Below are 288,358 nucleotides of genomic sequence, written 5' to 3'. Positions count from 1 at the left end.
GTCTGGAAAGGGGGGAGTCGACCACACACCCAACAATTTGTGGCATTGCTGGTCTGGTGTGAATAATGTAACATGCGGATAAAGGAGTTATTACGCATAGCAAGACGATATGAGAATTCATGAGGAGGCAGATCACTAAACGTGTGCTCTACTGTAACATTAGCAGACTTATTTACATGAGAAACTGAAAAATACAAATAAAATGCATAACTGGTGCAGGAAATCATAATGCTAAAATATAGCAGAAAACATAAAATAATAGTGCAACTTCTAGAGTTCTCACTAACTCTCTCTCTGTGGGGGTCTATTATATACATGTCAGAAACCGGTCTAACCGTTTCACCTAGGGGAGGACTTAGACAATCAAACTGGCTGACTTATTTTACTAGACCTTAGTTTAAGCTTATACTCCTGCTGCGGAGTTTTCTCTAACAGGGAAGGGTTCGTAGCAATGTCTTTTGCGGGACAGTCCTTAAGAATAGTACTTTGGCAGTCTTTAAGATCCTCGGAAATGTTCTTTGAAACAGGTTTCAATCCAAAAAATCTTTTCACATGAGACAGATGCACCCAGCCCTTCCTGCCTTCCAGCTTGACGGCAGTACGGGTGGCCAGGAGGACCTGTCGGGGTTCCTTCCAGCGAGGCTCCAGCGGACTTGAACGATCAAAATTTCGGACAAGAACCATGGATCCGGGAACGATTTCATGCGGTGCCACCTCGGTATTGTCTGGAAATGCGGCAGCAACCTGTGAACGACAAGAGTGTAGGGCAGACATCAAGGAAGCTAGGTAATCTGTCAGCATATTACTTGAAACATCGGTAATACTTCGAGGTCTAGGTGTACCCCACATGTTAGGGGGGCGGCCGAATACGACCTCGTACGGGGACAGACCTGATCTGGAATGTGCGACCATGCGCATATAAAACAAAGCGACTGGCAGAGCTACTAGCCAGTCCACACCTTTCTCTTTACATACTTTTGCAATGCGGATTTTCAGGGTCTGATTATGTCTCTCTACGAGACCGGCTGCTTCAGGATGGCGTACACAATGAAACTTCCACTGGTACCCTAACAGAAGGGAGATGTGTTTCATTAGCTCAGATGAGAATGGCTGGCCGTTGTCAGAATATACGACTCTAGGGAGTCCATAACAGGGGAAGAATTCACGAACCAACTGCTTGGCAGTGGTCGCGGCTGTGTAATCTGGGACTGGATATGCTTCTGTCCACCTGGACAAAGCGCATACAACTACAAGGACATACTTGAAACCTCGACATCGCTCCATCTGAATATAATCCATTTGGAGGACTTCAAAAGGGTGGTCAGGGGGCTGGAATCCGCCTTGTTCCACCGGGACACTTTTACCTGGATTAAACTGGCAACATATCATACAAGAACGGACCTTCTGCTTGGCTGCAGCTCGTAAATGCTTGTTGAACCAAATGTTCTGGATACTATCTAACATAGCTTTTTCTCCTAAATGTGCTGGACTATATGCGGTATTGATAATGACTTGAACCATAGAATCGGGAAGAAACCATGTGGCTTTACCCTTCGTTACCCATCCCTGGTCTGTCTGGACCCCTCCTTGTTCAGACCATTTCTTGATTTCCTCGGGAGTAGCATGTAACTGGATATCTATGACATCTTGAGTGGGGTCCTTAACTGTCATACAGGTAGTCAGATCTGGAGTGTATGTCGGTGTCTTATTAACTGGAATGTCTGGTGTCTGTGCTGTAAGCTTGGCTGTGCGATCTGCTAGATCATTACCTTGAGAAATAGTGTCGGTAACTTTCGTATGTGCTTTGCATTTCATGATAGCAATAGATGTCGGTAAGTGTATGGCATCTAACAGAGCTTGAATAGGGAGACCATGCTGAATCTTGGTTCCATGAGAAGTCATGAAACCTCTCTCCTGCCAGAGCACTCCAAAGTCGTGTACGACTCCGAATGCATAACGTGAATCTGTGTAAACATTAACTTTCAGGTTCTTGGCGTGTATGCAGGCTTGTGTCAGAGCAACTAGCTCTGCTGCTTGAGCAGACAGGGTGTCAATACGGTGTGTTTCAATACCTTCAGTGTCAGTAGTCACTGCATACGCGGCTACTAGTTCTCCTGTACTTGTTCTCATACATGAACCATCCACATAAAGTGTCAGGTCGGGATCTGGTAATGGAATATCTGACAAGTCTTGTCTTGGCTTAGTCATAATGTTAACTACTTCCACACAGTCGTGTGTGGCAGGATTTGAATTAACTGACGGTAACAGTGTAGCAGGATTTAGAACGTTGCAGCGTCTGATTTCTATGTGTGGCTGGAACAGTGTCAGTTCATAACCTGTTAAACGTGCAATTGTCAAGTGCTGAGTCTGTGTTCGGTTTAAAAGAACTTCCACGGAGTGTGGAACTTGTACTGTCAAGGAATGTCCTAATACTATGGAATCACTTTGTCTGATAGCTAGTGCTGTGGCTGCAACTGACTTGAGGCACGCAGGCAGAGCCTGGGCTACAGGATCTAATGTGCTCGAAAAATAAGCACAGGGCTTGTATTGTCCTGCTTGATCTTGTGTGAGAACAGATAATGCTGTACCTTCGCGTTCAGTGACAAAAAGCGTAAAAGGCTTACTGTAGTTCGGTGTAGCTAGAACTGGAGCTTGGCATAGAGCTTTCTTTAATTCATTAAAACTAAGTGTATGTTCAGATGTCCAAGGGAGGACAGTCGATACGGCTGCCTCCTGTGTCGTTAACTGTATCAGTGGCTTAGCTAGAAATGCATACTGAGGAATCCATTGTCTACAGTAAGAAGTAAGGCCGATAAAAGCACGTACCTCCTTCTGTGTCTTGGGCTGAGGAAGACTCGCTATTAACTGGATACGGTCTGGTGTCAACTGCCTACCCCACTTGGACAGTAAGTGGCCTAAGTAGATCACTTGCTGGACACAGAATTGAAGCTTAGAAGGGGACACCTTGTGCCCCATCTCGGCAAGGAAATACAAGACTGTAAGGGATGCTCGCTCGCAAGCACGTTCAGAACGGGCTGTGATCAGTAGATCATCGACATACTGGAGCAGGGCAGTGTCAGTTGGCATGTGAATATTGTCTAGTTGTCTCTTAAGTGCTTGACTGTAAATACTAGGACTTTCTGTGAAACCTTGAGGAGCTCGTGTGAACATATAGCTCCTTCCATTTAAACAAAATCCGAAAAGAAACTGGCTGTCTGGATGAATGGGGACACTAAAAAACGCGTTCTTGAGGTCTATGACTGAAAAAAATGAGGCTTCAGAATCAATGGCTGTCAATAGGGAAGAGATATCTGGGACAACTGGGTACTGGGGAATAATACATTTGTTAAGCTCCCGAAGGTCAATCACTAATCGATATACTGGGGGTGCATTTGGATCAGTACGTTTCATGACTGGAATGATCGGAGAATTACATACATTGGAGTCAGTTTCTACAACTACTCCTTGAGCGATGAGCTCGTCAATAATTTTGGATAAGGCTGCTACAGCCTCAGGTGGCAATCTGTACTGTCTGATTCTTGGTAACACTACACCTGGCTTAAGAGTCACACGATGGGGTGTGATTTGCATATAACCAACATAAGTTGGACCTTGTGCCCATAGATGCTGCGGAACATTAGACAATCTCGGATCAAAATCTCGTAATACATAGTGACCCTTGAAGTCACGTAGGAACAATCGTATTCCCTCTGGGGAACAGCAAATAACTGCACCTAATTCTTTCAGTGTCTTAATGCCTAACAGATTTTCTGGACATGACTTCGTAAGTAACAGATCAGTAGTGCGGGACAATGGACCTACTTCTAGAGTAACTGGCTTAGATATCTCGTTTACAATAGGCTTTCCTGAAAATCCAAGGGAAACATTTCTAGAGCCTGAGAGCGGAGCCCCTGGAACTTCGGCGTGACTAATGGTGGTCCTACTTGCCCCTGTATCAATCAAAAACTTTCTGTCTTTCCCTAATACTTGACTATGAACATAGGGACCTTCTTGATCTACAGGTATCTTGATGAGAGGCAAGCCTACCTCCCTCTCTAGGCTGTTTCATGAGTACGGCTGATACTCTGGATACTCGGACTGCGCATACTGGTACATCTGCTGTGTAACATGCTGTGTTGCAGCGATAGGCTGCGGTGCTGGAACTGTCTGTTGTGCATTCTGTGGCTGAGAAGTCTGTGAAACTTGTTCTTGTCTAGGCGGACGTGGTCTTTCTTTAGTCTTACCAGTAGCTATATTATGTTTCAGAACTGCACACTCGTTTATGAAATGACCTGGCTGTTTACAATAATTGCAGGTCCCTTTAACGGGAACTGCAGAATGACTGGCTTGATTCGTACCCCTCTTCTGACTGTCTTGTGGAATAGATTGTGCAACCAGTACTTTCATTTTCGTGTCTTTCATACGTTTCCTTTCATGATCTTGTTCTTCTCTGATTCTATTCTGGTGGTATTGAAGCATCTGTAACATCTGGGACGGAGTATTAGCTTGCCAGGTACTTTCGACTTTCAAAACTCGATTCTTCACTTGTGGACTTGAATTCTCGACTAATTTAGTAACAAAAAGATGAGGGTATGACTCGCTACTTGTCTTGAGGCCACTGTTGATACTAAAGCATTTCTCGAATCTAGAATAAAAATCACTAGTGTCTTCGTCTTGTTTCTGTTTACAGGCTGAGATTGCATCCCAGTCTTCCTTTTTAGTGGCTAATAATCTTGGCAAAACTTGTATTAACAATTCTGGTAATTCTTTACATTTTTCTCCTAGACCGGTACCTGGTACTCGTATCTTATCTTCAGCTTCTAGGACTGCCCAATCGATCTTTTTCTCTCCCACCTCCCAATCTATTTCCTTGAGTTTTTCGTATACCCCTGCGGGCAATAAGACTTTTAACATTTTAATTATATCTGGATACGTGTATTCTCCCATACGGAGCATGTCTTTTAATTCCCGGTGGAACCCTGCTGGATCTTTATCATGACAGGGAATTAACTTTTTCATCTCTAAGAGTTCCATCTTTGTAATCGGAGTGTAAACAAACACTCGTTGCATTTCACCATCTGTTGTCCTAACTGGGTGTACTTCTCGTAACGGATTCTGTCTGTCTATGTAAAAGGGTTTACTTTCTGGAGGTGAGACATGAACAAAATGCGGGTTCAAAAACGTTCTATATTTGTGGCGCTGTTCTAGAATGACACTAATTAAATCGGTACCTAAACCTTTCCATCTATACTGGAGTAACTCGTTCAGGACATCATGTAACGGACCTGGATCAGAATGTTGACCCTCATACAGAGTAATGAGGTGTTGGATCATATACATACCCACCAGTCGTTGCTCGGCTGGGGGCAATTTCAGAAACATTTGTGCCACTATTTCGTCTGGAAAAGTGGTAGAATCAGTAATCCATCGGACCGCTGATCGGACTAGTTCTTGTTCATGCATAGTACTTAACTCGCTATAACCGATTCGTGATTTCAGAATGTGATCGGTAGCTTGAAATACTTGTTCTAGAGAACCTTGTTCTGGTGCCGGATGAGGAACAGTTTTCTTGTAGTCTAGACGTGAATGTCGGTCTGGAAATCTAGATTTTCCTACATACGCTATTCTGGCGGGATTCTCGTCCTCTACCTCTTCAGTAGAAGAGTCATTTTCTTTCTCGTTTACTTGTGCTGCTTTACGTTGTTCGTGTAACTTTATTATTTCTTTACGGATTTTCTTGTACATACTCTCTATACTACTGATAGTCTTGTGTTTACCCTCGGCTATATTATCACTCCACCTTGTCAGGATTTTCATTTCGGCCTGATCTTTAGTCGGGGAATCTTGTTCTCTTATTAGACAATTAATCAGGAACTTTAATAACATGAGCTGGATCTCAGCTTTCCTTTGAGACATGGCTTCGCCAATACTTTCTGGATCATCCCCTGTACGGATGAAACGATATATTCGGTCTAGATCTCCTTTCATATCTGGTAGGGTGTCTAAATACCCGGTCACCCGTCTTACACGGATGGAATATATTACTGTACTATCATCACCTGCAACTGGATCATAGCGGCATTCAGTGAGAGCTCGTCGGATGTCTGCAACGGACTTATATTTGGGCGTACGCTGTAACGCACATTCATGTAACTCGGCCAACGTTCTACGTTGGTGTGGCGGCGGGGTACCAGGAGGACCTCCTCCTGCGGCCCCTAAACTGGAATCGTCGACTGATACTCTTCGTACCAGCGCGGCGGGAAATTGTAATGTAGGCTGGACCGGGGGTACCGTGGCAGGTACTCCGGTGACTGGAGGAGCAGGATTTACATTATTTACAGGAGCTGGCGGAACAGGATTTGCATATTCTGGGACTGTGTCGTCCAAATAGGACGAAATAAAAATATCAGCTGCGGTCGGTTTGTGACGTAGCTTAGTCGGAACTAGTGGTGGCGGAAAATTACTGGATGCCTCCGGGGTCGCTTTTGGCAAGCCCTCGGCAAGAAGAGGATACATACCCTTAATAAGGGCATTCCTCTGTCTGTCTGACTGTTCTGTTTTAACTCGTTCACCTATCTCGATTAGTTCCCTTTCTTGTGCTCGTTCTAAGGATTCTCTACTTAGTTCTGACTTTCTGATTTCTTTTTCGGTTCTTTTATGAGATTCTTTGCGCCATAACTCGATGGCATCTTTCTGTGACTGTCTGGCTTTCTTCTTCCATAATGCTTCTTCTACTCTCATGATGCACTCGGCATCCCATGTGCCTGATACAGGCCATCTATACTTTTCTTCTAACTGTTTGGTATACTCTACCCATAAATCTAGATATAATATGGCACTTATGCCATGCTTTTGATACATAAAATGACCTGGACTGTCCCTAGGCGGGACAGGAACTGCTGCTTCTAGCAGACCTTTTCTGGTTTTTAACTGACGTAATTTCGAGAATAAGGGCATGACTGAACTGTAATCTAGACACAATACAATACACAATGAACACGATAATTACTCCACATTCATACCACGACATTAAAATACATGAAGAACATTTAAAATATCAGTTCGAACAGAATACTACCTGGAATACTGAAAACAGAATACATGAATTTCTCGAGAACAGAACTGACTAGAACAGAAACTAGATGTACTGCTAAAACAGTACGAAACTTACCGGTCTCATAAAGAGACACGTCAGGACCCGCATCCACCGAAGTGGACACTTCGTTTGGGGGTCTGTGTACCACCAACCCACGGACCAGAGTCAATTAGATTGACCCTGTCTAGATACTACCCCAGCAATGGTACTCACCGGGCAGCAAGAACGGAAGGCCTCGGACTGGACTGGACTGCTTCGACGCCGGACGGACGAGCTTCGGACTTCTGTTACGGGTGGGCCTCCGGATACCTCGGACCTTGGACTCTCGGCTTGGGCTCTGGTCGGGACTCGCCGCGTTCCTCCACCGCCTCGTCTGGATGCTGGAGCGCCACCTCCGTCTCCTCCGTGGGCCTGAGGGATACTTGAAGCAGAAATATCTGCACGTGCACGGTATGGTTCCGTCACGGCTGCAGAGGGTCAGGGGGCCGGCGTGGCTTCACCGGCGCGTGGGGAAAGGGCAAGTCCCTATTCGGGCGCCCTTATGTGGTATATAAATAAATAATACCGGATCTAGGTTTTACTGGACATAGCAATAACAGATAGCTCAATAAATAAGAGTCAAGATTCGAGGTAGTAGGAGTTTGCAGGTTTAATACAGCATAAAGGACAGGAGCAGGACAACCTGCACGGGAACAGGATGGCAGCGCTGCCGGGGGCAGGATCAGAATCGGCGTAACATTTAATAACAGTGCACAAATATATATACTAAAACAGTTACATTACAATGAATTACAGTAGGCGGAGCAGTGGGTGTGGTCAATAGCAGTCGCGAAAGATAAGGCATAAAAGTGGGTGTAACAGGGGCGTATACATAGACATGTGATGCAAACGTAACAGAATATGTCATAAATGGGGCGGAAACATGGAGGGGGCTACCTAAGGAGCCGGGACCTCTAACCTAATGGTGCGCGCAAACTGACAATGACGTGTTACTAGGAGAAGCTGGGGGCTATGAACTCTGTGCTAGGAGCAGAGACTGAAGTCTGGAGAGTCAGGGCGACATGTACCTAAACAGTATCTAGTATCTGATGTTTAGAGAACATGTTGATAGAATCCAAAAGTTATCGGGGTAAAGGCTAACAGACTCTAAGAATGGTGCATGCATTACTCTACATGTAGTGCGTGATGAAGAATATTAAATGACCATTAAATGCAGTATTTCTCTTACATGGAGACGTAAAGGCTAGACTGTGACGGAAACTATTGATGCGATTCAGTAGCTTAGGAATGCAGAGAAGGAGGGCTGGACTGATAACTAGAATCATAACATACTCTTGGCAGACTCAGAGGCAGAGCCAGGCTGAGCCGGGCACTGTGAGGCAGGAATTAAGTGAAGGGTCGAGGATACAGGTGGGGGCTGTATCGCTCCTCAGCGAGGACTCAGAAGACAGGAGCTGAATCTGGTGTCCGGGCCCTTTTGAGGCCTAGAAAGGGGACTTTTCAATGAAATAACGTGCACACTGAGAAACGTGGCAACGTAACTTTACATAGGCCTGATACTCGTAGCTTTCACGAGAACTGGAAACTGGCATACTAGTAATGGACACAACTGTAATTGCGTCTTAAATCGAACAGGGGGAATATATGCATATTAATCATGCACACATAACATAAGATGGAGGACACGTAGGGACACAGAACATGGCAAAATTTACTTTTCCACATTTTGGTGATTGTATGTGCATTCAGTAAATGGGTTGAGGCTTATCCCACTAAAGACAATACAGCCATTATGACTGCAAAAGTACTCCTGATGGAGTTCGTTCCTCATTTTGGTTGCCCCAATTTATTTGGAGTGATAACGGAAGTCATTTTAATGCAAAAGTGATCCAATTATTTGTAATGGTTTACACATAAAGCAAATGTTCCATGCTGCCAATCATCCGCAGTCAGCAGGTTTGGTTGAGAAGTACAAACGGTACTCTCGAGCTCAAATTAGCAAAAATTCAGGAGACCACAGGATTAAAGTGGCCAGATTCTTTACCGTTAGCTCTTTTGTCAACAAGAACGACTGTACTTTCTAGAACATGGTTGTCACCGTATGAGGTTGTGTTTGGACACCCAGCAAATGTCTGGGGAGTACGGGACCCCAGCGTTTTTCTGATATTGAGTATCAATGGTTGATTGACTATTTTGGAAAGTTAACTGAAATTTACGTTCTATTCACCAACAGGTCCGGGACTCCCTGCCTCCCACGCCAGAGGGACCCAGCCATGAGATTCAGCCTGGTGATGTGATCTTGATTAGGAATTTTCAGCAGAAGAAATGTTTGGATCCACTTTGGATGGGGCCGGAACAAGTCTTTTTGGCAACACACACCGCAGTCAAGGTCGCTGGCCGTAAGAACTGGATTCACGCGACTTATTGTCACAGGATTTCTTTGCCCCTTCCCTATTACCAGTGGTTGAAAGATGGAGTAGGTGAATCTGAATGTGAGACAGTGCTTCGGTTTGCCCCCTTCAGCGATGCTAAGTTGACCTGGATGCAAACGGAAAAGGAAAATGATGATTTGTGATATGCAGCGGTACTTTCAGAAGTACGATCTAGCAAAGAGCCCCTGTTTGTTGACCCTTCTGTATCTGGGGCCTCTAGGTCCAATTTGCGCCCTCAGCTGGGGGATGGTGCACCAAAAGATAAGAAAGATTAGTTAGGGATGGACTGTGTAAGTCAGGACGTACTTTTGCCATAGTAGCAATGGAGTTAGTTTAGGGTGATGACAGTTTTGTGCGCTGTTTGCACATCAAACAGGATAAATTGAAGTACCTCTTGTTGGTATATTATTTCGGTTGACGTGGGATACGAGCTTAGGACAGAGCAAGCTCCACCGCCGGTGCTCAAGAGCGCCAACATATTGATGGACACTAGGAGCCTGTGCCAGTGAGGCTCTGACGGACACTGGGAACTCATACATTTTGTTTGCATTTTGCCCTCCCAATTTCATCATTTGTTATGTATCCCTTTGGTAGAATGGTTGCTGTGGAAGTACAGCCGGTGATTCTTGTTGCCCAGCATAATATGGCATTCACCTGTAAACAAAAGTTAACATGTATTGCCTTTGTGATTTTTTTGTTGATCATATTATGTGGTGTATCATGGGTTTTGGAAAATAATCAAAGTGTATCTTTATATAGTAAGGATTAGGTTGTTCTTCAAATCCAAAAGAAAATGACAGCCGCAAGCAATGTGTTTCTAGATATATGCAAGAGGTTCTTTAGAGAAGGGCCTGCTTGTTACTCTATTGAACCTGTCACTAGTTTATGGACATCATATCCATTGTCAATTATCAATTATACCTATATGCAGCCCGTTGACTTTGTAGAAGTGCAAGGAGTATTTGGATTTGGCTATCCAGGTCCTTGTCTCTATAATAGAAAGCCATGAGGCATGGGTTATCCGGGGTGTGACAACAGCACTTATTGCAACAACTTCTATATGGAAAAACAGAATGTAACTCTGGTGGGTTACCAGTATATGGGGTTGCCAATTCCCCGAGAAGCTGGATATTACCCTGCTTGTTGTCCAATTATTAATTTTACTGACTCTAAATTGTATGTTAATTGTTCAGGGATAGTATTGCATAAGGGCACGTACTCTTTGGTAAGTCCAAAGGACCCCAGTACCGTAGGGTGGAATTCCCGATATTCTGCAGTGGACTATGATAGATTTATGCACACCCAGGTTTTTTCTTTCTGCCTAATGGGATGTATTCTAATGTTCATAATGGTACGAATGATGTCGCACTGGGGATGGGGCTCTCCCTGGTTGTACCTTGCAAACATGCGAAGCCTAAAGTAAGATGTGTTAAAAGATAATTCACCAAAGAATTATGTGCAGGAGTGACAGATCTCGAAGTCAATCATTTTATTAAGGGTATTACTTTTGGATCCATTCTTTCCTCCATAATTACATTTGGTGGTACTGTTATGGCCAGAGGTGAGAAAGCTAGACAATATTTTGGATGTAAGCTGCAAATATTGTCTAAATCAACAGTAGCAGCTTTGCGTGACATCACCACCCATTTGGAAAGTAGGCTAATATATTCAGAGTAGACTAGATATGCAGTCGATTTCATCCTAGCTAAGAGTGGTGGTGTGTGCACGGTAGTAGGGGACCAGTGTGTAGTTGGGATCACAAATATGGAAAATAATATTATTCAACACATTTTAGACATCCTAGAAAATGTTAAAGGAATGGAAAGTAGGAACTCAAGTTCATTTCTTTTTGGCAGCTGGGGTTGGATCCTTGAATGAGTGATTTATGTAGTTGGGATCTTAGTCTCTTCCAGTTTCCTTATTCAATGCCTTCCTTTCTGTTGTTCTTATTGCCCAACTCTTCTCACTCCTAAGAGGAAAATATTGATTCATGACACCAATGCTGCAATTATGGTCCAGAAAGAAATCGATGACCTCATGCACATAGATGAGGGCATTTTCGAGACTTCTTCCCTCCTTACTGTCTCCCTTTCTGATGCTGACAATATGGAGTGCTCCTAAGAAGTTTACCTATGACTTTCTGTTTTATTGATTTATATGACTTTTGGTATTATTTGAAAATGTTTAGCTCATGCTAAAAGGAGGGGCTGTTAGAATAGAAAAGTCATGCTTGCGCATTGTTTTATGTATTTTATCATTCGCTGCACCATTTTCTTTGTCGGCGTCATTTTGAGTTCTAATCAAATTTGCTTCACTAATGAATGCACTGTTCTTATTGGCGCATACCTTTCCCTTTAGATAGAGACCTTCGCCCACTTGTCTAATGGGGAGCACGGGCAGAGCGACATTGAGTATCAGATAGCGTGTGCCTGTTCTAAGAATCAAAACGTATCCTCTGTACGTCACTGTTTAGCTGCATCTGCTGGGAAAATTCCATTGTAGGCGTGTTTTCATTGGTTCTAAAATGTGCATAATGTTTCTTTATGCTTGCTGATGTCAGTCCCACTGCAGCACTTCTAGCGACAGGGTAGACTGGGTTCCACTCTGAGTATACCTAAATAAACAGATATTGGTTTGTATTCTCTACTGTCTGACCGACTCTTCATTTGGTATGGAAGGCTGGAGGTGGTCGTGAGTGACCCGGGTGACCCTAATAGGGTCACTTCTTTCAGTGGGTATGTTTCATCTGGGAGCCCATTCCTGTGCAGAGCAGGCCATCTCCTTTCTCAGGAAGTTAAACAGGAATGAGCTGGGCTGGAATTCTGGTACAGGTCAAACTTCTCAGTGACAGCAAAGAGCTCCTCTGTCTAAACAATGCATTGGTGTTGTAAATATAATAAAGTTCATCCACATTAAAATGCAGGAGCTCTAATCAGGCATTCATTATTGCTTTTACCTTGCAGGGCTGTTGACGAGCTGACAACCAACATCAACATTTTCCGCAGTCTGGTACAGAATGGTCAAGGCCATGATAATATCCGCACAGAGATGTGTCAATGTAGGCTAATGCATTTCAGAGAATATTATCCCATAGGGGTGAACAAATAAATGTGTGCCAAGAGTCATTATTTAAGAAAGATGTCAACTTTAAAAAGGAACACATAAAGAATTGGTGTTCCTCGTTCAAGGCCTATGTAACCACTTAATAAGAAAGTCATTGGGGCTGTTGTTTAAGGGGAGAGTGCTCTGAATTTCAAAGAAGGATAAGAATGGCTCTTTGGATATTTAACTCGTTTTTTCTGGTTAGAACAGTTCCTTATTTCTGATGGCAACACATTCCAGATTTCTAGAATTAGAGACACATCTCTCTTGTGGATATTTATCCATGCTTCTTTGGTTGTAATTGATTTGTGCAATCTGGTTTGCATTTCAACATTTCAGGACGTATATCGATATGTGGGGGAAGCTTGTAATGGGGGAAGACCCTCTAATGCTTTGAAAGCACCACAAAGCAATAATAATTTTCCTTTCTGTGTAACTGTGGCCAGAGAAAATCTTAAAGGGCCTGAGAGTAGTGTGATGTTTAAAATAAATAAAGGCAGTGTCTGCCTGCTTTCTTTTGGGGGATTCAATTTTTCAATCTCTTTCTTCTGAACTTTGGAATAAATGATGTCACAGAGTTAAGCCTTGGTAGCAAGGCCCTGTTTATTTCTATCTCATTTGGTGGAGTGTCTGTAGGTTCCTTCCATGGAATAAAAGTTAGTATTTTTTTAAAAATCTGTTGATATGGTCATAAATACAAGGATTTAGATCAAATTAACTTGTATGTCCTTGACTACACTACTCGTGGATTGGATGGCTGCTAGATTGATCAAGCCAGGTGAAATGAGCAATTTTGTCTGAAGAATATTTTGCTCTGAGAATTTCAGCATTAGAACTGTTTATCCAGTAGTAGCATTGATCTAAGCATGTAGAAATCATTGAGTTCTTGTGATCTGGGTCGTTCAGTTGGATATAAAATTAGTTGACACCTGCACACATCTAGAACTGAATATGGCATTGTGACTGCATCAGATCAAATTAATGCAAGGGCATATTAAATGGTAGACATGACAGAGGTGATCATTGAAAAAATCACTTTTGGTAAGCCAGTTCTAATTTCTTGATTTGGTTTGTCAGGAATCATTGGAATCATTGGAGGGACTTAGCGTTGATCCTGGCTCAGTTTCCAACCATTGCAGAAATATTTTGCAATCAACTGTCTTATATGCTTTGATACCTTTAGTAGGACCAGGATTTACCAGTGCCTTTCAGCAAGGGTTGTGATTAAGGGGCTCATTAGGATAGCGGTTTTTCCGCATCCTCTGGGCCGGCGGAATCCACCGCCGGCCCGGAGGATGCGGAAAAACCGCAGCGGACCAACCAAAGACCCACCGCCACATTAGGATGGCTGGTGGGTCCTGTTTTCCATCCGCAGCTTTTCCGCCGCGGTTGGCTTACAACCGCGGCGGAAAAGCTGTAATATGGTGACGGTGTCTCTCAGACACCGTCCACCATATTAGGATGCACAGAAAGAAATGCTTTTACACGGCGGATATTCCGCCGTGTAAAAGCATACGGTGCTTCACTGCGGGGGCCCATTGCGGGCCCCCTGGGTAAAGGGGGGGTGGGGGGTGCACATGGGGGGTACCTATGGTACCCCCCTGCATATGTATGCAGCAATCGGCAGGCACCGCGCGGTGCCTGCTGCTTGCTGCATACATATGCAATGTATGCTTTTTTAACATTGCGGCGGGTGCAGCTTGAAGCTGCACCCGCCGCAAAGTTAAATATCCAGGATGTGACCGCCAGGGTGGCGGTCACATCCTAATTTGCACGGAGGGACCGCCGCAGCCCATGCGGACGGTCCCTCCTACTCTAGGGTGGCGGACGGACGCAAGTCCGTCCACCATCCTAATGAGCCCCTATGTGTTTTTTGATAGCCCCAATTGCTAGTCCCTGTTCCTTTCACCATCTAAACCCAGATTATTTTTATCATGGAGAAGTTGCTTCCATACATTCTTGCATTTGACTGATAGTTTCCATCTCAAAGACTTTACAGCTGAAGGGGATGTTCAACATAGATCTGTAGTTTACTAGGTATTGTGGGCTAGCCAATAGCTTCTTCAGTTAGACAGAGATAATTGCATGCTTCGGGGCCATTACATACTCTTTCTTCTTTGAATGAAACAGCAATGATTTACCTCTGGATCCAGCGAGAGCAGGTCTTCTTTATCGTAGCAGAACACCAAAATATTTTTATCTTTCAGAATGTTGACTGCTTTGACCATTCATCAGGCTCACTGAAAGATGAAAATGAAATATGAATGATGGGATTTTGATTGCATGACTAGATGTGACTTCTTCACAAGACCTTTGCATTCTCATATGTCTCTGCCTATATCTTGAGAATCTTAGTTTAAAAGGAGAAAATCAAGTTCTTGCTATGTTTTTTTAAGTTTAGAAAGCGTTATTGAATAATGTAAACAATGTAAAACATCATTACAAAACAAGGAGCATTAAAATAGAGTAAATGGAAAATTGCAAATTAACAATGTATAAAAGGATCCCAAAAAGGGATATATAGGCTATACCAAGGGAAAGAGCTTTTAAAGGTGTTTTATATTATTGGAGGGAGAGAAGGGGAGGAAAAAGAGAGAAGAAGAGAGAAGAGAAAAAAAGGAGAAGAGAGAGAAAAAGGAAAAGCAACCTAAAATTCAAATTCAATATAATAAAATATCAGATCAGAAACAAGAAACATAATAGATATTAAATACAACTGAAAAAAGGAAACGGTATAAAAGATGAAATTCATGGAACATGTCTAGAAAGAAAATCAGTTAAAGGCAGCCATAACAAATCTGTTTTGATCAAAAGAGATACAGTATTAGCAAAAGCACGATCAAGTCTATGGTGATGACATAACAAATTCCACCAAGCACTATATGAAATCTTCGAAGTAATTTCCAATTTGTTGTGATTATCTGCAAAGAAATGGCTATATATAGATCTATAAATTTACGAACATTACATTGAACATTCCATATGGGCGAAGAGCCTCCCAAAAAAATGTGTACAATAGCAAAGGGGTGATCTGTATTTCAAATATCATTTAATTTGAACCAAATATGCGACCAAAGGGATTTAACTAACGGGCAGTGGAAAAACATATGAGAAAAATCACTATCAGCACATGAGCAGAACCAAAATTTTTTAGAGTCATGTACTTTAAATGTTTAAAGAGTAAAAAAAAACTGTTATAAAAAAATATATAGAGTCTGTGTGGTGCTAGCAGAGCGAGAATCTCTGTGTAATTTAGACCAAATAGAGTCCCAGACCTGAAGAGAAAATTCCTGAGATAAATCTTTTTCCCAAGAGAGTACAAGTTAAGACTTGGACCTCTCAGCAGTAGGACGGGAAAGTAGTTTATAGATAAAAGCAGCTTTAAGAGGAAGGGGAAAGTCTGGTAGTGGGGAGTCAGTCGAAACAACAGTATTCAAAGAGCTATATTGGGAAACAAAGGCGGTTAAGGCATGTTTAAGCAAGGGATATTGAGAAGAGTATGTGTTAGAAAGGTGAAAGTAATTACGAATGTCGGAATAATCCATCAAGGAACTATCCTTGAGAAGATGATCGTAGATGATGATGCCTTTATCGATCCATTCTTTCCAGAAAAGTGCCCTGTTATTCATTTTAAAAAATGTATTGCACCAGATCGGAGTAAGAAAAAGAAAGTCTGCTTGTGACTGAAAAGAGCGAAATATGGAGAGGGCAAGAGCTTTTGAGTGTTTAAATGTGGGAGTGAGAAAACGCTTTGGGGGATGGGTTAAGTGAGTAGCGGTGAGGAATTAGAAAGGAGAAAGTTGTGCAGGTTCAAACGTACTCCAAGCTGTCAAGGGAAGACAAGACAAATCTTTTAAGAAAGGCCAAATTTGTTTTAAAGTAAAGGCAGAATGAAAACGAGTAAGGTTAGGAAATTTGACCCCACCTGCATTCTTTGGGTTGTTGAAGACGAGAAAGAGAAATCCTAGGTTTACGATTATTCCATAGGAATTTAGTCAGAATGCGGTTCATAGTTGTAAAAAAATAAAGAGGACGAGAGATAAGAAGCATTTAGAGGTAAAAATTCACTATAGGAAGAAGCATCATTTTAATAGTTGCTAATCACCCCAGCAAGATAAAAACAAAGGAGACCAGCGATCTATGAGCGAAGTGAGCTTTTTAAGGATGTCTTTATGATTAAGTTTAATAGTCTCTCTAATATTGTTAGTGTAAAGAATGCCTAAACACTTAATATGTTTGGGATTCCTTTCAAAACCGGAGCCATGGAACATGTGAGGAAGGCAAAATTTATTGAGGGGTAGGACTTCAGATTTATCTATGTTCAATTTAAAGACAGAGACTAAGGAATATTCTTGCAATAAAGAAAAGAGTGCAGGTAGTGAAGAGGTAGGATTGGAAATATAAAGTAAAATATCATCAGCATAGGCAGTGAACTTAATATTGGTTTTCTGAAATGAAAAACCAGTATTGGAAGGAGAGCGCCGGATTTGTTCTAAGAAGGGTTCTAAAGCGAGAATAAAAAGAAGAGGGGAAAGGGGACAACCTTTTCTGGTACCTCTATGGAGAGGAAAATGAGTAGATTGTGATCCATTAACCCAAATAGAAGTAGAAGGAGCAGAATATAACAAATGAATATAATGAATAATGGGGGGCTAAAGCCGTGACACCTAAGCGCTCCAAACATGAAGTCCCAACTAACCCTGTCAAATGCTTTTTCAGCTTCTAATGTGATGGCTGCGACTGGAGAGCACATCTTTGAAGCAAGGTGAATGATATTAAGGAGAGTTCTTGAGTTGTCTGTGATGGATCTACCCCTAACAAACCCAGATTGACAGATATTGATGAGATCGGAAATAACTTTAATAATTCGAGTGGCTAAAATTTTTGCATATATTTTACAATCTGTGTTAATTAATGAGATGGGCCGGTAATTTTTATAAAGAGAGGGAACCTTATCTTTTTTTGGAAGTAAGCATAACATTGCTTGTGTAAAGGAACCCTTAGATTCACCCATGGCAAAGAAGCTGTTGATCAGTGAAAATAAGTGTGGTATTAACATGCTCTTAAAGTGAAGATAGAAGCCAACAGTGCAGCCATCTGGACCAGGTGATTTATCCTTGGGCAAAAGAATAATGGCATCGAGGATTTTCTTTTCCGAGATAGGAACATCTAGGGAAGAGAGAGCTGTAAGATTGTCGGGGGATTTAGGAATAGATTGAAAGAAAGTGTCAATTTGATCAGGAGAAGGAGTTGATTCTGGAGTATATAAGGAAGAGTAATATTGGACAAAGCAGTCAAGAATCTTATCATCAGTAAACTGACGGTTCCCATGAATATCAGTAATGGCTGTGATATTGGATTTTTGCTTTTTACTTTTGACATAGTTCGCAAGAGATTTACCAGCTTTGTTACGCCCACCATACATTTTAGCATTAAATTTAAGGAGGTTATTATATGCAGCATCCCAAGAGTGTTTGTTGTATTGCATTTTCGCTTTAATGAGGGAGGAAAGCGTGGCAGAATAGTTTGTAGTGAAAAAAAGGTGTTCAAGCTCTTTGATCTGTTTAAGAATGTGTGATGCTTGTGAGAGAGCTTTTTTCTTCTTTGGAGAAACAAAGTCGATAACAAATCCTCTGGCAGTAGCCTTGAAAGCATCCCAGATAAAGTGAAATTGAGACGTGGAATGAAGATTGTTATGGAAGAATTCCTCCATGAAAACTGTGAAGTGTTCAGTGAATTGGGGATCAAGGAGGAGAGAGTTATTAAAACGCCAACGCCGTGTGGTGGAAATATTCGATGGACAATCAATATCCACTATAACGGGGGGTTATCTGAGGCAAGGATAGAACCTATTTCTGAGTAAGTCATGAATTGGAAAATGTGGTGAGTGAGGAAAATGTAGTCTATATGGGAGTGTGATGTATGTACAGGAGGAAAAAAAGAGAATTCTAATGTATCAGGATGAGATATTCTCCAGGAATCTATGAGGCCTCTAGAGGAAATTGCTTTAAAAAAGGATTTTTGCATCCTATTGGGAACATATCTAGTTTGTGATTTTCGGTCTAAAAAGGGGCCCATAAGTTGGTTACAGTCACCGCCCAGAATCAAATAATCCGTCGCATGTGATGAGAGAAGCGCAGAAAAATCATTCCAAAAAGGTAAGTCTACACCGTTATGTCCATAAACATTGCAGAGAGAAAGTTTTTTTATTATTAACAGTAACATCTAAAAACAACCATCTACCATTAGTATCATGAAGCTCATTTTGTAATTGATCAGTTAACGACTTGTGAAACAGGATAATATCCCCATTTTTGTTGCCCAGTGCTGGAGAGCAGAAGGCTTCTTCCACCCACTGTTTGTGCAGTGAAGATAAATCTTTATAAGTAAGGTGAGATTCTTGCAGCATTGCAACATGACATTTCAGTCTCGCCAAGTGAGATAGAACACGTTGTTTTTTAACAGGATTGCGTATACCTTTGACATTCCAAGAGATAAAGCGAAGACTATTCATCCTTGGAAATTACATAAGAGTAGGCGGAAAGGTAGAGAGAAAACATTGAAGAGTAGGATAGAAGGAAAAAAGATAAAAAAAAGGTTGGGAAGATATAGAGAGTAAAGAAATGTACAAAAGGAAAACATTTAACCATGCGAACACCACAGAAATAGAAACAGGAACAACTTGGAAGGACAGTAGCAAGTCAGAAACTGAGTGAGAAAGAGAGAGAGATACAAAATGTAGCAAGTGATAAAAAGATTGCCCACAAGAAAGGGAAAAAAGAAATAAGAAAAGAGGCAGCAAAGAAAAGGAAGGAAGAAGAGAAGGGGGAAGAAAGAGAAGATGGAATAAAGGAAAGAAGAAGAGGAAAGGGGGCATAATCCTCCCAAAGAAGAGTGTAATAAGAAGATGACAAAAAGCCAAGTGACTACAGTCATAGAGGAGAACTGACCAATAAACATTAATGTGGAAGGGGGGCAGCGAAGGACAAGACAACCGCACGAGTAAGAGACAAGAATAAAAAGAGAGAGGGGTCACCATACAATAATAATAACAAGAAGTGAAGTGAAGGGGAGTCCGAAGACTGAAGGTAACCATTTAAGACAAAGGAAGGGAACTTACCAAACATTCAGGAAGGAACAGCAGCGGAATGGGTTGCACATTACAGACATCAGGATAGCACAAATGAAAGGGTTGTACAAAAAAACTGCAAGGGGGAGACCTGTGAAACAAAGGAGAGGAAGGACAAAGGAATCGTTATCTTTTATGGAGAAAACATGAAGGTTAATATTATCAATACAAAACAATAAACATTATCAAAACAACTATGATTTGCTCAGTTCCATAAGTTCTCCTTTGAGAGAATGAATGATCTTCCGAAGGTCGGCAGGATCTTCAAAACTAAAAGTTCTTTCTTTATAATTTACTTTAAAAAAACAGGGATGGATTAGGCCATAGCGAGCATTCATTGATCTCAGTGCAGGCCGGAGGTCTAAGAATTCTTTGCGACAGGCAGCAGTTGGTTTGAAAACATCTTGAGTAAAGAAAATGTTATGTCCAGACCAGAGCATCTGTTTATGTTGTTTAGCTAAGTTGAGAACCGTCATAAGGTCTGAGTATAAAAGGAAATAAGCAATTATGCCTCTAGGTTTAGAAGTAGATGTAGTCTTTGGTCGAAGACAATGAGCTCTTTGGATATTGATATCCATGTGTTTTGGGAGACCAACAATTTGAAGGACTTGAGATTTCAGGAAGTGAATGATGTCAGACCCTTCAGAGCCCTCCGGAATACCATAAACGCGCAGGTTATTGCGCCTATTGTGGTTTTTTCCAAATCTTCTGTGGTCTTTTTCGGCTGACTGACTTCTTTAGTAAGGCTGTCAACTTGGGCGACAACATCCTGAACATCACTAACTTTTTGCTCTACGTCAGTAAGTCTCAGATCCAGGCTAGACCATTTATCATCCAACCTCTGAAGGATAGCGGTCGTATCCGACATGAAAGGACGAATGAGGCGCAACTCCTCCATGACATCCTCAAGTGTGATAGGAAGCGGTGATTTCGACGGAGAAGGTGGATCCTTCTTGATGCGCTTTCCAGAAGATGCTGTTGGTTCTTTACGACCCCCAGTACCGTGAGATTTGGTTGAATGTGGGGATTCCATGTTGAAAAAGATGTGTAAGGAAGTTGCAGAATAGAGCAAAAGTGCAGGTAGAAAAAGAACCAATTGTTGGTGACGTCGAAGAGGAACAGCAATGAGACAGTTAAGTGCAAAACAGCACCCTGTTGTACCAAAAGATGACAAAAAAAGAGGAAGTCTGCTCAATCCAGTAACAGGCTAAGGAAAGGAGAGACCAGAAAGAGCGAATTAAAAATCCAATAAGTTGTCAAGTAAGCCGACCATGAGAGATACGCCAACAGAGTAAACAGCCTAAAGAAGAAGCTCACAACCTTCATTCCAGTGCATAGTTGATGCTTAAACCCTTACTGATGTGTGCATTGCTGGAGTGATTTGAGAAAGGCACAGCAAAGGGGATTTGATGAATTCACCAACCCAGCATGACTAGCACAAGACAAAAGGTCTTTATAGCACTAAAGGAAAACAGCAGTTAAAAGGGCTTAGGATAGCATTGCAGCAAGAAAAGAAAAATAAAAAAACGCTGCGTGAGAAAAAAAAAGAAATGGCGGCCGTTTATTCAGGAGAAACGAATTTCGTCCATAATATGCTCATAAAATGCATTTTTAGTTGTTGAACTTGCCATTTGATGCCCGAACACTTCCGATGACAGAATCCACCGTTTCCATGCAGAGACGCTGCCAGGAAGGTGTCCCTTCGTTCGTGAGCACTGCTCGTCCGAACAGAGATTTTCAAGTAGCGGCCATCTTGAATCACCACGTCGCGCGCCTCCCATGTTCTTGCTATGTTAATGTGAGGTGAAAAGAACATCCGTGAACACGTCTGGCTCAATTACTTCTCTAATAATTTGATGAGCTCCTTTTTTATGTTGTGCCTGGTTACATCTTTGGGTGTCTTACAATTCTTTCTGCCAAGCACTTAATGAGAATTGAGATTTTCTGAAATGTATGCATTTCCAGCCCACTCTTTTCATATTTCCATGTTGAGACAATTCTAAATAGAACAATGTGTTGCCTTTTCAATGAATTTAGATGTTTTGAGTATCCGTAGGTCACCACATCCGCGTTCTTGATGATTTTCGTTGGGTGCTTGGTACTTATTAAGCAAAGTGGCAGAGGGAACTGTTTGTGTAATTGAATGATTCTTTAAATCTTGTTGATGAGACATTCCTTAAAGTCCAGCTTTAATTTAGGTTTGACTCACACATATGTTTCTTTTTACTGTGATTGCTTTTGGACATACCAGCTCCCTGTACATTCTAAGACTTGGCCTGTAAACTTAAAATCATACAAAAATTAAGAATCATTTGTTTCAGCTTGACTTAAACTGTGTCTGAAGGCTTGTTTTTCCGATTTTAAAATATTATCTCTAACAATTTTAAACAAACTGGACATGATTTCCAAAAATAGATGAATGAGTCAGTGGGACAACTTATTCTTGTAGTACTCCTCATTTATTCATGACTTTCAGGAGTGAGCCATGACTACTTCTAGCTTCCTCATGGTTTATGCATGGAATTCAGGATTACTGCAAGAGTATATCACCACACAATCCTTTTGAATCAGGCCCATTTAGAGGTCGTCTTGGAATCAGTATACCAAAGAACATACAATTGTTGCTTTCAACAAAACATAGGGTATTGTAACCATTCAGAATGTAATAAATGTTTGGTTGGGATTTTAAGAATAAGGGACGGTTCTAAGACAATTGTCCTGAAATTATAATCACACAAACTAAATCTTGCAGAAAAAGAGGAACATAAATTAATTCTAGGATCAATTCTGAAAATTTGCAAGAACTACAGATCAAATATGTAATGTCGTTTTACTTGTAATTAGGATGTTTTAATCATTAAAGAGACAATTTAGAACTCATTGGGCAGCCAGACAAAATGCTATGGTGGCCATTAGATACTCAATACAGTTAAACATAAGCTACTATCTTCATTCCCTCCACTTACACACACTGATCAGTGGTGATATATCTATTGATACTAATGAAGGTATTTGTTTATATTTGAGGTACCTCTATGGTGATACTAAGGTATGTGGATATGACCATGAAGTATGTAATTCCTTTATACCCCATGGAGCTACGTCTGTGGCTGAATTCTCTTTTATTTACTTTTCTTTTTGCCTGCACAGAATCCTGAAATGGTTATGCTTGGTTTTCATCCTTTTTTTGCCATAATGAGTGACATCTTATTGTTAAACATTCTGAAATGCCATCATTACCCTTCGGCTAAGGGAGAGTAGCATTAATTGACCATTTTGTGTTTGAAGTTCATTTGATTTGACTTTATATCTTAGTTCTAGAACTTGCACCACTTGATTGGATCTCTCCGCAAATCCGGTTGTTGTTTTTTGAGATTACCTTTTATCTTTTGTGCCACTTTTTGCATGAATGTTCTGAGCACTGTGTGTTCACAATTCACTGTCCTCTTAAATTGCTTTTATTGCAATATTTACTACAATTGTGTGTACATTATTTCAATAATTCACTTGTTTGTTTGATCTCCATGATTGGTCAGATTCTGCATCATTTTATTTGTTTACCCTCTTTGGCCATTAAACAATATGCTTATTTGGTATTGTTTAATTTTAAAACATGCTGCTAACTGATACCTAATTGGGCACTCTTGTACATACATAACTTTTAGAAAGTTGGCATGTTCTTGTCCCAAGCATTTTTGACTTATGTCAGTGTCCTGGGTTACATCACTCTGAATGGCTCTGCTTTTGAGATTTGTGCATTGCGAACAAACAGTAACGCAAAGAGGGCTTATGTTTGAAAGGATGGCCCAGCCTTGGGGGATTGAATGGGAGAGGCTGTACTCAGCCCCACTAGCCCCACTAACACTTCAAAGGGCTTTGCCTCCTGTACACCCAAAGGAATTACTTGACAGCAGGCCTGCCCTGCCTTTTGTCACCCTCAGACAGTTTGCAGCCTTAACAGGGGAAGGGGGAGTTCTCTCCAGAACCAGATGTGGGGATAGGACAGGGAATCATCAAAGAGGGTGGCACCAGGGATAAACACTAGACATCCAGAGCCACTCTTCAGAACACTCCTGGACAAGTGACAATTACAGACGTAGGACTGCCCTGCTGCTTGAAGGACTGCCTTGCAGTCTGCAAAGGAAATCTCAACCTGCTTGCCTTCATTATAGGATAGCTAGAATAAATCCAAGCATTAGTTGGCTGACCTCCTGTGTCAGCTACAGGGACACAACAAGCTTCAGGGGTATCCCTGCAAATGCGTAGATGACCTGCTACAACTGGGCCTGCCTGGACCTCCAAATGGACCTGCTTGAGCCCTGCTGGCCTCTGCTGGAGTGACTCCCTGAACCCCAAGAGGTGCCACCCTAGATATAGGACCCTTGGTTGCCATCGAATAATACTCCCTCCTAAATAAGGTGAAAGTCTTGTAGTTTAGGCTCCTTGCTACTGCACATCTGCTCCCCAAAATGAAGCTAAAGCAATGACCGTCCATGACGCTTGACTAGCTCTTTGCGCTACAGTGATGACCATCCATGATGCACAGTCTGCGCCGAACAGCCTCCCCCTCAGTGAATGGAACTCTTTGTGCCAGACTTTGGAGGTAAGACTTCATCAGTACTAACCTGGTCCCTGTATCCAACTCACGCTCCATCACAGTCAGTCTGAACTTGTGACATTCTCCATGTCTAGCAAGACCAGATGACCATATGTGGCACGTTGTGCTTTCAGGTGCTATTTTCATGTAAAACTTGAAAATTGTATCTCTCTGTTCAGGGCCGGACTGGCTACCGGGCAGTTTGGAATGCTACCGAGGTCGGGGCTGATTTCGTTGATGGAGACCTGCGTGTAATAAATTAGTTTTGCTTTCATTATTTCGAAGCACACGCAGGTCTCCAGGAACGAAATCAGCCCCCACTGCAGTGAAATCAGCCCCCAGCTCGGCAACTTTCTAAACTGCCCGATAGTCAGTCCGGCCCTGTCTCTGTTTCTATTGACTGGAGTTTTGTCTTTCTCATATGTTTTATTTGTTAACATATACTCTATTTTTCTAAATAGGTTTCAGAATTTTTTTGTGTTGTGTTTTCACTTTATTACTATTTGTGTGCTGCACAAATACTTTATACATTGCCCCTAAGTTAAACCTGATTGATTTTCTGCCAAGCTACTGGAGAATAAAACACGGGTTAGTTTATTGACGTTTGTGGTTCACCCAGAAAAGGATTGTGGGCTTTCTATGAGTGGGGCTTCCACCCCCTTAACCAATAAATTCATGCCTTTACGTTCATGTTCAGTAGTGGGATCCAGTACTTGTTTTTGTGCAATGCCGCTCAGTGATTTTGTGGAAATAATCTGCCGTGGTAAAATGGTTCATAGGGCAGGGTGCATTGTACTTAACATTTAGGATAATTGTACTTAAGTTTTCAATTAAAACTCCAGATATTATGTTGTACTGTTGTAATGTCTATCTCTCTTATCACTGGACTCTCTACACAATGAACCTAATGTAGTGCACTATATAGAGAGCCAGCTTCCTACACCACTTCATGCATGTAGCATGAAGTGGTGTAGAAAGCTGGCTCTCTATATAGTGCACTACATTAGGTTCATTGTGTAGAGAGTCCAGTGATTCCCCAATAGGTATTCAGAGATAAAGGTAGATAATTATAATGCTCTTTTTGTGGTAGTGTGAGTGAGCAGTTAAGCTTATCAGCGGGTCACACTCTGAGACACACTCTCAAGAATAAATCTGAGAACAATTTGTAAAATAAAGACAATTTTTATGTATTTAAAATGACCAAAAACACAGTTCTCAGGGAAGTACTTTTCGAGTTATGATTTTTAAAAAGTTCAGAAAATGTATCACATTTGTGCGCAATTACGTACTATAGGAATCAATGGAAAGAACATAGAAAATTGTATATAAAATCAAGCAATGCTTTCAAAAAGTGCACCTTCTTGTTTGAGGTCAATGTTAGGGCTAGGTCTAAAGTGCCAGCAGGAGAAGTTTGGAGCATCCCAGATCGGTTGACAGCAGAGTGCTGAGGATCTTGGAAACTGGTGCTCAAAGACAAAGGGGGGCTACTTGGAAATGCACTGTACAGATAGACTTACAGATATGTTTGGTAGAGGGAGGAGGTTGTAAGGGCCTGGGGACCACAGGAGCAGAGATGGTTGGTCAGTGCTGGGGCTGGTGGGGCTGGGTGCAAAACGAACAGGTCACGCATCTTCAGGGTCCTTGCAGTCAAGTGCAGGCAACTTGGAGAGGTGTTCTTTCAACAGCTGGGCCACTTAGGAAGTGGGTTTTTAGTGTTGCAACATTGCTTGACAGGTACTTGCTTCTGGTGCTTTAGGAGTACGGTGTGGACTCTTCTTCCTGTTTTTTACCGTTGAGGCCAGTACCCTGGGTATTGGTACAGTGCAGCTACGGCAGGTGCTGGTGCCTCCAAGCTTGGTGGAGAGAAATACCTGTTCCTCTGGAGCAGTTGTACTTCTTCTTGCTTTGGTGCTTTGTTGAGATCGTAAACATGCCAATTGTAGAAAATTGCCATTTTGCTGTCCCAACTATTCGTGATTTCTGTTCTAGAAGGTTTATATACTGCTTCCAGACAGTAAAACAAAGGGAACCTTAGATGGGCCATACTGACGGATGACTGGTGGGGGCTGCACCCAGCTCTACTTACAATTAGTTCAGGAATTTGAAAATAGACTAATCATGTGCCTATATCCAACCTTTGAGCAAACACATTTCACTTGATAATGCAACTTTCTCCTGGTCTAGTGTAACCAGATGACTACAAATGACACTTTGTGCCTTTAGAAGCTATTTTCACTGAATAAATACAAAAGCTGTATATCTCTGCTTCTACTGATTGAGTGTTTGTTGCTGCTGTATTGTTTCATCTATTAAAATGTACTCTACTTTTCTCAATTGGATTTTGATTTTTCTTGTGTTGTGTTTTCACTATAATACTGTTTGTGTGCTGCATACACACTTTACACATTGTCTCTAAGTTAAGTCTTACTGCTTTTGTGGCAAGCTACCTGAGGGTTAAGCACAGGTTAATTTAGTGACTTTTGTGGTTCACCCTGAAAAGGATTGTATTTGTTGCCTGCGGGGGGCTTCCACTCCCTCAACCAAAATCCAAGTTTCTTCCAGGGACCTTCAGTGGAACGCCAATGTATTGCTTCTGCTCTCCTAGCTAGTACCAATGCCAGATCCAGAAATCTGGTACATACCCAACCAGGCTTAGTGTATGGGTATAATCCTAGATGGCATATATCAGGAGTATAGAGGGCAGTTTTCTGCAGTCTGTCGAGTTTTACCAGACTGACACATCCTTGCTTCTCATGCACTTGAAACTATATACAGAGATGTTCTTCCACTGTGGCACTCCTGATGCATCACATCTCAGGGTTCTGCTATTCTGTCACACATCTACTCTGTACTCATCACAGAAGGCAGTCTCAATGAATGCAATTGTATCTCCCTCAAGCCCTTCAGTCCATGATGTTTGGGCACAACTGTCCCAAAACTCCTCTCAGCCCCCGCCTGGCATTTGTCCTTTAAGGTGTTGTGAGCAGATCTCCCTTCTCCTAGTGTTCCAGCCTCCATCTAGGGCCCGCAAGCCCCACCACCAGCTCTGTTGTCCTCACATTGACTCCATCCTCAGATGTAGATCAGAGCAGTTGTGCAGGCTCGTTCCTCACTGCTCAATGCAGAATCAAGCGATATAGGTTCCAGTGCTCTGGACTCCTCACCTCCCCCCAATGCAATGCAGGTCCCCTGCCCATTCACACTCCCCCTCACGGGGGTCACAGATACTCATAATCATCACCAGACTTCATGCCCTTTTCCTTATCTCAGGGAGAGGCAAGTTGGCTCTGTAATGCCAATCTCCTTTGTAGTTACAGACACTACAGTTCTATGTTAGAATCTTCTCAGTGCAGGGTCATTGGCCATGCCATCTCCATCATATGGCACAGTCTTCTTGCTCCTGCTCCCAGCTCTGGAGCACAACTCATGTATCTGTTAGTCATGTTTGGAGGCATTTTATACTACACATGTATTGAGGCAGCAGCCCCGTTGTTGACGGTAAAATTAAGTCGACATCTTGTACCACGGAAAGAGAAGGCATTAAGTTAGTGCTTTTGTAGAAATATGTGTCGATTTCAATTTCAATATCGATTTCAAAACACTTTATTCGATCATTATAAAATAATCATAAAAGTGCAGCTGTATATCACAACATTTACAGTTTACATTTACAATTTTACAACATACTGTTAAAAGGACATACTTTTCCTAAAAGATATAGATTTTAAAATATATACAGCCGTAAAAAAGCACACATCAGGTTTGGCAAGTGCGAATAAAAGGCTCATAGCTGTTTCCACGGAGGATACCTTATATTTTTAAAAAAGTGGTTTCAAGTATATAATCCGGAGTTGTAGATAATAAGGGCAAATCAATAAAAAGTGCACGGTGCTCTGTTTGGAAGGTCCGTCACACGGACAAGGGGCTACAGTGTGAAGTTGGATGTTCGGACAGGCAACAAGCAAATGAACTATACCCATACGTAATCTGGTAAGAACAAACTGGTGTGATCGTATGGTTACCATTTTTAGATATTCAGCAAAACCAGGTTCAGCCAGATTATATGTGTTATAGAAACGGAGAGTAGAGAGCTGGCTAGTGGCAGAACAACGCTTTTGTGCCTTAGCCCTCAAGTACAGGTGTTTTAACTCGTTTTTTGGGATGTCCAAAGCACAAAGGGGGTCATCATGGAAGTTTAGCTTAAAAAACTCATCATATGTGGAACATATGTAGTTGAGCCAAGGAATCAAATTGTACTTGTCCAGGCGAAGACAATCATTAATAATATTCCTCGTAAAACTGTTCTGTTCTTTGAGCCAGATAGACCTCCATACCAGCAGGGGTCTAAGACCAATAAGATCTGTGAGATGTTCCAGACCAACCTCCTGATGTATCAGGCTGGTAGAGGCAGAAGATGGTAAACAGAGGAGTTTTTAATGAATTTATTTTCTTCAACTTGGAGTGATTGATGATTGCAGTGTCCCCATACCCCAGACCCATAAAGGGCCAACGCAACACATCTATGGCGATAAATGTATAGCATATCAAATATGCGCCTTGAGCCCGGCTTGGAAGCAAATTAAAAAATTCCAAAAGCACTTTTACCCATTTTTCCTCTAACATTAGTCATTTCATGTGACCAAATGGCCCCGCTATTAAAAGTAATGCCTAAGTAACAAAAACTATCAACCACTTGGATCAATTGGGCCTTTAATGTAAAGGGTCTTAGTTTTTTGACTTTCTTTCCGCAGGCCAAAATAAAAGTTTTTGAATTATTAATCTTAAGTTTTCTCCCATTAATAAAGTCCTGAAACTTATCCATTAGTTTTTGCAACCCTAAAGGGGTTCTGGATAAGAGAACCGTGTCGTCCGCGTAGAGCAGAACTGGGATTGATATACCCTCAGCGGACGGAGCATCGGCATTAACTGTTCGCAATTCTGTTTCAATGGCATTAATAAAAAGGGAGAAAAGAAGAGGGGCAAGAACACATCCTTGCCTTATTCCGGACCTTACTCTAATGCTTGAGGTACATTCGCCCATGGGTCCAAAACGGATATTTGCAGACAGGTTACCATAAAGATGGGCCAAAAAATAGATGATTTCGGGGGGGGCTCCCATATTCAACAGGGTTGCCCATAGTAAGCCATGGTCAACCAGATCGAAAGCACTTGACAAATCCGCAAAACAGAGGAACAGCGAACCCTGTTTTGCACGCGTATATTTGCCTATAATGAGGTCTAGGTTGATGCACTGTTCTATAGTGCCTAACCCCTTGCGGAATCCAAATTGGGAGTCCGCTAGGATCCCATTCACTTCAACCCATTCCTCCAATCGGATCAGTAGCGCCCTACTCATTATTTTCATGGAGGAGTCGAGGAGGGAGATAGGGCGATAGTTCTTGGCCTCGCTCCTATCTCCCTTTTTATAGATAGGGATAATAATCGACTCTCCCCACGACTGAGGTGCAGAGGCCAGGGCTACTGCGTTAAACACTTTGGTCAACAGGGGACTCCATAATGTTACATCAGCCTTGTATAGGTCCACAGGGACCCCATCAGGGCCGGGTGCCTTCCCTCCCTTGCTACTTCGAATGGCACTATCCACCTCAGCAATTGTGATGTTAAGTGGTGTAGGAGGACCAGGGACTACAACCATATTACTCTCCGTAAAAGTCCCTCCCGGGTTAAAAATGCTGGAAAAATGGGATACCCAGTTTTCCTCACTTACTTGGGCCGAGAGCACTGGCGCTACTTCATCATGGAGGAAGGGACTATTAACAGTGGTCCAAAATAACTTAGTATCTCGGAGATCTACAGCCTTAGATAAATTGTCCCACGCTTCCTCTCTTAGCTCCTGTTTCCTCAAATTCAGGTGCATTTTATATGTGCTCCTTAGGGATCTAACCACTTCCTTATCCCTAGGCTTACTAATTAGGGCATTTTTTAGTTTTTGTAGGGATTTTGTACAAGCCCTGTTGAACCACCCTCTAGGGGCCCCTTGTCCCTTTGCCTTGTTCTTAGTCAAAATCTTTTTTGTGATTGCATTAATTCGTTCAAAGCCAACCAATGTGCTTTTCGAACATGTGTAAGGCTCAAGACATGATTCCACCTCCGGTAGGCATGCAGACACAATTTTAGCCAACAGTAATACCTCATTGTGTCTACCCCATTTAATCCTAGGACCGTTTGGCGTTTGGCCTATGCGGAATTATATCCGCCACTATTCCATGGGGTACCACAGCCTTCTCCCCCCACAGAAACAGATGTATAGTTAAACAGTTATGGTCACTGAGGGCCAAATCTATTATTTCTGGCATAGTACACAAGGAATTTATACTTGCGGAGGCTATAAGATAATCTATAACAGTAGCAGAGTTCCTTCCCACGAAGGTTGGTATCGATTTGCCCTCGCTATCTTTGTTTGGTGACAATATCCCGAGATCATATTTAAGCAGGAGTGTGTTGAGTGAGTCCCCATAGACCGTATGTATAAAGTGGGCCTGATTCTCTCCATCCTCCCCTCCATAGCCACACACCCTTGAGAAAGAGAAAGGGCACATATGGATATTAAAGTCTCCAGCCCACAAAATGTCAAATGAAATACCAGTTTGCCCACACAAGTTTTCAACTGCCTCCTCAAGTTCATCAACCACTACAGAACTAGAGTGATTGAATACGTTATTATAGTGGTTAATTAATAAGACATTCCGACCACCATTATGCTGCAGCCATAATATCTGTGAGTGTGAGCCAACTGTCATGTGTATTTTGACTCGTGCCGGAAAACTCACTGACAATAGAATAACTAGCCCACCTCTTGCTCTACCCATACTAGAGCTCAAAACTCACTGACAATAGAATAACCAGACCACCTCTTGCTCTACCCATACTAGAGCTCATGTGTCTATTTATGAGACTTGTGTAATTTTTATGTATGCAGAGTAAAAGGTGTTCTCAAGTAAGTGCTGGGTGATGGTGAATAGTGTGAGTGAGTACAGCATGAGTGGTGCAAGTGTAGGGTGGAAAAGGTCCCGATGTGAGTGTCAGGTGAGCTGCATGAATGCAATGTGAGTAGAGGGCCCATGTGAGTGTCTGGTGAGAGGAGTGCATGCAGAGTGAGAGAAGTGATTGCAGGGTGGTGTGAGTTGTGTACCTCTGTGTGGTGTAGGGTGAGCAGCGAGAGCGAACAGTGATCTGTTAGAGTGACTAGTGAGTGCATTGTGAGAAGAGTTAGTGCAGAGTGGGTGGTGTGTCCTTATGAGTTCCAGCCGACTATTGTCTCTGTGTAGAGGCAGGATATACAGACAAATATATGACATTGCAACGCATGCGTTTATAACGCGGTCAGTACAATGTCCACGTTGTTACCACACATACCATTGCAACGCAAGTCATTACAATGACTTGCTACAGGGGGCGCTGAAGTTTGGAATAGTAGAAGTTACTATTCCAACTCCAGTCTCTGCAACACTAAATCCCCCTACAGCAAGTCATTGTAATGACTTGCATTGTAATGGTATGTGTAGTAACAACGTGGTCATTGTATTGACTGTGTTGTAATGGTACTACGTTGTACCGACAGCATTGTAAATGCTGCTTCTCTATACAAAGTGCCTATATAAATGCAGTCTGAAAGTTTTGTCCAATTGAGTGCAGGGTAACAGGAGGAAGTGCAGGGTGAGTTGTGTGCCTCCAGGGTTACTACTGTGCTTCTTTGCGGGGTGTGAGTGCAGGATGAGTGCTATGCCCATGTGAATGAAGATGTGAGTGAAGATGTGCATGAAGATGTGAGTGAAAGGTCAGCTCTGTGAGTGATAGGAGTGCCTATGTGAGTGCACAGTGAGCGATGTGACACTGTGAATGTAGAATGAGAGGAATGACTGCAAGCTGAGTGATGTGACATACAAGTTTGGGTGCAGGTGAAAGTGCATAGAGGAAGAAGTGAATGAATGGTGAGTGATATGATTGTTTAAGTGAACAGTGAGAGTGACAGCGTGAGTAGTATGCTTGTGACAAGGGTGAGTGCATGATGAGTAGTGTGAGTGCACTGCTCTTATGTGACCACAGGGTAAGTGGAGGGAGAATGGCATCAATTCATGGCAAGGGGCATGAGTGCAGTGTGGTCGCTGTGAGTGCAAGGTAAGTGGTGTGCTTGTGTGAGCACAGGGGAAGAAGAGGATGAATGGTGTGAGCGTAGGGTAACAGCGTGAGTGCAGTATTATCTATGTGAGTGTCGGGTGAGCAGTGAAAGTGACAAGTGAGTGGAGTGGGCGTGCAGGGTGAACGTTGTGCTCATGTGAATGCAGGATGGGAGGAGGGTGAATGGCATGAGTGCATGGTGAACAGTGTGAATGCAGTGTGATAACTGTGATTTAAACGTGAGCGTGAAAGTGATGAGTGAGCTATGAAAATGAGGAGGGAGTTGTCTGAATACAGGATGTGTACCCAGACACCTGGATTAACTCAGCAATGTATTGATGGCTGGGGTAGGGTTTTAGATATGTTAAGTTATTGCTATTATGGCATCAATTAAGGATGGAGGGTTGAGGAAATAAATAATGTGTTGATCCTTCAACAAACTTTGTCTCCTTATAACAGGTACCAATAGATCAGATTACTGCTGGCATCACAGGTATTTTGATGTCCCCGTCAGTACGAAAATAAGCAAAAATCACCTAAAGCTGGTATTTTTCGCTATCATCTGTGCATACTTCAAACATCAAATAGAAATAGAAAACACTTTTAAATGTGTTCTAGGGCTTTATTAATGATCTATGACTAATAGTTACAGTTTAGGTTTCATTATACAACAGGAAACAATGACAGAACAGTCATGTTGCAAATGAATACATCCCATTTCATTTACAGCCCTATTTAGTTTCAAGGCAAGGCGCTTTAAACAACAACAAATGGTTAGTATATTTCTTTTGCAAAGAAGGCATTCCTACTAGCGAGATGCCTTTTCACTAAAAGAATTCACTCACTGTGGCAGTAAAATAAAATACAATTGTAAGGAATAGTGAATAGGAAGAGTGGGTGCCTAGGGGTACTGGAACCAGTGAACAAAACTAACAAAGAATCATTAACCAGTTCCAAAGGGTTTTAAATGTTTTTTAAAGACCTGTGAAAAACTAGGGTGAGACTGAGATAAGTCTCCAGACAATGCCTAGCCGAGCCCAAAGCAGCTCAGACTTCAGCGCTGCGCACCTTCACAGATTTGATAATCTCACAGGATGATTGATTGGATAGTGGGAGGGCTGCTCAGAAACTCAGCTCATCCAAGCCATTTCAGTACGTGACTAGCCGCCCCCCTTAAAATACTATATTTTGTTTTGACATTTAAGAAGCTAGAAGCAGCACATCTGATTAATCTATGCATATGTTTATTATCAAAATAGGAACAGGCTTAAAAAATGGTTGTTCACGTATGAAGAATATTGTATTCATTTCAAAATGCGTTAAAGGCCACCAAAATTAGAAATATTAAGATTTGTATCCTCAAAACAGGCGGAATACGTTATTACTCTCTCAATTTCAAGCTGGCATATCTATTCTATTCTATTGCTCTAGCCTCTGCTCCCTTTACATAGAATTTTAAGTATTCTAGCTAAATATGTTCTGCAGGAGAAACAATTGTAAATAATTGGTTGGTACATAACCGGCATTTTTGCTATATTTAATTTAATGTTACACTTGGGAACCATAGACGTGAATAGCATAATTATCGTAATTAGACACTTTCATAACTTACCTGATTAGCTAGTGTCTAAGGCTTTCTTGATTTCAATGTGTAATTACTTTCTTTACAGCTATAATTACCGTGTGTCATTTATTAAACATTTACACAATATGACTTTTATCTCTCTGGCTAAATGCTTATTTTCAGATGCCTGAAGGGTGAAAGGTCACTAGTTGGTCATGATTTATCTTTAATATAATTTACGTGCTCGGCTCCACTACAACTTGAAAGCCCCCATCTAAAGTTTCCAACCTCTCAAACACAACCTTTCCCACAATAATTAATAGGAGCTAATTACTAATCAATGTGTAAATCTTGTAAGAGTGATGAATTCATTTTTTGGAAAAGTATCATGTCGGCTTACAGCTCAGAAACAGTGACTTGGATTTGCTTCTTTTAGGTTGGGAGCTTTGCTGTCTAAAATAATTCACTAACTCAAGACTATTGGTTTAACAAATGCACTGTAGACAGCTCAAGTGCCCGCATTAAGCCAGCACTCTTGTTAATGATATGCTCTACGGGAGGTATTATGATCCAATGTTTTGCTCTGTGCCCATGCAAAGAGGGTGTCCACGTTTCTTTTCCCATGTACAGCGCATAAACAATTGTGGCCCCTCCGTTAAGGCAGAGGACCATCGTCCCACTTACCAAATTTCCCCTAGGTATAGAAAGATAAAATGGTAATAAAGTTCATTTATTACCATTTTATTTTGCAAAACCCCATCCCGAGCAGAGCGTCAGGGGGGAGGGAGGGCTATCTACTGCTGGCTGTCAGGCAGAAACAGAACGCAGTAATAGGATACTTTAGGTTTAAAGTGTGCATGTCTTTTTGGCCTGCCCGGGACATGGCCAGTTTAAATCTCTCTAACTCAGCTGTCTAAGAGAGCTGGGTTCGAGACGCCATAGGGCTAGTTAATATACGTAGTTACGTTCTATGGCACACGTTTATCATATTTGGATGCTCATGGCAGTAGTATAGTGTCCCACTTGTTGCTTGTCGTACCTTTGTCTGTTCATTTTTCTTGTGTTTCAACAGTTGCTACCTCAGCTGCAGTACATTTCTTAACATCGTATAACCAGGTTCTCTTGTTAGGGGGCCGGATTGCTTTTCAACTCATTGATAAATTCCTCTTAGATAGAAGTGCTACTTCTACAAATTTGCAAGTTTGCGTGACATTTTTTGGTCAGTGCATTTGCCCAGTAGACACAGCCCGTGGGTTATTGTTCATCTTTTTTTTTCCGTAAACTCTGAGATGAATGCACTTATTTCCTCTAGAATAGTTTGATCATTTGCAATCCCATGGGGCAGTAGCCGAAGCTCCTGGACACATTTTGGCTATTCTAGGTCGGGACAGAAAGGTCAGGTGCAAGTAATAAAATTGTGTAAATTTAAAGTGCGGTTTCTTATGACTTTTTTCAGTATATTCCAGGCAGCTTGCCAGTTCTTTGTGAGTACGCTTCCTGTTTTTTCCTTCCATTTCTCTTTCGATGTAGAAAAGTCTGCATAAAACACAGTGCCGAAGACACTGTGTAGTAGTGTTACAAGATTTGTTAGTACCTCTGATCTGAGTGGTTCACTCTTACCCTTTCTTCATGTCAGTTAGCTGCTCACATTATTGCTGTGGAAGCTATGAACTGTCCTGCACCTCCTAGTCAATGCGAGTCCCTCTTTTCCTCATATACTTCTGTTTGAGTATAGAGCCCCCATTTTGTCAATCCCTAGCTCCTGCCACTGTTTGTTGGGTGTTTTGGCCATTTTGTGAAATATTTTCAGTCACCAAAGTGGTATATCGCTCCTCAACACAGCATTGAGGTTTTCCTGTTTCAGGAATAAGTGGCAACAATCCACTACTGTACGAAGTGATCTTTGACTGAATTTATTTTAGATATGCCCTAGTGTCACATTATGGGGCATATTCTCAAGGACTTATCGCTGAGTTAGTAGCACTTTATCTCAGCCAAAGTGGTGATAAATGTATCGCTCTATTCAAAAGCTCATGCTAACAGCCAATATCAGCAGTTTACCTGCAATAGCGGCGACAAAAAACATCGCCACAGATGACACCGGCAACTAACGCAAATGATATGCAGAGTAAGCCTTCCTGTGCATATAGCTGACAACACCACTTAGCAACATTCTCAACGACCAACCAGATCGGCGATAAGATCACAAAACATGCGATAAGGCGTGTTAGCAGCAGGGATTTAAAACCTGCTATTACCTGATGTAAAGTCGGATGACAACCTGCACCATAAAAGGGAGCCTAGCCCAGAGCCACACCTGAAGAACAACAGATGCCATGGTGCTACTGATCATGCAGCTCGGACACCTAGGAGGGCCACAACACCCACCACCCCTAGGACCCCCCAGCCCCAGGGGCCTACCCCGGGGACCCCGCCCCCTCCCCCGCCCCGGACAAAGGTATTTCTCATCAACTTTACAAAATCATGAACAAAACAATTCGCCTGATGTCGCACAATTACAACAATTAACATTCATGTGTGGTCAAAAAAAGTAGAATCATTCATTCATCATTGAAATTCCAAACAAAATATTTCATTCAAATTTAACTCAAAACAACTATCTGGAAGAGTCATTGCCCATCTTACCTGGAAAATCTGTAAGTCACAGCCTGCAAGGTGAAATTCAAGATAAGGAGGTGTGTCATGTGCTCATCAAAGGACAGAGAGAGAGAAACAGAGAAAGAGAGAAAGAGAGAGAGTGAGAGAGGGAGAGAGAGGGAGAGAGAGAGGGAGAGAGAGGAAGAGAGAGAGAGAGAGAGAAAGAGAGAGAGGAAGAGAGAAAGGGAGAGAGGGAGAGAAAGAGCGAGAGGGAGAGAGAGGGAGAGAGAGGAAGAGAGTGAGAGAGGGAAAAAGAGAGAAAGAGAGCAAAAGAGAGAGAAAGAGAGAGTGGAAGAGAGAGGGAGAGAGAGAAAGAGAGAAAGAGAGAGAAAAAGAGAGATTGTACAAGCAGCGTAAGGCCGCTCGGGCTCTCGGCTCATACATGCCAACTGTTGTGTCAACTATTGTGTGTGTATCGCTGTTGGTGCACCATAAGCCTAAGGCCTGTCCTCAACTGCAGCGCGAATGCCACATCACATTTTCAGAATGCAAGCAGTAGTCAGAATAACATAAGGGATGAAAGCTCCTTTGTCTCAATATATAAGGCAGAAGGACACCTACATCTCCGACCTTGGTCTTGAATGCGGCTGGCACCCCCTGAGAGAGATACCATAGCAAAAGATGACGACTTCCACACCACGCACAGTGCTAATGACAGACTAACGTATCCACAATCCACCCACTGAAGTCCCTGCTTGAGATACTCCTGCATGGGATGCCCTTGACACTTACAGACCCAACAACCCATTACGTCCAACCATTGCATACACTTGCAAATCATTGCTCCGAGCTGTGGCATATCATCCACATAACTGCCGCAGGTCAGAAGAGGGATAGTTCTATGAGTGCCAACTACACAATGGCAGGACATCCCGGGCACATGCACAACCCCTGTCACAAGGAACTGTACCGTGTACGTATGCTACATGTGTTGGGGGCGGATGTATGACATTACAAGGCATGCTTTTACCACGCATGCCTTCACAACACGGTATTTACAACGCATGCCTTTACAACGCATAGTGCTTTGGGGCGCTGGATAGTGAATTGTTTAATTTACTATTCCAACTCCAGTCCCCGTGGATAGTAGGGAAGGTGTTGGATAGTAAATTAAACCTATTCCCTATCCTAGAGCGCCCCCCAGCGCAATGCGTTGTAATGGATTGCGTTGTAAAAGTTGCGTCATAAAGGCACTGCGTGGTAAAAGTTGCATTGTAAAGGATGTTTCCCGTTGGGGGCACTGCCACTGGCAGTGTTGCGCATCAGTTACCATCTGAACTTCTGTCTTGCGTACGTCACCTGCGTCCAGCCCTGGTACCAATGTCGATCGTGCACATCCAAGTGGCCCATGAATGTCTGGCTAGCCAACACAACGGTAGTTGAACCGGACTCTGACTTGTTTATGTGACCCTATTGGCCCACAAACAGGAGTGAAACCGTGATACCCGTGCATGGGATGCCTTGATATTTGGCGTATGTGCTGGCAGTTGGGCATGGGAGATTGTACAAGTCCTCGTGTGCAGTAACTACATCGAGGCACTCCTCCATTGGGCTGTGTTGTGGATTGGTGAACCCGCGTGGACGGAGCACATATATCCAGACCAGTTAATGGATTGGCTCTCCCTCGTGTACGTTGAACTCGACAACGAAGTACTCTTGGAACTGATTGTCTAGGAATCTGCGCTCGCATTCATGTACGAGTAAATACGTTCCAGCAGCCACAACTGATTGTAACCCAGAGCACAGGTTCCAACACCTTGTTGCATCTTGGAGGAATAGTCACATATCCCACCACAACAGTGGACATGTCTGCATTCCCTGGACTCAGAATGCATGTGTATGCGCCTACACGTTTTGACACACACCTGTGCAAGGTGAGGCAGTCCCATGTGCGCAGGTGCACAGCGTCATTTGGTAACGTTCCAAAATCTGATATAGTGCTGGAGGGAGAGGACACACATGGCAATGCAGTACTACATGTGACCTTGTTGGACCCTTTCACCTGATCACTGTAAGCAGAACAGACAGTCAGCGCAGTCCGGTAGTACAGCACTATTCAGATCCCATGGGCTGTGATTCGTGTCCTCTGAGGCGGGTCAATGAGCATACGCCAAACATCACATAACTCGTCCAGCAAGTCAAGGTGGGCTGAGACTATTGCCATCTGTAATGATTGTTGTTCATTTTTGCCTCCCCATTTCTTGCACCTCTACATGTTCACATGCTGCCTGTTAGTGTCCGAAGCATTGGTCTGCATGTTGTGGCCCTTGTCTTGCCCGTACTGACAAGCATATGCTAATAAAGTCTACGCAACTTCACTAGTGTTCAACTGTGATAAGTGTTGATTAGAATGACAAATCAGGTGCTTCAATGAGGATTGCCCATACACAGGGAGGGACTGACTAACACATTTCACTTGGGGGTGAGTCCCTATTGACAGCTTCACCTCTGTGAGCCACATGTGTCTTCAGCAATGTGAGTATGGCGTCCAACTTCTTTCCATGTGGATCAATGTGATCCATCAAAACAGGCTGTGTCCACACAGTTGAGTGTAAGTAGGTATGCGAAGGGATGTTCCGTTGTCACATGTGATGGGGGATACTACTTTGGGCTTGCTACCGAATTTGAAATTTTTACGCACAGCTCTATTTAATTCATGGACATGGGGCTACGTTGGGGTGTTGTGAGATTGTTGTTCATGAGCAATGAGGCCACAGCTAGTTCACACCTTCACAGTCATCTAATTGGCCATGTGGGTCAGGGTCAAATATGCGCATTGCTGTCATTTCCCAGGGTGTACCTTTTTGTGCAATCAATGTCCGTACATTCATCCATACATTTAAACTTGATTGAACATAGACATGACACACCTGTGCGATTTGGAAAGTTTCATTCACATCCTGTGGTGTGTCGGAGCAGGAGCAGTACATGGCCATGCAAACCATACATTACATGCTTGCCCAGCCGAGGGCCAACCAGAGTCCTTTGGGAATGATAAGTTAAGCAGAAGAGAAAGAGTTCAGCCGCAGCCTGATTGCTGTATCATTGGTAACCAGAGCAGATATGGCAGTCCATGTTGATGTCCAGGTGAATGTCGCAGAGTGTTTCGGGGGACAGTGGAAGGTGTTGTTCCAGGGCATAATGCAGAGGGCTGAACCAAGCCGGATCAGACCATATTGCGGGGATGAATGCTACAGCCTCGTTTTGCACACAGAGTCATTACCATCCACATCTTAGTCCTCTGATATGTCTTTTGTGTCAGGTGTGTGTGATGGTGTTATGGCTGCATCTCTGTGTTCCTCTGACGCATCAGGGGGCGGAGGTGTTATGGCTGCATCACTGTGTGCCATTGACACATCAGGGGGCGGAGATGTGTGTGTTGAAGTTCCTGCAGCAGTCATCTAGGACAGGCTCTGTGGCAGCAATGGCAAGATGAGGATCTGCAGGGCATGGAAGATCCCAGCTACATCTCGCTGGTGTTCAGCCATGGTAGACATCCATCCAGCCTGCATCCGCTCCATGTTCTCCATTGTCCTCTGCAGCTGTGCCAACTCTATGTTGTCATCGCTGGAGCCTGTTTGACTAGACAGTTCTTGTATCCGAGTAATGGCTCCAGCTAGGTCAGTCAAGGATTGTTATAGAGCATGGAACGGACTGTGGGTGTCGGTTAGGGACTGTAAGTGGTCCCTGATGGGCCTTATACACCAACGTATGGCATCTAGTTTGGCTGCCATAAGGTCGAAACCCACCTGCACCTGTTCAGCCAGCTCCTTCTAGCAGTCTAACACACAACGTTGGAATGCCATGTGTCTTTCCGGGAGGTAGTGGGAGCCAGCCGTGGTGGTGTGTGCTTCTTGCTGTGTGCTCTGTGCAGGGGGTTGGGTCACCTTGATTCAGCTGGGCTGACTTGCTCCTGGACGTGGGGTGTGGATGCTGTCCATGAGCCGTTGGAGGGTCTCGGAGCAGATGGCCAGGGGTCCTCCTCATCATCACTGAAGAGATGTCTGTTCTGCTCTGCAGGAGGTGTTGATTGTCACTGTAAAAGGGTGATGCAGGTTAACAGTGTGTTCCATGTATGTTGAGGCATGGTACATGTTTACAGACAGAGAGCATGACAATGTACATTCTAACTGTTTTGGAGGAGATGGCTATTTGACGTGAGACAGTGGACATTTCGACTACATGACGGATGTGAGGGTGTACTCGTACATTATCATCTCACAGTTTCATGCTGTGCCAGATGTGATTGGGCAGTTTCTAATTACACGTGGCATCAGTTGTGTCCTCTGTCCTGTAGTGAACGTGTTGCACTTTGCACCACATTGTCGTCAATGTTGATATGCTGTGATTGCTATGTGTGTGTAATGCATTGTGGGACAGTTGCCCCTGTAGCTCTGATGTAGCGGCCCCTTATCACTTTGAGGCAGTGTGCCTTTGACTTGTGTGCTTTTAAGGTGCTGAGAAGTTGGCGACTTGGGTCATTTGTGCTCTTGTGCATTGTTTGTCTGCAGATGTGTTGTTGATGTCAGGGGTTGTATGTGCACATGGATGTGTCAGAGTGTGGCCTGCTACTTCGAGGATTTGATCCACACTGGGACACCTCAGTGTCGTGTTGTGCACCATGTCATGTATTTTGACTGCAGCTATGCTATCGGTAATGCAGTGTCACTTGCATTTTCAGAGCGGCTCACAGAGCCGCTGCTTTGCTGGATTCAGCACATGTGCATGGGTAGGTTGTGGGATTGGTGATAGGGAGGGGGGCCCCCTTGTGAACATATTGTATGGGGGCCTACTTGGTGTTTCTATGTGTGTTGCAGTGTGCCGAGAGTATCAGGGACATGTTCCACAATCATGTGGGTGTGCAGTGTGCTACACATAATTGTGCATGTATGCCACTGTGCCCATCTCCCCCATCCCCCCAGTCCCTGGTTGTTACTCACCCTGTTGTTGTTGGGTCAGGTCATATTGAGCTGTGTTTGGACTCCCAACTCCATGCACCGTCTCCACACTGATGACTATGGCCACCATTTCCTCCAGCTCATCCAGCTCCTTCTGTGGTGCAGGACTCCCACCTCCAGACGCCATTTCGGCATTCCTGTTGGCAGCGAGTTTCTGCTTGGTCTGGCTTTTCACATCAGGCCAGTGCCTCTTGACCGCCTCCATTGACCTCTTCAACACTTTGACTGCATTCAAGTTGTTCATGATGGACTTCCATATTTCCGTTTGTGTTGTCAATGACACAGTGGAGGTGAGGTTGTTGGTAGTGTTCTACCACCTCAGTGATGATGATCCAGTTTTCCTTCAGACTGAACCTAGTCTTCATCTTTTCCTTGCCCTTCCCTCACCACGTGGTTCCAGGCTGATCCTATGTAGGGCTTGGTTGTCGCTGATTTTTGTATCGCGTTTTGGGGCATTGCAACTTTTTTCACGTTTGTGTTTTGCATTTTTTGGGCGTTGTGTTGATTTTAACGAGGTCATTTGGCTCGTTATCGTGACACTATCGCATGGTGCCGCCGGATTGGGAATACAACATTAACACAGTGTTATTTTGTTGCGATAGACTGCTATGTGTGAAGTTGCGTTAAGCTAATTTTGCAATAATTATCACACGTTCTTGAGAATATCCCCGATGTATGATATGTCTTCCTAAGCATCCATTGCATTGGTTGCTGTAATTTGTCTGCTAAATTGTAAACTTCAAAGTTCGGCTCTGGCCCTCCCTCATCTTGTGGCCTGAATGTTTTCTTAGTTGCTATCCCATAGTCTCCCTTTTAAGGTCAGCTAATAAGGTATTCAGCTCTTTAAATAAGTATTTTTTTTTAGTACGATGGGTAATGAAACAAATTTTGTAAAGAAGTCGGAGGAATATTCCCATTTTTGCAACTGCATCCCTCCCTAATGGTGAAAGGGGGGTGTTGCCATTTCTAATGCACACATGTTGTGGTCTATTTGCAGTTTCATTGAAGAATTATTAGTTATCAACACATCTCTGGCTTTTTCTTCCTTTAAAGACCTCTATAAGTTATTTTGCCACTCAACTTGGAAAGTAGATTGTGCCAAATCCCTAAAAAGGAAGCACTGATTCAATGAGGCACTGGAAGTACCACAGTGTTTATTGTGAAAACATTCTTAGTATTCTAGGGAAAGTTGAGCTTTGCCTTATTATCCTTCTTGAACTTGTTGCAGCATTCATAGTATTGGACAACACCAGACTTATGAAACACCAAAAAAGTCATGCATCAAGGGTCGGTACTCTAGATGATACTTATTTTACATTTATTCGAAAGGCTAGGAAAAATAATAAATTATTTGTTTATTTATTTATGTAATAGAAAAGTCTACCTTGAACACACTATTGTAATATCAATGGTACTTACAATATCATTAGTTCACATGCTACTGTAAGAGTCCATTCGTCAATCAATCTATCTAGATCATGGTTCGCTGCTTTGTAAAACACAGCTATATTGTTACCTGATAACAGTTGAAGGGTCCATTTTGATTTATTCTTAAACCCACTACCTGTACTCAGATCCGCACTCACTTCCAAGACCTCAAGTCGTCTTGTCATAGTCAATGAATCATCGTCATTTTCAGTAAGGGACAAAAGAAGTCTAGTATCATGTACATCCTGAATAGTCATATTACTGGAATCAGATAATACATTACAACACTTTGTTTTTACAGGATTAGTTGAGAAAAAGTTTTTTAATTTCAACAACCTTACAAATTTGTACAGGTCAATTTTGGCATTATACCAATCATTACTAATCATAGGGCAAAATCCTAAGCCTCTATTAAGCACCTTGTTTTGAGGACACGGTCTTGTCTTGGAAAAGCTAAATGAGAATGCAGGACTTAAAGTAAATGTAATTGATATTATTAACCTGTCATCGTTCGAACTGTCTATAGATATGATTTTGGTGCATGATTGATGGGTGAAAATATAGACCAGAATTCCACCTAACAAGTTGCGTGGGTGTTGATACCACTTCATCCAAATACTAACATCGAACTAGACATTTAAACTTTTAGTTATAGCGTAATTTGTCTATCTACCTATCTAGAGATTGCATAGTTGAGGGTCTATACTGTGGAGGACATGGATATTAGTGGAACAGAGATAGTGAGATACTGTCCTGCGGTTGTGTTAATAGGAGTTTATGACTTTATTTTCTGCTTTTTGACATTGACCGCTTATTTTCCTGATCAGCCCTGAAGAAGTTATTTGTGCTTACTGCACGACAAAACTTGTGTTGGCTGGATTTTGCTTTGTGAATTGCAGATTGTTCCTTCTATGAACTGGAAATCTAGCTGTGCCTAGAGAAGAATTACTAGAAATTGACAATTTGAGTTGTGAAGACTGAATGCCTTCATGGACATTAAATCTCAAACGAATGGACTCTCACAGAAGCATGTGAACTAATGATATTGTATGTACTATTGATATTACAATAGTGTGCTCAAGGTAGACTTTTTGATTGTTTTTTACTCTTCTTTGGAGGGTATTTACAAGATTGAAGTGGTAACCAATCTTTTCTCCTTCAGAGCATGCATAGATTATAGCGAGTTGTGTATTTTACCCGAGAAAAGAGTTGAGCGCCCTCTAGTATACCTGGTTACCAATAGTGAGTTTTTTTTACTATTTATTTAAGTACTTAAGGAATGTTAGGCCACTTCAGAAAACAGAGACAGTCTGTAGTATCTAAGAGCAAATAAGGAGAAAATTGAATGACATTTTTAGTTTTCTGAGTTTAAAATATGAGGTTTAGCTAGTTCCCCCTCCCAAGCAATTCACTTTGGTTTTATTTGAAGAGTAAATTCAGCTGAATACTTACAATAAAATTATGTTTTTTTTATTGCATTAGCAATCTCTCTGCTAATAATAACAACTGTTTGAAAGTAACTTTAGTCACCTACATTAGTTCACGGGCAAGATAAATTCAATAAGACGAGTCACACTGACTATCCATTGATTCACCATCATGATAGGGATAGATTATTTTTTTAATTTTGAGGAAATTCTATGAAGTTTAAATGATGATTATTCAAGCTAGGAAATTAATTGTTTCATGAGTTTATTATTATTCAGGTACTTTCATTGTCCTCTTTTTATGTTTTACTTTTTTTGCATAAATGTATCTCCTTTCTTATCTACGTTAATTACTGAAGCATTTTGGCCACTTTTGCACATTCAATAAAAAAGAAAGAAGTTTAAATGATATTGAGAGGTGAAAGAGAGTGGAGTTTGTAGAATTCAATTACGATATGTCGAAACATTTCAAATGTAATTTCTGAATTGGTGGTGATCTTCTGGATTCCTAAGTGCAGACGAAAAGGTGTATATTTTATTGAATTATATCCCAACTTCCTTGTTTTTAGCATTGATTGAATGAGTTGACAAGCAGTGGTAGACCAAAAATTAATTGTGTGTTGGCATAATATAGCGAATGGTTGGAGATAGTTGGGTCCAGAGTTTGGTAAGACTTATCCATATCACATAGTGATTTTAACTCCTTTGAAGAGTTTGAATTTGAGAATTTTTGAGGCTTGCATCGCTACTGGTACAATATTTCAATTTAGGAATGACTAGCGCCCTTGCAGGTTCAATGAGATGGGGAGACTGTGTGGGGGTATATTTTTCCCAGCTGTGACAGCTGTCTAACTGAGAGTCAAAAGGTATATCCTTGTCAAAGATACTTCCAAGGTTTTGTTTGGACTTGCTGATGTTAGAAGAGGTTGACCTAAGTTTTTTGGACAACTAAATGGAAGAACTTTGTTCAGGGCCGGACTGGCTACCGGGCGTTTTGGCATGCTGCCGAGCTGGGGGCTGATGTCACAGCAGTGAGGGCTAAATGATGTAAATGGAGACCTGCGTGTGCTTCAAAATAAACAAAGCAAAACGAATTTTGTTCAGCACACACAGGTCCCCATCAACAAAATCAGCCCCCAGCTTGACAGCATGCCGAAACGCCCGGTATCCAGTCCGGCCCTGACCTTGTTTATCTTTTCCCAAAGGATGATGTGTTCCATAAAAGATGAACGCTGTTTTTAGTCTGGTGCTTGTTCATTTAATTTCAAGAAGATTTCAGATTCACCCTCATGTAGCTGGACTTGGATCCAATAATAATTGATGATTTGTGCAGGGAACATACATATGCATTACATCATAATGGAGAAAGGGGACATGCTTGGAAAACTCCACAAGATGCTGTTTTCCATATGGATTCCACAGTGCCAGTTCTAACTTGTTCTCTGCAGTTGAACAGGAACAGTTTGATTTAGGACCTTATTATGTTTGGCGGTCCATGAAACGCTGCACCCACGGTCCGACTGCTGCAAGCTCAGTGGGCCAACTGCTGCATTAAAAGATGGGTGGACTGCTATTGCAAAGGCTGCGTCCGATCTGCTGACCCCGGAAGTACACACATCGCAGACTACTGGAGTCCGGTCGGGGAAATGCAGCTGCCATAGGGCGGTATAGAGGAGTTTCACAGCCGTTCGTGTTACAAGTTGACTTTCCGACAAGCCGACCGTGGCGGTGGTATAGCCAGCTTCGAGTGCGTGGAAAGGAAGGATTTGGAGTACATACTCACACCTCTATCTCCAGTTCTATCCATCAGAGTTCGATATAGATCCCTTTCTCTAGGTCCCCCCTTCAAAGCAGCATCTTCATCCTGAAGAATAAGACCATGTTTGTGGTGAAATTCAGGTAAGTTTATTTTGTACAATATACCAATTGCCTAGGCTGCCCACATATGGGCTAGACTCTTGCAATGGGCAGTTGATATTTTTCAATATATATCATCCACATGTGTACATTCGACAGGGCGTGGCTGAGCCGGCCACTATGATGGTCGCCTGAATTAGGAGCTCTGAAGCCTTCGGGAAGCTACAGCCACCACAAAGCGTATTGCCACTGCCATTCCGACCCCGCAACATCGCACTATGCTTCTGATGTGGTAGTTCACTGGTTGTACTACTTGAGACACCCCATGCTGCCCTTCCCACTGGGATCGATCCTGGAGTGTGCCTGGGCCTGATGCGGCCCTCGGAGGCCCTGAGTCGACAGGTGACTCGGTGAGCCTGAGGGCGGGGCCCGGTGTGCGAGTGCCTGGATCGAGGCTCAGAATGGATGCTGCTCCTGCTGAGGTCATTGGAGGGTCCGCGGGGAGCCAGTCAGAGACATTCATGGTGTGGAACACTGCACCGGCAGCGCCTTCGGAGAGGTGTGCTCCCTTACTGTGCAGGCTGCTGAGGAGGATAACCGATCCCTCGTTCAGTGCTGATGGAGAAACGTGGCAGGGGCCGGCTCTGGGATGAGTGTACAATCTGCCTCTTATGCCTTGGTAATGTCTGAACCGTGAGTACAACACCGCCTCACTCGGAATGCTGACTTACCTGTTCCAACTCCTCGGGCAATTGTTGGATTTCAATCTGACCTGACACCCCGGGCTGCCATTTGGAGCCTACTATGCAGCACCATCGGGCAGATGTGAGCGGCGTGCAGCCTGGTGGTCTCTGCTTACTCTGGCTGGACATATATACCATAGTGACCCGATTTATGTGCCATTACGCCCCTGCCAGGAATTAATTGGTCCCTCAGTTGTATCCACATTGCTCTGCAGTTCCCCCTTCCATAGATTGCCTACAAATGAGCCGATCTGACCCAAAACAGCACCAATTGAATTTCCAGAGGTGTAAGACCCCACGGAGGGAGTACACCGAAAATGCCACCGGGGAAGAATCAAATCCACTGGAGGGCACAGGGGCTATAATGGCTTAACTCTGGTCGGGGTTCCACTCCATAGACACTAGCCTAGACATGTTAACTAGCTGCCTCTATGACATTAATGGTCGTCTGGAGGCTCAAGTTGCGCTGATAGGGGGTACGGAGCAACGTATTTCAGATCTGAAGAATTTGCAACCTTCTCTGAAGGGACGTCTTGAGCGCACAGAATCCCTCCTCAAGCAACATGCCACAAAAGTTGAAGATTTGAAGGCACGCTCCCGCAGGAGTAATATTCACATTTAGGACATTGCAGAGTCCATGAATACCGGTCCAATGGCAAAAATGTGTGGAGTCCATCCTCGTGGACCTATTTCTCCACAACATTTGAAGTCAAAATGCCCATCGTACCCTGGGACCTCCATCAGTCCCCGGGGCACCTCTTAGGATTATAATTGCTAAAATGCTGACCTACAATGATCATGACGCAGCCCTTTGTCTATCTTGGGAATGAGGTACACTCACCTATCAGGGTTCCACCACCTCCCTCTACCCTGACTTTAAGCCAATGGTACAGGAGGCCCGGCACAAGTATGCATCTGCAGACACTCCAAAAAACAAATGTCAACTACGCTATGCTCTACCTTGCCAGATTATGCATCCAACTTTGTAGGTAAGGCCCACATTTTAGACTCTCCTGAGGAGGTGGAAAAGTTCTGGAAGAAACATACATCATCTGCTGTACTGCAACATCAATATTGTGCCACTTGCCCTGATCTCTGATGTCCTCGGCGAGTGGTCCTGTGCGCTTCAAACACTTTGGATATACCGGTGACGGCTTTAGACCCTGGCTGCTATATGTCCGCACAGTTTCCTAGATATCACATATCTGTCCATCTGCTGGGTGAACTTTCTCTTATCCATGTCAACGGGGCGCAATAACAGCTCTGAATTTGTCAATGGTTGGGTGGCAATTATTGACTTCAATAATTCTACATCCTGTTGGCTCACCGGAGTGTTGCCATCCCCGCAGGATGATTCATTTGCCTTTTTTCTCTCCCTTTCCCTTTTTTTCCTTTACTTGTCCCTGGTTGCACTTATTGTATTGAGATTCACTGGGTGCCTTGTTATTGTGTATCAGATGGGGGTGGGGGGTGGAGGGTGGTAAAGAGGTTTTTTTTGCTGGATGGTTATGTTTATTCTGTTCATCGTTTGCATGGAGCATTCTCATTCTTTACAGTGCAGAGTATATACATTGTTGACCTCGTGTTTATAACACTCAGACTACTGGTGACTCAATGACTGTTGATGGTGGTACTGGTTCTGATCTCCACCTTTGGTTTTTATCTTGGAATGTTAAGGGATTGTCCAATCTCAAAAAAAGCAGGCGGGTGTTGGCATACCTGGCTAGGCATTCTATCCAAATAGCCTTCCGTCAGGAAACTCATTATGTGCCCCTCCCTACACATCACTTTGCCTCCACTTGGGCCGAGCCCCATTTTATTCATGCTACAGCTCCTATTCCTGTGCTGTGTGCATTTTAGTACATCTTTCCCTTCCCTTTTGATCTGTTGAGGTAGTGGCAGACCCTGAGGGTAGATATGTCTTGGTAAAGGGGCTACTAGGAGGTGAGGCCATATTGCTTATTAATGTATATGCTCCGAATATTGATTCCACCGACTTCTTTCCCACGCTCTCCATGAGTATCGACCAATTGGGGACTGACATTATCCTTATGGGAGGTCATTTTAACCTCATGCTTGATCCTGCAACCGACTCCACTGGCCCGGGATGCACTACTAAGCCCCACTCTACACTCAGTCTCTTGAACCTATTACAGACTTCATTATTAGCAGATCCCTGGTGCACACATCATCCGACTGCCCGTACATATTCTTTTTACTCTGCTCCACAAGGGCCCTGGTCCTGTATAGACCGCTGGTACCTTACATCACAGTTGTTATTAGACGTACAGGACATTGACTACCTACCTCACACTATATCAGATCACTTCCTGGCCCTCCCAGTACTGGACTTCTCTTTACTTCTAAAGCAGCAACCATTATGGAGGTTCCCTTCCTCTGCCCTGTTGGACCTTGTATTTTGGAGTGAGGTGGGTGATGCCATTTGGGAATACTTTGAGCATAATGACGGCACAGTGGACTCCCAGTTGGTGCTATGGGACGCCTTTAAGGCAGCTATATGCGGGGTTTATATCTTTAAACATGCTGGCATGCTCTGCTGTATCCAGGGCGAGCTCAATCAACTAGAGCAGGAACTGAAAGATACAGAAATGTTTTCCCTTGCTGATCCCTCACTTTCCATACTCTTTCAGCATTAATGGTGGAGAAAGATGGTTCCTAGAAAGCAGTCAGTAAGAAGAAGCAGCTTCCCATCAGTGGCATGTTGCTCCAAACCTTTTTTAGACTACTATGTTGTGTGCCTGCCACGCCAGCCTCTGGGGAGAAAGCTGAGAGCAGCACTCCCACATCAACAGCAGCACCCCAATCTAAGCCCAAAACCATGTCTGTCAGTGAGGTGGGTGCAGCAATCCTGGCAACGCCGACAAGCAGTGACACTGAATTTGAATTGTCACTTTCACAAAGTAGTATCCAAACATTTCAGGAAACAGAATCAAAGTGGACAGCAGCCACAGCCAGCAATAGTACATCATCCTGATGTTGGAGCAGAACTGGAGGTTGAGCTTCCTTCCAAGCAAGAACATCCTCGTTTAGAATCATTAGCTCCCAGATCACCAGCAAGGAAAATGAAGGGTACTACACCTCCATCTTCTCCAAGCACCAATTTTGATAAATGATGATAGTGACATTGAGTGGACCCCGGCAGTATCCAACAGGAGAGGCAAGGGAAAAGAAAAGTTCCGAAATGCCTTAGACTTATGAAAGGGGTTTGAGGAGGAGGATGCCCACAATGAGGCAGTCATTGTGGATGGGGACACAGAGGAGTTCAACACTGCTATTCAACCTGCTTGAAGAGATGTGGCACAGGTAGTACCACCAGCTCCCATATTTGCAAAAGCCAATCAGAGACCTACACTAGTAACCAGTATCTTAGTAGAAGTATGCACTGCAGAGAAGCATTCAACGACACATCCACCTTCCTCCAGTTCTACTTCAGGCTTTAGCAGGGGCACAGCAAAAAAGTATTCCTCCCCAGTTTGGGGCTTTTTTACATTAAGCAAAGAGGGGCCACAATGCAGTATGCACCATTTGCCACACAAATGTAAGTTGATGTAAGCCTGGTACTTATTATGGGACTGGAGGCCAAATGACCCCTGTGAAAACACCTCACAAACAAGTGGAAAGAGCACCTAATAAAAATAGTTATTATGGTCATGGTGGTGAAGCTGTGGAGAAGAGCTGGGGAACATCAGCTGCAAGTGCAATCACAGTGGGAGGTGATGAATATAAGGAAGAAGAGTGTGATATCCTCACACAAAGCCGCCCTGTCCCGAAGCAGTGCACCAGCAGAATCACCCACCTCCATGACTACAAAATGGCACAAGACTCAGAGTCAGCTGGAGACACCATCGAATACAGTGACTGCCCCAATAACATGTGCACTAAGTCCATCATCACCTATTTCAAAGTTGCCTGCCTCATTTTCCCTAGAAAAGAAGAAAAAAATACAGGCTACTATTGCGGTTATGTTCAAGAAGGAGGTGCCTTATGACCGCAACCCCCCAACAGCACATTTGTACAATGGGAAGTTAGCAAAAATGTTAGTATTGGGCTACCTCTATTTTTCTTTTACAAAAGGATTGGAATTCTTAAAATTAGTGGCAGTCATCTGCCTGAAATGGAATGTTTAAAGTCAGACCTGTTTTGCCAGAGTTGCTGTTCCAGCGATGCATCACAATGTGCTGCAATTGTTTGGTCAAACTTTTCAGCAAAGTGTTGTTCAGACTATTAACCTGATGACAGACATGTGGACCAGTTGTCAGGTGACTGATTACATATGCATTAGTGCACACTAGATCTCTTTTGTGGGGGTAAAGCAAAAGGTATTTACTGGTAAAGGCCCTGAAGAAAGTTCAGAGCATGCAACTGTGGCAATGTTTGTCATGGAGAAATCACTTACATCTTTAAGTACCATGGGCGAATTTAACAGCAAAGTGAATGAATGGCTGAGACCCAGAGGATTGGATTTGTTGCCACGGATAATGACAGTAACATAGTCATGGCCATGTCAGACGGTGACTATTTCAGGGTACAGTGTTTGGTCAAAAATGCATCAACCTGGTGGTGCCAGACTTTTAAAAAAAAGAAGACATAGTCAGCATCATACTGACCACCTACAGAAAAATCGGTACTCATTTCAGCTATTCTTTTAAAGCCTGGAAGCAATTGCAGATTATTCAGCGTGCTACTAGATACCAGTTAAAACTCTGGTTCAGGTAAAGAAGGTATCTTCCTTTTCCCCTGCTGGTGTGAACAAAGACACAGAAGAGCATGTCATGCTTGAGAGCTTAATCCTACATTTGGCTTATAAGACAAGGCTTCACCAGGATATCATCTCGTCCAAACAGTACTTCCGTGTCACACTACTTGATCCACGGTACAAAGAAATTCTGCCCACTTTCATTCCTTTTTCTAAAGGGAATGTTTCAAAATACTAGAGGTGAACAAGCCAGAGATCTGGAAGAAGAACAGCTGGAACTTAAGGTCCCACCCTGCAGTTCTGGGGTGCCATCTTTATTTTCCAGGGGGGGCATTCTTGTCTCACAGCAGCCAACAACACCATCAACCAGAACACCGTTAACAACAGCAACAGAAGGACTGGAACCAACCTCTGCATTGTATTGGTTTCAATCGGAAGGGCTTAAGTCCAGTGACGAGGCAATGGCAAAAGAGGTCGAGCAAGAGACAGCACCAATGATCACCCACAGGGTATTCAAGGAGTATTTGGTAGATCCAAAATAAGTCTATGTTGATCAAAATCCATTGATATATTGGTATGGGCAGATGCACTAATGGCCAGAGCTCAGCAGGCTGGAAAGGAAGTATCTGGCTTGTCCTCTATTCAGGGTGTCTGCTGAGAATGTGTTCAGTGCAGCTGGTGCAGTTTTTATAGTGAGAAAGGCCAGTGTCATCCCACTAAACATGGAGAGAATGACAATGATCAAAATGAACCAACATTTCATACCCCACAATTACACGATTCCTAAAACAGTAGAGGAGGAAGAGTATTGGTCAGATTCAAGTATATTAGCTGACCAACATCTTGATGAATCTTTTTTTATCATTTCCCATTGAATTTCTATCTTTGCCCCCCAAAAAAGCTAGTGGAGCATTATTATTTTTGTGTCAGATTTATGCTGCCCCACCATTTTTAGTCACTTATATATTGCCAGATTGCATTTGGACAAGTATGCATTGAGGAAGCCTCCACAATTCGTTTAATTGCATTGGAGACAATGCCTGCCACCCTCACATGCCAATCCTTTTTTGCATAACTTAGAGGGCTGCCCCAGAAGATCATTAATTTACCAGTGTGCAAATACCAAATTCCAATGTGTTGCCAGAGTAAAAAGGTAAATTGTGTACCTAGTACCTACCTACCTGTGCTTGGATTGTATGAGGTAACTACACTTTTTGCATTGGTGAGCAAGTGATTGAGAGTTATGATTGATGATTCATGTGGTAGCAGACAGGGAGTGATGGTGTTGAACTGTAATTTGGATACTTGCTTGAGATGATTTGCAATGTTTGGGGCCCAAATGATGTGTAAGAGGTTTTTCATGCAGGTGACGGGCCTTTACAACGTTAACTAACAAAACTTAAATTGTATGATCCACTCCAATGATCCTTCTGTTTTTTCATTACCTAGGAGGGCTGCCCCAGACGACTATTTGATTTACAAGACTGCCAAAGTCCAATCTGTTGCTTGCATCAAAGGGGAGATAGTGTACCTACCACTGTGATTGGATTGGAACAGGTAACTATTGCAACAACAAGTGATTATTGAGTGATTGTGAGTGATAATTGATGATTCATTTGATGGTAGACAGTGAGGGAGGGAGTTTATCTGTAATCTGGGACCTTACTTGAGATGACTTGCAATGTTTTGGGCCCTAATAGAGGGCAATCTTTTTTCCTGTAAGTGATTATCCTTTACAAACGTACTTAGTGAAAATTAACCTGTACGATCCACTCCTATGATCCTTCTGTTTTTCATCATCAAGGAGGACTGCCCCAGATGATCATTTGATTTACAAGACTGCCAAATTCTAATCTGTTGCTTGCATTGAAGTGGAGATAAGGCTTGGATTGAAACAGATAACCATAGCACCAAAAAGTGATTATTAAGTGATTGTGAGTGATGTTTGATGATTCATGTGGTAGCAGACACTGAGGGAGGGTGTTGAACTGTAATTTGGGAACTTGTTTTAGATGATTTGCAATGTTTGCTGCCTGGATGATAGGTAATAATTGTTTCCTGTAGGTGATTGGAATTTACAAACTTACTTTGTGAAAATTGACCTGTACAGCCCACTCCTATGATCCTTCTGTTTTCTTCATCACTTAGGAGGGCTGTCCCAGATGATCATTTGATTTACAGGACTGAAAAATTCCAGTCTGTTGCTTGCATCAAAGTGGAGATAGAGTACCTACCACCATTATTGAATTGGAACAGGTAACCATTGCACCAATGAGTAGTTATTGAATGATTTTGAGTTATGATTGATGATTCATGTGGTGGCAGATGGTGAGGGAGGATGTTGAACTATAATTTGGGAATTTGTTTGGGATGATTTGCAATGTTTGGGGCATGAATTATGGGTGATCAATTTATCCTGTAGGCGATTGTCCCTTTCACACTAGATTTCCTTGCAGGGTCCTCTCCTTTTTTCTGGTTCTTCAGAGGCCAGAACAGTCACTTTAGTTAGCAAACAAAAAAATATATACAAAATACTGCAATTCTATTCCTATACTTGTTCTTCAACAGCAGTGCACTACACATCTATCTTGCTCGGGTCATGACTAGGACAGAGTTACTCAGAGTCAGGAGGAGGATGGAAGAACTCAGCTCTAGACTACCTCATCAACAGCTAGAAGCAAGAAGTTATGGACTCAAAGGGAAACCATGAATCTGAGGCCTAGGACTCAGCTATGTGGAATGTAGAGAGGTGTGTGTATGTTGCACTAGTAGCAAATGCAAAACTCTGAGTCCCCCTTGAAATGATGTATCTTCTGGAATCAATATAATGAGGTTGTAGAGATTTATTGTTGAGAAGCATATGATACGTCTGATCAGGTAACCTGGGTCGTAACTGTCATCCTATGGAATCCGGAGCACAGCAGTGTTCCTGATTCCATGCATGACACACAACACCACACATCCCCCTTCGTGAAGGAAGAATTACAGAAACACACAGAAAAGATAAATAAGGAGAACTAACAAATATTATACATTAAAAATCGTGGAAATAAAACACATCAATACTAATGACAGAAATACATTATATGTTATACTCAAATTGAATTATCTATACAAATGATAGTCCTTAGACCAAGCAGGAACACGGCTTGTCCTTTGTACTCGTTGAACTGGCATATTGACAGCAGACGAACAGGAAGAACTAACTTCTGGAGAACAGTGAGGGATAGTAGAATTAGAGAATTTTCTCCAATTATTTGCCCCATTAGAAGACCTCAAATCAGAAGCAACTTTGGAACTTGGAGACACATCCTTGGGCCACAACCACCTGGGAACCTTAATAACCCTGGACAAATTCCACACATTCCCATCTGACAGCTCGACTACCTGTCTTCCAACCCGCATGACCCTTAAAGGACTGGAATATCGAGACTCTCCAGACTTGACATTCCTGCACTTTTTGACACGGACCCAATCATTAATACTGAACTGACAAGTACCTCCAGCAGGAGCACAATGGATGTCATCAGAATCCTTTGAGCCAAGATTTCTCATCCATGGTCGAGACAAGTTGGAACTACACCTCCTCCCCCTCATCTTTTCAAAAGGAGACAGGTCTCCCATGCTCCTGGGTGTGTTTCTATAACACCACAAGACTTCACTAATGGTTTGTTTGCAATCCCTTCCACTCTGCAAGGCAAGTTGCAGGCCTTCCTTAAACACTCTGATCCATCTCTCTACTATGCCATTACTTTTGGGATAGTACACAGACACGCGCCTATGTTTTATTCCATGGCGCTCCATAAATTCTTTCATTTCTAAAGATACAAATTGCACCCCATTGTCTGTAGTGATAGATTCTGGGAAACTTTCCCTTTCAAATACTTCGTTTAAAAATTTTATCACTACACTAGATGTTATACTGGAAACCATTTTCACCTCAGGCCACTGAGACAACTGGTCTATCAGAATTATTGCATACATCATGTTTTTGTTAAATGATAAAGGACCTGCAATGTCCAATGACACACTTTCCCAAACACGTGAAGGTCTAGATATGGGAAATGATTCATATTTAAAATGTTTCTGTGATTTGTCGCTTAAACAGCAATCTAGACAGTCCCTAACCCTACGTTCTATACACTTGTCCATTGCTGGCCACCAAAATTCACTCCTGATCCTTCTCTTCATGGACGTCATCCCTGGATGACCTTCATGGGCCATGTCTAAAATCTTTGGTTGTAATTCATGCGGAACTACTAACTGTAAACCTCTACACAACACATCTTCTACAATGGATAATTCCTGCGCTACATGAAAGAAAGGCAGAATCTTATCAGATAATAGCTCTTTACGCGGCCAATGTGTTTTCACAAAACCACAAACATCCTTATGAACAGAATCATTATCACATGCCACCTCCCAACTATCCTTATCAATGCACCCTTTGGAGATTTCACAAATTGACACAACATTGTCATCATCATTATCTTCTTCCACAACCTTGTCATCAGGAACGGGCAGTCTAGATAAACAGTCAGCTAAGACATTTCTAATGCCAGGGATATATTCCACTTTAAAATGAAAGTCCTGAAGTTTGTATTGCCATCTGGCAATTCTTGAAGTGGCCTTGCCACAGCCCTTGGTAGTAAACAAATCTACTAACGGACGATGGTCAGACCAAAGTTTAAAGACAGTGCCATATACATATTTACGGAAGTATTCAATGCCCCACCAGCAAGCTAGCGCCTCCTTCTCTAATGTGGAATATTTGCATTCTGCATCCCTCAAAGGTCTAGATGCGAACCCAATCGTCACTAATTGACCTTTTTGACGTTGCATTAATACTGCACCAACTCCTACATTGCTAGCATCTGTGATGACAAATGAACTGTTGGCTGTGTTAAATGTTGCTAATGCAGGTGCTGATATGATACTCTTTTTTAACAATAAAAATTCCTTCCTGCAGTTATCATCCCAAAGAAATTGGACATTTTTTTTCATCAAGTTTCTCATGTTAACCGTCTTGTCAGAAAATAGGGGAATACATTTTGAATAATATTCTGCAAGCCCCAGGAAAGATCTTAGCTGATCTTTGTCAACAGGATCTGGTGCTGACTCTATAGCTTTAACCAAATTCATTTTCGGGGAAATGCCCTCTTTACTTATGGTATGCCCCAAATAATCAACGGAAGTTACACCAAATTTACATTTTTCTTTTGTAAGTGTTAGACCACTATCTTGTAATATACATAGAACTTTGTACAAAATCTCGGAATGATCAGATGGATTGGATGCAAAGATTAAGATGTCATCTTGGAAGTATAAGACATTAACAAAATCCTTAAAAAGATTATGCATGACCCTTTGAAAAACGGAAGATGCTGAAATTAGGCCAAAAGGCATCCTCTTGTACCTAAAAGCACCCTCCGAAGTGATGAAGGATGTCAAATGCTTACTGTCCTTGTGCAGTGCTATCTGATGATAAGCATTTGACAGGTCCAAAGTGGAAAAAATTGATGCCCCCTTTAATTTCGTGAACATTTCATTGATATTGGGAAGCGGATGCCTGTCTACCCAAACATTCTCGTTTAAATCCCTCAAATCCACACAGAGTCTTACTTTGCCGTTGGGCTTGTGAGCGACAACGACTGGGGATAACCAAACGGAGGATTCTATTTCCTCAATGACGTCCAAATCACACAACCTTTTAAGTTCAGATTTTACTGCTTCTCTTAAATGTAAAGGAACATTCCTAACTTTGTGGACCTTCGGGATGGCATCCTCCCTCAAAATGATTTTGTGTTCAAAGTTTTTCAAAAGACCTAATTTGGAGGTTGAAAAAACTGCAGGAAATTTTTTCTCACATTCAGAAGCAAGATCAGAGTCTACATTTAAGATCAAATCAGAATACCCTAGTACTTGTTCTGGATGATTGGGATCTAATTTTATCATTAAGTCCCTCTGTTGAGGCCAACCCAACAAACAAGAGCCATCTTTGGCTACATAAACCTTTGAATCAATAGTTTTGCCTTTGAAAGATAGGGATGTATTAAAGAAACCAAGAATATCAATGGGTTTCTTGCCGTATCCAAGTAATTTTATATCTGGAGGCGACAATTTTAACCCAGGAAATTCTTTCATCCATTCTTCACCAATAAGAGTGCGCTTTGCCCCTGAATCAGCCATGACATTAATTTCCTTTCCTCCAACATTTACAGTGCAATAAGGTGAGTCTTTCTCGCCATTATTGACTTCATATATTGCAAACAGAAATTCTTCTTCTAAATAATCGTCATCAATTTCATTCACATGTTCATCAGGATTCTTTCTTTGAGTAAAATTCTTATTTTTGAACTTATTCTTATTCTTGCACATTTTGCTAAAATGACCTTTCATTCTACAGTATCTGCACATTTGACCAATCGCTGGACATTTTCTGTCATTAGCTAAATGATCCGGGCTACCACATTTGAAACATGCAAATTCTCTTCCTTGTTGAAATTGTGGATTTCTATTTCTGAAAGGTTTTTCTTCAAAACCTGATTTCTTCACCAGGTTGACTTCGGCAATGCTTTTCTCCGCAAGTTCTTTTACTCCAAGCTTCATATTTTCAAAACGATGAGCAATATCCAACGCTTTATCTAAAGTCAAATCTTCTGCATCTAACAGTTTACTTTGTAGTTTGACATCAGCAATTTTGTGAACCATTTGATCACGCAACATCTGATCATGAAATGTCGAATATTTGCATTTGGAAGCTAAAACTCTTAAGTCATTTACGAATGAGTCAACCGATTCATTTGGTAACTGTCCCCTGCTCAAGAATTTGTGGCGAGCAACTACAATGTTGACTTTTTTTATATATTGTTTATCTAATTGTTTTATTGCTTCTTCAAAAACGTCAATTGTGCCTTCCGAAGTAGATACACTATCAGGAGATATAGGCAAATGACTCAAGACATGTCTTCCTTCTGCACCCAAACAGTGTTTCAAGATGGCTAGTTTGCGTTTGTCCGTATAGTCCTCTCCTCCTATTGCTTCAATATAAGCATGAAAACCTTCCTTCCACCTTTTCCACTCTAGGATTGGTTCACCTGGATTAGGTAAGAACGGTGGTGGTGCAGAAAAACTCTCCATTGTAATGTAGTGTAATGGAGTTCTTCCTTATTAATTTATTGTTAATGTATTATTATTGTAAATATTTTTTATTTTTATTTTTTATTTTTTTGTGCTTAAATGAAGATTAAGGTTTTTTAAATTATATATGTTGAAAATTAGCGTTTTATATTGAAGTTGGATGCGTAATCCAGTTAAAAACGAGAAAGATCGACGTTTGTTCGATGTTCAATGTCAAGTAAGGGATTTTTCTTCCCAAAAGATGGCCGCCGTGCGTGAAACGACGTTATGACGTCTTTCGCGTGAGCAGTTGAGCTTTGTTTATGTTCAGATGAGTTGCTGCGTGGCTCGCGTGCAGTTTAGACTAGCGCTGCTATTCCATGCGCATGTACATCTCGCGCCCCGTTTGGCAAGTGTATTACTCCTTGCGCATGCGCCCGCTGTACACCTTGCGCATGCGTACTGGCTCAATATGCGCGACTCACCCGAAAATCCGGATATTGTGCTAAATTGTTCAGCATCTACTCACGAGGACCATAGAAGACGGCGTTTTCACCTTCTTTACGGGTTCACCTTCAGGAACACAGCGCAGCCATCGTCATGAGTCATTTAAGCATTCCGTGATCCTCCGCATCAGACGAGGTTCAGTGATGCAGGTAGGGACTCCAGGTTAATTAGGGTCGTCGCCCAATCGTCGCCAGTGAAATGATGTATCTTCTGGAATCAATATAATGAGGTTGTAGAGATTTATTGTTGAGAAGCATATGATACGTCTGATCAGGTAACCTGGGTCGTAACTGTCATCCTATGGAATCCGGAGCACAGCAGTGTTCCTGATTCCATGCATGACACACAACACCACACCCCTCTTGTCTTTATTGCTTTGCCTTTGAGTCTCTTGGTATACTCCTCATGAAGCTTACCTTCTTTCTGTCCTTCTCCTTCACTCTTGAATACAGTTTCTCTTTTACAATCTGCAGGCCTTCTAGTCTCCTGCATGGATGAAAGGTGAAAGCTGAGCTCAACACTCCTGCTTACCTCCCGGACCAGTCCAGACAGGCACTCAAGAGTGATAAATATTCCAGAGGAGAATGCACATGAATAAATCATGATACTTGGCGAACTGGGTGGGTGGGTTCACTCCTCCATAATTGTATTTTTCTAACCTAGACAACAGAACATTTACACATCTGATAACATGGGTCTCGGGGCAGAAGGCTGTTTACAATACATTTAACTGTACTGTGTCATTCTCATTCCTTCATTTTCTTCCACAACAAATTGATAACTAGTATGTGCTTTTTATTTCCCAGATGAACGTTGTCCTTGTATAGTGTTTGTCTTTGCCAAACCTTTCCTCAAATCCCCTTTCCCATCTTTTAATCAAACCTAACCCTCTCCCCCTGGGCTGGGTGATTTACTGAGGTGTGGGTTAATTTACACCATCAATGGATCACACACTTTGTGGGGCAGATGTGGTGAAAGCAACACCAACACATTGCAGGATCTTCTAATACCTAAGCAATAGCCTAAACTGGCCTCATTTACCCACCCATGCATAATAGTAATCCTTGATCAAGTTACTACTATTGCTGTTTTTTGTTATTTTATCACTATCAGCAATTCTTTGTTGTGTCATCATGTAGTAGACTGGTCTCAATTCTTTGTAAAGCTTTGATATAACCCCTTAACTCAGTGTTTTTATTTCCATTTAGTTGCCTTCAATGGATAATCCTTCCGATTAATCATACAGTTGGAGCTCTCCTGGGTGGGAGTAGAACCTTGCTTGGGAAGTTGTGATGACTTCCCTGTTAATGCTTCATCTATATTCAGGCAAGACAATGATGGAGTGAAGTAAACTAGTTAAGTTAGTAAGTAAGTAACTAATGGCTACTGCAACTAATTGTTTATCTAGGTTGTTGGGATGGTAGCATACCCCAAAACCAGTCCTAGGATGCTTTTTTCGGTTCAGGGAGGACCTGGCTTGGCAGTTCTGGCTGAACTTTTCCAATGAGGCACAGGGTTAAGACTGATGTGCATATGGTCAGGTCTAAATTGGGGTGGCATGGTGAGCTAAAGAATGATGGATTTAACACAGATCCCTTGACTGGGGGTGAATGTTTTGATTTGTTCTGCATTCTGTCAATCAATTGTGTGTCTTTTCCTTCCTCGCCTTAAGTGTGCCGGGTATGCCCAGATGTGGGTCCCGGGCTCACTGTGTCACTGGAATCAAGCTATCATCGCTGATAGCTGATGACACCCCCAAACCAGTCCTAGAATGGTTGTTTCTGTTCCAGTAAGGACCTGGCTTGGCAGTTCGGGCTGGACTGTTCCCATGAGGCACACGGTCAATACTGATTTGCATATGGCCAGGTATAAATTGGGGTGGCATAGTGAGCAAAGGAACTATGGATATAACCCAGATCTCTTGACTGGGGGTGAATTTTTTGCTTTGTTGTGCATTCCGTCCATCAATTGTGTATCTTTAGCATCCCACTAATGGTCAAGATAGTTTATATGACACGCACAGCTACTCAAAGATTGCCCTGACATGTACCTGGTAGGGGAAAGGTGGAAAGAACTACTAGATAATAAAAAATTTCCTTAGTCTCTTCGTGAAGAGCTTGTGGCCCTGAAAGCTGCTGAGGTCCAAGGGAAGCAGATTCCAGGCTGAAGCGGTCCTAAAAAACAAGAGAGCTCCCTCCAACTCTCTTAAGGCAAAATCTCGGGACGTGGGCATGAAGCTGTGCTGCTGAACGCAGTTGTCTGGAAGGAACATAAAACCTGAAGTGCTTTATCAGGAAGGCAGGACCGCGTCCATATAGAGCTGAGTGTGTCAGGACAAGGGATTTAAACTTAACTCTTTCGGTCACAGGTAGCCAGTAGAGATCGCATAAGTGTTGCCTCATGCTGGTCTTTATAGGGATATTGTGATAAGTCCGGACAGCGGCATTCTGGACTACCGGTGGTATGTTCAAGAGATAGCCTAGCAGGCCCACTTACAGGGCATTAGCGTAATCAATGTATGATGATATTAAAGCATGGGTAACCATTTCCCTTGCTGACCTAGGGAGGAAAGGTAGAAACATTGTAGGGGTTTTTAGTGTACCAAAGCACTGACCTGTAAGCTACTTGATCTTTTAGAGAGGTTTAGCAACCTATAACTAAGCTGTGCAATACACTCCTACAAGCAGATTATCATGCTGCATAAAAACTAAAGGCAGCTGTGCAAAGTAAAAGTAAAACACACAAAAACAACTTTAGGCATAAAGTTCCATGAAATATAATAATTTTCCCCTTTATTTTTGTTTACAACTAAGCCTACCCTCTCCACCCACAACAGACCCAACCCTCTCCTCAAGCAAATTGACCCAACCACCAATGTCCAAAAATGTCCAACAAATAAAAAATCCTGGTTCCAGCCTCCCCACACTATCCACCCACAAATCCATCCCACAAACATAACATTGAAAAAAGGATTAGAAGAGGGCGTTGTCCATTTTGGTCCAGAGCTGGTCCAGGCTCTGCTCCATCCTGATAACCTGCCTCTCTATAGTGATTCACTCCCAGCAGGACACGGATAACGCCGGTCCTCCCCCGCTGCCACAACCCAGCAACCCTCAAATAATTCTGCGGCCCCATCGCAATCCACACCCGGCCTTACCGACTCCGACGGAGGTCTCTTCTAAACAGCCTCTAATCACGCGGCTAAGTAACTTCCCCAACAAACGCCCTCCACCTCTCAACTCCGAATCACAACCCGGATTTACATCTGCCTCCACTTACGGGATCGTAAGTGCTCACAGGCTCTTGTCCTGAAGATGATCTCGCTAACCTGAGATCGAAACACAGTTGACCGTCCCAACCAAAACTCCATCACCTATTTCATTCATTTGTTGAGTTTTGACAAACCATATTGTTGTACAATGCGATGCTACTTTTAATATGTCACCTACACACCTTCACCTCACACACTTTTCATCACTTCTGTGAGCACAATATGTCACGAAGCCAATATATGACATAGCAAATTTATGGAGATAATACATTTGTTGTTATACTTATTTGTATCCTGTCCATGCGTATTAATTAACTGAGTCTTTCTTGCACCCCTATGAGTAATATGTGTACAATGATTTAACTACTCTCTTAAATCTCCTCAGCCAAGGCTGTCAGAAGACCAGATAGGCCTCCTAGACCACTGTTTCCTTAAACATCTCTATAGTGTCCAGCCACTGCAGGATGCACCGCAGCAATGACCTGCTGTCAGTGCGGAAGGGATTGGCAGGAGTTGCTGTCAGCTGTAGGAAGCAGCAGCGATGGGATGGCCAGGAGGATTGAGGCTAAGGGGGACCAGCTGCACTAGGGCCCGGCTGAGAGGGAGGCATTTCCGCCTCTTTTTCTTTCAGGACCACTGGCCGCTAGTATTCTTGTTGGATACAGTCCAGCCTCTGCCACCAGAGATAGGCCACTATATCTTGCCTGATAGGTACTATGGGTGGACTAGTGGAGTAGCTATATTGAGATAAACAAAAGGAAAAAAGACAAATTGTAAATAATGCTCTGAGCAAACAATTGTTTGAAATTAGTGGGTGGCACAGTAGCAGAACATTGCTGGTCCCATAGGGCCTGTGGAATTTATTGTGATTATGCTAGTGAGATTCACAAGGCCAATTTTATATTTTACCCACCCATGCCTTGCATAACAAGGACTGACTGTGTGGCAGAAAAGTATAAGGCAGAATAAGAATAACACCAGATTAAAAACAAACTGTGAACTTTTGACATCTAAAGGCTTTTCAAGTAAGTAAACAGGTACTTTGAGTGGAAAAATGAATTACCTCTCATTAATGAGTAAATCATTATGCATTATGGAGTACCAGTTGTGTGTTTCACTAAATTATTGTAGCCATGCTCATTGCTAGCCAGTGAGTTGAGTATTCTGCTACTGTTTGCAGCTGGGAAAATGGTGATTGACATTTATCTCTTTTTAATTCTAATGGCTCTACTCTTCTCAAAATGCATTTCTCTTTCTTCACTGACTCTAAATAGGCAGATAAATAATAAATAAGTTATTGCGTCACACACCTCACATATGAAATGCAGATGTTATCCTGTCAGCCATAAGTAGACATTGGAGAAAATGATGTACTGCACTACAGAGAAATGAACAGGGTATATAGATAGCATTTGACATGTGCGTCTCAGCATAGCTCATATGCCAAACTTCACATAAAATCATTCACTTACTCCCACTTTACTCACTGGCTTGACCGACCACTACATAATATTTCCAACAAATTAATGTTGGGGCAGTAAGGAAAGGAAACATGACTTTCTCTACTGCAGGTTGGGGTAGAGGGGTTAGGCGGGTAGGGTAGAGCATTTGAAATGAAACAGAGAGGTCACTGTCACTACACTGATCATCAATTAATAATCTTTTGCTTATTCAGTCATTGTATTAGTCAATGGAAGTTGAAAGGGAAAAATCTGCATCTGTTATGGGAAACCATTAAATATATTTTGTACTCATTTCACATGGCTGTGAAATCAAATGCTGCACGTCCCAAGAATGTTCTTTCAATTTTTGATAGGCTCAGATGGAAGAGCTTATAAAAAAATTAAGGAGTGAAGTACTAAGAGGTGACTGAGTGGGTGAAGTGAAACACACATTGTGTGTTTGGTTTGCAATGCATTGAAAACTTTGTAAATGGAGCATTAACTGAAGCAGACGCACATTGCAAAGCCAACAGGTAGTGCTTGGAAGCAGACACGCTGACGGCTGTTGCCCTTTGTGTATTATGTATCGAACAAGTGTATTTTAAACGTAATTTTTAAACATTTCCTGTCTGTGTTGCTCAAATTGTGTTTCTAACTTTTTGGGGGCATTACGGGCTGAACTTACTTACCTGCTGTATGCCTATCTCCTCTCCCCAGTCAACCACAGCTACAGAGTGCTGATTGAGAGGAGGGAGTGCTGGTAGATGGATACGGCTTCCCCGGAACACTCACTTCCGGTGGGACATCTTACGTCGCCATTTTAGAGACGCCCTCTATTTGCTCACAGGCTCGCCCACCACAGCTTGAAAATCAGCTGATGGTGCTGATGCGCAGCGGATGTATGCAGTGGGTGTGCTGGCGGCACGCCAAAGGCAAGCCCGTCTGCGCCCATCCGTGCCTGTTTGGGACCAGGGGCCAGAACCCGTGGTCCCCACTGACATTCTCGGCAGAAGAGTTACGGAACTTTGCTACTAGTAAGTACACCCTAGATGCCAATGCTATGGTTAAGCTGCAGGCTGAACATCTACTGAGGAATAACAGGGTTGAGGTCATTTCCAGGTCACCACACTTATTGGACCAGGAAAATGCTTCTCCTCCTATAGCACGGGTCCTGAAGGTAGCGGTTCTAAATACACGCTCCTTACAGAAGGACCATCTTGTGGTCTTCTCCTTGCTGCAAGATGGAGATATAGACATTCTGGCACTCATGTAATCCTGGTCAGGGGACCTATCAGCCCCAGACATAATCGTAGCACTCCCAACAGACTTTGATGCCCTCTGGTAAAATAGACCAGGGGACACTAAAGGGGGGATGGCTATCCTTTTTAAAAAGAGTCTAATGGTTACTAAGATAATGTCAGAAAATTGTGATGAAGCAGATATTTTTGGGGTTAAAATTTCCTTTAAATAATCCAGCATCTTACTCATGGTGGTCTATCGGCCTCCGAGGACCACCCCCAGTTTTAATGACCTTTACTTGGAACTCATTACCAACCTTTGCTCTAGATATGAACGTCTTTTAGTAGTCAGTGATTTTAACTATCATTGGGATATAGCACAGAGAGAGTCATCAACGGTCCAATTTGAGACCACTCTGCTTTCAATGGACCTTCACCAACTGGTCAACAGTCCCACCCATGAAAAGGGCCACACTCTTTACCTTATTTTGACATCACAGCCTTGGGTGAAGATAACAGATATTACCCCCTGTGCCTGGTCCGATGATTCGCTACTTAGATGTTGGGTTCCGAGTGAAAGTCAGCTACTGCATCCCCCACCTATGTGGAGAAAGGTGAGAATTTGGTAAAATATTGAGGCAGATCATTTAATAGCTACTCTGCACTCAATCCCGCCCCCAAGGACTAAGATAGCAAATATTGACCATGAGAGTGAAGCTTTACTGACAAATTTACACCAAGCTACAGATATAGTAGCACCAGAACGGAAGGAAAAAGTCGGAGATAAAGGAAAGGGGGCTCCTTGGTTCAAAGAACCATTGAGTGAAAAAAAAAAATATCTCTGCCAAGCTGAGAGGCGGTGGCATAAAAGCTATGATTCAGCAGAAGTGAATGCCTACAAAGCCCTTTTTACTTCCTACAAATCAGCCATTCTACTCAGGAAAGCGGAGTATTTTGAGGGAAGGATTGTCGCGGCAGCGAATAGACAGAAAGAGACTTTCGCAATTTTGAAAGAATTGAGCCAAAAGGCCGAGAAGAAATCTATAGTCGCATCGTTAAACTGTGATGTTTTCCAGAATTTCTTTCTTCAGAATGTCAAAGATATTATTTTGGAAATTGCTAACACCCCGACTGACCTCGGCTCCCTCCGCCAGACCCAGACCCCTCCCTGCCTCGGCAGTCAACTTACTAATTTCCCTAAAATTGATTCAGTCACCCTAACTTTATTAGTGAATCGCACTAAATCAGGCTCCCGAGCAGACCCCTGCCCTCTGAGGATTTTTCAAATGGCCCTGCCAGGGCTGGAGAAACAGATCCTGAGCTACTAAACAACTCTCTGGAAACCGGCTACCTACCAGCTAATCTAAAAGAAGCCAGGGTTATCCCACTGAGCTCAGAGTTATGGCTAACAATAAACAGCCTAGTGCCCCAATTTTATTAGATCTATCATAAGCATTTGATACGGTCCGCCATAACATACTGCTGAACCGTCTCATCAATCTGGGCATCAGTGGGCTAGCACACCTATGGCTAAGGTCATTTCTGTCTGACCGTACTCAGAGGTTTCATGGTGAGCACACATCGGACCAGGGCTCGCTTGCCTGTGGTGTACCCCAGGGCTCCGTGCTATCTCCACTTCTTTTTAATATCTATTTGCTTTTTTTTGTTGAAGTTTTTATTGACAGAGATTTACAATCAAAAATGCAGGCATGGCATTAATACATCAGATAGTAAATTTGAAAAAGAGCCTTCATATTGAATTCATTATTGAGAATACACACAATAGCGAAAAAAAGATCAGATAATTTTTTATAAAAAGCACAAAAATAAAGACACAATAGTACCCCATCACTAACCCAAAAAAAATCCTAATCATTTCCTTTGATCCAATCTTCAACCGGTGTCCAAATCTTAGATGCCATCTGTCTCCTCCTCCCACCCTTAAGAGAAAAAACGGAGAATTCAAGCCTATGAATGGCCAATAATCTCGCTCGCCAATTCAAAAAGGCGGGGGAGGTTATACAGAGCCGAAGCTGAGACACAGCAATAAATAACAAAGCTGATACATGACGCGTATTGCTAGCAGCCTCCCTACTCCCAGGATCCCAACCAAATATCACCAATTCTGGAGTCAAATTGCACCTGATCTTAAGCCTTGAAATAATAAAACCTTCGATATCTGTCAGAAAACTGCAGAGGGAGGGACACGAAAAAAGCATATGGATAATGTCAGCCGCAAATAACCTGCACCTTGCACACGAATCTCCCCTACTTCCCCATTTTGAGATTTTTGCCGGTGTATAATATAAGTCCAACATTGCCATATAACTTTGGGTTCTGATGGATCCAGAGACCATAACCTCATTGGCAAGCTCAAGCACCGGCGTTAAATCTATGCCGGTCTTTCCAAGTTTACCTTCCCATCTAGTACTCTGAGCAAGCATATCATCAGGAAGAACAGACAATAAATATTGATATACCTTGCCGATTTTGAATCTTTTATGGATCAATTCTATAATATGGATTTTATCTAGCATAGAAGGTACGACCTTCGAATGCTTATAAAGAAAACTTTGAATCTGTAAATATTTAAAAAAATCATGTGGTAACAATGGACTGGTGATGGTAATGACATTGGGGATTGGAGGCAGAACGAGGTTTTGAGCAGTGGTCAGGGTCCTCGGCATCCCCGCACAGTTCAAAAAGGGGCTGGACAAATTATAAGGGGTCCTGTGATTGAGGATTCAGATGCACAAGGACTTTCTGGTCTGGACAATTCGCTAAATGATGGTGGGACATTAACCAATAAGCAAGATCAAGAATCAGATGTACCATCCTCTGAGATTCCGCTCTCACTTATTTATCAAACGATCATCGCTCATCGGGAGGAATCGCGCCAAGATGAATGCCCGTACTCAGGGCGTTTGCCGAAGAGTTCAGAACTCGGTTCGGAGAGTAGCAAAAACTTGTATGGAGATAGCTGCTAGAGTTGGGGAAGCGGAGGAATGGATCTCCAATCTGGAAGACTCATTTATGGCACAGAAGAGTGCTATTGAGCTGATTGGGGCACAGAAGCAGGACATACTATGGAAACTAACTGATCTGGAAAATGGAGAAAGGAGAAATAACCTTAGGATTTTAGGTGTTCCGGAAGGTTGTGAAGGGGAAGATGTAAGACAATTTGTGGTAGAGTTGTTTAAGGAGGCCTTCCCAGAAATTGTACAGTGGGACTGGCAGCTGGAGGTCCTTCGGGCTCATCGATCCCCTTTCAAACAACGGCAAAAGGCTGGGGATAAGTCTCATGCAATCTTGTTTTGCCTTAACAACTTTCTAGCAAGGGAAATGTTGTATGATCTTGCAAGGCCAGACAGGAAAAGGCGCGGCAAGGGCTGCGATTTTTTTGCCCGCCCTGATTTCTGTCCTGCGACAGTGGAACGGAGGTGGCAGCTCCGTCAGCTGGTCGCTCCCTTTCAGGCGAAAGGGGCCCAGGCTTTTTTTCTGTTCCCATCTAAGTTAAAAATTATTCACCAAGGTCAGACAGAATTCTTCTCATCTGAAATACAGGCCAAGGAATTTCTTTCTACGCTATAATGTTGGTGGGTTATTGGAGTAGCTGCCTAAGGATGCTATATTTCTATTTTAGGCAGAGGGGAAGGGAGATGAGGCAAGCACTGTAGCCGGTCTGGACTATAATTTTTTTTTGGGGATGTGTTTTTGGACGGGTGTTTTTCTGGTATCCCACTCAAATTCTTTTTTTGTGATGCATTTATAGTGCTTGAGGTCCTTAGTCCTTCTCTTCTTTGTTTTTTGTATTGTTTTGAATGGGTGAAAGAACCCGTGTGGGAGGGAGTCACCAGTTCTCTCTATCACAAGGACACTAGTCCTGTTGCCACTCAAGGGGGAGGGAGGGATGGGGGGGAAGGTGGCGAGGGCTCAGTTGGGAGGGTGGTCAGGGTTATGGGGGGGTTGGTATAGGGGGTGTGTGGCAGAGATAAGCTTAAGAGGGTTTTGAAAGCAATTGCAGAAATGGCATTCAAATTCATTCAAATGATTATATGGTTATTTTGTTGTATAGCTAAAAAATTGGGAAAGTCACAATGCAGGCTGAGCATGGATTGTTTTGATGGGGCCGGATAAACTTATTATAGGTACATGGAGCAATTGTGGCCTTAATGATGCTAGTAAGCGGGCCTTGTTCTCTAAAATAGTGCAAGCTATGCACCTTGATATATTATGTATACAGGAGCCGCATATACCATGGGGAGGCGGGGTTGCTTGAAGCTGCCTGGGTGTGATTTGACAGTATGCTCTAAACAGTCGTCAATGATAAGAGGGGTAGCTATTCTGATGAGGCGGGGAGTCGGGCCTGTAAAAGGGATAGGGAAGATCGAATAGGTAGATGGGCCATTGCCGAACTGTTAATTGGTGGCAGGGCTTTAACGGTTTGCACACTCTATGGCTCCAATTTAGACGATCCTGAGGCGTTAAAGCACGTAAACATTGAATTAGCTACTTGGCCGAATCCGCTTTTTTTGTGGCGATATGAATATTAATTTAACAAGTGATTTTAATATTGCTAAAGATTGTAACTATATTGGTAGGAAGCCAAAAGTCTTTAAAGCACTTCAGATTTTACTTCAAGAGCATGGAGCTATAGATTTATGGTTTCTTCAAAACAAATCTGATGATGGGTATACTTATTACTCAGCCCCCCATAATAAATATGTCAGATTAGATTATGTTTTTCTCTCTGAGCAGGTGGCAGCTGTCTCTTCTATTATTTCTCCTCCCCAGATCATTTCTGATCATAATTCATTGGTTGTTGAATGTCCGTGGCCACGAACTAGAAAACCTCTTCGGGAATGGACATTCGAAAGAAAGTTATTATCTGATGAAGGTTATTGTGTCCATATTCGGAAATGGTTGGAGGAATTTTGAAAAATTAATAGGGGCACTGCAACAGATCAGATAGTGTGGGACACTCTGAAAGCTGATTTGCGGGGTGAGACGAAACGCTTTTCTTCTTACAGGTGGAAGTCAGACAAAGAACAGCTCCAGAGACGAATGCAAGATTTGAGGGCGGCAGAAGTTGAACTTGTTAGTAACACCAAGCAGGGATCTAACATAGAATCCAGCCAACAGGAGGTGGCAATTATAAAGGCTGGGCTGCTGGAGTCTTTCTGACAAGACCTCGCTTCAAAATATTTGCAATATCGTACTGAGATGTTTGAGTATGGGGAAAATTCCGGCAGGGTTCTTACCAAGAGACTCCACCAGCGAAGCGTACAGAGCCGCGTTATAAAAATCCAAGATCAAATGGGTGTAGTACACAATACTTTGAAGGCTATAAATGAAGTGTTTTTGAATTATTATTCTAATCTGTATAAGGAGGATATTTTTGGGTCTCAGTTTGGGACTGCAGTGGAGGATTTTTTGTTTGGGTTGGACACTCCAAAGCTGTCCCAGGAGCAGGGTGAAGTCTTGTCCATCCCAATTCAATGGGAGGAGGTGGAGACCGCTGTAAAGTCTTTAGCAAATGGCAAGGCCTGTGTTCCAGATGCAGTGCCACTTGAGTTCTATATGGTATTTTTGGGGGAGATCCGACAGGATCTACTTAAAGTACTTAGAGCGGCACATAAGGGTATAGTGCCGGAATCGTGCCAAGATATAACTATAGTTTTATTTTAAAAAAAGGGTAAACCAGAACTGCTACCGTCATCTTTCCGACCGATTTCACTAATCAATAGTGATTCTAAAATATATTCTAAAATTCTGGCAGTCAGGCTAGCGCAGGTAATTACACCTTTGGTCTCCTTGCGCCAGCATGGATTTATTCCGGGGTGGGACACGTTTGATCATGTCAGACGTGTCATAGCAATATTAGATTGGGCGCAGGTCACGGCCTCTCCCCTTGGGGTGATCCTGTTGGACGCCGAGAAGGCGTTCAACAGGGTCTCCTGGGGGTTCTTGTGGGCCGTGCTTCAGTGGTAGGGATTTACTCCCAAATTCATTCAGGGGATTCAGGCATTGTATTCCTCCCCAAAAGCTACACTTCGTATCTCTGGCCAACAAACTAGTTTTTTTTCTATTAGTAGGGGAACGCGGCAGGGGTGTCTGTGTTCACCCCTGCTGTTCGCACTATATATCGATCCATTTCTAAGTAGAATAGAGGATTATCGGGGCATCGTACCAATAAGGGCTGGGGATGCCATTTATCGTACATTAGCATACGCAGATGATGTTGTTTTAACATCCGATGTTTCATCAGCTTTTAGTACACTTAAGGATCTGGCTGAGCAATTCGGGGCGGTCTCTGGGTACAAGCTAAATGTATCCAAAACTCAGGTGGTTCAGACACATGATATGCCATTGTCGTACGCCCCGGTGTTTACTGAAGCTACGTATTTAGTAGTTTCTATAAGGCCAATAGGGTCTGTTACAGGTTTTTGTGGGGGTATAGACGGTCTCGTAGAGCAGCCATGTTGATGTCTCTTCCACGTGATCGTGGGGGCTGTCTGTGCAAAATTTGGTTCTGTACTACTGGGCAGTGATAGCCCAGTCGCTGGGAGTATTACTATTTGGAGATAAAGCTGTGGTCCCATTATGTAATCGTCCGACTATTTTTGATATAGGTCTGGGTGAAGGGGTTAAGGGTATCCTGTTTGGAGGTGCTGGAACCAAGCTACTATAAAAGAACAAGATTTAAGGTCATTATAGCTGCATTTTCTATCTGGCATAAAATTAGGCGGAAACTACTTATGCCAAGTATTAATATTTATACCCCTTTTAAAGCCACTCGACTATTGCCTGGTATATTTCAGGATCCTACTATGCAAACGCAGGGAGTGCGAGTAATAGGGGACTGTGTTGGGGATGGGCAAGTATTACCTTATGTTCTTTTAATATCTATTTTCAACCTCTTGTAGAGACCTTGGCACACATGGACTGTCAGGTCTTTACTTAGGCGACGATACCCAACTCCTTATCCGTAAAAAACCTAGGTTTAAAAATTGACTCTGAGTCATCTATGTCCAGCCAGATCACTACAGTGGTAGGAACCTGTATAGGACTATTAAGGCAGTTAAGGAAACGTGCTCCTCTCCTATCAACATCTTCATTACTGTCAATTGTTTCCTTCACTGTCATCTCTAGGTTGGATTACGGGAATGCCCTTTACATTGGCCTGTCCCAGAAACTTATTAGGAGATTGCAGGTGGTGCAGAAGGATGCGGCTATGCTTATTTTTAGACTTCCTAGAAAGACACGTGCTACCCCTCTTTTACATAAATTACACTGGCTTCTCATTAAACAGAGAGCTCAATTTAAGGGCTTATGCATTGCTCACAGGCAATCTACGGCCAGGCACCTAGGTATATAAAAGATCGCCTAGAGAAATATGTTCCTAGCCGGACACTTGGATCATCTGAGCCCTGCTGTTTAGCTCCCCCCAGGTACACTACTAAATATAATGGGGGCAGAGCATTCTCAGTTTTGCTTCCGCAAATTTGGAACAACTTACCTGAGTATCTGCGTAGGGAACCGGTTTTCCTCACTTTTTGGAAACAATTGAAAATGTTCCTATTTAGAGAGGTGTTAACTACAGTGTAATTCTGCCACTAATGCTGCTTTTCCATCTGCCCTAGTGATTTTCTCACTTTGCTCAATAGGTGCTTAGAGACCTGAAGGTGATTTGCGCTATATAAAAGGCATATAACATAACATAACATATAACATAACATAATACTGCAGCCATGAATTGAACCATGCTGAACTTTGGTTATGGGTGGCAAAATGCCATGGGCAGGGTGTGGGGTGTTGAAGGTTGATGGGGGAATGCACCTACCTTACTTAACAAATACAGTGAGTCAAGGAAGTAGAAAACAAATCTAAAGAACACCCCTCACTTTAAACCATGGCTTTGATATCCCTACATAAATAAAGTAAGCCAAGTAGGTGAGAAGCATGCCCCTTTCCATGAGAAGAGCTGACTTGATTATTCATCTAAGCAATCTAAATATGCATTCATCTTTTCATTCTAATTCCCCCACAGTCAGAGATTTAAGTGTTAGTTTCTCTCATCCAGTCTTTCACCAAAATTTCCAATCCATTATCCATCCATTCAATGTGCACCCAAACACTTTATCACACATATGCAATTTTCCTTTCTTTTAACTTTCCATTCTTTCACATTTCTCTCAAGTCATCAACACTCACTATGTGAGCATTTGCTGAGTTGCAGACAGAAAAGGCCATAATAACTCAACCACCACTGCATCTCGTTAAGCTGGGGGGTTCACAGTCACTAGTTAACAACGCCCATACTAGCTAGTGAGTATAATAGTATTTACAAGAAGCTAGCAAATATGTGACTTACCAGTGCCCGTCCATGTCACCGCTTCTCCCCATTCAAACCAACTCTCCTCTCCTGCAGCAGCATATGAGCTGGCATCACTGGTAGTCTGTGTGGCTAGAATACAACTTTATACATATTTTAGATGCCAGATGCACCTCCCCTTAATTTCATCAATGAAAAAAATACAACTGCAGGATATCACTACTGTTTGATTAGCACTGAAGTATCTTCTAACAGAAATATCACTCTGGGAATTTGGTTGGTTCTGTTGTGTAGCTCCTAGCATTCCAGAGGATCTGTGCATTTGTAAGACAACATAAAATGTATACAAGGTGCCTAGACTGATTCTGTGCTATGCAAACAAATGATGGACAGAATGCTAAATAAATCATACATTCGACCCCAGTCAAGAGAGCTGGGTTGAATCCATTGTTCTTTTGCTCACCATGCCACCCCAGTTTAGACCCAGCCATATGCAAATCAGTCTTGAACCTGTGCCTCATGGGAACAGTGCAAACCAAACCGCCAAACCAGGTCCTCCTTGGACAGGAAACAAGCACCCTGGGACCAATTTCTGGGTATTACCCTTCATCAGCCAGGCTAGCTTGAATCCAGTGGCACAGTGAGCAAGGCACCCACGTCCGGGCATACCCATCCCAATGCAGGTGAAAAGTGCTACGCAACCAACTGATGGAAGGAATGCTGAATAAATCATACATTCAACCCCATTCAAGAGATCTGGGTTAAATCCATTGCTCTTTTGCTCACCATGCCACCCCAGTTTAGACCCAGCCATATGGAAATATGACTTGAACCTGTGCCTCATGGGAACAGTCCAGACCGAACTGCCAAGCCAGGAGCCTCCCTGGACAGGAAACAAGCATCCTGGGACCAATTTCCGGGTATTACCGTTCATCAGCCAGGCTACCTTGAATCCAGTGGCACAGTGAGCAAGGGACCCATATCTGGGCATACCCATCCCACTGAGGGTGAAAAGTGCTATGCAAACAAATGATGGACGGAATGCTGAATAAATCATACATTAAACCCCAGTCAAGAGATCTGGGTTAAATCCATTGTTCCTTTGCTCACCATGCCACCCCAGTTTAGATCCAGCCATATGAAAATCAGTCTTGACCCTGTGCCTCAAGGGAACAGTCCAGACCGAACTGCCAAGCCAGGTCCTCCCTGGACCAGAAACAAGCATCCTGGGACCGGTTTCTGGGTATTACTCCTCATCAGCAAGGCTAGCTTGAATCCAGTGGCACACTGAGCAAGGGACCCACGTCTGGGCACACCCATTCCACTTAGGATGAAAAGTGCTATGCAAACAAACGATGGACAGAATGCTGAATAAATCATACATTCAACCCCAGTCAGGAGATCTGGTTTAAACCAATAGTTCTTTTTCTCACCATGCCACCCCAGTTTAGACCCAGCCATATGAAAATCAGTTTTGACCCTGTGCCTCATGGGAACAGTCCAGACCAAAATTCCAAGCCAGGTCCTCCCTTGACCAGAAACAAGCATGCTGGGACCGGTTTCTTGGTATTACCCTTCATCAGCCAGGCTAGCTTGAATCAAGTGGCACAGTGAGCAGTGGGTATGAAGCCGAATAAAGTGCATACCCAGGCTGGGGCATTTGCAAGGGAAGCAGAGAAAACGTGGCGTGACTGACATGTTGCCGAACATTGAACAAAGAACATTGGGAAGCATCAATTTATATCATTTTTAAACTCAGCAAAGCAAGCAGAAGTAATTCCCATCATGCATTGTTAACTCTTCTGCTTAGCACATTTACAGTTGGTGAGGATGTACTTTGGGGCTACTGGTATATTTACCATTATAAAATCATTTTTTTAGACATGTCAGTGTAGTGGTAGGGCCAGGTAAAGAATCTTCAGTTGTGTGCTTAAGATGACTCGTAACTGTCAAATTAGGACAGGTTGCAAGTATTTTTTGTCAAAGTTCTTATTATTGAACAAGTATTCTGCAAAATTATACAGGGTTTCCTGCATATATTATCATCTAATACAGATTCAGTTTCTGACTTTGGAAAGTCCCCTTGCCACCATCATGCCTTGCGAGTGATTCCATTTTAACAAAACCCAACAGTGGGAGAAACCCCCCAAACAAGTCAAATCCACAGAAAAAGAAAAAGGAAGACCCTCTTCCTAACCCACCCTTCCCTCCCTCTCTGGTGGTGTTGTAATCTTGAAAGAACATGTGCGGACTATCAGATTGGAGCTGTGAACAGGGGCATCATCTTTCTTGCAGATATCAATCCTTCCTTAACAAATTGGGGCACTAAATCTGGCTTAGAGGTTCGTTAGCTTAAAATTGAAAAAGGTGCATAGCTCTGAAGGGGGACATACTGCCGAGGGGAAACCCAGGGACAGGAAAGTAAGCATTGGGCCCCATTTACATTCAAAGTTTTTGTATTCGTCCCTGTAGTTATCCGGCATCCATTCCATAGTGAGGATGCTCCAGAGACGCGAGTGCCAGAGCGATAGAGCAGGTGTCTCCTTCTGCTATATAATTTTTTCAGCCGCAAGGCACGCCCACAGGATAGCTTTGTCCGCCCTCATCTGGTGCTCAAGATCAGGGTCTCTAATGCCTAAGAGGACTCCTCTATAGAGGTTGGTATGGGGTAACCCAGCAAATCTCATCCCAAAAGGCTTGGATTGCGGGACTGTCCCACCATATGTGACAGAAGTCCCCAAGAAGGCCACATCCGCGCCAACATAGATCGGTGTCTGGAAATATCTTTTTGAGCTTGGAGGGGTGTAAATATCAATAAAACAGGGTTTTGTAGTGGGCTTCCCTCAAAGACTCTGAGTGGTTATGCTTGGAAATGTCTGAATACATGTGACGCCATTCTTCTTCTGCTATGTCCCTCCCCACCACTTGTTTACAAATTGATTTATAGCATGTTTGTGGAGCGCAATTGTTGATAGAAACGTTGAGTAAAGTGCAGAGATCACCCCCTTCGCTGAGCCCGCCCTTCGTATTCATTGTTCTATCTGCGTAAGCTCTCTAGTAGCCGCTTCCCTCATCTGTGGTTGGGATACCCAGTGTTTGAGTTGGAGAAAGTGAAAATGCTCACTAGTCGGAACCTGAAATTCCCTTTGGCAACTCGCAAAGTTTAGTACTTCAAAATTGTGGAATAGGTCAGAGACCATCAAGCATTCTCCCTCCCGCCACCTGTCAAATGGGCCCTCCCTCATTGCTGGGGAAAATCGGGCTTGAAGTGGATGGGAGTATAAGGTGAGGGGACAGAAGTCATCCATCTTTCATCTTTTATTATCTCATCCCACATTTGGAGAGTAGTGCGTGTCAGGGTGTTGGACGGCCTGTTTTTTTCTGGTTTCCATAGCCCTCCCAGAGCACACCCCTCATCATCCTTAACACTATAGCCCTATCTATGTGGAGCCAGTGTTTGTCTGACTCTCTAATGGACCATTCCACCATCACTCATAGTTGTGCCGCTTTGTAATATTGTGAGAAGTCCTCTTTCTTAGGCCGGCGTAAGATATGAAACCTAAGTTGTACCCTGCCTCCTTACCAGATAAATTTAGTAGTGAGGGAGCAAAGCTGAGGTAGTACTTCACTGTCTATGTTAACGGGGAGTACCTGGAACAGGTAAAGCAGCTTGGGAAACAGTGTCATTTTAATGGCATTTACCCACCAGAGCCAGGAAATGTATAATGGCTTCCATCATTTAAGCTTTTGCTGGGTCTGAGCTAATAAAGTGGGATAGTTAGCTTTAAACAGATCTGTGATCTTTGGTGTGATTTGAATGCCTAATTATTGCAGGGAACGTTTAGCCCAATGAAGAGAAGTCTGTCCTCAGAGTTGCTGAGCTTCCCTCTCAGAGACTGTAACATTCAGAATATAAGATTTTGGCAAATTAACCGTAAAACCCTCCACCCCTTAAAAATGACCCAGTTCTGTTTGTAGTGCCTGAAGTAAGGGACCGGGGTCTGTGAGTGTAATCAGAATATCGTCTGCGAAGAGTGAGGCCTTGTGTTCTATACCCCCAAGTGAATACACCTATTGTCTGGGTCGCTCTAAATCGGGTAGCTAAGGGTTCAATGCTAAGGACAAATAAAAGGCGGGAAAGTGGGCAGCCTTGCCTCATACCCCTGCTTAATGCAAATGGGAGAGGAGAAACGCCATTGACCTGGACTCTGGAGTGTGGCTGCCTATAGTTAGCCCCGACCATCTTAGGGAATCTATCCCCAAAATAAAACTATTGCATGGTGAGGAAGAGAAACAACCAATCCACCCTTTCAAAGGCTTTCTCTGGGTCTAAACCCACCAATATCACTGAGATCTTAAATTTGGAAACCTTAGAAACCTAGGTATATTGTCCTCCGGATGTTGTCATGCGTCTGTATGGCTTTTATGAAGCTGGATTGATCAGTGTGGATTAGTGCAGGCACTAAGTTCTCAAAGCATGCAGCCAATATTGCGGAGAAGATTTTGGCATCTAGGTTTAACAACACAATAGGCCAATATGAGGCACAAGTCTGGAGTCTTTTTCCTGGTTTGGGGATGATTGAGACTACGGCCTCTGCCATAGAGGCCGACACCAATCAGTCATCCGCTATAGCATTAAATAATGCTGTATGGTGAGGGAGAAGCTCTACTGTGTAGATTTTGTAGAAGTCTGCTGTCAGGCCATCAGGGCCAGGGGCTTTGTGGAATTTAAGGTTTGCGATTGCCTGTCTCACTTCTTTGACTGTGATGGGCTAGTTCAATTGATCGCTCTCAGCCTGCAAAATGATAGGGAGATCCAGGGAGTATTGCTCTTGCCCAGATGTGTCGGGAGGTGACCCAGTGTAAAGGTCCCTGTAGAACTGACCAAAGATGTGGGCTTTGTCCTCATCAGAGTGAGTCAGTACACCATTCACATCCTGAATGCCCCTAATATAATCTTGCTCTCTTTTCTCATGCAATTGTCGTGCCACTTTTCCCCACATGTGTAGGATATCTGCCTGAGTCTCAATAGTGTGTACTTAGCCCTATTAGTAAAAATCGCCTTAATTTTCACCTTGAGTGCACTAAGTTGATGTTGCAGCACTCAGGATGGAGCATCTTATGGGCCTTCTCTGCCTTCTCCAGTTCCACCTCTAATTCTTCCCGTTCATTAGCCCTGTGTTACTTTACTGTGGAGTTTAATTGGATGCATATGCCCCTGATGACTGATTTAAAAGCGTCCTAGTTATTCTGAGGAGATGTGGCTTGGGGTTGGTTCAGTTCAAAACATTCTGAAATGGCGGCTCTTAACTCATCCCTCAGTACCCTATCCCTACTTATGGAGAGTGGAAAATACCATCTTGGAGTGCCCTGCACCCTGCTGCTCAGGAGAGGTTAATAGTCACTGGGCTATGATCCGAAATCATGATTGGGAAATGTTTTGCCACCTGTAACGTGCCTAACATGGATTGACTTACAAATATGTGGTCTAGCCTAGAATAGGTTATGTGGATATGTGAAGAAAATTAACAGTCTTATAGTATAGTAGTAGTGGGGTACAGTGATCGCCGTGCGTATTTTAGACCCAAGATTGGCATTTTCTGCTTGAGACCCTTTGGGAAGTTAAAAGTAGCTGCCCTGGGCAGGTATGTACTGTCTGACTCAGCATGCAACATTAGGTTAAAGTCCCCAATGAGCACCACAGGGCCCTCTGCACATGCACTGATCTGATCTAGGAGAGAGGCCTGAAACACCGCCTGTCCCGTGTGGGGCGCATAGATAGAGATGAGTGTGTAGAGTCTACCTCTGAGATTCCCTTTTACCATAACTATCCTGCCATCCTTGTCCTTCTTTATGTCTACCAGTTGAAATTTTGAGGCACTGTGAAATACGAGTGACACCCCTCTCTGATTAGATCTTGCCGAAGACCTATAAATTAGGGGATAACTTCTATGATGAAGTCTCATTTCATAAGACTTTTTAAGGTGCGTTTCCCGCAAAGCTATTACATCGAACTGGTGGTCAACAAGATATTTCGAACCTTTTTGCCATTTAAGGGCCAAATTCCGATTTTTCACATTCCAGGAGGCTAAGGAAACCATTTCAAGAATATTTGACTGCTGTGCCTCTCCAACCTACACCCCATGTCCCTGTCCATCTTCCTCGCCCGCCTCGTCCCCACACTCCCTCATGACCTTTCTTACTCTGGGTGGAATGCCTGCATTCCGGATGTTTCTGAAGTGTATGAAAGATACCCCGAACCACCACCAGGGACCTCCCCATAAAGGAAAAAATCTAATTATCCCATAAGAACCTCATGCTGCAGAGCCAATGGACTCTTAAAGAGTTCGAACTTGAAGAGAAAACATAGGATAACGGGCACCATGGTCCTAGCCCAAATCCACGGTTGCCGATTGCATCATGTCAAGAATAGTCTCTGAGTGTGATATGACCTTAAGCCCATTGCTTCAAAATGATCGTGAGAATAGTGTCGACAGGATGCCACATCAGAGTCAAGTACAGCTTCTCCTCCCATTGAAGATCTGCAATGCTACATTGCCTTCATCCTGAGTTAGGTTTACCTTTGGAGGCTGTGCGCCATTGCCTTGCTGTTCCTTGCGCGTTGCCTCTGTTCCTGTCTTGGGACCGGGATAACCATCATTAACTGGAATCAGAGGGCCCTGAATGCGTAGGCCTTCTTCCAGCTCTATGATGTGCCTTGATTTGTTGCTGAATTCAAAAGTGAGTCCAAAAGGAATGGTCCATCTATAACGCATATTGTCTTCTCGAACCTTTGTTGTTATTAGCTGCAGTTGCTGTCTGTGAGCTAGCGTGGAGGGGGCCAAGTACTGGTAAATGGCACATTTAGATCCTTGAAAGGATATCTTCTCTTTTTTTCGTGCAGCATGTAGAATTGCTTCCTTCATCTTGAAAGAGTGGAGCTTGACTAGAACGTCTCATGTGTGCCTCCGCCCCCCCCCATTTGTTGGTTTCCTCACGATGAACCCTGTCGATCTTAATCGTCAATTGGCGTGGGCCCAATGTCTCAGCAAAGAGACCCTCCACAAAGGCTCTCAGGTCCGGCCCCTCCGGTCATTCCTCCAGGTCTCGGATGCGAATGTTCTCTCTTCGGGATCTGTTTTCCAGATCTTCCGTCTTCATGAGACCTGATGGAGTTGCAACTGGAGATCGTGCTGTTTTTCCTGTAGCTTGGACGTGCAGTCATCAAGTGGTTGTGTCTGGTCTTCCACTTCCCGCATCCTGGATCCTGCGGCATCTACATCTTGCTGAAGAGTAGAAATGCCGCCGGAGATGTCCATCTTCAATTGTTTAGTCCAGAGAGGCCTGTATATCCTGCTTTAACTCTGCACACAGTTCTGTTTTTGAAGTCTCGAAGTCTCTCCACCAGGTCTTCTCTAGTGAGCGCCATCTGGGAGGTCTGCACCCCTTCATCGTGTGTTGGACCCTTTCGGCTGACGCAAAGTAGTTGTAGATCTTATTTGAAACTTTTTTGGGTGGCATTGGGGCTGTGACGCAAACATTTTCTACGAAGTACGGAGCGTCCCCTCCGGCTCGTGAGCACCCAGTGGAGAATGGAGAAAGGCAATGACTTGCTGTTGAATTGCTGTTAAATCGGAGGCAAAGTTTCTAGGGGTCAGACCGGGGAAGCCATCTTAAGGTCAGTAGGGAAGCCTGAGACTGTGGACATACCACTGTTCCTGCATTCAATTCTCTTGGTGGGGATTAGGCTGAAGAAGAACTGTGTAGCAAAATATTCCCCTTACCAGTCCTTTCCACTCTGAGGTCTCTCACTGTAGCAATACAAACTCATTCTGGGTGCCATTTTAGAGTCAGGCATTGCCCTTGCCTAGGATTTCATTGAGTGTCCTGGCCTCCATAAATCCTCCCTGGACAAGGCACTGCTTATGGGGGCCCCCCTGGAATGCCCAAACTGACCAATGTAGGGTGCTTCGGTTTCACGCTCCTCCCCCAGTCTTCTTGTGTGCGTCGGGGCGATCGCCATCACGGCGCTAATTACCATGATTGCTTGTCATTCTCCTCACTGGGGGGCTCAGCATGGGCAAAGGAACCTTATGCAGCACCTCTGACTGCCACCGGGAAGGTCAGTAGGCTGCTCCCGCTACCACCGCTGCTGCTGCTGCCTTCGCGGGTTAGGCCGTTCTGGGGACCTGATCAAAGGACTGCAGCCCCATCTTGTCTCCGTTGTAGGTGCAGGCCTTGCCACACAATGTCTTTAAAAATGTCCAGGGCGCTGCTGCGAAAGTGAGCTCCAGGCTTCCCACTGCCTCATGCCACCTTCACGTCACGGTACCGGCACTTTCAGCTCCTCCACTCAGAGGAATCTTTGTTTGGCACTTCCGTGGCTCTGGAGATGAAGTGGATCATGTCCACTCAGCCATCTTGCCTGGCCACGCCCTTCTCACAAGTATTTTTGACTACTCATGTTGAAGCTTTCCAAGAATCAAGCAGACAGCAGACCTGCAGGGTTACTGACCCCCATACTGCCACCTGCTTTACACTTACCTGGATCTGGCACTTTCCACCGTGTCCGGGATGTCCTGTCCTCCTCCTGGTCTCCTCGTCAGTGCAAAAGCAAAACCCTTATGCTGTATGACTTGGGAGCACTGTGGATTGTGCACATGCGCAGGCAGGGACAGTCCTCCTAAGGCATATAGCGTATGGGTTTTGATCCGATGACAAGACCAGGAGGATAGCCCAGGCATGGCGGAGAATGCCAGACCCAGGTAAGACCTGGTCCTCAACCATTAACTCTATCCATGGGGTGGGTGGCAGAGGCAAACTCTGCCACGCTGCAGAATCAGAATTTTTGCCAAACTCTGTGTTCCCAGCAGAGCGCGGAGTTAGCAAACCACTGCAAATTCTGCTGGTGAATATGAGTTTGCCACCCACCCCTGATATAGACAAGGCAGTAATCTGGTGTACTCCTACTATGCAAAACCCTAATCTAAGTGAAATTAGAAGGTGCTTGAGTGTAAAGTCAAGACACCCCCCAAGGGATGATCCAACCCCATTACCCGGTGGGAGAGAGTGTAAGAGCCTTCTTTGGTCAGGAACAGGACATCCCCTCACAAAGATGTCAGACCGCTGAGTGGTAAAGTCTCCTCTGTGTCAGCTGAAGTGCCTTCTCTGTAATCTATCGGGATGCTCAATATTTATAATAGAAAGCAGCCTTGGGATGTAAGTGTATATTAGCAATGTTGTATGTAGATAGCTCTGTCGCCCTGTGAATGAAGATAGAACGATATTTATACCTAGTGCATAAGGAGGAATGGTATAAGGTCTTTGAGGCATCGTGATAATCTTGTGTGAAACTGCATGTGTAAACAATGTAGTTTCAGAGAAACTAATTCAACATTGTTGTGTATGAAAATGTGTGCAAAAGGACACACCTGGAATGGTATTGTGAAAATAAGACAATGTAAGAAATATTTAGCTTCCCTGCGTGGACCTTACCCGGAAACACAACAGTTCACAATGCCACATAGTGAAACCAATCAAAAACTTTTCATAATAGAGGGACAGAGCTATAACCTATGACGATCATGATGACTTAGTAATTGAAGAACACTGAAGGGGTGGAATAATGGTCAATGAAAGACATATGTTATTGGGAGGCAACTACACTAGGACCTAATTTCCAGCCATGCTGCACTGCCATGGAAACTACTGGTATACTGTACAAGTGAATTACACAACAAACAACATTTGGGGGGTTCCATGACCATGGCCATTCCCTCAATAACTCAACTGTAAGAGCGTGAGCAGGAAAAAGAAAGCATTCCCAACAAACATACATGGTGAATATTATTTATAATACTAGCTTACTTGGGCCAGCGATCTTCATGGTAGACAGTGTAGAGTGCCAATAATGTGTTCTTAAACTTACAGTACCACAAGATCTATAGGAGAGAGGGAAAGCTTATTACCAACAAAGCAGAAGATAAGCAAACTAGAGACAAGTACAGTCTGAAAAAAGTTAGCTACAAAAAAAAAGAAAAAAGCATGTAATAAGGAAAAAAAGATAATGCAGGGATAACAGGAATGAAACAATATTTGAATAGAGGAGTTGGAAAAAAGGAGACAGTATAAAAAACTTAATGAGGCAAAATGTAATTTTGGTATAGTGGGCAGAGGAAAAAAGAGCTAATCCATTGTGCTTTGCACGAGTGGGTTCACATCCTGTCTTTGTTGCCATGTGAAAGGAAGATGGCAGGTAAAGGTGTCAGTGTAACTTTGTTTCTCGCCAGCAACATCAGCCTCCAGGTAGCAACTCCCATCCTGGAACCCAGCACCAACATTTTAATACCCCAAAAATCCTCCCTGAGCCTACAACAATCAAAAAAACCCAACATTAGGGAAATGATAACAATGAATAATAGGACTTACTGGGGCTAGCAGAGCCCTGAGCAGCGACGCTGGTGGTTGGCACCTCCTGCTGACCAGGTACTCCTGAACTCATCCCCACAATGTCCCTCGTCTTGCCCTTGAGTGCTAATGTAAGAAAAGAAGAAGATTAAAAAAAACATTAGTGATTTAGTTAATATCCACAACATATTTATGAGAGGCAAGTGCATTCACATTGTACTTCTCTAAATCAGATCGCCTATAGTACCAGTTTCTAGTATATTGACTATCTTTGACTTGCCCATACTAATCCCAAAGTCCCTATTCCAAATTTCCAGAACAAAAGCTACATTTGGAACTAATGCATTGCAGTGAATGATTTTTTAGTGTATTCTCATTTCTCAACCCCCTTGATGGACTAACTCATTATCCCTTTTTTGCAATGTATAGATACACACTTTACATCGCTGTGAAATAGCTTGTAACTGTACAAGCTACTTAAACAAAGTCACAAGGAATGCTAACTTACTGACATCACTGATTCACAATGGTGACAGGAGGACAGAATGGTCTGAAATGGCTTCCTAATTAATCAAAACTGTGGGCACGAAGAAAACTCCGTGCTCTGAAGAAGTGCACTGCGAAATGAACCTAAAAGGTTTCAACCATAACTGTCTCAACTTTGAACAAATTTCAAAATAATTTTTCAAAATTCAGAACACTGCATAAACTTTCTTTTATATTTACGATGCAAGCTAACTTAAAAATGTTTACAATTGTTACAAGTCAAAATTATTGATTCAAATCATTATAACTTGATCACATAAAACAGGAGCTACTGCATCAAATGCATCTTGATCAAATACTTTTTTGCAACCCCAATGCATTTCAGGTGATACCCTTCTTCAGGGGAAAAAGTAGAACAATTTTTTCCTTCAGCCTCCTGCTGGAACACAAAATAAAAGATCAAAATCAAAAATCCATAACTTTTCTTTTGGTGTAATTTCATTGTTACAGGTGATAATTGTTTTATCAATATTCTCAGGCACGTGGAAAAGAGCTGCTCAAGTCGTTCACCCAAATGAAACTGTGCTTATAGTGAACTGTGCAATCACCCAGTAAATGGAAATCAACACGATTACATTGAAACATTCAACGATGAATTAACATCGGCAGAAAAAATACCTCATTATTCATATGACCAAGAAGCGTTTCTCATAGCAATGCCGTGAACACATGGTGACCTAATCTACAAAGGTGTCGAACTGTGTCATGCAACACTATACTATGAACTGTGAAAAAAAATGAATGAACATCAGCACTCCCTGGTCGAGGAAAGACTAAGAATAATGAGCGGCTCGATACATGCATTTATATAGGGAGATGTACGAAAATACGCTTGGGTACCTCTGAGGTATATGCCGTAAAGATGGGTTAAACACCTGTGACATAATCCATCTGTGAAGTAAGCACAGGTGATGAAGGTGCTGAATAAGAAGTTTACATGCATATAATATCGGTCACTCGATAAAAGACTCAGCCGATTGGTTTGTATATTCGATGTCTGTACGACCACACCGTCACAATTGTGTGTGATAAAATATTAAACATACATGAACACAAGTTATACCCTTGCTCCGTACTGGAGTGTTCTAACTCTTTTCAACTTTTTCAATGCTTGTAATGGAACTTACCAAGTCCTGTGGAAAAGTCTTCTTTCACTGTAGCTCCAATGTAGGAACTACGTGTGTGAGTAACATTTTATCAATCTTCCAGTGCCACCCTTCTAAGCGTGATTGTGAACTAACTTGATTGCACATGCAAAGTATACTCAAATGTCAGGCGGCTAAGTCTGTTGCAAGGGTAGCCCGGGAATTACTCAATCAGTCTGCCAATGTCGTATGCAGCTATGTATCCAGTTCTTCAATTCTACTGATGGAACCTGCTAGACCTGGCATCTTTTGGAGTGGTTTCCCCTGTCTTTTTGGCCTCTACCTCCTGTATTTTTGATGCTGTGCTGGATTTAGTTTTTGCTGGTTTAGATGCTTTGGACACTCTGCCACGGCTGATCAGTGTCAGAGTGTAAGTGCTCTCTGGGTACATTGATATGGTGATTGGATATACATGATTGGCATATTTGTATCACCATGAAGTCCCTAGTAAAGTGCACTGGGTGTGCCATGGATGGTGATGACAAATGCTACTAGTGGGCCTGCAGCACTAATTGTGCCACCCACACGAGTAGCCCTAAAATGGTGTCTCAGGCCTGCCACCGCAGTGCCAGTGTGCAGTCTGTGAACTGTCATGTCCTTCTGGTCAGTGTCGCCACTGACCAGGCCTAACCCTTCCCTTTCTGTGCACATTGTTCACCCCTATAGAAGGCCCAAGGAACCCCCTTGGGCAGGGTGCAGTGTATGTGAAAGGTAGAGCATGTACTTGTGCAGGTGACATGCTCTGGTAGTGAATTACAGCCAATTTCGTTTTTCACTGCTGCAAGGCTATCTTGTTCCATAGGCTATCATGGGGGATGCTGGCTACAGTGGCTACCAGCATATCTTCCCATAGGAGCAAGATTGGACATAAAAGTCTGGTAACCCTGAACTCAGAATTTAATAACACATCTTTTAGGAAAGGTGGTTTTTAACTCCTGCATTTGAGAATAGCACTTTTAGAAAGTTGCTGTTCTCTTTTCTGACCTTTCTGTGTTCCTTGGCCTGTTTGTGTATTGACTGTCTGGTTTGAGAGTGACAGGGACTGGGGATTCCACAGGAGGTTGGCTGAGTCAGCCCTAGGCTGAATGACTGCATTTCCAACCTGAGTGGTGGGAGGAGATAGCACCTGGGCCTGAATAGAGCTGTGCCTGCCTTCCACAATGCTGGCTCCACCTCCTGCTGGGCAGCTGACGACCCTGCCCCTCACTCTGAAAGGAAAGGAGAAGCCAGCAAAACAAAGTGCTCAAGGAACACTCAGAACTGGTTCAGACCGGGCTCAGAGCCGTCCTGCACAAAGGGAACAAAGACTTTTAGGGGTGTAAGTACAGGACCCCTGACTACAGAAAATTAGATCATCCTGGAATCTAGAAGGAACCTCTACCAAGGAGAAAGCTGAAACTGAAGAAGGAAGATTGTCCAGCTGTTGCTCTGCTGGATTGCCCTGCTGTTGCTTTGCTGCCAAGGATAGGGTAAGGACTTTGCTTTGTGCTGTGTCCCCTTGCTTGAAGGAATCTCCAAGGGCCAGAGAAGAGCTGGCTCCCTGTTTTTTATGTCCCAGGAACAAAAGGACTTCACCCCCAGCTTCCCCTGAGCTCTACTGAGAGAGTTCTGTCCTTCCTGGAGTGTGTGGCCCATGTGAGGTGCCTCTGGACGTTGTACCTGTGTTGGGAAGCTAGAAATCAAGCTCTAAAGACTTTGCTAAAGAAAAGTTATTGCATCGCTCGCTGCGGAACGCATCCCCGAGGAAATTACGCCGCTACGAAGGCCAAGGCCAAGAACAGGCCAGCCTGTTGCCGCTGCCAGAGCCGTTGCATCCTTCGTTTACGGGATGCACCAGACCGGTGCGGGAAGACTAACATTGCTGCGAGTGTCGTGGCAGAGCCTGTCGCCGCTGGGTGAGATCGCCGCACCGCTTGCTTGCGGACCACATCACGTCGCTGCGAACATCGTTGCAGAGCCATCGCATCGAGGAGCTGCGAGAGAGAGATCGCTGCTGGATCGCCCATCTTCGCCCCAGAGATCGTCGCAGCCCCTACGAGATCGACACATTGTGCCTTTGCGAGAACAAACTTCCTACGGAACCTACGCACCGGAATCCATACAAATGGCTTTCCTCAGTATACAGACCGGATTCGTCTCAACACACCCGCTGCTGCAGCGGGGTTGTCGCATCGCCTCCCCAAGGTCTCAGGAGCAACGCATCACTTGTTTTCCACCGCACCAGCTTCTGCTTTTGGAACTTTGTTGCAACTAAAGGTACTGTTGGCGAAACGTGACACAACTGTGAACTTTTCACGCATCTGTGGAATATTTTATAGCAACCTTAAGAACTCTTTTGAAACCATATTCTTGAACTGTGTACGTTGGATTTTTGTCGTTTTGGTCTTGTGTAGTTTAGATTAAATACCTTTATTTTTCTAAACTGCTGTGGAGTCAGTTTGTGGTGTTTTCACTGTGTTACTGTGAGTGTTGGTACAAATATTTTACACATTGCCTTCTGATTAGCCTTGACTGCTCGTGCCAAGCTACCTAGAGGGTGAGCAGAAGTTATCTCAGAGGGTTTCCTCCTTACCCTCACTAGAAGCAATGGTCCCTATTTGGTCAGTGGTACCTACCTCTGCCAACTAGAGACCCACAGTTCTAACAGAACCGTATAGTAAGAGTTACGCCCTGAATCTTTAGGGATGTGTATACTGTCAAAATTGTGGAGCCATGACAATGTTAAGGATTGAAAAATAATTAAAGAATAAAAAACAGGAATGAAAATACGAATACGAATACTAAAAAAAATGAAAGAGAGTGTTAAAAGTGAGCATGTCTGAAACATGTGGTCTTTGTGTGCGAGAGTAGTGATTTACATAAGTTGGTCTTCTGGTATCTGTGCCTTATTTTATAATTAATCAGCCACAGCAAGTGCCAATGATGAGTATGACAAGGTAGTGCTAAGCACTTGCCTAGGAAAAACTGGAACAAATAATAGTTATACTCTAAATGTAAAATAAACATAGCTTACCTCTGAGTGTGGGCTGCTTATCTGATTTTTTTAGCATTGTAGAAAACCAGCAAATAATTAATACTCACCAAACCCTGGATTATAGACACTGAGTAGGTCCTGCTCCAATTCCAGAATATCAGCCCAGCGGTACGTCGGCTGGTGGATGGTGCGCAGAACCTGGCTGGTGATTCACATGTACTGGCCCAACCTCCCCCAGTGCAGCCAATGCTCCAGCAGGGGGTATACACTTCTAGGTTCATGGGGTGGGGGGTATTGTGTCCTGTGATAATAGAGTTGATCTGGAATGGTCTACTCGTTCTCGACCAAATGGGAGACCATTTCCCCATTACTGGTACGGAACTTTGTTGGTGAGTCAGAACAAGTAAGGAATATCACTTGTTCTCTGGAAACAATTCCAATTTTATTTTGTGATGGTTTCAGACAGAGAAGAAACATATAGAAGCCAAAACGTGTTTCACCCCCTTACACTGGCCATCTGGCCTGGGGCTCCTTCAGGGCTGTGCATCAAAGACAGGTGTGTAATAATTGTGAAATAAGCCCAGAGAAACAATTAAACCGATCAAGTAGTGCAGATATATATGATTGGAATCCCCCCGTTGGTATAGTGTAGGAAAGATATATACGAAAGGGAGGAAATTAGAAAGAGATAGAGAGTGCAGAATGAAGCGAGTGGAGAAATTGGAAGGCAGAGGAAATTATCAATAGGGAAGATTAGGGTGTCCGGATGAGACATTGGAAGACCGTCGAAAGAGAAACCAGAAAACGGCAAGAACATCAATAGTTATCTGTTCAGGAGTACAATTTGTTACAGTTATTTGCAAATATTTGTATGGCAAGTGAGAAACATCCAAAGTGGCACAAAAAGAGAAATGAAATGGTAAAAAAGTATTTACAAACAGTGTGAATGTGAAAGATGGGGATGAAGGGGAGGGGAAAAGGGGTAAAAAATAAGGGTGGGCGGACAACTCCGTTCCACCCAAGGAATGTGCAGATTCTTGCATGTTCTGCATTTACGAAGTAGGTGGAGCAGGCAAATCTCCACACACTCGCGGCAGAGCGGAGCTAGCCTCCCACCCACCTACCACCTGTGCTATTAAAACATTTTAAAAATCTATTTAAAAGACCCAGAAAGTTCCTTACCTTGTCGGAGGCATCCCCGAGATATCTCAACTTCTTTATGAAAACTGTGCATGCGTGGGAACCTGTGCATGCGCATTTGTCACGAGGAATGCGCATGTGCGGGCGCCCATGGATGCGCAGTTTTCATGAAGAAGGCGCATTAGTGGAAGAGGGCAGCCTGGGGACACCACTGATAAGGTAAGGAGTTTTCTGGGTCTTTTGAATACATTTTAAAAATGTTTTAATGGTGGGAGGCGGGTGGCATGTAGCGGAGCTACGCGGAGTGTGCAGAGATTGGTTCAGTCTCCGTGGCACTCTGCATAGCCCTGCTATGCCCACTACGCCCAGCACTAGTAAAAAGGAGGGGGTAAGAAAAGGGGGAGAAGACCTGACCTGGTAAAGGGCAAGTCAAATTACATTTAAAGGTAGTCAAATCCAAAACAGTAAGCAATATGCATACATAATCAGTAAAATAATTGTAAGGCATTAGTGTCATGTCAGACATTATGATACATACGAAGTCTGGGATGCAGGGATCAGTGTTCCAGGTGTGGATGGGTGGATTGAATGAAGTAAAGTGTAGCCTTAGATTAGCATACATGGTTGAAGAAAAATAATTACAATGTTTACGTGGGCCAGTTTATAATCTTATATGGCACAGCATTACAAATCTGGCCACAGTACTCTAGGGAATCATGGACTCCTGGGATGTAATCATTGGGTAAGGCCGGTGTGGGTGCTCTCATATAACGTGGGGCGTAAAATAGGGCTCCTGTGACAGGAAGGGTAGGTGTGAAAAACCTCAGTGTGACTAATGGGGGAAAAAAGAAGTCTAAAATGCATGAGTCTCATAAGAAGGAATCGCCGTTGTTCCCCAAATGTGCTTACCTTTAGAATTCAAGGTATAGTATCGGAGTTAGGCCTAAAAAAGTAAAGGTCTTGTATTGCGTGAACGTAAACGTGAGAGATTTGGATCCGATCGGCTGGTCTCACTATGCCTAGGAGACTAGAGTTAGATAACGGCTCGGACTTTGAAAACGAGCGGTGAGCAATGAGAGTTTGCGGTGGAACTTACTTGGAAATAAGGAGGATAAAGACTCTTCTTTCCACAGAGATCCGTAGGCATGGGCAAATCGCCCCTGGATCATTGCCTTTATGAAGGCATTGGACTGTGGTCCTTCGGATCCAGGTATTGGGGTTACAAGAAAAATCTGGGTGTAAACTCTAAAACAACCACAGGAGTCTTTTGTAAAACTCCAGAATTTGTGATCATAGTGGCTGTAAATAGGCTGACTTACACAACAGAGTTGGAGAATGTAACCTATGGAAAATGTCAGCATGGTAGAATTACCTGAATGGGAGTGTAGGGGTGAACTATTGCGACAGGCCGGATCTAGTAACGGATGGCATTCTGATCAACAGGTCATTGTGCAATCCTGCTTTTGTCACAGTTGCTGCAAGTAGCAGTAATGGAGTTGCACAGGGGGAAGTACCTTTTCCTCAACCAGAGGAAAGAGGCATACTTTGTGGTGTCAGACATCCGTCCTGATAAAAGAGGTTGGCAGGTCCTTGTATAGCTTGGCAGGTAAAATGTGGGTGGAATTTATGTAATGGTTGGAAGAGTGCATGAGTGCCCCTGGTCAGAGGTGTGCCCTCATTCTAGGGATATGTCATTAGCTAATTATATCAGGCAAGAAAATGGGTCTTTGGAGAAACCTGAAAGGGTGTTACTCATCATCCAACCATACATGAATTTCCGCATCTTTATTCAGTCCCAGTTTCACAGTATTGAATTGGAGAATAAGTTCAGTCTCTCTTCTTCGTAGTCTCTGTTCTCTGTTCCCTCCTCTTCTCAGGGGGTGGACCACTTCAATGCAGTAGAAGGTGAAACTTTTCTTGTGTGGGTGGGCACTGTGAAAATGGTCTGTGAGTGGGTGGCCTGTGTTGTACTTGTTAATGCAAGGGTCTCCAAACCGGTCATGGTGGGACAGATCCATGCCAGATTTTGTGCATATCCCCATTTAGATACATGTAGTTATTTTAAAAACCTGGCATGGATCCGGCCCTCCAGGACCGGTTTGGAGAGCCCTGTGTTAATGTTTCTGTAATGTTCCTATTTTCTTGTGCCTAGAGGTCTGATTGTGCTCACTATATAAGGTTTATTAGATGGGCAGAGAATCACAGAGATGGCAAACTTGCTGCTGCAATAGATCCATTCTTTGATTTTGAATTGTTTATTCAATGGCATTGGTATACATATGGTTGTGTTGACCCCCAGTTTGCATACATTACAAGTTTGGCATATCCGGAAGCCTGCTGGTCTGTCTAGAAATGTGTTTATCCGTTTTCTGTTATCCAAATATTCTGATTTACACAGCATTTTTTTTAGATTGGATGCCCTTCTGAAGCTAAAGATGCAGCCAATCCAGAATACATAGGGAAATGGGAAGGCAACCTAAAAGAATGCTCAAATAATAGGATCAGACAACTTGTAGATTTTGCTGAAGAAGAGTACAATAAAGCCAAAACAGAAGTGGACAACTTAACCAAACATAGTGAGGACTCCAATTGGGGGGACACAACCAAAAAGAACTATGACATACTGAATAACATTATAGATGAGTTTGAAGAGGACATAATTAAGAGAAAAAACAGCAAATTTTGCCGCGACCAGTTGGATTACCAATTCGGCCATGTCTATGCTTTTGCCAAAGGATCTGATACCAAGCCGGTAACTCATAACAACAAAGAGAGCAAAACACACCAATCTGGACCATCAACCAGCTGAGACATCGATTCACCAGCGGCAAACCTGGAAAGCGGCGCATCAAGATACAGGGTACATTTTTACAAGGAAGTCCTCCGATACAGAGTAGGTAAAAAAACAACACATGCCCAAAATACTTCAATATCAACAGCCACCCTTCAGTAGGGACAACCACAACCATCTCCAGCAGGGGTGACAACCAGAGCAAGAAAGAAAGAGATGAACAGAACATTTCAGAAATAAGAAATTTAGTGAAGAAAAGCTCAAATAAAACACTCTCCAATCCAGAACTTCAACTACTTAACAAAGGACTCTCATTTTTTCCAACAGCTTCTTGGAACCTTGTCAGAACAAACATTGACCTTTTTAAATTCTCCAAAAAGCTGAAACTCAAAGTGTTCTTTGAAGACAGACCCAGACAATAATTGAACTCACAACAAATACCTATCTCTATCCTCTCCATTCAAGATGTGGCAAACATTGACTTACAGACTTACCTTAGTGAACAGGATACGGACCTAAATTCCCTCACCAGAATGGCCTTAGAATTAAACATTGAATCTGACCTGACCATAGATACTAAGCGGACCAAGGAATCAATCTTTTGCCCACCATTACCTGCAGATAATGGTATAGAAGCCTTCCATCTAGCAGTGACCCATGACCTGAAGAAATAACACTGCAAATATCTCAGAAAACAGAAATTCCTGCCGCAAAATATCACCACAGAGGAAAGAATGGCAATAAAAACACTACAGGACAGCAAGGATCTGATTCTCAAAGAAGCATACAAAGGAGGTAACCCAGTGGCCTTGAATGTGGATGATTACATCAGTGAGGCACATCGACAACTATCCGATGGGACCTGCTACCAACTCCTCCAGTGGGACCCAACGCAAGATATCCTGAGGACCCTCAGAGGAGAATTGGACAAATGGTATGAATTGGAACTTATCTCCCATGAAGAGAAGGGATTCATTTACGTAGAACATCCGACCATGCCCACATTTTACCTGCTTCCAAAGATACATAAGTGGGCCTATCCACCACCTGGAAGACCTATTATTGCGGGCATCAACTCACCCTGCTCTAGAGATAGAGAATTTATTGACAGAAAACTGCAAGTGTTGATGAAAGACACCCCATCCTTTGTAGAGGACAGCAAAGATATCCTTCTCAAAGTCAGAGACATAGTTTGGGAACCTGATTTCTTCTTGGTGTGCATCAATATTGTTAGCCTTTATACTTCAATTGAACATCAAGATGGAATTAAATCTGTCCAACAAACACTCTGGGCCCAACCAGCCAATTACCTGGAAATGAACAAAATGCTACTCGACATGCTAGACCTCTGCCTGAATAACAACGTCTTCAGCTTCAACCAGAAGATCTATAAACAAACACGCAAAACCGCGATTGGGGCAAAATTTGCTCCTCCCTATGCCTGTATCTTCATGAGTATAGTAGAGAGGTACTGGCTATGGGACCAAAGCTTTGCTGAATTCACTTCACACATAGTTCTTTGGCGTCTTTCTTTATATATATTCTTTGCATCTGGTAAGTGGATCAACATCTACTAGAAGGATTCTTACGCCAACTGGACAATAATCCATGGAAAATCAAGACAACTAATAAGTTTCCAAAACAGAAATCAACTTCTTGGATCTGACATTCTATGTGAAGGAAAACCTCCTGCACAGCAAGCTGTGAAGAAAAGAGACAGCGGTGAATGCCATCCTACGAGTAGAAAGCTACCACCCAATTCACAACATCAAAAACATTCCCAAAGGAGAACTACTTTGGGTCAGAAGGCACTGCAATGAAGATCTAATGTTTGAACAAAAGGGACAAGTAGCAATAACACGTCTGGAACAATGAGGTTATGATCGAGGCATTCTGCAGAAAACTCCTAGCCAGTATCAAGGACTGAGAGAGCAAGTACCCTTAATCTCAAACCCCAACAAAACATGGGCGAAGACAACAGGATTAAATTCATTACGGACTATCACAACATTAGACAAATACTCAGATGCCACTGGCACCTGTTCCAATACAAACCTGGGCTTAATGATCATATTCGGAACTACCCTGAAGTTAGCTTCAGAAGGGCAACCAATCTAAAAAGAATGCTGTATAAATCAGAACTTGTGGATAACAGAAAAAGGATAACCACATTTCTAGACAGACCAGCAGGCTTCCACATATGCCACAACTGTAATGTATGCAAACTGGGGGTAAAACAAATACATATTTATACCAATTCCATTGAATAAACAATTCAAAATCAAAGAATGGATTGATTGCAGCAGCAAGTTTGATATCTTTGTGATTCTCGCAATATTTCACCCCTACACTCCCATTCAGGTAATTCTACCATGCTGACGTTTTCCATAGGTTACATTCTCCTACTCCGTTGTTAAGTCAGCTTAATTCCAGCCACTATGATCCTGAATTCTGAAGTTTTAATCAAAGACTCCTGTGGTTGTTTTTGAGTTTACATACTCTAAGATAGCTCCCAGATATGTCTTGTGACCCCACTACCCAGATCCTGAAGGACCACGGGTCGGAGGCCTTCATAAGCGCAATGATCCAGGGGCAATTTACCCATGCCGATGGATCGCTGCAGATAGAAGAGGCCTTATCCTCCTTATTTCCAAGTAAGTGCTGCTGCGAATTCTCATTGCTCACCGCTCATTTTCCGAGCCGTTATCTGACTCTGGTCTCCTATACGTAGCGAGACCAGCCCCATTTTTGTCAGACCAAATCCGATTTGTCTTCTCCCTCTCTTTCAGGTTTACGTTCACGCAACACAAGATCTATACCTTGAATTCTAACGGTAAGCGCATTTCGGAAATACCGTTGATTCCTTCTTATGAGACTCACACATTTTAGACATCTTTTTCCCCCCAATAGTCACACGGAGGATTTTCTCACCCACCCTAGCTGTCATAGGAGGCCTCTTTCACACTACGCTATACAAGAGCACCTATGCAGGCCGTACTAAAGGATTACATCATGGGAGTCCATGATTCCCTAGAGGACAGTGGCAAAATTTGTAATGCTATGCCACATAAGATTATAAACTGGCCCTCATAAATATTGGAATTATTTTCCTTCGTCTATGTATGCTAATCTAAGACTACGCTTTACTTCCTTACTTTACTTCCATCCGCCCTTGGAACGCTACTCCCTGTATTCCGGATTTCGAATGTATCATATTGTCTGACATGACACTAATGCATTACAATTATTTTACTGACTATGTGTCCATAGTTTTTACTGTGATGGATTTGAATACCTTTAAATGTCATTTGACTTGCCCTTTACCTGTGCATGCTGCAATATGCGGGCTCAGGTCTATTCCCCCTTTCCTCCTTTTCCCCCTTCCCCCCTTACACCACCCCATCTTCCGTATTCACACCGTTTATAAATACTGTTTTGCCATATTATTTCTCTTTTCGTGCCCTGTTTCTCGGGTCAACTGAATGTTTCTCACTTGCCATACAAATATTTGCGAAATAACTGTAACAAATTGTACTCCTGAACTGATAACTATTGATGATCTTGCCGTTTTCGGGTTTCTCTATCGACAGTCTTCCTATGTCTCTCCATCCTGACACCCTAATTGTCCCTATTGATCATTTCCTCTGCCTTAGAATTTCTCCACACCCTTTGCTCTGCACTCTCTATCTCTTCCTATTTTTCTCCATTACATGTATATCTTTCCTACAGTACCCCCAACGGGTGAATTCCAATCACATATATCTGCACTTATTTCACAATTACTACACCTGTTTTTCATGCCCAGCCCTGAAGAAGCCCAAGGCCAGATGGCCAGTGTAAGGGGGCGAAACACGTGTTGGCTACTATGTGTTTCTTCTGAAAGCATCACAAAATAGAATTGGAATTGTTTCCAGAGAACAAGCAATATTCCTTACTCGTTCAGACTCACCAAAAAAGGTATACACTTCTAGGCCTCTCACCTGGTGGCAGCAATCAGGGGAGGTGGTGCTGCAAAAAAACTAATGCTGCCACAACCTCCTCGCTGAAGATCACCTGGTCCTGCACACCTGAGCGATGGTGCCAACCACAAGGTAGAGAACCCTGCTCTGCCATGGCGCTGGTTAGGGTAAAGATCAGAAAAGAAACAAGAAAAGGAAGGAAAAGAAAGAAGAAATAAAGAAGTAGGTAGAAAAATAAACAAAGAACAAAAATGTACAGAAAACAAGAAACTCATTTTCAAAAAAACACAGACACAAAAATACACACTAATACAATTAATAAAAATGAGGAGTAGATTCATTAGGAGGTTGGTGGATTACAAAGATTACAGAGCGATTGAAAATTAGGCCCAGCAGCATAATCAGAGTAGAAAACATGATGGCCGCGCCCATGCAAACAGTGTGGTGCTATTCAGGTGCGAATTGTAACATGAGGATGTTCTCTGCATTGCATTTCGCAATTCAAATGGGTGCGCCGGCAAACTGTGCCCATCCATGGAACTACGTGTAGTGCGACTCCCCGAATCCCACCTAGGCCTAGATTTTAATTGACATATTAAATAATTGTATGTATTTTATACTTCTATCTAACTAAAGCTTTTTAAATTTCTATCACAAAACAAATTGTACATTTAATAACTACTTTTAGCCTGTTTTTAGTTTCATTTAGCCGCCATTATTGTCAATGCTACATCCTATTTTGTAATCTATTAGTGTTGTTTTTAGTCTAATTTCTCGGAACCAGGTGGCTGTAATGTGCTGCTGTTTGTTGGAACATGTAAGTCCTTTTGGAAGGATTTTTAAGGGTTTTTAGGGTGGAGTAGATAACTATGAGAGGTGTAGAATTTAGTTGTAGTGTTGATGGTGGTATATTTGTGTATTTAGATGTATTAGTGTAAGCGTTTTCACTATTTTGTAGCTTTGCATTTTTGTACACTATTTTAATAATGTGTTGCTATCTATGTTAAATTATGTTTGTTATATTGTGATGATTAACTGTTATGAATATGTTTTTTTCTGGAGTGTAATGTGTTTTGCAGGTTGGCTTTTTTATTTACTTTGCAATCTTCTGTCTACAAATGTGTCCCATGGGATTTGAGAGTGTATGTTTTATTTTTTTAATGAGATGATTTTTGGTTTATCATAAACCACTTTTTTTTTATTTGAGTTCCTTTTTGTTAGTCGTCCTGGAACATTTATTTAAACATTTTTTCATTTATTTGTACGGTTTCTGCACAATTTGGATTACTTAGAGAGATTTGTACTGGATTCATTTCAACTTTCCATTTTTTTGTACTGTTTGTTCAATATCTTCCCATTTCTGGTGTGTTACTAATTCTGTATTACATGGATAAAGAGAAAGATCACAAGCAGATGATGGACAATGTTTTTTTTCGATAAAATAAACAAATAAATATTTGTATGATTTCACACATTTTTATTATTGGTAGTTTCCAAACCAAAACCAAACTATATAAAGACTTACATTAAAAGAGCATAGGCGACAAGTCTAGGTTCAGATGATATGGCATTGAAGACAAAAAAAAAGGAAATATTACATCATCGTAGAGCTGGGTAGATTAAATAACTGAGGAAAATTTGAAATAATACAGATAACAGAAAACTATGCAATACTAATTGAAGGCAATATGATAACAGACAGTAGTTTCATGTCATACAACTTTACAGGAATGTTGATCGCTGGTTCATAGATAGCAACCTTCCCCGTGCAAGGGTTAACTAAAGCTGACGAGAGGCTATTGAATACGTTTGGAGGTGGGCAGGTATGAGCCCATGACCACAGCAAGCAGAGATTGTATGTCGGGAGTCATGGAGGTTTATGCAAGGTGAAGTAATTGTTAAGGGATAACTACATTTGTCGGTGGGGGGGTCACCATGGGGTGTTCTGGAGTGAGATATTGCCAGCGCCTCTCAGGTGTGTAATCAAGTTAAGCCAGCCTTTACAGGAGGCCTTGCTGGTGTCCTTTCAGTTATTTAGTATAATTTTCACTCCAGCAGTGAGCATGAGGACAAGTAAGGCTCTGTCATCCTCCGACAGCGGAGCAGCCCTGGTAAAACCAGTTACTAAAGTATGGAAATCTCTGGTAGTGGAGAAGGAGAAAACCTTTCTGATGAAAGCAAATATTTTGTCCCAGAATGTCTTAACACATGTGCAGCTTAGAATTAGATGATCGAGGTCGCCATCCTTCTCGTTGCAATTCCAGCATGTGGCGTTGTCTCTAATGTTATCTGAAAAGAGACACACCTGTGTCCAGAAGGCTTTGTGGAAAAGCCAACATTTCGTCTGGAAAGTGTAGGGCTAATCTTGTGTCTTGTGGCTGATTCCCATGTTTTGGACCATTCCCCTTCTGAAATTGGTAACGATGAGTAGGCTTCCCAAAACTGTTGGAGCTCTTTTTTGAGGTTAGAGTGCTGCGGGCGAAGCAGTTTATAGAGTCTGGAGACCTGGTTCCCCAACTTGTTAAGAGAGAATAAATAGGTCGGGAGAGATGGAGGTATTTTGGACAGTTTTGCTTTTGTGATTTCCATTTCAATATTCAAAAAGTTATAGAATTCTGTGGCTTCTAGACCATATTTGGTTTGGAGCTCTTTAAAAGAGAGCGGGCAGTTATTATGGAACAGTTGGTAAGGGAAGAATAACCCTCTATTGATCCAATTAACATTATGAAGGGGTATCCCCTTTGTATTTTATTGAGTGGTTGTGCCATAGTGACTCCCATTCGGAGAGTCTTATATGGTTAGGGAGGAACTTTGTCAATTTTTGGGAGAGCAAGTCTTGTATTTTTTAAAACGGGAATTGAGCAACTGGGCGTGCTTGTTTTAGCTGTGAGAATGGATGCTGGGGCGAGATTTTTAATAAGGGCTTTCTCAACAGTAAGCCATACAGGAACGTAGTCAGCTGGTGGTGTCAGCCAGTAGGAGCCTTGCTTGGCAAGGAAGGCCGTCTTGTATAATTTGAAGTTCGCTAGATTAATTCCACCCATGGATTTATCTAGTCGTAGTTTATTTTAGGCTAATCCTAGCCTTTTTCCCTTTCTACAGGAATTTAGAGATAAGATTGACTAATTTATGGTGGAAGTCATGGGATAGGGTGAAAGGGAGCATCATAATGAGATAATTGACTAAGGGGGAGATCATCATTTTAATGGTCTCGGCTCTTCCCCTCCAAGTTATAAAGCGGGGGACCAGCCATCCAACTGTGATTTAATTTTGTGTAAAGTGATCGATTCATTGTGGTGTAGAGTTTCAAGTAGGGAGCTGCCAAATTCGATTCCCAGGTATTTAATAAAGCCAGTTTGCCATGTAAGGCCTGAGGTGCCTAGCATATCTCTGGTACCGTGAACATAAAGGGCTTTACTTCTGATTTATCACGATTTAATTTGTAGCCCGAGTGGAGTGAGTATCTTTCTATTGGAACAGAAAGCCTAATACCGACGATCAATACGACATCAATCTACAGAGATAGAAATTAAGAATCCTGATACCCTAGGTACAAATATTCAATAGGAATGCTTAATAATGAAATACTTACTAGTAACCTGTAATTGAGAAGGTGCACTGACTTTTACCCCTTGTGACTTGCAGTACAAACTTTTGAAAAATCAGGATATCAGCGCCGGCTTTATTTTGGCTGAAACCATTGGTCTGCACACCAAAAATCTTTATTATGTAAGTGCCTTAAGATCAACAAATGCTTGATTTCATGTGCAATAGCTTTATGACCTCATGGAGTGCAACTCTCATCAGAAATTTTCCTCCTACTGTTGGGCCACAACTAAACCAGCAGTTGTAACCGTATCTAATTGAATCTATGAAATCTGTTAGTAAGAAGGTAATCGATATTGGCAACATATTTTGTCCATCGCCATGATAGATTATAGCCAGAGTAGTATTCTCTCTGAACTTACATACCATCAAGAAACAGGTACTACCATATCTATTTGATATCACTCCAAGCACATGCAGAGACATCATTTCGTATTGGTCAAAGTACCTTTTCATTATCCCTCCATGACTATATGAATTTAAAAACTCTTTATCAAATTTATCCCATTCCCCGTTTTGGTTTATCCATTTAAGGGAAAGTGTTGCAAGGAAATGAAACTGTTAGTAAGGATGTACGATGACATGTTATATATCCTGTATTTGAACAACGTTTTAAGCTACAAAAGAAATTGTTAAATCTGTATATAATTTTTTATTCGTGTATTGTAGGTAATTTTTCTTTTCATGTAAACTTTTATTTTGTAGAATCATTTGTGGCTGCTCCAGAAGAAGGCGCTGGTCGCCGAAACGCGCGTAGAGTACCAATTTGCCACTCCTTCAACCTTCATTTCATTTTTTATTTAAAAAAATGTTTTAATATGTAAAATGTCTTTATTAGTATGATAATTCTCCTATTGTAGAATTTTTTAACTTGAATATATTGTGAAACATGACTGTTTGTTTAATTATTAATAAAACCATGGAACTTCATAATATTGTTGTAGCTTAATTTCCTTGCTATTTAATATCTTTGACATTGGTTAGTTCTATAGGATTACCTAGATTGTTAGATATCAATTACTATCTTTCAATGGTATTCATGTCCCATAAATGAATACAGGATACAGGAAGGTAGATTAAGTGAGGTTTAATCCAGGAATAAAGATCCCATCCACATACAATGCCAGCAGACATCAACTGACTGATATTGGAACATTTCCATGACAACGCAAGTGGCTTAGCTAATGACATCCTTAAATTCTATTAAAGCTACAGTGTTAAATATCACACTCTGGCTTCTCTGTGGCAATTAGAATGTCGTCAGCATAAGCAGCTAGTTTCACCTGAGTGTCACCGAAGTTCACTTCCGCTATATCTTTAGTCAGTTTTATATCTGATAGGAGAGGTTCGAGGGCCAGGAGGGAAAGGGCTGGCGAAAGGGGGCACCCTTGTCTGGGGCCTTGTTGTAGGTGGAATGAGTCTGAAAGGGTACCGTTGATGGCGATTCTGGCAGATGGCGAAGAGTAAAGGGCCATTACCATGGTGATATAGGAGTTCCCTAGGTTAAAGGCTGTCATGCATTGATATAGGAAGGACCAAGAGACCCTATCAAACACTTTTTCAGCATCCAGGGTTATCGCTACCAATGGGGAGGGTGTTATTTTGGCTTTCTCTAGAATGTGGCAAAGTAGCCTAGTATTATCATTGGACATACGGTGTTTTAAAAACCCTACCTAAGACTCACTGATTAATTTGGGGAGAATGGCGTTTAGTCGGCTCACTAGGATTTTTGCGTAGAGTTTGCAAACCAGATTTATGAGTGAGATGGGGCGGTAGTTTTTAGTTAGGAGGAGATCTTTACCTTCCTTCGGTATAACAATTATGGTGGCTTCGCCCATGGATTCTGAAACACTACCAGAAGAGGCAATCGAATTGAAGAGCTTTTGGAGCATGGGGGTTAGTGACTTATCAAATGCTTTATAAAAATTGGCGGAGAACCCATCTGGGCCCGGGGCTTTGTTGCTTTTAAGTGATTTGATAGAGGTCGGTATCTCAGTGTCTTTAATGGGGGAACCTAGAGCAGTGTTCTCCTCTGCAGAGAGTTTGGGAAGGTTCAGGGCATCTGGGTAGTTAGTGCAAGCTGCCGGGTCAAACGACATCTTATTTCTGTAAAAGGCTTTGAAAGTGCCAACAATTTTTCCCTGCTTGGTGTGTGTGATATTAGCTGAGTCCATGATTGATGTTATGGTAAGCAACTTCTGCTTGTGATTGAGGTAGGATGCAAGAAGTTTCCCAGCTCTATTCCCATCGCAAAGTTTCTAGGCCTTGAACTTATTGACCCAGACACCTGCACGTCTGCTTAAAATGATTTTATATTCGTATTTCTTTCTGACCAGTTGCTCTAAAGCAAGTTTGTTGGCTAAGTCATTAGAATGGATGATTTCTAGGGATTTGATGTATTTTTTTAGTCTATCAGGTTCCAGGTTTAATTTTTTATTGGTTTGTGCTCTGATACCAATAATTATCCCTCTAATTGTGGCTTTTAGTGCATCCCAGACTGTGGAGGTGGGCATATCAGGAGAGTCGTTCAGTGAGATGTATTCACTTATGGCGTTTTCTATTATTTGTTTGTTAGCGGGATCAGACAGGATTTCGTCATTAAAACACCAGAGTTTTGGGGGTGAGATCGAGTGGGAGCCCGCGAGTTTGACGCTAATGCAAGCATGGTCGGAAATCAACTTTGGAGCAATGTCTGTTTCCTCAATGAGCTGAGTGTAAGGGCTAGAGATTAGGATATAATCAATTCTGGAGTAAGAATTGTGTAGGGCAGAGTAAAAGGTGTAGTCCTTCCCATCAGGATGTTGGAGCCGCCAGGAGTCTATTAATAGGAATTTATTGCATAGGCGTGTGAGTGATTCATGGGAACGAGAGGGCGAGAATGAGCATTTTGAATGGTGGTCAAGTAAAGGGTCCATGGGGAGGTTGAAATCTCCACCTACAACTAAGAGCTCATCCTGTGGGATGGTCTCTAACGCTTGGAGACTGATTTCCAAAAGTCAGGTGAATCAGAATTGGGACCGTATATATTCACCACATGGATTGAATCATCATCTCTTAGCAGGTGGGGAATCAATAGTCTACCGTCCATGTCATGTGTATGCGAGGTGACCGATAACTTAGATTTTTTTGAGATTAGAGTGATCACGCCTTCCTTCTTGTGATTCGCCGAGGAACAGTAAGGGTGGGAGATCCAGTTAAGGTTAATAAAGCGTGTGTCCTCCTCTGAGAGCTTAGTCTCTTGGAGCAGGATGACATCCTCTTTTGTTTTGGAGAGGTACTCGAAGACCTTCCGCCTTTTCACAGGGTGGTTGAGACCCTTGACATTTAATGAGACTACAGTGAGGTTCTCTGCTATGGAGTTAGTCATAGTCATCTAGCCAACTATTGTCGCTACCGGAGTCAGCGACAATAGCAAAGCAGTCGATGTCTGGTGTGGAGATGCAATCTGGATGTTTCATGGTACAACACTAGTGTATGAGCATTTAGAAGTGTATGAACTGTGTAGTAACATAGATGTGTCAGCCTTCACAACAAAAAAGGAAGCAGAAAACAAAGCAAATGGTGAGGTGAAAAACCTCAATTTTGACCCCTCCTTACCCACCTCCCCCCCTTCCCATTTCCCCCCTCCCCCTCCCCATCCCTCCCTTCCCACCCACCCCAGTGTGGGCATTTTAGAGTGTGCGACGGCAGTACCGTCTGATAGCAGAACAGAGGTTATAAATGAGACAATAGAACTTCAGGATAGATAGGCTATATGAGGAGCCCACAATAGACCCACAATAGACCCAAAATCGACACTTGGCAGGTAGTTATGAGCCTAGACAGTAGTTAGTCAGAAAGTGAGTAATAAAACGGCATAATGACTATAACAGAACAATGCAGGCAAACATTAGCTGCGAATGCAGCTAGTATAGTTCTCAAAATATCCTGCAGAATGGGTAAAGTCCATATTTGTAAAGCGCTCAATCACCCGTAAGGGTCTCTAGGCGCTGGGGGCCGTCGGGAAGATTAAGCGAGCTATTGCCCAGAGTCACATGGTGCTGGGCTAACATGCCGCCGTAGCCGGGAATCGAACCGTGGTCCCCAGATTCCAGCGTCAGTCGCCCTGGCCGCGGCGCCACACCTCTCCCATGGGTTGCATAACCAGAGTTATTCAAATCATACTTACAAAAGTCTCACAGGATAAGAGAGCATACCGTAAATGCTGTATCAGGTAGATAAACGTAGCAGGTTAATCTTCAGGAAAAGAGAACAGACAAAACGTTATAATCAGTGTAGTTAGCAAAATCTACAATTGTGTAACGATGGGCAAGTAGCAGGAGATTCACTTGTTTGGAGTGTCCTGGGAATCCGTTTTCCTCTTGTTGGATGAGCCACTTGACAGGTCCATGTTCTGTGTCGGGCAGTCTTCCAAGTGTCGCGCTAGATCGCGGGGGTCCGAGAAGAAAAGTTGTTTGCCATTTTCAGTCATTTTGAACTTGGATGGGCCAGCAAAGGAGAACAGGATATTTTTTGCTTTCAGTTTGTCTCTCAGCCGAAGGAATCCTTTTTGTAATTCCACAGTTTCTTTGGAGAAATCCTGGGTAAATATTATTCTTTGGCCTTCCCATGAAATCTGGTGGTTCTTCCTTGCGAACTGCAGTATGGATTCAACGTGTTGGTACCTAAGCGGCTTGCAGATCAGAGGGCGAGGGCCCTTCCTACCCTGGGCATTGAAGGTAGGGATTCTATGTGCTCTGTCAAGTTCAAAGCCATGTTGGAATTTTATCCCTGTGATCATGGTAATCCATGTTTCTAGGAAAGCCACACATGAACCAGCGTCAGTGTCAGAATTCTCTGGTACGGCAAAGATACGGATATTCCCTCTCCTGTTGCGGTCCTCCAACTCAGCATTTTGTCTTATAAGGTCAGCTGTGGGGCTCTGGAGGCGCTGGATTATTTTTGACGATTGTGAGGTCTTGTCCTCCACATCACTCAAGCGTTGCTCTGCCCCGTTGAGGCTTTTATTCATGGTGCTCATGTCCGCCCTGATCGCTGTAAGTTCCAGCTGCAAGGAATCCGTGTTGCATTTGTTGGACTTGGCAAGATCGTGAACTTCAGCCAGTTTTTTTAGGATCATATCCATGGTGGCTGATATATCAGCTCTCGCTTTGATGGGGATTCTGAAAGTGTAGGCTCCGGGCGCACCTTTTTGGAGTTGTTTCTGCCTTCCCTTTCCGCCATTGCTACTCAGGTTAAGCAGACTTGATAGAGATAGGATATGGTGGGCACTGCAACTGATGAACCTGTTAATGCTTCAATGACGTAGCTGCAAGACTTCCAGAGTTTATTAAGGATAAACACACACGTAAAAGGCAAGTGACAAAACTGGCTCTCTGAACACGTTAGTGCTACAGTGTCATGGCCCCTCGATTTCCAGAGTCCGGGTGGAGGATGGTCCCACACGTAAGGAGTACCAGCAGCAAGGAGGATTACTACGGGCCCTTTATTCCAGTGGGTAGCTGACAAATTTGGAGGCGAGAAGAAACCAAACCAGCCAACGTTGTTGTTATTTGCCAATTGGACGTATGAAGCAGGCAAGCCGAAGGCAGCGTGGAGTACCTCACATTGGGGAATGATAGAATGAGAGCCACAGTTGAGCAGGCAGGTAGGTTGTATGGTTATTCGCTTGTTGTGAGCCAGATAGGTTTGCTAATCAAACTAGGAGCCAACTAGGTGGGCGTCACTGCAAAAAGCATCAATTGCTCTCCTCTTCCTACCAACAAGCTTTACAGAGCCTGGGCCAGAGTGCCCTACATGGTGCCACTGGTTCTGGTGCTGCAAGCAGAGTAGGTGAAGCGGAATAGTTCAAGCCACTTCAAGTCACGCCGCCATTTTAAAGGTGCCGGTATTTGGTGAGGACTATGGCGCAAACTGGCCAGTTTCAGTATGACACCCCTAAAGGAGAACAGGACACAGCAGATATGGACTGCGAGTTTTAGCAGAGCACAGCATTCACAGCCAAGGAGCAGAGGGGGTAGCGTAAGTTAACAGGAGAGTCAGACGCTGGTGCTCACAACTGTGAATATGAGAGAGTTAGCATATCGGCGCCATTTTGAGCTCGCAAGAGCAGGGTTCTGTGTGGGCAACTCTGTGTATTTAGGATGTCTAGGAATGTTTTTTTTTTTGGGTCCTCATTTGCCACCACGGTTTCAAGTATTGACAACAGAAGAGTGCGTCATGCTGCCTCAGTATAAAACTGGCAGGGGTTCTGTAAGTTCGTAGTTCTGACTCCCAACAGCATTGATGCTATCTGTAGAAGTCAACACCAAAGAAACCTAGGGAAAAGAACAAAGGTGATGATTGCTGCCATTGTATGCCGGGATTCCAACCGGTAAAAGGCAAAGCAGGAAGATTAAACCATAGCTGCGTAATCATCGGACCTGGGGGAAAAAAAAAATAAAAATTAGAACCCCCCCGCCAATTTAATGGACCCAGTCCAGAAGATACCAGAAAGCTCTCTTGTCTTGTTTTCCAGCCCTAGCCAAGTCCAGCTTTGATACATGCAAAACTGAGGCATACCAATCATTAAAGGAAGGAGGAGTAGGATCTTTCCATCTTTTACAGATTTCCCTTCTGGCCAATAAGATGGAATAAAACAGAAGATTCTTGGCCGGGCTCCGGGCCGAGTCAATGACTCCAAAGATTACAAGAGGGAGTTCGACCGACACTTGAAAACCCAGCGAGGACGTAAGTGTGTTGCTTATTGTGTCCCAAAATGAGGCCAGATGGGTTGCAGTCAAAAAACATATGAGCATACGAGGCTGCTACTAAGCCACACCGGGCACATGCCACAGGACTTCCTTGAGAGAATTTTGATAGTCTTTGTGGGGAGTAATAAGCTCTGTGTAAAGATGATTTCTACGTAGCCAACCAGGCATAACAATGTCCCACAGAACCTTGCAAGATGTCAGCCTCAGATTTTGCACCTTATGACCGGGAATTAAGGGACCCCACAGCGACTCCGGTAGTTGGAATTCACCGTCCATTTCTTCCTGAATCAGATTATACCATAAGGAGATCTCCTTTTTAACCGGAGGTTTGTCTAGCAGTAGGGACTCAAGTTGACAGCCACCCCCTAGTGGCAGTCTGCTCCCCCGGGGGGGGGGTGGGAGGTAAACGAATGAGCCCAACTAGCAATCTGCATGTATTTAAATCTAGACAGATTTGGCCCAATTTTATTTTTTAAGCATTCCCATGGGAGCAAACACCCTTTCACAAACAGATCTCCCCAAACCTCCAATACTTCATCCCTTAAAAAAAACAGCTAGACTGTCTCCCAGCCAACCAGGACTCTCGGGAAGACCCCAAAGATGAGACCTACTAGAGAAATACCCCAACTTTATTGATGACCTCAGTTTAGCCCAAGTTTTTGCAATACCCTGCAGCACCTTCAGTTTGATCTTTTTAAAGAATTTAGGGTCTCCAAATTTAAACAGAAATCCTGACTGGCCTACTCCTTCCCCTTTTAGCAAAGCTGAAAACATGCTCCCAATGCCAAAATCTGTGGGCATCTTTAAAAGCATTCGTGCATGGGAGAGTTGGAACGCCCATGCATAGATTTGCAAATCTGGAGCTGCTAGACGACCTTTCTCCCTGCGTCACCTAAGTTTCTTCCATGCGATCCTTGGGATACGTTTATCCCAGATAAAAGAGGTAATATCTTCCTGCAGTTTAGCCAATAAAGATGCATCAAAATGAAGGGGAATAGTATTAAATAAAAAAGAAATCTTTGGTAAGATAGTCATCTTAACCAGATTGACTCTACCTAATAAAGATAATGGAAGCTGCAACCATGATCGCATGAGTTTGCGGCAATCTTTTGCAACAGTAGCAAAGTTAGTTGTAGCAATTTGGTTTATGTCTTTAACAATATTGAGACCTAAGTATCGCAAACTTAAACTAGGTTGAATATTTAAATCACTGGCGTCATCATCCCATACCATCATTTCAGTTTTAGAGGCATTAACCTCGTATCCCGAGATTTCCCCGAACTCTAGAGCCAATTTAATAGCTGCTGGAAATGCAGTATGAATCTCTGATGAGAAAATCAAAATGTTGTCCACGTACAGGGCCACTCTCCTTGCCCATCCCCTATAAATAAAGGATTTGATGTTCATATCCTCCCTCAAGTGCTGGGTGAAGGGTTCTATATAGAGATCAAATAGGAGAGGGGAAAGAGGGCAGCCCTGCTGCGTCCCCCTTGTGATGGTAAAAGGGTCCGATAGATCTCCATTCACCAGAACACACGCTGTAGGGCTCTGGTATAGAAGACTGACTGCTCTACGGAAGCCATGCCCGATATTAAACTTAGCCAAAGCCCCCGACAGGTATGACCAGTTTACCCTGTCGAAGGCCTTGGTGGCATCAAGCGTGAGGACAGCCAGAGGTACGGAGTCAAAAGTTGCCATGTGGATGGCCCCGATCAGATCATATGTCAACTCATACAGTTGACGGCCCTTGACGAACCCTTTCTGGTCTTGATGTAAGATATCAGGTGCAACTAGGCCCAACCTCTTCGCGAGAACAGCAGCAAAGATTTTATAATCTTTGTTTAATATTGAGATTGGCCTATATGACCCGCAACTCGAGGCTGGCTTCCCTGGCTTTAAGATCAGGGTGATTGAAGCGTTATCCCAAGATACCGGGGGTGGTAAACCTTCCTGTAAAATTTGGTTAAATAAGATAGTAAGAAAGGGTGCCATTTCTTGTTCCAGGACCCTATAGATCTCAGCTGGTAGACCATCAGGTCTTGCCGCCTTACCCCTCTTACTACCTTGAATTGCGGCCCTGATCTCTTCTTCCGAAATGACACTATCAAGAAAAGTATCTTTTTGTCTTCATAGTAGATGGTCTGGAAAAACTCTCTAAACGTACTTCTGATATCAACGTCAGAAGAAAATGTCCCGATATTTGTAGTAATAGAGTCAATATTGTTACGGACCTGGTCGATTTTGGACTTCCAGGCCAATAATTTCCCAGCCCCTTCCCCATACTGGAAATGGGCTATTTTACTAGCCTCCCATTTCTGTAAGATTCTCTGATTTAATACCGAGCCCAATTGACCCTTGCAAAGAGAGTAACTTATTATGCAACGTCGATAATATAGCCTCGGAGGAGGCAGTATTCGAATCTATATCAGCTTGGGTTTTAAGTATGTCAGCTTCTATAGATGCAACTTCCTCTTTATATTGTCTCGTCCGATATGTGACCTTGTTTGTAATAAGACCTCTCAAACAAGCCTTAAAGGTATCCCACACTATTCCAGAGGTGGCCGATCCAATATTATTGCGCATATAATTCTGGGCTTTGGTTTTAAGGAAGGAGATGTTGTCCGGTGACGAGAGTAAAGAGCGCTCAAATGACCAAGATCTAGAAGAAATTTTAGGAGCCCCAATAACTTCCATAAATACTGCTGAGTGGTCAGAAAGATGAGAAGGAGAGTAGCAAACACTCTTAAAGGAATCCACCAGCTTGTAGCTAATTAAAAGTATATTCTCGACTGGTGGTGATACTTATAATTACGAAAAGAGGCGCCCTGTAGCTGTCCTGACCTAGCCATCCAAATATCTACATAACCATATTGCTTCATGCAATTAAGCATACAGGCTCTAGTTTTAGAAAGAGCTAAAGGTCTACTGTTGGGAGTTTTATCCAAAGAAGGGTCCAATACTATGTTAAAGTCTCCCGCCAAGATGGTCAGTTCCGGGAAAGACAATAAATGCGAGAATAGGGATTCCAGGACCGAGGGATCATCCTGGTTAGGCCCTTAGTAACCCACAACTGTAATTTGAGCCCCTGCAAAGATTACCATAGTAATGACCCATCTACCACCTGAGTCTACTAACTGAGAGACTACCCTAGCTCTTATTGGTCTTTTGAAGATGATAGTCACTCCCCTAATAGTCATAGCTTGTGAGGTTGATACCGAAACATCAATCCACCTATTTTTCTTAACCAGAGAGAGCATCTCAGTCTCGGTTAAATGTGTCTCCTGGAGTATAATGACCTGCGCATCCGAATCCCGTAGATACTGCATCATTTTATCTGCCCTGAGTCTGGTGCGCAGGCCATTAACATTCCAGGAGAGAATTTTTAGACTACTCATAATGTACCAACCCAGCCACCGATTTCCCATTTATTTAGAAAGAGAGGACTACCAATAATCTGCCACAGCTGTGAGGCTAACTCATTCGACATTACTACCTTGCTGCTAAAACTAAACGAAACCAATCAGGAAATGAGGAACATTTTAAGTTTTTCTCCCTCCCCCCCACCCTGGTACCCCAGTGCCCTCAAGCTACCCCCCCTCCCACCCCATGGGAAACTCTTGCTCTATCTAACCGGAACATATCCAGTAGATAGTAGCCCTACCCAAGCTCCTACTAGGTGACTATAGCTTAATAGCAAATAGTGAAAAAATAATAAAAAATGTACTAATGCGGAGCATAAAAAAGAAAAAAACTACCAGTTTGTAGTCAAGGACTACAATATCTACTCTATCTATACCTTAACTTCCCAAGTGGATAAACTGTATTCGAATACATTTTTCCTCCATTTTTTTTCTTTTGTTTAATTTCACTACTTTCAATCCACTTTCCCCCTTTTTTTTCAACTTCTGTTTTATTCTGATTTTATTTTTATATTGTTTTAGCCGAAAAAAAGAGAAAAAAAGCTTATAAGCTTATATCTATTTAACCAGAACGCCCTTTATCCTTCCACAGAGTCAACAATAGCTCATCTGCCGCCTGTACTGTCCGGATATTAAACATTTTATTATTGTACATTATTTTCTAGCGTGGCAGGGAACCCAAGCTGCGCTGTGGCACCCAATTTTCTAAATGCGTCCAACCTCCTCCCTAACTCCCACTGCTTCTCCAGGGTAACCCTAGATAAGTCCGACCTTATCTGAAAATTGAATCCTTTCCCAACCAGGGGTTTTTGCTTTAGAGCCAAATTAAGGATGAGCTCCTTAAGAGAATATATGTGAAAGTTTATGAGGATCTTTCTGTGTTTAGACCTTTGAGGGTTCCGTCTAAAAGGATCTCTATGGATCTGCTGAATATCAGTAGCCAATTCCTCAGTAGATTTATCCAGACATAGTGCCTCCTTCAGGAGCAGAATTGCAAATTGTTTAATATCTGTACCCTCGCTTCCCTCCGGAACATTGAGGATTTGTATGTTACTGCGTCTGGCATTACTCTCCAACGTTTCCATCCTCTCTGCCAAGGCAAGATCCTCTTTTTTAAGTTTTTTAATATCCTCTTTAGCCTGGTCTAGATGTAAAGATAGTTCAGACACTGTTTCCTCCAAAGCTTCCGTTCTTGTGGTGAGTCCATCAATCTTATTGTCCAGGGATTCACAGAAATTTCTGATCTCCATCTGGTTAGCCATGGACTCATCAAAACCCTTTTTAATGTCCATAGTTAAGGATGCAAACATTAGTTGCAGGGAAGCTGCCGTAATGCCAGTGATGCCAATATTGCTACCTTCTGTAGCGGAGCTAGGAGGAGTATTCATGACCCCCTGTTGGACGTCCCCCTGCACCACCTGCATCTCCTCTATCCCTACATCGGCATCACCTCTGGTAGAGACAGTAATAGGGGCATCTCCCTCTACACCGCTAGGCTCTCCCGTTTATGGAGGAGGCTGTGAAACTGACTGTGAGGCTGACTGCAGGTGATTCTCTTCTAAAGGAGGAACTGAAGGTAATACACTGCCTTCTGCCTCAGCACCACCGACACGCAACACTTCCATAACACTCTTTGAAGAGAGGCTAGATAATAGTGGAGGGGATATCTCTAACTGCGCAGGAGCAGTGGGAGAACTTACAGGACCGTACAAAGATATAGCCCGGTCCTCTGTAAGATCCAATATTTGTGGCACGACCTTAAAGTATGAGCGCAGCGATGGCGTGATTTTCGACCCAAGGTTAAGCACTGATTTTAAATTCTTATCAGCTTTGCTCCCCTTGCACGTTTTGCTTTAACCTCTGTAGACAGGTATGAAGAGTTTTTTTCACTAAACACGCCTCCGGGGATACATTTACACTCTGAGGATCTGTCGTAGGGTCTGCAGTAGAAGTTAAACCTACACTCAGGGCTGTGGCTGTGACTATGCTTGAGTTGACTGCACCTCTAGTCTCTTTTTTTTTTATACACGCTTAGCTTTGCGCCGAGGTGGTTGATGTGATACAGATGGTGATGGCAGTAATGAAGTTGCACAATCCGTGCCCTTACTTTCACTCTGAGCACTCTCAGCAGCAGCAGTACTCACGACTGACAGGCCCCCTTCCACTGCCACCGCCGCCACCTCCGTAGCTGCCGGAGCTCTCTCACTCTCCCGAAATCCAGGAGAGCTGGTGCAAGATTCATGCAAGAGACTACGGAGCCTTCTGTCTAGGGATGGTTGTGCAGTGATTCCATCCAGTAATTTGAATGGCTGTTTAGATCTATGCAGGGTGACATAAGGCTGATTGCATTTTACTCAGCAACGCGGATCGGCACTGATTAAGGACATCTACAGATCCGCCATTTTAGGGTCAGGCTCAGAGTTAGTAACTGGGCAGCTGAAGTTCCAACTTCGGAGAATTTAGGCACCCACCTCATCAATTGGAGTCGCGATGAGAGGGGCAGCGCTTCTGTGTGGCGAGCCGGTCAATGGAGGTTAAGTGGCGTCAGGCACAGTGGAAACTCGGCTGAGAGTGTGCCGCCATCTTAAGGCTCTGGCCTGGGCGCCGCGGAGTGCAGAGTATCGCCTCGGATAAAAGGGCAGAATTATGGAAGTGGGCCCCCCTTCACTGCTCCGAGAGACATAGCAGGTAGGGCAGATAGGGCATAGCGGTGCGAATTTAGCTGGTTGCGTCTGGAGCCTGAAGAAAGGTTTTATCGCTCCTCTGCCCGCAGAGCGAAGCGATCAGGCAGCCATCTCCTCTGCCGTCCAAGCCACCCCCCCAACAAATATATATTTTCAACAGCGATATTTTTGTTCTTGATATTTGTTGTATCACTAGTTAAGTATAAGAAGTGATATTTTTGTGATTAATATTTAATTTACAATATTTTTGTATTTCGATATTGTTTGGATCAATTTTATGGCAGTGATCCAACTAATAATTCACCACTGAAAAATTGTGTCCCTGAAGTGACAAATCTTTAAAACTATGGGGCTGATTAGGATGGCGGATTTCCCGCATCCTCCGGGCTGGCGGAAGCCACCGCCGGCCTGGAGGATGCGGGAAATCCGCTGCGGATGCCTAAAAGACCCACCGCCAAATTAGGATGGCGGTGGGTCTCAAAACCCGTCCGCTGCTTTTCTGCCGCAGTCGCCTTCCGACTGCGGCGGAAAAGCCCTAACATGGCTGGCGGTGTCTGTCAGACACCGCCAGGCATATTAGGATAGCGGAAAACATATGCTTTTCCACGGCGGCTTTTCCGCCGTGGAAAAGCATCCGGAGATTGCCTTCGGGGGCCCGTTGCGGGTCCCCTTGGTGACAGGGGTGTGGGGGGTGCACATGGGGGGTACCTATGGTACCCCCCTGCATTTGCGTGGACAAAGTGGCGGGCACCGCGCTGTGCCTGCTGCTTTGTGCACGTAAATGCCATGCATGTTTTTTTAACGTTGCGGCGGGTGCAGCTTGAAGCTGCACCCGCCGCAATGTTAAAGATTGAGGATGTGACCGCCACCCTGGCGGTCACATCCTAATCTGCACAGAGGGACCTCCGCAGCCCCTGCGGACGGTACCTCCTACTCTATTGTGGCGGACGGACTCAGGTCCGTCCGCCATCATAATCGGCCCCCTAGTCTTGTTTTCCTTACCCTCAGCACAGGCAATGGTTTTCCTTTCATCTATGATGTTGTTATGTTATGTTATGTTATGTTATGTTATGTTATGTTATTTATTCTTTTGTATAGCGCAACGGTGACTCAAAAAGAGTATCCCGGCGCTTTAGGTAAGGAGAACTACTTCACCATAACATAACACAGTAAAAGGAGAAAAAAAACAAGACAGAACACAGTAAAAAGGCTACTGAGAGGCCTACTGGGTGAACAACCAGGTTTTAAGACCTCTCCTAAAAGCAAGGAGACTGGAAGCCCCCCGAAGTGAGAGCGGAAGCGAGTTCCACATCTGTGGAGCCAGCAAGCCGAAGGAACGGCCGCCTAGGCGCGCTCTCTTCACACGTGGAACAACCGCCAGGAATAAAGATTCAGACCTCAAAGAGCGAGCTGGATGGTAAAAGGCAAGTCTCTTTTGGAGGTACTTTGCTCCCACCGCGTGGAGAGCCTTATAGGCCAAAGTCATTGCCTTAAAGGCGATCCGTTTGCGGATGGGTAGCCAGTGCAGCGTCAGCAATAGACCCGAAGCGCTAGCACGTCTATTAAGACCAAAAATGGCCCTGGCCGCCGCATTCTGCACGACTTGAAGCCGCTGCAACAAGTACTCTGGTAGGCCCAGGTACAGAATGTTGGCATAATCTAACCTGGAGCCTATCAGAGCCTGCACGGTCAGCTTCCTGTGTTCCTCCGACAACAAAGGTAAAAACCTCCGCAGCATCTTTAGTAGGCCGAAACAGGTACCAGTCACCCCGAGGATCTGGGCCTTCATCGTCAGCCCCTTATCCATCTTAACCCCCAAGTTCTTAGCCATAAGGGAAGAACAAGACGGGGGAAACATATCGATGGGCCACCAGGCCTGCCAGCTAGGCTCCGTGTCGCACCCGAAGAAGAGTACCTCGGACTTATCGGAATTGCACTTGAGGCTGTTCAGTTGGAACCATTTAAAAACAGCCCCAAGGCAATCCCGGATACTCTCCCCATCAAAGTCTCCCCCTCTCTTGCAGGAGAAGAGGAGCTGGGTGTCGTCGGCGTAGGATACGATCCGGGCACCAAACGACTCCGCCAACGCCGCCAAGGGGGTCATGAAGATGTTAAAAAGGGTCGGGCTCAATATAGAGCCCTGAGGGACCCCGACTCCCAAAGGCGGCATCACGGCGGTGTCAGGAGATGTCCAGACCGTTTGCCGGCGGCCAGCTAGAAAGGAGGAAAACCAGCTGAGCACCGTCCCCCGAAGGCCGATCTCATAGAGTCTTGCGAGAAGGCCATCATGGGGGACGGTGTCAAAAGCCGCCGACAAGTCCAACAACACCAGCATGACTTTGCCCCCGGTATCCAACACCCCTTTGATGGTTTCAGAAACCTCAAGGAGCGCGGTCTCGGTGCTGAGATTTGAACGGAAGCCAGACTGGGTAGCATGCAGGATCTCGTGAGTCTCCAAAAAGTTGGAGAGCACTGCCTGAACGTGCTTCTCCAGAATTTTTACGAGAGCCGGCAGCAAAGAAATAGGCCTGTAATTGGCTGGGGCCTTCGGATCAAGATCCGGCTTTTTAAGCAGCGGGATGACCATTGCCTGCTTCCAGGCCGGCGGAACCACTCCCTGACTCAACGAGAGATTCAGAAGAGGGTTCGCCAGTGGATTGATCACTTCCGCGATCTTACCCAGAAGTTTGGCAGGGCAAGGGTCCAGTGGCGACCCAGATTTCAAATTGCCCATAAGCACTAGGGAGGCAGGGGCTGACAAAGAAGGAAACACAGCCAACGTAGCGCCATGCGAGGCCAGAGGGAGCATGTCAACCTCAGGTTTAAACGACCTAGCAGGTGCTCCAGATGGAAAAGAGTCCTGTATGAGTTTTATCTTGCTTGTAAAAAAACAAGCAAGATCCGCCGCCCAGGATCCTGAGGGCACCTCTTCAGATGTAATCGACCGAGGGGAGATGAATTCTCTCACTATAGTGAAAATCTCCTTGCAGGAGTTGGAGGCCGCTTCAATCCTCCCTGCAAGGTAGGCTTTTTTTCCAAGGCGAATGTCCCGGTGGTAGGCCTTAACCACCGCCTTGTAGGTCAACCTGTCCACACTATCATAGTGAGCCCGCCAGGCCCTTTCGGCTACCTTACACTGCTGCCGCGTAGCCCACAGTGCAGGGGTAAACCAGGGGGCCGAAACCCGCTTCGATGTCAAGCGGGGGGGCAGCACCGGGGCAAGATCGTTAAGCCTATCGGAAAGCCATGCTTGCAGGGACTCCAGATCTCTCTCCAGATCACCAGAGAGAGGACAGGGATGATCCAAAGCGGCCTGAGCCAACATCTCCGGGGTCACTCTATTAAACGCTCTAAACACTCGTCCCCGCTGCTGTGGCACTGAGATGGACGACCTGGCAGTGCCTCTGATCGCAAATTTGGCAAGCCGGTGATCAGACCACAGAACCGGTAGGATCTCTTTCACCACAAGAGCGGATGTAGAGAAGACCTGGTCGAGAGTGTGCCCCTTGACATGGGTCGGCCCCTGCAGATAAGGGATAAGGCCCAGCGGAGTCGTAGCCTCAGATAGCTTAATAGCAGCCGGGTCAGACGGATCATCCATCCGAAAGTTGAAGTCCCCAGCTACTATGCAGTGTTCTGCTCTCAGGGCCAGTCCCAGCAAAACCGAATCAAGATCATCAAAAAACGTTCCAGGCGGGCCGGGAGGACGATAAATTAATAATCCCTTTACTGATTGGTGCGGCGCTAGAGTGATCGAAAAAGCGAGGGACTCAGAGCCGCGAATGTCCTCCGCAGGCAGGATGGTGCACACCGTGCCCTTCTTCACCACCAGTGCCACCCCTCCTCCCCTTCCCTTGGCTCTATCCTTCCTGAAGATGTTATAATCAGGCGGGATTGCCATAGCCACATCAGGGTTAGAGGATTCTCCCCACCACGTCTCAGTCAACATTAGACAGAGTGGCTTCTCTGTATCGAGAAGCTCAAAGATGTCTTGCGCATGACAGCACGCAGATCTGGTGTTTAACAGCATGCAGGAAAACTCTGCGCCAGCGATGTTACTATTGGGGGATGAAGAAAGAGCGCGGTTGGGACGCCAGCCACAACAAGGGCAGCGCGACTTACCTCTGTGGCGGCCTGGCAAGACAGGGCAGCAGCGGCTCTTACAATCATTGAGAGAGCGCAGCTCCTCCAAAGTGTAACACAGCCTTAAAGCGCCAGGTATGCACATGCTGGATGGCAGAGCCCCACCCGCCGTCCCGAACGCCGCCGGGACGCTGACGGGCGCAGACGGGCAGGACTCTGGCTTGACTCAGGCGCGAGTCAGGCGCCACCGCTGCGCGTCTCCGCTGCGCGAGGGGGGGCGAGCTTTAAGTACAGCCTCCTCGTTCTCCACACGGAGCACTAGAGCGCTGAGTCAGGTGGCGCGCTGCAAGGCAGCAGCCCCAATATGGCGGCCCGACTTCCTAACAACAATAATGCCGGTAACAGCACTCCGCTCTGCAAGCGGTGGGGGGGCCCAATTATGGTGCAAGTTTGTGGGCACAACAGCAGTATTTAAAATGAAGGTGAGGAATTAAAATTACACAAACATGCAAAAACGAAGGTTTTTTTAAAATTGAAAGCGCTGCGCGCCTACTGCAGCAAGGAAGATAAGGCGCAGTAGCAAATGCAGGAATCTCCTTACCGAAAGGTCGAGCAGCTCCCCCAGCTCGCCTTAAGTACAGCCTCCTCGTTCTCCACACGGAGAAGCTTTCACACATAATTGCTGGATTAGAATCTGTAGGTGTACTAATGTGCAAGGAAACTGCACATTTGCATGGTTTTGATATAAACCAGATGAATGGTAAGAAACTGGACGTGAAATTAAAAGGGAATTAATTAACGACCGTCGTAATGCATGCAATGCAGAGTCGCTCAATGAAAGAAATAGAAGTGGCTGTGTATTGATGAATCATTGAAGACTGACAAAAGTTGTACTTAAACCAGCTCCGGACAGAAAGCGTTTTAAACCTCTAAGTACAAGTCTTAAAAAAAAACGTTTCTTTTGAAATCATCCAAGGTACACCCCCTTCTTTTCTAGAAATGAAACACTCAAACATCAATTGATTTATTAATAGAATTTATTTTTGAAACTGAAATAACAGCAACTTAGAAACATGCCAGCATACATTTTACCTATATGTTTATATCTGAACTTTTTTAGAACATGCGCCCTTTCGTGTTGAAGAACTGTAGACGCAGAACTCGCCTTAATTCACCCCAGCAACCATCAATTTTTGGTTCGATAGAAATTTTGAATCGAAACCATTTCCTGGAAATTCTTTGAGCCATGCAGCCCGAAATTCAAAGAGCCCAGTCTCTGCAAAGAGTCCGTCTCTACATTTTCATTTCTAAGCAGTGCATTCTGCAATGGAAGGAAGTATATTGGGGAACACGGCCATCAGGAGAGCATGTCTGTCAGCAGAGACATCATGAAAGGAAAGAGTAGGTGGAGAAAGTAAAAGAACGTCCAAAAGGAAAGGTTAAGAGGGAATGGAGGATCAGGTCTGTCCATGGGGATTGAGCATGTGGAAACATTTTCCAATTGTTTGCTGTAATAACCATTATCCGTGAAAACCCACCTAAAGCATTGCTTGTCGATATTTATGTATGATGGGCGGCCATGTCACAAGCTACATTTTTAGGCACATGCATCATTGGTTTTTGCATTCGCAAATGGTGCGAATCACAAAGTTTCAAAAATGCACAAAAGTGCATTTTTTACACTTTCATTTTACACACATATATGCCCTTGGGCATGTATGTGTGAAAAATGGACTGTATGTTACATTTCAGGGGTGCTGGGGGGATGTCCTTTGGACCCCCTGCACCCTAATAATTGCATTCTCATTTTGCGATTCCTTAATTGCGAATCGCAAAATGAGAATGCCTTCCCAATGAGTCTTATGGGTCTCTAGGCCCATAGGAATCAATGTTAAGGGATTCCTTATTTGTGATTTGCAAAATTGGGAATCGCAAATAAGGAAAAATTAGAAATCGCAAAAATATATGCGAATTTTTGATGCATAGGTATTTGCGATTTCTAAATTGCGATTCCTTAATTTTCGCAATTTAGAAATCGCAAATACCTACAATGATGCATTTGGCCGTTAGTGCCTTAAATACGATTCCCATGAGATAAATGTTTAATATTAAAAAAGTAATGTCAGCTGGTCCATTATAAATAAATGAAACCAAGGAAAGAAAACTATTTCCAAGGGATACTATTTTAAACGCTGGAACTGATGCTCGCACCAAAATGCACAACATAACGATGAAAGACCCTCAAAAATGTGCCTGTTGCACTTATAAAAATATCACGTCATTTCATACTAAAGCCAGATTTCGAAAAGGAGAGGATGCTGTTCATAGTAAATGATACACATATGAATAACAGAAGAAAGCTTGATTATATTCATGGATGATGAGTCAAGCGATGTACAAGCTTCTCTGGCTAGAAATATATTCTTCTAAGATTGTGATATTGTTCTAACATCACATAAATTGGTGCATTTGACAAGAACGTGTAGAAAGAAGAAAGTTTTGCAGAGTGCTCTAATAACCGAAGATGACCAGTGTGCTACTAGAACTTGCAAGTGTACACGCGGAGAGGAAGAAATAACCAGGAAGTAGGAACATTATCAAGAAGATGCCATCGAAAAGCAGATATTAACAAGATTCTGATTTTAACATGAGGAATGTACATGTTTAAATATATGGGCATTTATATTTTTAAAGCACCGCAAAACAGCAAAAGGTACCCAGGCGATATATGGAATCAGCAGCAGGTCATTTTGTCATAAAACAAAAAAGAAATCTTAGTGGCATTTCCAAGATTTGAGGCTTTTCCGAATCTGAATAGATGATGTTCCTTTCTTAGCAGTGCGGTATTGTGTTCTTCAGGGAGGGCTATGGAGTGAGAGTTTTGTGTGCTTCTGTTTGTGGGCTGGGATTTGATGAAGGGAAAGTTCTGCCAATCTGAGATTACGTGATGGACAATACCAGTCAGGAAGAAATTGCTGAAGAACTTGATGTATGTAGAGTCGTTGCCTCACCGCTTTTGAGTAGTGTAAAGAAAAGGAAATATCAAATGATAATAACTTTGAGTGATTATCAATTTATATTTCCTTTACGGGTAGGCAGGTGGGCGGGGCTGTTTGCTCTTAGAGCTGGACAGTGCAGGAGTGGTTTGCCCCCTCCTCAGTGCGCCTATCAAGCCGCCAAAACCAGTCATGCACACTTATCCCCTTCTCCATGCAGGCTGCATAACAACCTGCATGGAGAACAAGCCCAAGCCCCTATACCCTGGTTGAGCGTCAAACCAGGATGTTCAAAACAATGCAATGATTGGTCAGGGGAGCCGGGCTGTTCTTCCTGGGATCTTGTCCCACTAGGAGAGCAGGATCAAGGAGCAGCGACGCAGGACCTGTCGGCAAGGTAGGTGTATCTTTTTTATTTTTCTGTTTTACATTGCACAACCACGCACCCCCCACACCCTCCCTGTGAGTCATGCCGGCCGCCACTGGACATATGTACATGACAGAGGGCCGAAGCTCTGAAATGAGAACCAATGTAAGTAGACAAGAACAGAATAATGTGTATGGTAAGCTTCCAGTAACTATGAAAGTAGATTGCATTTAACAACATCTAGCAACATCTGCAACATTTCAAAACAAAAGACACAGGCTGTGGCCTTGATTGATATTTCAGATCTTGTAAGGTCCAATGCCAGTGAGCCCTAATTTTCTTCTATTAAACAGAAATATTTACATATTTTATGGCCCCTATCTAAAAAGATAATTTACACATGCAGATTTATTTGAGCAAATCTACTCCTGCACCTTAGGGGCACATGCATCAACCTATTTAGGAAGTGCAAATGGTGCGAATCGGTAAATTCGGCCGTTTGCGCTTCCTAAATAAGTTTTTGGGATGCATGAACCAATTTTTGAAAATCCGAATTTTTTTGCAATTCCTAAAAATGCGATTGCATTTAAGGAATCACTGCCCACATGCATCAACGTTTTTTGCATTCGCAAACGGTGCGAATCGGTAAAATCGGCCGTTTGCGAATGCAAAATCATTATTTGGGATGCATCATTTATTTTCAATTTTCGCTATTTAAGAATTCGCAAATATGGATAGCGAATTCCTTAAAAATTCGCATTTCGTAAGGAATCGCATTTCAATGGTGCAAAAGCGGATGCATCAAAATTCGCAAATTGCAAATTTATAAGGAATCGCAAATAGCATTTCTTATTTTTAGAAGCCCTTTGACAAGGTGGTAATTTTTTTTCTAAACTTGAAAACAGGTGAAACTCATTGATTGTGCATAAAATGTCTTAGAAAAAGCTGCAGACACTTTTCTACCATGGCTGCTGTCATCGCATTTGCACGTCGGAGGAGGCTGAGAGCTGCTGCAAGGGGGAGAATGATGCTGAGTGACAGGATTTTTAGAGTGCGCATAACATTGTTTGGGCAGACTGAGGCAGAAATTTATGATAAATACAGGCTTAATGTGGATTCCATTTTAGAGCTAATAGCAGATTTGGACCCATTTTTCAAAGACAAACCCTTAGAACCCAAGCCATTCCCACTCATGTCCAAGTATTGTGTTGCCTTCACCTTCTTGCCTCAGGGTCTTTTCAGGGTGTCATTGCTGTTGCTGGTGGTGTGTCGCAAAGTGCCCTATCTAGATTTTTCAGAATTTTTTTAGATGCCATGCTCCATAGGATCAGGCATTACATCTCTTTCCCAAACACACAGCAAGATTTACTTCATACTAAGCTAAACTTCTATAACATTGCTAACTTCCCTCATGTGATTGGCTGTATAGATGGAACACATATCCCCATATGCCCACCCTCTGAGAATGAGTACATATTTCGTAACAGGAAATGCTACCATTCCATGAACATACAAGCAGTGTGTAATGCCAAACCAATATTCACAGACATAGTGGCAAGTTACCCTGGTAGTGCCCATGACTCATTTATTTTTAGACATAGTGCCATCCATAGGCGACTGATTGCTGGAGAGTTTGATGATGGTTATTTACTTGGTGAGTAATGTACTTTTTGGAGAATTGAGAGCAGATGGTATTTAGGGTCATAATTTTAATAATTTATTTTCCATTTGCTTAAACCCAAAGGTGATAGTGCATATGGAGTGAGATCATTCCTACTTACACCTTTTCTGAATCCATCTACCCGCAAGAAGCAGCAGTATAACCAAGCCCATATTGCTACTCGCAATGTCATAGAGAGGGCTTTTGGTGTCATGAAATCCAGATTTAGAATTTTGCATAAAACAGGAGGAGCCTTGCAATATAGACCAGATATATGTTGTAAGATTGTTGCAACCTGTGCCATGCTTCACAATGTAGCAACCAAGAGAGGCCTGGAACTTGATGTAGAGGATGAATTTCACAACATTGACAATCAACCTCAGCAACCTGTACCAAGAGCACATGGACCAGACGCAGCAGAGGGTAGGAGGAGGAGGGCGGAGATCACTCAACATTATTTTTAGTAGAGGTATGACGCATGAAGGGTTTTGAGTGTGCTAACATGTTTGGTTTATTAAGTTCATAAACACAATTGTTAAAGTTTATAATGATGACATGCAATTTCTTTCACTACCAATGAAATCTGAAAGTATTACTTTATACAGTGATAGAAAACTTCAAATACTCCAAAACAAAAAGATGTAACTGTACATGACAATCTTTTTATTTCTTTCTACCACGCACCCCTAATGCCTTAGCTGATGCAGTAGCTACCCCAATGTCTTTACTTTTTCCAGAGTCACATTTCCTATGGCTACGGCGTTCCCCAAATTTACTAGTACTTCCTTCTGCATTATTACTTTCTTGATCATTACATAGAGAGCCTTCCTTACAAAGACTGTTTGAAGTAGACTTTTGCCTGTCATTTGCAATGGTTTCCAGTGCATTCATTCCTCTGGTTATGTCCCTACAACACTGGGAGACATCTTTCTGCATGTCCAGAACTGGTTTAATGAGCTGAGCATTGGTGCGGCACATCATATTCATTGACCTACAACATGCCTGATTACTTAACATTGACCTAATACATCTTTTAGCATTTGCAATTTGTTGAGACTGCATTATGTTACACATTGCTGCCATGGCAACTGCCATGCGGTCCAGTTTGTTAGATGATTCAGAATGTGCTTTTTCAAAAATCTTGGTCATGTGAGAGAGAGTTTTGCTAATAACACTTATGTCCTTTGTGACTTGATTGAATTTACCCTTTATCACCCTTATGTCTTTTCCCTGTAGACGTTGCACTTTGAGCAGCTTCTGCTCAACTTCACTGGCACTTGTATCTCCATCTGTGGCTGATTGGTGGAATGAAGAACGTGCCCTCCGCCTCACAAAAGGCTGAATCCTCTGTCGCCTGCCTAGTTGCCTTTGAACAGGGGCTTGACTTTCAGACAAATTTTGATTTTCAACAGTTACATTAGGAGCCTCTTCACTATCTGACTCTTGAATGTGACGCACTCTGCGCTGTGAAGTTGTTGGCTGCACTGTGGGAGAAGTGGATCCAGAATTCATTTCTGCAGATTCCAGTAGATTTTGAGTGAAAGACTCAGCATAATCAATGAAGTCAGTGGCCACCTCTGCATCTAAGATTAAACAGAGTATATTTTAATATGAGTTTGTGAAGTGTTAAATATGTGTTGTCTGCTCTAATTAATAAATATTTCAATGACATTCTCTTGTGTCAAGCCTATTTATTATCCTACAGTAATGCATGCATGAATGATGTTTTTATAGTTTATGAATAAAGCATATCTGTCAGGTTATTTGCAGGAAACTACAACTCCCAGGTTGCACTACTTTCATCACTAAATAACTCATTACAGTTTCAGACATTATCTTGAAAAACACAACTGCTGCACAGTGTCCAAGTCAAGGGCATGTGTGCCACAGTGACATTAACAATTGCATGAAAAACAAAAATTTCTTACCTTGTGAGGGTCCTGCTTGATCTGAAGTATCAATGTCAATGACTCCAATGACCGCTTCAGTGGTAAGGGTTCCTTCAATCAGGTCCTCCAGAGGTGTGTTTGGTCTGTCCCTGGGAGTCCCACCACCAGTTTTCTTGGCTGACTTGGTGCGTGTCGCAATCTTCTCTTTGGCACGACTACGCAGGTCATACCATCTCTTTTGAAGGTTGTTGATGTCTCTGTGCGCAACACCAACAGCATTAACTTTTGATTGTATTGCAAGCCAAATTTTCCTTTTGACCCCTTCAGGAACCTTCAAAGAGAGCTTTCCAAAAAGCTGATCATTGTGCGCAGTCACCTCTTCAATAAGAATCTCTAACTCCTGTTCACTAAATTTAACTTTCCTTTTCCTGACAAGTGGCTCCTCAGAAATATTTTATGCCATTTCAAAATCTCCAAAAACCACAGAGAGCCTCTTACTCCTCCAGCAGACAGCTTTCCAACTGAAAAAAGCCTCACCAGCAGTTGAAAGTGGGCCTCAGGTGGGTCTAATTGCAAGCAGAGCTTCCAGGGTGTGATTGGTATGAGATGCATCATGTGCGGAAATTCGCAATTTGCGAATTCGCAATCTGTGAATTCGCAATTAAGAATTCGCATTTTTAATGCGATTCGGTAAAAATTGTGAATTTTACCGAATCGCATTAAAATTGCGAAAAATTTGATGCATACCATTTTGCGAATCGGTAATTGCGATTCCCTAAAATTTGCAAATACCGATTCGCAAAAGGGAACATTGATGCATGTGGGGGCACATTTGTGTGATTCCTTAAATGCAATGCATGAATTTTTAAAAAAAATGCAAATTTTGAAATAGGAAGTGCAAATTAACACGAGGTTGACCCTCGTGTTAATTTGCGAAATTCAGAAAAAAAGCACAAAAGTGCATTTTGGAAAGTGTCATGTTACACACACACATGTCCTTTGGACATGTGTGTGTGAAACTTGCACTAAAACAAACATCTCAAGGGTGCAGGGGGGGATCCTTTGAACCCCCCTCAGCACCCTTGCAATGCATCATCAAAATTTCATTATCAAAAAAAAAATTCGCAAAAAGGCATTGATTCCTATGGGCCTCTAGGCCCATAGGAATCAATGTAATGCCATTCCTTAATTGCGATTCGCAATTAAGGAATCGCAATTTTCGAAAATTAAGAAATCCTAAAAACTTTTAGGATTTCTTGATGCATAGGATTTTGCAATTCCTAAATTGCGATTCCTTAATTTTCGCAATTTAGGAAGTGCAAAATCCTACAATGATGCATGTGCCCCAAAGTGTAATCATACACTTTTCGCTATTTTCAATTTTGAAGTGTAGATGTACACCTAAGTTAAAGGTTACAAATGCCCTCCCGTTCAGATATCTAAGGCTGATTTTAAGAGTGCAAAGTTACTGCCAGTACTATTTAACATGTTGATGAAGATCACCAATATTGTGGTGGAGATCTACGTGTGGAATAGTATAGAGAAAACAAATACAAATTAACCATTAAAAAATAAACAATATTTTACCATAAAATAGAAAGATAAATTCAATATTTTAGAAAATGTGAATCAAAGTTTTGCAAAACAATAATGTTCACCCTCAATCTAATAACATTTATACAGCACATTCATTCTTCAAAATAAATGTGTATTTATTAATGATATAATTCAAATATATTATTAAATCTAATTAATTTATTTTATAAATAGTATTCATAAATGAAACACCAACACTGAGAAAGGCATCTGTACTGAAATGCATATGTCCTGTGTTTTTTTACATGTGGGCAATAAAAATCTAACAAGGATATTCCTGGTGTGCACCTCTTTGTACATGGTCATTACTAGACCACCGTTGTGGAATTCAAGAACAGTCTCACTAACGTGGAGAGTTGCACCCGTGTCGAGTGGCACAGTAGGTGGTGAAAACACAAAGGAAAAAAATATATATATATTTATATATATATATAAATATATAAATATATATATATGTATATATATATATATATTTCTCAACATTGCAGCAAGCGTTCCCTGTTTCTGGAGCTCATGACCCTACAGGGCGGCCTCACGAAGGAGCACAGGGTGGCCCCCTAGATACCTTCACGGCAGAGAAAACAGAGTGAGGCCCAGTGCAGGAAACGTTCTTTATTTCAATTCTGAATTCTAAAGCGCCTGCTCCCGTGAGTCAACGTTTCGGCGTCATGCCTTTTTCCCAGACTGGAATACAAGCGCCCAGGTATGTGCAAGCAGATTTAAATAGGTCCATCACGTGACCGCATATCACGAACTACTAGTCCCAGTGTGCATTGGTGCAGGTGTAATTCATGGCAAAGTTCCGTTTATCTGCACATGCACGTTGGAAATGGGGGTTTTTCATTTCAAGACGGTCAGGTGAGTGAAAATACCACTGCTCTCTGTAGGCTGTTGTAGACTCTCAGAATGCCGTTTCTGTCTGCAAGATCGTGCCAGGAGGTAATCCTGGCCGAATCCCTTCCCTGCGCCAAAGTCTTTTGCTAGAGTAGCATTCCACAGTAGGATGAATGGCGTAGGTGGGTCAGTCTCCTCAATAACATTTTTCAACATCGCAGCAAGCGTTCCCTGTTTCTGGAGCTCATGACCCTACAGGGCGGCCTCACGAAGGAGCACAGGGTGGCCCCCTAGATACCTTCACGGCAGAGAAAACAGAGTGAGGCCCAGTGCAGGAAACGTTCTTTATTTTAATTCTGAATTCTAAAGCGCCTGCTCCCGTGAGTCAACGTTTCGGCGTCATGCCTTTTTCCCAGACTGGAATACAAGCGCCCAGGTATGTGCAAGCAGATTTAAATAGGTCCATCACGAGACCGCACATCACGAACTACTAGTCCCAGTGTGCATTGGTGCAGGTGTAATTCATGGCAAAGTTCCGTTTATCTGCACATGCACGTTGGAAATGGGGGTTTTTCATTTCAAGACGGTCAGGTGAGTGAAAATACCACTGCTCTCTGTAGGCTGTTGTAGACTCTCAGAATGCCGTTTCTGTCTGCAAGATCGTGCCAGGAGGTAATCCTGGCCGAATCCCTTCCCTGCGCCAAAGTCTTTTGCTAGAGTAGCATTCCACAGTAGGATGAATGGCGTAGGTGGGTCAGTCTCCTCAATAACATTTTTCAACATCTCAGCAAGCGTTCCCTGTTTCTGGAGCTCATGACCCTACAGGGCGGCCTCACGAAGGAGCACAGGGTGGCCCCCTAGATACCTTCACGGCAGAGAAAACAGAGTGAGGCCCAGTGCAGGAAACGTTCTTTATTTCAATTCTGAATTCTAAAGCGCCTGCTCCCGTGAGTCAACGTTTCGGCGTATATATATTCACTACTCCAAACCACCAGCCGTTGCTCCACAATGCCGCGGGTGCTTGCTCAACGCACGGTGGAGTGCGTAAATAATTTTCCAACACTTGGTCACAGATCCACAATGAACCAATTCCAATAGAGCGCACTCTGAGCCATTTGCGATGTCCAAATCACCGTATTTATTTTGATGCTGCAGTCAAGTTAACAAACGCTTTTCGGCATTGTCGCCTTCGTCAGTGTTAACATATAAAGTGAATTTGTGTGTTTAAATAAAGCAGTGCTATACAAAATTGCATGTGCATAGAAAGTGACTCGTTTTTGGCGGCCATTTTTTAAAGGTCAAATTGCACATCGCGTGATGCAACTTATTAAACAAACTATTCATTAATTCTATTTGTATCTAATTTCACCTCTTTTTCGTGAAAAAGCATATATACATAACATTTGTATCGATTTTGAGAATTTCCTAAACTCTTATAAATTTTGTCACTACACATCACTTTGCATTTCTAGCGTCTTGTGCAAATTAATAGACTTCAAACTGATACATAAACATTAGAACAGTCACAGCAACAATACAAGTGCCTAGAAACCATAGTGTAATCAGGTAGTACATGTACCATACAGCAATCACGGGATTTTAACCATTACAAAATGGGCACCTTTGTAACCAGTTACACTATGGATGTCTCAAGGTTGTCTGTTTTCTATGTCGCTTTCTATTATGCTAAAGATGTGGTTGGAACTTTGACCAGTGTGTGAACAAGGAGACACGGTTCTCTGAAATGCGGTAAATAACTCTTTGCAGACAAACTATTCCCTGAGTGAGCGTTTACTTCGTTGCTGTAGTTAAAATTATGTCCGGTAGGTTTCGCCAGCATCACACTCCAACTGCCACAGGTGAGGAAAGGCGGTTGAAGGATGTTATAGTTAGAAATTTATATTTAAAATACCATAGAAATTCACTGAAAAAATGTAGGTTTCAGGGACGTTATAGTTAGTTGAACATTTCACTCGTACAAAACCAGAACACTTCGGCCATTATAGTTAATTGATCTAACTATAACTCTCGCCCCCGCAATGCACTGCTGATAACGTCATATATTACATCATTTGTGACATTGTCAGTGACATCACTGATGACATCTCAAATGACATCACTGATGATTTCACTGATGACATCATCCAGTGAATGCATGTTTCTGTAAAGTTTAAATATGTTTTACATATATATAGCAAGGTGTATTGAACAATGAGTGGGTGTTTAAGTGTCTGAATGGATGATTTAGTAGGTGCGTGACTGACTTTATAAGTGAGTGATTAATCATGTTTTACTGAATGCATGGGTTAGTGACTAAACTGTGTGAATGTCTGTATTATTCTGTCAGTTGATGTGTACTATAAGCGGCTACATGGGAAGGAGAGTAGCTACATGGGTGTCTATATGGGTTATTGATTGGTTGTCTGAGTATCTATATGGATGCCCAAATATCTGTGTAGGTGGGGGGGGTATGTGACTCTGTGCATAGATGTGTGAATTGGTAATTCACTGGGTGTATGGGATCAAGAGTGTATCTGTGAAGGGCTGTAGTGGTAGGTGAGTGTGTGTATAGGTGTGTTGGTGAGTGAATGATTGTCTCAGTAGTAGAAGTGTGAGTAATTATATATGTTAAAGGCAATATATGTGAGTGTTTGTGTTAGATTATATAAATGACTATATGCGAGAGTGAGTGAGTGTGAGAGTGACTATATGGATGAATGTTTAGGTGAGTAAATGGGAGTGTGAATGATTCTTTGCATGATTGACTAGGTATGTGAGTAACTCTATAGATGAGTGGCGATGTGTGAGTGTCTGTATAGGCAGAGGAGTGCTGTATCGATAAGTGACTCCATGTATGAGTGACTGTATGGGTGAATGAGTGGATATGTGTGTAGACCTAGGATTCAGTGAGTGGGTATGTGTAACTGGTATTGGTGTGTCTATGGTTTCGAAAAAATGGAGTTTGTATTTTTAGAATGGGTGTATCAAAGGTTATATTAGGGTGTGAGGGGGTGCATCAGATTATCACGTGGATGATGTAATCAGTGATGTCACCAGTGATGTAATTTGAGATGTCATCAGTGAGGTCATCAGTGATGTCAATGACCATGTAATGAATGATGTAATCAGCAGTGCATTGAGGCGGCACGAGTTATAGTTAGCTCAACTAACTATAACAGCCAAATGTTTCTGGTTTTGTACGTGGTGAAATGTCCAACTAACTATAATGTCCCTAAAACCTATGGTTCTTTCAGTGAATTTTTTTCTATGTTTTTAAAGGTTAATTTCTAACTATAACATCCCTGAAACCTATATTTATTTCAGTGAATTTCAAAGGTTTTTTAAATGCTAATTACTAACTATTCCTACAGAGGTAGGACATGTGCAGAAAGAGGAAGAAATGTGCAGAAAGAAGCAAAAGAAATGCAGAAAGACGCAACAGAAGTCCAGAAAGAGGAAGAAAGGTGCAAAAAGAAGCAGGAGATATGCACAAAGAAACAACATAGGTGCAGAAAGAGGCCTTGTTGCAAAGTCATCCTGTGCCCACAACGTTTTGCTGACTGGTACTGGTGCTAACTGACTCTGCACATGCACGTTGGAAATGGGGGTTTTTCATTTCAAGACGGTCAGGTGAGTGAAAATACCACTGCTCTCTGTAGGCTGTTGTAGACTCTCAGAATGCCGTTTCTGTCTGCAAGATCGTGCCAGGAGGTAATCCTGGCCGAATCCCTTCCCTGCGCCAAAGTCTTTTGCTAGAGTAGCATTCCACAGTAGGATGAATGGCGTAGGTGGGTCAGTCTCCTCAATAACATTTTTCAACATCGCAGCAAGCGTTCCCTGTTTCTGGAGCTCATGACCCTACAGGGCGGCCTCACGAAGGAGCACAGGGTGGCCCCCTAGATACCTTCACGGCAGAGAAAACAGAGTGAGGCCCAGTGCAGGAAACGTTCTTTATTTCAATTCTGAATTCTAAAGCGCCTGCTCCCGTGAGTCAACGTTTCGGCGTATATATATTCACTACTCCAAACCACCAGCTGTTTCTCCACAATGCCGCGGGTGCTTGCTCAACGCACGGTGGAGTGCGTAAATAATTTTCCAACACTTGGTCACAGATCCACAATGAACCAATTCCAATAGAGCGCACTCTGAGCCATTTGCGATGTCCAAATCACCGTATTTATTTTGATGCTGCAGTCAAGTTAACAAACGCTTTTCGGCATTGTCGCCTTCGTCAGTGTTAACATATAAAGTGAATTTGTGTGTTTAAATAAAGCAGTGCTATACAAAATTGCATGTGCATAGAAAGTGACTCGTTTTTGGCGGCCATTTTTTAAAGGTCAAATTGCACATCGCGTGATGCAACTTATTAAACAAACTATTCATTAATTCTATTTGTATCTAATTTCACCTCTTTTTCGTGAAAAAGCATATATACATAACATTTGTATCGATTTTGAGAATTTCCTAAACTCTTATAAATTTTGTCACTACACATCACTTTGCATTTCTAGCGTCTTGTGCAAATTAATAGACTTCAAACTGATACATAAACATTAGAACAGTCACAGCAACAATACAAGTGCCTACAAACCATAGTGTAATCAGGTAGTACATGTACCATACAGCAATCACGGGATTTTAACCATTACAAAATGGGCACCTTTGTAACCAGTTACACTATGGATGTCTCAAGGTTGTCTGTTTTGTATGTCGCTTTCTATTATGCTAAAGATGTGGTTGGAACTTTGACCAGTGTGTGAACAAGGAGACACGGTTCTCTGAAATGCGGTAAATAACTCTTTGCAGACAAACTATCCCCTGAGTGAGCGTCTACTTAGTTGCTGTAGTTAAAATTATGTCCGGTAGGTTTCGCCAGCATCACACTCCAACTGCCACAGGTGAGGAAAGGCGGTTGAAGGATGTTATAGTTAGAAATTTATATTTAAAATACCATAGAAATTCACTGAAAAAATGTAGGTTTCAGGGACGTTATAGTTAGTTGAACATTTCACTCGTACAAAACCAGAACACTTCGGCCATTATAGTTAATTGATCTAACTATAACTCTCGCCCCCGCAATGCACTGCTGATAACGTCATATATTACATCATTTGTGACATTGTCAGTGACATCACTGATGACATCTCAAATGACATCACTGATGATTTCACTGATGACATCATCCAGTAAATGCATGTTTCTGTAAAGTTTAAATATGTTTTACATATATATAGCCAGGTGTATTGAACAATGAGTGGGTGTTTAAGTGTCTGAATGGATGATTTAGTAGGTGCGTGACTGACTTTATAAGTGAGTGATTAATCATGTTTTACTGAATGCATGGGTTAGTGACTAAACTGTGTGAATGTCTGTATTATTCTGTCAGTTGATGTGTACTATAAGCGGCTACATGGGAAGGAGAGTAGCTACATGGGTGTCTATATGGGTTATTGATTGGTTGTCTGAGTATCTATATGGATGCCCAAATATCTGTGTAGGTGGGGGGGGTATGTGACTCTGTGCATAGATGTGTGAATTGGTAATTCACTGGGTGTATGGGATCAAGAGTGTATCTGTGAAGGGCTGTAGTGGTAGGTGAGTGTGTGTATAGGTGTGTTGGTGAGTGAATGATTGTCTCAGTAGTACAAGTGTGAGTAATTATATATGTTAAAGGCAATATATGTGAGTGTTTGTGTTAGATTATATAAATGACTATATGCGAGAGTGAGTGAGTGTGAGAGTGACTATATGGATGAATGTTTAGGTGAGTAAATGGGAGTGTGAATGATTCTTTGCATGATTGACTAGGTATGTGAGTAACTCTATAGATGAGTGGCGATGTGTGAGTGTCTGTATAGGCAGAGGAGTGCTGTATCGATAAGTGACTCCATGTATGAGTGACTGTATGGGTGAATGAGTGGATATGTGTGTAGACCTAGGATTCAGTGAGTGGGTATGTGTAACTGGTATTGGTGTGTCTATGGTTTCGAAAAATGGAGTTTGTATTTTTAGAGTGGGTGTATCAAAGGTTATATTAGGGTGTGAGGGGGTGCATCAGATTATCACGTGGATGATGTAATCAGTGATGTCACCAGTGATGTAATTTGAGATGTCATCAGTGAGGTCATCAGTGATGTCAATGACCATGTAATGAATGATGTAATCAGCAGTGCATTGAGGCGGCACGAGTTATAGTTAGCTCAACTAACTATAACAGCCAAATGTTTCTGGTTTTGTACGTGGTGAAATGTCCAACTAACTATAATGTCCCTAAAACCTATGGTTCTTTCAGTGAATTTTTTTCTATGTTTTTAAAGGTTAATTTCTAACTATAACATCCCTGAAACCTATATTTATTTCAGTGAATTTCAAAGGTTTTTTAAATGCTAATTACTAACTATTCCTACAGAGGTAGGACATGTGCAGAAAGAGGAAGAAATGTGCAGAAAGAAGCAAAAGAAATGCAGAAAGACGCAACAGAAGTCCAGAAAGAGGAAGAAAGGTGCAAAAAGAAGCAGGAGATATGCACAAAGAAACAACATAGGTGCAGAAAGAGGCCTTGTTGCAAAGTCATCCTGTGCCCACAACGTTTTGCTGACTGGTACTGGTGCTAACTGACTCTGCACATGCACGTTGGAAATGGGGGTTTTTCATTTCAAGACGGTCAGGTGAGTGAAAATACCACTGCTCTCTGTAGGCTGTTGTAGACTCTCAGAATGCCGTTTCTGTCTGCAAGATCGTGCCAGGAGGTAATCCTGGCCGAATCCCTTCCCTGCGCCAAAGTCTTTTGCTAGAGTAGCATTCCACAGTAGGATGAATGGCGTAGGTGGGTCAGTCTCCTCAATAACATTTTTCAACATCGCAGCAAGCGTTCCCTGTTTCTGGAGCTCATGACCCTACAGGGCGGCCTCACGAAGGAGCACAGGGTGGCCCCCTAGATACCTTCACGGCAGAGAAAACAGAGTGAGGCCCAGTGCAGGAAACGTTCTTTATTTCAATTCTGAATTCTAAAGCGCCTGCTCCCGTGAGTCAACGTTTCGGCGTATATATATTCACTACTCCAAACCACCAGCCGTTGCTCCACAATGCCGCGGGTGCTTGCTCAACGCACGGTGGAGTGCGTAAATAATTTTCCAACACTTGGTCACAGATCCACAATGAACCAATTCCAATAGAGCGCACTCTGAGCCATTTGCGATGTCCAAATCACCGTATTTATTTTGATGCTGCAGTCAAGTTAACAAACGCTTTTCGGCATTGTCGCCTTCGTCAGTGTTAACATATAAAGTGAATTTGTGTGTTTAAATAAAGCAGTGCTATACAAAATTGCATGTGAAAAGAAAGTGACTCGTTTTAGGCGGCCATTTTTTAAAGGTCAAATTGCACATCGCGTGATGCAACTTATTAAACAAACTATTCATTAATTCTATTTGTATCTAATTTCACCTCTTTTTCGTGAAAAAGCATATATACATAACATTTGTATCGATTTTGAGAATTTCCTAAACTCTTATAAATTTTGTCACTACACATCACTTTGCATTTCTAGCGTCTTGTGCAAATTAATAGACTTCAAACTGATACATAAACATTAGAACAGTCACAGCAACAATACAAGTGCCTAGAAACCATAGTGTAATCAGGTAGTACATGTACCATACAGCAATCACGGAATTTTAACCATTACAAAATGGGCACCTTTGTAACCAGTTAAACTATGGATATCTCAAGGTTGTCTGTTTTCTATGTCGCTTTCTATTATGCTAAAGATGTGGTTGGAACTTTGACCAGTGTGTGAACAAGGAGACACGGTTCTCTGAAATGCGGTAAATAACTCTTTGCAGACAAACTATCCCCTGAGTGAGCGTTTACTTCGTTGCTGTAGTTAAAATTATGTCCGGTAGGTTTCGCCAGCATCACACTCCAACTGCCACTGGTGAGGAAAGGCGGTTGAAGGATGTTATAGTTAGAAATTTATATTTAAAATACCATAGAAATTCACTGAAAAAATGTAGGTTTCAGGGACGTTATAGTTAGTTGAACATTTCACTCGTACAAAACCAGAACACTTCGGCCATTATAGTTAATTGATCTAACTATAACTCTCGCCCCCGCAATGCACTGCTGATAACGTCATATATCACATCATTTGTGACATTGTCAGTGACATCACTGATGACATCTCAAATGACATCACTGATGATTTCACTGATGACATCATCCAGTGAATGCATGTTTCTGTAAAGTTTAAATATGTTTTACATATATATAGCAAGGTGTATTGAACAATGAGTTGGTGTTTAAGTGTCTGAATGGATGATTTAGTAGGTGCGTGACTGACTTTATAAGTGAGTGATTAATCATGTTTTACTGAATGCATGGGTTAGTGACTAAACTGTGTGAATGTCTGTATTATTCTGTCAGTTGATGTGTACTATAAGCGGCTACATGGGAAGGAGAGTAGCTACATGGGTGTCTATATGGGTTATTGATTGGTTGTCTGAGTATCTATATGGATGCCCAAATATCTGTGTAGGTGGGGGGGTATGTGACTCTGTGCATAGATGTGTGAATTGGTAATTCACTGGGTGTATGGGATCAAGATTGTATCTGTGAAGGGCTGTAGTGGTAGGTGAGTGTGTGTATAGGTGTGTTGGTGAGTGAATGATTGTCTCAGTAGTACAAGTGTGAGTAATTATATATGTTAAAGGCAATATATGTGAGTGTTTGTGTTAGATTATATAAATGACTATATGCGAGAGTGAGTGAGTGTGAGAGTGACTATATGGATGAATGTTTAGGTGAGTAAATGGGAGTGTGAATGATTCTTTGCATGATTGACTAGGTATGTGAGTAACTCTATAGATGGTGGCTGACTCCATAATGGGAATTGACTCAAAACTTGACCAACTAAATTCGTTAATACGAAGAGTTCAAAATAACGTGGCCCAAAATCTTGCCCCCGACGCGAACCTAAACCTGAAACCAACTGCAAACGCAACTGCATATCTAAACCACGCCCAAAGTGGATGTATTTGCTAGCCTCTACTGAACAAACTTGAAGCACTTCCTGATATAATGTCAACATTAATAGAAGACTTGAGGCTGCAAGCCGAAATCAGAATAAAGAATCAGGACACCCCGCCTATCCACCTGCCAACCCCGGGAACCTACAGACCATCAGAACCACGCTCTAACAGCCTACTCCACCCAAACACGATTCACATCAGCTCAAAACTGGACCACTCTTTGCTCGAACCAATACCCAATATCCCCCCTGAGCAATTTCTGTCCGCATCCTCGGACCCAGTTGGCAACCCCTTTTTACAAACATCGATCGCTCCAAAAGCAAGCACGCAACCCAATTCCACAGTGCCCCTCCTAACCTCACTAAGTCCCCATAGGCCTGCCACTAATAACGACAACGATTCAAAAGCAGGAACCCATCTGTCCAGAAAGAACAAGAAGAAGCTGAAGAAATTAAATAAAGCAAATAGAAAGGGGAATGTACTAACACAATGGCTTGGCAAATATGTAAGTAGGCAGCCCACCGATCTGACCAATAAGGTCGAAAAACTAGTACCCCCCAAAGAGGAAAACATTGAATTCCTGGAAACTATGCCAAAATACGTGCAGCCACCAGTGTATCGCAAGCCTTCGGGCAACTGCTTAAAGCAAAATCACGATCCCGTTAACCCTTCAGATAACAGCCCGTTGTTCCCAGCGGTCAAAACACACAAATCGGTCCCCGAGGATCAGAGTCCAAAAGCAAGAACACTGGAGGGAGGCATCCAACTGACACAATCAGAAGAGGAAGGAAAACAGCCCCAAGCAAACTCAAACTCAGACAGTACTGTCAGCATGGCACCCTTCCATCAAAAACCTCCAATGGGCGGCGACCCCTCAAAAACAGTCTGCCCACTAACGAATAAATCAAGCACCGACGCCAACTCTGAGCCCCTGGGTAATGACCTTGCTGGACCTAGAACCAACTCAGTTAAATTGGACCATGACCCTCGTCCTAGACAAAAACAACACAGAAAAATACTGCTTTACCCCGAGTACGAGTCTCAGGGTCAATGGGACATCTTAAACAGAGGTAATATCTTAAGGTTATGTCAGAATCTGCCAGGCTTAGGAAATGTGAACACCACGGACATTGAGACGGTAGCCTTCATAGACCCCGCGCCTGGACAAAGAAATGAGCCTACACTAGTAACCTTCTCCAATCCGGAATGGGGGGAAACACTGATGAAGAGCAAAAAACAACTGTCCGAATGGGGCATCCAGGCCAAAGCCTACACCCCTATCAATTACCCGATTTTTCTTAAAAACCACTCTGTCGTGGAAAGGACTGCTACTATCAGACCAGATCAAAAACAGGACAAGCATCCAACTGAGCCATCGACAATACTCCGGGGACCCCAACAGGAGCCAAACACAGCTTTATGGATTGAGCACCCTCTGCAAGTATTTGCCTCCACAGCAGGTGGCCCACGTAAATGCATATTAAAACCGCACAAATCGGAAGACTGGTCCTGGCTCTCCCAGGTGTTAGGGTAAAGCACCGGCTTCCGTGCACAGCCACAAACCAATCCACGAGATAGCCCACCATTTAAACATCTGCTCTTGGAACATCCGGGGCCTAACAAAGGAAAAGGCGGAGCGATTAATCTCAGAAACGCTGAAAACCCACGAAATCTTTGCCCTACAAGAGACCTGGGCCCTGGAAAACACCATCTGGGAAGACTTTACGATAATAGAATCTATTGCCATCCCGTCCAAGGTAGGCGGCCAGGCGTCTGGGGGAGTGATGATAGCAGTGAAGAACTCTCTGACTACGAAGATAGAAACCCTGTACAGGGGAGGCGGCGATCATATCTTCATCAGCATTGAGATTAAGAGCCAAGCAAAGGGGAAACCAAAACTAAAAATGATTCTTGGATGTGTTTATTTACACCCAACAAAAGCAAGGCGAGAGCTCACTATGAGTACTATACTCCCAATAATGTACAATCTTGAAACTTTGTACCCTACTGACCTGTGGCTGATAATGGGTGACTTTAATGTAAATCTAATGGAAACTGACCCAGCCCGATCCTCTCAAATAACATCTCTCAACGCAATGTGGCCAATCCCGGAGACAAAATTCCAGTACCACCGAAAGGATGCGAAAGGAATACAATTGGCTACAAAACTGAACCACCTTGGTTTGCGTACTCTTAATGGAAGGATCGCCACTGATCGACCGGCGGCATACTCACATTCATCCTTCTTCCGAATGGCCACCTTAGACTATGTATGGATTACATTAACGGCCTTCCACCTGGTACGCCAATTCCTGGTAACGCCCTCTCCAGATAGCGACCACGCCATTCTAACATGCAGCATTGCCTTGGGCCCCCCTCAACGTCCAACCATAAATCCGATAGTGGCGGCATCTAGCCTACAGAGTGTGAAGAAACTCCGATGGTCAGAAAGAAACCAGTACGCAATTGAAGCAGAAGTGGACAAGCTTATGACTAGAGGGCTCCTGGCTGACACTAGCCATGTGACGGCCCCTACTTGGGAATCTATACTGACCAACTTAAGAGTCCACTTCACCTCAAAACCTTTAAACATCCGCTCAAAGGACATCCTGACCTCGACAACTCTTTTAGCGCAAGAACAACTCACAACCACTGCCAAAAGTAAATTAAACAAGCTCCAACGAACAACTGTATACAATGAAAGTGATCACAACCTTCTGAAGGAGGACATAAACGCTGCACGAAAAGCTTACAGGAAGGCTCGCTTTAATCAAAAGAAATTGGAAGAAGAACAGCATTGGGCAGCAGCCTTTGAGATTATAAAGTCCAAAGATCAAAGGAAATTTTGGAACTGGGTCAATAAGGCTACTCAAACAACTAAACCCCCTACCGCAACTAATATCTCCCCAGCGGAGTGGGAGTTCTACGTCAAAGCGCTTTATTCTGCACCAGACGACCAGAGTGCTAATAGCCCGGCCATCTTTGATCAACTAACTAATCAGGACGGAACAACAGTCCTCATTAACACACTAACGGACGATATAACCAGAACAATAAAGAAAATGCGCTCGGGCGGCGCCCCTGGTCCGAATGGCATCCCGACCCAAGTTTTCAAAGCCTTCGCCGGAAAATGGGCCCGATTCTGACCCCCCTCTACGAGGATGCAATTTTGGGTGGCCCCATCCCAGAGTCTTGGCAAGGATCACTCCTCGTTCCCTTCCACAAAAAAGGCTCGCGCTCCAACCCCGATAACTATCGGATGATAGCCCTTTTAGATGTGGAGGGGAAGGCATATGCTAGCATCCTATTAACAGCACTCACCGAATGGGCGGAAAATAACAACTTGATCCCCTTCACCCAAACTGGTTTCCAAAGAGGGTGCCACATCGAGGACAACCTGATATGTATTGCCCACCTGATGGAATCCACCCTAGCCTCAAAAGGAAAGGCTCTCCATCTGGGGTTCATTGACTTTCGCAAAGCTTTCGACAGCGTAAGTCGGCCAAAATTATGGGAAAAACTTGCAAGATGGGGCATTCCACAGCCGCTGTTGAAAGCAATAATCGCCCTACACACTGACACATGGGTTAAAGTGCGAGTTACATCAAGCTGGTCAACCTCCAACAAAATCTATACCACCAGAGGTTTAAAACAAGGGTCCCCCCTTGCACCAATGCTATTCAATCTGTACCTCGCGGATCTCCCAGAATGGCTGTCACGCACCCGTGCTTTCCCTCCAGGAATAGAGTTAAAAAAGATTCAAACTCTCCAATCTGCTGATGACACCATCCTGCTAGATCAAACCCAAGTGGGTCTTCAAAGACTATTTGATTCCCTTGCCCAGTATTGCACCACCAATATGCTCAAGATTAATGTGTCAAAAACCAAAGCAATGACAATATCTTCCGGAAAAACTAAAAAAATCACGTGGCTCGTCGAAGGGAAGAGATTGGAAACTGTTTCCGCCTATAAGTATCTGGGAGTGTGGATCGACCACAAAGGGAGAGCCTCTGCACATATAACTGAAATCCAGGCTGTTGCTCGCTCCCTGGAAGGGGCCTTCATAAGAACGAAAAGCGCTCTGCACTCCCAGGACCTAGTACCATTAATAAAGCTGATCTCAGCAAAATTTCTTCCCACAATCTCCTTTGGTGCAATATCATTTAAAGACAAAATGAATAATTGGTTGGACAGAGCTCAATCGTCTTGCTACCGCAGGGTCTTTCGACTGCCAACTTCAACTGCTCACGCCCAAATCCGGAAAGAATTTTTACTGTCCTCCCAGAGATGGATAATGAGCGCACGCTTCATTAGCTATTGCTTAAAAACTAAGCATGCTAGCCCTCACACCTTAAAGAGCTGTTTATGGTCAGTCTTCAGTAACCATAAAACCTCCTGGAGCAAATATCTGTCATCATGCCTTGAATCCCTCAAAGCAAAGGACATATGGTTATCTCCCGTCCCTACCGACGTGAAAACAAAACTCCTAACCAAACAAGCTAAAATTCTATCAAGCGACTCTGACCAGCAACGTGTCGCCCAGCTCTCCCATGGCCCTTGGGTCTCCAAATTATAACCCCAAAAACCCTTCTGCCCTACCTTGCATCTTCTACGAAAGTTCACACAAAACTTCAACTAATGCGTCTTCGATTCGGCCTAATTCCGCTGATGGCCTACAATTTTGGGCAAGGATACAAGAAAGAAGTATCATCGCAGTGTCGCTTTTGCAAGCTGGACGATGAAAACCTTATTCATATCCTGTGCATATGCCGAAAACTCCGGGCTCAAAGAAACTTTTGGCTGCGTCCAATTTGGCTGCTTCTTAACATCAGAACTTGCTAAGAAGCATTAGACGCTTGCATGAGGGGCGACTCCCCGCAGTTGGCGGCGCGTTTTGTTAAGTTTATTTCAGAAATTAATTCCCCCAACTTTGTCTTTTGACCCAGTCTGCGTCTGTTCCCCTTCAGTGACATGATCTTCTGTCTTTTAATTTCCAATTCCCTAGTGCTCGCAATTGATCTGTGTACCTTCTTTTTTTTCACTATGCAACGGCCATTTGCGCGAGTGCACTTTGCAATGATTTTAATTAATTGTGCAAATAAAAAAAACGTACTTACTTACTTACTATTAGCGGTACAAAAGGTACCGCTGTTACATAATAGGGCAGGGGGATTCAGGGGTTCAGAAAGAGGATGCAGGGGTTCAGAAAGAGGAAAGAGGGTTACAGAAAGTTACAACAGAGGTAGAGAAAGAAGCAAGAGCAGTGCAGAATGAAGCAAGAGCAGTGCAGAATGAAGCAAGAGAAGTGCCGAAAGAAGCAAGCGAGGTGGAGAAATAGGGAAGAAAGTGCAGAAAGAGGCAAGAGGGATACAGAAATTTTCAAAAGAGGTGCAGAAACAAGCAAGAGAAGTGGAGAAAGAGGCAAAATAATTGATGAAAGAAGCAACAGAGGAGTAGAAAGAAGCAAAAGAAGTGCAAACAGAGACAAGTGAGGTGCAGAAAGAAGCAAGAGCAGTGCAGAAAGAACCAACAGATGTGCAAAGAGAGGCAAGAGATGTGTAGAAACAGACATGAAAGGGGTAGGGAGAGGCTACAGGGGTGCAGAGGAGTAGATAGAAGCAAGAGAAGCGCGGAAAGAGACAAGTGAGGTGCAGAAAGAAGCAAGAGCAATGCAGAAAGACCCAACAGAGTCACAGAAAGAGGCAAAGAGGGGTATAGAAATAAGGAAGAGAAGTGCAGAAAGAGGCAAGATAATTGCTGAAAGAAGCGACAGAGGAGTAGAAAGAAGCAAGAGAAGTGTAGAAAGAGACAAGTGAGGTGAAGAAAGAAGCAAGAGCAGTGCAGAAAGAACCAACAGACATGCAAAAAGAGGTAAGAGAGGTGCAGAAAAGGTCAAGAAAGGTGCAGAAAGGGTACGAGGTACAGAAAGAGGAAAGAGAATTGCTGAAATAAGCAACAGAGGAGTAGAAAGAAGCTAGAGAAGGGAAGAAAGGGACACATGGGTGCAGAAAGAAGCAAGAGCAGTGCAGAAAGAACCAACAGAGGTGCAAAAAGAGGCAAGAGGTGTGCAAAAAGAAGGAAGAGATGTGCACTAGAAGGAAGAGATGTGCAGAAAGAGGCAAGAGAATTGCTGAAAGAAGCAACAGAGGTGTAGAAAGAAACAAGAGAAGTGCGGAAAGAGACACGTGAGGTGCAGAAAGAGGCAAGAGCAATATAGAAGGAACCAACAGAGGTGCAAGAAAGGTGAAAAAAGAAGGAAGAGAAGTGCAGAAAGAGACAAGAGAATTGCAGAAAGAGGCAAGTGAGGAAAGAAGCAAGAGCAGTGTATGAAGAACTAACAGAGGTGCAAACAGAGGCAAGATACGTGCAAAAAGAAGGAACAGAGGTGCTGAAAGAGGCAAGAAACTTGCTGAAAGAAGCAACAGAGGTGCACGAAAGGTACACAAAGAAGGAAGAGAAGTGCAGAAAGAGGCAAGAGAATTGCAGAAAGAGGCAAGTGAGGAAAGAAGTATGAGCAGTGCAGACAGAAACAACAAAGGTGAAAAAGAGGCAAGAGTAGTGCAAAAAGAAGGGAGAGAAGTGCAGAAAGAGGCACGAGAATTGGTGAAAGAACCAACAGAGGAGTAGAAGGAAGCAAGAGAAGTGCTGAAAGAACCAACCGAGGTGCAACAAGAGGCAAGTGGGGTGCAAAACGAGAGAAGAAAAGTTCAGAAAGAGGCAAGAGAATTGCTGAAAGAACCAACAGAGGAGTAGAAAGAAGCAAGAGAAGTGCAGAAACAGGTAAGAGTAGTAAAGAAAGAAGCAAGAGATGTGCAGAAACAGGCAAGAGAAATACAGAGAGAGTCAAGAGAATTACTGAAACAATCAACAGAGGTGTAGAAAAAAGCAAGAGAAGTGCAGAAAGAGTCAAGAGAGCGGCAGAAACAGGCAAGAAATGTACAGAAGGAGGGAAGACAAATGCAGAAAAGACAGGGGGAGCAGAAAAAGCAAGACAGGTGTAGAACGAAGCATGGGAAGTGCAGAATGAAGCAACAGGGATGCAGAAAGAGGTAAGAGAACTGCTGAAAGAGATAAGAGAGTTGCGGAAACACTCAAAAGAGGTACAGAAAGATGTAACAGAGGTGCGGAAAGAAGCAAGAGCAGTGCAAAGGAACTAACAGTGGTGCAAAAAGAGTCAAGTGAGGTGCAAGAGTATGCAGAAATATGCAAGAGAGTTGCTGAAACAGGCAACATGGGTGCAGAAAGATGAAACAGGTGGGCAGACTGAGGCAAGAGAGGTATAGAAAGAGGAAATAGGGGTACAGAAAGAGGCACGCGACTTACAGAAAGAAGCACGATAAGTGCAGAAAAAAGCAACAGAAGTGCAGAAAGAGGGGAGAGGGTGGATAGAGAGGCAAGAGGGGTACAGAAAAAATCAATTCAGGTGCAGAAAGAAACAAAAGAAGTGCAGAAAGAAGGAACAGAGATTCAGAAAGAGACATAAAAGGTACATGAAGACATAGGAAGGGTACAGAAAAAGGCACCCTGTGGCACGTTTTAAGTTGGGGGTTTAAGACCCCTTGAATCCTGTTGGTCCCTGGGGACCAGCTAGCCCACAAGGTACATCCAGAAAGTGCCACAGAGTTGCATTGCAGAGAGGTGTAAAAAGGGGCGTGGCCTCAGACCACCTCTCAGCAATCAGCTCTGTGGCGCTTACTGGAGGTACCTGGTGGGCTAGTTGGCATCCAGGGACCCTCAGGATTCATGGGGGATTAATCCCCCAAATTAAAACCCGCAAGGGAGCGTGTTTGCATAGTGGTGAAGGGAGGGGACGGGACCAACTATATGACATGTTTTTACTTATGCAATCACTCCCCTAAAACCCAAACACTTATAAATTCACCGTGCACTCTCCTTGCAGCACTCCAATCATCCAGTCACTACCCATACACTCATGCAATGACTCATGCACTAACTCATGCACTGCTGCAATACCCTGCGCAGTACCTATGCAGTCCAGCCATCACCCTGTCACTACCCATGCACTCCTCCAATCACCCAGCGAGCACCATGTACTTATCAATCACTCTGCCAAAACCCAGGCACTTATAAATTCACCATGCACTGTCCTTGCAGTACTCTAATCATCCAATCAGTACCCATGTAGTTATGCAATGACCCAGGCAGTAGCACATGCACTGCTACAATCCTCTGAGCACTACCCATTCAGTCCAGTACTAATGCACTCTTTTAATCACCCAGCCAGCACCATTTACTTGTCCAATCACTCCACCAAAACCCAAGCACTTATAAATTCACCATGCACTCTCCTTGCAGTACTCTAATCTTCCAGTCAGTACCCATGTACTCAAGGAATGACCCAGGCACTAACACATTCACTGCTACAATCCCCTGTGCACTACCCATGCAGACCTCTAACCACCTACACAGTAGTGATTCACTCCTCCGATTATCCAGGTTGTACCCATGCGCTTCAGAAATCCTCTGTCACTACCCATGCACTCGTCAAATCAGGCATCCAGCATCATGTACTTAGCCAATTACTCCGCCAAAACCCAAGCAGTTATCAAATCACCATGCACTGTCCTTGCAGCAATCTAATCATCTATAGAGGAGGTCATGCTAATTACAGGGATAGCCCAACTCATAGTGTTCCCTAGTGTAAGTATGTGTTTTTACTGTATTCTAAGTGTTTTTTAGCATAGCACTGTCTCCGGTCCTGGTTCGTCAGAGTCACTTACCACCAGTACCCGTCACTAAAAAGTAGGGGGCACAGGAGGACTTTCTGCTCCTCTGTTGGTTCTTTCTGCACATCTCTTGCTTCTTATTGCAGTTTTCTTTGTCTTTCTGGCTTCTTTGCCTCTTTCTGCTTTTGTCTTGCTTCTTTCTGTGCTTTTCTTCCTCTTTCTTCACATGTCCTAACTTTGTAGGTATAGTTATAAATTAGCATTTAAAAAACCATTGTAATTCACTAAAAACAAAACATAGGTTTCAGGCACGTTATAGTTAGAAAGTAGGATTTAAAAAACCATTGAAATTCACTGAAAAAAATATATATTTTTCAGGCACGGTATAGTTAGTTGGAAATTTCACTCGTACGAAACCATAGAAATTCCCCCATTATAGTTAGTTCAGCTAACTATAACTCACGCCCCTGCAATTCACTGCTGATGACGTCACATATTAAAATATTTTAATCTAATATTCTGCATGTCATTTTAATTAATATATATATTTGGTTACCTACATTTAGCTTCCAATATTTAACTTACATTTCAAAGTAGTTTTTATACGTTGATTTGGAAATTTCAGCAAAAGGGCCATCTTTTCTTGTTTGGCTTATTTGGAAAAGTTCTATTGATTTTCTGTCCTGGAGATTTAAAAAGGATAGAACAGCAATATTTAGGTAATTTTTATTTGGTAAATGTTTGCAAATGTTTAATTACTTTGCTTTAATAGTTTTAAAAATACTTTAAAGTAGTCATACTTTTTTTTGTTGATTTGCTTTTATTTTGTACAGTCTGTCAGGTAATCATCTTCTTTGATTAGAATGTAGGCTCAAAAATGGCTTGCATTTTTCTTGTATTTATGACTTTGCTATTTAATAGTTTGTTTTCACAGTTTTTACTTTATTTCTGATTGGATATCTATTTATTTTCTTTTGTTTTTCTTATATGTAAAATATAGGTGAATATATAATGTTGTTTTTCTTTTTATATACTCTATAATATTTTCCAGAGATTAATTAAAACAATATTTATATTTATAGTGTCTTGTCCATATTTATTTACTTGATATTTAAAATTTGGATATTTATGTGTGTTTCTGCTATGTAGATAGAAGGCCGTTATTATGTTTGTCTATATTATGTAAGTGACTGTAATTTATATAGATCATATTCAAAGTCAACACAGCAGTATTTTTGAATAAATTTGGTTGATATTTTATAGTATAACTGGCTCTGCATATTGGAGTTGTTACTCACAAACCTGCACATTTGTTCATATTTATAAATGAATTGCAGTTAAAATTTCACCCCAATGCAAAAACTTCTCCTGTTAGAAGTAGATTTACGTGTTGTTCTGTGATTGGAAAGGGCAAAAAGCAGTTTCTCTAGAAAGGAACGTGTGCACATGCTCATTTCTACATCATTTATAGAAGCTGTGAGGAATTCTGCACAAGTAAATGTTGTTCATTGGAGAAGTCCAGAAATCAGTGATTTCCCCTATTGCTCTTAGAATTCTTTTTCATTCATATGAAAGCCAGAAATTGGTTTTAAATATGTCTTTTTTATACATGCATTTACCCTTTTTAAGGCCATCATAAATGCACTCTAGTTTTATTTCCATATGGTTTCTTCACTTTTTAGTACTCATCACCACTTTACTGCCATATAATTGTTTGATTAAACATTGACTTGCCACTGGATGTCTACTAATGGTTAATCCAGCATAACACAATCTTAAACATTTCTGTGAACTTACTTACCTATATAATTCATAGAGCAACAATTTATGTACATGTATGACTATGACTATTCTTTTTCAATCCTTGTCAGATAAAGAAAAAATATTTATCATCTACAAATATTACATTACAAGTACATTATTCTGCTTCAAATTTTTTCAAGCATTTAACAGGACTTTAAATTTGCCACAATGCGTAGAAATATGATTAGGCATGGTTAGGTGATACAAAATAAGTAGAGCAGGCACCAACACCTAAATGCAATTTAACAACTATTTGTGTTCTGTTTTCCTTCTTATTCTCACTTATACTGACCATTAAATCTGGTTGCAAATTGTACTGCCATGAACATTTGTTTTCACAGTTTTTACTTTATTTCTGATTGGATATCTATTTATTTTCTTTTGTTTTTCTTATATGTAAAATATAGGTGAATATATATTGTTGTTTTTCTTTTTATATACTCTATAATATTTTCTACAGATTAATAATTTTTTTTATATGTATAGTGTCTTGTCCATATTTATTTACTTGATATTTAAAATTTTGATATTTATGTGTGTTTATGTTATGTAGATAGAAGGCCGTTATTATGTTTGTCTATATTATGCAAGTGACTGTAATTTATATAGATCATATTCAAAGTCAATACAGCAGTATTTTTTAATAAATGTGGTTGATATTTTATAGTATAACTAGCTCTGCATATTGGAGTTGTTACTCACAAACCTGCACATTTGTTCATATTTATAAATGAATTGCAGTTAAAATGTCACCCCAATGCAAAAACTTCTCCTGTTAGAAGTAGATGTATGTGTTGTTGTGTGATTGGAAAGGGCAAAAAGCAGTTTCTCTAGAAAGGAACGTGTGCACATGCTCATTTCTACATCATTTATGGAAGCTGTGAGGAATTCTGCACGAGTAAATGTTGTTCAATGGAGAAGTCCAGAAATCTGTGATTTCCCCTATTGCTCTTGGAATTCTTTTTCATTCATATGAAAGCCAGAAATTGGTTTTAAATATGTCTTTTTTCTACATGCATTGATTTCCAACTTTGAAACCCTTGGTTTTGTGAATTGACCCTTTTTAAGGCCATCATAAATGCACTCTAGTTTTATTTCCATATGGTTTCTTCACTTTTTAGTACTCAGCACCACTTTACTGCCATAGAATTGTTAGATTAAACATTGACTTGCCACTGGATGTCTACTAATGGTTAATCCAGCATAACACAATCTTAAACATTTCTGTGAACTTACTCACCTATATAATTCATAGAGCAACAATTTATATACATGTATGACTATGACTATTCTTTTTCAATAATCAACTAACAATTATTTTGGGGTTCAAGGGGTGTGTTTTGAGACCAGGGCACAGTTATATCCCCCACACAAGCATTCAAAAAACGACAAATAACTGTGGGTCTGACAGTAAATTCAAAACATGCTAAGTGTAGCTGGCTATGTGTCTGCTACTCCTCTTGAGATGGAAGACAGACTGGACAGTTAACCACTGTGAAAAAATGTCCATCAGTTACGCGATAATGGGCGCCCAGTACATCATATGGTCTACTCCACAGTAGTATAACCACCACTCTATCATCATAGATCAATATTGGAGATAAGGAGTGATGGGTGGATGTCTGTTAGATTGAGTTATCGTAACTGTGAGCAGTGCACAAAAATAAGAGTGTGAAAAATGATAAGTGTAAGATTGGATGGTGCATACAGTTATTTTTTATTCTGGAGTCATGCACCTCCAAGACACCTCTTAACGACATGACAGCTCCAGAACGCTCTCCGTTCTGCAAATAAATGTTTGTCTGAATATTTTACTATTGATAGCACGTTATACATGTGCTGAATACACTGAACCAAGCCATAATGCGGGCACCACGATAAGATAACTGCCCCCCCCCCTCGTGGGCTGCCCACCCGGGCACCCACTAAGGGTGTGTTTCTGTAACTGCCTGACACTGTCTTTTAACACTGATCCTGTATATATTTTTTCTGCACTACAGAGCGGTGCTTCATTTTCCTGAGCTGTTTGCCAGGTGAGGTGAGGCGTTTTCCCTTACAAATTAAGGTGAGACATTGATTATTGTAACAATGTGAGACACTCTAAGGTCATTCTGACCTAGAGGTAGTATCATAATCATTGGAGTAATTCAATTTGGGATAGCCTTAACTAATGTGAGCGCTATGATTGTTTGTTTTTCATTACATGTGGATTCGCTGGCTATATCAAAATCGGACACTCACAGGAGAAAAATGGAAGTGTACAGGTGACACTTTTTATGTTTATAGAATGTCCTTTTTTCATTTATCACTTATTCAGCAGTAGCAACTAAGTTTATGGGTCCTGAGGAAGCGGATGGTAACACTTGACCAGTAACCGCAGAAACATGTCGACCAGATAGCCCAGTCAGAAGGTATTTGTTTGAACCACCTGACTTACTTGCACGCCTTTTTTAACCTTGGAGGTGCATGACTCCAGAATAAAAAATAACTGTATGCACCATCCAATCTTACACTTATCATTTTTCACACTCTTATTTTTGTGCACTGCTCACAGTTACGATAACTCAATCTACCAGACATCCACCCATCACTCCTTATCTCCAATATTGATCTATGGTGATAGAGTGGTGGTTATACTACTGTGGAGTAGACCATATGATGTACTGGGCGCCCATTATCGCGTAACTGATGGACATTTTTTCACAGTGGTTAACTGTCCAGTCTGTCTTCCATCTCAAGAGGAGTAGCAGACACATAGCCAGCTACACTTAGCATGTTTTGAATTTACTGTCAGACCCACAGTTATTTGTCGTTTTTTGTATTCTTTTTCAATCCCTGTCAGATAAAGAAAAAATATTTATCATCTACAAATATTACATTACAAGTACATTCTTCTGCTTCACATTATTTCAAGCATTTATCAGGACTTTAAACTTGCCACAATGCGTAGAAATATGATTAGGCATGGTAAGGTGATACAAAATAAGTAGAGCAGGCACCAACACCTAAATGCAATTTAACAACTATTTGTGTTCTGTTTTCCTTCTCATTCTCACTTATACTGACCATTAAATCTGGTTGCAAATTGTAGTGCCATGAATATATGTAAAATGTCATGGAATTTAATGTTGGATCATGATTTTTGTAAGTCAAAATAATATTTAAAAAAGTACCAGGATATATAGTAATAGTTGACTAACTAAGTCTGCATCACCCCATGTGATGTATAATTCTATATATCCAATGTTTAACATGGATTATCAAGGTTTTAGACAGAATACAACGTATGGCTGGAGATTAAAGCCTCTGGTACTCTCCGATAAATCAATGATTTGGCAAATGCCCTTCTCTACCAAGATAATTTATTATCAATGTGCCCCATGTTATTTCTTGCAATACATATTTGTATTTAATTTAGGGTACATTTGGGCGAGTCTTATACTGTATATTTGCACCTGAAGTAAATAATTGATGAAACAGATCTTCTGGAGGTGCACATTAAAATAATAATTTAGATGAGCAATAAAACATGAACACTAATACTGATTATTTGAATGCATAACATGATAGGTCATTGGTAACTGTTTTATTTTATGATATAGGCAGATTTGTGGCTATTGACTTTCAAAAGATAGAGGAGTGTTAGAAAATCTATTCCTATTTTCATAATTAGACTGTAACCCCCAGGAGAAAAGCCAGAGTCACAAACTCTGGGATTCAAAACATAAAATTTATATCTTGGTGCTGAATAACAGATGTTTATTTTTATCCAACTCAATGTTCCTCATTTTATCGACCTCAGATGGATGAAAGGCTGAGTTCACCTGCTGGGATTTGAACCTGTGACCATGAGATTGATTGCAGGCCCCTACAGTGGATGCATTAGTCCACTGAGACACCAGACCCTGCCACAAAAAGAATCTCCTTGAGACAGCTGCTCTCATCCTCCTTAGCCACTCTGCAGCATTTTACCGCATCTCACACCATATGTTTTCTGCCATACTCCACCACATTAGAATCCATAGAGAAGCACTCAAGTGGATCACCTCCTCCCTCACAGGAATAACCCAAGGAGTACGCCTTCCGCCCTTCAACTCTTAACCCAAAAAAATCGCCTGTGGAGTCCCACAAGACTGGTCTCTACACCCCAACATTTTTAACACTTACAGGATACCACTTGCAAACATCATCAGATCCCATGGATTCACAGCATCTCTTATGCTGACGATACGCAACGTATCCTCTCCCTTTCAGGGCCAATTTGCAACATCAGGGTAGAAATGAGGTGTTGGTGCATGCTCCCTCATACATCGCACAAAATGGTGACCAGCAGGTTCTGAAAATGTATCAACAGCAGCAACTGGCGCGGAGGATGTCCCTCAATAATAAGGACAAGTACAAGTAGACCTAGGAACAACAGAGAGGGTGCCCAATGATTTCAAAGGGCTGGCACTGAAGTGTAAGCAGCTCATGCAGAGAGTCGATCGGACCAGATCCCCTGCCTCCAACCAACCAATTGAAGTGGGGAAATTGAATGGCTGGAGATCAAGTCTATGTTTCTTTTACCACTCCTGCCCTAATATGGGTGCAGCAGAGGGAGATGGACTAAATCATGTTACTCTGTAAGAGGCAAATTCTAACAGAATAAGCAAGTGGAAAAGAGAGGAGCTCTCACAGTACACAATCAATGAAGTCTTCCACCAGTGACTGAGCGTGGGGCACATATGGGACTGCTGGAGAAATAAGCAAATGCTTCTGTGCATAATAAAATTAGAACTGGCAATGAACTTTGTGTGCAATACTGCCCATCATAATGGGGGTCACCAGATGTAAATTCCCAGGCGAATACACTCATTCCTAGCCACTGTTTTGCCATGAATAAACCATTACCACTGAGCACAGAGTGCTTGAAGACAATGTGACACAGCTTAAGAGCTCTTGTAATTCCAAGTCTGTAAAATGTTCAGAGGCTCCTGCCACATTGAACAGAAGTAACATTGTTCTGCAATGAATGAGAGGATCAGGATACGCTGCAGAATCTTTTTGGAAAGGATAGGTGGTCAGTGATTACACATCAAAACCACAGCCAATATACTGTAATCAATCCTGACCTGAAACTTGACTAATTATAGTTAATAGGTAAACCAGAGTGTGAGAGCACATCACTAAATAGAGAAGCAAAATGAGGAATTATAAAATCTGAAACAACTAGACCTTGGGACATAATGATCCTAGACACTGAGGAGGAGGGAAACACATACATCACCATAGCAATTAAGGTATACTTAACTGACTGGTCCACCCCATTCCCCTACACCCCCTTTCCCTCCCTGATTTCCCACTCCTCTTGGAGCCTCCCTTTCTGGTATCTTCCCATAGTAGCTACTTACTCCCATACTATGAGTCAAGTAATAGAGTCACACAAAATGTTAGGCTATTAAAAAACAATATCATTGGTTGATATCCCCGCAAAAATCTCTTTTTAGGACCACTTATTTTGATTGTTTGAAATGTTGACCACACTGATGCAAAGCTCATTATAATCTGAAAAATCTATGTTCTGACATATGCAGAACCAGAGGATTGTAAGATGGTGAGTGGATAGTATATCAATGTAAAGTACATGCCTTAAGTTGTTATTAAACAACAAAATATGTTTAAAGAAATTGCATAAGATATTTCCAAGCAAATTGTCGAAGATGATTGGAGGTATAGTGTAGCCCACATTAAGGCTGTACCTGTACAATTTAGTTAGGTTTTTAGAATATGGAGGATTAATATATAAAGGCAAATATACAAATTATCAATTTTTATCAGAAATGATTTGCATGTTTGCTGATCACTGTGCTGTGCTGTTTGGCAAATTCACCCCTATGTGGGCTAAGGTAGGATTTATGAAAAAATGCTGAAAGCAAATGACTCTTGTTCTTTTGTTTCATAATGCAAAAAAGTAGATTGCTATTTGGGGTGGTTGACTGGTCACCTCAAGTAGTAATAATACTTTCTGTCAGGGTAAACCCTCAAAGACTCTAAATATAACCTAAGCTCAACCTCCTGATAGCTATGGCACAAAGCAAAGAGACTTATCTCAGGCAATATGTACAGTATTTAGGCAGTTGCAAAACAGGAATGAAGTCAAAACACCAAGCAATAAAAATCCCAAACCAGATTAGATGAAAGTACCTAAAACAATTACAAAGTGCTAATGATAGTAAATGATCATGGTAAACCAGGACCCAGGCACAATTTGATGCTTACTGGGATGGAGACCTGTTTGAGGGCACCAGGTGGATTGGTCCAGCTAAAAGCCTGGAAGTTGAAAAGTTTAGAGATGTTTCTACGACCCTCTTCAGGAAGGGGCTTTGTCACTTTCTTGAACAAAAATGGTGACATTTCTTCAAAGTCCAATTCAGAATAGAAATGTACCTTTTTGAGAAGAACAATCCTCCATGCGCAGGACATTGTAGAAATTGGAGTTGGCACCGTGGCACCAAAGGCCAGATACCTTAAGCAGGTTAGTCGCAAGTGCGATGGAGATTTAGAAAAAAATAGCTGAAAGTGTTTATGTCCCAAAGCAGAATAGGAGTTTGTCATTTTTTCTAAAGATGCACAGGTGTAACACACCTGAAACTTAATCCCACTCTGTGAAACTGCCTGCCAGATTCTTTTACAGGTGGGTCCTGTTGAAGCTCTGGAGCATAGGGGGACAATTCTGAAATGTTCCATACCTTCTTCTGGTGCCAAAACCACACACATACACTTCTAAGGTCCCTATGACCTCAGGGCAAGGCACTTAGAGACTCTCAGGGTGTCAGGCAGAGCCCAACAGCAAAGTACAGTCCAGGTCCAATTGCTACTTTTCAGCTGGGTGCTTCAGTCAAAGGCCTCTTGCAGCTTGATGTGTCCCTGTAGTCACACAGTAGGGCAGCACTCGGACCATTGGTATGCATACTTTATGCCTGGCACAAGAGGGAGCAGGTTCAATCCTTCAGGGCTCCTCTCAGGTTCAGTCCTTTTCCGATCTTCTGCAGATCCAGATAGTGTTGGGTATGTTTGATCCCTTTCATTGCCACAAACGTTTTACATGTGCCTCAGACATTGCAGGCAGGATTTGACACTTTGGTGAACAGGAGGGACAGCAGCACCCACCCTAAGTGTCTCTTTGAGCTTGGAGATGTCATCCCTTCCCCAGTCAGGTCGACCTGTTGATCAAACTATCTATTGTGTAGCTCTTGAAAGGAATTTCATACAACTCTAGAGGCCAAGGACAGGCTGGGCAGCTTCTCCTCCAGCTAATGCAAATTAGTCTTCAGGAGCTTCAGACAGCATTACGGTAACATTCTAAAAGTTAACTTGTGTTAATTCTTTGAATTGTATTTTTAGTAATTATTAAAACAGTGGTTTCATTATTTTTTTGATAATTACAAACCTGACATATCAGTTTTAATATTTTAATTCGTACGTGTGTTTAATTATGTTGGATAGCAAGGCTTGCCACATTGAAAATAGCATTTGAGGCCTTATCACTTTAGGTACATGGTAACACTCATTTGATACATGTACCACTTAGAAATACCAAGCACCCTAGCTTGAAGGCTACTAGGACTGCAAGGGGTTACTTTGACAGCGACACTGCAGTTTTACACTGCAGCAATTAGGTTATAATGTTAAGCTTTAAACCGTGTTTTTTTAGGTCCACTCTGTGGATGATACAATAGGTACTGCAGTCTATAGGTGACATTTTATTTCCTTGCCCTGGGTACATTTTTCACACCATATACTAGGGACTTATGGTCAAGATAAATATGTCAGTTAGTAAGTAGCCAATGTAATCATTCTTAAAAGGGGAGTACAAGCACCATTCTCCTGGTTAGCAGAGAAAAAGCACATAAGGGTCCTGAGTCACAAAGGTAAACTTACACTTTTTATGTAAGTTTGTAATTTTATGCTTTTTCCTATTCACAAAGGTATTTTGCAAGTAGTATATGTTCTTACAGCTGTGAGTCCTCCATATTTATGGCAGAGACACCGCACATAAAAATATAGGACAGTCCTATCTTTTTATGTGCAGAGTCTCCACCATGAGTGCAGGGACACCACAGTCATGAAGATACTACTCCTAAAATACCTTTATGAATAGGAAAAAATTAAAGGCTGACAAAAAAGTGTAAGTTTATCATTGAGAATCAGGCCTAGAGTTTTTAAGCCAGCAAAAATAGGGACCACAAAGGTGAAAATTCCAGGATGACCATGTAGAAAAGATATATATATATAGGCCAACCCCCTGCTAAAAGCTAAGGTAGAATAATCACCCCCTTGATGCAATTTCGTGCTCAAGTTCTAGAACAAGGGAAACACTGCCTCTGCAATAGAATTTACCTGCTCTATGCCCCTGTGAATCTACTTGTTCTATTCTGTCAGCATTTGCCTTAGCCACTAGCTCTTAACCTTGTTCATGAGGACCCCTTCCCCTTACTTTCAGACCCCTCCTGTGAGACAACTAACCCTAGCTTCCTCAGAGTTGTATTCCAGTAGATAGACAGTACATCAATAGCCAACAATGTTATGGGTCCTCAACTCAAGGCAAGCTTTGCCCAGAATGCTAATAACCAATAGAGGCAATCAGTGACAGTTACATCAGTGTAAGAAGCAAGGACACTTGCCATCCACCGACCAGTGGATTCTCCCTTTCTCTTCATGGTGTAGTCCTCTCTTCTAGCTGTTAAGAGGACAAGTATTCTCCCACTTGCTCCAGAGGTTTCTCAGAGTAGGGCACTATAACCGCAGGTTGAGAGGTTGCAGACAGTCTCCTTCCACTCTTCCTTCCATCGCCTCAGGGGTCTTATCTTCCTCAGTTCAAGATCTGTACTCTAGTGTAGTTCCTATATTACCAATAGGCTCTGCGCATTGGAATAATATACACTTTAGATTTGACATAAGACTGGGGTCAGTATGTCTTTATCAAGTACATTAAACTTAATTGTGTGTGTGCCAGCTAACTCAGAGGCCACTAGAAACTTTCTCGAATAAAGAAGAAGGGATTAGTCTCTGACAACCGCATACACATGACAACTTTCTTTCCCCTAGAACCGGAACAATATCTTCAGAGTCGTGGAAACAATAGATAACTATTCCACTCAGTCAAACGTGCATGCTTCGTTTCTACAGAGTTTTGCACAGAAATAGAGAGACGGACGTTTACATAAAAAGGGTTTATTGAACAGTATTCTTTCTCATGCAAGAGAGGTGAACTGCTACAATTGTTAGACAGAATGCGAAGTATAATGCGTACAGCGTAAACAGTACTATAAAATAATACTGTAATAGGATTGTCTGTTGCTATGTCATATATAAAAATACATACATAAATAACACAGGCTACAATACACCACTGGTGCTTTGAAAACACAACTACCCCAGTGTACCTAACCTAGGTCCAGTACCAGGGAAGAAGTAGGTGCTGTCTTTAGCTATAGTTTAGTTTTGCCAATAATTGCTAAAGGTTTCTCTAGGTTCTAATCAGCTTCATACCTTAGGATGAGAGAGGTTGGTATATCTTTCCCGGGACTCTATTTCCCAATACCTCACAAGGGGAGTAAGTAACACTGGAGCTGGATTCTCGGCAGGAGGATGACAGTTTCCGGTCAGTGCGTCAGCTGGGGAGTTGGCTTCCTTCGGCACTTGCTGTAGCGAGCTGCATCGTGTAAGTAGATAGTCGAACTGCACCGAACCATACCGTGCTTTGCCATAGCAAGTGTAGGTATATTCATACCTTGAAGGTGTTTAGGAATGTCAGTATTGACGTAAAAGTCGGGCAAATGAATGGCATGAATGAACCCCTAAGGAATAGAAGTTCATGCATAATAAATGAGTTCTTGGAGAAATCAATATCCAGGCAAGAGGAAGTCCCTACAGCTTAAGAGTCTGGTTTTCCAAGAAGTCGTTGTGACGTAGATGAACAGATGTAAGTAGCCATGCCTGTATTTGGATAGCATTGGCTATGCCTAAATAAGGACTGGAATCCTATGCCTATATAAGGGCAATGTGAATTATACCTATATAAGGTCATGAAACTGGAAATGCATACGGAATCTAAATCGACATACAACACCCACTCCACTTTCGTATGTACGACGTTACTAAACATGTTTACACATATCTAAAACATATCTACACATGAAGTGCTAAAACCCCTCCAAATTACATAAAAAATGCATTAGAACTGGTTGTAAGCATAAAAAATGCATTGGTGCTGTACACATTAACCCTTTGGGTGCTCGTGACGGAACCACTCCGTCACCAGCCATGGACGGGCTGTGCTAATGACGGAGTGGTTCCATCACGGCCCGGCCACCACGCCTTCTCGGCAGCGATTTCGCGCCTGTGCTGAGCGCTCTATTGAGAGGCCGGGGCCGTGACGGAACCACTCCGTCACAAGCATAGTGCGCCCGAGGCTCGTGACGGAGTAGTTCCGACACGAGCATGGCGGCGCCACGCTGCCCCCCCTAGTGCTGCGGCAGAATTACAGCCGCAGCCAAGGGGTTAAAGCAATGTTTCATTCTAAGCACATATTTACATTTGAATGCTAAATGAATGAATCACGAAAATATACATTTATTAAATGGCTCGTAAATACAGAAGAACAAAGGCCGAAACCATTTCATGTCAGATTACATAAAACTGTTTGTTTGTGGACAAGGTCACAAATTGTCGCTTGGAAGTATTCATAGAATTCTTGTTCTCTATGAATAGTTCTACTATAAGCAGATTACTTGAGCCAAAAAATGAAAAAAATACAAATTTGGATAAAAAAAAATGAATCATAGGAAAAAGTTATTTGTTTTCAAAAAAATGAAGGTCAAATTTAAAGTCTCTCAGAACACTTTGTGCCAAAATCTAAAGTCAGTGTTAGGGCTTGGTGAAAACATGAAATCTTCTATATCTGTGAACAAAACATTGTCTATCATTGTAGGTGAAAGTTGGATTACGTCGTTTAGAAGATTAACCGCACATAGATGTGAAGCATCACCTTCAGCATTGGTCGCATCAGCAATGTTCGAATCGGATGTTACCTGCGCACGTGAAGTTTCCTCTTGTACCTCAGCATCAGCAATTTGCATCTGTGAGATCTCAATGAATGCCGTCATCAGAATTGGTAGCCGCTAGGGACAACACCGAGCATGGGCCGTTACCGGTTCAAGCAAATTATCAACATCCATTGGCATGACTTATGGGAGTGTTAGACAGATGTCTAGCACGCATTCTACTCCACATAGCAGGCAGCGTAGAACAGGTAAGATGCAACCTTTCCTGATTGGTCTGAATGACAGAAACCATATGGTATTTAATTCTTGTAGATGAGGTAAACCCAGAATTTGGACGATGCGCTCACAACACTTCTTCTCCAATAGAGCTATCTCTATGGTGCTTGGAGTGGCTCTGGTGATTTGGCTTGCCATGTCATAACAGATGGAGCAAAAGTAGTATCCCTGAAATGAGTCCCAAAAGGTGGGGCAGTCCGCTAAACACAGAGTACACGAAGTTTGGAAATATTCCGAGGACTGCTTGAAAAGCTGCTAACAGTCCGGAACGTACGTTCTTAAATAGATATACAATACCACTCGTATCATACATGTTTAGGATACGACTTAACAATTCTGATAAATCTATATAGGGCAGTTTGTATTCAAAAGGGCATGTATCTCGGCAGAGGTCCTTGTGACTTGTAGACCATAGGTCTCTTTGGCCGAGGTCAGTGGCACAGATTTTTGCAAAAGAAAGGCTTTCATTCTGCTTAGAGTATCAATTTGTATAGAAACGATATTCAGTGAAGGCCAAAAAGGCGACTCCCTGTCTATGTTGGTTTGTGGAAACAATACTTGCATACAGCAAGTGACCCTGGCTGACACAGTTGCTAGATATGGTATACCTGGCAACATGCCACAGCAGCTGTGATCGTTCAACATAAGGTTACTCCCTTTTGAAAGTCGTCCAAAAATGTGATCAATCACTGCAGCTAGTGAACTTTGCAGGTGACAGGATAGGTTGTTAGAGGAACCATCACAGGCCCATGTAAATTAATACCCTGACAAAGGAGAGAACCGCTTAGTGCGTTTTCACAGTTTGAACCGCTAAGAAATACTTCACGTCCCCCACTCCAACATCTGTGTGTGTATGGTAAATCCCAGGATGTCCTGATGTATTCTTTACCCAACCTTTCATATGTGCCTGCTGGTATGCGTTTTAGGCAATACTGAAAATGAAAAATTGTAACAGGCAGAGTGATTGTTCCATGTATTATCCATTCAGTAACTGGTTTTTATGCTACCATAAATAGCAATCTTTTCAGTTTTTCAATGCTCAGCACCGTATAGTCTGCTCCCCTTTGTGCCAATTTGATCTGTTTATCTGTGAGATTGAATTCTGAAAACAGTGATGTAGTATTGATTAAATGCCAAGGCACATAGCCTGTACAAAGGTTTTGCAACGTCCAGCCTAATAGCATTATAGAACATAGTTGCGACTGAATATGTTGCAACATGACCAAGTCCTGTTCCATGATGTCTATGGCAGTAGATTGTATGCTGTCCAATGAATATATCCTGGACAAAACCCATTGTCAACTACAGAGAGAGTTTTCTCTAAATGAATACGATCAATTTCTCATATTCGTTCTGTAGTCTCTGCTTGCATAATCTTCCATACTTTGTTATAAGCTGTATATGTGGAGTAGTGTGGCTCACTGGTTAGAGGCAGCAGATCCGGGAGCAGAGGTCTGCCCCGGGACCAGGGTTCAATTCCCGACGCGGCAGGGTCGTGGACTTGGGTCAGCGGACTCGATAATTCTCGCTTCGGTGCTTACTCTAATCAGGGGTTCCACTCGGCAACTCTGGGCATTAGCTTGCCTAATCTCCACAACGGCCCCATCAATTCCGGGGATGCCTGGCTCCACCTTGGGGACTCCCAGCAGGGACCATCCCACAGGGAAAGCCAGGACGGGTTCCCCAGAGTTATACAGTGCCAGGAAACCTACGGACGGGTAGCAGTGCGCTTTACAAGCTCAAATACATTTACATTTATATATACCGGCATATATAAAACGTTTTTTACTCATTTTTCTTGGTCCTAGTAAGAATTCCTTAAGGTCTGCGCCATCTGTAAGTACAGATAATTTTATTTTATATCCTTAAGTGTAGATCTTTGTAGCCAATCAAGGCAGAGCTTCCCTACACTGTATGTTGTTATTATTCCAGGATGCTCTCTTTGAACATATCTTGGGTCTGGCCTATTGATTTTAAACCCTTGTGTTTTATTCAGGAATCTATCTTGACAGTTGTTTGTGTCTGTGGGTCAGATTAACCATTTTTCCAATCTAGATCCGTTCTGTTGTGAAGCAAAATAGAATATACGTTGACCTTCCCCTCTGAAGTGTTATCACTCTCAGGTGTAGGTGTAGTTATGGACGGGATATTCATGTTTTTGATCTTGGCTAACCCAAGTCAAGACATCTGTTGAACAGTGTCATTCAAACACATTATTTGCTCATGGATAATACAGGCTCTAAACATAGCTTCTACCCCCCGCACTTACCAAGCTTTTGTACCCCAGACAGTTTTTGTCTCAATGTTGTCTTTTCAGTTGGGCATAAAAGGCTGCAGAATAAGTCTGTTTTGTGTTCATTGACATAGTTTTCATTCCTGTTCTGTTCACATTTTTAAGTAAAATGATTCAGCATTGGATAAATTAAACCGTGCAAAATATGGAAACTTCATAGCAAAGGTTTTTGAGCTACCCTTGGTGGTGTAGGACAATGTTCCCATTGGTTATACATATATACAGTTCTAGACATTGTTTATTTGTGCAAGAAATGATGACTATAGTGGTTATAACAATACATTTGTTCATAGTCTGATGATTTGTGAATACTGCTGACACTTCTAGATCAGACATCATATTATTAAGTGTCTCAAAGTCCCAATCATCAGAAAAGGTACTAGATGAAACAAAGCCACTTAATGAAATCTTGAATTGGAGTGGAATCTTCAACAGCTCCGACGGGCCAAAAATGTCATATTCTGTTTTGTCTCAAGCTATACCATCAGGTACAGGAATGGCTGTGATGTTCACTGTTGACAAGTCTCTTTGTTCACAATGAGATGATTTGTGTGGTTTGAGGAGTAAGTTGATGTTCTTATTTGCTGTGTTCATTTTGACATATCTTCTATTTATCAGCATACCCAGAGGTATTACCAGAGCTAACCAAAGTAGAAGAAAAAATATTCCTAACACAATCCAGAGTTCAATCCAAGTTGCTTGTTCTTTGAAAGTTCTATTTGCCGGCATTGTTTCAGGTTTGCTGGGATCCTCAGAAAATGTATCAAATTAATGAAATAGCCAGAGGCAGTTCTGTCAATGGTTGGAATTGCATCAGGATTTGTTGAAATCGATGGAACCACTTGATCACTTGTTACTTCGTCGTAGACAAGTGTTTCATGACAAACTGTTATTTGGATCTCATGAGGTACAAGTTCCATGGCTTTGTTGCATAGTCCTGCTTTTCTCACTGCAGATTCTTCAAAGGTGATGAGTCTCTCAGTTTGAACCTCTTGGATTGTAGCTAGAGGAGTGCGTCCGCTACTTGGTTGGAGTCCACTTGTCCTACTGCTTATTATCGGCCACAGAGTGTGGTTTGATCAGGTCGATGGACCCAAAACTGTTCTCCTTTTTACCAGCAAGGGACGGCAGTAAAACTGTTCTTGATGTGTGGATTGCTAGGACAGGTACAGGTTGTCTGTAAGAAGGCCCAAATTCCTCCCTGTCCGCGATCTTCTCTCTTACTAGATCACCAAGCTTTGGGATCCAGAAAGGCCTTGCTGGGACGGTTGTTTTTTTCCCAGTGGTGGTTGGCTTCAGGAACACATTGCTTTGTTTCGTTCTTAGTTCATTTAAGTCCCGTAAAATAGCCAAACGATCGTTGATATCAAAATTCTTTTGTTCCACCACTGATGTGTGACAATCAAGGTAGGAGACCAACATTCTTGTCCAAAGAGGACCTCATATTGAGTGATACCCCCTAGAGAACTTCTTGGCAAGTTGTTAAGACTATGTTGAATACTTATTAGATGTTTAACCCACCCGTCACCCGAACTTAATACCCTAGCTGTTATAGACTGCTTCATGTCCCATTTTTTTCTTTCCACAACCGAATTTCCCTCAGGATGGAATGGAGAAGAGTACCGCAATGCAACGCCCAAACTGGCCATGGCTTCTTTGTAAGCCTTAGAGCTAAACGCAGGACCCTGGTCAAAATGTAGCATGCCAATGGCGTATGTGCTGATAAAGACTCACAAATCATTTATAACCGTTCGAGCGTCAGTCGAGTGCTGAGGCCACATCCAAATTAACCTTGAACGTGAGTCTACTGCGACCATGATATATTTATAGTTAACATCCCTTTGTAGGGGATCGCAGTGGTCTAGGTAAACACACGCTAATGGCTTATATGAAATTAACAGGGGCGTCTGCGCAGGACGTTTCACAGTAGAGACTTTCTTCTTTTGGCATATTTCACAGTCCAAGATGTAGTTTCTGGTCTGTTTCCTCATGCGTGGTCATAATATCTGTTTTAATAACGATACTGTGGCGGAAATACCTGCATGTGCAGAGGTGAGCCCTTCATGTGCTGCTAGGATTAGTCCTAATTTATGTTCCATATTTGGAATTACCCTATCCCCCACTCCAGGAATTCGTGCAAACGGAACATTGCTAGCATCAGTTATATATGAGTATTTGAGTGGAAACCTTGTAGGTAATGTACTACTGCTGCCTTTGCTTGTAGCATTGTCAGCTAGCATTATTCATCTGTCTATTTTTGTTTTTGAACAAGTGATTGCAGCTAGGAAGCCGATTGCACAGCCCTTTTCGCTGCTTCATCAGCCAATGAAATCCCTTCAACGTGATCACCATCACATTGATGACTCAGCAGTGTTTTATAGTCCTTCTCGTAACTGAGCTACTTGTTCCCATAGCGTTTTATGCTTAATTGTGCCACCTTTTACATCTTTGAATACGTTTTGAAGCCAATTCTGTAAATATTCATTATAAGATTGAACACAATAGAAAGAATCGCACACTATGAGTCTGGAGAATTCGCGATTGGTATGTTCAAGTGCCGTTTTGAATGCTTGTAGTTCAGCTCGCTGAGCTGTAAAATTTAAAAGAGATTGCGTTTTTGTGACCATTGGTCTAAATTTGCAATCACGCATTCAACCTTTAACGATTGCGCATGCAGCAATATATGCTTGTTTACCTTCCGTAGTGGGTTGAGCTGATCCGTCAGTATAAATTATACATTCATACTGGTCTAGAGGCAGAATTTCAGTAGGCAGAGGACATTCTTGTTTGTATTGTAGAAATGCTTGTATTTTCAAATATGGATCAAAACCGTATTCAACAACAGTTGCAGTAAGATAATTATCCCATTGTATCCATCTCAGATGTAATGCTTTAGCATTTGGAATGCTCGCTTTTGTAACTGCCTCTAATGCAGGTACAGGAGCTACTACTATTATGTGTTTCCCCTGTGCCAGGGCTCTTTCTTTTGCTACACCGGTCTGAACAGCTGTCAGAATGTTTTCTGTTGAAGTGAATTTAATTTCTTCTTGTGTATACAAATGTGATTTGTATCCGATTGGTACTTTTTCACCTTCATTAAAAGTTAAGTGTGTGAATCCGCATTGACCCGTAATGTTTAGGATCTCTAAGTTGCGTACGTTTACGCATGTTTTCAAATGCTTAGTTGCTAACATGTCCGTTTCGAGTGAACGCAAAATTTCTGTGTGTTTTTGTGTCTAATTTACTGTTTTAAAATTAGGTTTGAATAATTCGTAGAGAGGTTTTTACCCTTTCTGCATAGTTTATAATGTAAAGTCTTCCAAAATTCAGGAAACTTCGAATCAACTGTAAGTTTTTCAGCGTTTTTGGAGGTTGGAGCAGCGCACACTTTTCTAAAATGTTTGCTGTCAGACTTTTGCCTTCACTTGAAAGTTCATATCCTAAAATGAGGACGTTTAAATGGGCAATTCTAGATTTTTTAAATTTAATTTATACCCCTAAGAGGCGAATCCCAGTATAATGGTTTTCACCCTGTTCAATAGCCTATCCAAGTCATCGTCTGTCAGATAGATGTCATAAACATATGACAATGCCTCATCCTCATAAGTGTGTAGTAAATCTGTTACTCTTGCTGATAATAACCCAGGACAATTCTTGAATCCTTGAGGGAGACGACAGAAGTGACTTTGTGTCCCCATAATTGAGAAAGCGGTCAAATACCTACTTTCAGGTGCAATATTTTGACAAAAGAAACCGTTAGAAATATCTAATGTGGTTTTATATTTTTTTACACTTAATGTTATTCATTAGTGCTGTACTGTGTGCATTTTGCACTGTAAATGTTTTGCAACAAGAGTTTAGATGTCTGTAATCCAATACTAGACGATATGTATTGTCTGGTTTGGATACAGGAAACAAAGGATTGTTCATTGACGAGGTGCATGTTTCATTCACCCCTTGTTATTCAAGTTGATCTAATATCTCGCTGACCTGTTTTTTAGCTTCTTGCTTAACTGGGTACTGCCTTTGTGCAAGTTAGTTGATTTTTTAACTGGATTTTATGGTGAAGCGAGTCCTCATCCCATCCTACATGATTTTTGTATAATGCTGGGGCTTGGGCGACTGCCCATTTCCATTTCCTGGCATAAGTATACTTTAAATGAATTATAATATGGTTAGAGAAGGCTGGCATTGTATTGTATCTATACTTATATAACGCTACTGTCACCCTACGGGTATCCTGGAGCTTTTAGATATCCAGATACTTGGTCAGCTGGTTGATGAGGAGAGAAATGGAACATAGATCAGAGTTTTGGGAAAAGCCAAGTTTTCAGGCCTTTCCTAAATTCGATTAATGAGACACTCTGTCTAATCATTTGTGGTACCTTGTTCCATAACTGTGCCCCTACCAACACTAAAAGCCCTCCCCCCCATCCGGGAGCGTTTACATTTTCTGACTGCCAGCAGACCGGTACCCGAGGACCAGAGCTGTCTCTGAGGGAGATACCAGGAAAATATTTCCTGTAATGGGATTGGGCCCATCTCATGTAAGGCCCTAAACCCCTGGCAGAGTGATTTGCAAAGAACCCTTTCCCTGATTGGTAGCCAGTGGAGCTGCCTCAGTGTGGAGGTGGAAGAAGAGTCACGTCGCAGCCCCAGTACCAATTTTGCCGCCGCAGACTGGACTCTTTGCAGCCCCTGAAATATGTACTGGGGGCTCCTAATATGGAGAGTTGCAATAGTCCAGTCTGCTCATCACTGTGCTGCTTACTACCATAGCGCGCAATTCCTTTGGCAACATGGGAAGTATTCGCAACAGACCAAAGCACACATTTGCAGTCTTGGATGCCTGCAACTCCATCTGGAGGTTTTTGTCAGTTAGGACCCCCAGGTTCCGCACTGTATTGGCCGGGGTCAGTGGGTCTTTCTCCGGAGTGAATCTCAACTCCAATGGAGAATAGATGGTCGGCCTTGCAGGGGAGCCGTAGAGGACTTCATTTTTTCCGCTATTGAACTGCAGAGAGTTCCTCCGCGGCCAATCCGCGGTGTGGCGCATACACTCTTGGAAATGCTCCAAGGGAACTGCCTGTTCTCCTTCTAAAGAAAAATGCCAGCTGCGTATCGTCCGCGTAGTTGACTAAGTCAACCCCGAACGATTTATGATGGAGAACAGCGGCTGTAAATAGGCATTAAAGAGAACAGGGCTAATAGCAGAACCCTGAGGCACCCCGTGAGTGACCGGCATCTTGCAGGAGGTGAAAGGTACCATAGAAACTGTCTGTTCTCTATCTGTCAGATAGGAGCCAAGCCATTGCAAGGCTTTACCCCTGACCCCCATATTTTCCAGTCTCTCTAGTAGGATTGGGTGGCTTACAGTGTCGAACGCGGCTGACATATCGAGAAGTACCAGTACTGCACCATTCCCGTTGTCGGCCCTCATTCGTAGGTTGTCCAGCATAGTCAGGAGAGCAGTCTCTGTCCCGTGCGCTGGCCGAAACCCAAACTGATCCTTGTCCAACAAGTGATGTTCCTAAAAGAAGTCTGACAAGGACCTGCTTACAACCCTCTCCAAGATTTTAATAGGAAAGGGAAGCAGCGAGATTGGGCGAAAGTTGACTGGATTTGTGGGGTCTAAAGAAGGTTTTTTAATCAGTGGTGTCACCACCGCGTGTTTCCATTCCCCCAGAACAGTTCCTGTTTCCAATGACTGATTGCATATCTGTCTAAGCCAGGGAAGAGTTTCCCGGCCATAGGTTTTCCATATTTTCTGTGGCAACGGGTCAGAGGGAGATACTGAGGATATATTTTGCACTACCTCACTGAAGGTGGAATCAGAGAGAGCCTGAAAGCCATCAAGAATGTATAATTGGCTCGGGGCCCCCTCCGTCTCCAGTGGTCTATGGGGGTGGGTGTCGGTATTAAGCACCTCAAGTGATCTAACAATCTTTCCCACTTTATCCAGGAAATGCAGAGCAATATCATTGCATAATTCCTGGGAAGCCACCACTTTAGTGCTCAGACATGTTGGAGCTGACAAATCTCTGACTATCCTGAAGAGTTCTCTAGTCCCATTAGAGGCGTGCAAGATGGAATTGGCATAGAACTGGGCCTTGCAGCCTAGGATCCGTTGTTTATACGCAGTCCGTGCTGCTCTCAGCTCAAGCCTGTCTTCCTCCAAGTAGCCCTTCCTTCATTTCCTTTCCGCCTTCTTACACAGCAGTCGTAGATGTCTCAATTCATCATTATACCATGGTGCTGATGTTTTATTTCTTATTTTGATTTTTTTTATCGGGATTATTTGATCCAATGCACTCATGATATAATTCTAATAGGTGTTGTAGTTAGTCTTCACTGATGCGTGATGTTAGTGTGGCCCCTGACCTACCCAGCTTCGCCAATTCTCTTCCAACCCTAAATGCCACAGGTATCTTGGCTTGTCCCGTATGTTCTGGGAGTAGTTTTTGAAATGAGACTAGGTAATGGTCAGTCCAGTTCTGAGGTGTGACACTCAGAACCTCAGTCTTTAAAGCATTGGCAAAAAGCAGGTCAAGTATATGACCACCTTGATGAGTCTGGAGTTTAACCAGTTGTTGCAGATTTAGGTTGGCACAGGTGTGTGTCAGTTCTCCCAAATGGTTACCCAAGGAGGCATTCTCCCACAAATTAAAATCACCAAGGATGATCATTCTGGAGTGTGCAAGGGAAAGATTGGTAATAATATCCAGGGCGTCTTGATAATAGGTGACGCTCCCAGGTGATCTATAACAGATCAATCCTGTGAGTTGGCTACCTTTGGGTTCCTGTAACGAGAAACCCATGAGCTCTAGCCCACTAACCTCTTCCACTTGTATTGAGGCGAAATGCAGTTCTTCTTTATAGATCATTCCAACCCCTCCTTCTCTGCCCTTAGGCCTTGGGTTATGTAGGATATTAAAGCCCTTTGGGCAGGCAAGTCCTATTTCGAGTGCAGATTCTGCTCGAATCCAGGTTTCGGTTAGGAATAATACATCTAACTTCAGATCTTCAATCAGTATAGAGATTTCTGTGTGATGCTTGACCAGCGACCTGCAGTTAATAAGTCCGCAGCTTAGTCTAATGTTCCCAACCTTATTAATCTTTGTTTTAGCGGGGTTGTAGTTAATATTACCAGACTCTACTCTCTTACCTATTTCCAGTAGCTTAGTCCTTGTGTACACAGCGCGATGTCCCTGGTTCCTCGAACGGCCATCGTGACTAGCCCTAAGCATGGTCGGAGCGCGGACGGGCGCAGACGGGCTTGCCTCTGGCGCGCCAACGGCGCGTGCTCGCTGTGCGCTTGCATTGCCCGGATTAAATAGGCAGCCCGCGTGTCTGGCCCAGCCACTAGTGCGCTCTGCAAAACGGCGCACTCGAGTGGCACCTCCTCACCCAAGATGGTGCTGGAGCCCCCGGACAGACAGAAGATCCAGCTCTAATCAGCGGTGTGTGCAATCATTTAAAATGCAAGTATGCAGCAATTTTAAAAGCAGTAATAATTTTGTGCAACAAAGTTTATTTTTAAAATCAGCAGAGAAACGATTTTAAGCTTCCCTAAAAACGCTCTGTTCCACCAACAGCAGCCCAAGCGCTAGCGTATCTATCAGCTGGCTGCTTGCAAAGCTCCCGATTAAATAGGCAGCCCGCGTGTCTGGCCCAGCCACTAGTGCGCTCTGCAAAATGGCGCCCTCAAGTGGCACCTCCTCACCCAAGATGGCGCTGGAGCCCCCGGACAGACAGAAGATCCCGCTCTAATCAGCGGTGTGTGCAATCATTCAAAATGCAAGTATGCGGCAATTTTAAAAGCAGTCATAATTTTGTGCAACAAAGTTTATTTTTAAAATCAGCAGAGAAACGATTTTAAGCTTCCCTAAAAACGCTCTGTTCCTCCAACAGCAGCCCAGTAATGATGTCCTTGCCATGTGGGCACTCCCTGACAAATTCTGGTGGCCAGTCTTGTTCAGCCAGAATTATATCGTAACCCATGGACAGTCGCTCCCAAAAGAGTGCTTTCACTTTTCTTGGTATGTCTCCTTCCATCCGGAGTGTTATTTCATATAACCTATGTGGAGAACTAACCCTGGTATCCGCAGTTTCAACTTCAATGTCCTCATTCAGATCCACTGTCTCCAGAAGTCCCTTCAGGTTCTGGCGAGCTATTGTTACTTCTGCTGCGCTGTCCAACATTGTCTGAGCCCATTCTCCGTTATTGAGTTGTGTCCTCAAGATCCTCGGCATGTTTGGTTTTTAGACCCTCTACATTCTTTTTGGTGAATTGAGTTTTTGGTTTACTTTTCTGAACGTGTTGATCGTCTTTGGACTTCACGCGTTCTTCTTTGTTTTCTGACCGTCCTCTTCTTTTGGATTTCTGTGATGAAGTCTGAAAGGTATGAGAGGAACGTGTATCAGTATCTTGATACCTGTCAGGTTTTCTCAAATTATCCCTATTCCTGAGGTTATACCGCTTTTCAGAGGGCTCCTTTTGAGGAGACCTACCTCGGGAATGAGAACACTTCTATTTGGAAGTTTGTTTGCTATTTTCCCCCTTTTTTTCAGAGGAGGTAGGAGTGTTTTTAGAAAAGACCTTTTCAGGACTTTCAGACAGTTGGGCTTTTACTGTATAATACTACTAATCTCTGTATATTACTAAGTAATTCATCGTCTGACATTGCTTCAATGTCAGGGTCAGGTGTATAGCCAGCTAAAATCGGTCATGTTGCTCCTGGTCTACCTAGTAGACCGAGTCTGGTAATGCGATTTAAATGTTTTAGGGCGCCTTTAAACCAGAGCTCCTGCTCCGGGTATGTGAGTGGAATTACAATATCCTTGAAAGGAATATATTCCCCTGGTGGCTCATCTTCTTTGTAGAAGTGAAACTAGATTTGAATCTGGGAATACTATCCATGAATAGAATACCTCTGTCTGGTGATTTTAATGTGCCTCTATCACAAAAACTGCTCTACCATCTCTTGATGAAACGCAATGTTTTATAAGTTTTATAGTGATGGCTGTCCTTAAATTTGGAGGAAAGATTATAGCATTCACGTCGGTTTCAGAAAACCCTGTAATGTTTAAAACTCTGTTGGTGTTGTCGCCTGTAGCTGCAGTCGAGGCATTATCCTCATCAGCCATTTCAATGAAAGTTGCAGAGCAAGTTTCAAGGAAACACGCTTCAGTTAGTTCTGCTGCCACTAGCTGTTAAAATGAACTGCTTTTACTCAAACTGAGCTAGGAATTGCCGCTCTTTGTATTTTTTACTTTTTTACCTTTCTTAGCTCTTACGTTGTTGCCGCCCACTCCCCGGTCCATCACAGGTTCGCCCACTTGTTGTGGATGGAGCGGCGGTCTTGGTTGTTCCGGGAGGAGGCGGGTGGGGTGGAGCGCCGACGTCAGCCAGCTGACTGCCGGGTTTTAAATTCCATGCCCCTTTCTCCTCGCCCGGCCGTGTCCAGGGGCCACAACCCCTGCTCCTTTTGGCAGAAATATTACGAAATATTCAGCTACATTTTTATTGAGTATGCAAAAGAGACCAAATGCTGATTTCAGGCACCCTTCAGGACCTCCATTGGCTAAGAATTGAGAACCGGACTAAATTTAAAGCTTTGTGCTTTATGCTTAAAATTAAACTAGGTATAGGTCCCCACTATTTATGTTCTTTAGTCAAGACCTACCAGACGATGCGCCTGCTTAGATCATCCTCCCAGGCCAAATACTCAGTCCCAAGATTCAAATCTGTTCGCTTGGGGGGCAGTTCTATTTCTTAACTGGCACCCGTGTTGTGGAACACTCTCCCTATCCCTCTTCGTCACAAATCCAATCATATAAATTTCCGTAAAAACCTTAAGACCTGGCTATTTAACCAGTAGCCTTGACTTTCTGTTGCTTTTGTCCTTGGCACCGGGAAACCTCCGAGTAGCTGTGCGCCCTACACATTTAATTATAATAATAATAATATAATAATATGCACAATATTTTGGAACACTATATCCTTCATCGTTGAACAAAGCAGAAAGCTAATATATAGGACTTTTTGTCCTACTCAGCTATGGCGGATATTATCCCTTAACCACTCCAGACATCTATTGGAGTATTATGTGTAGGGGGTCTCTGAGAAATGCACAACTGAGTTACTTCAGTATCTAGCGTTAAATAAGTGCCTTCCCAAACCAATGGGTGCCATGTAGTGTAGCTCCTTTATTCCCAATAGGCTCTGCACATTGGAATAATATACACTATTTATTTGACATAGGACTGGGGTCAGTATGTCACTATCGAGTACATTAAACTTAATTGTGTGTGTGCCAGCTAACCGAGAGGTCACCAGAAACTTTCTCGAATAAACAGGAAGGGATTAGTCTCTGACAACCGCTTAAACATGACAACTTTGTTTCTCCTAGAACCGGAACAATATCTTCAGAGTTGTGGAAACAATAGACAACTATTTCAGTCAGTCAATCGTGCATGCTTTGTTTCTACAGAGTTTTGCACAGAAATAGAGAGATGGCATTTCAATTAAAAGGGTTTATTGAACAGTGTTCTTTCTCATGCAAGAGAGGTGAACTGCTACAATCATTACACAGAATGCGAAGTATGCGTACAGCGTAAACAGTAATGTAAAATACTACTGTAATAGCATTGTCTGTTGCTATGACATATATAAAAATACATACATAAATAACACAGGCTGAAATACTCTACTGGTGCTTCTAAAATACGCCTACCCCAGTGTAACTAACATAGATCTAGTACCAGGGAAGACGTAGGTGCTGTCTTTTGCTTTGCCTAGAATTGCCAAAAGTTTCTCTAGGTTCTAATCAGCTTCATACCTTAGAATGAGAGAGGTTGGTATCTGTTTCCCGGGACTCGATTTTCCAACACCACACAAGGGGAGACAGAAACATTGGAGCTGGATTCTCGGCAGGAGGATGACAGCTTCTGGTCAGTGTGTCAGTTGGGGAGTTGGCTTCCTTCGGCACTTTTTGTAGCGAGTTGCATCGTGCAAGTAGGTAGTCGAACTGCACGAAACCACACCGTGTTTTGCCATAGCAAGTGAAGGTATATTTATACCTTGAAGGTGTTTAGGAATGCCAGTATTGACTTAATGTTGGGAATATGAACATCATGAATGAAACCCTAAGGAAAAGATGTTCATGCATAATAAATGAGTTCTTGGAGAAATCAATATCCAGGCAAGGGGAAGTACCTACGGCTTAAGAGTCTGGTTTTCCAAGAAGTCATTGTGAAGTAGATGAATGGATGTAAGTAGCCATGACTGTATTTGGGTAGCATGAGCTATGCCTAAATAAGGACTGGATTTCTATGCCCATAGAAGGGCAATGCGAATTATACTTATATAAGGGCATGAAACGGGAAATGCATGCAGAATCTAAATCAACATACAACAGACATACATGAGACTAATAGGATCCTGGCAATTCAGGACTTTTACGGTAGACAGGCAATTCCTCTCAAGGCTGACATGCACTGACTGGCCCGGGACAGCTGTCTATTTACACTGTGACAGATCAGACAGCACCACCATTCCTCACCAGTTCTAGTCTTGGGGTCCACTCCTGTCAGAGTTGATAGCTTCTGGCACTCTGGTCATCTCATTGCAGATGGCATCCACCTACTACCCCTTACTCATCTCCATTGCCTCAGCACCACTCATTTAAGGACTGTACCCTCAGAAATCTGTGTGTGTGGGGCACTTGGGGTGGCCGTCCCACGTAGTTTTTTACTCACCCAGGGGAGCTCACTGCCAAGGATGCAGTCTATAAGCACCTGGGGACACACAAATATTTTTCTCTAGCTACTTACCCCTCCCTTTCTAAAAAAGACCATGGGAGAAGGACAGTTAGATTCCATCACGTTGCCATCCCTAACCCTATATATTTCTCCTGGCAGACAACGTTCTGGGAAAACCAGCCTTTCCTTAACTAACGTCTGGCTGGCACATCTATCCCACAGAGCAATGACAGGGAACTCATTCACAGTGACCTTATGGAAGTTATTCCTTCCAGTTTAACTTCTGGGTCTCCTACCAAGCTATGCGATACTACTAACCTACTAGTGTTGGCTTTCCTCTTGAAGCATGAAGAGTCTCCACTTCTGTTTCCTGACTACAAATAGTCAAAGTACTTACCCCTCTCAAAGGGTTAACTTTTCACAGGTTCCCACGTTCCTGCTTTTTGGAAGTGGTTTGAGACTCTTTTCCCTTGTCAGATCTTTGAGGTCCTAATGAGTTTTCTTTCTGAGACTTGTTGCTCACCTCATTTCCCTGGTTCAGGCCTGGTACCCGCCTTCTTGGGACATCACCCGGAATCTTTTGTACTCCCTACTACATATGAACACATAATTTGCGATTTCAAGATTTCTGGAACCAGTCAGCTTGGAGTTCACTTAAGGCTCGTGTAACTATGAGGAACAGATATTGAAGATATACTCTTTCATTAATCTAATTGTATAGACCATCATAAGTATCCACTGTATTGCCCTTCGCCCAGCCTTCTAGTGCTCTCACACGGACATCTTTAAAATTTGCCCAGGGTTCCGAACTTCCTCTCCTGGTACACCTCAGGTGTGTGGCCAAACTTCTGTACAAGTCCATCTTTGTATGAGTCAGCTACCTCCACCTCCTCCTAAAGTCAGTACTATATTACTCTGAAGTGTAGGTGCCAACTCCCAAAATGATGCTTGCTTGTGCTGCTTGTCCACCACATGCATTCTTAATGTTCACTCATATAAGGAAAATTATTTGTCAAGGTTATCCTCCACCAAAAACTAGGCAATATAGTCTTTGGCAAGCGAGGGTTGTGTAGGCCCCCTTATAGACACATCATCAGTGCTGTCACATCTCCACTGGAATGCAAGACTCCTGTATGGTATTCCTTTCCGCTTATGAAAATCTATATTCCTGTGGTGCTAGCTTCTACTACTCCAGGGCTATAGATACCAGTTTAGCCTAAAACGTCCTTGCTGACTGCTTGTTTCTGCACTCCAAGTGGCTGATGGCTAGGTCCGAAGGGCTTAGGCTTTCGGATCATGCATCACTTCCATCCCTAGTAGGTGCATTAGGGGATATCCTCTGCCCCCTTCTCTTCTTGAGTTTCCTTAATCTCTTCATCATTAATTGAGGTGGTCTTTAGCTGGGAGACCCATTGCCAGGCCCTGAAGCCTTTGTGGAAATCCTGACTCTTGAATTGTCTACTCCACTTCTTTTCTCTCTCTGCGAACATGCTTCTCAGCTCTGTCATGTAAATGCTCCCTATAGTGACCAGATCTAATGACATTTAAAAAAAGACCTAAGGTGCAAAAAACGTTTTTATTTAAAAAAAAAATCAAAAATTACCCCAATCAGGACCTTATACCAATTAAAAATTCAATTTCAGTTTTTGCTGTCAGTTTAGTTAGAGGATTTTTATTCTCAATATTTAAAACTGAGTGGTACTGACAACGACAAGCTGTGGATCCCACACCAATGTAAGAAAGTGAATTATTAGTAGGGGAAGTCTCTAACCTGTTAAGACCAGACAAGGATATCTGAAATTTAAACCTGAGATCAACTTCTGATAGCTACTGCACATAGCAGACAGGCTTAACTTAGAGAAAATGTGTAAAGCAATTAGAAGCACTAAACCAGTTAAAATGTAACAAACACAACCCAATAAAAAACCCACTTCAATTTATAAACTTAAAATAGCATTCATTAACCCCTTGGCTGTGGCGGTAATTCCGCTGCGGTGCTAGGGGGATTGGGGCCGCGCCGCGCCACCATGCTCATGACGGAACGACTCCGTCATGAGCCGCGGTGGTGCTGTGCTTGTGACGGAATGGTCCAGTCACGGCCCGCCCGCTCACTCAATAGAACGCGCCGCGCAGGCACAAAATCAGCACCGCGCAGGCGCGGCAGCCGGGCCCTGTCGGAACCATTCCGTAACCAGCACAGCCCCACCGTGGCTCTTGACGGAATGGTTCTGTCACGAGCGTGCAAGGTTGTTACATCCTGCTTTTCTTTCTTCTCTGTCCTTCTTTAATGTTTGTTATAACTTGCTCAGCATACATCTATGATGTCACATAGAATGCTGTTTATGTATGCTTGAGATGAGAGTCAGTTACATCTGAGGCTGAGCAGCAGTCCAGCTGCTCCTGGTGGGATTTTATTTGGACTTATTTATTTCTTCATTATCATCTTGATCTGATACCAATCTTCAATAAATCAAATATAATTTTATACCCTGAATTTATGGACATTAATTGTTACAAAGGTGTTTAACAAAATGATACCAAAACATTAAAAAAAACAACAGGGGTAACTGGAGATACACATTTTTAAACATTTAAGTGAAAAAGCACCAAGAGCAAGTAAAGAGCAAATCAAAGATAGTCTATGGTTGACCAGGATCTAGGCATGATTTAAGGCCAACAGAGACAGAGTGTGAGCTGGATACCACAGATAGGTCTTCCCAGTCAGAGATATTACCTTGGGACTTCAGGACAGATTTATCAATTTATCAAATGCTTTGCATTGCCTTGAATGAATGAATGAATGAATGAATGTTGGATTTATAGAGCGCGTGGTTACCCTGGAGCGTCTCAGCACTGTACCACTGGGGAACCCATCCTGGCTTTCCCTGGGAGATGGTCCCTTTACTGGACATTCCCAAGGTGAAGCCAGGCATCCCCGGCGGTGGTGGGGCCGGAGTGGAGATTAAGCAAGCTATTGCCCAGAGTTGCAGCGTGGGACCCCATGGTTAGAGTGGCACCGAGGCGAGGTTTATCGGGCCCACTGACATTGGTCCTGCACCCGGCCGCGTCGGGAATTGAACCCTGGTCCCAGGCCGACCTCAGCCTCCGGGTCTGCCGCCTCTAACCGTTGAGCCACACTTCACCCTGCATCCTCTTGCACCATGCAAGAGGATGCAGGGTGATGCAAAACCTATATTGGAATTACCTTGTGTGTGTGCTGTGTGGCTTGGTAAATTTGGAGTAATGCAAGGCAGTGCAAGTCACTGCCTTGCATTACTCTGCCCAAGGGAGGTGTTCCATGGATGAATCGTGGATGTTACCACACATTCATCCATGGATTTTGGTGGATTCCCAGATTTCCCATAAGTTTTAGCCAGCACATTGTGAACCCTCACAAGGAGAGGACAGGAATGCACCATATAATGTTAAATATGATGCTTTCCTACCCCCTTCATATCAGGCAGAGCACTGCAGGCAGGTGTTATTTTGCACTGCGTCCCATTTTGATAAATATACCCATTCATCTTTAAGACTGAAGTGGAAATACTCCTGCGGGATAAGGTTGCAACCGTATCTGGGTAGAATTCCATTAGGCTGGATAGTCATTGAATGAGGTTGCACTGAAGTAACGGGTTAGGGAGGGAAAATCTCAGAACAGAAAAGTTTTAAGTTTGCACCTAAAGTAGTCCAGTCAGATACTTTTCAAGAATCAGTCAAGATTTCTACATTCTGACACAGTGCCTGATTTAGATCTTGGAGGACTGGTTACTCCCTCATTTATGTGACTGATATCCTGACTGCTGAAATATACATCACATTGTATCCTATGGGACTTGCATTTTGGTGGGCGGGATATTTGTCACCATTGTGATGGAGTAATCCATCCGCCGAGATATAAATCAGGCCCATAGTCTTTTTTTAGAGTTGAGAATCCTCCAGGGGGAAAAGGCTGCACTCTGTATTAGTGGATGAGTTCGATGAGGTTGGAAACCTTATTGCTGATGGCCAGATTAAACTCATTTACTGCTTTGGAGATGCTCCAAGTGGGAGAAACCTATGTCGTTGGTTCCTGCCCTCCTGAGGTCTTGAGGGCCAAAAACCTTTATGCATCCTAACTTTTCTGAGGTGTTAGGAGCAATCCGGTTTGACACATCCAACTGTCTCAGGGTCTCAGGAACTTCACTTGGGAGTTTAAACTCCATTGTAGGCCACCAATTTGGTCAAATGCAGGCATAGTTTTTAATGGTCAGCTTGCAACTTCAGGTAAAAGGCCTCTTGGATCTTGTGTTTCTGTAGCAACACAGTAGGTCAGTCAACTAGACCTTGGAATCTACCCAAGGGGGTTACTGGTATAAGGGGCCAACCATGATAGAGTCAGTGTACACATCATTGCTAAATATACCGTACACGTGTTCTATTTCCACTTAGACTAGGATTGTGTATCCAAACTATGGTAACCTCCTAACCTAGGGCATTTGACACAGCTGCCAGCTGAATCTATGGGATATTAGGGGCTGATTACAAGTCTGGTGGTCTATGGACTGGCAAACTAGTAGTGGTGGTGGTCTGACTGCCAAATTATGACTTTCTGCATCGTTCTGGTGGTGGACCTCCGGCTGTGCCAGGGAAATGCTGTTCCCTGGCGGTGAAGCAGCGGAGGGGCAATGCAATAGGCTGAGCAGAACTAGAGCAGTACTGCTGAGCACATTTTGAGTACCTCCACTGCCAGCCTTTGTCTGACTGTTACTCTGGCTATACAGCCGCAGGACTTGGAGTTCACAATAAAGCTTACTCAAGATGGAGTCCCAGGTCTAGTGCCTTATCCCTGGCCAGGACACTTAACTCCAACCTGCCTGGTGCAGTGAATATGGGATCAATCACTGCCTTTGCCCCTGTCGACCACACCATCTGACCCCCTGACAGCGGGTGCCAGGTGGAGGAGCCTAAATGGGCCTATGAAGAGAGGGGTCCCTGACTGGATGAAAGTGTCAGCTGGAGCAGGGAAGGGATGAGTCCTGATTCCCGATCCAGCAAGGGCCTACAGTTGACATAGAGGCCCAATTTGTGAAGGAATAGTGCTTCAGTATGAGGAGCCCAAGAGTTCTTGGTGGGGGTTGTCTTGTGAGCCCCAGTGGGGTGCGGTGAGCTGTGTTGGGAGCTCACCCCCAGGAGCCCTCTTCTTTCTGCTTAATGCCTGAGGTAGCCCTGTCCTGAGGAAAACCTGCCCGTAGTTGATTTGAGGATTCTCTGGTGGTCCCTGTAGAACAGCTGCCTCCCAAGCTTGGACTGCTGCTGGCTGCTGATTATTCCAAGGTGACGAGTTATTGTGTGGCTCTGGGGGACTATAGCCCAAAAGCCCCTGCAGGAACGCCTCTGATGATTCTGCCACTACAGTGGTTTGTTGGTCTGTTTGCCCTAGATGGTCAGATAGCTGCGGTAACCAGGGAGTGGGTCTACATAGACCTGAGTTGGTGCCGGCTAGCTGTTCTTCCCACAGGTTTAAGACTGGACTGCTGGTCCCCTGTGGCTGCCGTGCTAACTGGAGTGGAGGCCCCAGTGCGAGAAAGCCCACTCCTTGCTAGCGGGTTAGGGACTCCCTCACAGTGGAACAGTTGAGTGCGACAGACCCTCAGTTCTACCTCTCTTTTTCTCGCTCATGCTTCCCCCTGCATGTAGGCGGTGAGGTAGCTTTGATGGACCAAGACTAAGAATCATTACATATGGGGAAGGGGGCTCTATGGCAGTGAGTAGAAGTATTTCTCCACTTTCGCTTCCCGTGGGTGGTATTGCATTGACTACGTGACCATGAGGATGTGTAAGCACCCTTCTTCACAGGCACAAACTAAGATTGTCACATTCAAGACCCCCGTGTCAGGCCCACAAGGAGCGTTTGGGAGTTCAGCTGACCTGCTTTCTAGAAGGCACGGATGCCAACATGATCCTTTTATTCATCCAGGGTTCTAAGTCAGCATTGCAAACTAAAACAGTGGAGGTCCAGATGGATGTGGCCCTCTTATAGCAAGACCTTTGCAATGTGGTAGACAGAGTGTCAGAGGCAGAAGGCTGTGGGAACAGTATGTGGGCTTGCATCCAAGGTCTCCTGCCTATTGATGTTGCCCAAGAATTAAACTAACTGGGTGGAGATGAGGATAACAGAGCCCGCAGGCATAACCTCTGATTTGTTGGCTTACTGAAGGAGTTGAGTTATTGCCTCCTCAGATCTTCCTAGTGCAGTGGATTTCATCATATATGGACATACACTGACACTCCCCATGCTTTATAATTGAAAGAGCACATAGATTGCCGGCATAGAAGTCTCCTAAGATTCCCCACAGCATCGTATGATCACCAAGCTAATAAACTACAAAGACAGAAAGGCAGTTCTGTGAGGGGTGCACAGCCTAGAGCGGCTGTCACTCTAATAGGGCCGGCATGATTTTTCTGGACTATACACAATTGATAAAACAGCAGCCGAAACCCTATGACCATGTCAAGCAGAAACACTGTTCTATCAAATTCCATTAAATGCTTCCATACCCATAAAACCTGCGGGTGAACAATGAGTTTAATTCTTATTTCTTCAATATACCTGAAGCAGCCTGGGATTGGCTAATGGAGCAGTGTCTGCTTCAATGTAACCATGTCCCATGGTGGTCCTGTTCTGCTGATGGGCTAAAAACTCAGACAGGTGGAATGTTTGGCATACCACATGGCCAAAGAAAATCCTGTAAAAGATGTAGGCGCAAAGGAGTAATCAGGCTCCGGAAGCGAACAAGATGGTGTGGGCAGCATATGGTCTCAAACACGGGAAGAAGCTATCAGCCCCCTTCGGAGAAAGAATAAAGACAGAGGGGGGAGTCTATGATTGATAAAAAACAGTCTTCATCACTTTCTAAAAGTATACCATGCTGGCGCAGTTGTTTCTTTCATATAAAGCTCCTGCAGGAGTTTTACTCGGGGGAAAGTTCAAGTTTTTGACCCAGTTTTTCTGTTTCGGTTTTCTTGGGTGACAGATTCTTCCAGTGGGGAAGTATAGGGATGGAGGTATTGGAGGATAGGGAATTTATTTATTGTATTTCCTTGTTTGTTTTTCCAACAGTTTTCGGCTGCGCATGGTGGCTATCTCACTGTCTACTCTGCTGTCATGCAGGTGGCATCACTTAAACACCTGCACGAGGCCCTGGGACCTCTGTCACCCACCACATGCTAATAATGTCCCCAAAGCTCTCACAGGTCTACAGCATAGCTCCATGTTCCCAATTGGATTCCTGCTTTTATGGTTATGAAATGAAATGAAAAATGACCTGCTTGAGAGTGTGGGGGCAGACCTGCAATTTGCATGATGTCATGCACTGGAAGGGTTTCTACTTCAAGAGGCTCGCCTCATGGGAAACAAATGCTCTTTCCTAGCACGTCACAGATATGACAGGCTATATCATGCAAGGTATTCTAGGGGTTCCAGGGTGGTAGTGATTCTACTTTAATTCGTCATGTCTCTGTCCCTTGATGTCTCCTAGATCTCTCTTGATACACTTGGTAGATATATGGCTATTGAGAGTTCTATGGAGGGTATCCAATAAAACATACTGAGTGTTTTAGTGTCAGCTCTATTTGTAAGGTCAACCTTAGAGACCATCAAGGAACTCGTGCTGGGGCTTTCCCAGAGCATCACAACCAATGGGGGGATTTTAATTATATTATGAGTATTTATGATTCAACTAAGCCCTCTGGGCTGAAATGGGGGGTTGGGGCAAAATAGTGTGAGTAGCCTGGGACTATGTGATGCCTAGAGGGGCTGGAATCCCCAGACCTGGGGATACACTTGTGTCAGCATCGCATGGCTTGATCTCTTGCATTGACTTGTTACTTGTTGGTTCCTGTCAAACTTATGCTTTTTCTTCTGCAAGACCGGCAGGCTTTCTCAGAACTGAATAATGGGACTGTGGACTCCCCAGGGTGCTCTGGGTGATGTATTATTCACACAGCATTTCCATGTCCCTTCTAGCAGTGTACCAAGAATCAATGGATGGGAGCTCCTTTTGCCAGAGCTGAACTTGGACACCATTGTGGTGCTACATAAGTTAGATCGGATAATAGACCAATGTGCTTCCTACTGCCTGTTCTCCCTGATAAATATGGAGATGAAACTCTTTGCCAAGGTCCTGGCTAAGAGTGTTCTCCGAGTGTGAACTTGTTTGATACATCCAGACCAGTGCAGCTTTATCCCACATTGCAGTACTAAACGCTGCATATACATGATTCACTTAGGCATCACAAGGTCTCAATTTTTGCAATGTCCTTGTGCCTTAATGCTTACCAAGTCTTACAAAGTGTTTGGTTTGCTGTATTCCTTGAAGAAGTAATGCTTAAGTTTGTTTTGGCCCCAGGTTTATGTGATATGACTGAATCGTATGCACAACCACAAGCCCAGGTGCAAGTAAATGGTGTCCTCACCCACGATTTCCTATCTGCTGAGGTACTAGAAAAGGCTGCCACCTCCATTTGCCTTGGCTATAGAACAGCTGGGAGAATGGGTACAATATGACGCCCACATTTTGGGTTTTGACTGGAGGGTAGTGATTGCTCTTTTTTTGATGATATTCTCTTGCTCGTGACTAACCCTTTCATATACTTGAATCCTTTGTTGAAGCATCTGGACTCAGAGTGAATTGGGCCAAATCCCTCCACGTTTTATTGAGAGGAAACAAAAACGATAAGAAAAGACAACAGTGTCTGCAATGCGCAGCCTCAGTTTTCAGTAGCTGGGTCTACATAATGCCCTAGAACCAGGTCTGACCTGGAGTCTTAACCTACAACCACAATTGCGCAGAACCCAGATTGACCTAGGCAAATGGTGTTAGACCTGGTATCCTTGGTGTGCTTTCCCCTTAACTTTTTTGCCTTCAGACCAACCCTGGGCGTAGTTTGCAGAGTTGCACTACGCGGAGCTATGCGAAGTGCAAGAAAAACTCTGCAAGCGGTGGAGTTCCATAGAAAAATGGAGTTTGCAGTGATTGCAGAGTGCGGATGCTTGTCCACACTGTGCAATCATTGTGAACGGCACCTTGCACAGCGGAAGCAGTCCCTTCTTTCTCTTTTCTGTCGCTCAAGTAGATTTTTGCTCGAGCAGAAGCTTTCTCAATGCGAACAAGCAGTTTCTCATCACTATCGGTCGCAAGCATACGCGATGAGAAACCTGACCACCCCGCATTGAGAAATCTCGCCAGGATGTTTCTTTTCCACATGCGCTCGTCAACTTGGTGTTGACAATTGCAATCGAGGAAAAATCTCACCGGCAGGTTGATTTTCCTCGCCCGTGCTTGCCAACTTGACGTTGGTGAACGCGAGCGAGGGAAAAAACTCTGCTCCGCTGAGTGACGCAGAGTTTTTTGGAACACCGCGAGCTCCGCGTAACTTGGAGTGCAGGAAACTCCGCAAGTGGAGCGGAGTTCTCCCCCAGGCTTACTTCAGACCTCCTGTTTTTACTGACTTCGTTTTTGCTGGCCTTAGGACTTTGCTCACCTTACCACTGCTAACCAGTGCTAAAATGCTTGCGCTCACTGCTCAAAATTGGGTAACTTTGGCTTATATCCAATTGGCATATTTAATTTACTTGTAATTACCTAGTAAAGTGGCACTACATATTCCCAGGGCCTTTAAATGAAATGCTAGCAGTGGTCCTGCAGCGCTGCTTATGCCACCCATTTAAGTAGCACTCTAATGATGTCTCAGGCCTACCATTTCATAACCTCTGTGTGCAGTATTAAACTTACCCTGTCTAAGTAAGCCTCTTTCCAGGTACAAAGTTTCCTTTTTAATACATAAAAGTCACCCCTGGGATAGGTTCCGGATATCGCAGATGGTAGTGTGCAATGTATTCAAAAAGTAGGAAATGTACTTTCATGTTTCCTGGTGTTAAAAAACTCTTAAATTTGTTTTTCACTACTGAAAGGCCTTTCTCTCCCATGGGATAACATTGAAGTTACCTTTTTTACAGTTTCTATGTGTAATTTTCAAATGACAAGAAATAACCAGTTAATGTTTGGTTTCTCTGGTGTTGTCTAACTTATGGTGAAGTCAGAATTTTACATTTTGTAAATTCTACTTTTAGAAATTTGGTATTTTCCTGCCTTAGCCAATTGGTGTTTGACGCCTGTCCTAGGTCACATAACTGGGCGTTGTGTAGTCTTCCTAGATAGCCACATATAGTGGGCAGCTTAGGTGTGGCTGGATGGTTCATCACTGGCAGGATGAGAGGGAGGAGCTGGGCACAGCCCTACTTAAACTTGAATGGGCTGAGTCTGCTTCCACATATATGGCCGCCCAGTAGTTAATCTGTAGCCAGGTTTGGGCAAGGTGGATGCTTGGCGTCTTCAAAGGAAAACCTCTAGAAGCCCCCCCCCCCTCAAAGGCTTAAATAGGTACTAATACTACACTTCAGTGATCAACTCTTCAGTACACTTCTGGACCTGTGGATAGTCTGTCAGAAAGAAGGTGCTGAAAGGAGGACTGCCACTCAACTGGACAGCTGCGTTGAAGGGACTGCTAACCAGCTGTGCTGACCTGCTGCCTTCTTGTCTGGGGAAGAAGAATTGGACCTTCAACTTCATCTTGAACCTTGGACCCCAGAGTGACTCCAATGGTTAGTCAGCTAGTCTCCAGATCTGAGCCTAATGGACATTAAAGGCTCCCCAACATCCTGCACCAGCCCTTGGACCCAGCTGCAGCAATTTCCTGACCCTCAAGTGCTTCCTTTCTGGCCCTAGACCGTTGGTGTGGCTCACAGGTGCTGATATCAAGCTTTTGGATCTTCATGACTGACAAGTCTTGTTCACACTAAGGTCTAGTTGCTCGTACCACAAATCAGCGCAAAGCTTTGCTAGCATGACTATTTGCACTGCAGCAATGACTGCTTATGGTGACCACAAACACAAAGATCCAGTTATGCCTGGTCGTGACAATGTCTGATCAGAGTCCCCTTGTTTGCACTTTGTGCTTTTTGGTGCTACATTAACTTTATTATTTAACTATTCATAGCTCCGCTTCTCATAAGCACATTAGGCTGAATACTATACTCTACCCATGATTCTGTAAACATACATTACAGGCATGATTGTACATTTCAATGCTTTACTCTTTATTTATGTATGCTCTGTATATATTTAGAAACACGTTAATGGCACTGGTTGCTGAAAAAAAGTATTTTGAACTGAACTGAAATGAACTGAATTCTGGTTCTACTGAATGCATTTATGCTGTTTTGGTCTTGCTTTATTTACTAAATTAAGCTCTATTTTTCTAACATGGTGGAGGATCTTTTTTTGTGGTGTTTTCACTGCCTTACTGTTTGAAGTGTTTACACAAATACTTTACACATTGCCTCTAAGTTAAGCCTAACTGTTCCCTAGATAGCTCAAAGGGCAGGGTACTTTTGATTAAAAAGTGATTACAAAGTTGGACATGTTCATTCAAGTCATACTTGTTCTGGTACTGAAAAACACCGGAATTTGTTTGTCATTATTGTGAGACCTATCTATCTCTTAGGATAACATTGGGTTGCCTTATTACATTTGATATATGCTAATTTTTAATTGAAAACAGGTAAAGATTTCATGTTTGATGTCTGAGAAATTGTCAATGAAAATGATCCAAAATGGTAACATTATATTTCAATTTCATCTTCATCAATCAACAGTTTTGGTTTAGATTTCTTTTATTGATTTGGAAAACCACTGGATTACATACAATCCAGCAAAACCAATGCTTATCCTAGCGTAGCCCATCAGCGGGACTATCTCATTGGACAGAAAGGAACATTCAACAAGAACAAAATGAGAAGCCCTCCACACCCCCTCCAAACTTCAAATGATTGAAAGTAGTACAAGTAGTTTCCGCATCCTCTACAGCAAGACACCTTCGATAGCGAGGTCCTAAATGTGTGAACGATCCTTCGAGTCTACAGGTGTACGTGGGTCCGCAAGTCGTAATAGCCTCAGATACTTAGGGCAAGTGAGCTCTATAAATTCTGCGGTCAGTAAGTTGAGAAAGGGTTCCCACAGGTTGTGGAAAGAGGCGCCTGGATTTGTGAGGGAACGAGAAATGTTCTCTATCCCGATGATTCCCCAGAGTCTGGGACCTTCGTAGTACCCCAAAGGGAAAGGATATTTTGTAGGGCTGCCTCCAATGCTAGTGCCATTCGTCAACCTCTACGTGCCTTCAGTGGAAAGGTGAGTGGGTTGGAGAGACCCAAGAGAACATACACTAGGAGGCGGGGGATCTCAGTGTCAAAATAAGAGTTGGTATCATCTAGTATTTGTTTCCAGTAGCCCGTCAGAGAGTGGCAGTCCCATAAGAGATGGGTTAGAGTGCCCAGGGAGCCACAAGCCCTCCAGTAATTGAGGCTGCGGGGAGGATGTCCATCTCGTTATCAAAGGCCAAGTTGAGGTCACCCCCTAAAAGTAAGTATCAGTCAGGAAGGCTAGTCAGCTCCTGGATTGCCTCCCGAATGAACCCTTCTTGGCCCTCATTGGGAGCATAAACTGAGACTACCGTGAAGGCATTGTGTCCCAGTGTGAAAGTTTAGGCTAAAAGTCTGCCCTTAATCTCGGCCTGCTTGTGACCAATTCTGCCCTGAAACCCAGCAGCAACCAGTATCGCCACCCCAGCTGTCTTAGTTGATCAATAGGAAAACAATTAATGGGGAAATGCCCTGGATCACAACCTGTGTGTGTCTTGTTGCCGGAGAAGAGTTTCCTGAATAAGACAAATATGGGTGCCTGAGTTTTCCAAAAAGGACAGGACTGCTTGCCTCTTAAAGGGGCTATTATGGTCCTTGACATTGAGCGACAGGATTTTAATGTTGGCCATCAGAGGAGTGGATATTAAAATGCATATGGAGGGCCCAGAATCCCGGACCTCCCCAACCCAAGTGCACCCACGTAAATGACCTGCCGGAAGCCCCCATTGATCAACATAGCTGGTGAAGCTAATAAAAGACCTATATATAGAAGGAGGAGGAGAGGACCCGGTTTCCCTGAAAACAAAACAAATAAAACGTAACTGGAACTTGTAGAGTCTGTAAATGGCCTGGGTTGGCAACCCCACTGTGTGGTGTGAATTGTTCAGCAGGAACCCCCACCGCCCTGCCGCCCCCCCCCCAGGCTCCAGCCCCCAAAATCCCAGAATAACCCCTCAACCAGCTCACCCCCAAGGTACCAGTTCTGCACAGTCTTCAGTCTGCGGCAGCTGAGTCTTCCACCAGGGATGCGATAAAGGCCTTCTGTTTTTTTGCCATGGTGTCTGAGTCAGGGTGTAGATGTAGTGGGTACCTCCCTACCCCTTGCCATTTGTCAGCTCCACCGCTGCGGTTCCCGGCGATGTCCTGCGTCGGGGCTCCCTCTCCATCCTCTGGCAGTTTGAGAAGAGTGTGGCTTCCTGTAACAAACAGATTTGACAAAACTTATCTTCCCACTTAAAAATGATTTGAAAGGGGGGCCCCAGGAATAGGAGGCATCCTTTGAGCGCAGGAAAGCTGAGACTAATTTATACTCATGTCTTATTTGCAAAGTGGAGGCAGCTACATCCTGAAACAGGAGGGACCTGGCTGAGTTAAAATCAATAGGGTGCTTTGCGTGTGCTTCCCGGAGGATCCGTTCCTTAAGTTGAAAATCTTAGACACAGGTTAGGATGTCTGGTGGGGGAGCAGTCGCTGGTCTCTTGGGCCCTACTCGATGAGTCCGATCCAGGGTGCATCCAAGATGTAGTGAAAGAGGTCAACTACAAAGGCTTCAATGTCCTGCCCTTCAATGCCCTGAGAAACTGCCTGGATACGAATGTTGTTCCGGTGAGAACGGTTCTCGAGGTCCTCCGCGTGGGCCTGGAGATCCATTTGGTGATCTTGTCGGTGGAGTACCACCTTTTGGAGCTGGTTGATTTCTTCATCCCTTGCCTGTGCTTGAGTCTCCAGTGTATCCACTCGTTCGCCCATCGAGTCAATGTCCTTTCTCATCTCCCGGAGTTCTAAGGAGAACTCTTTTTTCATGCCGTGGAATTCTCCTGACAGGGTGGCAACGAGCGACTCTAGGAAACAATGTGTGGCAGGCCCATCTGCGTCCCCTTTAATTGTGGTCTGTTAGGAGGCCCACCGGTAGTGGAGCCGCTTTGGCCCCTCCGGCACTGGTCTTGAGACGAAGGTCCTTCACAGATCGCTCCTTCTTAGTTTTGGATGTCGCCATGGATAAGTGAGTCCACCCCCCTCATGCAGCCAACTGTAAAAAATGTGGGAAAAGCCCAAAACGGCAAGTCCACAGAACTCTAGGAAGGGAGGGGGGCCTGCAAAACCCTTCTATACCTTAGAGCACGTCTCCCACTATCTTGAGTGTGAATGCGCCAGGGAGACTGAACCAGGGAGCTACACTCAATGCAGGGTCTCTCTCAGCCCAGCAGAGTGCAGGTCTCTTGTGGTGGCTTCAGCGCGATGCTAAGGCTTCATATGCTTCACCCCTAGGGGAGACCAATAAACAACCCCCTGGATGATCTCCCTAAGTGTGGCAGGGTATGCTCAGACGTGAGTCCCTTGCTCACTTGGCCACTGGATTCAAGATAGCCTGGCTGATGAGGATTATGAATCCGAAACCGGTCCCAGGATGCTTGTTTCCGGTCCATGGAAGACATGGCTTGGCAGTTTGGGCTGGACTTTTCCTATAAGGCAAAGGGTCAGACTGATTTGCATATAGCCATGTCTGAAATGGGGTGGCTGAGTGGGCTAAAGAATGGTGATGGATTAAACCCAGATCAGTTGACTGGGGGTGAGTGTTTGATTTGCTCAAACGCTCCGTCCATCATCCCCTTTTGTATCGCTTTGATCTCCGATTCTCGACAGCTGAGAGCTTGAGGTGAGGGTGGTACTGTTCAATTACTGCCCGACACTCCCCGGTGGTCTCCCAGGTGCCCAGTCCTCTGTAAGATAACTCCAGCTACAGGCCGCAAGCCCCTGCAGCTGTTCCCTCTACCAGTCTGCTCTCCCTTAATGCTTTAACAGTAGTCGTGAGGGCCTCATCAACGTGAGGTCCGAGTTGCCCCTTTCATGGGGATCACCTTAGGGTGCTGCACCACTTCGCAGGCGTTCCAGCAGCTTGTGTATGCTGAGCATCTGTTCCATTGCTGCTGAGAGATTGCAAGTCCCCGCCACAGCCCTGTCTGGCTATCTCACTGGTGCCCAGATCGCCGTGAACTTCTTGTGGCCACGCCTGCCCCAGCTTCCGTTCCTGCCACCAGTCTATACGCATACAGGCCTTGACGGTCTTCACTGCTCTCCAGCAGGGGGCTGGGAGGTGGAGGGGGGTAAAGGCCCGCTGCCCTAGTAGCCGGGTCCACCTTTGTAAGTTGCACCCCGCCACAGACAGTCTGGCAGAGTGCAAGGGTCCCGAGTCCGCTACCACCTCTTCAACATGCCTCAGAGCATCGCCGGGTCCAGCAGGTCCAGCCGCAGCAGCTGCCTCTTCTTGGTCCGGTTCTCAGGGGGTAGGAGAGCGCATCACTGATGCCATGTGCCGCCTCTTGTGCTCCAGTGCCCAATGGCTCTGTTCTTCACCACCGCTGGAGAAATCGTCTGATGCGACGACCGCTACAACAGGCCATGCCTGCCCACTCTCGGCCGGAGGTTTCACTGCCCACTGACAAGGAGACAGTGAGCGCAGCTCTATAGTCCCGGTATTGCGCAGCTACACCTATTTGAAACCCAATTTCTACAGGGACTATCGCAAAGGGGGTATAACCTAGGTCCGGTGCCGTTCAGGGTATGCTGCAGTGAGCTATGAAGCCGGGCCCAGGCGAAGGACCGGAGCGGCAAGCAGGCACATCCTACTCAGCCGCCATCTTGGCCACGCCCCCATCAATCAACAGTTTTGAGGTATTCGTCTCATTCTAATAGCTTTAATCTAATATTCCACCTTGTTAGACCCGTCTGCTTCTGAGAGTCCCCTCACCACTATGATTTATTTTGTTCCCCTGTACAAGGCACCTGGCGAAACCTGTGGCATTACAAATTGGGGTTGTCAACCTGTGTATATGGCCCTAAAATGGTAGACACCCCTTTTTCCTCATGTGAGTGACTCCCATTGGAGCCTTCATGAACCCTGGCCTTTTGAGGTTTTGGCGCCCTTTGTTTGGCGCGCATTCCTGACAGGAATTCCTTTATTTCCCTCAGGTACACAAAATGGCTGCTCTAGAACCACAGTACGGTGGCTGGTAGTGTCCTAAATACACCTCAAGAGTGCCATGTCATTGTCACAGCCAGAGAAAGTTCTAGAACCTTCTGGCTCGTGCCAGTACCCCAGGGCACTGGCTATATAAGGCCCAGTCCCTGGCGGCCATTTTGGATTAGATTAGATGGTTTTAGATGAGAAGAGATTCCAGACTTGACACCAGATTGACACCTGCCCTGTTGACCCCTGAGGTGGCTGGTAGCGCAGGCGGTAGAGCAGCAAAGGGTTGCTGTTGTTGTTTCTGACTGGCGTTCCAGTCAGCTACGTGAAAAGTGCCCTAGCGCCTACAGCGCCTGCCCAGCAAGTGCCTCATTGCCCCCAAAGACTGTGGCCAGATTTGTGTGCCTCCCCGCCCCCCCGGTGGTGAATTGTGACCGATTTCACGAGTCGCGAGGCGAGAGCAAGTTCGCCGCGACCGCGATCGTCAGCTGTGCCCCCTTCGCGACAGGCGCCTCTAGAGGGGAGCTCGGACGTCTCCGAGCTCCACCAGCGTAGAGCGCTTCCTGCGCAGACCGAAGGTGAGGTGGTGCGCCGGGGCGGGGAAAGGCCGGCCTTCGTTGGGCGGGACTAGCGTCTCTGCCACTCCCCAGTGACCCGGGAGCTGTAGCTGTGGGTGGGAACCACCCTGTATGCGGAAGACGGAGGGAGGTCTGTGGAGCCCCTGAGAACCCCGTCGCTGACGAGAGAAGTGCTGTGCCCGACTGAATCGTAGCCCGATTGCAGCCGATGTGAGGTGGGCCCGTTTCTTCCTATTGAATGCAGCGTTGTGAAGGAACTGTGAACCGGCATTCATTTGATTGTGCGTGAAGGTTGTGTGACCTCTCCGGCAGCCCGTTCGTCAGTCTAGAGACTTTGAACTGGTGCCGCCTGAGTTCTAGCGGTGTTAAAGCCCGTAGGCGCGCATAGATTTCACCGGCAAAGAAGAGATCCTATCCTGGTGACAGCCGAGTGCAAATGAAGTATTCACTGTGTTTCCTTGCCTTTTAGATACACGCGCATACGCCCTGAATGATCCTTAAAGAGTCCCAAACCTTATTCTGTGCTCAGAGAAGCCGTATACATTGTCATTGAAATCAACACAAACTGTAAGAGATATCTTTCCCATTTGAAACGTATTGCAAATGTGATGTTCCTAAAGTATTTAATTGGTGGCAGTGATACCAGAAGAAACATGTGGTTATGTATTTAAATGAACCAGTATTTATTCTGATATTTATTGTGATATTTATTTGTAGTACTCATTCCTGAAGTTATTCTATTTATTGATGCTATTTATTCCTGACTTTATTTATAGTACTATTTATGGCAGAATTGAAACCCAGAACTGTATGACCAAAAGAAATGTGTATGTGCTTTCCCAGTCAACCCTATTTACAACAGAGAACTTTTATATAAAGGAATCGTATTTTTATACAGCAGTGGTGTGGTGTCCTTCTTTTTGGTGTGGCTGTACAGGGAGTTATTATTGGGTCAAAGCCGGCTTAACACTACAGCCTTCACTTGCCTTGTCACTTGAGCCAAGCTACCCCCTTTATGCTGGGCTTGCCCATCGCAGGTCCAACATAAAATTGGTGCTCAGCGGGTGGGATTGCGAGCCGTGCTTGTTTTGTACCCCATAATAATTCAGTGTGCACCATCGGTACACACCCGGAGTTTTCTCCTAGCGGCCCTCAAATTCAACATTTTGCTTTTTCCAAATTCTTTCCTGGAGGTGGGTGGAAGTGACCCTCAGAGTTCTTATCCTGGTCACCTACTTCGGGGAGGTTGTCCACACTTTTCACTGACAAGATGGAATTCGAAATGTCAGAGCTGGAGACCTATACAGTGGCACAGCTCAAGGATTTCTGTCAGGAAAGGGGAGTGTTCGTCAGGCGAGGGGCCAAAAGAGAGGAGTTCCGTAATAGTCTGCGGCCTGGGTGGAAGCACACACGGAGGGAAAGGTGGAGGAGGAGGAATCAGACAGAGGTACTGTCATTGATAGGACTGCGGAATGTCTCCCGGGGGAGGGTGAGATGTCAATCAGCCCCAAGGTAACCTCACGGGAGGGCAGCAGTGTGTCATCGAGAGGGTTGTCAGAGACCGAGTTAGCTGACAGGAGAGAGGAAAGACTGTTATGGTGGGAAATAGCAAAAATGGAGATGGAAGAAAGGAGGGAGCGGAGGAGGATGGAACATGAGTCCAAGCTGGAGATGGAGGGGAAAAGGATGGAACACGAGTCCAAGTTACGAGAACTCGACTTCCAGGCCCATAACATCACTCCGAAGGGTGTCGAGTCAAAGGAATTTGCCAGGGAGCCCAGGCCCCATTTACCCAAGGACGTAGTCGCCAGTTATACCGCTGGAGATGACATAGCCAAGTGGCTGGCAGCCTATGAGGTATCCTTAAGAGCCCATGAGATCCATGAGAAGCATTGGGGTGGTGGATTATACCGGTACATGCCTCCGACAGGTAGGGATGCCCTATTGGCCCTAGACCGGGAGGAACAGGTAAATTACCCCGCCATGAAGGTGGCGCTCATCAGAAAGTTTGGGTTGACCCCCGAGAAATACCGGCAAAGGTTTAGGGGCAGCCACAAACTGAGCTCACAGAATTGGGTTGACTTCCTGGATTTTGCCAAGAAAGCCCTGGATGGGTGGGTCCAAGGTAATGAGGTGGAGGACTATCGAGGGTTGTACGACCTAATACTCAAGGAACATCTACTCGAGAAATGTCTTCCTGAGCTGAGGCAACACCTGGTAGACAGCAAACTTACTTGCCCCCGTAAGCTTGCTGAGGAGGCGGACATTTGGGCAAGTACCCGAGTGTCCACGAAGGGGACGGGAGGAGATTCTCAGAAGTCCGGACAGGGCGCTTCCCAGAAGAAAGAGGGGGGAGATAACAAGAAACAGAAGTTCTCCAAAGGCCCCCAAAATACCTTTAAGGGGAAAAGTTTATTTTCCAATTCTAAGGCTAACCCGCCGAAGAACCCTAAACCTGGCCAGAGTCAGCAGCCAAGGGTTATCCATTGCTTTGAGTGTGGTGGTATTGGACATTATAAGGGAGACGTGAAATGCCCAAAGAGACCACCCCCTCCCACTGGAGGAAAGGCCCCGGGAGTCGCTAGTGTAGCGCTCGGGGAGGAGATGCCCTTAGCTAAGGGGAGGGAGTGGGCGGGTGTCACCTTAGTGTCCCTGGGTGATCGGGAGATGGTTCCAAAGATCCAGGTGCCCTCAAATACTACCAAGTATGGGCAATGGGTCACCATCAATAGCCATAGAGGGGAAGCTCTGAGAGATACAGGAGCCAGTATGACTATGATAAGGAGTCATCTGGTGTCCTCAGAGCAGGTGATTCCAGGCGTACTTCATCCAGCCGCGATGGCTGACGGCAGAATGGGCCACTATCCTGTGGCCGAGGTTCCCTTTGAGTGGGGAGGGGTTACAGGTTCACTTCGAGTTGCCGTAAGCCCCGCCGTGCCAGTCGATTGTCTGCTGGGCAATGATATGGAGCACAATGCTTGGAAGGAGGTGGAATACCGGACTCATACGGAGATGCTGGGTACACCTGATTATGCCTGTGTGAGTACCAGGTCTGCGGCTGCTCGGGAGGAGAAGTCGCGTGGGTTGGAGGCTGGAACAATGGCCCAACCAGCTGCTGATGAGGAAACATCTCGAGGACAGGAAGAGCCTGCCTCGATGTCCGTGCCCCATGAGACGGATAGGCCACCTGCGGAGGTGGACCCGGAGTCCGCTTAGGAGGACATGGTTCCGTTGGAGGACTTGCCTATCCCCGCTGAGTGGCGAGTGGAGGGAGGACCATCCAGGGAGGAACTGAGCAAGGGACAAAGGGAATGTCCCACCCTCGAGGGTCTGAGGCAACAGGCTGAAGCCCAGGTAACAGGTAACTAGTCTGGGAACTATCGTGTTTACTGGGAGGATGGTATCCTCTACAGTGAGCCCAGGGCGCCAGTGCACGGATTGTCACGGGCCCTGGTAGTCCCACAGTGTTACCGAGCCTTCCTATTAGAGTTGGCTCATGAGATTCCCTTGGCAGGACACTTGGGTCAGGACAAGACCTTTGCCCGGCTTGTCCCCCACTTTTATTGGCCTCGAATGAGGGTGGCGTCCAACACATACTGTCGGTCGTGTGTGTCATGCCAAGCCAGTGGGAAAACAGGGACGAAGCTGAAGGCTCCCCTGGAACCACTTCCCGTCGTTGGCACCCCCTTTGAAAGGGTGGGCATCGACATTGCTGCGTCCCTAGATCCACCTACATCATCCGGTCACAGGTTTATCCTGGTCCTGGTGGATCACGCCACAAGGTATCCAGAGGCAGGACCTCTGAGAACCATTACTGCACCAGTAGTGGCAAAGGCCCTGATGGGGATCTTTACCCGAGTGGGATTCCCCAAGGAAGTTGTATCTGACAGGGGGACCAACTTCCTGTCAGCATATATGCGGGCAATGTGGAAGGAGTGTGGAGTGACTTACAGGTTCACCACTCCTTATCACCCACAGACCAATGGTCTCGTGGAAAGGTTCAACCAAACCTTGAAGGGTATGATCAGAAGTCTACCCGGAAGCCTGCGGAGGAAATGGGACGTCCTCCTACCCTGTTTGCTCTTTTCCTACAGGGAAGTGCCGCAAAAGGGAGTGGGTTTCAGCCCCTTCGAGCTTTTGTACGGGCACCCTGTACGTGGACCTCTCAGCCTGGTGAGGGACTCCTGGGAAAAGTCTCCCCGGAAAGTTCCCCAGGATGTGGTGAGCTACATGCTGGCCTTCTGAAGCCAAATGGCTAAGTTGTGGAAGCAAGCTTCTGACAACTTGGAAGCCAGTCAGGCAGTTAAGAAAGCGTGGTATGACCACAACGCTCACCCAGTGGAGTTGGAGCCTGGCCAGAAGGTGTGGGTGATGGAGCCTGGAGAGCTGAGTGCCCTCCAGGACCGTTGGACAGGCCCCTATGAGGTGTTGGAGAAGAAGGGCAAGTCTACCTATCTGGTGGACATAAAGACCCCTCGGCATCCGCATCGGGTGTTACATGCCAATCGCCTCAAGCCCCACTACGAGAGGCCCAAAGTCATGTTGGTTATGGTGACTGACGGATCGGAGGAAGAGGACACTGAGCCTCTCCCCGACCTTTTTGCGTCTCAAGAAAAGGATGGGTCAGTGGAGGGAGTGAAACTCTCGCCAACCCTGACTCCTGAGCAACAGGAGGAATGTCGCCAGGTCTTGGGGTCATTCGCTCCTCTGTTCTCCCTTGTCCCGGGTAAGACCCATCTGTGTACCCATGACGTGGACACAGGGGACAGCCCACCTGTGAAGTCAAAGTCTTACCGGCTGTCTGACAAGGTGAAGGCCAGTATCCAAAGCGAAGTAGCTAAGATGCTGGAGCTAGGAGTCATCGAATCTTCAAGTAGCCCTTGGTCTAGCCCGGTGGTTTTGGTTCCCAAAGCTGCCCCACCTGGTGCCACTCCAGAATTGCGATTCTGTGTGGACTACCGAGGACTAAATTCGGTAACCAAAACGGATGCTCATCCGATCCCTCGGGCGGATGAATTGATTGACCGGTTGGGAGCTGCCCAATATCTCAGTACTATTGACCTCACTGCAGGGTACTGGCAGATTCCCATGACTGATGGAGCCAAGGAAAGGTCAGCCTTCTCCACACCTGATGGACACTACCAGTTTTGCGTCATGCCCTTTGGGCTCAAGAACGCTCCTGCCACTTTTCAGCGGCTGGTGAACACGATCCTCACCGGGATGGAGTCATTCTCTGCTGCTTACTTGGATGACATAGCTGTCTTCAGTAGCAGTTGGGAGGATCACTTGCAGCACTTGCAAGCCGTTCTCCAGGCCCTGGAACGGGCTGGCTTGACGATCAAGGCCAGCAAATGTCAGATTGGACAGGGGTCGGTAGTGTACTTAGGACACTTGGTGGGCCGGGGAACGGTGCAGCCCCTTCAGGCGAAGATTGAGGCAATCATGGCCTGGAAACCCCCCAAGACCCAGACTGAGGTCCGAGCCTTCATGGGCCTCAAAGGTTACTACAGACGATTTGTGAAGGGGTATGGCACTATCGTGGCACCCCTTACAGAACTCACAGCCAAGAAGCAACCCAGGAGAGTCATTTGGACGGAGGCTTGCCAGCGAGCCTTCGACACTCTGAAACAAGCATTGTGTAAAGCTCCAGTCCTGAAGGCTCCAGGTTTTTCAAAAGAGTTCATTGTTCAGACAGATGCATCCGACATTGGCATTGGGGCGGTGCTATCGCAACTCAATGAAGAGGGTCTGGATCAACCCGTGGTCTTTCTGTCACGAAGACTGCTTCCCCGGGAACAGAGATGGAGTACCATCAAGCGGGAAGCCTTTGAGGTGGTCTGGGCACTGAAGAAGCTGCGACCATATTTGTTTGGTTCACACTTCCTTGTTCAGACAGACCACCGACCCCTTCGTTGGCTCATGCAAATGAAGGGGGAAAATCCCAAACTGTTGAGGTGGTCTATCTCCCTACAGGGAATGGACTTTCGGGTGGAACACCGGCCCGGAGTTGACCACGCCAATGCAGACGGTCTCTCCAGGTATTTCCGCCTTAGTGTTGAGGACTCCCAAGGGGTTGGGTAGCTCTCCCCACTTTCAGCTGGGGGGGACGCGTGTTAGACCCGTCTGCTTCTGAGAGTCCCCTCACCACTATGATTTCTTTTGTTCCCCTGTACCTCCCAAAATTTGTCGCTTTTCTTTGTCTACCAGGACTTTTTATGTGTTGTTTCATGGGGTTTGATGTTCCTTGACGCCCAGTTGCTCACAAGGTTTGTTGCACCTATTTACAAGGCACCTGGCGAAACCTGTGGCCTTACAAACTGGGGTTGTCAACCTGTGTATATGGCCCTAAAATGGTGGACACCCCTTTTTCCTCATGTGCGTGACTCCCATTGGAGCCTTCATGAACCCTGGCCTTTTGAGGTTTTGGCGCCCTTTGTTTGGCGCGCATTCCTGACAGGAATTCCTTTATTTCCCTCAGGTACACAAAATGGCTGCTCTAGAACCACAGTACGGTGGCTGGTAGTGTCCTAAATACACCTCAAGAGTGCCTTGTCATTGTCACAGCCAGAGACGGTTCTAGAACCTTCTGGCTCATGCCAGTACCCCAGGGCACTGGCTATATAAGGCCCAGTCCCTGGCGGCCATTTTGGATTAGATTAGATGGTTTTAGATGAGAAGAGATTCCAGACTTGACACCAGATTGACACCTGCCCTGTTGACCCCTGAGGTGGCTGGTAGCGCAGGCGGTAGAGCAGCGAAGGGTTGCTGGCGTTGTTTCTGACTGGCGTTCCAGTCAGCTACGTGAAAAGTGTCCTAGCGCCTACAGCGCCTGCCCAGCAAGTGCCTCATTGCCCCCAAAGACTGTGGCCAGATTCGTGTGCCTCCCCGCCCCCCCGGTGGTGAATTGTGACCGATTTCACGAGTCGCGAGGCGAGAGCAAGTTCGCCGCGACCGCGATCGTCAGCTGTGCCCCCTTCGCGACAGGCGCCTCTAGAGGGGAGCTCGGACGTCTCCGAGCTCCACCAGCGTAGAGCACTTCCTGCGCAGACCGAAGGTGAGGTGGTGCGCCGGGGCGGGGAAAGGCCGGCCTTCGTTGGGCGGGACTAGCGTCTCTGCCACTCCCCAGTGACCCGGGAGCTGTAGCTGTGGGCGGGAACCACCCTGTATGCGGAAGACGGAGGGAGGTCTGTGGAGCCCCTGAGAACCCCGTCGCTGACGAGAGAAGTGCTGTGCCCGACTGAATCGTAGCCCGATTGCAGCCGATGTGAGGTGGGCCCGTTTCTTCCTATTGAATGCATCGTTGTGAAGGAACTGTGAACCGGCATTCATTTGACTGTGCGTGAAGGTTGTGTGACCTCTCCGGCAGCCCGTTCGTCAGTCTAGAGACTTTGAACTGGTGCCGCCTGTGTTCTAGCGGTGTTAAAGCCCGTAGGCGCGCATAGATTTCACAGGCAAAGCAGAGATCCTATCCTGGTGACAGCCGAGTGCAAATGAAGTATTCACTGTGTTTCCTTGCCTTTTAGATACACGCGCATACGCCCTGAATGATCCTGAAAGAGTCCCAAATATTATTCTGTGCTCAGAGAAGCCGTATACATTGTCATTGAAATCAACACAAACTGTAAGAGATATCTTTCCCATTTGAAACGTATTGCAAATGTGATGTTCCTAAAGTATTTAATTGGTGGCAGCGATACCAGAAGAAACATATGGTTATGTATTTAAATGAACCAGTATTTATTCTGATATTTATTGTGATATTTATTTGTAGTACTCATTCCTGAAGTTATTCTATTTATTGATGCTATTTATTCCTGACTTTATTTATAGTACTATTTATGGCAGAATTGAAACCCAGAACTGTATGACCAAAAGAAATGTGTATGTGCTTTCCCAGTCAACCCTATTTACAACAGAGAACTTTTATATAAAGGAATCGTATTTTTCTACAGCAGTGGTGTGGTGTCCTTCTTTTTGGTGTGGCTGTGCAGGGAGTTATTATTGGGTCAAAGCCGGCTTAACACTACAGCCTTCACTTGCCTTGTCACTTGAGCCAAGCTACCCCCTTTGTGCTGGGCTTGCCCATCGCAGGTCCAACACACCTTCTCCTGAATTTCATCAGTACCTCTACTAGTTACACAATTTACATTAATTGCGATACTTTCTTTAGTGCACTTAGGGCCATATGTATCATACTACCGTTTTGCGAATTCCAAATAGCGAATTTTAAGGAATCGCTATTTGGAATTCGCAAAACGGTATGTATGTACAAAATCGCTATTAAATAGCGATTCTTTACCATTCCTAATTTGCGATTAGCAAATTGCTAATCGCAAATTACCCATTCATTTCCATGGGCCAGGAGGCCCATAGGAATGAAGGTGCAATTTGCAATTAGCAATTAGCTAATCGCAAATTAGGAATTTCTTCAAGGGTGCAGGGGTGTCTCAAGAACACCCTGCTGCACCCCTGAAAAAGACATTTGGGGGCATATGGCGCACATACATGCCCTAAGGGCATGTATGGGCGTCATATGGCACCTTTTGTTTTTTGGAAAAAAGATTTTTGAAAAGAATTCGTAAATTACCACCAACTAGAAGTTGGTGGTAATTTGCGATTCCTTAATGGCATTTTTTGAATATGTTTTGTTTGATACATTGCATTTAAGGAATCGCACAATTTGCGATTCCTTAAGTGCAATCGCAAAATAAGGAATTGCAAATTTTGCTATTCCTTATTTTCCATCAAACATGTTTGATACATACTATGGGCCACATGCATCATTGTGTCTTTTTGCATTTCTTAATTTGCGAAAAATAAGGAATCGCAAATTAAGAAATGCAAAATGATATGCATCAATATTTTCGGTATTCTTGTGGGATTCGGTAAAAATCGCATTTTTTACCGAATCCCAAAGAAATACCGATTTCTTAACTTAATTTTCGCAATTTCCATTGATTCCTATGGGCCAAAAGGCCCATAGGAGTCAATGGAAATTGCGAGTGGCACTTAGAAAATTTCATGGGTGCAGGGGGGGGTCCAAAGGACCCCCCCATGCACCCCTGAAATGTACTTTTCAGCATAAGTTACATACACACATGTCCTAAGGACATGTGTGTGTGCAACTTTACAGTTTAAAAATGCATTTTTGTGCATATTTAATCAATTTCGCAATTTACCACGAAGTTGAACTTCGTGGTAATTTGCACTTCCAATTTTAAAAAAAGCATATTTTTCTATAATGATGCATAGCATTTAAGAAATCGCACAATTGCGATTTCTTAAATGCTAATGCAATTTTAGAAATCGTAAAAAAGATGCGACTTCTAAAATGGCATGATGCATCCCAACAAGCACTTTTGCATTCGCAAACGGCCGATTTTAAGGAATCGCACCGTCTGCGACTGCAAAAATGCTTGATGCATGTGGGCCTATTTGTCTAATTAGCATTCGCAAAGGCCGAAATTCGCAGAATTTCGGCCTTTGCGAATGCTAATTAGCTTGATACATATGGCCCTTATACATTTCAACACAGTGTCCTGTCTTTTTGCACGTCTTACATGTTACTTTTCATGAAATTCAATCTGCATCATCGGACCCTATAGTTAGAAAAAACACATCTGAAACATATCCCTCTAAAATATTTTTGTACTGCTTAATGCTTGTTTTATTTCTCACCATAGTACTTTTGACTTTGACTGCGTTTACTGAATCCACCTGATCTACGTTCACCACATGTACCACTTTATAGTCATCCAACGTTTCCTCATTAATTATTGTCTACATTTCGCAGTCTGCTCTTCACTGTGTGCCATTTTAGGACTTTCACATGTCAGATTATGTGCATTCAATACATTTTCTTGTATGCACTTTCTTGATGTATGGACCATTAGCTTCTCTCTGATAAATTCACTGTGCTGTCCTGTGAAATCATAATCAACCAGTAACACTCAAAGACTGGTCACAAAATTAACTATGGCTCCTTATCAGCTGGATTATTGATACCTTTCAAATATAATGTTAGTTCTGATACCAAAATATAATTTAATTGCTTGATAGTTTGCATATATAGCTATTCTTTTCTCTTCTTTCTGCAGCAGTTAATGACTGTAGTATTAGGTAAACATTCAAACTATGCAATGCAATACATTAGCTTGTTTTCTGTTCTCTAACAAAGCTCCTCTATAGCAGCTAACATGTATATTTGAAATGCATCTTCCCAATCTCCCCAGGAGGTTTCTGAACTGCCTGGGATGGTAGAAATGTTATAGGTGGTAACCTTTAAAAAGTTTATGCTCTTCAGTTTGTAACACTAACAGTTGAATATTTTTTGTTTGATACATTGCATTTAAGGAATCGCACAATTTGCGATTCCTTAAGTGCAATCGCAAAATAAGGAATTGCAAATTTTGCTATTCCTTATTTTCCATCAAACATGTTTGATACATACTGGCCCACATGCATCATTGTGTCTTTTTGCATTTCTTAATTTGCGAAAAATAAGGAATCGCAAATTAAGAAATGCAAAATGATATGCATCAATATTTTCGGTATTCTTGTGGGATTCGGTAAAAATCGCATTTTTTACCGAATCCCAAAGAAATACCGATTTCTTAACTTAATTTTCGCAATTTCCATTGATTCCTATGGGCCAAAAGGCCCATAGGAGTCAATGGAAATTGCGAGTGGCACTTAGAAAATTTCATGGGTGCAGGGGGGGGTCCAAAGGACCCCCCCATGCACCCCTGAAATGTACTTTTCAGCATAAGTTACATACACACATGTCCTAAGGACATGTGTGTGTGTAACTTTACAGTTTGAAAAATGCATTTTTGTGCATATTTAATCAATTTCGCAATTTACCACGAAGTTGAACTTCGTGGTAATTTGCACTTCCAATTTTAAAAAAAGCATATTTTTCTACAATGATGCATAGCATTTAAGAAATCGCACAATTGCGATTTCTTAAATGCTAATGCAATTTTAGAAATCGTAAAAAAGATGCGACTTCTAAAATGGCATGATGCATCCCAACAAGCACTTTTGCATTCGCAAACGGCCGATTTTAAGGAATCGCACCGTCTGCGACTGCAAAAATGCTTGATGCATGTGGGCCACTATTTGTCTAATTAGCATTCGCAAAGGCCGAAATTCGCAGAATTTCGGCCTTTGCGAATGCTAATTAGCTTGATACATATGGCCCTTATACATTTCAACACAGTGTCCTGTCTTTTTGCACGTCTTACATGTTACTTTTCATGAAATTCAATCTGCATCATCGGACCCTATAGTTAGAAAAAACACATCTGAAACATATCCCTCTAAAATATTTTTGTACTGCTTAATGCTTGTTTTATTTCTCACCATGGTACTTTTGACTTTGACTGCGTTTACTGAATCCACCTGATCTACGTTCACCACATGTACCACTTTATAGTCATCCAACGTTTCCTCATTAATTATTGTCTACATTTCGCAGTCTGCTCTTCACTGTGTGCCATTTTAGGACTTTCACATGTCAGATTATGTGCATTCAATACATTTTCTTGGATGCACTTTCTTGATGTATGGACCATTAGCTTCTCTCTGATAAATTCACTGTGCTGTCCTGTGAAATCATAATCAACCAGTAACACTCAAAGACTGGTCACAAAATTAACTATGGCTCCTTATTAGCTGGATTATTGATACCTTTCAAATATAATGTTAGTTCTGATACCAAAATATAATTTAATTGCTTGATAGTTTGCATATATAGCTATTCTTTTCTCTTCTTTCTGCAGCAGTTAATGACTGTAGTATTAGGTAAACATTCAAACTATGCAATGCAATACATTAGCTTGTTTTCTGTTCTCTAACAAAGCTCCTCTATAGCAGCTAACATGTATATTTGAAATGCATCTTCCCAATCTCCCCAGGAGGTTTCTGAACTGCCTGGGATGGTAGAAATGTTATAGGTGGTAACCTTTAAAAAGTTTATGCTCTTCAGTTTGTAACACTAACAGTTGCATCAAAATAAGTAATTCATTTTCACCATTGTCTAGGAAAGTAGACACCTGTAACGTGCAAATAAAATAACAAGAAAAAATAAAGAAAGTGGTCGCTTTTTTCCTTGTAAGAGGGTTTTGTAACTTTCATGACTGATTTTTGTTTTATTACCGTGTCCTATCCCTTCCTTTCGTTTATTCGTTTTAAAATGCGTTAGTAAATAATCTCTGATAATTCTGCAACGTTGACATGCATCCACGCTAATGCACGAGGAATGCTTTCAGATGCAGCGCAAGGAGCTTTGTAATGATGACCTTTGATTTAAATGGCACTTTTGATACTTTGAAGTATTTACACTTGTTTCCTGAATATATGATATACGAAATAAGTAATATAAGCAAATAGAGCGAAGAAATGCTGTTTGTTATGGACTGCACCAGTAGAAAAATATGACATACATAATCCAACTGTTGCTGAGTTTTGTATGCCGCACTCTGTAACTGAACGACTAGATTTGAGACACATGTTAGTTTTAATTAATGTTGAACGCTTAACTGCTATAAATGAGCATAAGAGACGTAAATATTACTGTAATGCTATTAAACAAATCTTGCAGCAAAGGATTATGCTTGCAGTTTGAAAATTCTGACTCATCTGAATATGTATACGTATGTTGTTATTTCTGGATCTTACTTGGTGCTGTGACTTGATTAATTCGATAAAGTAGGAATATCAGTCAAACCATCTAATTTGCGTATAGATGAACTCTGCATAGCGTTGTAATCGACAGCATGTTGAAAGCCTGTATTCTCCAAACTGAGGGGAATATTACCAAGCATAAGCGAAAAATATCGCTAAGCTTAGTTAGCGGCTATAATTATATCGCCGTGCATCGCCTATTTTTATCGCTTAGGAGCCTTGCTATTATCAAGGTTTATCTTCTCAGCGATAAAAATCGGCCGAAATGCATGAATGTCTCTGAAAAGTCAGCGATATTCATGCATTACCGAGCAAATGCTCTTAGCCATGTTATCCACCTACCATTGGATAACATGGCTAAGAACTGCTCTGGGCAGGCGTTAGCGTTTGGATATAATTGCGCTTAGCGCGATTATTTCCAAAAGTAGGTAATAGGAGATAGCGATGTTAGTGACTGTTTCCAGTCGCTAACATCTTGGCACGCCCACTTTGCATGTCATTAGCGATAATTATCGCTGACATGCAAAGTGGGCCCCAAGATGAACGCTATCTCCTACTAGCTGTCGCTAACTGGTGTTAGCGACAGCTAGGTAATAGGGTGATAAAATTATCACCGCTTTAGCGGGAAAAATTCCCGCTAAAGCGGCGACAAGGCTCTTGGTAATATGCCCCTGAGTGTGACACTGTAGATATATTCCAAACTAGTTTTATTCAGTAAACTCACCAGTGACCTCAGGCCTCCCATACAGCTGCACTGGTGCAACCAATAGCAATCTGTACAAACATATGCATACTGAAGGTTCTAGCAAATAGCATAACATGCTGAGCATTCCTCTTGCGTGGCAGTGGTAGGATCCTGTAGGATGTAGAATAGGGCATTGTCAGGAAAGGCATTGTGTATTCACTTTACTACTGTTTAAGTGCTGCATAAATAATTTACATATTGCCTTTAAGTTAAGCTTGACTGCTGTTGTACCAAGCTACTAGAAGGTTAAGCAAACGTTAATGTTAGGACTTTTTACGGCTCACTCTGACATGGATTGTGCCCCCCCCCCTCAAACAAAAACCTAATTCTAGGGTTGGGTGTAATATTCTGTTCCCCCTACAGTATTCGACGTTCGGCCAAATTCCGCCAATTTACGTGCAGGGCTGCGGAATGTAAATGTATGTGTAAATGTAGTTGAGCTTATATAGCGCACAGCTGCCCGCAGTGGGTTTCCCGGCACTTGCTTAGGGAACCCTTCCTGGTATTCCCCTGTGAGATAGCAGGGTATCCACAAGGTGAAAGTCAGGCATCCCGCCGCGAGGGGCCGTTGTGGAGATTAAGCAAGCTATTGCCCAGAGTCGCAGAGTGTGAACCCGTGAGTCGAGGAGGCACCGGGCCGAGAATTATGAGTCCGTGGAATTTTTAGCCCAAGACCCCGCCGAGGCGGGGAATTGAACCCTGGTCCAGGACCGATCTCAGCTTCCGGGTCTGCTGCCTCTAACCCCTGAGCCACACTTCTCCACATGAGATGCTATTGAGTGTGAGCGAGATTTGGCTTCTCCCAGTGCGATTTCTGGTTACTAGAAAGACATCCGATGAGTTTTTATAAAGCGAACAGTCGGGTGTATATGAGATCATTGAAGGTCAGAAAGTTGCCACTCAAGTAGAAAATCTACTCGACCTGAAGGAATTTCAACTTGAGCAGCTAAGCCCTCTGATTACCGCATGGTACCACTTGCACTGATATTTCAGTGTGGAATGAGCTACCTCCTCTAAATCACAGTACAAGCCGCGCAATGTGCCTATTTCCAACTGTAGGCCGAATTCCCTTGAATGTCTCGGAGTTTTTATGTAATTCTGCGGATTTCCGTGGAGTCAAAAAACGTGAATTCTGCTTACCCCAACCAATTTCTCACACAACTATTCCTGGACTATCCCTGGACTGGGCCCTGCTGTTGGCCTCTGCAGAAAGAACGTTCTCACCCCTAAGTGCTGTCACTGAGGTCCTGGGACCTTTATCTGTGTGTAGCTGGACTTGTCCAAGAACATCTGAAAAAGAGGAATTTGTAAAAATTGAGAACGTCCGGACCTTTACAGGACCGGGACCAACCACCAAATTAGATCGGCCCGAAGCACGACCTCGCTGGACAAGAAAAGTTAGACCCACTCAAAGATTTTGCCACTCAAATAGCCGGTTAAGCGGACCCTCGTGGTAAGCCTATCTGTCTTTGGCATGACTAACCCTGAGCATCCAAATACGCTACGCTCGCAAAGTTTGCGTAGTTTGTGCTACTTTGCGCTAAGTGAATTGCACTTAGCACAGTGCAAAATTGCGTAGCATAGTTGGCATTTTTTGCTCGCGGTCCTCAACGTCGAGTTGGCGACCGCGAGCGAGCATAATGACATCCCGATGAGACTTTTTCCTCGTTTGCGATCAGCAACATCAAGTTAGCGTTCGCAAACGAGGAAAATAAACCTCCCGGCGAGATTCTCAACGCCAGGAGGTCAGGTTTCTCATTGAGAGTGGTCACGTATGCTCGCAACCGCTCGCGATGGGAAACTACCTGTCTGCGTTGAGAAAGCTGCCGCTCGAGTAAAATCTACTTGAGCGGCAGAAAACGACAGCTCGCATCCAGCACTATGCAATCATCGTGAACAGCGCACCACACAGTTCACGTAGCGCTACGCGTATCTCGCGTAGTGCAATTCGTGTAGCTACGCGTAGCGCAACTATGCGATTAAGCCCAGGGTTAGGCATGACGTTTCTGGTTACAGCCTGCAGCCTAGCTCTGAGAGACGATCCTGAGCTTAAATAAATAGACTATTGCCCTGATTTAGAGTTTGGCAGAGTACTGTGTTGCAATGGTGACGGAGTACTCTCTCCATAGAACTGAGTATCCACCCATCTCTTTTAGAGTTGGGAGGAACTTCAGTATGCCAGTGATGGAGACCTCTGCTGCTGACATACACTTCTGATGGCCAGAGGTTGGTTGCTAGGCCATTTGGCCGCCTCCCGATTTAGAGTGGGTGGTCAAATGGCCAGTTTTCACTGTCCGTCAATGCCAGGTAAAACCTTTAGTAAGGTGTATTGAAAACTACAAATTGACCCTCACGCCATGGTAGACAACTTCAATGGTTCAGGGGGTCTTTAGTTTTTTGTTTTAAAAAAAAAACAAAATCCTGATTTTGTTTTTAAAAGTAAAAACCAGGTCAAAAGTTTGATTAACTGTACTGTTATGTTGACGTGGCCATCTATCACACTTTTAATATATTGACAGGCACCAAAGTGACAGTGATTCTTACCAATAATAAACATAATTTAAATTTTGTTTACTTTATTTATCTGTATTTTCTAATAGTCAGTGCATCTTAAGTCATAACCGGTGTATCATGTGATAACATTATATACAAAGTTACTTCACAATCTGTGCATTACATCTTACATTCAGAGCATGTTAGCATAGTTACGTTACATTTTCTTCATGAGGGAAATGAGTACACAAGAGAGAAATATAATGCATTGGCAGCAACTTTGTTCATTAAACATATCCTGGTTATCTTAAGTAAAGGTCAACACTTTGTACAGTTGATGCAGGTGCATAATATCCTTGTGAAGCTACCTATAGTGTGATCAAACAGTACCCCATATTCTCTCTGTCTACTTTCGCTAACAGCTAGGGCAGGTCATGACAGGATATAGACAGGATTATAAAATCGCTCTGACTAGATAATTGACTTCTGACTTGTCCTATACAGTGTATGTAAATAACAACAATCTCTTAGAAAAAGTAATATAAGCATGCACTTGATGTATACATAACACTGATATATGCTTTTATTTATGTTATATAAGTAATGAAAGATGTCTGAATATATGTACTGATGTACACATGGTATGGAAATAATGCTTAAATTTAATTGTATTTTGAACGACAGATGGTTTTGTATATGTACCTCGTAAAGCAAGACACAAATTTAATTAATTCATTTATTCACTCATAGGTTTTCCCCTGACGAAGGGACGCTCAGTCCCAAAATGCATTGGGTTTCATTTACAATCAGGAATCGCAATGAAAAATCATATTGATCAAATAATATTGAAGAGGTATCATTGAATTTATGAATGTATTGAGAATTGCATATATATATATATATGTTATGTTATGTTATGTTAATATTTATTTGTTAAGCGCTCGTACGCCCAAGGGCTTCATGGCGCTATCGGAGGGAACACAACACAAGAATAAAATACAGCTCAACAGTAGGCCTGGATGAACAACCAAGTTTTGAGAGAGTGTCTGAAACTGAGAAGATCTCCACTAGTTTTCAAATGCAATGGAAGCGAATTCCAGAAGGTGGCTGCAAGATGGTCAAAGCAGCAGACACCAAGACGTTTCTTTTTAAAGAATGGTACAGCCAGTAAAGCTTTTTGAGCAGGGCGAAGATTTAGTGATGGATTATATCTGGAAACAAGGTCTTTTATAAACTTCGGGGCTGTATTTTGTAAGGTTTTAAAAATAATACACCCAGTTTTAAATGCAATTCGCTGTGCTACAGGCAACCAGTGCAATTGTTTCAGACCAGGTCTAATGGATTGCCACTTTGTTAGTCCAAGAATAAGTCTTGCGGCTTGATTCTGGACCAACTGGAGTCTTTTTTGGACGCCCGCTGGAAGTCCCAAATAAAGACTGTTTGAGAAATCCAGTCGGGACAAGACAAGGGCAATGGTAACCTGAGTAAGAGCGGCCTGCGTAAGAAAGTGGCTATTTTCCTTATTTTCTTAAGTTGAAAGAAGCTGGCAGACACTACAGTACCAACTTGTCTTTTCAAAGAAAGATCCTCACTAAGTGTGACTCCCAGCTTTTAACCGAGGACGATCTCATAGGTGGAGCCCCCATGCTAGATGGCCAGAAGCATGGGCTCCAACTTAATTCACTTTTCCCAGGCAAGATCAATTCTGTCTTGCTTGGGTTAAGTTTCAGGTGATTAAGACTCATCTATCTCTGAATGTGTGTCATGGTGTTATGAAATTCTACCACAGAGTCCTTGGTGTTAAGAGGAAAGATGAGTTGTAGATCGTCCGCGTAGTTATAGATGGTAACTTTAGCATTCTTTAGGGAGTATAGTAGTGGGCGAAGGTACAAATTAAATAATAAAGGTGACAAAGATGAGCCTTGAGGCACTCCACATGTGGTGGGGATAGTGGGGGCTTTAAAAGGGCCCAATCTTACTGATTGCGTGCGGTCTGTGATAAAGGAACTAATCCAGCTCAAAGCAAGGCCCCTAAGGCCGGCTTGTTCGACACGGTTGATAAGAATGGAATAATCAACCGTGTCGAACGCTGCCGAAAAGTCGAGAAGTACCAGGGCCTGGTGGATACCTTTATCAGCATTCCGCCTTAAAGTATTTTGTACCGCCAATATCACAGCTTCCGTTGAATGACAAGGACGGAAGCCTGCCTGATTGGGTTCAAGATATTCAGATTGTTCTATGAATTTAGACACATTTGCGGAGACGTAGGCTTCCAATAATTTAGATGTATAGGGTAGCAGAGATATTGGTCTGTAATTTATCGGATCAAGCGGATCTGCTCCTGCTTTCTTGATCAAAGGAATAAGCAAGGCCTTCTTAAGGCAGCTAGGGACTTTGCCCTGTGAAAGTGAACCATTTAGCAACGGAAGAACGCCCTGTGGGATAGCTAACCCCACCTCTCTCAGAATGTGCGGAGGACAGATATCATCAGGTGATCCCGATTTAACCCTTACAAAAAGATCAGACAAAATCTTTTCATCAATAGGGGGAAAGGTTTCTAACGTAAAAGGATTATAATAAACATCGTCCAAAGGAGGGGGAGGCAGAGAATTTAAGATGCTCTGTTTTATAGTGCTAATTTTATTTAAAAAGAAAGCATTCAGTGAGTTACAAAGATCCTGTGTAGGAGTGACCGGCGGAGCAGTTCTGTCACTGCTACTAAGATCATTCACAATGTTAAACAAGTCTTTCATCTTATTTTGTGAATTCAGAATTATCGCAGAAAAATAGTCAGTTTTTTGTTTTAAAATAAGTTTTTGGTAGACTTTCCGGGCCTTACAATAGTTTGCTTTATCTTGTAATAAGTACCCGGTTCTCCACTTCCTCTCTTTTTGACGCACTTCCAATTTTAAGGTCTTCAAATGTGGAGTGAACCACTTGTGTGCATCATTAGGGCGTGAGCAAGGGATATATATATAAATTACCTACTGGCGGTTGCCAGTAGGTAGTTATAATTAGGACCTAGTTTCCATAGGAAATCCACAACATTCTATTTGGATTAACTTTGGCGCCGGTGGACGAATCTTCGTGTATTTCTCCAAGAAAGTGGCCTGCTCGGTTCTGCTCCTTCCCTGAAAGTTTGGGGGTGATTCATCAAGTGGGGGCCAAGAAAAAAGGGGGGTCCCAAAACGTGTTTTCCCCATGCAATTTTCCATAGGGACATTTAGCCAGGGCTACAGCCTGAACGGCTGAACGGAATTACACCAAATTTGGCAGAGAGGTAGAGTTCGGTTCGCCGATTGTGCTTTTCGTTAAATGGTGTAAATCCGTTCAGTAGTTTCTAAGAAAATTACAAGTAAAATCATAGGGATATCTAGAGACAGAGTTCTACACGCGGATGGAGATCCGTTCAATTACGAGCGCGAGCTGCATGCTGATTGGCTGTCACCTGTCTATCAACACTCGAAACCAGGAAATGTTGGCGACCATCTTGTGCCTCGGTAGAACCGAGTAACAAGAAAACAGTAAAACAAAGTTGAGAAATAAGGAAAGGGGTCAGAGTAGAAACATTCTGACCGCATAGGCTTGCTCAGGGGGTCATACATGGATGTTTAGGCTCAATTTTATTTTTTAAAGAAAAATCGCGGGGTACACGTATGGAAATCCGTACAATTACAAGCACAAGCTGGATGCTGATTGGCTGTCAACACTCCAAACCAGGAAGTGTTGGCAGCCATCTTGTTAGTCGCGAGAACCGAGTCACAAGAAAACAGTAAAACAAAGTTGAGAAATGAGGAAAGGGGGCAGGGTGGAAACATCCTGACCCACTAGGATTGCTCAGGGGGTCGTACATGGATGTTTAGGCTCAATTTTTTTTTTTTTTAAATACAAAATCACGGGTTACTCGTGTAGTCAGTTTTATTCATTAGGTCTCCGGGGGTCAAATTACGGGGGCAATTTTTTTCCACAATGGGGGGTCTTGTAAGGTGCCCGGAGCACTGGGGAACGCCACTCCTCTGGTTTTATTTTGAAGTATGCGGGGGTTACGGTCCTCCTCTCCGCAGTCTCGGGGAGCGGCATTCCTCGGGGCTTTTGAAAAAAAAATATGTTTTGAGCTCTCCCTCCCTCTCTCCCCGTACACGTTGCGGGGAACGCCACCTTTCTGGGGCAGTAATATGTAAAATGACCTTCCAGCTCCGGGTACCTGCACTGTCTGTTTTTTTTTATTAATGTTGGGAGGGTGTCGCGCGGCACCTTACCTTGATGGTCCTGGGGAGCACCATTTCCCAGGGCCGGCTCTTGCAGTGTGTCGGGGTGCGTACTCCCAAGACACTGCTGTTTGCTATGGTAGGGCGGTACCGTCGCCGCTCCCACTTTACCATAGCAAACCGTTTTTCTATTTGAAAGAGAGGGCAAGTTAATCTGCTCTCTTTTTCAAGTAGGAAAGCAGATTGGTAGGACGCGGGGAGCCGCCTGGGATCGTGGGGGCATTGGGGCTGAAAGAAAAAAAAAAGAGTTCTTTTTGAGAACCAGGTGGTATAGATATTATCAAGGACCGGTCGGTGATAAAATTATCGCCGTTTTATTGGCATGAAACTGCCGATAAAACGGCAATAATGGGCTTGATAATACGCCCTTGTTAATTCCCATAGAAGCCCATGTTCTGGTGTTGACATAGGCTTCTATGGGAAATAACAAGGCCGTATTATCAAGCCCATTATTGCCGTTTTATCAGTAGTTTCCTGCTGATAAAACGGCGATAATTTTAACACCGGTCCTTGATAATATGCCCCTAACTTTACTGGTCAAAAAAGAGCTATATTTCTATGATAGTATGTAAAACTTTCAGGGTTTTTTTGTGCTGCCTCGTTTCCAAACCCACAATTTATTCTTTTTTTTCAAGTTCAACAAGGTATCCTTTCTTTATTTCAGGTATTAAATTTGCCGCTTTCTTTTCCCGGGTCGTGTGTGGCATTCGCTGCTGTACTTTTGTAATATATTAATAATCACATTCTATCTATATTTATTTGAAATCTAGTGTTGAGGCGCCAAACGTTGATTACGTACTCAGTCCACTGCCATTTTAGTAGTTTTTTAACGTTATTTTTAATATATCTGTTACTTTCATTTTACCGTCCTCCTATTTTCCCTGTAATCGATGACATTTCCTGCCACAGACACCACAGTGTTTGTCTTTGTCCTCTGATGTTATCAGACTTGGTCACACGTATACCTATGAACTAATTTGAGGCACGTAAGCCACAGCCATTAGAACGCGTGTTCGTCAACAGAAAGACATTATTATGATTATGGCTTCATCATGCGTGGTAAATGTATACTAGTTGTAAAAGCATGCGGGGTAAAGGCATGCGTGGTAAAGCTATATGCGTGCTAATGGCTTTGTGGTGACGATCACGCGTGCTTATGACCGCATTGTAATGGCTGTTTCTCCCCAATGGACAGTACAGCAACCGGGTCTGGGCGTCGTGGACTCTAGTGCAGTAGGCGGAGGGCCACGCAGCCCCTCATACAATATAGAAATCTTCGTGGGGTGATTGTTTCCGTGGTTTGAGGGGCGTGATTGGAGCCCACACACTTAATTTTGTAGGGGGGTTGGTTTGCACGCGAAAATGTCGCATGTGGTTTGTAAATGTGGTACACATTGTTTCGTATTATTTTGATTTCTTTTCTAAGTTGTAGTGTATACAGAGGAAATATAACTCAGTACTTTTCAATCCTAGTCTTGAACACCTTACTATAGTATTTCAACATTATTTTTATTGTGGACCGTCATACCCCCCCACAAATAAAAGAAGTATGTCGTTCTTTTAATTAACTTTTATTAAAACAATTTCTGTATACAAAACTTAATTATAACTATAATAGAAGCAACTAGGAAAAATAACTTTAAAAAAACAATATTATAAACAAATTGTGAAATGGACTCCAAAAGATGTCCGATTGGTAATCTGCAAAACAAAAAAGAAAATTAGAGTTTAGAATTATGTAGATGTGAGTAAATGAGCTGAAGCATTATAAGTCAAGGTAACTCTACGGTTTTACGTGTGCAGTGTGCCTGGTACATTTCACTTCGGTTATAGTGCCGCGTTCAAGTGGTGTCTATATGGAAGTGCCTCCTGCGTTACTGACACAAAAGTGGCACAACGGGATTGTAAATATGAGGAGTTATTTCTAATGCATTGCTATGAAGGCTTTGTAGATCTAGGCCTCTGTGCTTACCGTCGTATAAACACTGCGGCCAAAAACTTCAGCCAGTGGAATTCACAACTTCAGTTGGGCTGTTCTTCTCCACGTCCAAGCAGACAGCAGTGTCTATACGTTTAGGAGAGAAAGAGAAATGATGTCACAGAGAGTGAGAGAGAGAAAGAGAGAGAAAAGAACATTAAAACTGTCTCGCAGAGTCTGGAGTTGAGATTTTTTCTTGAAAAGTCAGACGTAGATTTACAAGCTCCTTGCGCCACTTTCCCCATGTTAAAAGTGACAGAAAAGTGGAGTAATAAGCTTGTAGATCTGTTTGTTAGACTGTTGTAACCTATCTGTTGTCACTGCTCGGAGGTAATTATACATTTTACACAGAGAAGCTGCTGCACACTATGATTTTACGTGTGCAGTGTTCCTAGTACATTTCACTTCTGTTGTACTCCAGCTTTCAAGTGGTGTCCATATAAAAGTAGCTACTGCGTTACTAACACAAAAGTGGCACAATGGGATGGTAAATACGCCAACTTATTTCTAATGCATAGCAATGGAGGCATTGTATATGTAGGCTGCTGTGCTTATCTTGTATAAATTCTGAGAATCTGCCCCTTTGCGACCTGTTTTTTGCTTAATTCATCTATGACAAGTACTTAAATCTGTACAAGAAATTGAATATTTAGCTGAAAAAGAGCAAGAAAGTACAGATATTGTGAAAACAAATATGTTGGATACATATTATCCAAATAGAAGTCATCATCTTGAGAACATTTGTCTCTAAGAAGTGCTGCAAAAGTATATTTTTAAACGGAATATTACAGAAAACATCAATAGTGGTATATATGCCGTGATTGGTTCTGAAGGATGTCTGGTGAAAGAAAGAAAAGGACATTTGATTAATCACCGTAAACTGAGTTGCGAAACTCCTGACAAAAGGGAATTTTACTATTTAGGTCCTTTGCAACTTTTCAAGCCATGGCGTTCAGAATTGGAATTGCTTGGAGATTTTGAGAGTTATGAAAATTCTTTCAATGCAACTAAAGATACTATAGAATTTCCTGTTTTTGCTAATTATGTGAAAATGTTGAACGACGAAATTGAGCAAGAAGCTACAATTGCAGCTGAGATTGCTAGAGATAGTTCTCAAGACAATCAAACTTCTACTCCGTTGAGTTAGGACCCACTAGGAGCACCAATTGTTCAAAATGAAGCAGCAACTGCTATGGAAGAGGTGGAAACAGCAATGTATCATGCTCAAGAAGATGTAACATACTTAGGAAACTTGGAAGAACAACTAAATCTTGAGCAGAAAGAAATATATGAGCAAGTGAGAGAACAGATTCAGCATGGATTACTTCATGAGAAGAAACAGTGCTCTTGCTCTTCATTTGAACCTATCCGTATGCATGTGAGTGGACAAGCTGGAACAGGAAATAGTTTTTTCATTAAAGTAATTACAAGTTTTCTACAGAAAACAACTGACTCTCATTTGTCTTGTGAGGTCACTGCTCCAACTGGATTAGCAGCCCACAATATTAAAGGAATTACTTTACATAGTTTATTAATGCTACCTGTAGAGCATGAAAACAAATTAGAATACCACAAGCTATCTGGAGAAGCTTCTTGTGAAGTTTTAAGAGTGTTGAGGAAAATTAAACTTCTCATTATTGATGAGGTAAGCATGGTATCAAAGTTAATGCTTGCCTTTTTGCATTTAAGAATGCAGCAAATTCTTAGAACAGAGTATGACCTATCATTCGGAGGAAAACACGTCATAGTTTTTGGAGATCTTCTACAATTTACTCCTGTAAAAGGACAACCAGTGTTTAAAACACTGGTGCATGAAGATACTAGAAAGTTTTGGGTAGCATTGGAAATGTAAACATTTGGTCATATTTTCAGTATAAGGAACTTATTATAAATATGTGACAGGCAAATTATGCTGATTATGGAACTATTCTTCAAGAAATAAGAATTGGAAAAATGACCGAACATGGCAAACAAGCTTTACAGAGACAATTACTTTCCAATTTGATTCCAAATGAAAATATTGTGCCAGAGAAAATATACATGAGAATTGCAGAAAACAAATCTGTAATCTGCTTAATGCCAACACTGCGTGAATGTTCTATATTCAATGAAGAAATGTTAAAGTTGGAAAATGAAGAAATTATAAAATTGGAAGCAATTGATAAAATAGAACATGAAGGAATCACTATTATTTTGAGTGAAAAGTTGAAGAGGAAATTGGATTCTTTAGAGAAATTGATAAGTAAAACTGCTGGTTTAGAAAAGAATTTGTATGCATGTGTAAACTGCAGGGTCATTTTACGACGTAATTTGAATGTGGAAAAAGGTTTAGTAAATGGAGCAATGGGTACAATTGTTGATTTTGTTAATTATGTAAATAGAGATGGGACTGAATTTTTGAAAATCAAATTTGATGAAATTGCTGAACTACAACAACTTAGTCGTTGTCCAGCTCGATTTTTGCGTGTAAAAGATTTGTATGTCTGCAGCGAACAGTTTCCTATTTCTTTGGCATATGCGGTGACCATTCATAAATCTCAAGGTTTAAGTGTAGATAGTGCTTTAGTGAATATTGGAAGTACCGTGTTTAAAGAAGGTATGGCATGTGTTGCTTTGTCTCGAGTCAGTCCTTTATCTGGATTGTACTTGATTGATTTTAATGAGACAAAGGTTAGTGCAGATGCAAATTGTGTAAAAGAGTATATTAGGTTAAGAAGAGAATATGCACCCAATTTAGGTCAATATCCAGTATTTGAAAAGCGTGTGATAGGTAGAAGAAGAAGATTTGAGAATATCTGTAGTGAAACTGTAGAGAAAGAAAAAAAAAGATGAAGTTGCGCCTGCAAGCAAAAAGAGAAAGGACAGTGTTGAAGAGAATGTTGGTTATCGGTTTGAAAATAGTTGTGGTGTCAACTGCTATGCTAATGTAGTTGTTAATGTTGTTTTTTTTCTTGAAAGTTTGCAAAAGCAAATTGGTGAAAATCGGGACAAAATAATCTGCTCATTGTTGTATTCTGTTTATGAGAAATGTAGTAGTGATAAAAGTTTAATACAAAGTGTTTCTGATATTCGAAAAGTTTTGGACATATGTTCTGGTTCTACTCAATTTACGCAGAATATTCAGCAAGATTGTCAGGAATTTTTAATGTTTATGCTTGGTGTACTGGAAGATGAAGGTATAGATATCGACTTTCTTATAAATAGCAACATGACAGTCAAAATTGTTTGTTTACATGTAGCACTACCATAGACACTGAAAGATTCATATATTTGATTTTACCTGACAGTGAATTAGTGTATTTTAACAATCTATTTAGAGGAGCAAGTCAAAACATGGAGTGTAGCCAATGTAAATCAGAAATTTCATCAACATTACTTATACAAAGATATGGACAGTAAGTTATTTTAATGCTGCAATGTTGAAGAGGTGATGGAAGAAGATTGGAAACTTTAATTAAAATGTTTGTAGCTGGTCAATGTTCAATATCAGGAAGAACTTGTGTAGCTGTTGCAATTATTTTTCATGATGGACCTTCTACCGCATCTGGACATTACATTGTTTATTTAAAATATCTGAAAGGTTGGATACATTGTAATGATAGTCAATTAGTTTTTAAGCAATGTTTGCCCAAAGAGTTACCAAATTCTTACCTAATATTTTTAAAGGCAACATTTTAAGATCAAAATTTGCCCTTTCAGGATTACTGCTGTTAAGGTAGATTAGTCTTGTGTTGTAGAGTATTTTAAAGTGAGGGTGAGGAGCTTGAAGGTGATCCTTTTGTTGATATTGAGGCAGTGTAGGTGTATCAGGTGGTGGGTGATGTGGCTGCAGGAGGGGACATGGATGATCACTCAGGTGGAGGTCTTTTGGATTTGTTGTAGTTGTTGTAGGTGTTTGGCTGGAATTCCTGTGTAGAGTGTTTTGCCACATTGTAGTCTGCTGCTGATGAGGGCCTGTGTCACTGTTCTTCTTCTTTTGGTTAGGATCCACTTGTAAATGTTGCGGAGCAAGTAGAGGGTGTTATAGCAGTACGAGGAGATGGTATAGACTTGGTTACACATGGAGAGGGAGGGGATGAGGTTGAATCCTAGGTTGTGGACATGGTCGGTAGGTGTTGGTACTGTTCACAGTGTAGGCAGGTAGCAGGAGTCGTCCAAGGCTGAGGGGGTGGGTCTGAGGATGAGTACCTTCATCTTGTGCGCGTTCATGTTTAGAGTGCTGCTCTTTATGTAGTTGGTGACGTCCTTCATTGTGTTGTGGACGTTGCTTTTGGTGGTATGTGGCTTCTTGGTGAGGAAGAGGATGAGCTGGGTGTTGTTTTTGTAGGAGATGTTGTTGAAGTTGTGATGGTGTGCTACTTGTGTGAGGGTGTCCTTGTAGATGTTGAACAGCGTCGGGCTGACGGATGAGTCCTGGGGGACCCATAGAGGATGTCAGCGGTTTTGGATCAGAAGGCTGGGAGGCGGACGCTCAGGATTACTATTAAACAACTTCCAAACAAAGGATTTGATGCATACTATTTAGCCATGAGGAAAAGTATGTGAAACCATTAAGGACTTTTTGTGGTGTATTTTGTCAGCATATATTTGTAAGTAACAAATACAGTGTATGAAAATTAATCATAATGTTTTGTTATTTTATGATAGTTTGAGATGTGTCATATTTACGTAAGAAATTGGGGGAACATCGTTTACAACGCGGTGAAAACACCGCGATGCCTTTACAACGATGCCATTACAACGCAAGTCGTTACTGCGACTTGCGCTGGATGGCGCTGTTGTATAAGGAATATTGCAAGTTTATATTCCAACACCTTCCCTACTGTTACGTGGACTGGTGTTGGAATATAAAATTATAATATTCCACAATCCACGCCCGACAACGCAAGTCGTTGTAACGACTTGCGTTGTAATGGCAGCGTTGTCATGTACCGCGATCTAAAAGATCGCGTTGTACTGACATACATCCCAGAAATTGCACTTAGAAAAAAAACATTTAAGATATGTTTTATTTCTATTTTTTAGATTGTTATTGAGAATGTCGAATGTTTTTTTAAGATAATCTGATTGATTGTCTATTTTTTGCCCGCTGTTATGTGATGAGTACTATTGAACTCGCTGTTTCTAGTGAAATTCAATATATTCTGAGAACAGCAAAGAAGGCAAATGAAATGCTTTACAAATTATTTGTGTTGTAAAATATATATTGTAACTGTATTTTTTTGTGTCTTCCACAGGTGGTAATTTATAATATATCATTTTTTTATTATTAATTATGCTTAAGGTAAGTACAAGTAACTGTTAAAAATAGTTGATGGAATGTGCTTCAACCGAGGTGAGGTAACAAAATATGTATGGAGAACGTAAGTGTGTAAATATGTTTTGTATCTTTTTAAGACATTTGAAAAAATGATATACTGAGTGTACCTGTCAGAACCCCTACTCGATCAGTGGATACGATAATGACTTATCTAAACCCTAGCTGGTGCAGGAGAGATAACGAATCTGCAAGGAAACAGACTTGGCATGCTTTAGTGCAACAGAGGAATTCTAAGATGGCTGCCTCGAGGAAAGACGCGGTGGCGATCTAGTCATTTACCAAACACTTGTGGGGAATAATTGGTGAGGCGCGCGCTCACTAATGAGTGCGCACTTCACCGAAGACGTTCCCGAGTTCAGACTCGTTTTCAATTGCTCCTTAGATATTCCTGAAGTGAAAGTGCAAATATTTCTGAGAGAGTTAAAGAACGTTGTATGACAAGTTAGTGAGTAAGTAAACTTACCTGACATTATAGACAATAATGAATGTACTCAGTCGATGTATTTTCTCTAACTTAAAACAAGAAACGATAAAATTCATGTTAAGCCAGGTCTTAAGGGAAAAGAACACATTGAGTAAGGAATACCAGAAAGACTTTTCAATTAAGAAGGAACATTAGTGAAAAACACAAGATATTCAAGAATTGTCAGAATAGATCACAAGCAACTGCATAAACAAAAGTTGGTAGAAGAACACAAGGAAATTAATAATATAAAAATTAGACAATAAACTGAGAGGCATAGGTTAATGAATGTTATGTAATTATAGGTTATCAGCAGTGAGAAAAATAAAGAACCTCAAACTACAAGGTTGCAGATAAACAGTAGAGGAGAGGGTAGTTCGAAAGAACAAGGGGTAGGTAATTAGTAGCGTTACACTAAATTATAGATAAGGAAGAGAGATAGAGTAGGGTAGGTTATGATGAAGATGACAAGGAGGAAATTCAGAGGTCGCGAGCCAGTGTCTTCTTCGTTTATTATATTTTCCCATCCCCCTTCCCTCGTGTTTTTTTTTTAGAGATTAGATTAAAAAGTTTGGTCTCTGGAGGATCCTCGAGGGGGAGTTGGGAACTCGCGCCATCTTTTCCTGTGCAAGTATCCGGTAAAAGTTTCTGGGCTTACTGTTCCTGACAGTACTAGTGTTCTATACCTGTTGCTGTGAGTATTTTCGAGTTATATAAGGAATTACTACTTTCTAATTTTGTTAAAAGTTGAGTATTAGATAGGTGTTAAAAGACATGAAGTATTCAAAAAGTAGTGTAATAATGGTACCTAAAAATACACAGATACACAGTGTTATTCTGGACAACCAATAGTATCTCTTGCATTTTACTAAAACACATTTACTATTTTGGTATGGGTAAGGTGAATAGACATATTCTACATTTTTTAGTACTGTATTTTACTATAAGAGCCTGAGTCTTTTCCTATAGTCATAAGGAGTGACTGGTTTCAAAATTTAAGAAAACATAAGAACAGGATATCCTTATAAGTAATTATATGTATATAACTTTATAAAGGAGTAAAACGCTACTAATGGAATGTTATTAGAGAATGGTATTTATATAATATTTTTTTAAGTTCAAAATAGTGTAAAACGCTAGTTTTGTATTATGTATTAAGAAAACTGATACAATTTACTGTTTAGATTTTTATACAAGGAGCTACAACATAAGAGAAAAATTATGGGAAGAGAACATATCCATACTGAGGAGGTTTTGGAAGTTATCTTGAGTGTAATTGAAGAACTAATAGTATCTGTCACAGGCAATGAGAGTGAAGAAGGGGAAATTACTGCTGCAGACATGAACTATGATTTCGAAGACGAAATCTTTAATGTAGATTTTCTGGAAGTCTTCAATTATGTTGACATTTTGGAGGAAATGAATTCCGAAACTGCTAACGAGAGAATTGATGTGTATGAAATACCTGATGAACTCATTTTAGAAGCTCTGTTACATTATGAGATGTTAGAAGAATACATGTATTGTTTAAAAATAATAAAGGTTTGAGCACTATCAACTAATCTAATTATTGTTCTAAAAGTGAAGGATCTATAGGTTCAGTTATACATTCTTTACATGTTTGTATTGATTTAAAATATGCAAAGTGGGTCTGAGGGCATGGATTGCTTAAAATCCCTATGGACTATACATGCAGTCTTCTATGCACCTGTAAACTTGTGTTTTATACCTTCAATTCCCCAGTCTGTATCCTTAGACTTCCACCAAACACTCTTACACTGCTGTTTCAATATTGTAGTGAACCAGTCAGCAGTATGTTCTTTTCCATTGTACCGTGGTAAAGCTGAAGCTGTAATACATTTAGTGAGGAACTTTCTTTGCAGAACTGTTATCATTCACTCACTATCTAGATACTCATGGATTAAAACAGGCCTTAGGCCATAGACTGCTTGAAACTTCTATATACTGTGCATGCAGTGTTCTATGCACCAGCAAACTTATCTTTTATACCTTCAATTCCCCAGTGTGTATCCTTACACTTCCAGCAAACACTATCATACTACTGTTTCAATATTATAGTGAACCATATAGCAGTATGTGTTTATCTATACACTGTTGTAAAAGTAAAGCTGCTATGCATTCAGCCACACTCTCTGCTTGCGGAATTGTAATCATTCAGTCAGTACCTAAGTACTCTTGGTGCAAGTAGGCTTTAGGGCATGGACTGCTTGAATCTCTTATAGACTATGCATGCACTGTTCTATGCACCTGCAAATTTACCTTTTACATGTTCAATTCCCCAGTCTTTTTCCTTACCCTTGCACGAAACACTCTGTCAATCCTGTTATAGTTTTGTAGAGACTCATTAATCAGTGTGTAGTAATCCATTCACTACATTCAAACAGTAATTAGCAGATGTAGAATAAGTGGTACATTCCCAGAGATATGCCAGTTATTGTGCACTGTGACATCACCACCATGGATGCACTGTATTTACAATGTGGTGTATTATGGGGCAAAAACGGAACAGATATGTGATGTATTTGTGTTCTGAAGGTGGCGCATTGCTTGACTTGCGTTGCAAGCGCAAAGCAGCTCCAGCAATGCTCTTGGGGCCCTATGCTTACAACGCTGTGTCAATCCTTACACCTGTTTCAAGCAGATGCAGGGTTTTGATGCAGCAGGTTTTGATGCAGCATAATCGTAAAAGTGACTGAATGAAATCTTATAGAGTCACTTTTAGGAGGCGTTCCTGCACTAGAACGCCTCCACCATCCCCCCTCTACGCAGGAAAGGCTCCTTCTGGTGCAGGGCTTTACAATGTGATGCACCTTCCATATGCATGTCATTGTGAATACCAAACACTATGGCACATCTTTTGCAATACCGGTGCATCACGAAAGTCATGCAACAGATGTGTAAAAGAGGCACAAGGGCTTTGTAAATCCTTTCCTAACACGTACAAGTTCACCCAGGCAGTTTTACCAACCGTGCACACTGAAGCATAGATTTGTAAGATATTTATATGGAGATGTTACATTCAAGTGGTTCGGAAGAACTACACTATACTATAAATACCTTATAGATTTATGCTGTAGCACTTCCTTATAGTTCTCCAGTTTCACATTCACCATACAGTAGTAATGTATTCATTCATTAATTTAAGAACTACATATTCATTCTGACAAACTTTTACACACTAACATAGTAATATAGTTCTTTGTTTGACCAGTGAAGGTAGTTGTAAAAAGAACAGTTTTTTTGTGTTTATATATATATATATATATATTCACTGAAAAAACCATAGGTTATAGACCATATATAGTTAGGAATTAGCATTTAAAAAACCTTATTTTACTCACACAAAACCATTGAAATTCCATATATAGTTAGTTGTACTAACTATATATCGCGCACCCGCAATCCACTGCTGATGATGTCACATATTACATCATTCATGACATGGTCAGTGACATCACTGATGACATCACTGATGACATCTCAAATGACATCACTGATGACATCACTGATGACATCTCAAATGACATCACTGATAACATCACTGATGACATCTCATTTGACATTACTGATCACATCACTGATGACATCATTCATGTGATAATACGATGAACCTCTTCAGACTCTAATATAACCTTAGATACACTCAGTGTAAACAGACTCTCATAGACTGTCACTCATCCATGGAGTTACTCAGACACTTAGTCAGTCATGCAAAGAATCAATCACACCTCCATTTCCTCAACTATACAGTTATACACACCTTACTTATTCAAACATATACTAACACATATTTACTCACTTATACAATCCTGGATACAAGTTCACAATGATCCATACAGCCACTCACACATTCACTGGCTCTTATGCACAGTTATTTATATATGTCAACTCTCACATGTACTGTATTTTACGTATGTACTTACTTTAACATGTAGCACTGAGATATCCATTCACTCACCAATACACTCATGCACACAGTCAACTGCCCATACAGCTGTTTCCACATGCACTTTTGAACCCATACATCTAGTCAATCAACTGCTCACACATCTATGCAGAGAGTCATACACCTCCCAGCCACCCACACACACACTCAGTCTCCCATACAAATGCTTGGGCAACCAATCAATAACCCATACAGTTAATCATATAGCTACTGATCAACACATGCAGCAGTTTACAGAACAACAGACATAATGATGCACAAATTAAGACAGTTTAGTCACTAACCCATGCACTCAGTGAGACACATTTAATCAGTCACTCATACAGTCAGTCATGCCCCTACTAAATCCTTCATCAAGACACTTATACATCCACTCATTCTTCAATATGTAAGACATATTTTAACTTTACAGAATTATACAGTCACTGGATGTAGTCATCAGTGATGTCATCAGTGATGTCATTTGAGATGTCATCAGTGATGTCATCAGTGATGTCATTTGAGATGTCATCAGTGATGTCATCAGTGATGTCACTGACCATGTCATGAATGATGTAATATGTGACATCATCAGCAGTGGATTGCGGGTGCGCGATATATAGTTAGTACAACTAACTATATATGGAATTTCAATGGTTTTGTGTGAGTAAAATAAGGTTTTTTAAATGCTAATTCCTAACTATATATGGTCTATAACCTATGGTTTTTTCAGTGAATTTTCAAGGTTTTGTAAATGCTAATTCCTAACTATATATGGTCTATAACCTATGGTTTTTTCAGTGAATATATATATATATATATATATATATATATATATATATATATATATATCTTTTTTCCCTAAAGCCCCCCTCTGTGGAAGACACGGATTCCAGAACTAAATTCCGCCTGATAACAACCTTTTCAGATGAGGTTCCTCAACTGAGACATATTCTTATGAGGAACTGGCACATCTTGCAAACTGACCCTATTATAGGAAGTGATGTTCCAACCAAACCACTCATAACCTTTAGAAGGTCGAAGTCTATTAAAGATACGGTAGTGCAAAGCCACCTATTGCCGTTACCATCTAAATCCACAAGAACTCTCAAAGAAATGCAGGGATTCTATCCTTGTGGAAAATGTAAAGCCTGTGAGAGTAGCAGAAGAACATTAGCCTATAAGGTCCCAGGACTCAGTCAACCTAGACTGATAAACAAATTCATCACATGTACAACCCCTTTTGTGGTGTACTGTCTAGTTTGCCCGTGCGGTCTCCAGTATATCGGGAGTACCATGAACAACGTGAAACTCCGGATACTGGAACACCAAAGGGCAATCATGAACAAAGACGCAAACTACCCCGTTGCACGACATTTTGCCGAGAAACACGGAAGTAACAGGGAATTGCTCCGTTTTTTCGGGATTGACCATGTGCCTCAGAATCCCAGAGGTGGAGACAGAGTACTCCGTCTCCGCAGACTTGAATCTAGATTCATAATAGACCTGCAAACCAAACAGCCTCAGGGACTGAATGTAGGAGAAGAAATGACGGTACACCTCGGAAGATAAATTGTGATAGCCATAGTAGCTTCCTATAATTATGTTGATACTGTAATGAATTGTAATATCTTCACTTTGAAATGCACGCACAATCAGGTTGAGGCTTCTTTTTCCCTCTCAAATTTTTCCCCTCCCCCCCTTTCCGTCTTCCCCTCCCTCCCATCCTTTGCTCTCCTATTTTTCATGATATCTATATTCTCCCCTACCATTCTGTTCTCATAAGATATATAGAAGAATTTTCTTCTTCTTGCGACCCAGCACTTAGGATACCTAAGTTGTATTTGTAAATAGAATATGATAATTAAGTCAATTCCATTGATCGATCCCGAGGCAATGTTTAAAATATTGTGGTTCTGCAATTCCGAGATCATTTTCTGTAAATCTTGTAAATATTGTGCCTTGCTATTCCCGCGGGGTAATTTGCATATGAGAATAAGTCGAATGTTATGGGAGCTTTGCCGATCCACGGCTAGATTATGTTTTGTCTCTATGTTTTCTATACAGCGTGTTGTTATTTAATAAAATTGTGACTATCGATCATGGGGTAGACATGCCAGATCAATGCCGATACACGGCAATATTTTATGTTTTCTGGCAGTGGCATAAGCAACATGGGCACATAGGTATAAAAACGAGTACTAGTGAACAATAGCTAAAGACTTTGTATATATGAATACAATCATGAGAGATTAATTGTATATTATCTGTACATATGTTGTTAGTAGATCTTGTTTTCCTCTGTGTAAATATGGCTGCCACAACTACCCAATCTTTGCGTTTAAATTTGCATTCACATATTTTCGCCAAGTCCGCTTTCTGTTTCTGTGTAACACGGTACAAATAAGCGTCATAGACTTTAGGTCGGTGACACTGAAGAAGGACTAAAAGTTCGAAACGCGTCTGTCATCTGTGCTTTGTGCTGAATAAAGACACTTTGCCTAACCTGGAGTGCTTTAACTCTCTCTCCGGAACGAGAGGGGGACCTAGGAGCTTTCATATATATATATATATATATATATATATATATATATATATATATATATATATATATATATTCACTGAAAAAACCATAGGTTATAGACCATATATAGTTAGGAATTAGCATTTAAAAAACCTTATTTTACTCACACAAAACCATTGAAATTCCATATATAGTTAGTTGCACTAACTATATATCGCGCACCCGCAATCCACTGCTGATGATGTCACATATTACATCATTTATGACATGGTCAGTGACATCACTGATGACATCACTGATGACATCTCAAATGACATCACGGATGACATCTAGTGACTGTGTGTTTCTGTAAAGTTAAAATATGTCTTACATATTGAAGAATGAGTGGAAGTATAAGTGTCTGGACGAAGGATTTAGTAGGTGCATGACTGAATGTATGAGTGAGTGATTAAATGTGTCTCACTGAGTGCATGGGTTAGTGACTAAACTGTCTTAATTTGTGCATCATTATGTCTGTTGTTCTGTAAACTGCAGCATGTGTTGATCAGTAGCTATATGAGTAACTATATGGGTTATTGATTGATTGCCCAAGTATTTGCATGGGAGACTGAGTGTGTGTGTGGCTGGCTGGGAGGTGTGTGACTCTGTGCGGATCAATGTGTACTTGTATCAATGATTGTATAAGAGACTAAGTATGTGTTAGTATATGGTTGAAAATGTAAGGTGCTCTATGTTTAACTGTATAGATTAGAAAATGGAAGTGTGTTTGATTCTTTACAGGACTGACTAGGTGTGTGAGTAACTCCATGGATGAGTGGCAGAGTGTGAGTGTCTGTATAGGTGTATGAGTGCATATGATAGTGTTGTAAAGATGATTGATTGTATGTATGAATGATTGTATGGGTGAATGAGTGAATGTGTGTGTAGACATAGGAATCAGTGAGTGCGTATGTAGTAACTAGTATTGGTGTGTCAATGGTTTCAAAAATTATACTCTGTATTTAACACTGAGTGTAACAGAGGTTATATTAAAATGTGAGGAGATGCATTGTATTGTCACATGAATGATATCATCAGTGATGTGGTCATTGATGTCAAATGAGATGTCATCAGTGATGTCATCCGTGATGTCATTTGAGATGTCATCAGTGATGTCATCAGTGATGTCACTGACCATGTCATGAATGATGTAATATGTGACATCATCAGCAGTGGATTGAGGGTGCGCGATATATAGTTAGTGCAACTAACTATATATGGAATTTCAATGGTTTTGTGTGAGTAAAATAAGGTTTTTTAAATGCTAATTCCTAACTATATATGGTCTATAACCTATGGTTTTTTCAGTGAATTTTCAAGGTTTTGTAAATGCTAATTCCTAATTATATATGGTCTATAACCTATGGTTTTTTCAGTGAATTTCATTGGTTTTTTAAAAGCTAATATCTGTAGCTGTAAAATGTATTCTTCTTTAAATCCCAAAATATATTTTATATGTTTATTAATAATTTTTTTTTAAATTTTTTTTTGTTTCGCTCCCGGATCGCGAACCGGGAAGCTTTCCGTTAGCTCAATTTGATGCCGCGACCCGGTCCGCGAACCGGTAAGCGTTCCGTTAGCGCAACTGCCGCGTTAGAAATCAACATCGTGACGCGTCGCGGAAGCGCGACGTATCACGTTGTCGCGTAATGCGTCTTATGACGCGCTGCGTTAGCGCACCCGGAAGTGCTCCGGGGCGCGAACCGAGGCGCGAAGCGCAGCTCCCCGGAAGCGATCCGCGGCGCGTCGCGAAAGCGCGACGTATCGCATTGCCGCGTAATGCGTCTTATGACGCACCGCGTTAGCGCACCCGGAAGTGCTCCGGTGCGCGAACCGAGGCGCAAAGCGCAGCGAACCGGAAGCGATCCGGGGCGCGTTCCGCAGCGCGTAACATAAGCGTGAGAGGTCATGTGACTTGTTAATAAAACTTTTCATTGGTTCATTTAACTTTTGGTTTCTTAATCATGTAAGGCTAGGTCAGGTGACCTAAAAATAACACTTTTCATTGGTTTAAAACTATTGTTTTTCCCAAATGATGAAAACCCCTCCTTCTTTCCTCACTCTGACTTTCATCATTGTGAGAGGAAGACCTTTATTCATAATAGAGCAATGGCTTCAGTACTTGCTTCAGCTGGTGCACCCCAACCACCACCACCACCTCCTCATGGGAAGAGAGGACCACCTCCCCAGGTCATCACCAACACAGAGGAGGAAGAGGAAGAAATAGAGGAAGAGGAGAGAGAAGGACCACAGTTCTTGGAAGAGGTGCCCCGGGTTTCCCATAGGAAAGCCAGTTTCATTTGGCAGTTTTTTTCATTCCCTCCAGGGCAGAAGAAAGTGAATGCGAGGTATGTCACCTGCCTGATTTGCAAAGAAAAATTATCAAGAGGGACTGATAAAAAGTATAGCTATGGGAACTATACCATGCATAGGCACATGAGCAGGTGGCATCCACTCAATTACAGCCGGGCGGAAATACGAGACATGGAACAAAACCCAACAGCAACTCCTGTGGCCAGGTCAACTTCGTTGATTTCATTGACAGCAGCAGAGGCACGGGAAACCGTGCCAAACATCCAGGATAATTTTGGGCATATGAAATTTACTTGTCTGCACTGCGGTGCATTGATATCATGTGGCAACATGAGTATTAATTCCATCAACCTGGCTTATAACAATCATAATTGCCCTAACCGCCCCACACAGTAATTTTTTTTTTGCTCCTGTTGAGCCCTTTTCAATGCCTGTTTTTTGTTGTTTCCCCCCCCAAAAAAAACCAAACAAAATATAAAATTGTTCAAAAAATACAAAAAAACCAAAAAATGTTCAAAAAATAAAAAAAATATAAAACAACAAAAACATTTAAAAAAAAGTTCTTTTCAGAACTACCTCCCCTTTCAAAAAAAATTGCTAGAATGTTTAGCACTCTAGCAAGCTCTATTTCTTTTAGTTTGCTTCCCAGTTCGCTTCCCGGTTCGCGAACCGGGAGCGAACCAAAAAAAAAAAAAAAAAAAAAGTAAGTATAAGGAAAGTAAACAGAGAGTGATGTTAAAAGAAAGACAGCTATAGGGAGTAAACCAGAGATACTGTTTAATAGATCTATTTACCGAAGAAAAGACGGAAGAGGGTATAATTGTGGAAAACAAAATAGATAAGGAAGTGAAAGAAAAAAAAGAGAGTAGAACAATAACAAAGAAGAGTTTCTTGGAGAATGTGAGTGAATGTTCAAAATAGGATTAAAACATGGGGAATAACAGAGAGAAAAAATAGAAAACAGAAAACAAAAAATAACAGAAAAAGATTAATTGAAACAGCAAAGAAATGTAAATAACATAGAGCCATATCATCAACATAGGCAATAAAAGTTTTGCAGCTTTTATCGGCAGAAATATGTCACCAAAGCCGCTTTTGCGGCAGAAAACTGCCGCTAAAACCTCTTTTGCAGCAGTTTTCTGCCAATAAAAACAGCAATAATTTTATTGGCTGTGTTCATAATATGCCCCTTAGTGTGCTTCAACTACACAGAGAAAGCATTATGAACAAGTAGTGAAAAAGTGATCAGTCAAAGACACTAAGAGTAATAGAGACAGAGTGAGTGAACAAGAGTGAGGAACTATGAGAAGAGAGGGACTGAGAAAAAGAGTGGAAGGAGTTGAGTAAGTAGGTAAAAGAGAAAGGAATGAGGAAAGTAGCAAAGGCAGGAAACTGAGGGTTAAAGAAATAAAGCTGTGGAACTAATAGTAGGTGAATGTGATAGAAATGTAACGAAAATAATACAAAACATTTACCTTATAATTGTCGTTAAATTACTCACTTTTTGTTTTTTATACTTTCAATCTGTGAAAGAGAGAACAGACATTTGAAAAATATTAAAACATGTATTTAAAAATTACAAAAGACAAGGGAAAAGATTGAAGGACAAACAGTTTTTCAACAACTTTGACACTGACAGAAGCTTCTGCTTCTCCATGCCCCCTACACAGTCCTAAAGATATACATTTTAAACTAACAGTATCTTGATGCAGATGAAGTGAGGCCTATCTTAAAACATGGTGCATCTTTTGCACTGCTGTTGTCTCAGAAAAGTGTCGCAAGACACTAACATTTTAAATGATTGCTTCAGGATGCCAATAAGATGTGTCCTATCCAGAGGTTTGTTTGAGGTGAGACCTACTCAGGGTTCCAAATGAAATTTCGAGTTGTTTGAAGAGAACAGAGGACATAATACATGTGGAGGCCTACCAACGAAGTGAAAAGACTGGTATAATGCTCCCTATCAAATCGATTTGTATCTATTGTCTTATATGTATTTAAACTCAAATATCTTAACTATTTGATCACTTTGGTTTAATAAGTTTTTAATTGTATATACTGTTATGTATTCTTTTATGATCAGTGATCGAAATAAAGATTTTTGAAATGAAAATGAAAATGATTAATGTCCACTGCACTCTTGAACAAATGTCAGACCTCCTCTGTCTCCAGGAACAGGCCTAAACCTCATCTACACAATGTGGTGTGTAATGTTAGGAAACACAGGTAATATAATTGAAAAACATGCACATTTTTTTGCTCATTCCACAATCATATGACCTGTGTTTCCTTTGCTTAGGTATCTCATTGTGGAAATGTAGTCTATCATATGAAAGACTACGTAGAATATGAGCACTGTATGCAAGAACTTTGACACTTACAGAAGCCTCTCCTTCTCCATGCCTCCTACACAGTTCTAAATGTACATCATAAATGGAAACAGTACAGAATTAATTATACATGTTAAATGGTTTATTTTTGCTGTTCTCAGAATGTATCAAATTTCACTAAAAACAGTGACTTGAAGGTATTCATCATATAACAGCGGGGAAAAAAAAACACAATCAAAATGATTGTGTTTAAAAAACCCATACAACATAACAAATCAGAATTCAGAACTCCTTAAAGTTAACTTACTTTCCATGACGTCAAAGGATGTCCTATGAACAGCTTACACTCTGTTGTGCTGTTATTACTTTCAGCCCGCCACTTTCTGAAAGAAAACCTCCATCGTTTTGAAAAACATGTTACATACAATAAATGACTTCTTGCTCTCTACCACAAGTTTCCACAAGGCCAAATCTTGTCAGAGCCATTTATAACTCTTGGATTTCTTGTAAGCCAATCCCGTCATTTGGCATTTCCGCAACTTTCAGAATTAAAATGTTGAAGATCATTTTCACAATCCTGGACTAGTAATATCTTCCCCTTCTTCCTCAGTCATGTTCTACATTTCCTATGACACTGATACTGCTTACTATGAAGCAGACTTACACTACCTCTATGACTACTACAAATATTTAATTCTCTACATCACTTTTAATCACAAAGCAATGTAAAACAGTAGACAGCATTGCAGACTTACATTCCCTCTACTCTATGTTTTGATTGGCTGCTTCAATTAGCTTATAAAAAGAAATAGTTTTTCTGAACTCATTCAAAGTGCACTTATTTCTCCATGACGTCCAGTCTTATGGTTAGAAGTTATGTCTCTGAACTACACTTATCCTCAAGGCCAAATCGTGTAGGAGCCATTAGAACTTCTTGAAATTCCTCAGAGCACATCCCGAGATTCTTTCCCTAAAATTTTGGTTTTAAAAACACCAGGTAAGAGTTTTTAAGGTCATACGGCAATTTTTTTTTGAAAATTAAAACAGAATCATTGCAGAATGACCAGCCATTTCTAGACTTTAAATAAGCTGTGTAATGTCCTGATGTTATTGAAGGACCGTCATGATATATAATTGCTGCAGTTACAAAAGTCCTTCCTGATATTGACAACTGCGAAGCCACAAAATTTTTAATTAAAGTTGTCAATTTTGTTCCATCAGGCCTACATCGTTGGAACATTAAAATGGCATACTGGCCATATGTTCGTATATGTTCGTATAAATATTGTGGACATCATTTCAGATTTACATTGGCTACACTCCATGTTGTGATCAGCTGCTTTTACTAGCTTATTAAAGGAGACTGATTTACTGTCTGGCAAAGTTAAATATATAAATCTTTCTGAGTCTACACTAGTAGTACTTGATACCATACAGTTCTCGCAGTCATGCTGCCATTGATAAGAAAGCCCAAACAGCTGATCTACATCTACACCTTCAGCATGCAATACATCAAGCATATACATTAAAAACTCCTGACAATCTTGCTGAATATTTTGAGAGAATTGTGTTTGGCCTGAACATCTGTCTAACAGATTTCGAATTTCAGACACACTTTCTATGTTTGTTCTATCAGTGCTACATTTTTCTAAGACAGAATTTAACAAACTGCAAAATCTTTGATCAGAATTGACCACAATCTCTTCTTTTACATTTTCTAGAGAAAACAAAACATTAACCACTACATTAGCATAGCAGTTGACACCAGAACTGTTTTCAAATTGAAAACCAACAACATCTTCAACAGAATCCTTTTTGTTTCTGCTTATAATTTCAGGTTCATCGACTTTTCGTCTTTTTGCTACAACCTCCCCAGTATTGGTCACATTTCTTCGTTTCCGGCCTACCACACGTTTCTCAAACAAAGGATATTGAGGCAAATGTGGCGCATACTCTCTTCTTAACCTATTGTATTCCTTAACACAATCTAGATCCGCACAAATGCTTGTGACATCACACTCAATCAAGTACAATCCCGATAAAGTTCTAACTCGTGACAATGCCACATATGCCATACCCTCCTTGAACACAGAACTGCCAATATTCACCAATGCACTGTCTACACTTAAACCTTGCGATTTATGGATTGTCACCGCATATGCTAAGCAAACAGGAAACTGCTTACGGCGAACATATAAGTCTTTTACAAGCAAAAATCTAGCAGAACAACGACCAATTAGCTGTACTTCCTCAATGCCATCAAATTTAATTTTAAAAAATTCAATTCCATCTCTATTTCTGTATTTTACAAAATCAACAACATTACCCATTGATCCATTTACCAGACCTCTTTCAACATGTAAATTCCTTCTTAAAATTATACGGCAGTTCAAGCACACATTCAGAGTCTTTTCAAAACCTGCAGTTTTAGATATACTCTTCTCTAATGAATCCAATTTTGTTTTCAGATTCTCAGACAAAATAATTGTTGATCCCATATGCTCTACTCTGTCAATAGCTTCCAGTTTCACAATCTCTTGCTTTTCTAAATGCAACATTTTGTTGTTGAATTTGGCACATTCTGCAAGAGTTGGCATCAAACATATTCCAGATTTCTTCTCAGTAATTTTCTGAAAAATATTCTCAGGCACAACATCTTGTTCTGGATATAAATTTGACAGTAATCGTGCATGTAAAGCTTCTTTCCCATGCTCGGTCACTTTTCCAATTCTAACATCTTGTAGAATAGTCTTGTAAACTTCATCCTTCGCCTGACGCATATTTTCATGCAGTTAAGCATAATTGAAGTTTAACCATATATTGACGTTGCCAATGCTGCCTAGGCACTTCCTGGTATCTTCATGCGTGAGCATTTTGAACACAGGTTGCCCTTTCACTGGTGTCAGCTGCTGAAGATCTCCGAAAATAATGATGTGTTTGCCACCAAATAACACATCATACTCTGTTTTGAGAACTTCTTGCATTCTCAAATGCACAAAGGCAAGCATGACATTGGAAACCATGCTTACTTCGTCAATGATAAGAAGTTTCATTTTCCTCAAGATTCTTGAAACTTCAAAACAAGCATCTCCAGATAGCTTGTGATATTGTAATTTGTTGTCATGCTCCACTGGCAGCATCAGTAAACGATGTAAAGTAATCCCTTTAATGTTATGTGCTGCCAGTCCAGTTGGAGCGGTGACAACACAAGACAGCGATGACTCTGTCCTTTCCTGCAAATAACATGAAATTGCTTTAATAAGGAAACTTTTTCCAGTTCCCGCTTCTCCACTCACGTACAGTCGGACAGGCTTCAACGACGTACATGAGCACTCTTTCTTGTCATGACTTAATCCATGATCAATTTGCATGGTAACTTCGTCATATATTTTCCTCTGCTCAACGTTGAGTTGTTTTTCCAACTCTTCTAAGTTAACCGCATCCTCCTGAGCATGTGCCATGGCTCTTTCCACTTCATTCATAGCAGTGGCAGCTTCATTTTCGATAACAGGTCCTCCTAGTGGATCCTGACTCAATGAAGCAGAACTCTGACTGTCCTGAGAACTGTCTCTGGCAATCTCGGCTGCAATCATTGCTTCCTGCTCAATTTCCGCATTCAACATTTCTACATATTTGGGAAAAGCAGGACATTCTATGGTCTCCTTGGCGGCATTGAAAGAGTCTTCGTAACAGAGAAAATCTCCAAGCAGTTCCTCTTCTGCACGCCAAGGCTTGAAAAGTTGCAAAAGTGCTAAATAGAAAAACTCCTTTTTTTCAGGAGATTCGCCACTCAATTTTCGATGGTTTACCAAGTGGCATTTTCTTTGCTTGACCAGACATCCCTCACTTCCTATTACAGCATACACTCCTTTCTCAGTATATTCTTTGATGTTCCTCTTGAATATGTAATTTTGAAGAACCTCATATAAACAAACATTCTCGAGGTGAATGCTTCGATTTGGATAATATGTATCCAACATGTTGGTCTTCAAAATGTCGGTACTGTTTGGCTCCTTTTCCGCCAAATACTCAATTTCCCGCACAGGTTTGAGAACTCGATTACGCGTTGCAGCAAGACCAAGACTCGCCCAAACGATACTCCTGGACTTGGCATAGAGACTTGCTGAAGACAACCGGTCAGAACATTCGTACGCTCCAATTTCTCGATGCGACAACATCTTCAGACTGAAACTGTACAACTTCTTGCTGAGGCTCTTTTCATGGGAAATGTCCTCTCACATATCCTTCAATTCTGTCTTCTCTTTTTTGGTGATGTAAGACGTCACATACCGAGCCACAGCCATACAGTTATCAGCCACAAACTGTATATCCATGTTAGCATTTCACATGGACAAAATCACCGGGTTGTAGTCGTTGATGTACTTGGACTCTTCGTTCCTCTTCAAATTGTATGTGTTTTTAGGTGATTTCTTCATCACATTATGTCGCAGCGAAGACATCAAACTGTTTACTCTTCCTTTAGAAATCACCGGTCGTGGAAAGCCGAAACGACATTTGGTGTAGAAATTGTCCTTGTTTCGGAATTTACGACGACAGTACTTTCCACATCGATGGCTTTGGAAACGCAGAACTTTTTCTCTTAGGCTTTTCTTCTCCTTTGCATTTGGAACAGCACACGTAGAATACTGTTGTATAAAACTCATCACTGAGTCTTCTGGATCCGTTCCAAATTTAGGTGCATCCTTGATCCACAGCAACATATGTATATGAGGAGCACCTCTTGCTTGGTACTCCTTTCTCCAGAAGAAATCCAACACCTCTCCAAGAGGTGGATTCTTCTTATTCATGATGAAAGACATCATAGCTTCAAATCTATGATTGAAGTACCTACCTACATTGACTGGATCCAAAGAGCACAGTTCTCCGGGTGTCTTGAATTCGATGTTTTCTACGTTAGCATTTGCCTCTCGTAGAAATTCAAGTAAGTCTTCCCAGCCATACTCGGCACAGCTCAGAGTGAGGAACCATGTGGGAGTTCCTAAGTTCCTCAGCATACATTTTAAATCACCATGACGACGGTACCAGTACTCATTAGTACCACGCTGACACGCCATGAGATTAATCAGGTGAGAATCCAAAATACTGTCTTGGACATTGACTTTATCCATAAAGTCACTTGCCGAGATGTTTTGCATGTGTATACCACTTTTCAAGATGTGGTTCACTGCATATGACAGTCCAGACAGATCGCTTTCAAACAGGAGATGAAACAAATAAGGAATGCATTGTCGAAACCTAGCATCTCCTGCATACAATCGCAAAGTCCGGTATTCAGAAGCAGGAATTTGATGAGGTCGCTCATCATATCTTCCTCCCTGACTTGTTGGAAAAAGCTGTGGGAAACACCGAGCTTCCAAACTTTCCTCCCAAACACTAATGGGACTCCCTTTGGCTTGTTTCATTTGAAACAACTCAATAGCATTCCCCATGACTTCCTTGGAATGCAAAGGATGAACACTACAATGTTCATATATTTCTTCACTAGTAGAGGGCTCTACTTTCTCAATTTGACCAGCACACAAATCGCTATCCTCTTCCTCACTTACTTCCTCTTCTGCAACATATACATTCGTATAGTATTTATTATTTTTTTTCAAATACAATGTTGCCTTTTTAACTTTCCTAACATCCACTAAATCTTGCCATATTTTCTTATTCTTTGTCGGAACCCTATTAACTAAGATAACCAGAGGTTCCTCTTCCACTTTTTCTACTCCAATTGTGTTAATGTTTTTCTTCAAATCTAGAGGTAAATAAACAACTCTTCCCTTTAATCCTCTCTGTAAATCTGATGGAGGCAATTTCCCTGTCTTTGGCTCCATTCTTACAATAGCCTGAAAGGGATGGATACTTTGAATCAAAATAGATTCATAAGTATTTAAATCCTTCAATTCAGAAGGAATCTCAACCAATTCCAGATTATTATGAACTGCTCTAGCAGGCATCTGGTTTTGATTTAATTTGTTACAACAATAAGTACACACACGTTGATCCAATCCCAAATCAAAACAATTTTCTACCATCAAGTATGTTGTGAAATCCTTCCATTCACTATTATTTTCCCTTTCACTTTTTGCATATAAATCCACTAACTTAGTCTGATTCTTATAATAAGTGCGTCGACAACACACACAAGTGAAATTTGGCCTCTCACTTGATTTGACCTGAAACGTCGCAATTTCCCTCTGGAAATTATCTGTACTGGAAACCTGTACACTATCTTCCACATTACCCGCTTCTTCTTGGTCAATTTCAACATTCTCCTCTTTACTTCCAAAGTAACAAAACTCAATTTCTTCACATATATTCTTCACATCTATTTCAGAACCATGCAAAAGAGCAGCGCATAATTGTTTAAGCATAATTGCTGGACTCTTAGCATAATACAACATTCTAACTAATTTCCTCACTTTATTATGATGCACTGCTAGCATCCTGAAATGATGAAAAACACTCTGGCATACTCTCCTGGAAAGATAAGCCAGTGAATGACCATGCAAACCTGTCACTTCTCTCACTCTGCAAGGATCTAATTCTTGCAACAACCTCATTTTCTGCTTCAAACTTTTCTTATTAAATGACCGTACAAAATCACAAAGCAAATTGATGGAATCCTGTCGCACACTGCAAATACTACTACACTTCCAGGTGTAAACAGGACCCTTAGCACATCTTCCTAAAACCTCATTACCTAACACCTCTTCTGCCTCTGTTGTCACAAGTTTTTCTTTTTCAACTGGACAACCATCTTTCACTTCATAAGCACGACCACTGGTGTCAACTGCATGCACCAAATCATTATCCTGGAAATAACTCTCCTCATTAAAAAATGCCTCACAGCTTGAACTATGCATCCATTCTCCAGAAAAAACTTCACAAAAATTACTACGATTAACTATTCTCTTCCATCTACTAATTCTTTTGAAATCATAAATTGCCTTGTTTAGCTTCCTAATTCTATTGATTATCAAAATAAATAACTTACGTTTAATTTCAAATGCCTGATCAATAACTTTCTCAACTTTTTTTTTTCTCTTATAAAAAGCACTTTCTGTTGACCTTTCTTAATATTTTTTAACAAATTGCCAATTATCCTGTTGCGGAACATTCGTTTACGAATGTCCCTAAACTGTTGTTTCCTTCTACTATCATGCACAGAGTTATCTCTTGCTCTAGCAGTAACATTTTTGATTGGCCTTTCCTTTCCGTTTGAATTGCTTCTCTTTTTCTGGACTGAAACATTTTCTGTAGTAATATTTTTTTTACTACAAATATTTCTTATGAATGTTTTTGTACTCTTACCCGGTGCTTTCTTGGTGACTTTACAAATCTTTTTGTTAGAGGACTGCTGCTTTTTTTCATTCACCTGCTGTCTTTGACGTTTTGCAGCCTTTCTCAGTCTTTCTTTCATTGGCATGGTGAAATGTTGAAATGATCTGCAGTTGAATCTGTGGTAAAATATATTAAAAAATGTTATTAACCACTATTACCCAGCAGTACATCAATAACAGTAATCAAAAACTTAAAACACTACTAGACATTTTTACATAGAAGATTTTTTAGTGCATGGCAAATTTAGAATACAAAAATAGCAGAAAAGAAATGGAATTTATATTCATGTTACCTGTGCTATTTTATATGTGAATCTGATCTAATTTTATGAGCATATTTTAATATTTTATTGAAGACACTACACATAACCTGTTTTTGAAGGTGTCTTTATTTTTAAATTAAACGGTTTACATTTTTACTTTTTATTTATTATAAATTTTAAAAATAAATGTTTATAGTTCCATAGGCTCAAGCAGGTCAGCTTCCCACCCTATGTCATATAATTCGGACAAATCTGCATCCTCATCATGTTCTTCTTCATCCTCAGGATTTAAATCATCCAAGGGATCAACATCCACTGATGTTTCAATTACGAGTTCAATGATGAGGTCAAAATCAACTGATTGCTGATTGTCGCTCATGTTGATGTTGTCTTTATCTTTAAAGAAAGATAACAACAATGAGATGTTGCAGAGTAAGAGACAAATCTCAGAGATTATAATAGTAAAATTGTTTTACAAGAGTAACATTTTGCAGCTATTATTTAGCCATGTCCAGCGATGCTGAGCAGGTGAAGCCTATGTCTAATTTTTCAGTGAACAGGACTCATCTCTTCTTAACCTTGGATAAGCCTCACCGACTCTGTGTCCTCTGCACATACTTAAATGTAAAGGGGCAGATTTATGTTAAATGGCATATCCCCAGGCATGCACCAGTTAACGTGCACCACTGCTCTGCCACCCATGGTGTGCCGCATTTACAATCAGATAGGAAAAAGCTGCGTCAAAACCCTGCGCCTGCTTTAAGCAGGCATAGGTCTTGACGCAACATTGTGGAGATGGGGCACCCCAGAGCCTTGCTGGAGCTGCATCGCACTTGCGATACAACTCCAGCAATGCGCCACCTTTACGGCACAGATGCGTCACGCATCTGTGCCATTTTTGCCCCATGCTGCGCCGCATTGTAAATGCAGCACACCATGGGTGGCGGAACAGCGGCGCAGGATGACTGGCACATCCCTGGTGATGCGCCAGTCATCATAAATCTATCCCTAAGCTTCTTATCTTGTTACAGATGAACCGCCATATGTATCATCAAACTATTTTGCATTTCCTAAATAGCGAATTTTAAGGGATAAATAGCGATTCTTTACCATTCCTAATTTGCGATGAGCAAATTGCTAATTGCAAATTACCCATTCATTTCCATGGGCCAGGAGTCCCATAGGAATGAAGGTGCAATTTGCGATTAGCAATTAGCTCATCACAAAATAGGAATTTTTCCAAAGGTGCAGGGGTGTCTCAAGAACACCCTGCTGCACCCCTGAAAAAGAAATTTGGGGGCATATGGTGCACATACATGCCCTAAGGGCATATATGGGCGTCATATGGCACCTTTTGTTTTTTGGAAAAAAAGCTTTTTGAAAAGAATTCGCAAATTACCACCAACTAGAAGTTGGTGGTAGTTTGCAAATCCTTAATGGCATTTTTTGCATATTTTTTGTTTGATACATTGCATTTAAGGAATCGCAAAATTTGCAAATCCTTCAGTGCAATCGCAAAATAAGGAATAGCAAATTTTGCTATTCCTTATTTTGCATCAAACTTGTTTGATACATACCATTTGTCTAATTAGCATTCGCAAAGGCCGAAATTCGCAGAACTTTGACCTTTGCGAATGGTAATTAGCTTGATACATATGGCCCCAAGTGAGGCCTGTCTTGCAACATGGTGCATCTTTTGCATCACTGCTGCATCGGTTTGATGTGGCACGTTTTTTTTACACCATGACACATCTGCCTAAATGCATCAATTTGTAATTTTGTCGCCTCATAGCAAATCTTTTGCACCACCGCTGCATCACAAAAGTGACGCACAGTGGCGCAAAAGAGGCATACACCTATCATAAATCTGTCCCTAGCATTTTAAATGATTAATTCAGGATGACGATAAGGTGTGGCCTATCCAGAGGTTTGTTTAAGGTGAGGCCTACTCAGGATTGCAGATTAAAGTTACGCTTGATGAAGAATACAGAGGAGATAATACATGTAAAGGCCTACCAATGAAGTAAGTAATGTCCACTTTATTGCGCCAGTCATCATAAATGTATCCCTAAACTTCTTATCTTGTTACAGATGAACCGCCATATGTATCATCAAACTATTTTGCATTTCCTAAATAGCGAATTTTAAGGAATAAATAGCGATTCTTTACCATTCCTAATTTGTGATGAGCAAATTGCTAATTGCAAATTACCCATTCATTTCTATGAGCCAGGAGGCCCATAGGAATGAAGGTGCAATTTGCGATTAGCAATTAGCTCATCGCAAATTAGGAATTTTTCCAAGGGTGCAGGGGTGTCTCAAGAACACCCTGCTGCACCCCCTGAAAAAGAAATTTGGGGGCATATGGCGCACATACATGCCCTAAGGGCATGTATGGGCGTCATATGTCACCTTTTGTTTTTTGGAAAAAAAGCTTTTTGAAAAGAATTCGCAAATTACCACCAACTAGAAGTTGGTGGTAATTTGCAAATACTTAATGGCATTTTTTGCATATTTTTTGTTTGATACATTGCATTTAAGGAATCGCAAAATTTGCAAATCCTTCAATGCAATCGCAAAATAAGGAATAGCAAATTTTGAATTAAGGACATTTTAAGTCATTTCCCCATGTACAGTGTTTTCAAATTATGATTTGAAAATCGTTTTTAGGGAAAAGGAATGGTTTGTAAATTTATGACAAGGACATAATGGTGTATTCTTCTTTATAAGGCATTTCAGTCTCTCTGATGTCATTTTTCCCATATTACATTAAAAGACCTTTCCCCGTGGAGCACATTCCTTGTAAATATGCTCCCACCTGTGCATGGTAAATTTAGATTTTGACTGTTTGAGTTACATAGCCATGTTAAAAGTGACCCAAAAAAGTTGCAAAGGCTTTAAAAAAACACTTTCATGTGTCTTAAGGACATTTTAAGTCATTTCCCCGTGGGCAGTGTTTTGTAAGTGGCGCAAAAGAGGCATACACCTATCATAAATCTGTCCCTAGCATTTTAAATGATTAATTCAGGATGACGATAAGGTGTGGCCTATCCAGAGGTTTGTTTAAGGTGAGGCCTACTCAGGATTTCAGATCAAAGTTACACTTGATGAACAATACAGAGGAGATAATACATGTAAAGGCCTACCAATGAAGTAAGTTATGTCCACTTCATTGTGCCAGTCATCATAAATCTATCCCTATGCTTCTTATCTTGTTAGAGATGAACTGCCATATGTATCATCAAACTATTTTGCATTTCCTAAATAGCGAATTTTAAGGAATAAATAGCGATTCTTTACCATTCCTAATTTGCAATGAGCAAATTGCTAATTACAAATTACTCATTCATTTCCATGGGCCAGGAGGCCCATAGGAATGAAGGTGCAATTTGCGATTAGCAATTAGCTCATCGCAAATTAGGAATTTTTCCAAGGGTGCATGGGTGTCTCAAGAACACCCTGCTGCACCCCCTGAAAAAGAAATTTGGGGGCATATGGCGCACATACATGCCCTAAGGGCATGTATGGGCGTCATATGGCACCTTTTGTTTTTTGGAAAAAAAGCTTTTTGAAAAGAATTCGCAAATTACCACCAACTAGAAGTTGGTGGTAATTTGCAAATCCTTAATGGCATTTTTTGCATATTTTTTGTTTGATACATTGCATTTAAGAAATCACAAAATTTGCAAATCCTTCAGTGCAATCGCAAAATAAAGAATAGCAAATTTTGCTATTCCTTATTTTGCATCAAACTTGTTTGATACATACCATTTGTCTAATTAGCATTCGCAAAGGCCAAAATTCACAGAACTTCGACCTTTGCAAATGCTAATTAGCTTCATACATATGGCCCCAAGTGAGGCCTGTCTTGCAACATGGTGCATCTTTTGCATCACTGCTGCATCAGTTTCATGTGGCACGGTGTTTTTTACACCATGACACATCTGCCTAAATGCATCAATTTGTAATTTTGTCGCCTCATAGCAAATCTTTTGCACCGCCGCTGCATCACAAAAGTGACGCACAGTGGCGCAAAAGAGGAATACACCTATCATAAATCTGTCCCTAGCATTTTAAATGATTAATTCAGGATGACGATAAGGTGTGCCCTATCCAGAGGTTTGTTTAAGGTGAGGCCTACTCAGGATTGCAGATGAAAGTTACGCTTGACGAAGAATACAGAGGAGATAATACATGTAAAGCTCTACCAATGAAGTAAGTGATGTCCACTTCATTGCGCCAGTCATCATAAATGTATCCCTAAGCTTCTTATCTTGTTAGAGATGAACCGCCATATGTATCATCAAACTATTTTGCATTTCCAAAATAGCAAATTTTAAGGAATAAATAGCGATTCTTTACCATTCCTAATTTGCGATGAGCAAATTGCTAATTACAAATTACCCATTCATTTCCATGGGCCAGGAGGCCCATAGGAATGAAGGTGCAATTTGCGATTAGCAATTAGCTCATCGCAAATTAGGAATTTTTCCAAAGGTGCAGGGGTGTCTCAATAACACCCTGCTGCACCCCTGAAAAAGAAATTTGGGGGCATATGGCGCACATAAATTTTAACAACATTCCTTTACGTCAAAAACGATTTTCAAGTCATAATTTGAAAACACTGCACCCGGGGGGAAATGACTTAAATTGTCCTTAAGACACATGAAAGTGTTTTTTTAAAGCCTTTGCAAGTTTTTGGGTCACTTTTAACATGGCTATGTAACTCAAACAGTCAAAATCTAAATTTGCCATGCACAGGTGGGAGCATATTTACAAGGAATGTGCCCTACGGGGAAAGGTCTTTTAATGTAATATGGGAAAAATGACATCAGAGACACTGAAATGCCTTATAAAGAAGCATACACCATTATATCCTTGTCATAAATTTACAAACCATTCCTTTTCCCCAAAAACGATTTTCAAATCATAATTTGAAAACACTGCACATAGGGAAATGACTTAAAATGTCCTTAAGACACATAAAAGCGTTTTTTGATTGCCTTTGCAGCATGGTTGGGTCACTTTTAACATAGCTATGTAACACAAACATTCAAAATCTAAATTTGCCATGCACAGGTGGGAGCATATTTACAAGGAATGTGCCCCACGGGGAAAGGTCTTTTAATGTAATATGGGAAAAATGACATCAGAGACACTGAAATGCCTTATAAAGAAGCATACACCATTATATCCTTGTCATAAATTTACAAACCATTCCTTTTCCCCAAAAAACGATTTTCAAATCATAATTTGAAAACACTGCACATAGGGAAATGACTTAAAATGTCCTTAAGACACATAAAAGCGTTTTTTGATTGCCTTTGCAGCATGGTTGGGTCACTTTTAACATAGCTATGTAACACAAACATTCAAAATCTAAATTTGCCATGCACAGGTGGGAGCATATTTACAAGCAATTTGCTCCACAGAGAAAGGTCTTACATTAAAATGGGAAAAATAACATCAAAGACACTCAATTGCCTTATAATGAAGCATACACCATTATGTCCTTGTCATAAATATTATAACCATTCATTTTCCTCAAAAACGATTTTCAAATCATAATTTGAAAAGACTCCACAGCTCCTATGCACAATAACACCCTGTCAGTACTAATACTTCACATTTTCTCCAATTACATTTTCTCAAAGAAACAAAATCTATTTGTAAAACACTTGAGACAAAGCAACATTTGAAGAACACAACTTTCTTCATAATTTTCTCCTTAAAGCACACTATTCTCTATCTAAATTAAAGAAATCTTTTCTCACCTTAGCAAATACTTTGAGTTTCAAAACAGTCTCAGAAACACACCAATTTGTCTTCAGCAGAGCAAAAGGTATGCACTCCAGAGTCTGCAGCTATCAAAAGCACAGAAATGCTGTAATTCTTCACACATATCTCTCATGTCACCCAATCAAAACTCTTCCCTCACTTTTTTTCAAATGAAAACCCTTCCCCCCTCTGCCATTTCATGCCTTTTCTGCATGGCAACCACCTCTTGGAAGACTTCTGGTGTTTGCAAGTTCACACAACAATGTTGCAATTGAACTCTGAACTCTCAGTGCACCTCATATCCAGTGCATTCTTTCATTTAATGATTTTTTCTTGACCACTCAAAATACATCTTTCAAACAACTCATCCATGCACCCTAACTTTCTGTTTTCAGCAATCAAAATCCACCAATCACTGTTACTGCTTCATTAACACAGAAACTCCACAGTTTTTTTCATTTTAAACTCTTATTTTTTCAACTGCCATTTCATTGCCACACTTCATCTGACTGCAGGAGAACCTTCTCTCACCATGTTTTCTGTCTGGATTTTTGGACATAGTTACATCTATTGGGCTCAGAGGTATGCTGAGAACAGGAATTTACCTAACCTCAATTTACAAGATGTGGAAATTAAGTGGTTTGGCCACAGAGGATTAAAATGTCACCAATTGATACCATTGGTGAAAACCTTTATGCATTTGCCAAAACCTGACCTGTTAATTGTGCACTGTGGAGGTAATGATTTGGGCACTTTGACTGGGGTAGGTCTGGAAATGCTTTTAAAGGACACCTTTGAGCAATTGATGGCACTTTTTCCTCAGACTGCCTTGGTATATTCAAATATATGCCAAAGACAGAAATGGAGGTGGTCAAACCAATTTTGTCCACAAATTGAGAAGTCGAGGAAGCATGTAAACAAATCTGTTTCAGCTTACATGAGAGACCATGGAATGGGCTCCCTGTACAACAATAACTTGCGTTACTACATGCAAGATATCTACAGAGGAGATGGAGTTCACTTCTCAGATGAGGGCAACAGAATTTTCATTCTGAATTTAAGACTGTGCATTGGTACCTACTTATAAGTACCTAAATGTACCATAAACCCAAAAGCTCTTCTCAGAGCTACCCTACATTTGATCACTCACAATTATTATTTTACTCTAACATTTTTCACTAATTTTCAACAAAGTACGCTCCCTGGGGCGCTACCCGGTACGCGAACCGGGAGCTAACCTCGCTAAATTTTTAAAAAAATGTTTTTTTTTCGCACATATGGGCCTCCTCAGCCACCCTCAGAAAACCTAGGGGGTCAAGATAAGTCTACCGTGCCCCCTTCTACCCATTCTGAACATTATTTGCCCTCCATCTTGTATCTTAATTTGACGAAACACAAAATGGTGGACTCCCGTAACGCTTAAGGTTCGCGAACCGGGGCGCTCGCCAGTTCGCGTACCGGGTCGCTCCCTTGGAAGCGCACCATCAAAAAAGGTGGGAAAGTAGTTTACAGAAAAGCGACTGGAGACAATTTCACCAAATATAGATTAGCTCATACTACATACCAATGCCTACCATTTTCACAAATTTGATTGAAATTCCATTTAACCATTTAGCCTGTAGACCTCTCTAAATACCCTGAGGTAAATTACTTCACAAAACACATCTGAAGTGTTGGAATTCACAACCAATTTAAATATTACTTTCATTTTCTACTTTTTTTACCTGACATTTGATTGGTTATCTACCTGAATATATATAAAGGAAGAGAGAGAAACACAGCCATTTTGACTACTACTTCCTGAACTACATTGCAAGATCATTTTCACTCACAACTTAAACTTCTTTTTAGAAGGTGAGATATTATTTTATAAATTTGAAAACATTTTCAGATAGTTATATACTATCCCTCTGTAAGAGTTAGACATTGAGAAAGGCTTCTTTATTATAATTATGGATTGATTTAGGTTTCTGTGGTATAATTATGAATTTACTTAGGCTTCTTCACAGGCACTTTTTAATAGTACTACTTCACGCCTGAAACCATACAGTGCCCATAGATTACTTCTCTGTTATAAACTCACAAGTACCTGTCTGAACTTAAACCCAACAGTGCCCTATCTCTACTGAAATATTTATTTTTTATGCAAATTACAGCAATAAAATGGAAGGTGAGCAGAATGTTTCCTTCGAAATTGTTCTGGAGAACAACACAGAAAAAGATATTGAGGACAATGATGACTCAGATTTCATGGATGAATCACGGGACCATGAATTAGTTCAATGTGTAGAATCTGTGGATCATTTACTTCATTATGATGACGGTCAAATGTGGGAACTTATGTTCACTCAACAAGAGGACATATCGGACAGTCAAATGCTAGACGTTCTATTAAATTTTGAAAAACAATCCGAAAAATAAAATTATATGTAATATTAAAAAATTATTTGAGTCTTTAATCATTTTTATATGTAATTCATAAACTAGTGAAATGTTAGAAATGTTATTACATTTTTAAACACAATCACAATAATAAATAATTGCTTAAAAAATAAAAAAATTAAAAAATAATCAACAAAACCAACAATCAATTAACATACAGTATTTGAAAAGTCTATCATTCTTTTTTCCTTATAGTACGCTGCCCAGAACGCTTCCCGGTTCGCGAACGGGGCGCTACCCACGCAAAAAAACAAAAACAAAATTTTTTTTTTTTGCCCCGCGGGGCCCTTTTAAAGCCTCCACATTAAACCTAGGGGGTCAGGGAGGATCTACTATGCCCCCTTATGGTCATTTCCCCCTTTGTTTTGGCCTCCTCTTATCTCTCAATCCTACCGAGAGACAAGATGGCGGCCGCTCCGGACTGTTTAGAATGTTGACAGACACCGGAGAGCCAATCAGCTTCGCTACGCGAAGTTCCGTTACGCGTAAAGTCCGCGAACCGGAGCGCTGCCCGGTCCGCTGTTACAGATATATATCTTTTTTTGAACGTTAATTTCTCAAAATCCACTGAATCACATATATTGAGACCTAGCAAAGGCACATCGGGCTACCAGTCCCTACAATTTTGCCAAGTTTCGTGGAAATCCATTCAGCCGTTCGGGCTAAAAGTGAGGCCAACCGCCCTATGGAAAACTCAATGTTAAAAACACGTTTTGGACCCCCCTTTTTTCTCGGCCCCCCCTTGACGAACCCCCCCCAAATTTCCAGGGGCTGCTCAGAAACAAAATGTTCCATTTTCCAGAAAATTTCAGCCAATTCCGTCCACAAACGCCAAAGTTATTAGACATAGAATTTTCAAAAATCCCATAGGGAAAAAATCCTAACTATATATACCTACTGGCGACCGCCAGTAGGTAATATATATATATATATATATATATATATATATATTTACTGAAAAAACCATAGGTTAGAGACCATATATAGTTAGCTGGACATTTTATTGACATAAAACCAATGAAATCACTGATGACATCACTGATGACATCATCTAGTGTCTGTGTGTTTTTGTAAAGTTTAAATATGTTTTACATATTGAAGAATGAGTGGTTGTATGGAAGACTGAGTGTGTGTGTGGCTGGCTGGGAGGCGTGTGACTCTGTGCATATCAATGTGTACTTGTATCAGTGATTGTATAAGAGAGTAAGTATGTGTTAGTATATGTGTGAAAAAGTATGGTGTTCTGTGTTTAACTGTATAGATGAGGAAATCGAAGTGTGATTGATTCTTTACAGGACTGACTAGGTGTGTGAGTAACTCCATGGATGAGTGGCAGTGTGTGAGTGTCTGCATAGGTGGATGAGTGCATATGATAGTGTTGTAATAATGAGTGACTGTATGTATGAGTGATTGTATGGGTGAATGAGTGAATGTGTGTGTAGACGTAGGAATCAGTGACTGCGTATGTAGTATCTGGTATTGGTGTGTCATGATGTCATCAGTGATGTCATTTGAGATGTCATCAGTGATGTCATCAGTGATGTCATTTGAGATGTCATCAGTGATGTCATCAGTGATGTCACTGACCATGTCATGAATGATGTAATATGTGACATCATCAGCAGTGGATTGCGGGTGCGCGATATATAGTTAGTGCAACTAACTATATATTGAATTTCATTGGTTTTATGTCAATAAAATGTCCAGCTAACTATATATGGTCTCTAACCTATGGTTTTTTCAGTGAATTTTCAAGGTTTTGTAAATGCAAATTCTTAACTATATATGGTCTATAACCTATGGTTTTTTCAGTGAATTTCATTGGTTTTTTAAAAGCTAATATCTATAGCTGTAAAATATATTCTTTATTACGTGACGTATCACGTAGCCACGTGAGACGCCTCATGACGCGTCGCATAACCGTGACGTATCGGCTCTGCAGCGCAAACAAAACCCGTAACACGCCGGAGCACGCTTACAGATATATATATTTTTTTTAACCTTAATTAGACAAAATCCACACGTGCACATATCTTGAGGCCTTGCAAAGGCACATCAAACAAACAGTCCCTACAATTTTGCCAAGTTTGCTGGAAATCTATTAATTTTTTTTTTACTGTTTCTCTTGGTTTTCCCCTTGTTACGCTTACCGGGACGCTACCCGGTACGTGAACCGGACGCTCCAAAAACACAAGATGGCGGACTCCCATTACGCTGCCGGTTAGCTGGCCTGTTCGCGTACCGGGACGCGCCTCTACGGCGAAAAATCGCAATTTTTTTTTTTTTTTTTCCCCGCGGGGCACTTTAATATCCCCCTCATCAATCCTAGGGGGTCAGGAGGGGTCTACCTTGCCCCCTTTCCTTCATTTCCCCCTTCGTTTTTCACCACATCTTGTCTCTCTATCCTACAAGATGGCGGCCGATCCGGACTGTTTAGAATGTTGACAGACACCGGAGAGCCAATCAGCTTCGCTTTGCGAAGTTCCGTGACGCGTCCGGTACGCGAACCGGGGCGCTAACCGGAGCGCTGTCACAGATATATATATATTTTTAAACGTTAATTTCTCAAAATCCACTGGAGCACATATATTGAGACATAGCAAAAGCACGTCGGGCAAACCATATCTACAATTTTGCCAAGTTTCATGTAAATCCATTCAGCCGTTCGAGCTAAAAGTGAGTCCAACCGCCCTATGGAAAAATGAATGGGAAAAACGCGTTTTGGGACCCCCCTTTTCTCTCGGCCCCCCCTTGACGAAACCCCCCCATATTTTCAGGGGCTGCTCAGAAACAAAATGTGCCATTTTTCTGAAACTTTCAGCCAATTCCGTCCACAAACGCCAAAGTTATTAGACATAGAATTTTCAGAAATCCCATAGAGAAAAAATCCTAACTATATATACCTACTGGCTATCGCCAGTAGGTAATATATATATATATTCACTGAAAATACCATAGGTTTCACACACGTTATAGTTAGGAATTAGCATTTTAAAAACCTTAGAAATTCACTGAAAAAACCATAGGTTTCAGCCAAGTTATAGTTAGGAATTAGCATTTAAAAAACCTTGCAAATTCACTGAAAAAAACATAGGTTTCACACATGTTATAGTTAGCTGGACATTTCACTCATGTAAAACCTTTGAAATTCCCCCGTTATAGTTAGTTCAGCTAACTATATCTCGCGTGCCCGCAATGCACTGCTGATGACGTCACATATGACATCACTCATGACATGATCTGTGACATCACTCATGACATCACTGATGACATCTCAAATGACATCACTGATTACATCATCCTTGTGAAAGAGTGTTAGACCTCCTCTCAGCCTAATATAACCTTTGATACACCTATTCAAAAATCGAAACTAAAAATTTCAAAACAATGGAGATACCAATATCAGTTACAACAACCTATTCAGTAATTCCAAAATCTACATACACATTCACTCATTCACCAACAGTTCTATATATTCACTCATACATATACTCACTCATCATATGTACTCATACACCTATACATTCTGTTACACACCGATGCCCATCTATAGAGTTACTCACACACATACTCACATATGCAAATAAACTATCAAACATCCATTTACTTGCATATACAGCTATACACACACCACTACACATACTTCTACAGAAACGCACACATAGGTACTCTCTTAAACAATCACTTATAGAAACACATACTTATTTATACAGGAACTCTTCCAATCTCTCACTCTCACATATACTCACTTATATACATCAATACTCACATATTCTAGTTTAAAACATATGTACTTACTCATAAAGACACTATTGAGACAGTCATTCACTCATTAACACACCCATACACACACTCATCCACCCATACAGTCCTGCACACATGCTGTCTTAAAAAAACTTACAAACAGTGAGTCACTCATTTATGCATCTATACGCTAAGTAATATCCCCCACCGAATCATATGGACACTCATACTGATACTCAAAAAACAAACTAATAACCCATATACACACTGATGTAGCTACTCAACAACCCATGCACTGATACAGATATTTAAATATTTAAACATTACTTGGTAATAGATGTATTCACCAAGATACAATTAATAAGTCAGTAATACAATCAATTTTACAAAAAAAAAACATTTATATACTTATTTAACTGTTTATTCTTCTGTCGACCTTTAGATATACATATATAAAAAATATTTATTTTTCAGAAAGACACACATTCACTGGATGATGTCATCATTGATGTCATCAGTGATGTCATTTGAGATGTCATCAGTGATGTCATGAGTGATGTTACTGACCATGTCATGAGTGATGTAATATGTGACGTCATCAGCAGTGCATTGGGGCGCGCGAGTTATAGTTAGCTGAACTAACTATAACGAGGGAATTTCAATGGTTTTGTATGAGTGAAATGTCCAGCTAACTATAACATTTGTGAAACTGATTGTTTTTTCAGTGAATTTCTAAGGTTTTTTAAAGGCTAATTCCTAACAACCATAACCTGTGTGAAACCTATGGTTTTTTCAGTGAATATTTTTTTATATACATATAAATATATATATCTATATATATATATATATATATATTACCTACTGGCGGTCGCCAGTAGGTATATATAGTTAGGATTTTTTCTCTATGGGATTTTTGAAAATTCTATATCAAATAACTTTGGCGTTTGTGGACGGAATTGGCTGAAATTTTCAGGAAAATGGCACATTTTGTTTCTGAGCAGCCCCTGAAAATTGGGGGGGGTTCGTCCAGGGGGGGTCGAGAAAAAAGGGGGGTCCCAAAACGTGTTTTTAACATTGAGTTTTCCATAGGGCGGTTGGCCTCACTTTTAGCCCGAACGGCTGAATGGATTTGCACGAAACTTGGCAAAATTGTAGGGACTGGTAGCCCGATGTGCCTTTTGTAGGTCTCAATATATGTGCTACAGTGGATTTTGAGAAATTAACGTTTAAAAAAAGATATATATCTGTAACAGCGGAGCGGGCAGCGCTCCAGTACGCGTACTTTTCGCGCAACAGAGCTTTGTGAAGCGAAGCTGATTGGTTCTCCGGCGTCTGTAAACATTCCAAACAGTCTGTAGCGGCCGCCATCTTGTCTCTCGGTAGGATCGAGAGACAAGAGGAGGCCAAAGCGAAGGGGCAAATGACCATAAGGGGGCATAGTAGATCCTCGCTGACCCCCTAGGTTTGATGTGGAGGTTTTAAAAGGGCCCCGCGGGGCAAAAAAAAAATAATAATAATAATCGAACGGCTGAATGGATTTGCACGAAACTTGGTAAAATATTAGGGACTGGTAGCCCGATGTGCCTTTGCTAGGTCTCAATATGTGTGCTCCAGTGGATTTTGAGAAATTAACGTTCAAAAAAAGATATATATCTGTAACAGCGCTCCGCTTCGCGTAACGGAGGTTTGCGAAGCTGATTGGTCATTCTGTCACTGGGCTATAGTTGGGCTACATCTGGCTGATATTTGGGCTACATTTGTTTTTTTTGTCTCTGGCGGCCATCTTTGGGCTACATTGGGCTACATTGGGCTTCATTGGGCTTCATTGGGCTACATTGGGCTACATTTGGGCTCCAACATATATATAGGCCAATGTAGCCCAATATATATTTTTCAAAGTTAATTTCCGTAAAAACCACTGGAGCATATATCTTGAGACATAGCAAAGGCACATCGGGCTACCAGTCCCTACAATTTTGCCAAGTTTCGTGGAAATCCATTCAGCCGTTCGAGCTAAAAGTGAGTCCAACCGCCCTATGGAAATGAAGGAAATGAATGGGTAATTTGTAATTAGCAAATAGCTCATCGCAAACTAGGAATGGTAAAGAATCGCTATTTATTCCTTAAAGTTCGCTATTTAGGAAATGCAAAAAACTTTGATGATACATATGGCGGTTCATCTCTAACAAGATAAGAAGCATAGGGATAGATTTATGATGACTGGCGCATCACCAGGGATGTGTTAGTCATTCTGTGCCGCTGTTCCGTCACCTATGGTGTGCTGCATTTACAATGCGGCGCATCATGGGGCAAAAACAGCACAGATGCGTGATGTATCTGTGCCGTAAAGGTGGCGCATTGCTGGAGTTGTATCGCAAGTGTGATGAAGCTCCAGCAAGGGTCGGGGGTGCCCCTGTCGCAGGGTTTCTGTTCTCACACAGAACTGTGGACAGAGGATTGGAACCTCGGCGAATTAGGGTGCCCCAAAACTCACCTTAGTAATCAAAAACCCCTTAGCAAGCTAGGTACAGTGTCACATTGGATATAACAAACTCTCAATGTTTAGACAATCCAGAATATGAACTTATAGTACCTCAGGATACGTGGAACTCATGAACAGTCGGTCGTTATATATTTCTTAGAAACCAGAACATGGAGTTAAGAAGAACACATGTGTATTTGAAATGTTTATTTACTAATGCCGTCTTCTCAGGCGTAGTATCTTAGATAATACAAGTACACATATTATCAGTAGCAAAATTACCAGCATAGTTACTAGTACATAAAAAGCGAATGGTGACAGTATGTTAACATGCTGTAAATGAATAAGAGTTAGCAACACTTATAAGCAGCCACGGGCCGTGGAGGGAGTTACGGTGGGGCAGGGAGGTGGGGAGGGGAAGGGGCAGGGTGGAGAGGGCTCCACCCTGCCCCTCCCCCTCCCCGCCTCCCTGCCCCACCGTAACTCCCTCCACGGCCCGCGGCTGCTTATATCTCACCCTCCCTAATACACACATTATATTATTTGCTAAGAAGGTCTCTTTGTGTTAGTTTAGGGCGTGCCCATACTTTAGTGTCTTAGATTTGAAGGAATCACATCAGCATACACCAGCTCTCTCTTCATGTGAACCGCATCAACTGTTGTGTATGTGTGTTCGGCAAAGCAATATAAAACCCGCCTCATGCCCAGAATTGGCAGAAGCTGCACTTATGTTATGAGTATGAAGTCGTGGAGATCAGACCTCATAACAATTCTGTATCGTGTTGTTCTTGAAACTTCAGCACTCGCTGTACAGATATAGTTTAACAAGCAAAGCAGATAGTAGAGCAATAACATATTATTCTCATGTAAACCACGATGAACTACTAGGTTGAAAGCTAAAGCAACAACTAAGTGTCGTGTGCAGAAGTTGCAAAAAAGGAAAAATGGCGTTTAAACCGGTAATGAGCCCATGCTAACTTAGCACGGTGTAAAGATATCCAGGACCTAGATGACACCTCCCCATGATCCGGAAACGAACTGAATAAGATAATAGAAGTGCCATCTCATGAGAGCAGATTGCAACTTTATATGTGGACGGTCCGCAAGGTAAAACATTAAAAACTAGGAAAATTTAATGCTAAAGAAAAATAAAACAGCCAAGTACTTTATCGAGTCTTAAGCCAATAGGCAAGCTAAATAATAAAAACTTGACAAATAAGTCAATGAATTGTCAATGAAATGCTAGTACTCAGCATATCAAACATGAAAAAGGTCTATGACATAACTGTGTATGCAAAATAAGCTGCAACAGCCTCCAATAGGAAGTCACCGTCTTCATCCGAAAAGAGTTCAGCCATCCAATTTAAAAGCGGAAAAGAACATACGTGCTCTCCCAGCACCGGATCCTCTATCACCATCAGAGGACAGCTCGGTGGGTTTTCAAGAAAGCTCTGTTCCAAGAAAGACTGTGTTGCCGCCAGTAAATTCCAGGGACCAATTAGTCCATGCATCAATGCCACAGCCATAATCCTTTCGCCAGGACAAACCAACTCGTGAGTAATGATAGGAGTCATCAGCTGATTAAAGTCGACGTCAGGAGAAACCGGTCCGCAGAGACACAAATCAATGGCCCAATCGAAATCACAGGTCAGGTAGTGAAATACAGGCTGGACACAGGTGAAGTAGGAGAATCGAAAAGATAATCCATATGCCGTGCTTAATATCGCCAACGGCATTGTGCCATAATATTCTAGCATGCGATTGCGGAACAGTGTCAGCAGCTGCAGGGCGGGAGCTTGCACAGGAGGGACATCCATATTTAAAAATGTAAAAAAGCACAAGAGCGTCCGCTGGTAATGCAAGTAAAAATGGGAATCCACGAAGCACAGTGGAAAAAAATAGAATGAAAGAAAGCAGGGATGACTCCAAAGATTTTCTCAAATGAAGTCACGAGACCACTGGTAACAACTTTAAAAAAGTGCCCAGGGCCTTTGTGGAGGACGCGTTAAAGATAGTCCGAACCATCTTGCTGAAATGGAAAGGCGAATCAGTATTGAAAAGGGTCTGCACCTCTGTACGGGTGTTCGCTATGTGAAGCACGAAAGTTTCACGGGCCGAACTCAAGGCCACCTCTCTCTGAGACAAAAGAGCTCTTATTCTTGCCATGCCGTTGAAATCTGCTCCCAAGGTTGGTATTTGTAGCCAGATTGAAAACTCCCTATGTTCATGTGTGGGAGGAAATAGAACATTTCTGCAGCAAATAACCCGTTCACTTACTGTTACGATAAAAGGAATACTTTTAATTAACCCAGAACAATCTTCATTATTGAGCATCAAATAACTACCATTTTCCAACAACTTGAACGTGGGGATGATAGCAGGAACTGGCGTGCCTTGCAACACGCAAGCCATATTTGGTCGGTGTTTGTTGCATGAACCGTGTAACTGTATGTGCCTACACATTAGTGAATGATCTGGCGTCTCAGTGCATTCCTCTCCATTCAGATAAACTTCTTGATCATCTTTGAAACATCTGTATGTGTATGGAAGCGACCAGACCTCATGAAGAAAAGCACTACCTAAAGGTTCATAACGACCTATTGGTATATATTTCATACAATTTGAAAACTTATATAAAGCAAAAGGCAGCGTTATTAAACCGTGGATAAGGCACGTTGCCAAAAACCCGCAATCCTCTGCTGATGATGTCACTGAGCATGTCATGAATGATGTAATATGTGACATCATCAGCAGTGGATTACGGGTAATAGTATCTCTAGTTTACTCCCCTATAGCTGTCTTTCTTTTAACATAAGTGTCTGTTTCCTTCCCTTATACTTACTGTTCTTTTTTAAAAAAAAAATTTTGGTTCACTTCCGGTTCGCGTACCGGCGAGCGAACTGGGAAGCGAACTACGAGAAATAGAGGTTGGCACAGTTCCAAATATTGTACCAATTTTTTAATAACGGGGAGGTAGTTCTGAAAAGAACTTTTTTTTTTATTGTTTTTGTTGTTTTATATATTTTTTATTATTTTTCTGAACATTTTTTTACTTTTTTTGAATTTTTCTGAACAGTTTTATATTTTTGGGGGTTTTTCTTGCAGGGGGCAATGAAAACGATTGCTCAACAGGAGCAACAAAACAAAAAAGAAGTATTTATTATTTGGGGCGTTTCGTACAAACTTGCATATGATAGTCAATAGCTATGTTGATCAGAGTGATGCTTCTTTCTCCGTAGCAAATGAATCCATTGCAATATACGCAGACGTGTTTTACTTCATGAAATCTCGTTTGAATATTTGGCACCATCTCCCTGCCCTCTGGTCCCGTTACTTCCGGTACAACAGATCTTTTGGCCATAATAGGGAGATTATCTAGGTCGTTACGAAACTGTGCAGCACTGTAGTTGTTAGGATGCCACCTAGTCATATGGCGATGCATTGTGTAGTTTCCGAAACTGTATTTTTTGTCGGTCCCTCTGGACAGTCTATCTTGACATATAAGGCAAGTTACGTATCTTGCATTTACTTTTTTCTGACCTTTGGGAATTTTAAAAAATTGCCAAATGAAGTTTTCTTTCCGGTGAGACGTCCTGGGCTCCTCAGGCAAAAAGTGCCTCTCTTCGTGCTCGTCGTCCTGTTCCTCTTCTTCCTCTTCTTGCTGAATTATAACTTGAGCAGGTGGTCCACTCTTCCTTGGATGTGGTGGAGGTGGTGGGGAAGCACCAGCTGAAGCTACTAAAGAAGCCATTGCTCACTGGTAACAAAGGGTCTTTCTCTCACAATGATGAAAGTCAGAGTGAGGAAAGAAGGAGGGATTTTCATCATTTGGGAAAAACAATAGTTCTCAACCAATGAAAAGTGTTCATTTTAGATTATATGACCTAGTCTTACATCATTAGGAAACCAAAAGTGAAATGAACCAATGAAAAGTGTTATTACCAAGTCACATGACCTGCTGTGTTTACGTTAAGCGCTTTGCAGGGCCTCCCGGTTTGCTTCCAGAAACCTGTGCTTTGCGACTCGGTAAGCGTACCAGTTCGCTAACGTAGCACGTCATATGACGTATCACGCGACAACGCGAAACGTCATGCGGACGGGAGGCGTCACGATGTTGTTTTCTAACGCGGCAGTTGCGGTAAAGAAACGTTTACCGGCTCGCGGTCTATTTCGCGGCATCAAGGTCAGCTAACGGGAAGCTTCCCGATTCGCGAAGCGGGAACGAAGAAAAAAAAATATTTTAAATTTTTTTTATTAATAAACATATAAAATATATAAAAATATATTTTTGGATTTAAAGAAGAATACATTTTACAGCTACAGATATTAGCTGTTAAAAAACCAATGAAATTCACTGAAAAAACCATAGGTTATAGACCATATATAGTTAGGAATTAGCATTTACAAAACCTTGAAAATTCACTGAAAAAACCATAGGTTATAGACCATATATAGTTAGGAATTAGCATTTAGAAAACCTTATTTTACTCACACAAAACCATTGAAATTCCATATATAGTTAGTTGCACTAACTATATATCGCGCACCCGCAATCCACTGCTGATGATGTCACATATTACATCATTCATGACATGGTCATTCATGACATGGTCAGCTATATGAGTAACTATATGGGTTATTGATTGATTGCCCAAGTATTTGCATGGGAGACTGAGTGTGTGTGTGGCTGGCTGGGAGGTGTGTGACTCTGTACAGATCAATGTGTACTTGTATCAATGATTGTATAAGTATGTGTTAGTATATGGTTGAAAACGTAAGGTGCTCTATGTTTAACTGTATAGAGTAGAAAATGGAAGTGTGATTGATTCTTTACAGGACTGACTAGGTGTGTGAGTAACTCCATGGATGAGTGGCAGAGTGTGAGTGTCTGTATAGGTGTATGAGTGCATATGATTGTGTTGTAAACATGAGTGATTGTATGTATGAATGATTGTATGGGTGAATGAGTGTGTGTAGACGTAGGAATCAGTGAGTACGTATGTAGTAACTAGTATTGGTGTGTCAATGGTTTCAAAAATTATACTCTGTTTTTAACACTGGGTGAAACAGAGGTTATATTAAAATGTGAGGAGATGCATTGTATTGTCACATGAATGATATCATCAGTGATGTGGTCATTGATGTCAAATGAGATGTCATCAGTGATGTCATCAGTGATGTCATTTGAGATGTCATCAGTGATGTCATCAGTGATGTCACTGACCATGTCATGAATGATGTAATATGTGACATCATCAGCAGTGGATTGCGGGTGCGCAATATATAGTTAGTGCAACTAACTATATATGGAATTTCAATGGTTTTGTGTGAGTAAAATAAGGTTTTTTAAATGCTAATTCCTAACTATATATGGTCTATAACCTATGGTTTTTTCAGTGAATTTTCAAGGTTTTGTAAATGCTAATTCCTAACTATATATGGTCTATAACCTATGGTTTTTTCAGTGAATTTCAATGGTTTTTTAATAGCAAATATCATAAGCTGTCGAATGTCAAGTACGTGGTAAGAATTTTTTTTTTCGTGTTTATGCACACTGATCTGCTTTGATTGCTGCCCCCCACCCCTCATTTCTATTAGGAGTACTCTCTCTTTGCAGATAGTGAAGGGTAGTTAACGCAGCCCTTTCCCCCTTTGTAATCCGTCGTGCCTGCTTCTCTCTCCATTTGATTGATTGTTCTCTTTGGTTCATTCTCTATTTACAAACAAGCACAGAGTCGCAATACTCTGTTTAGTCTTTGCAGATAGCGAAAAATCGTGTAAAAAAACAAAAGGAATCGAGCAAAATCAGTAGGCCACTAATGGGATCTCTTTTGACCTCGCTAAAATAGAAACATTAGGAACAACCTGTTGAAAATAGCAATGCGTATGTATATAAGCGGCGTTCATTTGTGTTCACAGTACCCCTTGTTGATTGTTTCAATCGAGCATTGAATTGTTCGAAGTTAATTCTCTTAACGATCTTCTCTACCTGCAAACGAGGAAGAATAGGAATATTCTATCTCCCTTTGCAGATAGTGAAGGGTAGGTAACGCAAGCCTTTAACACGTCGTACCTATTTCATTCCTCATTGATTGATTGATTGTCCGAACATTGACTGTTTGGGAATTAGTTCTTTTTGGAGGTATTCCCTGTTTGCAAATAAACGTAGGAAAATCTTTGCAAGTAGTGAAAGGGTACGTAATGCGGACCGTTCTCCCCCGTTGTAATCTGTCATGCCTATCTACTCCCCACTGATTGATGCACCTTTTTCACCCGGACCATTTACTAGAGATACGTCATCTGGCCCGACCAGAGAGCACCCCTAGTGAAAAGGACATATGCAATAATAACGAAGTGATCACTGTATCCTGTTAACAGAAACTTTACCATGAAACAACCTGGAAAGAAAAAAATAGGAAAACGAAAATCAGTAGGCCACTGATGAACATGAACTTTTATTAAACAACGAACAAAGAAACGATAACATAACGTAATGATAAAACCTATTAATGTCCTAGAAACAAGAAAACGTTAAAATATGCCAGTGGTGAGAGACCAGAAAAACAGTAAGAGAAACCAAATCACCCCTCGCTGTCCCACCGCCTGCCACGCCAAAAAAATCGATAGACTAGGGAAAATGCAAGTCAGTAGAACATCCACCCCCACTCTGGAAACTTCCAAGGTGGGGCAGGGTTCCGGCTACGCCCAGCCGGGAGCAGCCCATATAAGGCAGGTCCTGCTGCCACGCCTCGGCCAGGAGATCCTAACGTAGGGTGTAGCCGGAGGAGAGGCCGAGACCAGCGGGACCCGGCCAGGGGATTGCCTTTACAACGCTGAACAGTTGCAGGGGGGGGGAATGTCTCCTCGACCCTCCCCTCTCTCTCCCAGTCCGGCCTCGGTGGCCCTTGAGATTTGCAGGTAGTCCCGCCACATGCTCTTCCGGTCCGACCACCAACGGTCGGGGGGCCGAGGCCGACGGGATCCGGCTGCAGCCGATAAACCAAGAAACCCGTTCATGGGGCCAGAGCCAGGGGCGTCCGGCCGACATCCACCGGAAGCCCGGCCCGAAGACGGACGGGACACTTCTTTCTTTTATAATGGCTGCGACAACACTGGAGGGGGATGTCTTGCACATGCCTCCGACCCCCCCCTCGTCCTCATCGCCTGGTCCGGCCATAACAAATCTCAAGCGAGACGCCGTGGGGTGCACTGGGAGGGAGAGACGGTGCGAACAGGCCTCTCCCGCCTCCCCAGGTGGAGGCTTCCCAGCTGCACCCTCAGCGCTCCAGGCGGTGGCATCCTAACAACTACAGTGCTGCACAGTTTCGGAACGACCTAGATAACGGTTCTTCCACTGTGGCCATGCTGCAACATCTCGCCCGGCAGGGTGGAGCCCGTCCGCTCATGTGACCCCGCGATCGCCGGTAGCTGCCGAACTCTCAAAATGGCGGTCGACCTGGCAAGAGCGGGCCCAACATAAAGAAATGGCCCGGTCACTGGTTGACTCCACCACCGTAGTCCTCCACGACCTTGAAGATTCTAGAGGAGCCGCGGGAGTCTCCGACCCCCGATGGGGAATGACTGCCATGATCGCCCGTGGAGTGACGAAACTGTATCCGCGGGACGTCGGCGCTCCCATGCTGGCGCCAGCCTCACTTTGAATTACTACAATCCTGCAGACCTCACTTCCGGTGAAAGCACAGTGTGACCCGGTAGGAAAAATTATTGCACCCCCTCCCCTTTTTGACTGATAGTTCAAACCACCGATCCTTTCCTTTGCCCTTTTAACGGAACTTTGGACTGCCTCCCCCTCTTTTACATTTTCTAGAGAAAACAAAACATTAACCACTACATTAGCATAGCAGTTGACACCAGAACTGTTTTCAAATTGAAAACCAACAACATCTTCAACAGAATCCTTTTTGTTTCTGCTGTGACCCTGCTACAGCACAGGCATTGTCCCCAGCAGTAATTCTGTAATGCCGGTAAGAATAGCTGTGGTGCCTACTGGACTCACTCACCCCCGCGGCGCCCCACGCCGTTTTTTGCTGGGCGGCAACTTACTAGACATCACTTTCGTGCCATCTAGATTTCAGCGCGTTCTGCTGCCTTGGAACTATTCGCACAACAGACCGCTACTGACAAGAATATTTCATTATTGGTGCTGTCAATTTCAATAAATCTATTGGATAATTAAAAAGAAATTGCCACGGTCTCTTCGTTGTTTAAATGTTTTTACTGTTTTTGTTTTGTTGTATATATTTATATGTTATTAAAGTTTTATATTCCTACTACTTTGTTGGAGTGCTATATATTTTTAATGTGACACATAATTGTAAAAACTTTGATGTACAAAGAGTCATTCCTGGAATCTCCCGCTTCAGGCTCGGTCCCCTCCCCAATCACAATACAGGATGGTTTTCAGATAGTAGGAACGCGTGTGCTGTGACGGATCACATCGGGTGTGGGCCTTGATCTACTATAACTCCTTTGAAGAGGGGTGATTCTTTACAGCTGGGGCCATAAACTACATCTGCAGGGCTAGCTGATAGCCTGGACAATCGGACACAGAGGAAGAGGAGTGTCAGAGGGTGCGGTAGTGAATAGGGCGAAAGGGAGGTGTCGGGCGGGCACAGAGTGTGATTCTCAGGGAAGAGCAGCGCAGATGGGGGAAGGTTTATTGCCCATGCATAAGACAGAGAGCGGTGGTGACCAGTGCCTGGGGGAGATGCTTACGAGGGTGAGGAGCCATGCTACGAATCGACAGCGTGCAGAGAGTGGGTCTGGTCAAGACATCTAAAATGGCTGCCGTGCACGACAAAAGTGTGGCATTTCAAAAAAGGCAAGATGGCGCAGACAATGTTTTTCAACACTTCCTCATTTCCTTCGAATCGAACGTTAACAGACGTTGGGGCATATTACCAAAGTTAAGCGATATTTATCGCTAACGATGCTTACCAACCAATTTTTTACCACTAAGCATCGTCAGAAATTATCGAAGATAAACCTTACTATTATCAAGGTTTATCGCAAATGCGATAATAAACGGCCGCAATGCATGAATATCGCTAAAAACTCAGCGATATTCATGCATTACCGAGCTAATACTCTTAGCCATGTTATCCACCTCCCATTGGATAACATGGCTAAGAACTGCTCAGGGCAGGTGTTACTTTTTGGAGATATTCGCGCTTAGCGCGAATATCTCCAAAAGTTGGTAATAGGAGATAGATATCTTGCATGTTGTAATGCAAGTTATTGTGGTATATGGAACTCATACCATAATCTCTCAGGAAAGCAGAAACTGATCCTTTTGGGACCGCCTAAAAAGGCCTAGGGGGTGAGGAGTACTCTACTTTGCCCCCTTTTCACGTTCCGAACTATTTTATTTTACTCTCTTCTGTAATTACACAAAATACCAGCGATAAGATGCATCGGAGACACACAGTGAGAGAAAGGAGGCCGGAGATGAAGAAGACATGTCAAATACACATTGGAGATAATATAGTGGCAGAAGGGAAGTAAATATGAGTAAACTTACCATGTAACATAAAAATGTTGCACTCTATACTATAAGTCTCATTTTATACTACAATCACTTCGCTACAACCTCATAAATTAAAAATAAAAATGAATAATGTCTCAAACAATTTTTGATTTCTAAATATAAATTTATTCTTCAGAATTTTCAAAATTTGAAAGAACTAGTAACATGTCCTCATCAGCAATGTCCTCATTAAAAGTCTCCAATGATGATTCTTGTAACTCTATGGTCTCCAAACACTCGATAAATTCGCCATCAAGAGATTGATCAAAAAAATCATTCAAGTCATCTCCTCCTTCTGACAATATTTCATTATTGGTGCTGTCAATTTCAATCAATGTAGTGGAATCATTCAAGTCATCTCCTCGTGACAATATTTCATTATTGGTGCTCTCAATTTCAATCAATGTAGTGGAATCATTCAAGTCATCTCCTCCTTGTGACAATATTTCATTATTGGTGCTGTCCATTTCAATCAATCTAATGGAATCATACAAGCCATCTCCTCCTTGTGACAATATTTCATTATTGGTGCTCTCAATTTCAATCAATGTAGTGGAATCATTCAAGTCATCTCCTTGTGACAATATTTCATTCTTGGTGCTGTCCATTTCAATCAATCTAATGGAATCATACAAGTCATGTCCTCCTTGTGACAATATTTCATTATTGGTGCTCTCAATTTCAATCAATGTGTTGGACAATTCAAAAGAAATTGCCACGGTCTCTTCATTGTGAGCCATTTTATTTTGAAATTGCTTGCTGTAAATTGCAGAAAAAAATAATCACTTTCATTTATCGTCTTTAGTAATACATAATATAAAACTAACTTTATCAAGTATTTAGTATAACAGAAGGACTGCAAATAAATAACAGAAAACATTTTTCAAATTATCTTCAAGTGTACAACATAGTTCCCCATACAAATTAACAACTCACCTTTTTAAAAGTAGCAGAAGTGTTAGTACTGTGTAAATCAAACACCAGAAATTCACCACCAAAAATTCCTCACAAATGTACCTCAGACAGTAGTATCACAAAATGGCTGTGGTTTCCTCTCATTTGACATATATACATAACCAATTAACTTTCATCACACACAAATACAAAACCAAAGTAACATTTTAATTGGTTCTAAATTTCAACACTTTCAAATGTGTTTTCCCCATGCAATTTTCCATAGGACATTTACATACGTCTACAGCCTGAATGGCTGAACGGAATTACACCAAACTTGGCAAAATGGTACATCAAACCTAAGAGGTCAGGAAGGATCTACTATGCCCCCTTATGGTCATTTCCCCCTTCGCTTTGGCCTCCTCTTGTCTCTCAATCCTACCGAGGGACAAGATGGCGGCCGCTACGGACTGTTTGGAATGTTGACAGACGCCGGAGAACCAATCAGCTTCGCAAAGCTCCGTAACGCGAAAAGTACGCGAAGCGGAGCGCTGTTACAGATATATATCTTTTTTTCAACGTTAATTTCTCAAAATCCACTGGAGCACATATATTGAGACCTAGCAAAGGCACATCGGGCTACCAGTCCCTAATATTTTGCCAAGTTTCGTGCAAATCCATTCAGCCGTTCGATTATTATTATTTTGTTTTTTTTTTGCCCCGCGGGGCCCTTTTAAAACCTCCACATCAAACCTAGGGGGTCAGCGAGGATCTACTATGCCCCCTTATAGTTATTTCCCCCTTTGTTTTGACCTCCTCTTGTCTCTCGATCCTACCGAGAGACAAGATGGCGGCCGCTACGGACTGTTTGGAATGTTGACAGACGCCGGAGAACCAATCAGCTTCGCTTCACAAAGCTCCGTTGCGCGAAAAGTCCGCGAACCAGAGCGCTAACCGGTCCGCTGTTACAGATATATATCTTTTTTTAAACGTTAATTTCTCAAAATCCACTGGAGCACATATATTGAGACCTACAAAAGGCACATCGGGCTACCAGTCCCTACAATTTTGCCAAGTTTCGTGCAAATCCATTCAGCCGTTCGGGCTAAAAGTGAGGCCAACCGCCCTATGGAAAACTCAATGTTAAAAACACGTTTTGGGACCCCCCTTTTTTCTCGGCCCCCACTGGACGAACCCCCCCCAAATTTTCAAGGGCTGCTCAGAAACAAAATGTGCCATTTTCCTGAAAATTTCAGCCGATTCCGTCCACAAACGCCAAAGTTATTAGACATATATTACCGCCAGTAGGTAATATATATATTACCTACTGGCGGTCGCCAGTAGGTATATATAGTTAGGATTTTTTCTCTATGGGATTTTTGAAAATTCTATGTCAAATAACTTTGGCGTTTGTGGACGGAATTGGCTGAAATTTTCAGGAAAATGGCACATTTTGTTCCTGAGCAGCCCCTGAAAATTGGGGGGGGTTCGTCCAGGGGGGGTCGAGAAAAAAGGGGGGTCCCAAAACGTGTTTTTAACATTGAGTTTTCCATAGGGTGGTTGGCCTCACTTTTAGCCCGAACGGCTGAATGGATTTGCACGAAACTTTGTAGGGACTGGTAGCCCGATGTGCCTTTTGTAGGTCTCAATATATGTGCTACAGTGGATTTTGACAAATTAACGTTTAAAAAAAGATATATATCTGTAACAGCGGACCGGGCAGCGCTCCGGTTCGCGTACTTGACGCGTAACGGAACTTCGCGAAGCGAAGCTGATTGGCTCTCCGGTGTCTGTCAACATTCTAAACAGTCCGGAGCGGCCGCCATCTTGTCTCTCGGTAGGATCGAGAGACAAGAGGAGGCCAAAACAAAGGGGGAAATGACCATAAGGGGGCATAGTAGATCCTCCCTGACCCCCTAGGTTTGATGTGGAGGCTTTAAAAGGGCCCCGCAGGGCAAAAAACCGCGAACCGGGAAGCGTTCTGGGGAGCGTACTATAAGGAAAAAAGAATGATAGACTTTTCAAATACTGTATGTTAATTGATTGTTGGTTTTGTTGATTATTTTTTAATTTCTTTATTTTTTAAGCAATTATTTATTATTGTGATTGTGTTTCAAAATTTAATAAACTTTCTAAAATTTCACTGTCTGAAATGTCGTTATTTTCATTGAACATAGCTTGTAATCTCTGAGTGTGTAAAATGTCCTCATTTTGAAGGAGGTCATCTACTGCTTGCACACATTGCAGTAGTTCTTGGTCCCAAGTTTCATCCATAAATTCTATATAATTTGGATCAATTATTTCTTGGCTGCTCTCTTGCAGGACAATTTGAAATGAAACTTTGTGTTCGCCTTCCATTTCGCCTGAAATTTGGATAAAAAAAATATATATTAGTAGAGATAGGGCACTGTTGGGATTAATTTTAGATAGGCAGTTTTTATCAGTGAATTTATCTTTGGGCAGTGTATAGTATCAGAGTGGAAGTAGGAAAGTGTATGTGATATAAAGTAAGTAAATTCATAATTATACAAGAGAAACCTAACTCCATCCATAACTATAACAGAGAAGTCTATATAAATCTATAACTACTACAGAGGGATAGTATATAACTATCAGAAAAAGTTTACCATATTAACTTATAGTGCACAATATACTTCAGTTTTTAAAATAACAACTTACCTTTACAAAGAAGTTGAAGTGATTAGTGAAAATCCAATTGAAATGTACACCAGGAAGTAGTAGTCAAAATGGCTGTGTTCCCTTCTCTTCCTTTAAATATATTCAGGTATATAACGAATCAAATGTCAGGTAAAAAAAGTAGAAAATGAAAGTAACATTTTCATTGGTTGTCAATTCCAACACTTTAGATGTGTTCTGTGAAGTAATTTACCTCACGGTATTTAGAAAGGTCTACAGGCTAAATGGCTAAATGGAATTTCAATCAAATTTGTGAAAATGGTAGGAATTGGTATGTAGTATGAGCTAATCTATATTTGGTGAAAGTGTCTCCAGTCGTTTTTCTGTAAATTACTTTCCCACCTTTTTTTGATGGAGCGCTTCCCGGGGAACGCCCCGGTACGCGAACTGGCGAGCGCCCCGGTACGCGAACCTGAAGCGTTACGGGAGTCCACCATTTTGTGTTTCGGTCGAATTAAGATACAAGATGGAGGGCAAATAATGTTCAGAATGGGTAGAAGGGGGCACGGTAGACTTATCTTGACCCCCCAGGTTTTCTGAGGGTGGCTGAGGAGGCCCATATGTGCGAAAAAAAAACATTTTTTAAAAAAATTTCGTGAGGTTAGCTTCCGGTACGCGTACCGGATAGCGCCCCGGGGAGCGTACTTTGTTGAAAATTAGTGAAAAAAGTTAGAGTAAAATAATAATTGTGAGTGATCAGATGTAGGGTAGCTCTGAGAAGAGCTTTTGGGTTTATGGTACATTTAGGTACTTATAAGTAGGTACCAATGCACAGTCTTAAATTCAGAATGAAAATTCTGTTGCCCTCATCTGAGAAGTGAACTCCATCTCCTCTGTAGATATCTTGCATGTAGTAACGCAAGTTATTGTTGTACAAGGAGCCCATTACATGGTCTCTCATGTAAGCTGAAACAGATTTGTTTACATGCTTCCTCGACTTCTCAATTTGTGGACAAAATTGGTTCGACCACCTCCATTTCTGTCTTTGGCATATATTTGAATATACCAAGGCAGTTTGAGAAAAAGTGCCATCAATTGCTCAAAGGTGTCCTTTAAAAGCATTTCCAGACCTACCCCAGTCAAAGTGCCCAAATCATTACCTCCACAGTGCACAATTAACAGGTCAGGTTTTGGCAAATGCATAAAGGTTTTCACCAATGGTATCAATTGGTGACATTTTAATCCTCTGTGGCCAAACCACTTAATTTCCACATCTTGTAAATTGAGGTTAGGTACATTTCTGTTCTCAGCATACCTCTGAGCCCAATAGATGTAACTATGTCCAATAATCCAGACAGAAAACATGGTGAGAGAAGGTTCTGCTGCAGTCAGATGAAGTGTGGCAATTAAATGGCAGTTGAAAAAATAAGAGTTTAAAATGAAAAAAACTGTGGAGTTTCTGTGTTAATGAAGCAGTAACAGTGATTGGTGGATTTTGATTGCTGAAAACAGAAAGTTAGGGTGCATGGATGAGTTCTTTGAAAGATGTAATTTGAATGGTCAAGCAAAAATCATTTAATGAAAGATTGCACTGGATACGCAGGTGCACTGAGAGTTCAGAGTTCAATTGAAACATTGTTGTGTGAACTTGCAAACACCAGAGGTCTTCCAAGAGGTGGTTGCTATGCAAAAAAGGCAGAGAGGGCAGAGGGGGGAAGGGTTTTGAATTGAAAAAAGTGAGGGAAGAGTTTTGATTGGGTGACGTGAGAGATATGTGTGATGAATTACAGCATTTCTGTGCCATTGTTGGTTCCAGCCTCTGGTGTGCATACCTTTTGCTCTGCTAAAGACAAATTGGTGTGTTTCTGAGACTGTTTTGAAACTCATAAAGTATTTGCCAAGGTGAGAAAAGATTTATTTAATTTAGATAGAGAATAGTGTGCTTTAAGGAGAAAATTATGAAGAAAGTTGTGTTTTTAAAATGTTGCTTTGTCTCAAGTGTTTTACAAATAGATTTTGTTTCTTTGAGAAATTGTAATTGGAGAAAATGTGAAGTATTAGTACTGACAGGGTGTTTTTGTGCATAGGAGCTGTGCAGTGTTTTCAAATTATGACTTGAAAATCGTTTTTGAGGAAAAGGAATGCTTTCAAAATTTATGACAAGGACATAATGGTGTCTGCTTCTTTATAAGGCATTTGAGTGTCTCTGATGTTATTTTTCCCATTTTAATTTAAGACCTTTCCCCGTGGTGCAAATTCCTTGTAAATATGCTCGCACCTGTGCTTGGAAAATTTAGATTTTGATTGTTTGAGTTACATAGCCATGTTAAAAGTGACCCAAAAATGCTGCAAAGGCAATCAAAAAACGCTTTCATGTGTCTTAAGGACATTTTCAGTCATTTCCCCATGTGCAGTGTTTTCAAATTATGACTTGAAAATCGTTTTTGAGGTAAAGGAATGCTTTTAAAATTTATGACAAGGACATAATGGTGTCTGCTTCTTTATAAGGGATTTGAGTGTCTCTGATGTTATTTTTCCCATTTTAAATTAAAAGACCTTTCCCCGTGGTGCAAATTCCTTGTAAATATGCTCCCACCTGTGCTTGGCAAATTTAGATTTTGATTGTTTGAGTTACATAGCCATGTTAAAAGTGACCCAAAAATGCTGCAAAGGCTTTAAAAAAACGCTTTCATGTGTCTTAAGGACATTTTAAGTCATTTCCCATTGTGCAGTGTTTTCAAATTAAGACTTGAAAATCGTTTTTGAGGAAAAGGGATGCTTTTAAAATTTATGACAAGGACATAATGGTGTATGCTTCTTTATAAGGCATTTGAGTGTCTCTGATGTTTTTTTCCCCATTTTAATGTAAGACCTTTCCCCGTGGTGCAAATTCCTTGTAAATATGCTCCCACCTGTGCTTGGCAAATTTAGATTTTGATTGTTTGAGTTACATAGCCATGTTAAAAGTGACCCAAAAATGTTGCAAAGGCAATCAAAAAACGCTTTCATGTGTCTTAAGGACATTTTAAGTAATTTCCCCATGTGCAGTGTTTTCAAATTAAGACTTGAAAATCGTTTTTGAGGAAAAGGGATGCTTTTAAAATTTATGACAAGGACATAATGGTGTATGCTTCTTTATAAGGCATTTGAGTGTCTCTGATGTTATTTTTCCCATTTTAATGTAAGACCTTTCCCCGTGGTGCAAATTCCTTGTAAATAAGCTCGCACTTGTGCTTGGAAAATTTAGATTTTGATTGTTTGAGTTACATAGCCATGTTAAAAGTGACCCAAAAATGCTGCAAAGGCAATCAAAAAACGCTTTCATGTGTCTTAAGGACATTTTCAGTCATTTCCCCATGTGCAGTGTTTTCAAATTAAGACTTGAAAATCGTTTTTGAGGAAAAGGAATGCTTTTAAAATTTATGACAAGGACATAATGGTGTATGCTTCTTTATAAGGCATTTGAGTGTCTCTGGTGTCATTTTTCCCATTTTAATGTAAGACCTTTCCCCGTGGTGCAAATTCCTTGTAAATATGCTCGCACCTGTGCTTGGAAAATTTAGATTTTGATTGTTTGAGTTACATAGCCATGTTAAAAGTGACCCAAAAATGCTGCAAAGGCAATCAAAAAACGCTTTCATGTGTCTTAAGGACATTTTCAGTCATTTCCCCATGTGCAGTGTTTTCAAATTATGACTTGAAAATCGTTTTTGAGGTAAAGGAATGCTTTTAAAATTTATGACAAGGTCATAATGGTGTCTGCTTCTTTATAAGGCATTTGAGTGTCTCTGATATTATTTTTCCCATTTTAAATTAAAAGACCTTTCCCCGTGGTGCAAATTCCTTGTAAATATGCTCCCACCTGTGCTTGGCAAATTTAGATTTTGATTGTTTGAGTTACATAGCCATGTTAAAAGTGACCCAAAAATGCTGCAAAGGCTTTAAAAAAACGCTTTCATGTGTCTTAAGGACATTTTAAGTCATTTCCCCATGAATGTAGGTAGGCCTCACCTTAAACAAACCTCTGGATAGGCCACACCTTATCGTCATCCTGATTTAATCATTTAAAATGCTAGGGACAGATTTATGATAGGTGTATGCCTCTTTTGCGCCACTGTGCGTCACTTTTGTGACGCAGTGGCGGTGCAAAAGATTTGCTATGTGGCGACAAAATTACAAATTGATGCATCTAGGAAGATGTGTCATGCTGTAAAAAAACCGTGCCACATGAAACCGATGCAGCAGTGATGCAAAAGATGCACCATGTTGCAAGACAGGCCTCACTTCATCTCCAACAAGATAAGAAGCTTAGGGATAGATTTATGATTACTGGTGCATCCCCAGGGATGTGCCAGTCATCCTGCGCCGCTGTTCCGCCACCCATGGTGCGCTGCATTTACAATGCAGCGCACCATGGGGCAAAAACGGCAAAGATGCGTGACGCATCTGTGCCGTAAAGGTGGCGCATTGCTGGAGCTGCATCGCAAGTGCGATGCAGCTCCAGCAAGGCTCAGGGGTGCCCCATCTCCATTTAATCTGCAACCCTGAGTAGGCCTCACCTTAAACAAACCTCTGGATAGGCCACACCTTATCGTCATCCTGAATCAATCATTTAACATGTTAGGGACAGATTTATGATAGCCGTGTGCCTCTTTTGTGCCGCTGTGCGTCACTTTTGTGACGCAGCGGCGGTGCAAAAGATTGGCTATGTGGCGACATATTTAAAAATTGATGCATCTAGGCAGATGTGTCATGCTGTAAAGTCCTGTGCCACATGAAACCTGCGTCAGTTTTCATATAGGTGTTTTGTTGCAAGGTATGCATTAATTTGCAAGAAAGCCCTGTAAAACTAACACAGTGAAATTTAGAAGATTTCACTGACTCAGCTTTATAGCATTGCTGAATCAAATCATTACGCCTGTTTGAAACAGGCATAAGGAGTGATGCACCATGCAATGTGTGGCTTGCTCCTGTGCATTGCAGTAGACATGTTGCGCTTACGACGTGATTCCTGCAATGTGCTGCTTTTGCGGCACAGATGCATGACGCATCTGTGCTGTTTTCACTCAATGGTGCTCCACATTGTAAATGCGGCACACCATGGGTGGCAGAGCAGCGGTGCACATTAACTGGTGCATCCCTGGGAATGCGTCAGTTAACATAAATCTGCCCCTTTACATTTAAGTATGAGCAGGGGACACAGAGTTGGTGAGGCTTATCCAAGGTTAAGAAGAGATGAGTCCTGTTCACTGAAAACTTGGACATAGGCCTTACCTCCTCAGCATCGCTGGTCATGGCTAAATAATAGCTGCAAAATGTTACTCTTGTTAAACAATTTTACTATTATAATCTCTGAGATTTGTCTCTTACTCTGCAACATCTCATTGTTGTTCTCTTTCTTTAAAGATAACGACAACATCAACCATGAGTGACAATCAGCAATCAGTTGATTATGACATTATCCTTGAACTTGTAATTGAAACGTCAGTGGAAGTAGATCCATTGGATGATTTAAATTCTCAGGATGATGAAGAACATGATGAGGATGCCGATTTGTCAGAATTGTATGACATAGGTTGGGAAGCTGACGTGCTTGAGCCTATGGAACTATAAACATTTATTTTTAAAATTTATAATAAATGAAAAGTAAAAATGTAAACCGTTTGATTTATAATTAAAAACACCTTTAAAAACAGGTTATGTCTAGTGTCTTCAATAAAATATTAAAATATGCTCATAAAATTAGATCAGAATCACATATAAAATAGTAGAGGTAAAATGAAGAAGAATTCTATTTCTTTTCTGCTATTTGTGTATTATATATTTGCTAAAGCACTAAAAAATGTTCTATGTAAAAATGTCAAGTAGTGTGTTAAGTTTTTGATGACTGTTATTGATTTACTGTTTGGTAATAGTGGTTAATAACATTTTTTATTATATTTTACCACAGATTCAACTGCATATCATTTCAAGATTTCAGCATGCCAACCAAGGATAGACTTAAAAAGGCTGCAAAACGTCAAAGACAGCAGGTACATGAAATAATGCAGCAGTCCTCTACCAAAAAAACTTGTCAAGTCACCAAGAAAGCACCGGGTAAGAGCACAAAAACATTCATAAGAAATATTTGTAGTAAAAAAAATATTACTACAGAAAATGTTTCAGTCCAGAAAAAGAGAAGCATTTTAAACGGAAAGGAAACGCCAATCAAAAATGTTACTGCTAGAGCAAGAGATAACTCTGTGCATGATAGTAGAAGGAAACAACAGTTTAGGGACATTCGTAAACAAATGTTCCGCAACAGGATAATTGGCAATTTGTTAAAAAATATTAAGAAAGGTCAACAGAAAGTGGTTTTTTATAAGAGAAAAAAAAAGTTGAGAAAGTTATTGATCAGGCATTTGAAATTAAACGTAAGTTATTTATTTTGATAATCAATAGAATTAGGAAGCTAAACAAGGCAATTTATGATTTCAAAAGAAATAGTAGATGGAAGAGAATAGTTAATCGTAGTAATTTTTGTGAAGTTTTTTCCGGAGATTGGATGCATAGTTCAAGTTGTGAGGCATTTTTTAATGAGGAGAGTTATTTCCAGGATAATGATTTGGTGCATGCAGTTGACACCAGTGGTCGAGCTTATGAAGTGAAAGATGGTTGTCCAGTTGAAAAAGAAAAACTTGTGACAACAGAGACAGAAGAGGTGTTAGGTAATGAGGTTTTAGGAAGACGTCCTAAGGGTCCTGTGTACACCTGGAAGTGTAGTAGTATTTGCAGTGTGCGACAGGATTCGATCAATTTGCTTTGTGATTTTGTACGGACATTTAATAAGAAAAGTTTGAAGCAGAAAATGAAGTTGTTGCAAGAATTAGATCCTTGCAGAGTGAGAGAAGTGACAGGTTTGCATGGTCATTCACTGGCTTGTCTTTCCAGGAGAGTATGCCAGAGTGTTTTTCATCATTTCAGGATGCTAGCAGTGCATCATAATACAGTGAGGAAATTAGTTAGAATGTTGTATTATGCTAAGAGTCCAGCAATTATGCTTAAACAATTATGTTATGTTATGTTATAAAGCCTTTTATTGCGCGCTCTATTACTCAAGAGTATCCTGGCGCGGTGAGTACATGAGAAAAAGGCGGGGCAACTAACACAACGAAGAGAGAGATTACAGAGTAATATTAAACAAGTATGTTTTGAGTCCCTTCTTGAACTGCGAAAGTGAGGAGGCAGTGCGAAGGGCCAAAGGGAGAACATTCCATACTCAAGCAGCCTTAACAGAGATGGATTTGCCTCCAGTTCTAGCAAGCTTAAACTTAGGCTGGACCATCTGACAAAGGTTAGCAGAGCGGAGAGCCCGTTTAGGAGCATAAAGAACAAATCTATTCCGTAAATATACTGGGCCTTGCTGATTGATAGCCCGATAGGCCAGGACCAGAATTTTAAACAGAATACGATTGGCAATAGGCAACCAATGAAGGCTGCGCAGATGTTCACGAACACTAGATCTCCTGGGTAGTTGAAACATCAATCTGACTGCCGAGTTTTGAATAACCTGAAGTCGACGGACCATATAATCAGGTAGGCCACTGAAGAGTGCATTTGCATAATCTAAGCGTGATAAAATCAACGCTCTTAGCACAGTCTCTCTAGATTTGCCAGGAATGAGGGGGAAAAACCTTCTGAGGGCCTTTAGGGTGGCATAACAGGTACCGGTTAGTTTCTTAATATGCTCCCCGAACTTTAAATCCTGTCCGAACCAGACACCTAGGTTCTTTACAGGGTCACCTGATGAGTTCGGACAGGGTAGGTCGGAGGGCCAGATTTGTTCCCTGAAATTATCCGGAAAAGATCCATAGAGGAGGATCTCCGTCTTCTCCTCATTACATTTAAGTTGGGCCATTGCCAACCAGCGAAAAACCTGCGACAGGCAGCTCTGAACGGTCAAGGGGTCTAAATGATTTTTTGGCCAAGTGAAGAGCAGCTGGGTATCATCAGCATAAGCCATTATTTTGGCACCCAGCTGCTCAGCTAGATAGACCAAAGGGGTCACATAAACATTAAAAAGCAAGGGGCTTAAGGTAGACCCCTGCGGAACTCCTGTGGTAAGTTCCTTAGCCTTGGATGCATAAGGGGGGACCCACACTTGCTGTGATCTATCTTTCAAAAATGAGGTCAACCAACCCAAAGCACGGCCTGAAATACCGACAGCACCCAGTCTGGCCAGAAGCAACGAATGGGGCACCGTATCGAAGGCGGCAGAGAGGTCTAGTAAAATCAGAACCGCCCTGCCGCCTCCATCCAGGCACTCCCGAATAGCCTCTGAAACCTCAATTAATGCTGTTTCGGTGCTGTAGGCCGCTCTAAACCCCGATTGAGCAGGGTGGAGCGCGTGAGAAGACTCAATAAACCCTTCAAGTTGTCTAAAAACAATCTTTTCACATGTCTTAGCCAACGCTGGCAAAAGAGATATGGGCCGATAGCTAGAGGGCATAGCCGGGTCCAGGCCGGACTTCTTCAATAACGGGAGGAGCTTGGCTTGCTTCCAACTCAAAGGCACAGAGGCCGAGCAAAGAGATACATTAACAATCCTAGTTACCTCCTGGCAAACTATGGACGACACTCCTCCCAGAACTCTAGCAGGGCAGGGGTCGGAGGGCGAACCGGATTTAAGGGCAGACAGAATTGGTAGAACATCCATTTCAGAGGCTGGGGAAAAGGAAGTAAACAGACCTTCCGATGAAACAGCTTTCAATATAGGCAGTGAAGTGGATGTCTGGGACTTGTTCAAGGCAGTTTGGAGATTTTGCTGGATCTTCAAAATCTTTTCAGAGAAAAAATTTGAAAGTTCATCGCACCATAGATTGGAAGAAGGTAGTGTAGGTAACGCAGCTCTAGGAGAGAGAAAACTCTGGACTATGGCAAACATTTCTTTGCTATCATTGCTGGCTTTTTCAATGCGTCCAGCATAGTAATTACTTTTGGCCACCTTGATTTCATTGTAGTACTCCTTTTGGGAGCAGCGCAGCCGTTTCTTCGCCTCAGGCGAATAATCAAGCCTCCAAATCCTCTCCAGTTTCTTACACTTCAATTTCTGCTCCCGTAGCCCATGGGTAAACCAGGGCTGGGACGGCAAGAAGCGAGGTCTGCAGACTCGTTTATTCTGCATAGAAACTGCTGAGCCGCTAGCCATCCATGTGTTAAAAGCGTCAACCGCTGCATTGATTTCAGTAGTCAGCGTCGGCTGGCAGCTAGAGAGAAATTCAGAAAAGGATGCAACATTAATACGTTGCTGATGAGCCTGGGACTGAGTTGGCATTAATCCAGAGCCGATAGTCAATGTCCAGGAAAATCTAACCAGTTCATGGTCGGTCCAGGTCATGGATTCTGGACGCTCCATTATAATGTCAAAGTTAGAACAGACTAGATCAAGGACATGGCCCCCCGCATGCGTTGGAGTCTCCACCCATTGTTTAAGATGGGCCATTGATAGGGTTTCTCCAAATCTAATTGCCTCACTGCAATCCGCCATATCCATATGGATGTTAAAATCCCCCAAAAGGAGATAATTTGCAAACTGAAGTGTGCAGGGTATGATGGCTTCTTCAAGATCCCCAATGAAGTTGCCAATATAGCCTGGAGGACGGTACACAAGCGAGCCACCTAATGTCCAGTGAGAATTAAAAGCAAGGCTGAAGTGCAGGAGTTCTGCTTCATAAAAGCCTTCCAGGGGTTCACATACAAGGGTCCAATGCTCTCTGTAGATCACTGCGATCCCTCCCCCTCTGCCACTGGGGCGATCCGCTCTAGTGATCTTAAACCCTCGTGGGATTGCCAGTTCAACGACGGGAGCGCATGAGTCGTTCATCCAGGTCTCTGTAACGAAGAGTAGGTCAAGCCTATTCTCCCCAAGGATATCAAAAATAGCTGCAGCGTGTCTCACTAGAGACCTAGCATTGATAAGAGCCGCTCGGATCCTACAGGTATCCCGGCTGGTTAGAACAGAGTGGACCTCAAGTTTGGGGAGATGGTAACTACAAGCCGGACACACTTTGCCCTGACTTTCACTCACCAGCCACGAATGACTCTCCACGCAGCCACGGGATCTAAGAGCCATCAGGTCTGCATGGGTATACCGCAGAGCAGCGTGGGACTGGTGCGATGGAAAACACCTTGGGGGCCCTGCCCTGGGCCCGTCCGGGACACGGACGGGCACAGACGGGCCCTCCTTTGGCGCTCCTTCGGCGCGTAGACGGCGCGCCCGCTGCGCGCGCCCGCTGCGCGCGTCCGCTGCGCGGTCGCTGACACATAGCGTTATATGCGGTCGGGTGATCTGCCGACTAGAGCGTCAACCCCGGTGCAATGCGGTCCCGCCTCACTTCCGGGTACCGCTGGGGCCGAACGCTGAGAGCGGCGCTAGGAAAGGGGCGTGTACTAAACAAACAATCCCCGTGCAAAATAGCAAATAAAGCACCCCACTGGCTGTTAAAGTGCAGCAGTATGAAGCGGAGCCAGCACTCGGTAAGGAAAAGGGTCGGGAAGTTAAAAGTATTAAAAACAATCAAGAAAGGTAGCTAAAATGCTGTAGATACATCTACACTTAGCAGCGTCAGGATAGCAGCAATAATAAATGTGCAAGGTAGCAGCGTTCGTCTTTTGCATGGTTCTGAAATAGATGTGAAGAATATTTGTGAAGAAATTGAGTTTTGTTACTTTGGAAGTAAAGAGGAGAATGTTGAAATTGACCAAGAAGAAGAAGGTAATGTGGAAGATAGTGTACAGGTTTCCAGTACAGATAATTTTTAGAGGGAAATTGCGACGTTTCAGGTGAAATCAAGTGAGAGGCCTAATTTCACTTGTGTGTGTTGTCGACGCACTTATTATAAGACTAAGTTAGTGGATTTATATGCAAAAAGTGAAAGGGAAAATAATAGTGAATGGAATGATTTCACAACATACTTGATGGTAGAATTTTTTTTTGATTTGGGATCGGATCAACGTGTGTGTACTTATTGTTATAACAAATTAAATCAAAACCAGATGCCTGCTAGAGCAGTTCATAATAATCTGGAATTGGTTGAGATTCCTTCTGAATTGAAGGATTTAAATACTTATGAATCTCTTTTGATTCAAAGTATCCATCCCTTTCAGGCTATTGTAAGAATGGAGCCAAAGACAGGGAAATTGCCTCCATCAGATTTACAGAGAGGATTAAAGGGAAGAGTTGTTTATTTGCCTCTAGATTTGAAGAAAAACATTAACACAATTGGAGTAGAAAAAGTGGAAGAGGACCCTCTGGTTATCTTAGTTAATGGGGTTCCGACAAAGAATAAGAAAATATGGCAAGATTTAGTGGATGTTAGGAAAGTCAAAAAGGCAACATTGTATTTGAAAAAAAATAATAAGTACTATAAGAATATATATGTTGCAGAAGAGGAAGTAAGTGAGGAAGAGGATAGCGATTTGTGTGCTGGTCAAATTGAGAAATTAGAACCCTCTACTAGTGAAGAAATATATGAACATTATAGTGTTCATCCTTTGCATTCCAAGGAAGTCATGGGGAATGCTATTGAGTTGTTTCAAATGAAACAAGCCAAAGGGAGTCCCATTAGTGTTTGGGAGGAAAGTTTGGAAGCTCGGTGTTTCCCACAGCTTTTTCCAACAGGTCAGGGAGGAAGATATGATGAGCGACCTCATCAAATTCCTGCTTCTGAATACCGGACTTTGCGATTGTATGCAGGAGATGCTAGGTTTCGACAATGTATTCCCTATTTGTTTCATCTCCTGTTTGAAAGCGATCTGTCTGGACTGTCATATGCAGTGAACCACATCTTGAAAAGTGGTATACACATGCAAAACATCTCGGCAAGTGACTTTATGGATACAGTCAATGTCCAAGACAGTATTTTGGATTCTCACCTGATTAATCTCATGACGTGCCAGCGTGGTACTAATGAGTACTGGTACCGTCGTCATGGTGATTTAAAATGTATGCTGAGGAACTTAGGAACTCCCACATGGTTCCTCACTCTGAGCTGTGCCGAGTATGGCTGGGAAGACTTACTTGAATTTCTACGAGAGTCAAATGGAAACATCGAAAACATCGAATTCAAGACACCCGGAGAACTGTGCTCTTTGGATCCAGTCAATGTATGCCGGTACTTCAATCATAGATTTGAAGCTATGATGTCTTTCATCATGAATAAGAAGAATCCACCTCTTGGAGAGGGGTTGGATTTCTTCTGGCGAAAGGAGTACCAAGCAAGAGGTGCTCCTCACATACATATGCTGTTGTGGATCAAGGATGCACCTAAATTTGGAACAGATCCAGAAGACTCAGTGATGAGTTTCATACAACAGTATTCTATGTGTGCTGTTCCAAACGCAAAGGAGAAGAAAAGCCTAAGAGAAAAAGTTCTACGTTTCCAAAGCCATCGTTGTGGAAAGTACTGTCGTCGTAAATTCCGAAACAAGGACAAGTTCTACACCAAATGTCGTTTCGGGTTTCCACGACCGGTGATTTCTAAAGTAAGAGTAAACAGTTTGATGTCTTCGCTGCGACATAATGTGATGAAGAAATCACCGAAAAACACATACAATTTGAAGAGGAACGAAGAGTCCAAGTACATCAACGACTACAACCCAGTGATTTTGTCCATGTGGAATGCTAACATGGATATACAGTTTGTGGCTGATAACTGTATGGCTGTGTCTCGGTATGTGACATCTTACATCACCAAAAAAGAGAAGACAGAATTGAAGGATATGTGGGAGGACATTTCCCATGAAAAGAGCCTCAGTAAGAAGTTGTACAGTTTCAGTCTGAAGATGTTGTCGCATCGAGAAATCGGAGCTTACGAATGTTCTGACCGGTTGTCTTCAGCAAGTCTCTATGGCAAATCTAGGAGTATCGTTTGGGCGAGTCTTGGTCTTGCTGCAACGCGTAATCGAGTTCTGAAACCTGTGCGGGAAATTGAGTATTTGGCGGAAAAGGAGCCAAACAGTACCGACATTTTGAAGACCAACATGTTGGATACATATTATCCAAATCAAGCAGTCACCTCGAGAATGTTTGTCTGTATGAGGTTCTTCAAAATTACATATTCAAGAGGAACATCAAAGAAGATACTGAGAAAGGAGTGTATGCTGTAATTGGAAGTGAGGGATGTCTGGTCAAGCAAAGAAAATGCCACTTGGTAAACCATCGAAAATTGAGTGGCGAATCTCCTGAAAAAAAGGAGTTTTTCTATTTAGCACTTTTGCAACTTTTCAAGCCTTGGCGTGCAGAAGAGGAACTGCTTGGAGATTTCCTCTGTTACGAAGACTCTTTCACTGCCGCCAAGCAGACCATAGAATGTCCTGCTTTTCCCAAATATGTAGAAATGTTGAATGCGGAAATCGAGCAGGAAGCAACGATTGCAGCCGAGATTGCCAGAGACAGTTCTCAGGACAGTCAGAGTTCTGCTTCATTGAGTCAGGATCCACTAGGAGGACCTGTTATCGAAAATGAAGCTGCCCCTGCCATGAATGAAGTGGAAAGAGCCATGGCACATGCTCAGGAGGATGCGGTTAACTTAGAAGACTTGGAAAGACAACTCAACGTTGAGCAGAGGAAAATATATGACGAAGTTACCATGCAAATTGATCATGGATTAAGTCATGAGAAGAAAGAGTGCTCATGTACGTCGTTGAAGCCTGTCCAACTGTACGTGAGTGGAGAAGCGGGAACTGGAAAAATTTTCCTCATTAAAGCAATTTCATGTTATTTGCAGGAAAGGACTGAGTCATCGCTGTCTTGTGTTGTCACCGCTCCAACTGGACTGGCAGCACATAACATTAAAGGGATTACTTTACATCGTTTACTGATGCTGCCAGTGGAGCATGACAACAAATTACAATATCACAAGCTATCTGGAGATGCTTGTTGTGAAGTTTCAAGAATCTTGATGAAAATGAAACTTCTTATCATTGACGAAGTAAGCATGGTTTCCAATGTCATGCTTGCCTTCGTGCATTTGAGAATGCAAGAAGTTCTCAAAACAGAGTATGATGTGTTATTTGGTGGCAAACACATCATTGTTTTCGGAGATCTTCTGCAGCTGACACCAGTGAAAGGGCAACCTGTGTTCAAAATGCTCACGCATGAAGATACCAGGAAGTGCCTAGGGAGCATTGGCAACGTCAATATATGGTTAAACTTCAATTATGCTGAACTGCAAGAAAATATGCGTCAGGCGAAGGATGAAGTTTACAAGAATATTCTACAAGATGTTAATTGGAAAAGTGACCGAGCATGGGAAAGAAGCTTTACATGCACGATTACTGTCAAATTTATATCCAGAACAAGATGTTGTGCCTGAGAATATTTTTCAGAAAATTACTGAGAAGAAATCTGGAATATGTTTGATGCCAACTCTTGCAGAATGTGCCATCTTCAACAACAAAATGTTGCATTTAGAAAAGCAAGAGATTGTGAAACTGGAAGCTATTGACAGAGTAGAGCATATGGGATCAACAATTATTTTGTCTGAGAATTTGAAATCCAAATTGGATTCATTAGAGAAGACTATATCTAAAACTGCAGGTTTTGAAAAGACTCTGAATGTGTGCTTAAACTACCGTATAATTTTAAGAAGGAATTTACATGTTGAAAGAAGTCTGGTAAATGGATCAATGGGTAATGTTGTTGATTTTGTGAAATACAGAAATAGAGATGGAATTGAATTTTTAAAAATTAAATTTGATGGCATTGAGGAAGTACAGCTAATTGGTCGTTGTTCTGCTAGATTTTTGCTTGTAAAAGACGTATATGTTCGCCGTAAGCAGTTTCCTGTTTGCTTGGCATATGCGGTGACAATCCATAAATCGCAAGGTTTAAGTGTAGACAGTGCATTGGTGAATATTGGCAGTTCTGTGTTCAAGGAGGGTATGGCATATGTGGCATTGTCAAGAGTTAGAACTTTATCGGGATTGTACTTGATTGAGTGTGATGTCACAAACATTTGTGCGGATCTAGATTGTGTTAAGGAATACAATAGGTTGAGAAGAGAGTATGCGCCACATTTGCCTCAATATCCTTTGTTTGAGAAACGTGTGGTAGGCCGGAAACGAAGAAATGTGACCAATACTAGGGAGGTTGTATCAAAAAGACGAAAAGTCGATGAACCTGAAATTATAAGCAGAAACAAAAAGGATTCTGTTGAAGATGTTGTTGGTTTTCAATTTGAAAACAGTTCTGGTGTCAACTGCTATGCTAATGTAGTGGTTAATGTTTTGTTTTCTCTAGAAAATGTAAAAGAAGAGATTGTGGTCAATTCTGATCAAAGATTTTGCAGTTTGTTAAATTCTGTGTTAGAGAAATGTAGCACTGATAGAACAAAAATAGAAAGTGTGTCTGAAATTCGAAATCTGTTAGACAGATGTTCAGGCCAAACACAATTCTCTCAAAATATTCAGCAAGATTGTCAGGAGTTTTTAATGTATATGCTTGATGTATTGCATGCTGAAGGTGTAGATGTATATCACCTGTTTGGGCTTTCTTATCAATGGCAGCATGACTGCGAGAACTGTAGGGTATCAAGTACTACTAGTGTAGACTCAGAACGATTTATATATTTAACTTTGCCAGACAGTAAATCAGTCTCCTTTAATAAGCTAGTAAAAGCAGCTGATCACAACATAGAGTGGAGCCAATGTAAATCTGAATTGATGTCAACATTATTTATACGAACATATGGCCAGTATGTTATTTTAATGTTCCAACGATGTAGGCCTGATGGAACAAAATTGACAACTTTAATTAAATATTTTGTGGCTTCACAGTTGTCAATATCAGGAAGGACTTTTGTAACTGTAGCAATTATATATCATGATGGTCCTTCAATAACATCAGGACATTACACAGCTTATTTAAAGTCTAGAAATGGCTGGTCATTCTGCAATGATTCTGTTTTAATTTTCCAAAAAAAATTGCCGTATGACCTTAAAAATTGTTACCTGGTGTTTTTAAAACCAAAATTTTAGGGAAAGAATCTCGGGATGTGCTCTGAGGAATTTCAAGAAGTTCTAATGGCTCCTACACGATTTGGCCTTGAGGATAAGTGTAGTACAGAGACATAACTTCTTACCATAACACTGGACGTCATGGAAAAATAACTGCACTTTGAATGAGTTCAGAAAAACTATTTCTTTTTATAAGCTAATTTAAGCAGCCAATCAAAACATGGAGTAGAGGGAATGTAAGTCTGCAATGCTGTCTACTGTTTTATATTGCTTTGTGATTAAAAGTGATGTAGAGAATTAAATAATTGTAGTAGTCATAGAGGTAGTGTAAGTCTGCTTCATAGTAAGCAGTATCAGTGTCATAGGAAATGTAGAACATGAGTGAGCAAGAAGGGTAAGATATTAGTAGTCCAGGATTGTGAAAATGATCTTCAACATTTTAATTCTGAAAGTTGCGGAAATATAAAATGACGGGATTGGCTTACAAGAATTCCAAGAGTTATAATGGCTCTTACACGATTTGGCCGTGTGGAAACGTGTGGTAGAGAGCGAGAAGTCATTTATTGTATGTAACATATTTTTCAAAACGATGGAGGTTTTCTTTCAGAAAGTGGCGGGCTGAAAGTAATAACAGCACAACAGAGTGTAAGCTGTTCATAGGACATCCTTCGACGTCATGGAAAGTAAGTTAACTTTAAGGAGTTCTGAATTCTGATTTGTTATGTTGTATGGGTTTTTTAAACACAATCATTTTGATTGTGTTTTTTTTTCCCCGCTGTTATATGATGAATACCTTCAAGTCACTGTTTTTAGTGAAATTTGATACATTCTGAGAACAGCAAAAATAAACCATTTAACATGTATAATTAATTCTGTACTGTTTGCATTTAAGATGTACATTTAGAACTGTGTATGAGGCATGGAGAAGGAGAGGCTTCTGTAAGTGTCAAAGTTGCTGCATACAGTGTTCACATTCTACGTAGTCTTTCATATGATAGACTACATTCCCACAATGAGATACTTAAGCAAAGGAAACACAGGTGATATGATTGTGGAATGAGCAAATAAAATTGCATGTTTTTCAATTATATTACCTGTGTTTCCTAACATTACACATCACATTGTGTAGATGAGGAGGTCTGACATTTGTTCAAGAGTGCAGTGGACATGACTCACTTCGTTGGTAGGTCTGCACATGTATTATCTCCTCTGTATTCTTCAACAAACCTAAATTTCATCTGCAACCCTGAGTAGGACTTACCTGAAACAAATCTGTGGATAGGTTACACCTTATCAGCATCTTGAAACAATCATTTAAAATGTTAGGATCAGATTTATGACGGCCGTGCGCCTCTTTTGCGCCGCTGTGGGTCAGTTTTGTGTAAAAGATGCACCATGTTGCAAGATAGGTTTCAGTTCATCTCCAGCAAGATACCATCAGTTTGAAATGTATATAATTAGCACTGTGTAGGGGGCATGCAGAAGCTGAAGCTTTTGTAAATGTCAAAGTTGTTGCATGCAGTGTGCATTTCTGGGTACTGTTTCATATGCTGGACTACATCTGCACTATGAGATACTTAAGCAAAGGCAACACAGGTGATGTGATTGTGAAATGAGGAAAAGAAACTCCACATTTTTCAATTACATCACCTGTGTTTCCTAAGTTTACGAATTACATTGTGCAGATGAAGTTTAGGTCTGTACACGGACACAGAAGAGGTCTGGCCTTTGTTCAAGAGTGAAGTGGACATGACTTACTTCATTGGTAGGCCTTTACATGTATTATCTCCTCTGTATTCTTCAACAAGCGTAAATTTGATCTGCAACCCTGAGTAGGCCTCACCTTAAACAAACCTCTGGAGAGGCCATACCTTATCGTCATCCTGAAGTAATCATTTAAAATGTTAGGGACAGATTTATGATAGGTGTATGCCTCTTTTGCGCCACTGTGCGTCACTTTTGTGACGCATTGGCGGTGGAAAAGATTTGCTATGAGGTGACAAAATTACAAATTGATGCATCTAGGCAGATGTGTCATGCTGTAAAAAACCCGTGCCACATGAAACCGATGCAGCAGTGATGCAAAAGATGAAGCATGTTGCAAGACAGGCCTCACTTCATCTCCAACAAGATAAGAAGCTAAGTCTTCTGTAAATGTCAAAATTGTTGTATACACTGCTGAACTTTTGTGTACTCTTTGATATGCTAGACTCCATCTGCACTATGAGATACCTAAGCAAAGGAAACACAGGTGATGTGATTGTGAAATGAGGAAAAGAAACTCCACATTTTTCAATTACATCACCTGTGTTTCCTAAGTTTACGAATGACATTGTGCAGATGAACTTTAGGTCGGTCCACGGACACAGAAGAGGTCTGGCGTTTGTTCAAGAGTGAAGTGGACATGATTTACTTCATTGGTAGACCTTCACATGTATTATGTCCTCTGTTCTCTTCAACAACTCGAAATTTCATTTCGAACCCTGAGTAGGCCTCACCTCAAACAAACCTCTGGATAGGACACATCTTATTGGCATCTTGAAACAATCATTTAAAATGTTAGTGTCTTGCGACACTTTTGTGAGACAACAGCAGTGCAAAAAATGCACCATGTTCTAAGATAGGCCTCACTTCATCTGCATCAAGATACTGTTAGTTTAAAATGTATATCTTTAGGACTGTGTAGGGGGCCTGGAGAAGCAGAAGCTTCTGTAAGTGTCAAAGTTGTTGAAAAACTGTTTCTCCTTCAATCTTTTCCCTTGTCTTTTCTAATTTTTAAATACATGTTTTAATATTTTTCAAATGTTTGTTCTCTCTTTCACAGATTGAAAGTATAAAAATAAAAAGTGAGTAATTTAACGACAATTATAAGGTAAATGTTTTTAGTCTTTTCGTTACATTTCTATCACATTCACCTACTATTAGTTCCACAGCTTCATTTCTTTAACCCTCAGTTTCCTGCCTTTGCTACTTCCCTCATTCCTTTCTCTATTACCTACTTACTCTACTCCTTCCACTCCTTTTCTCAGTCCCTCTCTTCTCATAGTTCCTCACTCTTGTTCACTCACTCCGTCTCTATTACTCTTAGTGTCTTTGACTGATCACTCTTTCACTGCTTGTTCATTATGCTTTTTCTGTGTAGTTGAAGCACACTAAGGGGCATATTATGAACACAGCCTATAAAATTATTGCTGTTTTTATCGGCAGAAAACTGCTGCAAAAGTGGTTTTAGCGGCAGTTTTCTGCCGCAAAAGCGGCTTAAGCGACACATTTCTGCCGATAAAAGCTGCAAAACTTGTATTGCCTATGTTGATAATATGGCCCTATGTTATTTACATTTCTTTGCTGTTTCAATTATTCTTTTTTTGTTACTTCTTCTTTTCTGCTTTCTGTTTTTTCTCTTTGTTATTCCACATGTTTTAATCTTATTTTGAACATTCACTCATATTCTCTAAGAAACTCTTCTTTGTTATTCTTCTACTGTCCTTTTTTTCTTTCACTTCCTTATCTATTTTGTTTTTCACAATTATATCCTCTTCCCTCTTTTCTTAGGTAAATAAATCTATTAAACAGTATTTCTGGTTTAGACCCTATAGCTGTCTTTGTTTTAACATTACTCTCTGTTTACTTCCCTTATACTTACTCTTCTTTTTTTTTTAAAAAAAAATTTGGGTTCGCTCCCGGTCCGCGTACCGGTGAGCGAACCAGGAAGCGAACCAAAAGAAATACAGCTTGCCAGAGTGCTAAACATTCTAGCAATTTTTTTTGAAAGGGGAGGTAGTTCTGAAAAGAACTTTTTTTTAATGTTTTTGTTGTTTTATATTTTTTTTTTATTTTTCTGAACATTTTTTGTTTTTTTTTATTTTTTGAACAGTTTTATGTTTTTTTTGTTTATTTGGGAGGGGAAACAACAAAAAACAGGCATTGGAAAGGGCTCAACAGGAGCAAAAAAAAAAATTACTTTCTGGGGCGTTTAGAGCACTTGTGATTTTCATAAGCTCGGTTGATTAAGGTAATGCTCATATTGCCACATGAGAGTAATGCACCGCAATACAAACAGGTAAACTTCATATGGACAAAGTTGTCCTGAATGTTTGGCACGGTTTCCCGTGCCTCTGGTCCTGTCAAATATACCTGTGTTGATGTCGTGCCCACAGGAGTTGATGGGTTGTCCTGCAGGTCACGCATCTCTGCCCGGCTGTAGTTTAATGGATGCCACCTGATCATGTGACGATGCATGGTGTAGTTGCCGAAGCTATACTTTTTTAAGGTGCCTCTAGATAAGGCCTCTTTACATATGAGGCACGTCACATATCTAGCATTAAATTTCTTCTGCCCTTCAGGGATTGAAAAAAACTGCCAAATAAAACTGGTTTTACGATGAGAAACCCGGGGCTCCTCTTGTAAAAACTGTGGTCCTTCTGTCTCCTCTTCCTCTTGTTCATCCTCTTCCTCCTCTGTGTTGCTGATGAACTGTGGAGGTGGTCCTCTCTTCCCATGAGGAGGTGGTGGTGGTGGTGGGGGTCCACCAGCTGAAGCTACCAATGAAGCCATTGCTCAAATATCAAAAAAGGTCTTCCTCTCACAAAGATGAAAGTCAGAGTGAGGAAAGAAGGAGGGGTTTTCATCATTTGGGAAAAACAATAGTTCTAAACCAATGAAAAGTGTTATTTTTAGGTCACCTGACCTAGCCTTACATCATTAGGAAACCAAAAGTGAAATGAACCAATGAAAAGTTTTATTAACAAGTCACATGACCTGTTACGCTTATGTTACGCGCTCCGGAACGCGCCCCGGATCGCTTCCGGGTCGCTGCGCTTCGCGCCTGGGTTCGGGCTCCGGAGCACTTCCGGGTGCGCTAACGCGGCGCGTCATAAGACGCATTACGCGGCAACGCGATACGTCGCGCTTTCGCGACGCGCCCCGGATTGCTTTCGGGGAGCTGCGCTTCACGCCTCAGTTCGCGTACCGGAGCACTTCCGGGTGCGCTAACGCGGCGCGTCATGAGACGCATTACGCGACAACGTGATACGTCGCGCTTCCGCGACGCGTCACGATGTTGATTTCTACCGCGGCAGTTGCGCAAACGGAACGTTTACCGGTTCGCGGACTGGGTCGCGGCATCAAATTGAGCTAACGGGAAGCTTCCCGGTTCGCGAACCGGGAGCGAACAAAAAAAAATATTAAAAAAAAAATTATTAATAAACATATAAAATATATTTTTGGATTTAAAGAAGAATACATTTTACAGCTACAGATATTAGCTTTTAAAAAACCAATGAAATTCACTGAAAAAACCATAGGTTATAGACCATATATAGTTAGGAATTAGCATTTACAAAACCTTGAAAATTCACTGAAAAAACCATAGGTTATAGACCATATATAGTTAGGAATTAGCATTTAAAAAACCTTATTTTACTCACACAAAACCATTGAAATTCCATATATAGTTAGTTGCACTAACTATATATCGCGCACCCGCAATCCACTGCTGATGATGTCACATATTACATCATTCATGACATGGTCAGTGACATCACTGATGACATCACTGATGACATCTCAAATGACATCACTGATGACATCACTGATGACATCTCATTTGACATCAATGACCACATCACTGATGATATCATTCATGTGACAATACAATGCATCTCCTCACATTTTAATATAACCTCTGTTACACTCAGTGTTAAATACAGAGTATAATTTTTGAAACCATTGACACACCAATACTAGTTACTACATACGCACTCACTGATTCCTACGTCTACACACACATTCACTCATTCACCCATACAATCATTCATACATACAATCAATCATCTTTACAACACTATCATATGCACTCATACACCTATACAGACACTCACACTCTGCCACTCATCCATGGAGTTACTCACACACCTAGTCAGTCCTGTAAAGAATCAATCACACTTCCATTATCTAATCTATACAGTTAAACATAGAGCACCTTACGTTTTCAACCATATACTAACACATACTTAGTCTCTTATACAATCATTGATACAAGTACACATTGATCTGCACAGAGTCACACACCTCCCAGCCAGCCACACACACACTCAGTCTCCCATGCAAATACTTGGGCAATCAATCAATAACCCATATAGTTACTCATATAGCTACTGATCAACACATGCTGCAGTTTACAGAACAACAGACATAATGATGCACAAATTAAGACAGTTTAGTCACTAACCCATGCACTCAGTGAGACACATTTAATCACTCACTCATACATTCAGTCATGCACCTACTAAATCCTTCGTCCAGACACTTATACTTCCACTCATTCTTCAATATGTAAGACATATTTTAACTTTACAGAAACACACAGTCACTGGATGTTGTCATCAGTGATGTCATCAGTGATGTCATTTGAGATGTCATCAGTGATGTCATCAGTGATGTCACTGACCATGTCATGAATGATGTAATATGTGACATTATCAGCAGTGGATTGCGGGTGCGCGATATATAGTTAGTGCAACTAACTATATATGGAATTTCAATGGTTTTGTGTGAGTAAAATAAGGTTTTTTAAATGCTAATTCCTAACTATATATGGTCTATAACCTATGGTTTTTTCAGTGAATATATATATATATATATATATATATATATATATATTTATTTATTTTTTCACAAAAAAAACATAGGTTTCAAGCACATTATAGTTAGAAACTTGCATTTAAAAAACCTTGGAAATTCACATAAGTTTCAGAGACATTATAGTTAGTTGGACATTTCACTGGTACAAAACCCGAGAAATCCTGCCGTTATAGTTAGTTCAGCTAACTATAGCTTGCGCACCCGCAATGCACTGATTACATCATTCATGACGTGGTCAGTGACATCACTAATGATATCACTGATGACATCTCAACTGACATCATCAAGTGAATGTGTGTTTTTTTAAAGTTTAAATATGTTTTATATATATGCCAAGGTGTATTGAAGAATGAATGGGTGTGTAAGTGTCTGGATGGAGGATTTAGTAGGTGTGTGACTGACTCTATAAGTGAGTAATTACATGTGTCTCACTGAATGCATGGGTTAGTGACTAAACTTTGTAAATATCTGTATCAGTCTATCAGTTCTGGTATAAGCTGCTGCATGGGTTGGTCAGTAGCTACATGAGTGTCTATATGGGTTATTGATTGGTTGCCTGAGTATTTATATGGGAGACTGAGTGTGTGTGTGGGTGGGTGGGAGGTGTGTGACTCTGTGCATAGATGTGTGAGTAGTTGATTCATTGGATGTATGGGTTCAAGAATGCATGTGGAAAAGGCTATATGGTGGATGAGTGTGTGTATGGGTGTGTTGGTGGGTGAATGTATGTCTTAGTGGTACATGTCCAAGTAACTACATATGTAAAAGGCAGTATTTGTGAGAGTTGGAGTATAACTAATGACTATACATGAGAATCAGTGATTGTGAGTGGCTGTATAGATGAATGTGTACTTGTATCAGTGATTATATAAAGGAGTAAAAATGCGTTAATATGAATAGGTGAGGTGGTGTGTATATAACTGTATAGGTGAGTAAATGGGAGTGTCATTCTACATTTTGTCTTTTTTCTTGTGTTTTGGAAGCAACTGACTCTATCTCATGTGTTTTTGTATGTGTTACCAGTAGGTACAATCACCTTACTGGGAACAGGAACTGGAAGCACCATTGGTTCCGTATCTGATTCTAATATTCTTTTGATTCACATATCACTTAGCAGCAGCATCTTTTAGGTCCTGATGAAACCCTGGCCCGATTGTGGGTCATCACGGCTGAAACATGTTGACCACACTATTTCATCTTACACATGCAGTTGAAATCCATACTGCAGGTGCACTGTTTTTAATCCTAACAGTGATAACACACAAATAAAGCTTGTATCACATTCTCTCTAGTTAGTTTTACCAACACTCCCCTCACATTTAACCATTTCTTTGCACTGCGCCCTCAGCTACACTCTGTCTCTCATTTGGTGGATTTAGAATATCCGTGTGGAGTAGACATCAAAACATCCCTGTGCTCCTCCCTCTCAGAGAGGGGGTTGTATCCTTCAGAGGAACTAGAGTTTCCTGTGAGAGGAGAATCCCAAATTATTACGCATGCCACCTTTGGTCGGTGAGGAATTTCGTCCTGAAAGGGATTATCCCACAGTTATGTCTGTGTGATATTGTCAGTGTTTTCTTGTTTTTTTTCTTCTTTCTCTCTGAATAGACCCAAGGATTTAGTTTGATGTATTGTCTTATATCATTGGGGATGTAATCCTATGCAGGTCTTTACAGAATGTCCTTAGGACCCTCCGACTGAATCTTCCTTGTGTAGTACATTAAAAAATAGCCTTTGTATTATCCAAAACACATTAAAATCATAATGGCACAATATATATATAGATAACGAAACTTTGGACAGTATCATGGGGGCGTGTCTTCTTATGTACACGGTCCATGTGACAACAGATGTCCAGTTTGATTCTTTAAATTGCTGGCCAGGTTGTTCAGTAAGGGGATCCTAAACATCATAAAATATAAAGAACTTCACATGAAACTAAGCTAAAATTGAACGCCACCATGAGCGCATTGGTGAAATAAGATCGACTGAGTTTAGTGCAGGGTAGAACTTGGCTATATTTTATGGCCTGAATTTCACTCTATATTTTTCAGTAATAAGAGCCCCTATAGATTGATGTATGTTGTTTATGAGTAAACAAACTAACCACGACAGATAAGTGACATTGAACAGAATTATGTGAAACTACACGCTAAGATGGCTGCCGCATTTTCACCGAGAACCCCCCGCCTTTCCCGGAGTCCCGTGGACTTCGGGATGTGATTGGAGGATGGCATGATGAGAGGTCTTTAAACTTATGCAGAACGCGACGTTTGGAGTTGGAGCTCCTAAACGCCGGTGGGAGGCGGCAGCGGTAAGGATTACTACACTGGACGTGACACGTCCTTTGAATACAAGGCCTTTTTGTTTAAGATGAGGTCATGTTTTAAGCAGTCTCAGATACTATCGAGGATATTGAAATGTGGGCCAGTTTGGCTTCGTGGGTCGCGCCATGACTATGATTGCCGTGGTGGTTATCTTTGTAGAGAACTGGTGAATTAATTAAGAAATCACAGCAGAAAACCCAATGTGATATATATTCATAAAAAAACCTGATTCCTTGGATGTGTATAAAACATGCACTTGGTTTAATATGTGGGTTTTATATGGTTCCCATATCATGGGGGCGTGTCTTCTTATGTACACGGTCCATGTGACAACAGATGTCCAGTTTGATTCTTTAAATTGCTGGCCAGGTTGTTCAGTAAGGGGATCCTAAACATCATAAAATATAAAGAACTTCACATGAAACTAAGCTAAAATTGAACGCCACCATGAGCGCATTGGTGAAATAAGATCGACTGAGTTGAGTGCAGGGTAGAACTTGGCTATATTTTATGGCCTGAATTTCACTCTATATTTTTCAGTAATAAGAGCCCCTATAGATTGATGTATGTTGTTTATGAGTAAACAAACTAACCACGACAGATAAGTGACATTGAACAGAATTATGTGAAACTACACGCTAAGATGGCTGCCGCATTTTCACCGAGAACCCCCCGCCTTTCCCGGAGTCCCGTGGACTTCGGGATGTGATTGGAGGATGGCATGATGAGAGGTCTTTAAACTTATGCAGAACGCGACGTTTGGAGTTGGAGCTCCTAAACGCCGGTGGGAGGCGGCAGCGGTAAGGATTACTACACTGGACGTGACACGTCCTTTGAATACAAGGCCTTTTTGTTTAAGATG

This window comes from Lissotriton helveticus, chromosome 2_2 (genome assembly GCF_964261635.1).
Source record: "Lissotriton helveticus chromosome 2_2, aLisHel1.1, whole genome shotgun sequence".
In the NCBI taxonomy this organism is placed as follows: domain Eukaryota; kingdom Metazoa; phylum Chordata; class Amphibia; order Caudata; family Salamandridae; genus Lissotriton; species Lissotriton helveticus.
Note: the sequence above shows the minus strand (reverse complement) of the source record.